General features: G+C 39.3%; 2 protein-coding genes across 3 annotated transcripts; both read left to right on the top strand.

The window, feature by feature from the left end:
- The first annotated feature begins 55,991 nt into the window (after positions 1-55,991).
- ACP3 (acid phosphatase 3) lies at positions 55,992-104,183 on the top strand. Of its 2 annotated transcripts, none has more exons than XM_028099240.2 (11): positions 55,992-56,194; positions 63,010-63,105; positions 66,347-66,433; positions 67,099-67,251; positions 72,164-72,262; positions 76,408-76,500; positions 78,534-78,666; positions 83,052-83,134; positions 85,195-85,298; positions 88,749-88,918; positions 100,016-104,183. In XM_028099240.2, exons 1-11 carry the CDS (start codon positions 56,078-56,080, stop codon positions 100,132-100,134), a joined length of 1,254 nt encoding a protein of 417 aa, XP_027955041.1. In that variant the 5' UTR covers positions 55,992-56,077; the 3' UTR covers positions 100,135-104,183. The 2 variants fall into 2 exon arrangements, with proteins under 2 accessions (XP_027955041.1, XP_027955043.1); XM_028099242.2 differs by lacking the exon at positions 100,016-104,183 and adding an exon at positions 89,569-90,541.
- A 56,609-nt stretch (positions 104,184-160,792) lies between these two features.
- DNAJC13 (DnaJ heat shock protein family (Hsp40) member C13) lies at positions 160,793-281,880 on the top strand. Its single transcript, XM_028099069.2, has 56 exons — positions 160,793-160,897; positions 180,376-180,456; positions 193,176-193,251; positions 194,045-194,194; positions 194,610-194,651; positions 197,323-197,523; positions 200,861-201,067; positions 201,159-201,254; positions 201,624-201,715; positions 205,243-205,409; positions 205,509-205,588; positions 205,671-205,840; positions 207,081-207,180; positions 209,515-209,622; positions 210,291-210,446; positions 211,131-211,187; positions 213,237-213,358; positions 215,690-215,765; positions 216,023-216,118; positions 217,157-217,300; positions 220,762-220,844; positions 222,471-222,624; positions 225,295-225,398; positions 225,486-225,645; positions 227,155-227,217; positions 229,139-229,240; positions 230,679-230,783; positions 231,597-231,799; positions 232,884-232,968; positions 235,953-236,107; positions 236,629-236,674; positions 238,529-238,683; positions 240,037-240,238; positions 242,250-242,365; positions 243,188-243,266; positions 244,649-244,784; positions 246,514-246,698; positions 247,136-247,210; positions 248,645-248,764; positions 249,745-249,924; positions 250,843-251,010; positions 253,753-253,866; positions 255,396-255,512; positions 256,851-257,028; positions 258,464-258,555; positions 260,445-260,544; positions 262,478-262,552; positions 262,768-262,880; positions 267,511-267,680; positions 267,828-267,870; positions 268,212-268,385; positions 269,911-270,090; positions 270,397-270,537; positions 272,321-272,464; positions 274,924-275,023; positions 281,002-281,880. Exons 2-56 carry the CDS (start codon positions 180,389-180,391, stop codon positions 281,106-281,108), a joined length of 6,732 nt encoding a protein of 2,243 aa, XP_027954870.1. The 5' UTR covers positions 160,793-160,897; positions 180,376-180,388; the 3' UTR covers positions 281,109-281,880.
- The last annotated feature ends 419 nt before the right edge of the window (positions 281,881-282,299 follow it).

Genomic DNA, 282,299 nt, shown 5'->3' with positions numbered 1-282,299 from the left:
GATAAACTAGTATTTTTTAAACTGCAGTCAATAGGACCACCTTCATCAGAAATACATGGGATACTTGTTAAAAATAAAAATTCTTGGGATGCCTGGGTGGCTCAGTCAGGCATAGAGCCCTGCATCAGGCTCCGTGCTCAGTGGGGAGCCTGCTTCTCCCTCTGACTCTGCCCCCCGACACCGCTTGTGCTCTCTCTGTCAAACAAATAAAATCTTTAAAAAAATAAAATAAAAAAATAAAAATTCTTGGCCTCGTCCCTAACCCACTGGAGTGAGGTGGGGAGGGCGTCTTTATTTCTAACAAGCTCCTTAGCAGACTCCCATACTCACTAAATTCTGAGATCCACCACAATAAGTACATTTATATTTATCCCACAAGTGTTTTATAAGCATCAATGTATTAGAAAGCAGTTAGGAGTTTGACAAAACTACACCCCCTCTGGGGCTCCAGTTCCTCTGCTGTGTAATTATGCTGCCATAATTATGGCAAAAAGCTCTAGCTTTATTCTAGATAGAATTCAACACTGGATCAAAGATGGTCTGGTCCCGTTGGTTTTTCCTAAGATGTTTTGCCCTTTATAATATGCTCCTTCTCTACTTCCCTACCTTAGCATGCCATTATCCCCAATTCATTCAACACCTCTTCACTCTCTCATGTCTTGCATCAATAATCATGTTACCATTTTCTTCTTACCAAACCTACATCTTCTCTAACATTGGCTTCCCCCAAAATACACAGAATCTGTGACATTAACTCCATTGCCATTCTTATCCCACCAACCAAACTCATCTTCCAATTTAGCAATAGCAATATTTGAAGTACTTAGGGACACAGCTCACCATTTTTCCTGAAGACCAGAAACCATTTTGTTTATTCCTTTTTACAATGGCATGGGCTGAACTGATCCTTGTGAATAAATCATCCTAGATCTTCATTTCTCCAATTAACACATTGCCCTTTCCCTCACTTACTTCAAATACCAACTTCCTCCCGCCTTCAAGGTAGAGATAGTTTATTAGACCTTCCTTTGTGCTGACTCCATACTTTAAGCACACTTCAATTATTACAGATACCATGCAGCAATATAATATTTGTTTACCTGTATGCTTCATGTACTAGACAATGATATCCTAGGCAGGAATCTGATTACTTACTTTGCTATCTCCAGTACTTAGTAGAGTTCTGGCACATAGTAGGCATTCAGTAATATTTACATGGAACAGAACTATTCTTAAACTTTTATGGGTAGAGACATAGCTCACTTAATGCTGTTCCATAAAATGGTGATTTGCTATGCCACTGTTCATTTCAGAAATATTAACATATAATACATGTAATACTGTTTATTAATAATATATTTAATTTAATAATAGCATAATATATATAATAAGCAGCATTAAATACAATAAATAGCATTATACATAATAATGTTATATATAAATAGTGTACAATTAATAGATATTTTCATAAGGTCAGACAGTTGGTATAGTGTAGAGCAACACTGACTAATAGAACTTTTTCTTTTTTTTTTTTTTTAAAGATTTTTTTTATTTATTTGACAGAGATTGAGCACAAGCCCTCTTGTCTGGGCTGTGGCTTGAGGGGGAGTGGGAGAGGGAGAAGCAGGCTCCCCACTGAGCAGCGAGCCCAATGCAGGACTCGATCCCAGGACCCTGGGACCATGACCTGAGCCGAAGGCAGATGTTTAACTGACTGAGCCACCCGGGTGCCCCTAATAGAACTTCTTCTAATGATGGAAATACTCTATGTCTGTGCTATTCAATAAAGTAGCCACCAGCTACAAGGAGCTGCTGATGAACTCTTGAAATGTGGCTGGTGAGTCAGACTGAGGAAATAAATATTTAATACTATTTTTCATTGATTTAAATGTAAATAGTCCCATGTGGCTGTCGCTACCTTATTGGATGGTACAGGTCTGCTATATGCTATTTTAATGCTCTCATCCAGAAGGCACAAATGCATCAAACTGCTTCCTTCACTGCAGAAAAAGCCTGGCACTCTGGTGTTTGCTGAGCAGTGGTGTTCCAAGTGGGAAGCGGGTGAGAGCGGTCAGCGGAAGAACAGACGAAGTATTGTATCACTGACATTGTTTAGAATTGCTGGTGCATGGTGATAATAAAAAGCAGACCAACTTTTAGTTTTATTACTATTTTTAAATGCTTTACAGACAATGCCCCCACTTACGGCCAGCACCCAGAGGGAACTGCCCCCGCCATTGGCCCCATTACAGTACTATCTTCTGCCATCACATTTCTTCTTGCCCTCACATCACATTCCAGTGAATATTTTTGACACGTGATGGATAACAAAAGGCTTGCAAGTGATTGTGCTGAAAATGAGTCAGAAGTGGCAAGGAAGGGGGCGCCTGGGTGGCTCCGTTGGTTAAGCATCTGCCTTCGGCTCAGGTCATGATCCCAGGGTCCTGGGATGGGGCCCCACGTCGGGCTCCCTGCTCAGTGGGGAGTCTGCTTCTCCCTCTGCCACTTCCCCTGCTTGTGCTCACACGCTCTCTCTCTCTCTCCCTCTCTCTCTCAAATAAATAAATAAAATCTTTAAAAAACAATGGCAAGAGGGGGGTAGGGGGATGGGTTAGCCTGGTGATGGTATTAAAAAGGGCACATTCTGCATGGAACACTGAGTGTTATACGCAAACAATGAATCATGGAACACTACATCAAAAACTAATGATGTACGATCCAGCAATTGCACTACTGGGTATTTACCCCAAAGATACAAATGTAGGGATCTGAAGGGGTATGTGCACCCCGATGTTTATAGCAGCAATGTCCACAATAGCCAAACTGTGGAAAGAGCCCAGATGTCCATTGACAGATGAATGGATAACAAAGATGTGGCATATATATACAATGGAATATTATGCAGCCATCAAAAGGAATGAGATCTTGCCATTTGCAACAACTTGGATGGAACTGGAGGGTGTTATGCTGAGTGAAGTAAGTCAATCACAGAAAGACATGTATCATATGACCTCACTGATATGAGGAATTCTTAAATCTCAGGAAACAAACTGAGGGTTGCTGGAGTGGGGGTGGGGTGGGAGGGATGGGGTGGCTGGGTGATAGACATTGGGGAGGGTATGTGCTATGGTGAATGCTGTGAATTGTGCAAGACTGCTGAATCACAGATCTGTACCTCTGAAACAAATAATGCAATATATGTTAAGGAAAAAAAAGAAGAAGAAGAAGATAGCAGGAGGGGAAGAATGAAGGCGGGGAAATCGGAGGGGGAGACAAACCATGAGAGACGATGGACTCTGAGAAACAAACTGAGGGTTCTAGAGGGGAGGAGGGTGGGCGGATGGGTTAGCCTGGTGATGGGTATTAAAGAGGGCACGTTCTCCATGGACCACTGGGTGTTATGCACAAACAATGAATCATGGAACACTACATCAAAAACTAATGATGTAATGTATGGTGATTAACATAACATAATAATAAAAAAAAACAATGGCAAGGAAGCTATCACAATGAGTACTAAAATATAAGTTGTACATAGGGAAAAAGTTCCTTGACACTGGTTGTGGCAATGATTTTTTGGGTATGACATCGAAAGTACTAGCAAAAGAGCACAGCGCAGGGAGAGCGTGCAGACGAACATGGCGCCCGCCACTCTCCAGCCTGGAGTGAGAGCGAGAGCAGGCCCCAGCAGGTGTTTCAAATCAGACGCCTGCCCCTCAGCCCGACGCTCCAGGACAAGCAAAAAGCAAGTGAGCCTTTCCCACGCAAAGTCCGGCGTCCCTCCATTGGCTGCCTCCATGCTGGACCCTGAGGCGTACCATCTTCCCCAGACACATAGGCACATCCTGTCAAAAGATCTCATATCAATGCCACTGACCCTTGAATTACCTTTCTACAGCTTCAGATGGGACATCCATTTAGCATTTAGAAGAGTCCAAGTCAAAGTTCACTAATAAGAAATATTTCAAAACCATCCATAAATCAATCACAAGTGAATCAACATCTAGAATCCCTGGGATTAGTGATCAATAAGAAAGCAACAGGATGAAATTGTATCCAAGTAACTTTTCCATGATGCCTTCTCTTCTTTACTGATCATCATCAGGAATATCCAAGCATGCAATTTAAGAAATGTGGAAAAGCACAACATAACTCTAATAGTCATAAAATATTAGCAATAAAAAAGTGAACATATGTAGAGTTTGAAAACTTCGATGATATAGATAAATTCATGGGAAATTATAACTCAGAAAGGAGTGGATTTCAATACTGCATCATAGTTATTAAAGAAATGTAATCAGTAATTAAGAATATTTTTTAAAAAGAAAGCCAATATTATTTTAGAGTAAACTCTCTCAGTTGTTTTAAAAACAGGAAATTTCAGAGCGCCTGGGTGGCTCAGTTAGTTAAATGTCTGCCCTCAACCCAGGTCATGATCCCAGGGTCCTGTGATTGAGCCCCACCTCAGGCTCTCTGCTCAGTAGGGACCCTGCTTCTCCCTCTCCCTCTGCCTGCCGCTCCACCTGCTTGTGCTTGCGCTCTCCCGCTCTCTGTCAAATAAATAAATAAAATCTTAAAAATAAATTTAAAAAAAGTACCAGCAACAAAGCAAAAATCAACAAGCAGGACTACATCAAGCTAAAAAGCTTCTACACAGCAGAAGAAACCATCAACAAAATGAAAAGGCAACGTGTGGAATGAGAGAAAATATTTGCAAACCATATATCATATAAGGGGCTATATCCAAGATATATTTTTAAAACTCATACAACTCAATAATAAAAAATAAGTAATCTGATTTTAAAATGAACAGAGGAAATGAATAAACATTTTCCCAAAGAAGACATACAGATGAATAATAAGTACCTGAAAAGGTGTTCAACATCATTCATCATCAGGGAAATGCAAATCGAAACCACAAGGAAGTATCACCTCATACCTGTTGGAAGAGCGACAATCAAAAAGACAAGAGATAACAAGTGTTGGTGACGATGTGGAGAAAATGAAACCACTGTACACTGTTGGTGTACATTGGTGCAGCTGCTATGGAAAACCATATGGAGATTCCTCAAAAAATGAAAAATAGAGGGCGCCTGGGTTGCTCAGTTGGTTGAGCAACTGCCTTCGGCTCAGGTCATGATCCCGGAGTCCCGGGATCGAGTCCCACATCGGGCTCCCTGCTCGGCAGGGAGTCTGCTTCTCCCTCTGACCCTCTTCCCTCTCGTGCTCTCTATCTCTCATTCTCTCTCTCTCTCAAATAAATAAATAAAATCTTTAAAAAAAAATGAAAAATAGAATTACTGTATGATCCCATTTTGGGGTAATCCTAAGGCAAGGAAATCACTATCTTATAGAGATATCTGCCTTCTTGTGTTCACTGTAGCATTATTCACAACAGCCAAAATGAGTAGATAAAGATGTGGTACACATACACAACAGAATATTATTCATCCATGAGAAAGAAAGAGGTCCTGCCAATATGAATGAACCTTGAGGTGAGGGCCAGGCTACTTGTGAATTGGCCTTGGGAATAAAGCACTTTTTAGTATATACATCCATTCATTGTCATGGAAATAAACTCATTATATGTTAAAGGGAAAAAAGAGCTTATAAAACAGCATATGTTATATAATCCTGAATATACACTGGCGTGTGTGTGTGTGTGTATGCGTATGGTAGCCACTAGCTACGTGTGTGTGTGTGTGTGTGTACATATGGTGCACATGGTACCTGTGTGTAAATATGCGTATGCTTATACACATTCAGAAACAAAGAAATAAAGAGAATGGCAGAGGATACAATTAAAAAGTAGCAGTGATTTGGGGTGCCTAGGTGGCTCAGTCGGTTGAGCGTCTGACGCTTGGTTTAGACTCGGGTCATAATCTCAGGGTCGTGAGATCAAACCCTGCTGGGCTCTGTGCTCAGTGCAGAGTCTGCTTGAGATTCTCCCCCTCTCCCTCTCCCCATTCTCTCTCTCTCTCTCAAATAAATAAATAAGATCTCTTAAAAAAATAGCAGCAATTATGTTCATATAGTAAAATCACAGTTTTATTTCTCCAAATATATAATGAATTTAAGCAAATAAGAAGCTTTCCACAAAAAGCATACAGCAAATAAGAAAAATCATTATTTTTAAATGTTAGCCTATTTTCAAGTCCTTCAGTTATTGGGTACATCTTGCAGCTTTTAAATTCTTAGATTTAGGTACTGGTTTTTTGTTTGTTTGACTTGGTTTAGTTTGATTTGTAAAATCCACTCTTACATCTGCTATGTTTAGTTTTAAGTGGTTTTCTGAGGACAGTATAGGGATTCATGCTCATTTTTCTCCTGAATAGCTTTTGGTCATTAAACACTTATTTAATGACATCAGTAAGGCATGGGTTGGATGCATTTCTTCTTTACATAACTGCTCTTGAATCTTTCATTTTTATTTAGAATGATCTGAAACCATGGTTTTCACACATTTTTGGACTCAGGGACAAAGGCAAAGTCTCCATAGACACCTGCTTCACCTGTTTCTGCTTATCTTTTAGAAACTGGACAGTTGGCATTACTTTCAACTAAACACCAATATGATGAAAGGTTTTTTTTAATTATATATCAAATTGGATTATTATTTCAGGCCCCAAGTGAAAACACAGATACTATTATAAAACTAAATGAAATACAGAGTTGCCTAAAATAGGCAGCTTCATGAGCCTCAGCTTCATCCAAGCACCAAGAAAATGCTGATCATCTGGAGGGATAGATGATGAAGTCAGATGCATCCTACACTGTAAATTGAGAACTAATGCAAATAAAAACAGATCTTTGGACTTTAAATTAGATGTAAAGTGGTTTCTCCATATAAGCAATTCTTAAGTAATTAGAAGTCAGTGCTGCCTGATCAGATGGTTAGACTTGCTAAACCAAATAACCTAGACAGACCAGAGCTCCCAATGAGGCAATTCTGGATTCCACTTGAGGTGTCAGGTCCCCAACTGGTATGTTGTTTTGCCTTGGGCAAGCAAGGTGACTTAGCTTCCTTTTTTTTTTTTTTTTAAGATTTTATTTATTTAGGGCGCCTGGGTGGCTCAGTTGGTTAAGCGACTGCCTTCGGCTCAGGTCATGACCCTGGAGTCCCAGGATAGAGCCCCACATTGGGCTCCCGGCTCAGCAGGGAGTCTGCTTCTCCCTCTAACCCTCCCCCCTCTCATGCTCTCTCTCATTCTCTCTCTCAAATAAATAACATCTTTAAAAATATTTTTTATTTATTTATTTATTTGTCAGAGAGAGAGAGAGCACACACAAGCAGGGGGAGAAGCAGGCACGGAGAGAAGCAGACTCCCCACTGAGCAGGGAGTCCGATGCGGGGCTCCATCCCGGGACCCTGGGATCATGACCTGAGCCAAAGGCAGAAGCTCAACTGACTGAGCCGCCCAGGCGCCCTGTGATTTAGCTTCCTTACGGAAAATGCTGGTATTACTACTTTACCTCCCAAATTTGTTGTAAAAATTAAGTGACTATGTGTGAAAGTAGAAATATAAGGTATTTGTATCCTCAATTTTTTTTATTTCTTCATTCAATCCAATGGGATTTAGGAAGGGAGAACAGGTAAAGAGGCATTCCTGGTCAGCCATCTTGAACAGAAAGTTTCATTATTAATATTATTGACAGGTATGAAAAAAAGTCCTATACCAAGAAGACAGCAAATAATAAAAACTACCCATTTGGTGTTCCCCTAAAATATAAATTGCCACTTGGAAGTCAGCAGGCTTTTGAATCACCTGCTGATTCACCACTGCTGCTCTGCTCAAAGTGGTCCTTCAAACTTTATTAAGGGACTGACTCCAGACATCTTCTTGGAGAAACAGGTCAGAGGAAGATGGAGTGATAAGGGGAGCAGACGAAGGGAGACGAAGATTATTTAACAACTAATGTTCAGGATAAAAGGAGAAAACAAGAAGGCTCAGCTCAAGAGCCAGCTAAGAAAGGCAATGGGGCCACAGACTAGGGAAATCCGGACAAGAACTCACTATTCCCCCACCTTCACTATTTGCCTTATCCCATGTCGAACTACCTGGAGAGTTAAAAACCTTCAGTTATTACTGAAATAAATGCAAATAAATTTAAAAATTATAAACCAAAAAACCTTCAGTAAATACCAAAATGAAGCAACAACAACAAAAGTCTTCATTCTCAGAGACAACAAAAGATCAGGGAAGCTGAGAGGATGATGTCTAGCTCATCAGGAGGAGGTCAGAGACGGGAAAAGTGTTTGCTAGCACAAAAAGAAACTAGCATGCAGTGTGGGAGAAAGAAAAGTGTGCAACTAATCGAGCTTCAAATACAGACAGTGCTACTTCTGAGTTATGAGACCTTGGGGGGATATGGAAATTCTCCAGGTCTTGGCTTCATCACTAGCAAAAAATGGAATAATAATAACACTGGTATGGGCTTAATCGTGTGTCTCCCCCTCCCCCCATTCATGTGTTGAAATCCCAACTCCAGGGGCACCTGGGTGGCTGGGTCAGTTAAGCATCTGCCTTCAGCTCAGCTCATGATCCCATGGCCCCAAGATCGAGTCCCGTGTCAGGCTCCTTGCTCAGTGGGGAGCCTACTTCTCCCTCTGCCCTGCTGCTCCCCCTGCTTGTGTTTGCTCTCTCTCTCTCTCTCTCTCTCTGACAAATAAATAAATAAAATCTTGAAAGAAAGAAAGGAAGGAGGGAGGGAAGGAAGGAAGGAAGGAAGGAAGGAAGGAAGGAAGGAAGGAAGGAAGGAAGGAAGGGAGGGAAAAAAAGGAAAGAAAGAAATCCTAACTCCAGTTCCTCAGAATGTGTTTGGAGATAGGTTCTTTTTCTTTTTTTTTATAGAAGTATAATTAATAGACAGTGTTATAGTAGTTTCAGGTATACACGGAGATACAGTCTTTAAAAAGATAATTAAGGTTAAATGAGATCATTGGAATGGGCCCTAATCCAATAAAGCTGCTGTCCCTACAGGAAGAAGAAGATATGCACGCATGGAGAATGGCTCCATTCAATAACCACGTCCTTGCATGCGAGGACACAGCAAGAGGGGGGGCCATCTGCAAGCCAAGGAGAGAGGCCTCCGACGAAATGAACTCTACAGACACCTTGATCTTGGACTTGTAGCCTCCAGAGCTCTAAGGAAATAAATGTCTGTTGGGTTTAAGCCAAATATTTGTTCTGGCAGTCCTAGCAAACTAAGATGAATACAACGTGAGAGGTGTTTGTGAGGATTAAACGAGAAAAGGAAGAGAGGCAGGGCGGACATAGACACCGAAATACTTGTCTCCCCATCTCTTTCCTGATAAAAATGGTCTCATGACCTGAGCCTGCAAGTTGGCTACATTTGGGTAGAAAAGTGTCAACTCAGTGAGAGGGCAGGATGTGACAAAAGTCCAACCCCTGGGCCACTCAACTCCAGAAAACTACTGTTACAGATTCCAAATAACCTAAGAAAGATTAAGAAACATTACTGCAGAGACCATTTCAGAAAAATTATTTTCCAATGTCAAAAGTTATTTATATTAGAATTTACATGACCCTCCAAACTAGTTGTTGATTTGCTAAGGTCTCTCCAGAAAAAGAGGAAAAGAAAAAAAAAAGGTACATGTATGCTATTTGTTTCTACAGATGAAGAAATCATAACTTTTGAACTCTTCCAGCTGGTATGGCTGAATCATCCACACCGCGGGACCCAGACCCTGAATCATCCACACCGCGGGACCCAGACCGCACGAATTTTGCAACATAACCCATTCCATTTCTGCAAACATTGTTTTGTTGTCCGGGGACTCACACCTGTATGAATTAGCATTTAGTGACTACTAGCAGCTGACCCAATCTTGTGCTAAACTCTGGGCCTGTGAATTCAACATGGAAAGACATAGAAAGTCGGTATTTCATATTATTCCCAAGCCTCTGACTCCTAAAACGGTAGAAGGCCCATCAGCTGCCCAGTATTTAGTCTTTCCCAGTAACTGAGTAGCCAGGTGTTTGACTTCTTGGTTATTCTGCAACATGCTCTTGGCCTTGCCGGTTTTCCTCCCTTAAAGGACAGTTTCCATGAATGACCCATAGATGGCACCAGTTAGCTATAATGAAGTAGTTTCTTCTAAAAAAATAAAAACTTTCTACTATGAAAATTTTCAAACATATATAGAGGCGATATTATAATAAATCCCCCTGTACCTGTCACCCAATGTCAACAATTATCAAGTGGCCAAACTTGACCTACCCCATTCACTTCCCTACCTACTAGATTTTGAAATCTCGGACATCCTATCATTTCACCTGTAAGTATTTTTATATGTATCAATAAGAGGTAAAGGTATGAAGAGCAGCTTTATCAGTTTGCAGTCTGTCTGGATTTTTATTTTTGTTTTTGTCTTTTAAGCCACTGAAGTTTAATCCACAAAAAATTTTTCAAATGAGGCCTTTCAGACTAGCTCCATTTCACAGGCTCTTCGCTCTTTGCTCTCCTCCTCCTCACATGCTGCCCTCCCTGCTTGCTTCTCCCACCTCTGTATTCTACTTATATTCATTCTCTGGCCCCTCAGGTGACCATAAAGTTACAAAGGATGGATTTTGCGTTGGCAGCTTAGACTTTTGTTAAAGTTTTATTACATCAAGTTTGCTTGTTATTTAAGGAGAAGCAGTAGGAAGCAGGTCAGTGAAACAGTTGCATTTCAAACTAAAACTATAAATTTTAGGGGCTCCTGAGGCGGCTCAGTCGGTTAAGCGTCTGTCTCAGCTCAGGTCATGACCCAGAGTGCTGGGATCCAGTCCCCCAGAGGGCCCCCTGCTCAGTGGGAGTCTGCTTCTCCCTCTCCCTCTGTGCTCTCTTTCCCTCTCGCTCTCTCTCAAATAAATAAATGAAATCTTTAAAAAAAATTATAAATTTTATATGTTGTTTAAAAACAACAAATAATAGGGGAGTCTGGGTGGCTCAGTTGGTCAAGCAGCCAACTCTTGATTTTAGCTCGGGTCATGATCTCAGGGTCGTGAGACTGAGCCCTGCCTTAGGCTCGTGTGGAGCCTGCTTAAGATTCTCTCTCTCCCTCTCCTCTGCCCCTCCCCTACCCCGTTCGTTCGAGCTCTCTCTCTCTCAAAAAATTCTTTTAATTTAATTTAAAAAATAGTAATAACTTTCCATCCTAAGAGCTTTATGATGTACTTTCTGTAACTACTTGGGTTTCAACTCAAGCCCTGACCATACCTTCAGGCTTAAAGAAGAAGAAGGACTGGAAAACAGCATGGCAATGGGAAAAAACTGGAATTGGAGACTATGTGGATCTTATCACTTATCACTGTGGAACTTGGGCAAGTCACTCAACCTCTCTGTGCCTCAGTTTCCTCTTCTGCAACAGGGGAGTACTTGTACCTGCTCACACCGTCTCACACAATCGTAGCAGAGATGGAGGGAGATACATGGGAAAGTGCATTTCCATTCACAAAGTGCCTCATACACTGCATGAAGTTAGGATGAAGTTAGGTGGTTCAGAGCAGGAGCTCAGATGTCAGATCCAGGTGGGAGTCTCAGCTATGTTTGACCTTGGGCAGGTGGCTTTACTTTCTTGATCCACTGCTTCAACATCTACAAAATAAAGATAGTTATAAACCCCCATTATAATAAAGAAGATGTGGTCCATATATACAATGGAATATTACTCAGCCATCAGAAAGGATGAATACCCAGCTTTTACATCAACATGGATGGGACTGGAGGAGATGATGCTAAGTGAAATAAGTCAAGCGGAGAAAGTCAATTATCATATGGTTTCACTTATTTGTGGCACATAAGGAAGAGCATGGAGGACATTAGGAAAAGGAAGGGAAACATGAAGGGGGGGATTCAGAGGGAGAGACGAACCATGAGAGACGACGGACTCTGAGAAACAAACTGAGGGTTCTAGAGGGGAGGTGGGTAGTGGGGGGATGGGTTAGCCTGGTGATGGGTATTAAGGAGGGCACGTACTGCGTGGAGCACTGGGTGTTATACGCAAACAATGAATCGTGGAACACTACATCAAAAACTAATGAGGTACTGTAGGGTGACTAACATAACATAATAAAATAAAATTTAAAAAAGAAAGAAAGAAAAAAGAACCCCCGTTATAGGGTGATTTTACAGATTAAAAGACAGTGCTTATAAAGCACTTAGCAAGCGTATTTGACACACAGTAAGCAATCAGTCTGTAGCAATTGTTACTACTCTTATTACTTCATTTGTAAACTGAAGGACCCTAGGATTATGTAACAGCCAAACGGACGGTAGAGAACGTTTCCAAAGAGAACCCTTCGGGGCCGCTCATTCAAGTTGTTCACAGCTCTGTTTCCTGGATCAAATTCACCCCAGAGCCTCCCTAAACCTCCGCTGGCTCCTTGGATCCTGGCACTCCCAGCATCCTTTGACTGAGCCCCCAGGCTGAAGGTCGGGGAGTTCATGTTCCTCCCTCAGCCTCCTTAGTATCCCGTACGTGATCGCAGGCAGTCCTGTCCAGGGGTTGCTGGTCTGTCACAGATGGTGATGAGTAAGGATGTGAAAAGGCAGTGATTCACTAGCTCCCCAATCGCACTCACCTAAATGTTGACCTATCCATCTCCAGGGAGGCCGGAGCTGCAGGACTGGGGGTTCTCCCAAGCACATTTCCTCTTCACTCTTAAGCGGGAGGACGTGGGAAGGAGCAGATGCTTTAGAAGAAGCCTGCTCTTGGTTCTCACAAAAACCTGTGTGATTGGCTGCAAGGAATTAACACCAGCCTGATCTCATCCTCTCATCCGTTGTTTGAAATCAACTTCCCACTAAGGAGTGATACTTTACACTGTAAATGCTCTTGAAACTGGGATCTCCACAAAGAAAAGCTTGTCACAGATGCATGACTACTGCTCACATCATCGCTGGGGCACATGGAGACCCAGAAAGGAGCTTATGCTTGACTTGTAGAGTTTCTAAGAGCAATGGAATGAAGGAAGTTTTCTTTACAAATCTCCTGTAAAGCTCCTCGTAAACAAAATGTCACCAATAAACACAACTGTCTACTCCCTTTTTTAACAGCAACCAAAACTACTAACCTCAGCCAGAGCCTTTGCCATTTCTAGAAAACCTAAATGTGACAGACCTAAGCACTGATGAAGTAGAAACAGGAAGAGAGAGAGAGGTAATTGCTCCATTATAAGGAGAAAAAAGACACAAAGGAAGCCACCAGGGTTAACAGCTCTCTCCCACCCACAGAAACAACCCCAGACCAGCATTTCCCAAACCCATCTGATCAAATGATACAGTATATGGTAAATTATTCTATAAAAATGAGAGTATTCCTTGGTAAAAATAAGTTCAAGAAATACTGAATTCAATAAAATTAATTAGGTCACATTACCGCAAGATTTCTCAGAGCCTTTAATGTCCCTGTGCCTTTGTAACACTCCAAGAAGGTGATGGGTATCTGAAGTATTTCCTAAACATGTTTTGCCATAAAACCTTTAATTCACCGATTAAGAAATTGGGGAAAACTCCCCTAGACTAATATATCATTTTTTTAAATCCCATGTGTTCAAAGTGCTACATTATCCCACAAAAGCAAAAGTAAACATCCAAATATAGAAAAAGGCAAACCTCTTATGAGTTAAAGAGTTTATGTTCCAGATCTACCACAAGCTGGTTGGGTGCCTTCCCTGCTTCTGTTCCTTTAAAACATACCCCCCCCCCACATTTGTACACACATCAGGAATTTGCCATCCTTCTCAGCTTCAACCTCCAGTGGCCAGTGAAGGAAGTAGCTTATAAGCATGTGTTAATTATGGGTTGAATTGTGTCCCTCCAAAATTATGCTGAAACCCTAATATCCAGTACCTCAGAATGTGACCTTACTTGGAAATAGGGTCTTTACAGAGGTAATCAAGTTAAAGTGAGATTATTAGGGCAGGACTTAATCCAATATGACTGATGTCCTTATAAAAAGAGGAAACTGAGGGGTGCCTGGGTGGCTCAGTCGGTTAAGCGTCTGCCTTCGGCTCAGGTCATGATCCCAGGGTCCTGGGATCGAGCCCCACATCGGGCTCCCTGCTCAGCGGGGAGCCTGCTTCTCCCTCTGCCTCTGCCTGCCTGCCTGCCTGCCTACTTGTGCTCTCTCTCTCTCTCTGTCAAATAAATAAATAAAATCTTAAAAAAAAAAAAAAAAAAAGAGGAAACTGGGACATAGAGATCTGCATAGCAAAGATAATGGGAAGAGACAAAAGGGGGAGAGGGCCATCCACAAGCCAAGAAAAGAGGCCTGAAACAGATCCCTCCCTCACAGCCCTCAGAAGGAAGCCACATTACCAACACCTTGATTTTGGACTTCTAACCTCCAGAACAGTGAGACAGTAGATTTCTGTTGTTGGGCCACCCTGTTTGTGGTACTTTGTTATGGCAGCTCTAATAAACTAATATACCACTTTTACAAGCAACTTTCACTTCATTTGTTTATTTATTCATCAAATACTTACTAAGAAGTTATTAATTTCCAAGACTGTTTTAGGTTCTAGAGACACAATGGTGAACAACTACGAACGTTTTCCCTGCCATTATAGATCTTACTGCCTATTGAGGGACTCAGATATGAAATCAAATAATCACTTTGAAATGTAAAATTACAAACTATTAAGATCACCGAAAAGAGACAATGAAGATGCTAAATCATCCACATAGACAGGAGCCTGACCTATTCTGAGGTGTCAAGAAAGCTTGCATAAGATGAGCTGTGAATTAAAGGATTGGCAAGAATCCATGAGGACAAGAAGGATGTGAGAAGCGTGTACCTACTGGAGGAAGTCACATGTGCGAAATCAATTTTTACACAAAAAATAATAATAATAGCATATGAAAAAGGTCAGCACATTTTGTAAAGAGTTGAATTCTCCAGAAAGAAATGACTCCAAACTCTGTCTAATATTTTATTAGATTGAAAGTAAAAGAGAAATGGAAAAAATCCCCCATCATAATGACAGATTTTAATACACTTCTCTCAGTCATTGATAGATTAAGAAGACAACACTAAGGACGTAAAAGATCTGAATAAAGACACTTGATCTAATGGGGACAAATAGACATACATAGACTACTACTACCAGATGCTTTGAAATACACAAGCTTTCCAAGCACACAGAGAACATTATGTACTAGGCCAGAAAACAAGTCCCAAAACATTTCCAAGAATTAGCGTCAAACATACTACAGTCTCAGATCAATGTGATTACATTAAAATTCAATACCAAAACGAAAACCACAAAAGTCCCTCTGTTTGGAAATAAATATATACACCTAAATAATTCACAAATTAAAGAAGAAATCTTACCAGAATCTACAAAATATTTAGAAACGAACAATAATGAGTATATCTCACTTTACAATTTATGAGATGCAGCTAAAATAGTAGTTAGAGGGAAATATATAGCCTTAAATACACAGACTTAGCAAGGGTGGGGAGGGACTAAATAAATGATCTAAGTCTCTCTGCTGATTGCTTTCTGACACCCCTCTATCAGTTGCCCTTCTCTTATTCTATGCCCCCAAGAATCTCACCTCCAAGGACCATATTACCCCAGGTAACTTTCAACTGGCTTCTAGTTGGGTTTACCCAATGGATGACAGTGGCAGACATCAGAGGGTAGGAAAAGAAAGAGGGTTACTTATTCTCCATTCCCTCCTTACTGAGCCATGGAGTTTGCAGAGGCAACATTGTTCTGCCTAAGGTCATAGCTCTTTGGGGGCAGCTCCTCTGCCAAGGCCACTTGTCTCATGGCGGGGAGGTGCTTCTGAAAGTACTGCACCTTCCCTCACAACCTCAGACTGAGGAGTAATAATGGCTTCCTATTGTTGTAAATTCTGGGTGCTTCACCTCTTGTTGGTTTCCTTAACCTGTCACAACTGCATAAGTACTCTCCTCATTAAACTATCTTCAGTTAGGGGCGCCTGGGTGGCTCAGTCATTGAGCGTCTGCCTTCAGCTCAGGTCATGACCCCAGGGTCCTGGGATTGAGCCCCGCATCAGGCTCCCTACTCCATGGGGAGTCTGCTTCTCCCTCTCCCTCTGCATGCCACTCCCCCTGCTGGTGCTCTCTCTCCCTCTCTCTGTGTCAAATAAATAAAATCTTTGAAAAAAAAAAAACTATCTTCAGTTAATCCTTTCTTTGAGTATGCATCTATTGCATGGATCTGTCGAGAACCCTGACTGACAGAGTATCTAACTCAAGAAGTTAAAAAAGTAACAGACTAAAGCCAAAGAAAGTAAATGGAAGAAAAAATTAAGTAAATAGAAATTAATACAATATAAAACATACAGTAGAGAGAGATGACAAAAACAAAGTAGATGAACCATTAGGATGATTGATCAAGGAAAAAAGCCCCCCAAGATAATATTAAGAATGAAAAGACATAGTATGGAGCCTGCTTAAGATCCTCTCCCTCTCCCTCTGCCCCTCCCCACCCCAGCTCCTGCATGCTTGCTTGCGCTCTCTCTCTCTCTCTCAAAAAATTATCCTGGAGCCACCTCACACTGGAATCCAGGGCCAATTATTAAATATTAAGGAATTTTGTAAGCTAATTGTTAACTGTTGATAGATTGCTATTAGCCATAAGAGGAGTATATACACTATAGAAACCAGGGAACACTACAACCAGTATAGAATTAAGTTATTAATTAAAAATCTACCAAAAATAAAAACCTCAGGCTCCAATAATTTTACCATCAAGCTCTGTCAACCATTTATGAAATGAATAATTCCAGGCTTGTACAAACTCTTTCAGGGAATAGGTAAACAGAATCATTTAATGAGTTTAGCATAACCTTGATGTCCAAACTGATAAATTGTGGATAAGAAACATAGCATGGCCAATCCCATTCATTAATACAAATTACCAAAAATGGTAAACAAACTGCTTGCAAAGCAAATCCCATAATGTGTTAAAGATAAATGACTACACTTGCTGTGGTGAGCACTGAGTAACATACAGACTTGTTGAATCACTATGTTGTATATCTGAAACTAATACCAACATTGTATGTCAAGTCTACATCAATTAAAAAAAGATAATGTAAAAAAAAAGATAAAGTAAATAAAATAGATTTTACCCAGAAATGCAAGGATTAGAGAATCCTTTAATTTTAAGGCGATTCTCCACCTTGAAAAACTTAATGAGGAAACTATGTCATCTCAACAGATAAAAAAGAACCTTTGATGAACATCAGTAATATTCATAATTTAAAAATGTTTTTCCTAACATCAAGAATAGAGGAAATTTCTTGCACCTAATAAAGAGCAGCCCCCTCCCCTCCAGAAATAAAAGCAAACATGATAACACGTTAAGATCATTTTTTATAAAATCAGAAATAACTCAAGGACGGTCAGACTCTTTTACCACTTCAATACAACGTTGTACTGGTGGTTCTAGCTAGCATCTTCAGGCATGGGAAAGAAATAGTGTGTATGAAATAAGGAGGCTTGCTACAGTACAAATAGAGTGTGGGAGAAGATGGCTGGTGCCATTCTCATGGAGGAACTTTAAAGCCAATATCATATCACGACAACTCTTGAAGGTGTAGGAGCTAAGGGTAGGCCACCCCAAAATGTGCCACCTTTGCATATTGATTATTTTAAATAAAAGTTATGTAAGAAACAGCTGGTGCAAGGACACTCAGACCCTCCTCTGTCCCCCTGAAAGCAGGAAATAAATCTCCCATATGAAAGTACTCTCCCTGCCCTAAGTAAGAAAATATCCTCATGACCAGAGAGGAACTTTAAAGCCGAGAAAGCTATAGAAAGAAATCTTATTACTTTTTTCCTAATCTACTACACCTCAGCCCAAATTCTACTTAGACTTCTTAACTAATTAAACCTTCCAAACATCTGTTTTCTTTATCCTGTTAATTCCTCACCAATGTATCTTTTCTTTGTCTAAAAAGCGTAAAATCCGCCTGCCTCAGTCATTTCTCTAGGTCTCAATTTCATGTTCAGGCACACATAATAAAGCTTTGGTTTTTTTCTCCTGTTAATCTGTCTCATATAAATTTAATTCTTTGTCCAGCCTGAAGACCTTGAAGGGTAGAGGAAGAATTTTTCCTTCCCTACCAAGGCAAGGAAAGAAGAGTTAAGGGGAAGATCCAAGAAGCTAGGAGAACAGTTTCCCTCCTTGCTGATGGAAATGGGCTGACATTTGATTCCATAATGATTGGGCTGACAGGTAAAGCCACCACTACCAGGCAATTATTAGAGGTTCCCTAGGATATCTCCCCACTCCCAGGGACCACACGCTCTGAAGCACAATGAGCAGGGAAGTCCCATTCCATCTCAGCCCACTCCCGCCTCCAGGCAACACAAGCCCAGGGTGAAGCAATGACTCCTTCCCTCCCAGGACACTGAATCCCCACTCACTTCTCACCCTGCATGGCTGCCCGGCCGGTGCTTCCAGATCCCAGCATCCTCTAGTGAAAATTTTGAATCAAAACAAACAGAAGAACCTGATCTTTCACCTGGGGCACTTTTAAAATTCTCACTGTCCAGACCACAACCTGTAACTATTTAAATGAGTCTTACGAGTGGTACTGGACACCAGTTTTTAAAAAACAAAAACAACAACAACAACAACAAAAAAAAAACCAGATTATTCCGTTGTGCACACAAGTTGAAGCCTTCCTCCTCAAAGTGTGTCTGTGGACCAATAGTTTTGGCTATTAAGGAAGTGAAATAAGTAAGGAAGTCTCATTTAAAATGGAGTTAGCGGGCGCCTGGGTGGCTCAGGCGTTAAGCGTCTGCCTTCGGCTCAGGTCATGATCCCGGGGTCCTGGGATCGAGCCCCGCATCGAGCCCCGCATCGAGCCCCGCATCGAGCCCCGCATCGAGCCCCGCATCGAGCCCCGCATCGGGCTCCCTGCTCCGCGAGAAGCCTGCTTCTCCTTCTCCCGCTCCCCATGCTTGTGTTCCCTCCCTCGCTGTGTCTCTCTCTGTCAAATAAATAAATAAAATCTTTTAAAAAATAAATAAATAAATAAAATGGAGTTAGCTATCAGAACAGAGAACAAACGGATGGTTGCCAGGGCGATACACCTGAAACTAACATAACACTGTGTGTCCACTATACTCAAATTAAAAAGAAAAAAAACTTTAATGGAGTCAGGAAGCCCTGAAGAGGGAGCTGTCGTGCAGGGAGCTGTCGTGCAGGCAACACTCACTGCAGCCTACCTAAGCAGCAAGAAGGAAGATCATTCAGGAGGGAAGGAAGATCTCTCCCTGCCCGGCAACAACGCACTAACCACTGCTTGCAGCCAATTTCCACAACCTCAAACTCTTGTGCTTCAATGAACTTTTGTTCAAAACTATCCTCCCCAATTTCCTCCTATTATCTACTAAAAGCCGACCTTCCCTTTGTCTCTTGGGACTTGCCTACTGTTTCCCGTAATTTACTTGTCACGAATGGTAATTCCTCTACTATTCCTGAATAAACTCCTTTTGCTGGGTAAAATAACTGGCTGTTTTTAAGGTAGACAGCACGACTGGGGAGCTCTTCAGAACTGCAGAAACTTGGACCACACTCAGACCTACTGATTTGCGCGCCCATTCATATCTGAAAAGGTTAAATTTAGGAAAAAAGACCAAGAGCAGGAATCCCTTTGAAGGCCGCCAGGGGACAGCGATTTTTCTGGAGAAGCAGTTTGAGCTGGGTGTTAATCACCCTGTTCCCATCCATCTTGCCCACTGCTGCCAAAGCAATCTTTCCTAAATTGAAATCCTATACTGCTCTCCTGTGGCCTGCACTGTTAAAGTCCCCGATCATGGGGCCCACTCACAACTCCTCTCTCCCATCCCCAACATTTGGTCTCTTCCTTATCTGCCAAACCCCTCCACACACACCCCATCCACAAACACACTCCTGACACACTTATGCCTCTGCTAATTCTGCTCCTTTTGCCTAGAATTCTCCCCAGTCCCAGCCCAGTTTGTCTCACCCTCTTGCTCGCCTAAAGAACCCTTCTCCCTGCTTCAAAATCAGCTCAAATGTCTCCTCTAGGAAACCTGGAAAAAAATCAGGCATTTCCTCCTCCAATTTCCCACAACGTCTCTACAACGGTTGGAATATAGCTGAGATTACTGAGGGGGAATTATTTGTTTTTCAAGTCTGTCTTGCTCATGGCTTTGCGCTCTTAAGGGCAGGGACAGTAGTGTTCTCTCGCCCACTGTCTGCCTCTGACCTCTCACATCCACTCTGTAGCTAAAGGCATCATAAATTTTGCAAGGACCATTAGCCAGGGGTCTAACTAGACCCCTTATTTTCCCTTGTAGTTCCCTCACCAGCTCATGGGATTTGCCCTTTAAGGCTTACATTCAGTTAACCATATTCAGGAAACATTTAGTAAGTGCTGCCTTGGGAATACAAAGATGAAGACAAACCCACGTTGGGGGCTGGGGACAAATGTTCCTCTACCTTTCAAAGGTTCTTCTGGCTGATGGAAGAATTAAATTGACACGAGACATATTCACAGGAAAAAGTCAAATTTAATTTTGTACATTTGGGAACTGGACATGCATGAGCAGTTCAAAGGCAGAAAGGTAAACTGAGGCTTATATGCCATCCTGAGCCAAGGAATAGCATAGGGGCCTGGGGCGTCAAAGGGGAGGATGGCGATTCAGGGAGCAGTAAAAAGAGCAGGTGTATGGTAATTAGATGTTTGCCCTGCCACACAGATGGGTCACTCAGATAAAATGTATCTCTGATATTAACTCTTATTCTTGGAAGTTAGCCAACTGAGATTCTTCTAGGTAGTTAAAGGAGGGGCAAAAGTTTCTCTGAACAAAAAGGGTTTCTGTTACCTTCAGCGCAAAATAGTCTACATGTGAAAGTGGCACATTTTGAGGAGACTTGTTCTGAGCTCCCTCACACACTTTCTTTTCAGAAAATATCTTTGCAACATGTAACTATTCTATCCTCCATTCCCACCCAGCAAGTACTTTGAAACTGGTAGCCCGATGGGAAGGTAGGGTGATGGCCCTCTTTACATTTTCAGCAGAGCTATCAAGAGTAAAGAATTAGATTAAAACATGTATAAACCATAAACGGGTTTGTATACATTCACCACTGTGTTGTATACATTCACCACAAATGCTGAGTTGGTGAATATACCTAACCAGGGCTTCTAGGGAAAACACAGGGTTAGGTTCCCAAAAGTCTGTGATCATAAGATCTTCATCACTTGGTGGATATGGAACCTTGTTTTACGTGTGTTTCTGTTTAAAGACACCTCACCTAATATATGTTGTTGACTCAGTAACATTAAACTCATGGCCAACAGCAGTAGAACTCACGCCTAGACGAAGCTTATCTAACACATGCTTTCTCTGAAAGCCCCTGACAGTCTTCTGTGTTTACGAACACTAAACAGCACTTCCACGCTACGCTGGGCGAGCCATTTTAAACAGCGGAGTCCCAACAAAAAGCACAAAAATGCAAAAAATGTGCCACTAAATAGACCTCGAAAAGGACAGTTGTTTGCAAGAGGAGAGCTAAAAGAAGGCGGATCATCACTTTGTTCAACATCAGCTGGGAATGTGTCCGTGGAGCAAGTCAACTATTTCACTACCCTGCACATGTCCACAAACTACCGCAAAAGCACTGTGAGTATTGACCTGGGGTTACAAATGGATTTTAGCGAGAAAGCACATTCACAAATGTAGACGTTACACATAGGGAGGATCAGCTGTATCTAACAAGTGGTAGGGCAGGAGCACCAACCAAAACAGAAAAGATGCAAACCACATTATTTAAGGCCCTGGAGGCTCCTGATGTGGCAGGAAAGGATACTTTGAGAGTTGCTGGGCTCTGGGTCATGGGGAACTCTAAGGAGATCCCACAGAAAGAGCTGGGTAGCCAGGGGCGCTGTGGAAACAACAGCTAATTACCAGTCTATTATAGAATTACATGTAATTATTAATCAAATTGACTCTATCGGCCCTTCCTAATGTCAATGTAGTAACAGGCTAAGAAATCCCCAATTTTTCCCATTACTCATTATTTTGTCAGTCGGCTTGACTCCCTTATTTTGGAAATTATATTACCCTTGCCTCAGACAAAAAAAATGTAATTGTATCTTAAGAAAGAAGATTATCTCCTGACAAATAATTTTAATAGCAATCTATTGGCTACTGGCAAACCGATTATCTTTTAAGAGGCACCACCCTCCAACTTTGTGGAGAGGAGCTGAGCCTGCTCTGCGAGAAACCTTGGTGCTGTCCAAGCTTGCAAAAGGCCAGTTCGTAATAGCATCACACCAGTGCAGAGGGAAGTGGAGTGGAGCAGCCTGTGGGTGTGAGTGAGATGGGAGGAGACTTAGCCTGGCCCTGGCTCAGCGCCCTTCAACTTCCAACCTGATCTTGAGCAGCGCTTCACAAATGTGATGTACATACAAACCACCCGAGAATCTTGTGAAAGTGCAAATACTGATTCAACAGGTCTGAAGTGGGACCCAACACTGTACATTTCTAACAAGCTCCCAGGGGATGCTGACGCTACTGGTCCACGGTCCACACTGGTAATATTAAGAGTCTAGACTGGAGCGGTGGTTCTCAATCACACCTGAGCATACATCAAAATCACAGAGTCTGCTAAAGCATGGAGTGCTGCCCTAATCCACCCCCAGATTTCCAGACTCAGTAGCCCTGGGTTAGGACCTATGAATTTGCCTTTTTTATTAATCTCTTTTTTTAAGATTTATTTATTTATCTGAGAGAGGGAGAGAACAGGGACAGGGGCAGAGGGAGAAGCAGACTCCCTCCTGAGCACAGAGTCCGATGTGGGACTTGATCCCAGGATCCTGGGATCATGACCAGAGCTGAAGGCAGACGCTTAACCGACTGAGCCACCCAGGTGCCCCTTGAATTTGCCTCTTTAAACAAGTTCCCAAGTGACAATAATGCAGCTGGTCTAGGGATCACACTTTGAGAATTATTGGTCTAATCTAATATTGTTTATTTATACACATAATAATGCTAGCTTTTCATCATGTTGGCCAAGAATTTAGGGTTCCTATAAAAAGAATCACTCTAGTGATGAAGTTCCTGAGGTCAGGGGCCATATCTTATATTCATTTCATACAATATCAGTATACTAAGGACAAATTAATACAGTCTGGATTTGTGACCATTAAATAATGAATTTTACTATCTGATGAGAACTTTTACCCTTCTAAGTGCTTTCTATTTCAACTGGCACAAAGCACAAAGCAAATCACCAGCTGCCATTTTTACAAATTCCAGATTCCAAGTTTTACAAATTTCTTCTGTCTTTCTCTTTTTGCAAATGAAAAGCCCTAGAGAGAAAGCAACGGGGGAGTAGAGGCTATGGCTCCTTCACTGTGTATCTCCTATGCCTAAAACAAGGCCTGTCAACATGTAAGTGCTCAATAAATATTTGAGGAAGAGGAAGGAAGGGAGGGAGGGAGGAAATGTATGTCCTCAGTTCAATCCTTAGTTCAATGTACAGTTGGTGATTAGCAGGTCTTCAGAATGACTAAACTGAAACCCTTTCTAACAGCAGAATTTTAAGTTTACTTTTAGTTGTGCCTTTATTCCAGATGAATAAAAATGCAAATGATTTCTTAATAATAATAAAAATCCAAATGATTTCTTAATAATAATAATGGTAATAAGTACTAAGAGCCACTGTGTCACAATACCATTAGTTTATACAAAGCAGTTGGCAATCAGGTCACTGGGAGGGCATAACTATGATCTATTCATCAAGTAAGAACATTTTCTTTCTTCTAACCAACCGGACTGATCGGCAGAGTGTTCTGTCCTGCACAAAGATAGCAGCCACCAGCCAGAGAAAATCACGGTCTGTTTATACAACTCAACAACTACAGCCAGGTTTTTGTCCACAGCAAGTCAACTGTCCCTTCACTGAGGTGTTCCAAGAACTGGTGAGGCCCATCTGCCTCCCTAGAGATGAGACCCATGTTTGCAGACATTTGCCAGGTGCCTGCCAGGTGGTGGCGACTCTTGAGAGTCTGGAGGAGATGAAAGAATCAGGGGCCGTCTGTACCTAGAGGAGGTCGCCATTGATCTGGAGGCAAGGGAAAGTAAATAAGTGACTGTGTTGTCATAGAGACGTGCACAAAGGCTGTGGGACAGAACACGTAGTGGCAATCCAACTCCTGGGGGAATCAGAAAAGACTTTGAGAAAGCATCAGTGACACAGGCTCTTAAAGGATGTGAAAACATGGACAAGAGCTGAAGGCAGGACAGTGCATTCTTGGTGGAGAAGAGCACGCGCAGATGTATCTGGGAGTGTACCCTTAGAGAAAAACAGGCATTGTTAGACCAGTGGGGGTTGAGGGAGTGTTTATCTGGTCTCCCAGCTTTGAGCACCTGCCACCTGGGTCCACCCAAGTCCACTAAATAGCTATTTATAACACTTGTAGGTATTGTTCAATTCAGGGCTTGAAGACAACAGTAAACAATTTGTTAAGAATGACTGAGCCCACTCTGCTGGGTGGGGAGCCTGCTTCTCCCTCTCCCTCTCCCTCTCCCCCTGCTTGTGCTCTAGGCTCTCTTGTGCGCTCTCTCTCTCTCAAATAAATAGATAAAATCTTAAGAAAAAAAAAAAGAATGAGCCTAAATGATGGAATGAGAAGCACATACAGTTTACTACATGGCTACAGGAGCAAGAGAGAGAGATCTACCGAAAAATGTCTGGTATTGATTTCCAATTTCTCATCACAAAGAAAATGGTGAACGTCCTTAGCCACTGGGGCTCTGTTACTCCAGATTTCTTTTCTTTTCTCATTGTTTGAGAGGGGCTGACCCACTTTTCGGAGTCTTGTGCCGTTTCATCCCAGCACCACTGACACTGTTTTCTCGGATGGGAACTTGTACTCTCAGTGTTTGCCTCGGCACAGATTCAAGGTGCATTGTCGTACAGAGATCTGTAATAATAATGATAATAATTCGGGGAATTCTCCTGCTTACTAGGTGTGTTCTTGGTCCATAAATGGCTTCTGTCTTTGGTGACAGGGCCACGAACCAAGAAATGCAGGCAGCCTCAAGGAATGGAAGAAGAGCAAGAGGAATGCAGTTTCCCCCTGGAACCTCCAGAAGGAGCAAAACCCCACCAGCACTTTGATGTTAGCAAATAGATGAGACCTCTTTCAGACTTCTGACCTCTAGAACTGTAATAACTGTTAATAAATTTGTGTTGTTTTAAGTTACCAAAACAAAAGCTTCTGTCATTTGTCACAGAAGACATAGGAAACTGGAGCACCTGGGTGGCTCAGTCGGTTGAGCACCTGTTTTCGGCTCAGGTCGTGATCCCAGAGTCCTGGGATCAAGTCCCACATCAGGCTCCCTGCTCAGCGGAGAGCCTGCTTCTCCCTCTCCCTCTCCCCCTCTCCCCTGCTCGTGCTCACACTGTCTCTCTCTCTGTCAAATAAATAAATAAAATCTTAAAAAAAAAATAGGAAACTAATACAGTATCCTTTAAAGATAAAATGGAAGCACAGAGAAGTTCACTAACTTGCTAGTAAGTGGCTAACTCGGGTCCAAACCCCAGATTCGTGTTAACTACATTAGAGCGAGATTCTGGATTTAAGACATAATATTTGGCAGGATTTGTCGACTATTTAATATGCAAGGATTTAGGAGGTGAAGAAATCCAGGGTAACACCAAGGTTTCTTGTTTAAGCCACTGTAAGGAAGTGACCTCATTCATTGATGGGATTTTAAGAATCAAATGAGCAATCGTGGAGAGCACTGAAACATATCTGTATTTACTCTGCATACTCAAATCCAGATTCTGCCAGTCGTGAAGCTAAACTATGGTAGTTCCTCCCAAGGATTAACATCGTCAATAGGATCTTCTCTGTGGTTCCTCATTCAAGTGCAAGTTGAATGATGCAGACTTGGGATAGGAGGATGGAAAAACAGCATGAGAGAGCTTTTGTCAAACAGGGTAAGTCCCTATCTTTCAAAAAGAGGACCTCTCTGTTGTGTGAGAATTATTATTGGATTGGCACCTCTCTTCAATGTCATGAACGTCCCTCAAAATCAATTTATAAACCAGCAGTCTATCAAACATTCCTAATTCACAATCCATTTTTCAATCCGCAATACAATATGAAGATTTGAGGAAACTCCTTTGGAAGAAGTGACTTAATGTTCAGGAGAAAATGTCCTACTGGCTAATCTGATGGACATTCCCTGCCTGAGGGAAGCAATACTGTGTAAGTGGAAACCCATAGGCTTTGGAATCACAGTGACCTGGGTTTCAAATGCCGGTTCTACTGCTCACTATCTGTGTGATCTTGGACAAATTACTTAACCTCCCTGAGCCTTCTTTCCTCATTTGAAAAATGAGGATATAAATCCTACCTATTTGGGATTATTAGGAGGATTAAATGAGACACATGTATAAAGTGCCTTGAACATAAAAGACCCTTAACATTTCCTTTAGCTTTTAAAATCAGAAAGATCTATGGTAAAAAAGAAAGAAAAATTTCTTTCTGAAATATGTCGTTACCTATTGTGGGAGGTCGCTTTTACATGGTACATTTTTATCACCTCTAAGATGTGGCTCAGCCTTGGCAACTACCTGCTAAGTACAATGGAAATCTATGTCATCACCAAAGAGCTCAGCTAATTTATTACACAGATTCAAATTCTGGGCTCGCAAGCACTGCAGAGCCTGCTGGAGTGAAAGACAGCTACTCTTAACACAGGAGAGCAGAGCTCAGATTTCTACTCTTCTTCTAGGGTCACTCATCCGCAAGTACAACCCATACCAAACAAGCTCCCATGAGGTCCAGTCTAATTCCATAGTTGTACTCAAAGAAATGAAGTTCAATAGGAAACATAAAATGGAAAAATCAAGTATTTTCCTCTCTTCTCTGGCTCATCTCCCTTCCACGACTGTTTATGAGTTATGCCTTTCTCAGACCATATTTCACTCTCTTACTTTATTCATGTCTCTGCTCAAGTGTCACCTGTTCAAAGAGACCTCCCTAATGTTTGTTTTCTAATAGTATTCTCTGTTTCTTTTCCTTCATCCTGCTTGATTTTTTTTCACAGAACTTATTACTATCTGAAATTATACCATAGATTTATGTTTATTTGAGTACAATCTGTTTCTTCTACTCTAGGAAGAAAAGGGTCTTTCTCTGTTTTGTTATGTTGCTATTCACTGCTGTATCACTAGCACTTAAAACTGGTCTGGGCACATAGCAAGTGTTCAGTAAATTTTTGTTAACTGGATGTCAAAAGATAAGTTGTCTAGGATAATCATACATATTATTTATATTATTTATTGAGTCAGACCCCTGGAATTCTATGAGTTAAGCACTATTATTATCATCCCTGTTTTATAGGTGAGGAAACAGATTTCATGAGCTCAAGGAACTTGCCCAGAGACACACAGATTGCATGTGGTGGGATCAGGAGTCAAACCTCCCCCTGTGCTCTGAATCCGTACACCACATCCCTGTCTGCAGAGCTGGAGTAATGAGATTAATGGACCCTTAAGACCACTTCCAAGTCTGGGGTGATGAGAAGACACTCAGAAGACTGTATGATGTGGCAAAAAAGTGAAACATTATAACAATGAGGAAGTAAGTTTGGAAGCTGCTCCCTGGAGCCTCAGCAGGAAATGGGTATGTAACTCAAGTAGGAAACACTGAAATGCAATTTTTGTTCCTCTGAAAGGATACACAAGAGAGTGTTGATATTTACTGACTCCAGGAAGGGTAAATAGTGGCTAAGGGACAAGAGTACCAAGAAATACATTTTCACACCTATTGAATTTTGACTTATAATGATTGACATATTTTTTAATTAGTTAAGTTTAAGAAACAAATGGAAGCAATCAAGAGGGTGTGTATTGAATGCACAATACATAATCTGGACAGTGCTGGGTATTATCTAGGCCACAAGATAAATCAGGCTTGGAATATCTCCTGTCCTGAAGAAACTAAGACTCTGGATTTTTCTTCCTCCACATTCCTTAAATGTTCTAACGGTTCTGAACCAATTCTTTTCTCGTTCCTAGGTGATCCCATCCACTCTAGTAGATTTAACTGTCATCACAGGCCTGACTGGTCTCAAACATATGTCTCTAGCTTTGTGGCCACCCCTCAGTTTTACCCATGTGTAATCTGATTCTAGTTCATTTGGACAGAGAGTAGTTCCTACAAGAATCAACATGTCTAATCAATCATCTTCCCTACTCCCAGACATGGCCCCAGGAAGCCCCAAACCTGATCTTCCTCTCAAATTTCCTATCTTTGGATTTTTCATTCTGTGCTTGTTATTTACTATTATTAAAACAGAAGAGTTAATTTTTTTAAAAAAAGAAAGAAATGCTATTTTTGGTATATCAAATCATCGAGAGAGAGAGGAGGGAAGGAAGGAAGGAAGAAAATATTAAGGTGTGGAAATTTCATGCTTTCAACTGGGGTTTTATATATGGCTGGTGGTGATAAAAATTGAAAGAGGTTTCCTAAAAACAGTTTGGCAATATTATGAAGGGCATTTTCAGAAATCACAGACTTGGGGCACCAGGCTGGCTCAGTCGGTAGAGCATGCAACTCTTGATCTCAGGGTCGTGGGTTCGGCCCATGACCCTGAGCCCCACATTGGGAGTAGAGATTAGTTAAAAAAAAAAAATCAAATTCACATTCTTTGATTCAGTAGTTGCAGTTCTTGAACCTATCCTGAGGAAATAATAAAAATGACATAATATGTATATGTAATAATGTTCATTTCAGGATAATTCAAAATAAGAAAAAGTACAAATGTTAAATTATTACATTATAAGAAATGCAGTAATTGTGGCATCTGGGTGTGGCTCAGTCAGTTAAGCGACCAACTGTTGATTTTGGCTCAAGTCATGATTTCAGGGTCCTGATATCAAGCCCCATGTTAGGCTCCCCACTCAACTGGAAGTCTGCTTGAGATTCTCTCTCTCCCTCTCCATCTGCCCTTCCCTCGCTCGCTCGCTCTCCTTTTCTCCCTCTCTCTCTCTCGAAAAAGTTAATTAATTTTTAAAAATTAAAAAAAAGAAATGCAGTCATTAACATAAATTTTAAAATATATATAATATCTTAGGAAAATACTTTAGCTAATACTCAGGAAAAAATAGTGGGAATATTATGTTTTTTGGAATTTGAGAGATTTTCATGGAATTTTGTGATTCTAGTTATATACATGTGTATGTGCATATATATATATACTATATTTTATGGATTACAAGATATATATTCTCACATTGTGAAATTAGGATCCATCTCAAACCAACTGTTTTATTAGATTCGGTAAAATACTGTGGATTTATGATACTACTTTCTCTTATCCACTTGTTGATGATACTATGGGTAACTTTTCTTTTCTTCTTTATAGTTTATTCTTTTCATAAATACGTAATGAATAGATTTGACTGTTCTAATAATATTTAGCAAGTAAATAATAGTAAATAATTGACTGCCTGTTCAACCATGCTAGGGAAGAAGTGCTAACACATAAGTAAAAAAAAAAAAAAACAACAATCAAATAGTCAAAGGAAGAGGAAAGAGGTATAAAGCAGTGCTAGTAGTAAGAACAGTTAGAAGCCATAGTTGGGCTGCCAGAAAGAGAAGGAGGAGGGGGATTTTGGGTTGCATTATGTCTCCCCAAAACGTGCTGGAGTCCTAACCCCCAGTACCTGTGAATGTGACCTTATTGGCAAATAGGATCTTTGTAGATGATCAGGTTAAGCACAGTGATGGGTATTAAAGAGGGCACGTACTACATGGAGCACTGGGTGTTATACGCAAACAATGAATCATGGAACACTACATCAAGAACTAATGATGTACTGTATGGTGACTAACGTAACATAATAAAATAAAATTTTAAAAAATGAAGTCATTAGGGTGCCCCTAATGAATAAAACTTATAAAAAGGGGAAATGTAGACATATAGACAAATGCCTCAGGAAGATTAAGGCAAAGATGGGAGTGATGCATCTACAAGCCAAGAGACACCCAGAATTACCAGGAAACAACCAGAAACTAGGGAAGAGGCATGGAAGAGATTCTCCCTCACAGCCCCAGGAGGAACCAATCTTAATTAAGTAACCTTAATCTTGGACTTACAGCCTCCAGAAATATGAGACAATAAATTTCTGTGGTTTAAGCCACGTAGTCTGTGGTACTTTTTCACAGTGGCCCTAGAAAACTAATATAAGGGGCAAGAATGAGAAGAGGGAGAGAAGAAAAGACACTAACTCTTGTCAGCCTGGTAAACTGAGCTCTGGGAAAAAAAAGGGGGGGCTGTCTGCAAAAACCTAATTTGGTATGTTAAAATAGTCAATATAACCACAAGTTCCTAAAAATAATTAATACATGTTACCTGTGTAGTGTTTCATTCCTGAGGAGATCAGTGCAGACTGTTTGGATGACATTGTGTTTCCTTCCTCTGCATTAGAAATAGACTTCAGGGGCATCTGAGTGGCTCAGTCATTAAGTGTCTGCCTTTGGCTCAGGTCATGATCCCCGAGTCCGGGATCGAGGCCCGCATTGGGCTCCTTGCTCGGCAGGGAGTCTGCTTCTCCCTCGGCCCCTCACCCCACTCATGCTCTCTCTCTCTCTCTTGCTCTCACTCTCACTCTCTCAAATAAATAAATAAAATCTTTAAAAAAAAAAAGACTTCAATGGCAAGATTCAGGGACAGGTAAGTGCTATCTCAGAGGGGAACTGAGAAAAGAAAAAGAATGCTAAACATTCTCAGAGGGCAAGACATCTGGAATCAAACCTGATTAGCAATAGCGTTATTCTCCTCCAGCTCCATGCAGTGATGTCCTGTGAGGCTGTGGGACCCCATGGGAAAAGGATCCGGGAGTATTAGCTCATGCTCCCTTGGGGGGCCTGCTGTTCAAAGTGGGCACACAGCCTAGAGCAAAGCATTTTTATGCTTCTCCAGGATTTCTGTGTTCATTTTTTGTCCAGAGTCCTTCCCTAAGTCATTGTTTTTTAAAGGAAAATTGACATACCATGCTCAGCAACATCACTTGGAGAACTTATTTGAAATTCCAATTTCTGCCCCCACCCAACCCTCCAAATTTAGAGATTCAGGACCTCCGGGAACAGAATCCAGGATTCTGCATTTTTCCCCAGCATTCCCAGGGGATCCTTTCAGAACAGTTTTAGAGCCTAGCAGTCTTCTGATCCCCGGATCATTCTGTTGCCCAAGTAACAATTTCTGTATGTTTGATTGGTTGGTTAGTTTTATAGGGAATACATTCCTACATTCTACATTTTTCTTCATTCTAAGAAAAGTTCTAGAGATATCTGGGATCCTAACAGTATAATTGAAGCAATGGTTCAGGATATAGAAATTATGAATTCATGTGGCTGGTTTATTATGATAAATGGGTTGTTTTACTGATGGACAGGCTCAAAATGGGAGGAAGTTTAGAATATATATTGTAATATGAAGGAAAGGTCCAGCCATGTAATAATTGGGGGAAGTTTGCCACTTGGGTAGAGAAAAAATTACTTAAAAATGGCCTCTATATCAAAATAGTGGTACAGTCCACGAAGAAGATCTAATTATCATAAATTGTTATACAGCAAATATCATAGCATATAAATCCATAAGGCAACAGTTTCAAAAAATGCAATGAGAAGTGAGCAGAAACACAGTTACAGTACGAGATTTTAGCTTACTTTTGAAAAGTAATAAAAATGAAAAAAGTGCGGGGCGCCTGGCTGGAACAGTCATTAAGTGTCTGCCTTCGGCTCAGGTCATGATCCCGGAGTCCTGGGATCGAGTCCCGCATCAGGCTCCCTGCTCTGTGGAAGCCTGCTTCTCCCTCTCCCACTCTCCCTGCTTGTGTTCCCTCTCTCGCTGTGTCTCTCTCTGTCAAATAAATAAATAAGATCTTTTAAGATTAAAAAAAAAAATGACCGAAGTGCTCTGTCATCAAAAAATTTTGAAACTCCCACTTCGGTCAAATGAAACAACATGAAAGAAAGACAAAAGCAGAAAACAATGAATTAAAAGGAAAAGAAAAAAGAGAGGCAGGGCCAATACATAACGCAAGAATTGAATCTTGAAACAATAACAGTGAAATAGCTCACTAGCTAATATAGTTTTTAAACAGGAAGTGTACAAATGAAGCTGTGAGAAAAAATGTACACCTACACACAAATGTAAAGGAAATTTAAAAATATGGTGAGAAAACTGGATGAAATGGATTATTTTAATATAAATTATCAAATTTATGTAAATACCAGTGTTATACTAATATAAATAATTATCAGAGACAGCAAAAGAGATGGGGGAAAAAAGGAAACCAAATATCACAAACAGAAAATTGTCAAATAACCACTCTTTAAAATCCACTAAATCCAGACAATTTCACAGGGAACTTCAATCAGCTTGTCAGACTTACAAGGAGCAAAGATTTCCAATGCTATTAAAATAGTTCCAAAGCATAACAGAAAAGAAGGATATCCAAACAGTATTTACAAAGCCAGTATAACTTTGACACCAAAACCTGAAAACACTAGAGCAAACAGCTACAGGCCAATATTTTATGAATATTATTTAAAAATCCAAAATAAAATCACAGAAATGGAACTCAGTTGTGCATTAAAAGAAAAATGCACCATGACCAAAAGGGACTGACTGCAGGAATTTAAAATTAAAATTCAACATATTAAGAGATCAAAGGAGCAAAAATAGGTAATTCTTTTCATGGATGTTAAAAAGGAATTTGTAAAATATCCACTACCTATTTAATATTTGCTTCTCAATTTTTGGAGACTTCTAGTAAAGCAGGAATAGAGGAATATTTTTAATTCTACGGATTTGGGGTGGGGGGAACTTGTGTTCATATCTATGTGCGCGTGTGTGTGTTAAATAAAAAGTCCAGTTTCTTGTCTAATGGTGAAACATTAGTATTCCCTTTAAAGTCAGAAATGGGCTAAAAATGCGCCATAGCACAACTAGGATTTAAAATTACGATTTAAGGTGTGCCTAGATGACTTGGTTAAGTGCCCAACTCTTGGTTTTGGCTCAGGTCATGATCTCAGGGTTGTGAGATTGAGCCCTGTGTCCAACTCCACACTCAGTGGGGAGTCTGCTTGAGATTCTTCCTCTGCCCCTCCCCCATGCTCATGTGCTCTCTCTTTCTCTCTCAAATAAATAAATCTTTTAAAAACTAATAATAAAATTACATTTTAAGTACTATTACAATTAGAAAAGATAAATAAGAGGTAAAAAAAAAACTAGAAAGGCATTTTTAATGATGTTGTGCTGGATAAAAGATAAACAGGTAAAACAATGGCAGTAAAGGAATATTGAGATACTATAGCCAAGACCTCACATGGGCCCTGGCACTGCCTGCTAATAAGGCTGTATTTTCTTTTTCTTTTCTTTTTTTTTTTAAGATTTTATTTATCTGACAGAGACACAGCGAGAGAGGGAACACAAGCAGGGGGAGTGGGAGAAGGAGAAGCAGGCTTCCCACCGAGCAGGGAGCCCAATGTGGGGCTCGATCCCAGGACCCTGGGATCATGACCTGAGCCGAAGGCAGACGCTTAATGACTGAGCCACCCAGGCACCCCAAGCCTGTATTTTCATTGCATGTTCATTTCCCCACTATCCAGGATATGTGATTCCCAACCCACTGCTCCTAAAGTCTCTAAAACATTTTCCACCCTCCTTGCTTCCATTTCCCCAAGTGATGTTGTTTCTTACTTTTTGCTGAGCATATAAAAGCCCACAGAAGGAGCACCTGGGTGGCTCAGTTGGTTGAGTGTTTGACTCTTGATTTCAGCTCAGGTCATGGGATCGAGCCCCGAGTCGGGCTCTATGCTCAACGTGGAGTCTGCTTGAGAGTCTCTCTCTTCCGCTCCCTCTGCCCCCACCCTGATGTTCGCTCTCTCTCATAAATAAACAAAATCTTTAAAAGCTCTCAGAATACAATCGAGCCTCCTCCTATTAAGATGTGTGAATTCGAGGGGAGGGGGGTGCGGAGCAAGATGGCAGAGGAGTAGGAGACCTGGCATTCGTCTGGTCCCAGGAATTACCCTGAATAGGGATCAAACCATTCTGAACACTTATGAACTCAACAGAAGGTCAAAGAAAAGAATAGCAACAACTCTCTGAACAGAAAAGCGACCGCTTTCTGGAAGGTAGGACGTGCAGAGAAGTGAATCCGAGGCAATATTCGGGAGGATAGACGGCAGGGGAGGGGGCCTCCGTCGGCCGCTTCTGGCAAGTGATAGAGCAGCAGAGCACAAAATCAGAACTTTTAGAAGTCGGCTCCACTGAGGGACATCACTCCAGTGGCTAAGCGGGGGGTGGAACCCTCACGGGACAGTGTGGTCTCAGGACCCTCGGGGTCACAGAAAGACCGGGGGTGCCTGAGTGCGGCAGAGCTCCAGGGTATCAGAGCGGGGAAGCCGGCTGCAAAGACAGAGCCGAGGCATGGGATCTCAGCTCGGGGTTGCCATAAACCGTGATCCGTGGCACAGTCGGGCCACTGCTCCTCCAGCAGGGACCCAACAAGCGGCAGAGCCGGGGAGACTCCTCTTCCTCCCCTGGGAGGAGCGGCGCGGGAGCGCACCGCAGGGATCTGCTGGGTTTGGAGACTCCACACGGGGTCGGGTGCCAGAGATAGAAACGCTCGGTCACAGGCCGGGTGAGCACAGAGTACGGCCGGAGACCAGGGAGACAGGAGTGATTGATTGCTTTTCTCTGGGGGCGCATTGAGGAGCAGGGCCCTGAGTTTTTGGCTCCTCCGGGAGGAGATTGGGAGGCCGCCATTTTCACTCTCGTCCTCCAGAGACGAACAGAAAGCTTGCAAGAAACAAAAACTCCTGAGAGCAAACCCAAGCAGATTACTTAGCCTGGACCGGCAAGGGCGGGGCAATTCCGCCACCGGCAAAGCCATTTGGGAACCACGGCAACAGGCCCCTCCCCCAGAAGATCAGCAAGAACGGCCAGCCAAGACCAAGTTTACCAGATCAATGAGAACAGCAGAACTCCACCACTAGGGGAATACTGCACATGGAATTCATGGTTCTTTTACCATGATTCTTTAGTCTTTCCAAAGTTATTTTTTTTAACTTTTTTTTAAATTTTTCTTTTTCCCTTTTTCACCCAACATCTTATCAATCCCTTTTTTAAAAAACATTTTTATTTTTCATTTTCAGAGTTATATTCTATCCCTTCATAGTAGTTACCCTTATTTTTGGCATATATATATGTTTTTCTCTCTTTAAAATTTTGAGATACAGTTTCTTCTAACAGATCAAAATATACCCTAAATCTGTACTGTATGGCTTTGTTCTAGTCTCCTGCCTGATCACGTTCTCTCCCTTTTTTTCTTCTTTTTTTTTCAAATCCTCCTCTTTCTTTTTTCAAACTTCTTATCTTATCAATTCCTTCTATAAAATCTTTTATAATTTTCATCTTTACAGTCATATTCCATCCCTTCATCGTATTAACCCTTACTTTTGTACATATATAAGTAAGTTAAGATTTTGGGAGGCACTTTCTTCTAACAGACCAAAATACACCCCAAATCTAGTGTGTGGCACTGACCTATGCACCAGCCTGATCATATTTGATCATATTCTGGTGTTTTTGTTTTTGTTTGTTTTTATCTTTTTCTTTATCTTTTTTCTTTATTTCCCTTTCTTTTCCCCTGACTTCAGGTCTTTCCTGATTTGTTTAGAGTATATCGTCTGGGGATGTTGTTAACCTGTTAGCATTTTGTTCTCTCATTCATCTATTCTCCTCTGGACAAAAAGACAAGAGGGAAAAAAATCACCTCAACAAAAAGAACAGGAGGCAGTACGGACTACCAGGGACCTACTCAATACGGACATTAGTACGCTGTCGGACCTCGAGTTCAGAATGATGATTTTAAAGATACTAGCTGGGCTTGAAAAAACCATGGCAGTTATTAGAGAAATGCTTTCTGGAGAAATGAAAGAACTAAAATCTAACCAAGTTGAAACCAAAAAGGCTATTAATGAGATGCAATAAAAAATGGGGGCTCTAAAGATGTCCATCAACAGATGAATGGATAAAGAAGATGTGGTATATATAAACAATGGAATATTATGCAGCCATCAAAAGGAATGAGATCTTGCCATTTGCAATGACGTGGATGGAACTGGAGGGTGTTATGCTGAGTGAAATAAGTCAATCAGAGAAAGACATGTATCATATGACCTCACTGATATGAGAAATTCTTAATCTCAGGAAACAAACTGAGGGTTGCTGGAGTGGTGGGGGGTGGGAGGGATGGGGTGGCTGGGTGATAGACATTGGGGAGGGTATGAGCTATGGTGAGCGCTGTGAATTGTGCAAGACTGTTGAATCACAGCTCTGTACTTCTGAAACAAATAATGCAACATATGTTAAGAAAAAAGAAAAGAAGATAGCAGGAGGGGAAGAATGAAGGGGAGTAAGTCGGAGGGCGAGATGAACCATGACAGACAATGGACTCTGAAAAACAAACTGAGGGTTCTAGAGGGGAGGAGGGTGGGGGGATGGGTTAGCCTGGTGATGGATATTAAAGAGAGCACATTCTGTGTGGAGCACTGGGTGTTATGCACAAATAATGAATCATGGAACACTACATCAAGAACTAATGATGGAATGTATGGTGATTATAATAACTAAAAAATTTTTTAAAAATGGGGACTCTAACTGCTGTATCACTAATTCTCAGAAGAGAGAATTAGTGATATAGAAGACCAAATGATAGAAAATAAAGAAGCTGAGAAAAAGAGAAATAAACAACTACTGAATCACGAGGGCAGAATTCGAGAGATAAGCGATACCATAAGAGGAAACAACATTAGAATAACTGGGATCCCAGAAGAAGAAGAAAGAGAGAGAGGGGCAGAAGGTATATTGGAGCAAATTATAGCAGAGAACTTCCCTAATTTGGGGAAGACAACAGGCATCAAAATCCAGGAGGCACAGAGAACCCCTCTCAAAATCAATAAAAATAGGTCAATACCCCGACATCTAATAGTAAAACTTACGAGTCTCAGAGACAAAGAGAAAATCCTGAAAGCAGCTCGGGAGAAGAGATCTGTAACCTACAATGGTAGAAACATTAGGTAGGCAACAGACCTATCCACAGAGACCTGGCAGCCAGAAAGGACTGGCATGATATCTTCAGAGCACTAAACGAGAAAAATATGCGGCCAAGAATACTATATCCAGCTCGGCTGTCATTGAAAATAGAAGGAGAGATAAAAAGCTTCCAGGACAAACAAAAACTAAAGGAATTTGCAAACACGAAACCAGCCCTACAAGAAATATTGAAAGGGGTCCTCTAAGCAAAGAGTGAGCCTAAAAGCAACATAGGCCAGAAAGGAACACAGACAATATACAGTCACAGTCACCTTACAGGCAATAGAATGGCACTAAATTCCTATCTTTCAATAGTTACCCTGAATGTAAATGAGCTAAATGCCCCAATCAAAAGACACAGGCTAGGGCACCTGGGTGGCTCAGTTGGTTGAGCAACTGCCTTCAGCTCAGGTCATGATCCTGGAGTCTCAGGATCGAGTCCCACATTGGGCTCCCTGCTCAGCAGGGAGTCTGCTTCTCCCTCTGACCCTCCTCCCTCTCATGCTCTCTCTCTATCATTCTCTCTCTCTCTCAATAAATTAATAAAAATCTTAAAAAAAAAACACAGGCTATCAGATTGGATAAAAAAACAAGACCCATCGATATGTTGTCTGCAAGAGACTAATTTTAGACCCAAAGGTACCCCCAGATTGAAAGTGAAGGGGTGGAAAACCATTTACCATGCTGATGAACACCAAAAGAAAGCTAGGGTGGCAATCCTTATATCAGACAAATTAGATTTTAAACCAAAGACTGTAATAAGAGATGAGGAAGGACACTATATCCTACTTAAAGGGTCTATACATCAAGAAGATCTAACAATTGTAAATATCTATGCCCCTAACATGGGAGCAGCCAAATAGATAAGCCAATTAATAACAAAAGCAAAGAAACACATTGACAACCTTACAATAATAGTGGGGGACATTAACACCTCCCTGACTGAAATGGACAGATCATCTAAGCAAAAGATCAACAAGGAAATAAAGACTTTAAATGAAACACTGGACCAAATGGACTTCACAGACATATTCCGAAAATTCCATCCCAAAGCAACAGAATACACATTCTTCTCTAGTGCCCATGGAACATTCTCCAGAATAGATCACATCCTAGGTCACAAATCAGGTCTCAGCTGGTACCAAAAGATTTGGATCATTCCCTGCATATTTTTGGACCACAGTGCTTTGAAACTAGAACTCAATCACAAGAGGAAAGTCAGAAAGAACTCAAATACATGGAGGCTAAAGAGCATCCTACTAAAGAATGAATGGGTCAACCAGGAAATTAAAGAAGAATTAAAAAAAATCATGGAAACCAATGAAAATGAAAACACAACTGTTCAAAATCTTTGGGATACAACAAAGGCAGTCCTAAGAGGAAAGTAGATAGCAATACAAGCCTTTCTCAAGAAACAAGAAAGGTCTCAAATACACAACCTAACCCTACACCTAAAGGAGCTGGAGAGAACACAGCAATTAAAGCCTAAACACAGCAGGAGAAGAGAAATAATAAAGATCAGAGCAGAAATCAATGAAATAGAAACCAAAAGAACAGTAGAACAGATCAACAAACCAAGGAGCTAGTTCTTTGAAAGAATTAACAAGATTGATAAGCCCCTGGCCAGACTTATCAAAAAGAAAACAGAAATGACCCAAATCAACAAAATCATGAATGAAAGAGATCACAACCAACACCAAAGAAATACAAACAATTCTAAGAACATATTATGAGCAACTCTATGCCAGCAAATTAGATAACCTGGAAGAAATGGGTGCATTCCTAGAGATGTATCAACTACCAAAACTGAACCAGGAAGAAATAGAAAACATGAACAGACCTATAACCACGAAGGAAATTGAAGCAGTCATCAAAAATCTCCCAACAAACAAGAGCCCAGGGCCAGATGGCTTCCCAGGGGAATTCTACCAAACATTTAAAGAATTAATACCTATTCTTCTGAAACTGTTCCAAAAAATAGAAATGTAAGGAAAACTTCCGAACTCGTTTTATGACGCCACCATTTCCTTGATCCCCAAACCAGACAAAGACCCCATCAAAAAGGAGAATTACAGAACAATATCCTTGATGAACATAGATGCAAAAATTCTCACCAAAATACTAGCCAATAGGATCAAACAGTACATTAAAAGGATTATTCACCACGACCAAGTGGGATTTATCCCTGGGCTGCAAGGTTGGTTCAACGTCCACAAATCAATCAATGTGATACAATACATTAATAAAAGAAAGAACAAGAACCATATGATCCTCTCAATAGATGCAGAAAAAGCATTTGACAAAGTACAGCATCCTTTCTTGATCAAAACTCTTCAGAGTATAGGGATAGAGGGTACATACCTCAATATCATAAAAGCCATCTATGAAAAACCCACAGCAAATATCATTCTCAATGGGGAAAAACTGAGAGCTTTTCCCCTAAGCTCAGGAACACGGCAGGGATGTCCACTATCACCACTGCTATTCGCCATAGTATTAGAAGTCCTAGCCACAGCAGACAACAAAAACAAATAAAAGGCATCCACATCGGCAAAGAAGAAGTCAAACTCTCACTGTTTGCAGATGATATGATACTTTATGTGGAAAACCCAAAAGGCTCCACTCCAAAACTGCTAGAACTCATACAGGAATTCAGTAAAGTGGCAGGATATAAAATCAATGCACAGAAATCAGTGGCATTCCTATACACCAACAACAAGACAGAAGAAAGAGAAATGAAGGAGTCGATCCCATTTACAACTGCACCAAAACCATAAGATACCTAGGAATAAATCAGACCAAAGAGGCAAAGAATCTGTACTCAGAAAACTATAAAATACTCATGAAAGAAATTGAAGAAGACACAACGAAATGGAAAAAGATTCCATGCTAATGGATTGGAAGAACAAATATTGTGAAGATGTCAATGCTACCTAGGGTAATCTACACATTCAATGCAATCCCCATCAAAATACCATCCACTTTTTTCAAAGAAATGGAACAAATAATTCTAAAATTTGTATGGAACCAGAAAAGACCCCGAATAGCCAGAGGAATGTTGAAAAAGAAAAGCAAAGCTGGTGGCATCACAATTCCGGACTTCCAGCTCTATTACAAAGCTGTCATCATCAAGACAGTATGGTACTGGCACAAAAACAGACACATAGATCAATGGAACAGAATAGAGAGCCCAGAAACGGACCCTCAACTCTATGGTCACCTAATCTTCGACAAAGCAGGAAAGAATATCCAATGGAAAAAAGACAGTCTCTTCAACAAATGGTGTTGGGAAAATTGGACAGCCACATGCAGAAGAATGAAACTGGGCCATTTCTTTACACCACACACAAAAATAGACTCAAAATGGTTGAAAGACCTAAATGTGAAACGGGAGTCCATCAACATCCTAAAGGAGAACACAGGCAGCAACCTCTTCAACCTCAGCTGCAGCAACTTCTTCCTAGAAACATCACCAAAGGCAAGGGAAGCAAGGATAAAAATGAACTATTGGGACCTCATCAAGATAAAAAGCTTTGCACAGCAAAAGAAAGAGTCAACAAAGCCAAAAGACAAGTGACAGAATGGAAGAAGATATTTGCAAATGACATATCAGATAAAGGGCTAGTATCCAAAATCTATAAAGAACTTCTTAAACTCAACACCCAAAGAACAAATGATCCAATCAAGAAATGAGCAGAAGACATGAACAGACATTTTTCCAAAGAAGACATCCAAATGGCCAACAGACACATGAAAAAGTGCTCAACATCTCTCGGCATCAGGGAAATCCAAATCAAAACCTCTATGAGCTATCACTTCACACCAGTCAGAATGGCTAAAATTAACAAGTCAGGAAATGACAGATGTTGGCAGGGATGTGGAGAAAGGGGAACCCTCCTACACTGTTGGTGGGAATGCAAGCTGGTGCAACCCCTCTGGAAAACAGTATGGAGGTTCTTCAAAAATTTGAACATAGAGCTACCATACGATCCAGCAATTGCACTACTGGGTATTTACCCCAAAGATACAAATGTAGGGATCTGAACGGGTACATGCACCCCAATGTTTATAGTAGCAATGTCCACAATAGCCGAACTGTGGAAAGAGCCAAGATGTCCATCGACAGATGAATGAATAAAGAAGATGTGGTATATATAAAATATATATATAATGGAATATTATGCAGCCATCAAAAAGAATGAAATCTTGCCATTTGCAATGACATGGATGGAACTGGAGGGTATTATGCTGAGGGAAATAAGTCAGAGAAAGACATGTATCATATGACCTCATTGATATGAGGAGTTCTTAATCTCAGGAAACAAACTGAGGGTTGCTGGAGTGGTGGGAGGTGGGAGGGATGGGGTGGCTGGGTGATAGACATTGGGGAGGGTATGTGCTATGGTGAACGCTGTGAAGTGTGCAAGACTGTTGAATCACAGATCTGTACCTCTGAAGCAAATAATACATTATATATTCAAAAAACAACAACAACAACAACAACAACAAGATAGCAGGAGGGGAAGAATGAAGGGGGGAAATCGGAGGGGGAGATGAACCATGAGAGACTATGGACTTTGAAAAACAAACCGAGGGTTCTAGAGGGGAGGGGGGTGGGGGGATGGGTTAGCCTGGTGATGGGTATTAAAGAGGGCACGTTCTGCATGGAGCACTGGGTGTTATATGCAAACAATGACTCATGGAACACTACATCAAAAACTAATGATGTAATGTATGGTGATTAACATAACATAAAAGAAAAAAAAAGATGTGTGAATTGTCCTTTTCCTGTGCAACCCTTCCACTGTGTTCTGGATCCCATTCCTTCCTCCTATTCAAAGACTTTCCTCTATACTCTAGTACATCATCATACAAACTCAACACTTTAAACACTCACAAACACAGAAGGGGGAAAGCCCCCATCTTCTTCCTCAACTTTTCCATCTGTCTCCCATTTTCCTCTCCTTTTCACAGCTAATATTTTCCAGAGTCATTGATTGTTGCTGCTTCTACATCCTCACTTCTCAGTGGGTTCTGACTCTACTTCCATCTCCCCCACTCCACGGGCACTGCTCCTTATCAAAGTCAACATGCCCTCATCTTGCCAAATCCAGTGGTCACTGCTTCTGTCCTCATCTTTCTTCTGCAAACACTCGGGGCTTTCAAAACCATCAACCACTACCTCTGTGAAATTCTCTCTCTGCCCAGCGTCTGTGATTACACCTCCCTATTCCCTTCCAAGTCCTCATCACACCTTTCCAGGCCCCTCCTCTGTTTGCATGCCAAATATTGCTGTGCCTCAGGGCTCTGTTCTTCTTTTCTTACATCATTGAGGTATAATTATACCATAAAATTCGTCCATTTTAAGCATACCATTCAATGATTTTTAGTAAATTTACAGAGTTGTACAACCATCACCACTATCCAGTTTTAGAACATTTCTCTTGCCACAATAAGATCCCTCTTGCCAAGTTATAGCTAATTCTGGTTCCTACATCCAGCCTAAGCAGCTACAAGTCAACCTGCTCTATATATAGATTCACTTTTCCTTTTCTCTTTCGACACATTCTCTGTAGGTGATTTCATATACGCCTGTGGCTTTATACCCCATCTCTACGTCCAGGGTAACCGGATTTATGTCAAGAGCCCCAGTGTCCCTGCCAAACTCCAGACTCACATATTCAACAAGCATTCAACATCTCTACTTGGATTTTTAATAGACATTTCAAACACTTCTAAACAGGATTGTTGCTTATAACTCCACATGATATAGTGGCTAGGAGTGTGCCTGCAGCCAGACATCCAGGGTTTGAATATTGACTTCTCACTTATTGTGTGACCTTAAGCAAGTAACTTGATCGCTCTAACTTTAATTCCCTCATCTATAAAATGGTGTTTAATAATGGTACCTATCTCATTGGACTGTTAAGGGGATTAAACAAATTAACCACCCTAAAGCATTTTAAACAGAGCCCTCAGTATAGTAAATCAGTGGTTCTCAAATTTTCCAGCACATTAGAATCTCTTGGGGCAGCTTTTAAAATTCTGGATGCCCAGACTACTACAACCCATATCAATTAAGTTAGAATTTCTGGAGGTGACAACCAGACACAGGTATTTTTTAATTCCCAAGTGATTTCAATGTGAGGTTCAATGTGAGAACCAGGGCTGTAAGAGCTCGCTAAGTTTGTATTAAATAAGATAAAACTGTTTCTCTCTCGGGGCACCTGGGTGGCTCAGTCGGTTAAGTGTCCAACTCTTGATATCGGGTCAGGTCACGATCTCAGGATTGTGAGATCGAGAGCCACATCGGGCTCCACACCTGGGATTCTCTCTCTCTCTCTCTCACTCTCTCTCTGCCCCTCCCCACAGCTCATGCTCTCTCTCTCTCCCTGTCACTCTCTCAATAAAATAAAATAAGAAAAAAAACAGAAAACGTTTCTCTCTCAAGCTTAACTTCCTGCTCTTGCCTGTCCACGAATCTGTATCTGATACTTTTCTTGCTTACCCACAGCATCCACCCACATTTATTTCTTGCTAAAGGAATGCAAATCTTGTTCAGGTACCAGACAGTCAGGTGCTTCACGGGACTAGGCCCCTTACAGGGAATAACTCATGGTTGGTGTATGTCAATCATAGCGATCCTACCCCCTACCAGTGATTGGTTTAGGTGTGGTGGTGTTGATGTAATTTTAGTCAATAAAACATGGAGTTTTCTTCACTGATTAAGTGAGCCATAATGAATGAAATACCCATCGTTTTTCTACACCTGGCTGTTTCCACCTACATGCTATAGTATCATGGCTACATTATAGTATAGCAGCTATACCTACAATGTGGTAGCCACTTTGAGACCATGAATGGAGCTAATCTAAAAGAGAAAAAAAAAGGTGAAATAGTCCCGGGCTCTTAAAGACATCCTTGAGACCCTAAATTAACCAACCCTGGAATATTCTACTTCTGTATTACTTGTTATATGAAAATTGAGATGGCTTTTCAGCAACTCATGGCCCAAAGCATCCTGATATGTGACCTTAGGAACAAGAAAACCATTCACCCAATTTCTCAAACCCAAGGTCTAGGGATGCTCCTTGATTCCCCCACCCCTCACGTCTCATATCCAAGACTGGTCAGCCCTTCCTTCCAAATATGTATTTTTCCATCCATCCATTTCTTTCCACCTCCCTTAGGTCTACTCTGATCTAAGCCATCTATCTCCTGGGCCAGTGTCATAGCCTCTGGGCTCTTCTCTTTTCTCCCCCTTTTGCTCCTCTATAATCCATTCTAGACAAGCAGCCACAGTGATTTGTAACACATATCACTCTCTTGATTAAATTCCTCATTTGCCTTCCCATTTCATTCAGAATTAATCCAAACTCTTCACCACAGCAAACAAGACCCTGTGTGATTTGGCAACCCCTCACCTCTCCAACCTTCTGCCCTCCAGTCCTTCCCCCATGTTCACTAATCTCCAACCACACTGGCCTTTTCTTCTTTCTGATACAACAACCCCATTCCTGTCTCAGGGCACATCGGTCTCCACCTGCTATTCACTTTGCCCAGTCCACTCCACTCCAGAGGCTGTTGTAGCTCACACCTTCACTTCATTCAGGCCTCATCTCAGATGTCACCTGAGGGAAACCCTCCCTGGCCACCCATCTTAAGTCACCCCCTTCCACCCACAGGATTGCTCAGTGTCATATCACCTCATTTTATTGTACTTACAGTAATTATTACTATCTGAAAGCATCCTGTCCATTCCTTGGACAGGATGGACACTCAAGCAACTAAGCCACCCAGGCACCCCCGCCCAGTGACATTTTTGTTCTAAGTCCCCATTGACCTTTACTCTTTGCTTTGTTCAGTTAGATGAGGCAAAAATTCTCTTCCTTGCCTGAGATGAACAAATCTGTCACCTGCCACCAAAAGAATCTTGAGTACCAAGGTAGGTTGCAAGCTTCAGAGAGGGCTCTGAGTGCCCTCCCAAAGGAAGCTCCACATCAGCCATTCAGACGGGGTGGAGGGCCCCAGTCAGGAGTCAGTTACCTTGACTGAGGCCCCACTCTCCCTCTCATCAACACCTAGCCAATGAGAACGGCCCTTCATTATCTGAAAAAGTAGCAGCAACAAAATTTCTGAGCACACATGGCAGTGTGACACTCAGATCCGCCTTCAAGAATAAACTTGCCAGAAATTCCAAGGAGTGCCGTTAGCTAGCAGCCTCCATTTGCACTACTTTTGGGATCCACTGTAGCATTTGAGTTGAGGCCACCTTCTTCTCAGGCAGCCCCCAGACAATGACTGAGCATGGTGGGATACTGAACTTGGGCCCAATTCAGGATTCCTCTATTGCCCAGGAGTCCCCATTTTGCAGTCTGAGTGTTTGCAGTCTGAGCCACAGTTTGATGCTCTTTCTACCTTATCCTTCCATCCATCACTCCTTGTCCCAAGTACAAGGACCTGTCCCAAGTACCTGCATCACAGTCTGAAGTCCTTCCCTGCCTACTCTTCTTCGTCTCCCCTCTAATAGGCATTATCCCCAATAAAAAGCTTGTGCTTCTAACCCTGTCTTGGCCTCTGCTTCCTGGAGGACCTAACCAACACATTAACCAAATGCAAGGCAAGGCCAACAGCCCTTATGCTATCTGAGGGCCAATATACGGAAGAAAGCATGAGACGTAGGCAGGATGGAAGGAGTGGAGGCTCCTGGAGGATCCACACCTTAATAGTTGCAGGGCAACAAGCTGCTTGTATTTGGCAGGCAGCTGAGAGCCTCTGTTGAAGGAAGGATAGAGAGAGAAGGAGCAGAAGACCATCAACAGAAGCAGGGGTGGAAATAAAGCAGAGCTCAGCACCACCATCTCCCTGGGATCTTTCCCTCCTCTTCCCTTGTTGGGGCTGTGTATGGATAGCCATGATTCAGATGTTTTTAACTCTGGATTCCTGCATTTTGCCTATAACACATTCCTTTAACTATCACACTGATTCTCATGCTGCTGGCGCTAGGCACACAGAGCTCTTGGCATTTCTTGGAAAGGAAGAGAATAATTTTCTTTCATCACAAGAGTGTGTTCTGTCTTTTGGACACCATAGACATTCCCCTTAGGAAGCTGCTTCATCAGGCCCTAACCTTTCCAGGTCCAACACCTTGTGGTCTTGCTTTCACACTGATGCTGCCCTGGCCTCAGGATCTGTCTGCTTACTTTTTGCTTCCAGTTATCCCTAGTCCACTACCCTGTCAATTTTCTGTCCTTCCTAATGAAATGAGAAGAGTAGGGATTTTGAAATTAGATCTGAGTTCACATTCTTACACTGTACCCTTTAGCTATCTGCCTTTCAAGTATGTTGTGGGGATTCAATGACATAAGAGGTGACTTGTGACTGGCAGAGTTCACAGCATACAGTAGGAACTCCATAAATGTTATTGCCCTCTCTTCCTCTCTTTTTTGTCTAAGGGGCACTTCTATTTCCAACATCTAGCGTTCACTCTCTGACCTTGACTTTATAATTACCATTCTTTACCCTTCTGTTTGAGCTCTTGCACAATTTCCCCGGCCAACCCACGCTTTCCCATAACTACACCCATAACTGGAGTTTTACAATCTCCCACCTGTCTCTCAGTCAGGATGTCCCATATTCCTCCTCCTCCAAAATGAGGAAATTGTAGTGACGCCATACTTAACAATGTAGTACTAACACAATGGTGGATCCAGTGGTGTGCTGGAGCCAGCTTATACTGGCTTGTGAGAACCAAATGTTGACTTTTCAGGAATTTTGTAAGCTGGTTGCTAAGCTCAGCCATCATTAAAAATTAAACTATATAAACTTAAAATTAAGTAAGTTATATTAAAAACAAAGTTAAAAGGCGCCTGGGTGGCTCAGTTGTTAAGTGTCTGCCTTCGGCTCAGGTCATGATCCCAGGGTCCTGGGATCAAGCCCCACATCGGGCTCCCTATTCATCAGGAAGCCTGCTTCTCCCTCTCCCACTCCCCCCGCTTGTGTTCTTTCTCTCGCTGCGTCTCTCTCTGTCAAATAAAGGAAGAAAATGTGCAAAAAAAAAAAAAAAAAACAAAGTTAAGAAATACTCAAAATTCATCACTTCTAAATTATTTTACTACACTGTATTATTATCCATTCTCTTGAGGTTACTTACACTCATGGTGAGTGTACTAACTATGGTGGAAATATTATACAATGGTGTGCTTAGTTCTTCCCAGCTGCATATTTAGTGACAACATGTTGGTAGCTTGAAATGGGCCATGGTGGGAATATTTACACCATGGAAATTGGCAAATGCTACAAATCAGATTTTTTTTTTCAGATCCAGTTGCTAAACATTTACAACATATTCAATGGATCATTTTGAATATAGTCCAGCAATAATCACCAAATATACAAAAGTAGCTAAAGACATAAGGTAAGGTTGGAAAAGATGTTTTTACCCTTAAGACACCCCAGTCCAACTACTTGCAGTTCCCCAGAATGCATCATGTTCTCTGATTCCTTCATATCTTTTCTACTGACCTAAATACTAGGTTAATAATTGTTTAAGTCAATGTTCCTCTTCTTAGCAACCATGACATTCTGTGCATGTTTCACTGGCCTCATCACGTTACTATTGTTTGTCCTCCCCCACAAGATAGTATGCTCCCTGAGGGTGGGGTTGTGTCTGCCCAAACTTGGTCTTCCCAGGGCCTGTTCATAATAGATACTCAAAAAATTTTTTAATCTCTGGCTGTCAGTAGCAACAATTCTCAAACATTTGAGGGTCTTAGGACCCCTTTATACTCTTAAAAATAGTTGAAGGTGCTTAAGAGCTTTTGTTTGTGTGGTTTGTATCTACTGATATTTACTGTATTCAAAATTAAAAATGAGGACATTTTAAAGCACAAGAATACACAAGCACGCATTCAACTTGCCATCAGAGCAATGATGTCATTACATGTTATGTAGACTTTGGAAAATTCCAATGAGTACTCATGAGAGACAGAGAATGAAAAAGAAAATAGTATTTTAGCATTGTTATAAAAATAGGTTTGACTCCACGGACGCTCAGAAAAGATCTCAGAAATCTTCTGGAAGGATCTCAGGGATCCCCTGAAGGGTCTCAGAGTCCCCAACCTACACTTTGAGTACCACTGCCTACTGCCTTATGGTAAATATTCACCTGAACAAACCGATTCAGAAAAAAATACTCTCTGGGGCACCTGGGTGGCTCAGCCGGTTAAGCGTCTGCCTTCGGCTCAGGTCATGATCCCAGGGTCCTGGGATCGAGCCCCACATCGGGCTCCCAGCTCAGTGGGAAGCCTGCTTCTCCCTTTCCCACTCCTCCTGCTTGTGTTCCCTCTCTCACTACGTCTCTCTCTGTCAAATAAATAAATAAAATCTTTCAAAAAAATAAAGTAAAAAAATAAAAATAAGAAAAAAATACTCTGTCCCAGATTGGGTACTGTGGATTTGACAAAAGGGATGATGATTTAGGATGGAGCATAGCAGCTACGTCCCAGTGGGATCTTTGAGAAGAGGTGGAATTGGAAACCATTTGATGTGAATCATTGTTTTGTGGATTAAAAGATGGAATTTTATAAAGCCATAACATGGTATTAAGCACATCAATAAAATATACTTTTTGATAGGACTTCACTAAGCTAAGGTAGTTTTTGTCATACAGACAATTTGTATTTTTCAGCAACTGTTATGTTGGGATATATTTTGTGACTCCTTACACTATTTTTCCATAATGCCAGTAGCAGCGCTAACTTTAAAATCCTTGAGCTACAAGAACCCTACTCTTCTGTTAGGCTTTTTGACAACAAAAAGAAGGGGCACATGAATGGAGACTCTTGTGGCTTTCCTTTGAATTATAAGACCCTTCTGATTGAAAAAATCATGTAGACTTATAATCTGGTCTAATCCGCTAATATCTATGCATAAATGCAGTAATTTCCTTTAAGAATTTACTGTGTCATACAAAATTGGGACTATAAAAATATTTTTGATCCTATATCTACATGATATCCAAAATTATAATTAAATTGAATTTTTCTCATGCTAAGAGTAATATTTCTGTATTCAACATTATTTCTAATGACCAGTGTCAAGTAAAGAATATGAACCCCATGTTACTCAATTTTATTTGAACAAATGTAGCCTAATAAATTTATTGAGAAGTGAAGAAGGATGAAATAGGGTAAAGTGGATATATTTAGAATGTTTTAGGAAGCCTACTCTCAATTTCACTATTATATAACAGGGGCCATCTTACTGCCTGCCACAAAGCTTCCCCATCAAGTATTACAAGGGGTCCTCATGTTTTCTTGCCTTAATACCCCTTTAAGGATGATTAATGCCACACTTCCAGAGGTATATTTATCCTGGGGTACGGATTCGTGAGTGTGTGTGTGTGTGTGTGTGTGTGTGTGTGTGTGTGTGAGAGAGAGAGAGAGAGAGAGAGAGAGACAGGACTGAGAGGGCAAAATCATCATGGAGTGTGTGCCCCATGATAAGTAATTTATTTTTTTTTCTTGTTCTTTACCCATCTTCCCACGTGCCTCCCCTCTGGGAACCTAACCGTCAGTTTGTTCTCGATAGTTAAGAGTCTGTTTCTTAGTTTGCCGCCCCACTCTCTCTTTTTTTCCTTTGCTCATTTGTTTTGTTTCTTAAATTCCACATATGAGTGAGATCATATGGTATCTGTCTTTCTCTGACTGACTTATGTCGCTTAGCATTGTACTCTCTAACTCCATCCATGTCATTGCAAATGGCAAGATTCCATTCTTTTTATGGCTGAATAATACTCCATTGTGTATATATACCACATCTTCTTTATCCATTCATCTTTTGGTGGACACTTGGGTTGCTTCCATAGTTTAGCTATTGTAAGTAGGCTGCAATACATATAGGGGTGCATATATCCCTTTGAATTAGCGTTTTTGTATTTTTTGCATAAATGCCCAGTAGTGCAATTCCTGGATCATAGGTTAGTTCTATTTTTAACTTTTTGAGGTGATAAGTAATTTAAAATATTTTTATTAAAATAAAACACAAACATTATCACATAAAATGAAGAAGTTATATTAATTTTTCACATCAAATATGGAATTCAAAAATGTCTCCTTCATCTGACTGTTTCCCCCAAAATACATCCCACTTGACAGAAATTAGCGGAGAGCCTCAAGTCAGCAGTCAAATACTGGAGAAGAGGACTTAGAAAATCACAAAACTTTGAAAGTCTCAGAATCAAGAGATAATGACTGACATGACTTTATTTATCCAAAGAAAAACCCTTCTGGGAATGGAAGAAACAGAATACCAGTTTAGAGATATTATAAGAAAGTTTGAAACGTGTTGGGAAATTTTCTTTTTTTTAGATAAAGGAATTGTTAGTTAGGATTCATTCATTCATTCAACGAATATTCACTAAACCCCTACTATGTGCTAGGTCTTGTTCTATCCAATGAGGACCCAGCAGTAAACTCCTCTACTCTCACAGAGTTTACATTCTAATGGAGGAGACAGACAATAAACGAACAAATAAATGTGTAACATAATGTCAGGTATGAAAGGGGCCATAGCAGAAATAAAGCAGGATGGTGTGACAGATGTTGTTGGGAAGCTGCCCGTTTGACTGGGGTGGTCAAGGAAGGCCTGTGTGAAGAAGTAAAGTGAGAGATAGCCACATGTGAGGGAAGAGTGTACCGGAGAGAGGGCTCTGTCAAATGCAAGGTGCGTGGAGTGGAAACTTTCCTGGCTTGCTGGGAAATCGATGTGGTTGATGTGACCAGAACGGAGTGAGCAAGGGAAGAGTTAGAAGAGACAAGTTGAAGAGGTAGCAGGCTCCTTGTATGTCATGGAGGAACTTGGGATTTTACTCTAAGTATGGTGGGAAGCCAGTGGAGGATTTTTAATGGGCCACTGACATGATGTGATTCAGGGAATTCTTAAGGACAGACTGAGGACTTTCTAAATGGGTGTTGCATTATCCTGGAATTTTCACGACACTATGGGCAATTGTGGGATCTTTTTAATACAAGATACATCAAAAGACAAGACAGAAATTGGGACAGGAGAGAGAAGTTTTTCTCTCTTCGGCAGCTTAGGAATTGGTCCTATAATAGGAATCGTCAGGTGAACTATGCTATAAACTCAATGACCTTTCAGACCCACCTTCTATAACTCTGAGCGTACCTGGTAATCAAGTGAGAAATAGCATACCATTCATATTAGACATTTTAAAATTTCTATTCTGATTTTAATAAAAATATCTGTTCATTGTGAGAAATTTGGAAAGTAGAGAAGAGCAGAAAGAAGAAAGTAAAACCACTCCCAGTCACATCACCCAGAAAAAAAATCACCATCAAAATGTGCACGTTTCTTCAACACATTACACAAAATGAGATAGGATAATATTTTTATAAGTGGTGAGTTCTTTCCCTTCCATGTTAAATACAGTAGAACCAATACGATGGTCAGTCTGGATGGCTGTATTAGAGGTGAAACAGTGGTAGGACAATATTTGCCTGGTTATCCCTGTAACCAGAGCCTTGGAATGACTCTCAAGATGGACGACAACACAACTGTCTCTCCTGGCAGAGCCTGAAGAATTAAGACTCGTTCCTGAGGGACCATTTCAGACCCCATCCCTGTTCTTCAGAGCTCCTTCTCAGGCATGAGTCACTGTCACATCTTCTCTCAGGTGAGTTAGTTCTGAATGTGAGGAAAGCAGCGTTATCACAGGGGTGAAGGAGTAGGCCAGCCCGATGCAGGTAACTACTGTCTGAGGAGTAGCTGAACGTCAGCTTGGTTCAACCTAACAGATAAAAGTCCTCTGTTCCTTTCAGTTCTTGATGTCCTTACCCTGCCCAAGCCTTCAATTCCTTGGAGACAGAACGAAAGGAAGTCAGACTATTTCATCTCAAAAGAAAAAAGAAGTTGTTCTCTCCCATGTTCCAATTCATAGAGTCATGCCTGGGAACTAGGGTGAGGAGAGCGAGGCATTCACCTTGGGCTCATAACATAAGGGGATGCCCAAAACTTCCTAATAATGATCAATAATATTTTAACACAGTATTTTTTTTTTAAGATTTTATTTATTTATTTGACAGAGAGAGAGCACAAGCAGAGGGAGTGGCAGGCAGAGGGAGAAGCAGGCTCCCCGCCGAGCAGGGAACCCAAAGCAGGGCTCGATCCCAGGACCCTGAGATCATGACCTGAGCCAAAGCAGATGCCTAACCAACCGAGCCACCCAGGTACCCATATTTTTACACAGTATTTTGAAAAACAAAAATTAATGTAAAGCAATCTATCATTTAAAAAGATGTCAAAGTTTAGGGGTGCCTGGGTGGCTCAGCTGGTTAAGCGACTGCCTTGGGCTCAGGTCATGATCCTGGAGTCCCAGAATCGAGTCCCTCATTGTGCTCCCTGCTCAGCGGGGGCCCTACTTCTCCCTCTGACCCTCCCTCCCTCTCGTGCTCTCTCTCTCATTCTCTCTCTCTCTCTCTCAAGTAAATAAATAAAATCTTTTAAAAAATAAATAAAAAATAAAAAGATGTCAAAGTTTAAAATAAAGACAGGATCAGCATTACCAGTTTTCCTTTTGCCTCAGGCTCCCATCAAGTTTGGCAGGGCATTGTCACTAATCTTACGCCCCACCCCCCATACCACCAATGACATTGACATTGGATGTTTACCTAAATATTCAAAATAAAACAGACATACCAAGGGCAAACAGACTTACAGACAGACACTAAACACCTAAAATGATCAGTTGAGGGGAAAAACACTTCTATTCTAAGCCCCTCTTAGATTAAATTTTGCCTCAGAGCAGCTAACTTTGTAACCATGTTCTGATGCAACAATTTGCCCTGATGCTAACTATTGATCAATCATTACTAGTTAGTGCCCAATAGTCCTTAAGTCACTGAGAGTCAAATAATGCAATTGTGAAGGTATAACAAGTCAGGGGGTTTAAACACAGCCTTTCTACTAGGTGAGGAACCAATATATCTACTGATAGATCTTAACTCCAACCCAGACTCTTTGCTATCAGAGGGACACTTAGTGCTTTTACAGCCCTTGATCTACCCAGAGTCATGAATTCTTTCCCTATGAATAATTGTTCATTGTCAAGGATTCTGTGTAATATCACCCAAATTTCCCTTGATGAGCTGAAGGATTAATTCCCTCCAGCTCTTGGGACTTTGTTGTCTGACATTACTCAGCTGTCACTTCCTTTCAGAATTGCCATGGCAGAAGAAAGCCACCTTACCCACAGTCACACTCCCCACTGGGAGCAGCCTACATCCAATGACTGGATGAGGCAGGGGTAAAAAAATCACCCAGTGCCCTCACCCCAGTTCGGGATAACTCCAAAAGGCTACACCAGCTTCTGCACTCCTAGCAGGGTCAGCTGAGGCCTTCTCCCTCTGCCCAACCCTGCTTATTTCTCTTCCCCCTTCTGTTGTTGATCCTGAGAACATTCCTAAATAAATTTCCTGCATGCAAATCTCCATCTGGGAGTTGGCTTTCCAATGAATCCAACCTGCTCCACTTATGGGACTTTTCTAACATTGTGCTGTCTTAGTTACGTAGAGGTGGAACACTTGCTATATAAGGAAACAAAAGTGATTCAGACATTAAGTTCTGCTAATCATCGACATGAAAATTATTGGCACCCTGTATTGGGATATCAGTAAAGACATCCCAATATTTTCTCAAGTCTCACCTTTTTTTCCTTTTATTTAAGACTTTATTTACTTATTTTTGCACACACGCTCACACAAGAGAAAGAGAGAGAGCATGCGGGGGGGGAGAGGGAGAGGGAGAAGCAGACTCCCACTGAGCAGGGAGCCCGCTGGGGGACTGGATCCCAGGACCCTGAACCCCAGGACCCTGGGATCATGACCTGAGCTGAAGGCAGACGCTTAACCGACTGAGCCACCCAGGTGCCCTGAAGTCTCACCTTTAATGCTACCATATCCATATGTTTATTCCAGATAACTCTTTTAAGTCTTTGCAAAAGCCTATGAGTTCAAGGTTCAAGAGTCCAAAGAAGATTTTTAAATGAATTTTATCTGAGTTGAGGTTTTTCAGACTCAATTTCATGGTGTTCAGATCTATATTTATGATCTTCTCCTCCCCTCATAATTTAATAATCAAAGTAGAAGTTAGCGTGGTGACTAGGGTGGAGAATAGAAGTATAAACCACTTATTCCAACTTGAATCAGTTTAAACGGAGATGTCTTCAACTTAATCAGCCTTTTTCTGGTTCTCTCTCTAAGTTTGCCGCTTCTGCTGCTGTTGTTCCTACTTGGAGGGCTAAGAGGAGCCCAGAGGAGGTGACGCAAAGCAAGTAGGATCTGGGTCAGAAGAGGGTTCTATCCAACCTAGCACAACATGGCATAGGTGGGTTAGAGAACCAGAGCCATTACCAGGAAGCACTAAGGCTATAGCCAGGCATCAATCCAGAGGCAGATAAGGAAGAAGACAAGAGAATGAGGAGCCAGGCTGATCCTTGAAAAAACATTGAACAGAATCATGTATCTGGCACAATTTAAGGCATGTGGGTCAAGTGAAAGGTCAACGGGTTCTGGAGCTTCCTTGGTCAGGTTGCCTGGTGCATATGGCAGGGATCATCAATGTGGTAATTTCAAATCTGCCCTGCATGATCTCTCAGTCTTCATCCCCTTTTCCCTGAACCCATCTCCTCAAAATGTCACCCACTGAAAATGACAGTGGGGACTAGCAGGTGAAGAATGTGATAGCAAAGAGAGGATCCCAAGACCCCTCAAATGTCTAACCCTACCACACATTCATTCATTCTTCACACACTGTTTTCCCACACCAAAAGAAGCAACCAGTTCCCCACACAACACATTCTACGGCATCCTATGATCCTATGACCACAGAACCCTCCTGCCACAGGTATGTGCAATGTACCAGAGAACAGCTTATGGGACAAACCATTGTTCTCCCTCAGCTGATGGGGTGGGAGCATCATGTCAGTTCAGCCTACAGTGGGGCTGGCGGGTTGGGGAAAAAATGGAAAGCTACGTTCCCTCAGTCCGGATTATCCTCTTTTGTGGCGTCCCTGATGAGACCAGGGCTGGAGAGGCAAGGCTGTGACTCACCCAGAATGCAGAACATAGGGCTCCTGGCACAAGATGGTGACTGACAGCATAGGTCAGTTTGTTGTTGTTGTCATTGTTTTTCAATTGTGTCAGGTTTGGAAAGGTACTCCTAATCCTAATTTTGAGATGCCACAGATGAACCCCAAATATCTTAAGGTTGTCATTAAAAAATTTCAAAATAAAATTTCTCTTACTTTTCTTCAATTTAAAAACACCTCTCAAAAAAAAAATAAACAAAAATAAAAACACCTCTCTAGACTACATGAAAGTTTTACAAAAGGAAGCCAAGTTTGGCCTGGGGAATAGACCCAAAATATGCCAGTACCCACAATCCCTTCCATATTACTGTGCCTATATTCCTGGATTCCCAAAAGATTAGGAATCACTGGCCTAAGGTTTCCAAAGTCAAGGTAGATCCCTTTCCCAAGTGACAGGCACAAAGCAAACACTCTATCACACCCTATCTAAAGAGAATGGTAAACTTAAAAAAAAAAAAAAAAAATCTCCTAACATGCTCCGTGACCTTGAGCAACAGCTTTCCCCTCCCTGGAGCTCAGTGTTCTACCTTAAATCCAGAATATTGTGCTCTCTCACACCCAGCCCCCAAATTATCTGACCAGACACGCCAAACCCCGCCCCAAACTACCTGGTGATCTTACTACTTCTGAGTCTGACTCCTCCCAGTGACTCCTTCCCTTTCAATCCTTTGTTAAATAGCTTCCCCTCTAATGGCTTTTGCTCTGGAAACAGCACCTCCAAACTGCTGCCCGAGACAGCACTCCCCAGCATGAGGCCTGCCCTGCTCCTCGTGGCCAGGGCAACAAACCTTTGCCTTAGCTGCTTGCTTCTGCTCTCCGGGGTAGGCCGAGGTGCGGTAGCTAAGGAGCTCAAGTTGGTGATGTTGGTGAGTAAGCTTTTCTATTGTTTTTCCCTTAAAACTGTTACCAGCAGGGTCTGATATCCAAGTATCAGGTTTCACTTTACCCCCTACTGCTGTCTCCCAGAGACCAAACTCAGAAAGTGAATCATCTAGTTTCGCAAGTTCCTCCTAACGAATGCTTAACGTGTCCTGACAAAAAGTATTTGCTTTGGTTATTTGTGCCTTTGCTGCTATTATTTATTTATTCACTTACTTCACAGCTGCCTTGAGTGCATTTCCTTCTGATAGCCACATGATGCTGGGGGGGGAAGCCTCAGCTAGCCACGTTAGCACCAGGAGCTAAGCAGACTTCATTCAGTGTAATGATTATTTAAAAACAGTCATCTTCTGCATGAAGTAGCCCCTTCCCCCCCCTTTTTTTAATCAGGAAATTGGAAACTATATTTGTAAACAGTCTTTGAAGCATAAAAGTGAAACTAAATTCGAGATTTCGAGGACTTCCTGATATGTAGATTTGGTTGATCATTAAAATAATGTTTTTCTCCCCCGGGGCAGTGTAACAAGTTATGGGAAAAGAGGGGTGGCTGGTGCGAGAGGTTAAGGAAAGAAAATATACTGTTGACGTTGTCTTCAAAATAGGTAGGAAGGGGGTTTGCAAAGTGAAGGGGATTTATCACTTTATCTGTGTGAGTCCTGGAATTAATCCCTCGGTTTCTCTGTCTGTGATTTTCTCGGTATCTCTACTTCTCTTGAGCCGTTTCACTCAGTCTCCCTCCGCCTCTGACCCTCTCTTTGTCTTTCACATCCGCTCTCTCAATCTCTTTCTCTTCCTCACCTTTTTTTATTTGATAGACTGAAAATATGCTGACAAATAAGTAAATTTTCTTACTGTAAGAATACTCAAAATTTATTTCTATAATTTGCAGGGAGGTCATCTTTTACCTAAAAATCAAACATGAAGTTCCTATTTCCTCAGCTTAGTGTATTCAGAACTCCTTTCTTTCCCTTCTACAGAAACAAATTTCTGACCATATGATTATGCAAATTATCTTTACTAGGTCCGAAGTCAACACAGGAGAGAGAATCAGAGAAACATATCAATTTATTTACAAATGATTTACCAGCTGTCAGACTTCGGTGCTGAAAAAAAAAGTGTGTCATATCATGTACCTTCTGTAGAGAAATCCGTGCAAGTTGGACTTTTACTTATATTCATGGGTTCCTGGCCAACATGTGCATTAAGCAAGTGTGGGGACGCCGCGGAAATGACACTGTCAACACTGTCAGTCTGTGGCAAGTTGGTTGAGAGGTAGTCCTCTCTGAGATACTACCATGAACTTGCAGTTAACCGCATGTGGTCGATTCGCTCCCTGTTTTACTCCAGCGCAGGCTCACTTCCCTCGACTACCAGACTGTTGTGGGCTTCCTTTCTCCCCCTTCACGTTCAGTTACCATGTGTTCAGGGACTACAAGTTAATTCTTCCCTAAGAAAAACCTGACGGGCGCCTGGGTGGCTCAGCCAGTTAAGCGTCTGCCTTTTGCTCAGGTCATGATCCCGGGGTCTTGGGATCTAGCCCCGCATCGGGCTCCCTGCTTATCGGGGAGACTGCTTCTCCCTCTGCCTGCCGCTCCCCCTGCTTGTGCTCTCTCTCTCTCTCTCTGACAAATAAATAAATAATATCTTTAAAAAAAGAAAAGAAAACCTTACAAAGATAGCTCTCCTGGAGCTAAAAGAAATAAATAATATTTATCACACAAGACTAATGTTAATTTTTCCTACCAAGGCTTTCTTCCGTTAATGGTAGATGAAGGGCGACTTAATACAACTTTCTTGGCTCTTACAAAACAATATCTATCTAAGGACTTACACAATGAGATACTATTTTCTTCTTTTTATTGATTATGGGGAATATATGACTATAAATGATTAAATTATATGCCCAGGCAAACCCTTAGAAAATCATTAGAACCGGAATAAAAGAAAGGTGCCTCTGCTCAAAGTGGTAACATTTGTAACAATAACCAATCATTACTCAATGCTTATTATATGCCAGGCATTGTTCTGAGAGTTCAATATGGAATATGTCACATTATCCTCCCAACAACCCTGTAAAGTAGGGTTGCTAGGAAAACACAGGATACCCAGTTAAATTTGAATTTTGGGTAAACAACAAATAATTTTATAGCATAAAGCATGTTTCGTGCAATATTTGGGCATCCTGTAGTTTGGTTTGCTACATCTGGCAACTGTTCTATAAAGTTTTATAAAAACCTTACTATCTCTATTTTATAGATAAAGAAATTGAGACGCAAAGAGGTTAAACAACTTGGCCATAGTTACACAGTAACCGTGGTGTAGTCAGGATTTGAATCCAGGCTGTATGATCGAAGAGGCTATGCCCCAAATCACTATACATATTCCATTCCTGCTGTGTGCACTTAAGCCAGCGTATGGAGCTGAGATCTCCCCGTGGAGGTTAGGTGTACAGACTTAACACATCATCAGTAGGTAGTTTCCTCGCTGTTTCTCTGTGATCCAAGAATAATAAATCTTTCCCACTTCTGAAAAGCTGTTCTTGGCAGCAAGAGGAGGAAACTGTCCTTGGTTCTTGTTCTGTCTCATGAACAGAGTTATCACACAATCTTTTAAAAACAGGTTTATCAACATGTGTCCCACGGAATACTAGTTTGACAAGTTGTTAACAGGAGTTTCTTGGTTAAAAAAATGGGTTTCAATAGTCAAATCAGTTTTGGGAACAGAACAAGGGTTACACTGTATTTCAGGTCTCTAAAGGGCAGGACTCCTCAGTCTTTAATATTCTAATATGTGTGGGCACCTGGGTGGCTCAGTAGGTTAAGTGTCTGCCTTTGGCTCAGGTCATGATCCCAGGGTCCTGGGATCGACTCCCATATCGGGCTCCCTGCTCAGTGGGGAGTCTGCTTCTCCCTCTCCCTCTGCCCCTCCACTCACGCTCTCTCTCACTCTCTTGCTCTCTCTCAAATAAATAAATAAAATCCTTAAAAAAAATAATATTTTATTATGTGCTGTGGCTTTAAAGGAATGGATCTAGTAGTAAACTGTATTTCCTAAACTTTGACCACAGAATCCACCTCCTTCTTTTTCCAGAGTGTCCCATTAGAAAACCCTTAGAGAATCATTATATCTAACTTTTTAGAGAGACACTAATAAGTATGGTGAGTATGGGAAGTCAAGGGAGACCTCTCTTGGTTGCCTTTTTCAGGAGGGACCTGAATTTAGTGACCTCCAGGATTAGAAGTAGAAGTAGGACATTACAGGCAAGGAAGAACCAAGGACAGTTTCCTCCTCTTGCTGCCCAGAACAGCTTTTCAGAAGTGGGAAAGATTTATTATTCTTGGATCACAGAGAAACAGTGAGGAAACTACTACGGACGCGTTAAGTCTGTACACCTAACCTCCACGGGTAGAACATCACCGCCCTGAAGCTAGAACAATGTACTGATGGAAGAGCAGGAGCTCTGTGTTTAGCAAGACCATAAGGTAGTAACATCGAGGTGGGCAGGGCCAGATCAGGCAGGATGATGTAACACGCCGAATCTGCTCAGCCGACTTGATGGAGAAGGATCATTCATGGGGGTACCAAACCATGGCTCTTTTTTTTTTAAAAAGTTACCTGTGATCTAAAAGGATGAAGTGAATGTGATGTGGTGGGGAAAACAGTGGGTAGCAATCATGAAAACTAGGAGATCTGGACGGCTCATTCAATCTCTTTGAACCTCAGTTTCCTTCTTTATTCAGGACAGCAATAGGGCCAGCCTGGCCTCACTGGAGTTGTGAGAATTGAAAGAGTGAGTGGGGAAAAGACTGTACAAAACGTGGAGGGTTGCACCCATGTAAGGGGTTGGTCTCCTGGATGTCTTCCTATTGCAATTACCACTAGGACTGCAAAATAGTCCTAGGGCTGACCCTATATATTTAGGTTTCTAAAGGATTTCATAGAGTATGATTGTAGGATTGAGAACAGAAGTTATAAATTCAGCAGAGCTGCAGTTAAGAAGTTTGCCTTACCACAGGCTTAAAAGAGCACCGAGGCACAGTCCAAAGGCTCCAGCTGAAACTCCAGGAGCTCAAGAATGGCACGTGTGCACTTGAGGGCACTAACTGATACGCACGCAGGCGCATGCACCCGCACACATATTGATTTCCAGCATCCGGGGGCAGGGAAGGGATGGTTTATTAATTGTATCTGGGAGATACCCCTTCTGAAGAGCTCACAGCATGTGTGAGTCACTACCTCAAAAACTCTTAAAACTTACTACAATATAGGGGAGTACAATTATTCCTGACCTGTAAGGACAGAGTAAGAAAACTTGTTCAAACCTGTGATTATGTTCCAGGGCTCTGCTGTTTAAATAACCCTCCTCTAAGGGAACCATGCTTATTTTTCTCCCCAGGCTATACTGTCATTTAGATGCATAATCTCAGTTTTATTTTTTAAATAGGATTTGGAATTGTTTCTTACATCAAGGTTTTCCTCTAGTGCAACACCACCCCCTCCCCCCACAACACACAGAGCTCCCAATCTCAGAGGAAAAGACCGGAGTTTATAAAGAAGCCCCAGATCCCAGATCACCCACTGGTGGTGGGATGCTGAGGGGTGCGTTTTAGCAGAGAAATGAGCCCCTTACATGGGTTAAGAATGCTGGCATTGAAGGCACACGGTTTGTGTTTGGATCTCTGCTATGCCACTTACACGCTGTGTGACCTTGGGGAGGTCACTTAACTAGGGCTGATTTCCTTGTTTGTGAAATGAAGATAATAATTGTAAATGCTTTGGAGAACTGATGAATGGATTAAATTATGAGAAGCATTTAGCACAGTTTTTGGGACACAGCAAGCATTCAAAAAACCTTGAGGAGTTATTGTGGTTATAGGTTGGTAGGAAGTGTTGTAAATTATTTTGCTATAATGTCTCTCATCTGACGTCCCTTTGGCTAACTCAGGAGTTCTCAACCAGAGATGATTTTGCCCCCCCCCCCGACGGCACATTTGGCAGTGTCTGGAGAACTTTTTGGTTGTCACAGTTAGGGACTGCTCCTGGCATCTAGTGCGCAAAGGCCAGGCACACTGCTAAACATTCTTCAGTGGACAGGATAGCCCCTCACAAGGAATTATCCAGCCCAAAATGTCGACAGTGCTGAGGTTGAGAAGCCCTGGAAACTAAACATTGTAGGATTTATAATCTACTGAAACCACGTAACAATTTTAGTTACTCAGATCTAGGAAAGTATTTTGCACAATTACCTGGGATCTAAAAAGTCAAAAATATGTTTGGATTATAGAAAGAGCACTAATGAGGGGCGCCTGGGTGGCTCAGTTGGTGTCTGCCTTCGGCTCAGGTCATGATGGAATCAAGCCCCCTGCATCAGGCTCCCTGCTCAGTGGGAAGCCTGCTTCTCCCTCTCAGTCTGCCCCACACACACACACTCATGCTCTCTCTAATAAATAAATAAAAATCTTTTGAAAAAAGAAAGAGCACTAATGATTAGCCTTGATAATTTCTGAAATTATGCAGCCTTTCTTCCAGCCATGAAGGGACCATTCATAACAGCAGTTTCTTACCTGACCAAAATGATTTCCTAAGATCCACTACGCCATGGCCTCTGTTTGCTGTAGCCTGTTCTACTGCGATTTTTATTTCTCACCAGTTTAGGGGACCAAAAGATAAGTTTTCTTTAGACACCAGAGACACAGCCCAAGTCCCATAAGCCTCTCTCACTTTCTTGGAATCCCATCTGAAAGATGGTCAACATTTAGGACTGTTCCTTATTCCGTGTCTACTGGAGCATCTTAGCCAGGTAGTGTCAATGACAAGTGCAGGAAATCTCAAATGATGCAAGGTGTTATGTGGCCCTCCTCTGTATTAAAAATGTTTGCTGGCATCAGTATAGATGTCATCTTGGATTTCTTGAGTGTTTTTCATGTCTTATCTTTTGCTTATAAAATAGCTTTGTATTTAGCTTGGTATTTTATTCAGAAAGCACATTGGAGTCATAAAATACCAAGGTTTTGAAAATCCAAACTACTCTCCCCAAAGAGGAAAATGTGCAATCAAAATAGCATGACATGCATACAAATTCAGAGGTATGTTCTTAAAGTATTAAGAATTAGCTTTTCTAATCTCCCTCTCCATAAGTCCTTTATCTCTAATCTAAAAACTAATCATTGGCTCAAGATGGTCACAAATTATATGTGGCATTTAAATCTACTATTTCATCATATGTAAAAATTTTAACGCCATAATTAAGGAAGATTACTTCTCATCAGTGTCTGCAATAAAGTGATCTTGCTAAGCTTTGTGTTCCTCCTTGCCCAAATATACAAACCAGTCTCCATGAGTGACTCGCCTGCTTTCTAATGACTGACCGTCTTGTTACTTACATTACCTGAAACACAAGAAAGTGTTACTGAGCTTAAAACAGCGCTTCTTAACCTGAGATTTACCTGGGGAGGTCTTTTTTTTTTAAGATTCTTTTATTTATTTGAGAGAGAGAGTGAGAGCGAGAGATCATAAGCAGGGGGGATGGTGGATGGAAAGGGAGAAGCACTCTCCCCACTGAGCAGGGAACCCAATGCAGGACTCAGTACCAGGGTCCTGAGATCATGACCTGAGCTGAAGGCAGACCCTTAACTGAATGAGCCACCCAGGCGCCCCTTACCTGGGGATGTCTTTAAAATCCTGATGCCCTGGCCACATCCCAAGGTTGAAAACCAGTGGTTTAGAAGAAAATCTATTAGGATGAGCTGAGGCAAAACACCTAAGTGAAATTTGTAATGTTACTGTCTTGATCTATTTTCAGGTATTTAGGCATGGAGACCGAAGTCCCATTGAAACCTTTCCTAACGACCCCATTAAGGAATCCTCATGGCCACAAGGATTTGGCCAGCTCACTCAGGTTGGTTGGATTTTCAGCTAAAGTTTGCTGATGAGTCTTAAGGGAAACTGTGTGGAGTTTGTAATACATTGAAACCATATAACCACTTCAGTTACTAGGAACTAAAAGTTGAAAATGTGTTTTGATTGTGAAAGGCGAGGCACAATGGTTAACTTTGATAATTTCTGATCATGACCAAGTCACTCCTAGTGACTAGTAACTGTAGGAAAATTGTATAAAATTGCCCGTTTTGATCTTTTTTTGCCCTGTTTGGCTTTATTAAAGCCTAAGAGCTGTGCATGGCAACAGATGAATACATGAGCTTAAAGATGCTGAGGAGAGCCAAGAGATACTTGGAAGCCTGCCCCTTGAGTTCCTCAGCCTCCTCCTGAGGAAGTAGAAAATAATCTTATAATCGATAAACTGAATCAGCAGGGTTGGGAAAACAGGATTCCTCTGGAAGTGCTGATATCAAATTTTATTTTTAATCAGCTGGATATACTGGGATTGAGGCCTTCTTATAAGTGGTCTTAAACATAGGAAGACCTACTTCCTAAAGGAGAAGGTGAAGGCGGGGTTGGGTGGGGGACAGAGGCATCTGTAGTCACTGCCCCCGTGCCCCACCCCCTTCTCTTGCAAGAGTGGATCGCTCTTCTGTTTGGAGCCAGAGACCACGTGTGTTGCTTCTGTCCCGACCAAAGCAATGTTTAAATACATTAAGAAAATGTCATAGAATGTTTAGAGTTGAATGTCTCTAAACATTTAACCAAACATTTAACTAAGCATTTAAACCAATGGGTCTCAGTCTTGGCTAAACATTGAAATTATTTGGAGAGCTTTAAAAAATATCGATGTCTGTCTGCCTCCCAGACAGAGGTTCTTATTTAATTCATCTAGGGTACGACCTGGACATTGGGATTTTTAGAAACTCCTCAGTTGATCAGTTGACTCTAATGTGCAGCCAAGTCTGAGAATCACTTCCCTAATTCGACCACAATGTTTCATAGAGGAGAAATCCCACAGAGGCTGTTTGAGGTCAGCGTCTTTTGGCTCCCCGGTCAGAGCTCCTCCCACCATACCTCACTCCTACCCAGCTTTCAGCTCCTTAAACGAGAGAACATATATTGTGAAATGATCACTGTTATAAATTTAGTTAACATCTGTCATTTCATAGAGATACAATAAAATGAGAAAGCAAAAAAAAAAAAATTTTTTTCCTTGGGATGAGAACTCTTGGGATTTACCCTCTTAACAACTTTCATATGTATGATAGAGCTATTTTATCCATAGTCGTTATGCTGTACATTAAATCCCTACTACTTATTTTCCTTGTAACTGGAAGTTTGTACCTTTTGACCACCTTTTCCCCAATCCTCTTCCCCCCCTTCCCCTGCCTCTGGTAACCACAAATCTGATCCCTTTTTCTAGGAGTTTGGTTTTTAAAATTTTTTTGAGATTTTATATATAAATGAGATCATACAGTATTTGTCTTTCTCTGGCTTATATTATTTATATTATTTAGCATAATGTCCTCAATGTTTATCAATGTTGTCATAAACAGCAGGATTTTATCATTTTTTATGGCTAAATAATATTCCATTATGGTGTGTGTGTGTGTGTGTGTTTGTGTGTGTGTGTGTGTGTGTGTGTGTGTGTGTGTACCAAGCTGTATGCTGTATATCTTAAACTCATACAGTGATGTATGTGAATTATATCTCAATAAGACTTGGGGAAAAAAGAAAAAATGCAGATTCTAATTCAGCAGGTCTGACATAGGCCTAAGAGTCTTTATTTCTAATACACTCCAAGGTGAAGCCAGTGATGCTGGTACATGGCCACTCTTGAAGTCACAAGGTTCTAGAGCTCAAATTCCTGCCCTTGGCCAGGTACTTGCAAGCTACATAATGACAAGGTAATGGCTTTCTAGGTCAGTGGTTCTCAAAGTGTGGTCCCTGGACAGGCAACATCACCATTACTTGGAAAGTTGTCAGAAATGTAAATTGTCTGGCCCTCCCCACTGAACCAGAAACTCTGGGCTTCATTTCTGGGAACCTTATTTTAATGAATCCTCCAGGTGATTCTGTGCATGCTGACATTTGAAAACCACTGCTCTATAGAAGATGACTCTTTAAAATTCAGCTGTAAGTTAGTATAACAAATTAGGCCCAAAGTACCTGCTTCTTTAGCTACCCATGTCATCCAGGAAACTAGCAAAACTCAAAGCACACATTACTCTTTCCCCACCTCCTTCCCTATCCTAGGGGGGTGGTGATGATCATGGTAGCCAGGAATACAAGCAAAGGAAGGAGTCGGACCAAGCAGAGGTTATAGGGACCACATCCTCTCTGACTCCTGAAGTTCTAATAAAACTCGGGATTAAAGACAGACTTGAAGGCAGTGTTTCTCAAAGCATGGCACTCTCCTGCAAGGATCTGAATCACTCGGGGCCCTTGTTAAAATGCAGATTCCAGGGCCACACTGGGATCTAACAAGCAGGAAATCTCTGGGGGAAATGCTGAGGCATCTGCATTTCAACAAGCATCCCTAGGTAATTTTGCTTCTGATGCACAGTAATGCTTGAGGATCACTGAACTAAAGCAATATTTCTCAGTGATTACTGGCCATCAGAATCTTAATAAGCTTGTTAAAAAGGGGTTCCTGAGCTCCACTCCCTGACAAAAATTCTGGCTCAGAAGGTCAAGATGGGGCCCAAGACTTTGGTTTCTAACATACTCCCAAGTGATCCTAATACTGCTGATCCCCAGACCACACTTTGGGTAACAGACTCTAGTTTTTCAGGAACCAGGCATAAATAAACTGTGCAGATAATAAATCGTTACACCAAGAGGTTGAAAGTGATCTGCAGATTCATCAAGTCCAACCCGTTATCAGGTGGTTGAATTTCTTCCACAAAACCTCCATCAAGTGATCAACCAGCTCTCTTGAATGTTTCACCAACAAAGATGAGCCAGTGATGTTCTACCACACCAGAGATGAACCATTTACTTAAACCAGATCAGTCACCAGCTATTAACTGTGCAAAGCTCTATGTTAAGTGCTAATGAAGGTGCATGAGTTTTCTCAAGGAGTCATGGCTAAAGATTACAACTCTCTTTTCTTGTTTTCATTTAAAAATATGTTGTTGTGGAACTATTAAATTACACCATGGTTTGCTCTACACATTCAATAAGGAGAGATGAGACTCATACATGAAATGCACAGAATTTACTTTCACTGATTTTTGCTTTTATTTTTCCCATAGCTGGGCATGGAACAGCATTATGAACTTGGACAGTATATAAGGAAAAGATACAGAAAATTTTTGAATGAGTCCTACAAACATGAACAGGCAAGTTGGGGAGCCAAGAGTGGGAACCTATTTCCTTGAAAGAATTTAACATAATGTTGCATTTGTAAAAGTGCTTTTCCAGTTTCCCAAAGAACTTACACAAGTCAGAGATCTTATTTACAAATATACTCCTCTTTTTTTAAAGATTTTTGTTTGTTTATTTATTCGAGAGAGAGAGAATGAGAGCATGAGTGAGGGGGACGGGCAGAGGGAGAGGGAGAAGTAGACTCCCCGCCAAGCAGGAAGCCTGATGCAGGGCTCTATCCAAGGACCCTGGGATCATGACCTGAGCTGAAGGCAGTAATTTAACCAACTGAGCCACCCAGGCACCTTAAATGTACTCCTCTCTATACAAATACTTTGTTCCTAAAAAATTTATGAATATGACTAAGTGCAAAATTTTATGGACCCCTATGGCAAATATTTTGGCTTGGCAATTAGCCACCACTTAATTGGTCTCTTTGTCAATTCAACTATTGACATACCAGGTGGCATTCTCATAATACTGTCTCTTCTATAGTAGATATTATGATCATGATGCTACCACAATGTTTGCTAATGTTTTCGTGTGAGGGTCCTGGCCTTTCTCAAATGTACTCTTTGCTCCACAGGGAAAAATGCACAGTTCCAATTAGTTGGAATCTCCTTTGATTTTCCCACTCTAGGTTTATATTCAAAGTACGGACGTTGATAGGACTTTGATGAGTGCTATGACAAACCTTGCAGGCCTATTTCCCCCAGAGGGTATCAGCGTCTGGAATCCCAGCCTACCCTGGCAGCCCATCCCAGTGCACACACTCTCTCTTTCTGAAGATCGGGTGAGTATTCTGCAAAAACCTCCTATTTGGCCTAGGAGGAGGAAGGCAGGTTGCCCAGTACTTGTGAGTTTGGAGGTCTGGAGACTGCTTGGTCTGTGAAATCTTAATCCTTTTCTAAATAAAGCTGTGAAGGACAAAGTAGGACATAAGAAGCCCCAGGCAAGAGAGAGTAGGAACAGAATTTCAGTTTGGACCTTTATCATCCACTTTGTTTTGCCACCCTTTCAACAGATGGCAACATGGGGGCACCTGGGTGGTACAGTCAATTAAGTGGCCAACTCTTGGTTTGGCTCAGGTCGTGATCTCCCAGTAATGGGATCGAGCCCCACATCGGGCTTTTTTGCTCCACGCTCAACGCCAAGTACGCTTGAGTTTCTCTCTCCTTGTCCCTCTGCCCTTCCCCACCACATGCTCACTCTCTCTCTCTCTCTCTAAAATAAATAAATAAATCTTTTTAAAAAAATGGCAATTTGCCCCTCTCCATCTTCACATGTACACACACACACACACACACACACACACACACACACACACATACACACAGAGTTCCCCTTGTTCTACTTTCAATTCCCAGGCTTTTGGTGCCCCACAATAGGGTTCTCCTCCCTCCAGAATATTCTGAGACCTCTCTACCTACAAAATACCCCTCCCCACATGAAAACCCCCATTCTGAGGTAGGGGAAAAAAGAAAGATTTGAGTGCATAGTCAGTGACCAGCACTTTGATATGTGCCACCATATTTACCTTTCATAACAACCTTCAATGGACAATATTACTGTTCACCTTTTATAGCCAGGGACATATGTGCTTAGAGAAAGAAACAAAATAGGCCCAGTGCCACAGAGCTGGTAAGCATCGCTACTGGGACTAGAACCAGGCCTATCTCATTCCAGAGCAATTTCCTTCCCTATAAACTAGTGGTTCTCAAAGTTATTATATTAGAATTACCTGAAAAAAAATTTTTTTAAATCCTGGCACCTAGGGCACTCTCTATAACAAATCGGGATCTCTGAGGGTGGGATGCAGGCATAGTACTTTTAAAATAATCCCCCTGGATGATTCTAGTGGACAGCCATGTGTGAGAACCAGTACCGTAAGCCAAGCTGCCTGAATGAGGCTATTTGAGAGAAACTCTCAAATCTATTTTGCACTGGGTAGGATGCACCAAAAGCTCTTTAATATTTTCAGAGGAATTGCTTTTGGTTTTAAGTAGGATGAAATAAATCTAACTAATCTCCCAGGTGTGGAATTTAAGACTATATGAAGGAGGGGCACCTGGGTGACGCAGTCGGTTGGGTGTCCGACTCTTGATTTCGGCTTGGCTCATGATCTCAGGGTTGTGAGATCGAGCCCCGCTTCAGGCTCTGATGCTGGGCATGGAGACTGCTTAAGTTTCTCTCTCTCTCTCTCCCTCTGCTCCTCCCCCTTCTAAAAAATAAAAATTAAAAGAAAAAAAAAGACTATTTGAAGGGAAAGTTTTGGGACAAGGAATCCGTGCTGATTCCCCTGCAGTCTCACTGTAAGCATGACCATGTCATCTCTTGGTAGCTGAGGCTGAGCATGACTTTTGCACTTGGACTGTTGCCCAGGGGCCCCTGGGGTAAGCTTCCGACCTCTTTGCCCTGCCAGTACTCCTAGACATTTGACTTAACTGTTGCATCTGATGACGTAAGAATCTTTCCCAAATACTTTGTAGAAGCAGCCTGACCCTGTCAACCTCACTCTAGGTAAGTCTCCTCCAACCACTTTTCTGATGTTTCCTGAAAAGACAGGATGATTTATTTGTACCTCTTTCCTTCACAGAATCAAGAGAGAAGTATTATGATGATCAGTATTCTTAGGAGTTTGTGAATATTTTCTTCCAAAAGAAAAAAAAAATCGCTTTTGCCACAGCCTTTTCTGCGTAGATAGACATGGACAGCAGCACCAGATTTAGCCAGTGTAGACCAAGGTAGATGTTTAACCCTTAATCCCGAAAGATAGTAATAAAATTATGTAGGAAAGAGACTATAGGAGCTATCAGAGGAGGAAAAGAGAGGGGCGCCTGCGTGGCTCAGTCAGTTAGGCGTCTGCCTTTGGGTCAGGTCATGATCTTGGGGTCCTGGGGCCAAGCCTGCTCAATGGGGAGCCTGCTTCTCCCTCTGCTTCTGCTCCTCCCCCCTGTTCGTGCATGCTTTCTGTCAAATAAATCAATAAAACCTTTAAAAAAAAAAAGGAAAAGAGAAACAACGGAGAATGAGGAAGAGAGAAGCAAGATTATCTACCCATGGCTTCCAGCTATGTCCTCACTAAGATAAAAACAGTTTTAACATCAGCTAAGAAACCTAACAAACACCCATCAGTCAACACACAGTTATTCCCAGAGCTGTGCGAAGTGCTGTAGCGAAACACGAGGCCAGGTTTCTTCCCTAATTCATCATCCACTTGATGAAAACAGATTTGCATGTGTGACGCGTGTAGACCACGATACGAAGTGGTGGGCGATGAAGCAAGGAGAAGCTGCACCTGCGAGAGGGACTCGCAGAAGGACGCCCGTGGCTCTACCACAGGCAGCCATTCCGGTCGTCACGGAGAGAGTGAGAGCTTGAACCAGACCTCGGAGGGGGGAAGGAAAGGAGAAGAAAGCAGCCCAAAAACATGGCAGTGGGTGAATATATAGAGGGCTTGCCCTTCTGTGTCCAGAGTTCTTATTTAGAAGGAATGAAAATGTCTGACTATGTTGGGCACAGACAGGAGAAACTAAATATTTCAGGACGACTTGTGAAAACCTGGTTAAGAAATGGAAGAGCTTTTGTGAATTGCAAAACGCTGGTCAAATATTTAGATGATTATCCCACTTATTTTCAGCCTCTTTCAAGATGTGGGATGGGAAAACAAAAGTCTAGGAAGGCTGAGTAATTCACTAAAACCTAGATCTTTAAATGGAGAGTCCCACGCCTATTCCTCCGCAGTGCCGTTCCTTCGGTAGGCAGGTTGGAAGGCCATACAGGGAAATTGAGCTATAAAGCCGTGGACGTAAAAAGAACCTGTGCACGTTCGTTCCTCAGTACTGTGCACACGTGATGAGCCGTGCTCCGAGGCATCTGTCTGACCACGGTTTGGAAGGAAAGGATACTGGAACCTCGGAGAATACCTGTGGAAGCCATTCAGGAATGAGGAAATGAAGGTTTGAAATTAGATGGTAAAGACACGAGAGGAAGGAAAGCAGAGTAAGGCAAATGACAGAATCAGGAAGCAACTTATTTTTATTTTTTTAAGATTTTATTTATTTGAGAGAGAGAGTATGAGTTGGGGGGGAAGGGGCAGAGGGAGAAGCAGACTCCCCACTGAGCAGGGAGCCGGATGCAGAGCTTGATCCCAGGACCCCAGGATCATGATCTGAGCCAAAGGCAGACGCTTAACCCACTGAGCCACCCAGGTGCCCCAGGAAGCAACTTATTTTGAAAAAGTTTTCTGAGCAGCTACAAATATGCCAGGCTCTGTTCTAGGCACTGACAACACAGCAATGGATAAGACAGACAAGATCCTGGCTGTCCTTGAGATGACATTTTATAGGAAACAGATGGTAATGTAAAAAATAGTAATAATCTCAAATGGTGATGAGTTCCCCAAAGGAAATAAAGCAAGTTAATGTGATCATGGCTGGGGCTGAGTTAGAAGAGCCTGGCAGGAGTCACCAGGGGCAAGGTCTCGGGCAGGGAACAGTCTGCAGAGCCCCCAAGCCTGTGAGTTCAGGGGACGACAAGGAGGGGAGGCCCCTGTGTTGCTGGAGAAGAATAAGGGGGCAGTAGCAGGAAAGCAGGGCAGAGATCTCTAGGGTTAACTGAGTTTGGATTTTATTCCAAGTAAGATGAAAGCCAGCGAAGTTTATAAACTACAAATTGGCATGATCTGATTAATGCTTTAAAAGGATTTGTATTTATAAAAATAAAACAAAAAGGATTAGGGTAGCTGTGGTATGGAGAATGAATTGTAAAGACGGAAAGAATGGATGGATGCCTACTGACCAGACAGGAGGCTCTTTCATTAGTCGAAACACAGGTTATGATGGTTTGGACTGGGAGGGAACAATGAATATGATGAAGAGGAGTCTATTTTGGATATATTTTGAAAGTAAACAAGCAAAACTGATTATGAAAGAGGGTGATAAATTTTACCATTGGCCAAAGTAAATAGATTACAAAGGCAAAATGGTTAAAAATGAAGTTGACTTCAGTTTCGTACATGTTAAACTTGAGGAAGCAAAGAAAGCTCCAAGAAGTGATGTCCACTAAGGGCTGGAAAGAGAAGACCAGCCACAAATGAAAAGTCAGAGCAACAAAATAAGCTGAGGAGTCACCAACCTAGACATGAGGTTACAGAGGATGAGGATTGTCCAATTTAAACTCACCTCTTTGTCCTCATAATGGGTTTTAATAATGATATTATTAATTAATAATAAAAACCTTATTTTGACTGGAACTTAAGTCAGTGAATGGCTAATCAATCTCTCTCCAGAGCCTCTTACTCATTTCTCTATACTCGTGTGCATGGAGTGGAGGGGCAGGATGCCTTTGCACACACATGTGTATCTCATGCTAGAAATGTAAGAGGTCCAGTAGGAATCGAAATAATAGTTATATCAACATAGAAAACCAGGAAGTGTGAATATTTACCAACAACACAGTCCTATTTAGGCAAGTTCATGAAAGGGAAAAAAAAAGGCTTTTCAGTTCTGGGTGCATATCCTACTATGTAAGACCTACAGACCATTTATCTCTTTTTCCTCAATTTTAGAATTTCCATTCAGCTCAGAACACATGTGAATCTTTTATTCAGATCACTTTGCCCCTAATGAGGCTTAAAACATGGCTGCAGCTTCTTTAGCAAAGTTCTTCTAATAAAGAATTTGTGGTTTTTCTTTTGTTCTCAGTTGCTGTACCTGCCTTTCCGGGACTGCCCTCGCTTTAAAGAACTTAAGGAGGAGACTCTCAAATCGACGGAATTCCAGGAGAGGTTGCATCCTTACAAGGTTAAAAATCATGTCATTTAGTGGTGCACGGGAGGGTGAGGGCCAAGACAAAGGATGAAGCTCCAGCTTCTTAAAAGTGTGGGAGAAATGTGTCTGCCAGTGGCCAGTTAGAGCAGTGGGTTGAAACGTTTAATGACGGTCAGTCATCACTGCCTGGTCCCCTTCCCTGCGTGGGGCCACAAGCCGGTAAAGAAGCCAGTCCCTTTCTAATCCTATACCCGCGTGCCAGAAGGACCCGGACGAAAGTGCATGGCTGGGTCAGAATACATGCAAGGCTAAAATGATCTTCCCTAATGAGGCTGAGGGTCTGGGACCATTGATTTCATATATAAAGGTTAGTCTTTCTTATTTTATGTTTCCACTTTGCAAAATACCCCTTCTTAAGACGATGCTTAAAAAGTAGATATAATGCTCTGTGTTTTTAAAAAACAAAATTTTGAATCTCTAACACATTTCCGTGGTTCAAAAATTTTAAAAAATATAAAAAGGAATACAGTGGAAAGTCTCTTAATGGCCCCACACGTAACTGGTGGCAGCATTTTCTTATATAGTCTTGCAGTTTCTTTATGCATATGCAAATAAATATGAATATATTCTGGTAGTATCCCCTTTGCTACACAAAAGTAGTATACTGTATTCACAGAGTTGGGCACTTTCGGTTTTTTTCATTTAACAATATATCTTAGAAATATTACTCAATCTGTACGTAAAGAGTTTCCTCATTTTTTATAACTGCATTGGAATTCGTGGACGTACCATACTTTCTTTAACCAGTCTATATTGATGGACAAGTGAGTCATTTCCAATCATTTACAGTCTGTATGAGTATCTTGTGCATCTAAATAATTTCACAAGAATATCTGTGGAATAATATCCCAAAAGTAGAAATTCTAGGACAATATGAAATATTATCAAATTGTTCTCCAAGGAGGTTATACTAATGTCTGACCCGATCAACCATGCACAGGATTGCCTGTTTCTCTGTAACCTTGCCAACGGTGTGTAGACAACTTTGGGGATACTTGCCAGTCTGTAAGTAAAAAACTGTACCACTAGAAGCATCCCCTCTAAAATCAGCAACAAGACAAGGAAGCCCAGAACCATCACCATTATAAAGCATTGTGCTGTAATATTTTTCTCTTGTGATGAGTGAGTTTGGAATATTTTTATCTAGTTAAATGCCTTTTGTATTTCCAGTTGTCTTCCTATCCCTTGACCATTTATCCTTTGGATTATTGGTTTTCTCTTTCCTGTACATTGTAGGAGCTTTCTCAATATATTTTGACATTTTTTTCCACAAACGTGAATGGCATGGTTTCTATCGTTTGCCTGTTGATACTGGTTATAGTGTTTTTGCCATGGCATAGTCCTAAGTGTGCTGATGTGTTCCTATATGGTTTGTATATTTGTAGTCATATTTAGAGAAGCTTTCTCGATTCCTAGGTTACAAAGGAAGTCTGTAATGTTTTCTTCTAATTCCACTATATCTTCATGTTTGCATTTACATATTGGATCCTTTTATACTAGGGTGCAAAATTTGCATCCTGCTTAAGTTTTCCCATATTACCCAATAACCCCATCACTATTTATGACTAGTCCATCTTTTTCCCATCTTTTTCCTATTAAATATATTTGATTTGCAAAATTTGCATCCTGCTTAAGTTTTCCCATATTACCCAATAACCCCATCACTATTTATTGACTAGTCCATCTTTTTCCCATCTTTTTCCTATTAAATATATTAAAATTCCCCTATTTTTATTTATTTTTATTCCCCTAAATTCTATTTATGTGGTCTGTTGCTGGAATTTTTATTCTATCCAATTATTCTTTCATTTCACTAGCCAAAACTACACTGTTGTACTTAGTAAGACTTTATACATGCTTTAATATCTAAAAGGCTTATCACCCCTCATTCTCTACTTTTCTGAGTTTTCATGGCTGTGTTTTTATCTTCTTTATGAACTTTAGAATCAGCTTGTCTCAGTTCCAAAAACTTTTCTTTTTACTTTCTACTGTTTCTAGGGGTCGTATTAAATGTATAAATTAACTTGGAGAATTCACAACTCTATGATGTTGAGTATTCCTTTCTTGGTACATTATCCTATTTGTTCAAGAATTTTTTAAGGTTTTCTTCACATAGGTCTTTACATTTATCTTGAAACTTGTGCCAAGCTTATAATATCTGCAAATAACCTTGGCTTACCTCAACTTTTCCAATATTTTTACCTCTGATTTCTTTTGCGTATTTGCACTGGCCAGTACTTAGAATAGAGTAGGACATAACTATTTTTACCTCTGATTTCTTTTGCGTATTTGCACTGGCCAGTACTTAGAATAGAGTAGGACATAACAGTACCGGCTGTGGGCATCCTCAGCTTATTTTTTATTTTAGAAGTGTTTCTCTATTAAGCATGCTGGCTTTAGGACCAAATAGAGATATTTATACCAAGTTAAGGAAGTAACCATCTTTCCTATTTTTTATTGTTTTTATCAATACTAGTGTTTAATTTTTTGAAAAATCTTTTTGACATTATTTAAATACAATCAAGGAGCACCTGGTGGATTAGGCGGTTAAGCATTTGACTCTTGATTTCAGCTCAAGTCATGATCTCAGGGTTGTAAGATTGAGCCCCAGGTAAGGCTCCGTGCTCAGCGGGAAGTCTGCTTCTCTCTCTCTCTCTCTCTCTCTCTCTCTCTCTCTCTCCCCCCCCCTCTGCCCCTCCCCCCAGTGTGTGAGTGCTCTCTTTCTCTCTCTCAAATAAATAAATCTTTAAAAATATATATATAATCAAGTTATTTTTCTCCTTGGATCAATTACTAAGATTAATTATATTCGTAGATTTACTACTAATGAGCCATCTTTACATGTCTAGACTCAAGCCCCTTTGGATATTGAGTTATTTGTTAATATTTTACTCAGAGCTTTTGCATTCATATTCAAAGTATCATTGGACTATAGTTTTCTGGCCAGTATTTTGTTAGTGTCTGTGTTGCCCTTAGTTCATAAAAATATTTTGGAGGGCGCCTGGGTGGCTCAATCAAGCGTCTGCCTTCGACTCAGGTCATGATCCCGGAGTCCTGGGATCGAATCCCGCATCGGGCTCCCTGCTCAGCAGGGAGCCTGCTTCTCCCTCTGCCTGTCTCTCTCTGTCTCTTCTGAATAAATAAATAAAATCTTTTTAAAAAGTAAATAAATAATAAAAATAAAAATATTTTGGAAATTTTCTTTTTTTTTCTTTCCCTATACTCTATAACAGTTAAAATAGCATTAGAATAATTTACTCTTGAAAATCTTGGTCGAATTTCTCCATAAAGTCATCTGGCCCTGGGGCTTTTGTTTGGTTTGGCTTGGTTTGGGGGAAGATCTTCAATAATTATATTTATTTTGTGGATATCTGTTTAGGTTAAATTGGCAAATTTATATTTTCCTAGAAAATTTATCCATTAAATAATATCTTCCACAAGGATTCCCAGAAATTGCTGCCAAATTCATCAGGCAGATAGCTGAATAGTGGGTCTCATTACCATGACAATCCAAGAATAATACAGAACCTAGAGAAATGTTTGTATCCCACCCAAATTTCAAATGTATAGCCAGATAGCAGGTCCAGTTTCTGTGGTATATTCCTGAGGTGCTCTGGCCTAAGACATGGTTTCCCTTCACATCTTGATCAGTCATTTATGTGTGAGTTCTACTTCACCTACTTCCCCCAAAATTTTGAGGTAGTACACTTGGCCTGATTCCGGGACAAACCAGGAATACATGGCAGTAAGCCAGCATCCACCCACATTTTTACTGTAATCATGAAAAATGATCAATTTAGTGTTCATGAAATTCTTTGGGTTCATATTACCACAGCCAATATTCCTGGTGCACTTCTATGTGAAGAACAGAGTTCTCAATGGGGGCAGATATGCCCCACAGAGAACCCGGGCAATGTTCGGAGACGCTTTGGGTTGTTACAACTGAGGGAATAGGGATGATGCTCATCATCTGGTGGGTAGAGAACGCAGATACAGCCAAACCCCCTACAAAGCACAGGGCACCCTCCACAAGAAAATTATCCAGCCCCATATGTCAGTAATGCTGAAATTGAGTGACTCTAATGTAGAAATATTTTCTCTGTCCGTGTGTGTTTCAGGATTTTATAGAAACCTTGCCAACATTCACAGGATACCAAACCCAGGACCTTTTTGGAATGTGGACTAAAGTCTACGACCCTTTATTTTGTGAGGTAAAAGAAAAAAATATCAAAAATTAACTTGCAATCTGATTTTTTGACTTATGGCTGTTTTGAAACAGATGAATACACTTTCTGGCAGATATATTAATTATGCTTCCTTTGACATTGAAACACAATTCAAGACTTCTTTACATTAAATTGAAAACTAACTTTTTCTCTCCATTATTTATGTTTTCACGCTTTCGAAAATTGCAGGCAAAATTGCTTTTCTTCTGTGTCTTGCCGTTCACTTATTTTTCAGTCACTCAGGAATGCGGGGCTCCTGTTATGGATTTTAATGAAAAAAAGCAATATTGTTATATAGACAGAGCCAAAAAAAAGGGGGAGGGTACCTGATTTCTGGATATAGAAATAAGCAAGACAACTTTAAGCCAGGCTATTGAAATTGGTTTATTGGTAATCTCTTCCTTGCTATACATGCATATGAAATAACCTCTGAAGCTCCATCAGTTACCATTGGGGTTTTCAAGGCTACTTGGTATTTTTCACTCACTATGCACCACCTACTGGCCCAAAGGAGTACTCTGTAATCCTGTTTTCCCGACTGGGTTCCCTGATTCCTGGGGCAAAATTCTGACCACCCACAGGACTTATATCCACCTTAAGATCATCATAAGGGCCTGGGGGCCAGCAATTATTTTCATGGTTCCGTGTCAGTAACAAACGACACAATTTGCCCCCCCTCCATAACAGTTTATTGACCTTCACATGACCTCCTGATATTTTCACTTTATCATTAACAGCTGTTTCAAGGAAGATTTATTAGCCTTATAAAAGACTCTTGAGGGGCGCCTGGGTGGCTAGTCAGTTAAGCATCCAAAGCTTGGTTTAGGCTAAAGGTCATGATCTCAGAATTATGAGATGAGCCCCATGTCGGGCTCTGCCCTGGGTGTGGAGCCTGCTTGGGATTCTCTTCCTCTTCCTCTGCCCCTACCCGCCCCCCTCCCCCCCGCCAAATAAACAGATCTTAAAAACAAAAACAAAAACAAAACAAAACTCTTCAATAGAGACAAGAGCCCATATTTTTGTTCAAGTCTTAATTTTCTTTTTTTTCTTCCTTACTACAGGTTGATCTGAGCTGTTGCATGATGTGGCCGTGGTGCATGGTTTCTTTTTCACTTCTTTCCCACTTATTTCCTCCCTAGGCACTCCACTTTGATCTCCTCTCTCAAGTACTCTCTCTCTCTCTCTCTCTCTCTCTCTCAATCCTACCTTTGAATCTGGGGGATTCTTAATCAACTTTTCATAGCAAGTAAGAAATATTGGCAGGAAGTCTACACCAGTCCGGCTGTCTAGCTTATTCATCCATTTAATACGTATTCACCAAGATCCTACTGTGTGTACAGTGCACATTCCCCAGAAGGCAGTAAACTAGAAGCTGTTGGGAGTGGAGGGTCTGGTATTGAAGGCTCCAGAAATACATTGCCTCTCCCAGCTGTCCTCTAAGGGCACTCACTCAGCTTTGACAGAAACATCATCTAACCCTGTCAGTGTCACCTTCCCCCCAGGTTCATAGATCTCTAAACCTTTCATAAAGGAAAGAGGTACATTCTTGCCCTGCCTCACCCTTTCTCTGCAAAATAGGAATCCCCCTTTGCACCCACAGTTCAGCCAAAAGCTATGGACTTGGTAGGAAGGAGCAAATCAGTCTCTGTGAATTTCCCTTCTGAAAATCAATACCACTACTAATCACAAAATAGTTTTCCTAGGGGCGCCTGGGTGGCTCAGTCGTTAAGCGTCTGCCTTCGGCTCAGGTCATGATCCCAGGGTCCTGGGATCGAGCCCCACATCGGGGCTCCCTGCTCAGCAGGGAGTCTGCTTCTCCCTCTCCCGCTCCCACTGCTTGTGCTCTCTCTCTCTCTGTCAAATAAATAAATCTTTAAAAAAATACATAAAAAATAAAAAAATAAAGTTTTCCTAGAGAGAAACAACAGGATAAGGCTAGACCCAGTAGTTCTTGTGGGACAAAGAGGACAAAAAATCATTTAAAAATACACATTTTCTTCCCTTTTTCTTTGCTATAGAGTGTTCACAATTTCACTTTACCCTCCTGGGCCACAGAGGACACCATGACTAAGCTGAAAGAATTATCAGAGTTGTGCATCCTGTCCATCTATGGAATTCACAAGCAGAAAGAGAAATCTAGACTGCAGGGAGGTAAGTCTATAAAAACGTAAAAGGACTGTACTAGATTTGTGGTGGAGTGATCAGGGCCTGAGTGCCGTCCCACCACTAATAAGCTGTGTGACCTTGGACTGGTCCCTTCATTGCTCCTACACTGGTTTCCATTCTTCAAAATGGGGATAATAATGATACCCTCCATGGGTCGTAAGGATTAAAATAAATGGGTGTATTCAAAAAGTTTGGGACAAACAGTACCTGGTACGTAACACACTGTCAATAAACATTACGTGTTTTCATAGTCATTAATGTTACCCACTCTGGACCTTAGTTTTCCCATCTGGGAAATGGACGCTTTGGGCTAAAGCTAAAGGATCCTTTTCATCCTTTCCAGATCAAACAATTAAGGATTTTGTATCTAAGCCCCACGGAAAGCAGTTGTGTCTGGCGGCCTATAGGATGAATTCTTCTAGTGGGAAGTATGACAAAAGGGGCCCATTTTCCTGAGGTAGCATTGTTAAAGTTAGTAAAACACATTTTGCAGATTAATTATGTTATGTAGATTAATACATAATTGCAATCGATAAATTTATGACACAACTTAAATTTTTCCATTGGTGTTGAATGGCATTTATTTCTCAGTGATGCCTCCTTTCAGCTGGATTTGGCCCTTCATAGCATAGGACATCCTATCATAATAAAAGTAGACCCGGGCAAGAGGCTGCCAAGCCCTTCTAATCAGGATAGGTGGGTGGAAGAGAGAAGGTAGAACCAGGCAGAACAGCAAGACATGCTGATGCCTCTAAGGGCAATTGCACTGCAGGCCAAGACACCAAGGGGGGCGTCACCTCTAGGGGTTGTTAATGTAGACATGAAAAGTGAGGATGGAGAGCAAGAGGAGGTCCATTATGTCAGGATGACATAACAGCGAAGAAATTCTCAGCCACAGGAGATGTTCCAAGTCATAGACTTTAGACAGGTGGAGAAAAACAGAGCAATCACATCAAGACTCCAACCATTACCAGACCCTCTTCACTGTGGGGTCAGGACCAGTTCAGCAGAGCCCCGGGAGGAGACAGAGGCAAAGCGTCCTGGTTGTTGGACCAGACTGGGCAGATGTTCACTGGTCATGGCCCAGGCAGCAGCCCAATCTGATGTGTAAACAAAAAAGGAGGCAGAGGGTGGACGTTGGGCCCCACTGGCTACACGTACACCAGGTCTTATTCCTGAACCACCAGGTCCCAGAGGTAGGACCCAATCCCAAGTCACATCAGAGGGTGGAGACAGCGCTCTTGATTGAGTTTCCCCCCACCCCAGTCAAAATGGGCTGAGGAATTCAGCCCTCACTACTCAACATGCCATCCATGAAGCAGCAACAGCATCACCAAGCCTCTGGAAATGCAGAATCTCAGGCCCCACCCCAGGCGAGCTGAATCAGAATCTGCATTCTTCTGAAATCCCTAGGCACCTCACGAAACATGAAAGTTCAGAAGCACTTCTCTAGATGCAAGAAATGCTGAAGAAATGGGCAGGGAGAGCCAGGCAGAAACTGAGAATAGTCTAATAATAGATGCAGGAGTCTGCATAGGAAGAAAAACTGGGGGATTTCCTCGCAGTTTGTTCATGTTTCCTCTTCTTGTTTTCCTTTGACTACTAGACATTGCATTTCAGGGAAGTCACTTTCTCTTTGAATCCGGTTTCCCCCTCTGATGAGTGCGTTAAATTAGATTCTGTCTATTAAGAGTCCTTCCCTAAGCTGTTCTTTTAGTCTCAGACTCCAAAGGCAGGTATTTGTGTGAATGCACCTGTCCTATTTTCTGGAGAAGTCCAGGCTATTGATTGGCCAGGAAATTGTTTCCTGAGTGATCCCTACCAAAACCCGAGTTCAGCCTATTGTTTGGATCTGGGTAGGCAAGGGAGATTTGGCAACTGCATGCTTGTTGGATGATGAAGTGGCTAAACACAATCCTACAGAGAAAACCTGTATTGTCTGGGTGACACAGAGTCACACAGGAACATCAGGATTTTGGCATCTTCTGATCTTTGCCAAAACTTTTGTTCCATCAGTTGGTTTTAGGGATGACACAATTTGGTACTCTGTACTCCTCCACCCACCTCCTTCTACACACACACACACCCCACAAAAATTCCTAAGGTTCATTTAGGAATTTTTGATATATGGCTGGTCATATCTGCACTAATGCAAACCTCGGTGTACACCCCAGGTTGATGTAAGCTACTGCCTGCAAGCCAAATCCAGCCTGCTGCCTATTTTTTATAAATAAAATATGACTGAAACTCAGCCACACTCATTTAGGTAGTGCTATGGCTGTTTTGGGGCTTCGCCCTGAGAGGGAACCGTTACGGCCGAACATAGGGTCCACAGAGCCTAAAACACTGACTGGTCCTTTACAGAAAAAGTATACCAGCCCCTGCTCTAGCTCAAGAGTGTGGGAAGGGAAGTTTGTGTCTTCCAGTCAGTGATATTTTGTCTAGTGTATGCAGTCAGTAAATGATGCAACAGGGAATTCAGAAACTAGCCTGTGTTACAGGGTAGTCAGATGATTAAGACATTTTTTTTTTTTAAAGATTTTATTTATTTATTTGACAGAGAGAGAGAGTGCACAAGTAGGCAGAGAGACAGGCAGAGGGAGAGGGAGAAGCAGACTCCCCGCTGAGCAGGGAGCCCGATGTGGGACTCGATCCCAGGACCCTGGGATCATGACCTGAGCCGAAGGCAGCCGCTTAACCAACTGAGCCACCCAGATTAAGACATGCTGGGTTCAGAGACGTTCAGCCCCTCTGTGCACAGGGTGTGGAATCTTGGGCACGTTGCTGAATGTCTCTGAACCTCCGTGCCCCCCCTGCAAACATAATTATTGGCACCTCAGAGCCCGGGGGTAACTGTGGTGGTGACCCCTAGGTTCTTCTGGGGCAAGGTGGACAACCACCCCCAGAACCAAGAGCTGATACCATATCCCATTATCAACACCGAAGGCTGCTGCAGAGGCACCTGTCGAAGGACAGGTTGCTGATGGGTGATGGTGTTGTCCCTAAAGGACGCTGAGAAAGCCACCTTCTCTGAAGCAGAGTGATGTAGACCTGTTGGAGATGTGGCTTCCAGGTTCTTCTATTCCTAGTCAAAAGAGTCCCAGCATCTACAGAGAGAGCAGACCGCCTCCCTTCTTAATTAACCCTTTATGGTGCCTCTTGGTAGACAGATGAGAAAACAGTCTCTTTGTACTATTTTATGAGCTTTTTGAGGGCAGGAGTCTGATTTCAGCTAGTATAGCATCTGACCCATGGTAGCTGCTCAGTGTGTTTGCTGAGTGGACCACAGAGTCGGGAATGACAGTCTGTTAACATCAATGCCCTGCTCTTTACAAAAACAAACTGGTCATTCTGAAGCCAGGAGAGTACATGTGTAGTAAAGAAACCACCGGGGCGCCTGGGTGGCGCAGTTGGTTGAGCGTCTGACTCTTGGTTTCAGCTCAGGTGGTGATCTCCAGGTCGTGGGATCGAGCCCCACACCCCGCTCCACATTCAGCATGGAGTCTGTTTCGGACTCTCCCTCTGCCCCTCCCCCTGTGCGCGCTCGCTCGCTCTCTCTCAAATAAATAAATAAACCTTAAAAAAAAAAACCCACCAGAAATATAAGGAGTCTTCAGGTGATGGTTGTGGAAATCCCTGGGGCACCATGTCCTCAAGCCAGCACCTGTCACCCCAAGATACCTCTCAGCCTTCAGCGTCTGCCAAGAGGATGGAGACTCTGAGTTGTGTGCCTGCCCTTCACCACCTCAGGAACAACCAACATGAAGGGCAAGAGCTCTCTTCTATGGAGCCCTCAGATGGAAGATGCTGGCTGCCCCCTAATAGTGATCCCCAGGGTAACCTGGAGGAATGGTCCACAGAAAATAGTCCAGGACCTATACAGACATCCAGAAAGCTGCTTTCTCCCATGGCCTCCCAATGGTTTGACTCCCAGAGAGTAGAAGCAAGAGGGATGAAGACAGAGTAGATGCCAGGCTGTCATTTCAGGGCTGCCCTGGAGAAGAGCACTAGCTAGCAACTGTCTGAAAAATGCCATTTGTAATTCCTTCCAAGTTCCTCAACCTCCTATCTCAAGCTTTGACAAAACCTTGGGATAGTAGGGTCCTCGTGTGTCAATCCAACTCTCCTTGCCCAGCCTGTATATGAGTCACTGTATGTCGCCGGGCCTCAGCTTTCCCACTGTTAAATGGGGGATAGAAGTCGGGATTCAGTAAAATAACATAAAGCACATAGTAGATGCTCAACCGAAGTAATTTCTTTCCCTCTCTTAAGTTTTCAGAATCATGGCAGGGAGAATCACGAAGTAGCAATTAACAAAAAGTTTAAGCCCATGTTTGGTTCAGCTCCTTTGTTGATCTGTCTTTTCTAAGGTATCCTGGTCAGTGAGATCCTCAATCACATGAAGAGTGCAACTCAGCCATCGAACCACAGAAAACTTGTCATGTATTCGGCAGTAAGTGTTTTCACCTCCGCTCAACATCCATTTGGTCGGACAGTGACCTCTTTAAGGCAGGAGCCTCATTTTCTTCATCATCATTTCCCTATTGCCCAGTAGATGGTAGACATTTTAGATATTGATTCTTCAGCTCTCCTAAATATGTGTATAGATGACCACCTATGTGGTTGGCATTTTTAAATTGTATTTTGTTTTGTTTTTATTTTAAATTTTAATTTTAAAATTAGATACATAATTCTGGCCCTTGAGGAACTTACAGTCTAGGACTGACAAGAAGACATAAACACCATGCAGAGCAGTATAGAAATGCAGCGTAAGCAAGTGCTTTGGTGACACAGAGAAGGGAAGCATCACTTCTGTTCCAAACTAAAAGCAGAGCATGAACGGGATGCGATGATGAATGGGATGCGGGTGGGGAGTAACGATGTGGAGGTAAAACCACAGACGAAGGCCATGTTTCAAGCCTCCAGGACTGGGAAAAGAGTGGAGCCATTAACCGAGGTGCTCTTGGGCCAGGGGAATGTAACGATTTAGACAACTGGGTTTGAAATGCCAGGGAGCTTCCAAATAGAAATCTCCAGAAGGCAAAGGGACTAGAAGAGAGAAGGGGAAAAAGAGCTGCAACATGAAGTTAGAGCCAAACTGGGTGCAGAAAGAAAAAGGGAGGTCTCGGAGAAGACTCCAACCTTGGGAGCAGAAGCCAGGGAAAGAGGCAGTGTTCAGGGAGCCAGGGAGATTGGCAGGGCACGGAGATTCAAGGGGTACATTGAGCACTGAAATGGCTGTCCGTGGAGTCTGCAATGAGCAGGGAACCGGAACACACAGTATGGGAACTCAAGTTTCCCACCCACTTCTCTAGGACAGAGGATTTCTCAGATATGGTTTGGCTGGAGAAAGCCATGTTTTCATTCTGCAGGAAGCTGGAAGGGGTGACTCCAGATACAGGGAAGTTTGTTTATCAGCAGAGGTTCTGAATGGTATAAGACAAAGAGCTTATGGATGGAACAGAGCGTGGTTCTCCCTGGAGAGGGACTTCCGGAAACCAGTCCGTTCTGCCAGTTTCTTTAGTTTCTCATCTGGTTTCCCGTTCTGACTTGTATGATTTCTGGCAAGTCATAAATCTGTAACTCTAGTTCTTTCTCCAGTAAATCAGTTCTGAGCCCTTTTTAATATGTGTATACTGCCATATAGTTTAGGCAACCAGATGTTATGCCCATTTTGTAGATATAGAAGCTGAGGACTTTCAAAGATTATGTAATTAAATAGTGGCCAAACTGGGACTGAAAACCAGCCCTATGCCTTCCAGTGACTCTGGGATAAACAATTAACAATTATTTTTCAATTATGCGCTCTATTTCCTCACATTTTAACCTCTCTATCATTTATAATCTTATATATTCTTCCCCAACTTTACTTTTTTAAGATTTTTTTTATTCATTTCTTTGAGAAAGAGAGAGAACACAATCAGGGAGAGGCAGATGGAGAGGGAGAAGCAGACTCCCCACTGAGCAGGGAACCTGACACGGGGCTTGATCCCAGGACCCTGGGATCATGACCTGAGCCAAAGGCAGACGCTTAACCGGCTGAGCCACCCAGGCAAGCCTCTTCCCCAACTTTAAAATCACACATTATTCTAATCTGCAGAAGAAATATAATCTAGCATTAATATGTTCCAAAATATTTTAAAATATAATAAAAATCAGTGAAACAAGCTAAAACAGAGATGTTCCACTGGGAAAAAGCATGGTACAAAACCCAAACACGACTCAAATTTACTTTCTTCCATTTTGGGGTTATATGACGTTAAGCAAGTTACTTAATTTATCTGGGTTTGTTCATCTTTTTAATGGGAATAATGATATGTAAAAAAAAAAAGCATACTGCCTCACACACAACAGATGCTCCACCAAAATTAGTTCTTCCCTTCTACCATGGGGGTATGGCAACTTTAAGTGAATCAGAAACCACAGTTCTCTACAAGTGCTTAATACTACCCATGGAATGTACATCGGAACCAGAGGTAAAGATCAAAAATGATTTATTTCAAATCCCCACAGCATGACACTACCGTGAGTGGCCTACAGATGGCACTAGATGTTTACAACGGAATCCTTCCTCCCTATGCTTCCTGCCACATAATGGAATTGTATCTTGAGAAGGGGTGAGTATCTAAGAGGTGTTTTTCACAATTAATACCACTGGCCCCCAGGTTTTGTTATTATTGTTATTATTACCTTAAATTTTTAAAAAATATTTAATTTTCAGTTAGGTACATAAATTTAAAATCATAAACTGAACATAATAAAAAATAAATAAAATCATATACTATGTAAAATAATTCCCTAAGTTAAAAATATCGCTATTTTTCCACTTTCAAATTTCATGAAATAATTTATCCAAACTCTTTGTATGCATCTTAATTTGTGTCTTCACCACTAGAGCCAATTTTGAGTCCCCTAAAACTGTTTTCCAGATATATTAACTAATAAGGGTAATTTTGGCTGCTGTACAAATTAACCTCAGATTCTCAGAGGCCTATCCCAATGGACATTTTCTCATTCATGTAATACCCCAATAGAGATGTCCCTCACTTGTGGCGCCTGGTGGCTCAGTTGGTTAAGCGTCCAACTCTTGATTTTGGTTTAAGTCATGATCTCAGGGTTGTGAGATAAAGCCTGGCATCAAGCTCAGCACTGGCCATGGAGCCTGCTTAAGATTCTCTTTTCCTTTTCCTCTGCCCCTCCCCCCTAAAAAAAAAAAGAGAGATGTCCCTGGCCATTAGGAGATGACTCACCCATGGTGATTTGGGGACCCAAGCTTCCATCTTTTTAAGGCCTATAGTAAGGCTTTAACTGCCATAGATACACTAGTGATTCCTCTTTTTTTTAAGATTTTATTTATTTTTTTGAGAGAGAGAGCGAGAACATGAGCCGGGGGAGGGGCAGAGGGAGAGGGAGAAGCAGGCTCCCTGCTGGGCAGGGAGCCTGATGCGGGACTCGATCCTAGGACCCTGGGATCATGACCAGAGCCGAGGGCAGATGCTTAACTGACTGAGCCACCCAGGCACCCCTAGTGATTCCTCTCTGATGGATTTGGGCAAAGTATATTGAAAGGATTCACCATTTAAATCCATTAAGAACATTCATGATTCAGGGGAAGAAGTCAAAATGTCAACATTAACAGAAGTGTGGAAGAAGTTGATTCCAAAACCGTCGTGGATGACTTAGAGGGATTTAAGACTTCAGTGCAGATGTGGTAGAAATAGTGAGAGAACTAGAACTAGAAGTGGAGCCTGAAGATGGGACTGACTTGCTGCAATCTCATGATAAAACTGATGGATGAGGAGTTGCTGCTTATGGATGAGCAAAGAAAATGGTCTCTTGAGATGGAAACTACTCCCGGTGAAGATGCTAGGAACGTTGTTGAAATGACGACAAAGGACTGATAATATCACATAAACTTAATTGTTAAAGCAGCAACAGGGTTTTAGGGAATTGACTCTAATTTTGAAAGAAGTTCTATAGGTAAAATGCTATCAAACAGCATCACATCCTACAGAGAAATCATTTGTGGAAGTAAGAGTCAGTCAATATGGCAAACTTCACTGTTGCCTTATTTTAAGAAACTGCCCCAACCACCCTAGCCTTCAGCAACCACCACCCTGCAGTCAGCAGCTATCAACACTGAGGCAAGAACCCTCCCAGCAAAAAGATTACAACTCGCTGAAAGCTCAGATGGTGGTTAGCATTTTTTTAGCAACAAAGTATTCTTAATTAAGTTATACACCTTTTTTTAGACATAACACTATTGTACACTTAATAAACTATATAGTATAAACATAACTTTTATATGCACTGGGAAACCAAATAATTCATTTGATTCACTTTATTATGATATTTGCTTTATTGTGGTGGTCTGAAACAAAACCCACAATATCTCCAAGAAATGTGTGTAGTCATTTGGTCCCACCTACATGCAAGGGAATCTGGGAAATGTCACTTTTCAGCCATAACTCTATTATATGGAACGAGAATCATGAATTTTGTTCGACTATTAGTCATCTTTGCCATATCATCTTGAGATAAAAGATGCTGTCACTGGGAAAGTCATCTCAGGGTATAAGTAGTCATTCACATAATATTAGGAAGTTTTTAAAAACATATCTCTAAATGAATATTTGTAGTTACTACTGTTTATGTGGCTTTTAAAAGTGAAGTTTATTTATTTATTTATTTTTAAGATTTTATTTATTTGAGAGAGAAGGAGACAGCGAGAGAGGGAACACAAGCAGGGGGAGCGGGAGAGGGAGCAGCAGGCTTCCCACGGAGCAGGGAGCCCGAAGCGGGGCTCGATCCCAGGACCCTGGGACCATGACCTGAGCCGAAGGCAGACGCTTAATGACTGAGCCCCCAGGTACCCCAAAAGTGAAGGTTTTTTTTAAAGATTTATTTATTCATTTTAGAGACAGAGAGACAGAGACAGAGCACGAGCAGGAGGGGCAGAGAGAGAAAGAGAGAATCTCAAGCAGACGTCGCATCTAGCGCAGAGCCTGACTTGGGGCTCGATCCCATGACCATGAGATCATGACCTGAACGGAAACCAAGAGTCGGATGCTTAAACAACTGCACCACCCAGGCACCCCTGAAAGTGATATTTTAGAAGACTTGTTTGTAGTTGTGAGGTTACTACCCCAAGAATAATCACTAAATCCTACTTCCGTTTCTCTCCCGCCTCTTTGGCAAATGAGTCCATAAGGCCCTCATACTAGTTTTATAAGGTTGGCATACACCTTGTTTTTTCAAATAAAGTATCAAATGTGAGGGAGTATAAGGACTTAGGAATAAGGAATTACACCCTCTTTCTGAGGTGTAATTTTGACAAAGTCTGGATGTATATTTAAGCACATGTGTTAAGTATTGCTCAGTTCCAGGTTTATTGCCTGGATAAGGAAAGCAGAGATACCTTCATTCAGAGGAAAACCTAAAAGAAATCCTGAGAGAGGAAAAGAGAAAATGAAGCAAATGAGGATCATGAAGGGGAGAGAATAAGAGAAGGAAAACCCAATACCCTACCTGCCCCCCACTTCTTACTCAAAGGCTCATCAGATCACCCCAATTCCCCCAACCATCGCCTCTCAGCTCCCTCTCCAATTAAGCATCCCGCTCCCCACCTCTTTTGCCCCTGGTTATCTAACAAACCAGCCCTCCCATTTCCACCCTCTGGATCTGGTCCACCTGCCCCAATCTCCCCATTCCCACACTTAAGTTAGCTAATATCTACTCACTCCTGTAAATTCTTCCCCTCTTAACTTGTATCTTCTTAACTTTTTTTTTTTTTTAGATTTTATTTATTTGAGAGAGAGAGTGCATGCATGGGGGGGGTAGAGGCAGGCTCCCCGCTGAGCAGGGAGCCCAATGCGGGGCTGGATCCCAGAACCCTGGGATCATGACCTGAGTTGAAGGCAGATGCTTAACCGACTGAGCCACCCAGATGCCCCTAACTTCTTAACTTCTTAACTACAGCTGACATATTACAGGCCAGGTGGAAAATAATTCAATGGCAGTTTAACAACACAGAACTAACAGCTCCGTCTTCTACCTTCCTCCACCAGGGAGTACTTTGTAGAGATGTACTACCGGAATGAGACCCAGCATGAACCATACCCCCTCACGTTGCCAGGCTGCACTTCCAGCTGTCCTCTGACGGAGTTTGCTGAGCTGGTTGCCCCTGTGATCCCCCAAGACTGGTCCACGGAGTGTATGACCACCAGCAATGACCAAGGTACTGGGGATGTTATGGATTAGAAAGGCAGAGTACCCTTTCTCCAGGCAGATGGTGGCTTGGAGAATATAACTCAGTCATCACCCCCGGCTTTGAGGGAAATGGGTTTGGGGTGATAATTGTCTGTTTCAAGGACCCCCAGTTTCAGTCAACTCCTACCTCTCCACCAGGCCCTGCCCCTACTTGGCCTAAACTTTGACTTGGTTTTTTCAGTGTTAATAGAAAAGGACGTGTCAAAAGAGAATCAGAGATAAAGTTTAGATCAGATTTCATGGGGCTCCCATGAGCTATATGATTGGCCACATAGAACGTTTTGGGTTTGTTTGTTTGTTTTTAAGAGCTCCCAGCTATCACTTGAGCAGGATTAAATGAGGTCGTTCTTTAAGTGTCGGAAGTGAAACAGATTTCAAACAAAATCCACAATCTAGAGTGAGAGCAAGGAAGGGAAGAAGTTAATCCTAGGCAGATGGGCAAAGGACCAGCTTATCTGTTAGTTCCAGTCTTCTCACAAGGAGAGGCAGAGAAATGGATACAGTGGAGTGATCCAGAGAAATCCTCTACACTGGGAAACTGGTACTATCTTTTTCTACTTATGTTAAAACATATTGGGTAGGAAATCTGAAAAGTAAATACCTCTTTGTGTCCTTTAGCCCTGGAAAATCCATGTTAACTTTTGAAGAAACCAAAAGCAAACTTGCCAGAAAACTTTGCTGTCTGTAATATATACGGCAGCTCTTGGAGCACAAACATCCTAGCGAATAATTTTATTTAGGTGCACAACACATCAGAGATGAGAGCCCTACATCAGTGGTCTCTCTTGAAGATGGTAAGAGATGTTGACTCTGGATTTGATTAAAGAGAGAAAGTACAATGACACGTATCAGACTGGAACAAAATTAGAAATGTAAGAATGTTCTAAATGCCTCCAAGATCAAAACTTACTGGAATGTCGAAGGTATGGCTGTGTGATAGCTCTTCTGAGGACAAAAGGGATGTGTAAGGCTTTGATCCTGAGACCTTCAGAAAACCTAAGCAAGCTCACAGGTCCTGCGGAAACTACTCACTGTACAAGAAGAAATCGTGTGCAAATGACACTCTTTAGAGTTCTGTAGATTTGCCGGGTGGCAGATGCAACGCATCTAGAGAACACCATGCCACGTTACCGTTACAGATAAAGATGAAATGATTTCTAGAGATGGTTTCTACTGGATGCCAGAGTCTAGAGCAAAGCCATTCCCTTGCCTAGTGGGTTATGGGATGACTGACATTAGACATTGATTCATATAGTTATTTGTACTATTTTTTCCCAAGTAATTATTTGCCCCAGCGCTACCATCTAATTACCCTTCCTCCCGCATGCATGTACCTTTCCTCCGGCAGTAAGCCAAATGTAAAACAATGAATAAAGTCACTAGTAGGGAGTTCAAAGACATTACTTTTATAATGAACTGTGAAAAATGTATGTGTGTTTAATTAGAATAAAATCCCAGAAGGACAGATTTGAGGGGTTCTATTTTTGTTTGGGGATTTTATTTTAATGTAACCAGAGGGAAAATATTAATGTAAAGTAAAAATGATTTTGACTGGCTTAGATGACTATTTTACATTGAAAATGTGTTTAATGTGGACTTTACTGCTTCAGAAAAAGGCTAAGCTGATGGATGGCTCTACTTCATCTATTAATGAGGAACTTGCAAGAAAACACCATTGGAAAATGTACGATGTAGCAGGGAAGCAAAAAGATACAGATTACACAGAATAACAAGGGTTATATCTTATGACTACAAGGGTTGCTAGAGGACAAGAGTTAACTGGATTCCGAGGGAGGGAGTCAGTAAGGAATGGCACGAAAGGCTACCTATAGGAGCTGCACCATCTGAAATCGGTTTGGGTGGTGGTTTCTAATGGTGTGGTACAAGGTACTAGACAGCCATTTATCAAATGTCTCAGTGGCTTGAACCTGGAAAGCGTAGGGGAGTTACTCAGCAGAAGATTCTGGGTCTAAGGAGATTCCCACAGGTTTCCCTCAAGGGGCCAGTTCTAATAAGATAAAATATCATCTCCACAAGAGCAAGGATTTTTATCTGTTGTGTTCTCTCTTATATCTGTCCTCAGAAATACCTGTGCCTGACATGGATTAGTGCTCAATAAACATTTGCTCGAGGAATGTATAAATTACTTACCCTTCCTCCCTGAACCTACTGTCTTGTCTCTGTCTTGATTAGTAGTGATCCCCGGTAACCCGGGAGTTATTTTTGATCTCATCCTCTTCTTTATTCTCCATAGCCAACCCATCACCTCCTCTTATCAAACCTATGTGTAGAGTGTTTATAAAATTCTTTTCAAGGGCACCTGGGTGGCTCGGTCGTTAAGCGTCTGCCTTAGCTCAGGCCGTGATCCCAGGGTCCTGGGATCGAGCCCCGCGTCGGGCTCCCTGCTCAGTGGAGAGCCTGCTTCTCCCTCTCCCTCTGCCTGCCTCTCTGCCTACTTGTGCTCTCTCTCTCTATCTCTCTGTCAAATAAATAAATAAAATCTTAAAAAAATAAAATAAAATTCTTTTCAAGACACCAGTATCAGGGCACCTGGGTGGCTCAGTGGGTTAAGCATCTGCCTTCAGCTCAGGTCATGAGCCCAGGGTCCTGGGATCGAGTCCCACATCGGGCTCCTTGCTCAGCGGGGAGCCTGCTTCTCCCTCTGCCCCTCACCCCACTTGTGCTTTCTCTCGTGTGCGCTCTCAAATAAATAAATAAAACCTTTAAAAAAAAAAAGATACCAGTATCAACAACTCAATATTCAAATAGAGTGAAACTAATTACAAAATATGTCAATAAAAAGAAAACTTAGGGATTGTTGTGCTGGAGCTAGCGCTTACCAACCTCAAGAGTGGAATGTGCACATCCCTTCCCAACTCTGAATTCAAAGACTTGACTTCGGCAGTGTGAAATTGGTCATGGTGTCATAGCAGGAGCATTTTCACCACAGAAATCCGCATATGCCACACATCAAAGTTTTATTTTTTGTGTTTTTGATCCAGTTTACTAGCACACCGCTGGTTTTAGCTCATAGGGAGCTTATTAAGAGTCTACCACATGAGGTGGTCTCCAACAAAGTGAATTCAATAACTGAACTCCTTTAAGGAAAAAGGATTAGATTTGTTCTGTGGTCTCAAAGAGTGATGTTGGAGCAGCAGGTCAAAATTTCAAAAAGACTGTGATCAGTGTTGGGTAAAAATTTCAGAAAGACAGACTGTGATCAGTGTTGGGAAATTCCTGGAACAGGAAGTCATATTTGCCTTGACAGAGACACCATCAAGCAGGCCAAAGTATACAAGGTTATAGGCATTGAATGATTCCTTAGTAGGGCCACAAAATTTAGCAAATAAAAGTATAGGGTGCTCAGATACATTTGAATGATAGCTTTAACTGATGGATTTTTATAATATGTTGGGGGGGAAGATGGTTACAGAATATTTCAGGTGTCCTGAGAAAGCCAATACAGAAAGCAGGACAAACCATTAAACACAGGACATATCTTGGACATGCAGAATGCCTGGCAACCCCACCACCCATGAAATCCTACCCATACCTGTAAGCAGTGTTATTCACCAGTGCTGGTAGACCCAGTCAATTTCATTCTCCTATCAACTAAATTAAGCAGAATCTTTGCTGGGAAATTCATAAGTCTAAGTTCCATACTATGTTACTTGAAAATGATAAAATTCTTTCTTTAGAAAATACTTTCTTGGGACTTTCTTGAGTGGCTCTATCATTAAGCATCTGCCTGCAGCTCAGGTCATGATTCCAGGGTGCTGGGATCAAGCCCCGCATCAGGCTCCCTGCTCAGTGGGGAGTCTGCTTCTCCCTCTCCCTCTGCCACTCCCCCAGCTTCTCTCTCTCTCTCTCTCAAATAATTAAATAAAATCTTTAAAAAAAATTAGAAAATACTTCCTTAATTCCAGAATTTTACTGACACTGTCAGACTTTCTTTGCTAGCCCTCTCCCAAACCCTCTCTCAATCTCCAACATCACGTATTTAGTGGGAAGCAGAATTACTGGTGGGAAGCTCTAGTTTCCCCTTATAACCTTTGTAAAGCTGAGACTCTGCAGTAAATATGCACATGCCCAAGGCAAGATCCAGACCTTTTTCCTCCTTGAATCTTCAGACAATGCCTAGAACCTGGTACCTTCAGTCAAAATTTACTAATTGAATAAATGTTCAGCCCCGGGGTGTCGGGGTGGTTCAGTCGGTTAAGCGTCCCACTCTTGATTTTGGCTCAGGTCATGATCTCAGGATTGTGAGATCCAACCCCAAGCCGGGCTCCCCGCTCAGCAGTGCATCTGTTTAAGATTCTGTCTCTCCCTCTCCATCTGCCCCTATCCACCCCTCTGTCTCTCTCTCTCTAAAAATAAATAAACCTTTAAAAACAAATAAATAAATGTTCAGCCCTTCATACTTAGCCTGACTTCCTCATGGCTGGACCCAGATATCAGAAGCCTGGAACCCAACTGTTCAATAAATAGGGGAGAAAGGCTATGAATGAGCCTCAAATGTGACTGTACTATAAAGACCCAGTCAGTGACTACATACACATATGTATATGCCAATATGTCTGTTATGTGGTCTGTTTTCCGCATAGTTACCTTGGCATTCTCTTGTTCCCCCATTGCTATTTAGAGCCCCTGTTCCATGATGCCCCTTCCAGCACCTCCCCTCCCTCAGAGCAAAGGCCAATCACAGCACCTGTTTCTCATTCTTGTTGCCACTATCATCAGTTTCCCAGGACGTGTGTCATCCTTCATTAATGACATTGGGAACTTGCTTTGGTATACACCAACTCACTCCTCACTCCCGCTTCTGTCCTCATCTAGGCAGTTCTGACATCACAAGAGTGGTCCATCCCATACCCTGCCCACCACAGCAATATCCAACCTAGATTAAACCAACCACACAGCCTGCATTCTGATCGGCTGAGTGAAGCAGAAGCCTGTTGTTACCACTGCAGATTAGGAATATTGAAATTTCTATTCCAACCCCAGCTGGATCTTTCAACACTGCTTGGCAAACATATTCACCCTTACTGGACTCTTTTCCTGTATTCTACAGGAAAGCCTTGTTATTTTCCCCAAACTTTTAATTCCATCTTGGCTTCTTTAATTCTTTTGAGATAGCCTGAGAAGAGCAAGATAGTCCATTGAAAAGTCTTTTAGGTTCTCCTGTCACTACCTCAAAATATCTTAGTAGCCCGAACCTGCCTTTTCTGCTGCCCCTCAGGAAAACATGTTCCTCCTTGAGTTACCTAACTCCTTTCCTCATGCGTATGATCCCACCCCTCATCTCCTGGGACCTCGATGAATCTTAGCTTCATTTTCTTCCTCTGCACTGGCTTAGGAACATGCCCAAATCTCTCATCAAAGAACAGCTTCAAGCATCTGCTCTCACTCTCTTCAATCCCAATTTTCTTGAACTAATCATTTACATTCTGTATTTCCTCATCTCTCTCTCTCTCCTGAACTTTTCAAAAAAATGACATTCTTCCCTCCATCTCTCTTTGGAAACATCCCTTTTGAAAGTCATTGGTGCCTAATTCAGCAACCTGTCTTCATTTTCCTACCAATATCACATATCCCCATTTTACGGAGAAGAAAACTGAGCCTAAGAAAATAACATGCCACAAGTGGTAGGGTCAGGATTCAAGCCTCACACTCGTAAACACCATAGTTCTACTGTATCATCTTCCTTTTCCATCCTACACTGGCTTGTTGACCATCCCCCTGGGACAAAATTCCCAAAAATTAAATTAGTGGATCAAAGAATATGAATATTTAATAAACAGTAGCTATTTTTTGAGTACCTATTATGTGCCTAATAGGAACATTAGGTTAGCAAGAGGAAGCATTAAGTCTGCTGAGGAAACAGCAGCAAGACAAGAAAATTGTTCCCCTGTGACCTAGACCCCTTGGCGAGGTTGGGGAGGGAGGCAGGCGAAGAGGACAGGGGGATAAAGAATTAAACAAGCCCTAATGGTTTTAAGTATGGTGAATACTATAATAAAGGACATACGGGAAAGGCAATTCGCTTAAGTCTAAAAGGTCAGAGAAGACATTTCAAAGGGGGTGATGTTTAAACCAAAGCCTGAAAGAGAGAAAGAATTAAGTGGGTGAGTGGAGGTGAGGAAAGATGAAAATGTTACAAACAAAAGAAAATGTGGAGAAGACCAAAGGCTAGAGACAGCATGGGGCATTTTAGGAATTAGAAGGAGTATGTCTGGTTAGAGCGCGAAGATGCTGAGGAGGTGGGCATTAAGTGTCTCAGGTCAAGTTGAGTAGCTCTGGCCATTAAAAGGTTTTAGGCAGATAGGAGCACCTGGGTGACTCAGTCGGTTAAGGTCATGATCCCAGCGTCCTGGGATCGAGCCCCGCGTCAGGCTTCCTGCTCAGCAGGGAGTCTGCATCTCCCTCTCCTGCCCCTTCCCCTGCTCCCTCTCCCTCACTCTCTCTCAAGTAAATAAAATCTTTAAAAAAAAAAGAAAGGTTTCAGGCAGAGGACCTATGACGGGACAGGCTTCTTGTTTTAGAAAGACCTCTGCCCTCATGGGGAACGTGGACTGGGGAGCAGTGGGGCTTCGGGCAGGGAGCATGGCTGGAAGGCTGTTGCAATCATCCAAGGATGAGAGTGAGGGCAGACTTATTCAAAGAGGAAAGAGGAAGTGTAGACAGGACTTGGGGAGTAACAGCAAGAGGAAGAGGCTTTTAATACTTATTGCCAAAATAGTTTTCAGAAAAGTAGTGCTGATTCACACTGCCTTCAGCAGCCTTCTCGTGTTCCCATGTGGTAAGAGGGCTTTCAGTCATTTCCAGCACTGTCTCTTTGTAGTAGATACGATGGATCACTCCCTCTTTTTCTCAGATTCTAGAACATTACTCTGTCAAACTCACAAAATCCTTCACAGTACAAGGTAGTGTGTAATTTAAAAAATTAAGGAGGGAGGGAGAGAGAGAATCTCTCCTGAGTATCTTCTGTGTCCTCAGACTCATACCTTCCTCCAGCTCCCTAAATGATCAGGTCCCTGGTGCCCTCACTCCACCCTTCCCATGGGCCACTATTACCCAGGTCTCATCTTCTACACCTACAATCCTTATTTCCGTGTCTCCATACAGAAGACCTGTTTTTTCCAGCTGCCTACTGACCCTTTCTACGAGGATAATAAGCCTACATTTGAAATGAAATTTATTGTCTCCTCCACTCCAAACTGATCCTTTTTAATGTGCTTCCAATCTCAGTTCGTAGCCTAATCATCTTCTTCACCCAAACTAGAACCCATGAGTGGCCGTGATTCCACTTCTCTTTGACCAGTACATTTAGTCCACAACGGAGCCTGTCGGTTCTACTTCAGGAGTATGCTAGAATTCCCTCATCCGCATCGTCAGGACCACACGTCCAGTGCTAAGCCCTCAGTATCTTGTCAAAGGCATATCTATAGTCAGCAGGCCTAGAGTGTCTCCACCATCCTATCTTTCTCTGCAGTTGTTTTCTTGTTGTAAACACAAATTGGGCCAAGTCACTTCCATGTGTCATACTTGATGATTTCCACGTGCCCCATGACAAACCAGACCTTCAAAGACCTAGGCCCCAACCTACCTCTCTGGTCTCAACTCACCAGGAGCTATCCTCCAGCCACGGGCAGCTGCTCATTGGCACTCTTGTGCAACTCATTCTGTCTCATGGCAAAGTCTTATTTACTTCAAAGTCCAGCTCAAATCTTAAGCATTTCCTGAGAAGGCTTTCCAACCTCTATCTCTTCTAAATAGAAAGCTTTGTATTAATCTCAGCTTTTTCTCTACTCCAATGGCAAGTCTTTTACACTTTTATTTTACTATTTATCACATGACCTCATAATTGTCTATCTGGTTCTCCCACTAGATTTTGATGATCCCAAAAGCAAGGATCATGGAACCCCAGAACCCAATACTGGGTTAGGCCAATAGGTGGCCTAGCATATGGTATGTGCCCACTGCATGTCTGGGAAAGAATGAAGGAGGAAAAAAGATTGAGAAAGCATATTCCATGGGACTACTATGACAACATAGCCAATAAAAAAAAAATTGAAAATAAATTTCCAGATAAAGAAAGTCACCCATGAACATTAATGAACATTAATTTTAAAGATTCATTAGTCTCTGCCTTCTTCCCTCGTTTCCATTTATTCCTTTCCTTCCTTCCTCAAGTCTGTTCAGTTCCCTCTACCTTTATATTAACTCACAGTGGTAATGGCACCTGTCCACCAGGATCTAATTTTATTAATATTCACCTTCTCATGATGCTAAGAGGCATCCTGACATCATGAGAAAAGCACTGAACTAAGAATTGAGAACCTGTGAATTCTAGATCATTAATTCTTTCCACAAGTATTTATTGAACACCTGCTATGTGCCAGGTACTATTCTAAGTGCCTGGGATACGTTCATGAACAAAAAAGACAAAGATTTCTGCCTTCATGAAGCTTATATTCTATTAGAGGGAGAGAGGGATGGGTAATAAATAATAAACATAATAAATAAATACTTTGGAAGGTGAGAATCCCAAGTGCCAAGCTGGGGGTGGGTGTGGGGAAGGGGCATATTGGTTGCATCTTTAAAAAGAAAGCCCTCACTGAGAAGATGAAATTTAAGGAGCGCCTGGGTGGCTCAGTTGGTTAGGCATCTGACTTTTGATTTCAGCTCGAGGTCCTGATCTCGGGGTTGTAGGATCGAGCCCCACATCAAGCTCCAGTTTGAGTGGGGAGTCTGCTTCAGATTCTTTCCTTCTGCCCTTCCCCTGCTTGCTCTCTCTCTCTTTCAAATAAATAAATCTAAAAAATAGAAAAAGATGAGATTTGAGCAAAGAAGCTGATGGAGTTAGCTAATACAGAGATTCATGAGCAGAGCATCTAGGCGGTGGTAGCAACTACAGCAAAGGCAGTAAATGGGTGTGTTTCTGGCATGTCTAAGGAACAGCAAGAAGGCCCATGTGGACAAAAGAGTAAGTGAAGGGAGAGTGGTAGGAGAGGAACTCCAAGAGGTTAATCAGGCCAGATGATATAGAGTCTCATAAACTGTTATCATTAGGACTTTGGCTTTCATTCTGAGTGAGATGAGCATTCATTGCAGACTTTGTTTTAAGTAGAGGAGTGTCATGATTTGACTTGAGGTCATTTGGCTGCTGTGTTGAAAACAGATAGTAGGGGAGAAAGGAATAGACACTAGGGAACAAGTCAGGAGGATGTTGTAATAATTCTGGCAAAAGTTGATTATGGTTCAAAACAGGGCGGTGGCAGAGAAGGGGAGAAATCCCTGGTTTCTGGGTATAGTTTTTGGTAGAACCAACAGGATTTCCTGACAGATTGATTATAGAATGTGAGAGAAAGAGAGGAGTCAAGGAATTTTCAAGACTTTGGGTCTGAGATGCTAGAAGAAGGAAGTTTCCATCAAATGAAATGGGGAAGGCTGCAGGGAGAACAGAGTTTGGGGTAGGGGAGGGCACAAGGGAATCAGGAGTTTAGTTTTTGGACTTGCTGAGATTGAAATGCCTATTAGATGTCCAAGGGAATAGGTCAAGTACAAGTTGGATATATGAGTCTTGAGTTTGGGGAAGATTTAAATTTGGAAGTCATTAGTGAACAGATGGTTTTTAAAATCATGAGACTGATAAGCCCACATATTCCAACCCAAATACAATTATTTGCTTATCCTTAGCCAAATTATCTAATCCCTCTACTTTTTTTTTTTTCATCTCTGCAATGATAAGGTTAGGTGAAATAAGTGATTTTTCAACTGTGTTCCATGGAGCACTAGGGCTTCTGTAGACAGAGCTGCCAGGATCAGAGAGATGTTTGCTCTCCTACTGTCTAAGCCAACAAGCAATCCTTTATTTTTAGGGAAGATCAGACATACATTTAGAGGTGGTACAAATTTATATTTGCGATGTGTGTGTGTGTGTGTGTGTGTGTGTGTGTATGTGTATGTAAGGTAATTTTCCAGATAAAATAATGAATAGCATCTCATAAAAAGTGACCCCCTATATCTTTCCATGACTGGTCAGCTCTCAAAGGGATATGTATAAATAAAGGCACAGATTAGCAATAGTACACATCCCAAAAATGCTTGCCACTGTTAACAGGTACTCAAGGTTTCCTCTCTAAAAGATATTTACTGAAAATCATATTCAGAAACTAGAAGATGCTATTCCGTTTCTTTTAGACCTAATTAATGATAGTATTTCCTTTGACCCTGAGACCATGAGCAGTTGATCATTTTAACTGTATAAAAATGCATGAAGTTAATGCTGGGAAAGGACCTTAGAAAAACTTTAATCAAAAAAACAAAAAAAGAAAGAAAGGCCGGGGGCGGGGGCGCCTGGGTGGCTCATCAGTTAAGCATCTGACTTTGGCCAGGTCACGGTCTCAGGGTCCTGGGATCCAGCCCTGCATCAGGCTCCCTGCTCAGTGGGAAATCTGCTTGTCCCTCTCCCTCTGCTCCTCCCTCTGCTTGTGGACTCTTTCTCTCTCTCTCACATAAATAAATAAATCTTTTATTTATTTAATCTATTTTTGTAAAGATTTCATTCATTTACCTAAGAGAGAGAGAAAGCATGAGTGGAAGGGCAGGACCCTGAGATCATGACCCAAGCCAAAGGCAGATGCCCAACCAACTGAACTACCCAAGCACCCCTAAATAAATCTTAAAAACAAAAAAGAAATCGGGGCTCCTGGGTGGCTCAGCTGTTAAGCATCGGCCTTCAGCTCAGGTCATGGTCCCAGGATCCTGGGATCGAGCCCCACATCGGGCTCCCTGCTCAGTGGGAAACCTGCTTCCCCCTCTCCCACTCCCCCTGCTTGTGCTCCCTCTCCCGCTGTATCTCTCTGTCAAATAAATAAAATCTTTAAAAAAAAAAAAAAAACAACACTATGCTGATTTCAAGCTTGCTTCAGAAATGCCACTGAAGTTCACAATCAAGGCACTGATGTGTGCTCTTCCTATTTTCCTCACCTATTAATTTTACAATCTTTATATTTTCCTAATCCATTAATTTTACATTATTGCTCTTCCAATTTTTCCACAGTTCTAAGGGTCGCCCTTGCCGTTGCCTTTTGCCTGGTGTCTGGTGTCCTAGTGGTGCTGCTGTTTATCCTCCTCCGCCACGGGCCCTGCTGGCACAGGGACCCCTATCGGAACATCTGAATAGATGGCTGGCTAAGGGCAGACACACCGGATCAACCTTCTGGGACACAGCATCTCTCAGTGATGCCTCATTCGAAGGACAGGCTTTCACCGTGTGGACATCACCCTCCCCACACCCTTCCTTTCGAGCCTGTCTAGAGCAGGGTCTGAGCTCATAGAGACTCAGGGACTGAAGGATGAGCCCCAGGTTACCTGGTTAGGTCTCCTGATGGTTACCCTCTTCATTGTAGTGCAGGCTTCTCATTCTCGGCTAGAAGGAGGCTCTTCTGCAAAGGATAGTTACACTCTCTGGCACGGATGTCTAGAAAGAAAGAAGAAATCGAACCCCAATCAGCCTTTTTCCTGCAAAGAGCAAAAGGTTACAATGTGTGACAAAGACATAGATTAAAGAAGACTGGAAAATGAGGACAATTAAACTAGAAGTAGTATCATGTAGGATGCTTCTTAGGAAGTAAGACCCAATTAGAAGGTATAAATAAATCATCTCTTTAGCTGTTAAGTAGATTGAATACAAACATGTACACACTCCTGAAAAGAAACTCCTACCCAGTGTTTGGTAGCTAACAGATTTCTGTATGTGTATGTGTGTGTGTTAACACATAGCTGTATTGAAACTGCCTTAGAGAGAGGTATTTCATGCTCAGAACCTGTAATATCAACTCCTGTAATGGTAGCTCAGGTCATTTCCCCCACAACTTCTATAATGGGAAATAACTGGAAATTCCAGGCAGCCACGTTTCTTCTTTTTTACCTCTACCATCATCAGACCTAGATACTTTTATAGTTCCGATTTCTTTATTTTATCTTAAAAGTAAGAGATTTACTTTGATGAGAACTTTTCATGGCCATGATGAAATAATAATGTATTTAATCACCACAAATAGATCTGAATTTCTCAAGTGACAAACTAGAAAGAAAAGTGAGCTGAAGGTTGATGACACCCTGCCTCAGCTCTGCACTGGCTTCAGACCAACAACTTGGAACAAGTTATTTTAAGTCTTAAACCTTGGTTTCGTAATCTAAAAATGAAGAGTCTGGACTAGATGAACATAGGAGTCACATCTAGTTCTCATGTTTGGTGAACAACTTTTCATTTCATGCTACGGACTGGTCATTGTCCAAGCAAGCACTTTCATGAATGATACCATTGCATTTCGCCTGAAATGTATTCTAAACAATCTTATCCCACACTGAGCCTTTAACCATCCAGTTGGTGGGAAATTCAGTCTCATTCGTTGGTAGGGTTCTTCACCTTCTCAGGTATTACTAAAGGTCCCAGAATGTAATTGGTGGGAAGAGTTGGATAAGGGCCCTAGTCTAGGCTGCTGTCCACCCTGGTCTCCAATAAACACACTGTCCATTCATTCCCACATGGTGTCCTGAAGGTAGGCAGAGGACATCTGTGCATGGCTTCCAAGGCCACAAACTGGGATTTCGCCATCCTGACATTGTCCCGTCCCCTTCCTGGGGTGATGCCTATAAACTAGAAACCCTCCTAGACCCCTGCCCCATCTCTTAGTCTCAGGAATCTTCCTCTCCCCTTGGATTCCACATCTTTCTCCTGTAAACTTCAAGCATTTACCTCTATCACTTTCTACATAATTCTCCCTGAGCCAAAGCTATTGCAAAAAAAAAAAAAAAAAAAAAAAGCCTGAGAAGGAGGAAGTTGTGTTCTCTTGCCTGGCAACTGCTGCTTCCTCCTGCAACACAAAAGGCATGTAGGCAAAGAAATGCAAGATCTGGCTTCATTCTCAACCTGAGAAGGGGAAAAACATCTATAGCAGCAAGAACAAAGGACAAATTACTCTCTCTGTAAAGTAGCCAGCCATTTTAGTAACGAGACCATAACATCTTATGCTAAGTCATGAGATTTGCAAATAGAAGTAGAAAATAGAACCATAAGTCATGAATTTTCTTACTTAACAAACATTGATAGAGGACCTATTTGCTAATCGCTGAACTAATTGTCCATCCCTAATGCAATTATTAAGGTGTTTGACCCCAACAATAGCCTTATACAGGGTTGATAGAATGTAAAAGTAGAAGCATTCACAACCTTTCCCTAATATCATCTTTTAATACTGGCAATGGCTAAAAGGACTCCTACTTTCTATTGTTTCTGGATTTTTTTTAAGATTTTATTTATTTATTTATTTGACAGAGAGACACACAGGGAACACAAGCAGGGGGAGTGGGAGAGGGAGAAGCAGGCTTCCCGCTGAGCAGGGAGCCCCATGCAATGCAGGGCTCCATCCCAGGACCCCGGGACCACGACCCAATCAGAAGGCAGATGCCTAACGACTGAGCCACCCAGGCACCCCTGGATTTTTTTTTTAATATCCCCCATTTCTCTTCCTTTACCATCTCTTGATTATTGTAAAGAAAGCTCTCACTCCCAACTTAATTGTGTCTTTTACCTTCCACAGAGCTGCTCTGTTGATAAACACTGTAATTGTTTTTCATAGTTCATGACAATAAAAAAATCACAAGTGAGAAATGATCTATAGTGACAAGAGAACACAAATGCACTGTAACATTCCTCAGGAAATAAGCTAATCATCCATCTTTTACAGAGAAATATGCAAATTCCCTCTACTGATAAAAGTGATCTTTTCAGATGGGTCGGAGAAGCTCAGTTGACACGAGGATAAATATTGTTTGAAAGATAACTGCTAGGATTGAGATAACTTCTGTTCTGCAATGTATTGCCCACTTTGGGCAGTTTGAATCCGTATAGAGGCCTTTGTACAGGTTAAAATAATGTTGTAATTACCACATCAGTGTAGGAAAATGCCCTAACATAAAAAATACCAATATACATGTAGAAAAGTTCTGAGGAAATTGTAGGTAGAGAATTCCTAGCTAGAATGGCATTGTGTAAAGGAAGTATTAAGAGAATATGATTATAAAAAGAATAATTTATGGTATTAAAAGAGTACAAGCCTTAGAAGCAAACATTTTATTGGAAGTCATTCAACCAACAAACTTTTTTATATTAGAAATGGCATTCCTTCTCCCTGAATTCAGTCATGTTCCCTCTTCTCCCAACTTCCTGTTCTCACTCTGTCTTGTTCTAATATTGCTAGCATTGATCCTTTCTTCATTGCCAGGGGAGCTTCTTGGCAAGTAAAAGCCAAAATGTGAGTTTTCTCCTTCAAAACTCTCTTTATAGAAACCCCCTTTGAGTAATAATGGATGTGTGCTACATATTGATGCTTTAGACCAGCACTGAATAATAGAAACACAATGCAAGCCACGAATAAGGACCACATATGGGTTTTAAAATAAACATAAAATTAATTCTAATAAAATTTAGTTAACCCAGTGCTGTGAAAAAAAAACCATTTCAACATGTAATTAATATTTTAAAAATTATTAATGAGATATTTTTCAGTTTTTTTTTTAAGTATTTGAAATCTGATGTGTATTCTACCCTTACAGCACATCTCAGTTTGAACTAGATACATATCGAGTTTCAACAGCCATATGTGGCCGGTGGCTACCATATTGGACAATTACACTTTACACCACAAGACAACAAAATTTTTGAAGCAGAAAGAAAGTTTTGGATTTTTTTTTTTAAGTTTTTTTAATTTGCAAGATTCACTTTCAGGTTATTGTGAAGAAAAGAAAGTCATCTTTCTTATAAGTCTACGTCTGACTGTTTTTGTATGTGTGCTGAATTGATCAAGGATTTTTCCGAAATGTTTTATTTGCAGACCTGTCTTAACAGCAGCACCCCAGACTGGTTCCAAAACCATCCTATACTAAATGAACTAGTTCATCTTCTAATAAAATTTCTAAAGAAGGAATCTGACAACACACTTAGAATATAAGTACTGTTAGATTGGGGTAGGAGTGCCTTTTAAATTTTTTATCAAAATTTTTGTTACAAGTGATTGTATTTAAAACAAAAATAAATTCATTAATACAGAAGGGTATAAAATACAAGGTAAAAGTTCTTTCTACCCACTTCCGTTCATCAGAGGCAATCCTGTCAAAAATATCTGGTTTTAGTTCTTCTAGTGACTAGCATGAATTTTATGAGCTATACTTATACCTAGATTTTCTAAAATTTCACATTTTTCCCTGCTCTTATAATGCATGATGTCCTCTTTCTTATACTATTTTTTTTCATTTTCTTGAAGTGATTTTTTAATTTTTTTTAAAGATTTTATTTATTTATTTGACAGAGAGAGAGATAGCAAGAGCAGGAACACAAGCAGGGGGAGTGGGAGAGGGAGAGGCAGGCTTCCTGCTGAGCAGGGAGCCCGATGTGGGACTCGATCCCAGGACCCTGGGACCATGACCTGAGCTGAAGGCAGACACTTAATGACTGAGCCACCCAGGCGCCCCTCTTGAAGTAATTTTTTAAAGGATACTTGAGCACTAAGCTTTCTGATTATGCCATGTCCAAATATGTGTGTATTTTGCCCTTCCGCTTACCTATCAGTCAGCAAGGTATACATTCTCAGGTTGAAATCATTTTGCCCCAGAATGTGAAAGTAGTATTCTGTTGTCTTCTAACATACAGGACGGCTGATGAAAAGTCTGATTGGTATCATTCTCATCCAAAGTAAGTAATCTGGTGGTGTTTCTTTCTTTTCTTTTTTTTTTTCTAAATCTTTTTAAGATATTCTTTTTATCCATGGAATTCTGAAATTTCACTAGAACTAGATACACGCTAGGCATGTATATCTCTTTCCTGTCTAATTAAATCTGGCTTACACTTGTCTTTGACTCAGGAAAATTGTATTCTTGAACTTGAATTCCTGGATTTATCCTCCATGCTCAACTTCTCTCACCTATTTTCCAGCTTTTTAATATTTCTCTATATCCTAGGAAATTTTATTTTCCAGAACACTAATTTAGTCTTCAGCAACTCCATTCTTCTTTTTTTATTTCTAAGAATACGTTCCTATTTGATTGCTCCTTTTTCATAATGGCCACTTCTTATTTTATGAATGTAATCTATTCTTGAATCTTTAAGAATCCTACTTGGGGGGCGCCTGGGTGGCTCAGTTGGTTGGGCATCTGCCTTCGGCTCAGGTCATGATCTCAGGATCCTGGGATCAATCCCTGTGTTGGGCTCCCTGCTTAGCAGGGAGTCTGCTTCTCCCTCTGCCTCTGCCCCTCCACGCCCCCGCCCCCACTTGTGCACGCTTTCTCTCAAATAAATAAAATCTTAAAAAAAAAAAAATCCTACTTGGAATTTTTTTCAAGTTCTCCTCTGCTCCCTAAATTACCTCTGTTTCTCAGTGCTCAGTTGTTTTAATTTATTAATCTTGGACTTTCTCTTTCATGCTCTGGGTTTTTCTCAAATATTCAGGAATCATAATCCACAAATGAAGAATTCTATGGATTAGTAGGGATGGCTGGTCTTGATTTCCCTTTTAGTCATGTATATCTGTTTTCCCAACAAATATCTTCTTGAATAACTGCATTAAGAACCTCGTTTGCTTGGAATATTACTTACAATGTGATGAGTGAAGCTCCAACCTTATCTGTGGCTCCCTAAGAATGAATCACGTTCATCTCTTGTGGGTCTGACTACAATTTCCGCATTTTGACTTCTTCATCAGTTCAATCCTATCTGCTTATCTTTGAAGAATTTCACAAAATATCTAATCTGCCACTGCCACTTTCTGTAGCACTGTTATGATTTCATTCTTATTTTTAACATCTTTTACATTACTGCAGGAAAACATTGGGAGGAAGGGAAGTTAGGTGCAATAGGTCTTTTATTTTTCCCCTTAACAGGAAACCCTGAGTTTGTTTTTCTAGCAAAGAGGTCTATAATTGTGTCCACCAAAGTTAAGAAAGTTAGCCATGCCATTCAGTGAAGGAAAATGAAAAAAAGACATAACACTATGTACACAATTTAATCTCACCAACATTTGCTAAGTGCCCACTCTTAGAATGAAGTAGGGTACCTAGTTTCTCTCATATTTTTCTTTTTTTTTTTTAAGATTTTATTTATTTGTCAGAGAGAGCACAAACAGGGGAAGTGGCAGGCAGAGGGAGAAGCAGACTCCCCATTGAGCAGGGAACCTGATGCGGGGCTTCCATCCCAGGACCCAGGGATCATGACCTGAGCCGAAGGCAGGTGCTTAACTGACTGAGCCACCCAGGCATCCCTCTCTCATATTTTTCAAAGAGAATCTTAGCTCAAGGAAAGGTTAAGTACCATTGTGCCATTATTTGACATAAGGAATACAGTACTAAATTATTTGTAGACCTTCATAAAGCTCATAGATCCATAGTTTCTTTAACTGGGTTTTCTGTTTTTACTAGCTTATATTATTTTTCCTTCACAGTGCCTCAAGGACTTGGCCCTTCCTTTGTAGTGCTGTCACCAAATTTTACCTTTCAGTACATGTCTGGTTTTAAACCACATGGCCTCCTCATCCTTCTAGTTAATTTTGCACAAAACGTACATATTCCCCCTGAAGGTCGCTGTAGAAGTCTGGACTGTCTTACCAAGAAGGGGCCTGGTGGGCTGCCAGGGTATCCCCCAATATGAGAAACCTGAGAGCCTTGATGACTGGTGAACGAACACAGGACCCCATAGGCAACGGCTCCAAATGGGGACTGATGTCACCAGCTTAAAGCTGCTGCCTCAGAAAGAGTTTTGGGAGGTGGGTTCCCTCCACCCCGGGGGTTCTGCAGGTGGTTCGGAACTGATTGAAACTCTGCAGGCCTGGAGGCAGCTGACAAGATGTGTTCCAGTGGAGCCAGGGACCTAGAACAGAGCAACTATAGGGAGAGACAGGACCACCAGAGTACGTGCATCTGCCTAACCGACACAAATGCGCATTTTCTCCCTGAAGGCCGAGCTGGAGAAATCTGGACTGCCTTGCCAGAGTTGGGATGTGCAGGATATCCTCCAGTAAGAGACACTTGCTGGATGGAGAAGCCGATACCCCATCAAACAGCTAGTCCAGACTGGGGCTGTTGTCAGTTTAAAGCTGCAGACTCAGGAAGCTTTGGGGCAGTGGGCCTCCCTCCTCCCTGTAGGCATCTTCCGAATTCCAATCTGAACCTACGCAAGTGCACATATTCGCCCTGAAGTTACAGCTGGAGGAATCTGGACTGCCCTTCCAGAATGGGGTCTGGTGGGCAGCCGGGGTATCCTTCACTAAGACGTACCCGGGAGCCTCGATTATTGGTATAGACCCTATCCAGCAGCCAGTCCAAATGGGGACTGCCTGTGGGCAGTCTAAATTGCCTCCTCAGAAGGAATTTTGCACGGTGTGCTCCCTCCACCCTAGATGCCATGCAGGTGATTCTGGAGTGGCTGGGGTCCACAGGCCTGGAGGGCTCAGGGTTCCCAAGGCAGGCTGACGCGGTATGTACAGTAACAAGGGCCAGAACTGGAAGAGAGCAAGTGTCTGGAGAGGCCAAGTCTCACAGGAGCGGGCTATTGGGGGTACAAGACATCTGCCTAATTCCAAGCCTTAACCAACACGTATTCATATGCAGGCATACCTCAGAGATATTGGGGTTAGTTCCAGTCACTGTAATAAAGCAAATACTGCATTAAATGAGTCCATTGAAATTTTTGGTTTCCCAGTGTATATACAAGTTATATTGGGGCACCTGGGTGACTCAGTTTGTTGAGCATCCGACTCTTGATTTCAGCTCAGGTCATGATCTCAGGGTTGTGAGATAGAGCGCCACATTGGGCTCAGAGGGCTGAGTGTGGAGCCTACTTAAGATTCTCTCTCTCTCCCCTTGCCCCTCCCTGCTCACGCTCTCTCTTTCTCTCTCTAAAAAAAAGGGGGGGGGTATATTTATACTGTACTGTAGTCTATTAAATGTGCAGCAGCATTATGTCTAAAAAAAAGTACATACCTTAAAGAACACTTGATTGCTGAAAAATGCTAACCATCATCTGAGCTTTCAGCAAGTCATAACCACTGATCACAGATCACCATAACAAATATAATAATGAAAAAGTTCAAAATATTGCAAGAATTACCAAAATGTGACACAGAGACACAAAGTAAGCAACTGGTGTTGGAAAGATGGCACCAATAGATTTGTTCAATGCAGGGTTGCCACAGACTTTCAATTTTTAAAAAAATACAGTATCTATGAAGCACAATAAAATGAAGTACGCCTGTATTCTTAAGATTCCTTTCGGACCCTTGTTCAAGAACATACATTGGTTTGATTCAAACTACATTCTCTATGAATACTTGTTGATCTACCGAGCTGATACTATTTTTGGTGCTAACTGTATCACATTTTGATCAGTTTCAAGCTGGAGGGGTTTCATGAAACCCCACCTCAAATTCATTGATTACAGAGACATTGCCAAACTATAACTAAACCAGTAGTTCTCAAACTTCAGTGTGCATAAGAATCTACAAGGATGCGGGGCGCCTGGGTGGCTCAGTTGGTTAAGTGGCTGCCTTTGGCTCAAGTCATGATCTCAGGGTCCTGGAATCCAGCCCCGCATCGGGCTCCCTGCTCAGTGGGGAGTCTGCTCCTCCATCTCCCTCTGCCCCTCTGCCCTACTCGTGCTTTCCCTCTCTCTCTCTCTCTCTATCTCTCTCTCATGAGCGTGCACTTTCTCTCTCTCTCAAATGAATAAATAAAAAATATTTTTTAAAAAAGAATCTACAAGTATGCTTGTTAAAAATTCAGATTCCCAGTCCTCAATCCCGGAAATTCTGATTTAGTACACCTAGAAATTTGCCTTTTTAGCAGGTATCACATCTGATTCTGCTACAGGCTGTTCTCGACCTTGTTTTGAGAAACCCTGCTCTAAACTATGCAGTAAAGCCCTCAGGCTGAGCAGAGCACTTATCTGCTACTTCAGGTTTATCTACTCCACCAAGAGTCTGTGAAGTAAGGCACCTGGGTGGCTCAGTTAAGCGTCTGCCTTCAGCTCAGGTCATGATCTCAGGGGTCCTGGGATCAAGTCCAAAAAAAAAAAAAAAAAAAGGCTGTGAAGTAACTCAGAGGTCTAAACTGCCTTAATTAAGTAGACATCGAAAATGTATTTCCAAAAAAAGAATCATAGAAGAAGTTGGAAACAAGCTCACATTCTGAAATGTAGTTTTAGTAAGCCTCACCTGAAGAATAGAGGAAATTAAAGAATTAAGGCCTATTAAAATTGTGGTTTTAAGAACAAAGAGTGATGGCTCTTCAAAAAGGTCAGCCATTCACAATTTGCGGTTCCCAAAATAAGAAATTGTGTTATTAAATGAATAGAAATATGTTTACAGTGATCATATTCCCAGTCCCAAGCATAGGAAAAATAAACTTACAATGCAATAAAATATTTGAAACAGTAACTTCCCTGAAAAAACCTGGGGCAAATAGTAACCTTACCAAAGCTAAGTAAGTAACATACCAAAGAAAATTTAAAGCCAAACTTTATTTTTTAATATGTTATTTTATTTATTTATTTGAGAGAGCAAGCACAAGCGGGAGGGAGGGGAAGGGGAGAGGGGTAGAAGCAGACTCCCCACTAAGCAGGGAGACGGACAGGAGGCTGGATCCCAGGACCCTGAGCTCATGACCTGAGCCAAAGGCAAATGCTTAACTGACTGAGCCACCTAGGGCCCCTAAAGTCAAACTTTAATATGTAACTCTTTGTTGTTGTATCTTCTAAAAGAACTTGGTGGTACTTGTTAGTACCACCATTTCCTGTCTATCTTCCATCCCCCTTACACACGTTGTACAAAGTAAATCATACTTGAATAAGATAGATGGAAGAAAATAAAACACATGTCCCTATTAGTCTGGCCCAATATCTAATCAATGCCAGGCTTTCCTCCGAGAAGGGCATGGGGTGCAGCTAGAACAGTGTAGGTTTCACTTATAACCCCTTTCTGCTGTTTTCCCATGATCCAACTGTGTAATTTCTGGTCAGTGATTCCAGGTTTTAAATAATTTGTAAGTGTTCAGTTTCTACACAACTTTATCATCCGCTAAGAATTTAAAAATCACATTCTCTGTTCAGCTGTTAATGCTGGGATCCATATTTAGTTTTATAAGCTTTTCCCTGTTTTTAGTTTTGTTTTGGGTTTTTGGCTCATGAATTTTATTTCTGTTTGTCGATAAGAAATGTAAGAGTGGAATGTTAATAAATTTCAGTTTAGTTCTGTAATGTCAAGAATTTAAAAATTAAAAAATGGATTGGTTAAAAAAAAATACACTAAAAAATAAGTGTATTTTTTCCTTTTTTTTGGCAATGTCTATTCACATATATGTCTGATCTACCTATAATCAAATTATTTAAAAATTTTATAGAAGAGGAGCCAAGTCTTTTAAACCAAATTTTTGTCAAGTACTTATGTGTTAAATGTTACTATTCTTGGGGCGCGTGGGTGGCTCAGTTGGTTGGGTGGCCAACCCTTGATTTTGGCTGGGGTCATGATCTCAGGGTCCTGAGATCAAGCCTGGCGTCAGGTTCCGAGATGGGTGTGGAACCTGCTTAAGATTCTCTCTCTCCCTCTCTGCTCCTACCCCCTATAAAAAAATAATAATAATAAAATTTAAAAATGAAAAAAAAGGTACTATTTTTCGTGAAGTGACTCAAGGAGAATATTATTCAATACCATTATCAAACATGGGGAACAAAAGAGAATAAGGTAGTGGAGCCAAATTGCATGGGTTCAAATCCATGCTCTGCCACTTGCTAGCCATATGATCCTGGGCAAGTTATTTAACATTCCCATGCCTCAGTTTCCTCATCTGTAAATGGGAATAATTATAGTACCTACCTCAGAGAATTGTTATAGGAATAAACAGGTTAATATTTGTAAAGTGCCAGGAACAGTGCCTGGCACATAGTAAACACCATATAAGGGTTTGTTAAATGTTGAATGAAAAGACAGAAATTTATCGTTCCCAGCTAAAAATTTATGATTTTGAGTTTTATAAAGTTAAAAGAAATAACCATGAGATGTCATTTTTCATTAGTTCTCACTATAATCTTGAAAGCAGTGTTGTTTTTATTCTCCCGATCTTCTTATACCACATCTTGAAATGACAACCATTATTAAAATGATGAAAAGTTTCATTTGGTGGAAGAATAAGAAAACTCGAGATCTTATTAAAAATATTACTTTGGTTGGGGATTTATTTCTGAGAGAATATAATATTCTTAATGTTCTCTGGAAAAATCAAAGCAACTAGATTTTATTTTTTTTTAAGATTTTATTTATTTGAGACAGAGAGAATGAGAGAGAGAGAGAGAGAGAGAGAGAGAGCACATGAGAGGGGGGAGGGTCAGAGGGAGAAGCAGACTCTCTGCCGAGCAGAGAGCCCGATGTGGGACTCGATCCCGGGACTCCACGATCATGACCTGAGCCGAAGGCAGTCGCTTAACCAACTGAGCCACCCAGGCGCCCAGGTGCCTGGGTGACTCAGTCGGTTAAGCATCTGACTCTTTTTTTTTTTTTTTTAAGATTTTATTTATTTACTTGAGACAGAATGAGAGAGAGAGAGAGAGCACATGAGAGGGGGGAGGGTCAGAGGGAGAGTAACTAGATTTTAGCACAAGGTGAACTGTAATAGAATGCGTAGAAAATAAAAGTCATTAAAACACAAAGATTCCACAGTGAGGCCAGCTTAAGTTATTACCAATTCAGTGGGAGGGTAGATACTGCAAACAAACCAAAAACAAGCAAATGAGTGGTTTTCTAAAGATCTGTTATCTTGTTAATGATAGAATAATTTCAAGTAGACTAATACTGAATATAGGTGGTAGATAGCTTTCTTTCTTTAATCTCTTGCTATAGGTTAACTTCTTTCTTATAATTATAGATGTGAATTACCTCCTCTGTGCCCAGGCTTCAATGACCTCAATGAAGGAGACATGACAATGTCTCCAAAATTGAACAGACTGCTGGTGAATGGGGGCCCTTCAGTAACTTGGTGATTTGAGGCAGGATCTAGTCATCCCCGCGATCAGACGGTGAAGCAGCTTTTCCAGGCGGCATTTCTGTTCTCTCTCCAGTGAGTCTGCAGAAAATCATGAATGGTCCTTTCTCACAGCATGCAAATCCTGGGTAGAGTATGCTACCAAGTTCCTCAAACAGTCACTTTGCTCATCTTCTTTTTCCTTTCTACACAGATCATCTTCCTGGCCTCTCGAGGGTGACATTCAGTTCAGATCATTCATCATGTACAAAATTACCTCCCTTGGTTTTCCAAAAGACTGACGGGGACAAATGGGCGCCTGGGTGGCTCAGTTGGTTAAGCGACTGCCTTCGGCTCAGGTCATGATCCTGGAGTCCCGGGATCGAGTCCCGCATCGGGCTCCCTGCTCAGCAGGGAGTCTGCTTCTCCCTCTGACCCTCTTCCCTCTCATGCTCTCTATCTCTCATTCTCTCTCTTTCAAATAAATAAATAAAAGCTTTAAAAAAAATGGAGATGAGAAAGCATTTATAATGCTTTTAATGCAATGAAGTTTCCAAACATAAGACATTAAGAACCTGTTATTTTCATAATTTAAACATTTTACCTTTATATATATGCAATTCCTATGAAGTTATTCTTTGTTAAAATGTGGAAAAGTACCCATATGAATGGGAATTTGTGAACTGGGAACACCCTAGTTTCACTAAAATAATTGATGAAACATTCCTGAAACATTCCTGTGGTCAACAAAGAAATTTTGTACATTCATTTAAGAAACACTTATATGGCACTTACTATGGGCTAGTCCTGTGAGGTAGGTACGAATAGTAATGTCATGCCCGTTTTACAGATGGGGAGACTGAGGCAAAGTGATCTGCCTACAGTCACAGAGCTGGAATGTGGCAAGGATGGGATCTGAGCCCAAGATGTCCTCTTCTAGACAGCACGTTTTTAAACTGCTAAACCATACTACCTTCCTTTAAGGAAAAGTACTCAGGTAAGATTCTCAGAAAATCATCACATTCTTATTTTATTTTTGTCGTGTTTCTTCTATCCAAAATGTCTCACTTGTGCGATGTTAATGCCTAAAGAAAATGACCGCTAAGATGGTATGTGAGTCCCATTCAAGTAGAACGTCGTTTTATTTTGGTAATTTCAAACTGTCTTCATTAATGTCTTAATGAAATTGAGTTGGGTGTTTTTTAATTTTTTTTAACTTCATTTAGGATAATAACATTCCTATCTGGCCATTTCAAAATCCCTGAAAGATTTACGAAGTAGCTGACAAAATATGTTATTCTCCTGATTAAATCTGACCTGCCACAATCACATAGACATGACCTTAAAGTGCAATAGGATATGAAGATAAGATCAGATACTCTCACAATTTTATGAATGACATTTTGGGTCTAAGATATTCAAGTTAACGATCTAATATGTTGATGAAATAATCAGATACATGTTAATAACTCAGCTCTCCCTTAGCTCCACTTAACAAAAAATTAGTGCTGAGAACTCCAAGTTGTTAGATCTCCCCCTCATTTTCAGGCTGCAAAACCCCTGCCAAATCATATCATCACAACTGAACAGCTGATTAGTATTGCAAGTCCATTATAAGCCCCTCAAAGAGTGCTAAACCTTGACACCAAATAAATAAATAAATAAATAAATAAATAAATAAATAAATAAATAAGGACAAGTTTCCAGAAACCAGAGCACATGAACCAGGGCACATGACAATAAAGTTAGTCAACCTGATGAGAATCTACTTTTACCAAATTAACACAATAACTTTGTAGACCAGTGTTTTGTAGACCATAATTAATGATCCTTTTCAGGGAAACATGCTGAAATGAAAATATTACTGCTGCCCCATTAAAGATACATTGTCCTGGGCACCTGGGTTGCTCAGATGGTTAAGCATCTGCCTTCAGCTCAGGTCATGATCCCAGGGTCCTGGGATCGAGTCCCGCATCGGGCTCCCTGCTCCTTGGGAGCCTGCTTCTCCCTCTGCCTCTCTCTCTCTCTCTCTCTCTCTCTCTGTGTCTCTCATGAATAAATAAATAAAATCTTAAAAAGAAATAAAGATACATTGTCCTTTTGGAAGGCAGATATAGATTCTAAATAGTGCTGCCTATTTTAGAGTAGTCAAACATAAAATAAATTAATGCAAAGGATTGCTAGCCCTGGATGCTGGTCGAGTGACTATGAATAAGTGACTCCATTTTTTTTTTCTTTTAGAAAGAGAGGGTGGGGAGGGGCAGAGGGAGAGGGAGAAAGGTCTTAAGGGAGCTCCACACATCCAGCTCGGACTCTGACTCAGACCTCAATCTCACAACTCTGAGATCATGACTTGAGCCGAAATCAGGAGTCAGAAGCTTAACCCACTGAGCCATCCAGGTGCCCTTAAATGACTCCATTTCTGTATTGCTGTCTCCTTTGTATTTGCAACCTTCTACTTGCCAATTTGAAGCCTTTTAGCTGTATCTTCACCATTTGGGCCATAGGTATAGCATTCACGGCCTAATGTATCTTTTAATTGACCCGTTTTAAAATATTATACTATACTATGTGTGAACCCAGAAATGTTTGCCATAAATATTCTAATATACAAGCCAAATATAAACTACTATAACCATAAAGAGTTGATTTGCGCACTATCTAAAATCATATGTGGCACATATGTATTTTAGGAACCACTTAAATAATTCAGGAGTCACTGAAAATATTTCAAGAGAGATCCATTTGGGAGCATCTGGGTGGCTCAGTCGGTTAAGTCACCAACTCTTGATTTCAGCTCAGGTCATGATCTCAGGGTCCTGGGCTAATCTGAGATCTTGGGAAGCTGGCTGGGTACCTTAAGAATCATAGGCCAGGGGAGCCTGGGTGGCTCAGTGGGTTAAGCATCCGACTCTTGGTTTCCGGGGAGGTCATAATCTCATGGGTCCTGTGGTGGGCTCCTCTCTCAGAGGGGAGACTGCTTGAAAATTCTCTCCCTCCGCCCCTCCCTCCACTCATGCACTCACATGCTCTATCCCTCTCTCTCTCTTTCTGAAGTAAATAAATAAATATTTTTTAAAAGATTTTATTTATTTATTGAGAGCGAGAGAGAGCATGAGCATGGGCTGAGGGGAGGGACAGAGGCAGAGGGAGAAGCAGACTCCCCCGCTGAGCAGGGAGCCCGACATGGGGCTTGATCCCAGGACCCTAAGATCATGACCTGAGCTGAAGGTAGATGCTCAAATGACTGAACCACCCAGGCACCCCCAATAAATAAATCTTTAAAAAAAAAAGAATCATAGGGCATTTATTGGACAATATACTTTGATTCTATGATGTTACTCCCCATAGTTCTTTAATGACAACAAAATGCCATGCAAACCTCATTATGTCAAGAATTCCAGAGTTCCCCTCCTCTGCCTGTTAATTTGCTAATTAATGTGAAGGATACAAAAGACATATGGAACATGGTCATGGTCCTCTGTTCTGTTACTCTCTAATGACCTTCCCCAAATTTCAGTGGCTTGAAACAGGCATTTTATTTTGCCCACAATTTTATAGGTCAGGGATTCTGGAACAGTTCAGGGGAGAAACTCACCTCTGATCCACATGGCATCACGTAGGATGGCTAAGACTGAAGGATCCACTTCCAATATGGCTTCTTCACCCAAGTGTCTAGTACTTCAGTGTTCCTTGGTGACCTTTTCTCTCCATATGGCATTTCATCCTCCAGGTCCTCTTCATAGAGCTTAGTTAGGTTTTTTACAGCATGGTGGTCTAGGTTAATTGCACTTCTTACATGGTGTCTTGCTTCTGTGAGGCATAAAGTAGAAGCTGACAGATCATTTAAGGCCCATGCTCAGACTGGTATAGCATCACTTCTAACATATTCGGTTGGTCAAAGCTGTCACAGGCAGATTCAAGGAAATGGAGAAAGAGTCTACTTCTTGATGGGGGAATGCCAAAGTCATATACTGAAAGAGTCTGTAGGGGTGGGGACCCTGCTGCCACCTTCTCAGGAACAGGCAGTCTGCCACACTTTGAAGAGCTTTTACTCTAAGGCAGGGACGCATAAATAAGAGGCCCTGCATAAAATTCAGGAGGTCTTTGAACTTAGAAGGGAAAAATTATATTTTTAGTTTCCCTAGTCTCTAACTAAACTTTAGCATTTTTTGTCCATTTTGAATACAAGCACAAATTACAGTACTTAGAGCAACACCTGTGATTTTGTTACCAATAGAAATCACATATATTTTTACAGCACATTTGGTTGTTACAAATATCTCAAAATATCATTTATACTCATCACTATTTTTTTAATAATTTTTATTGTTATGTTAATCACCATACATTACATCATTAGTTTTTGATGTAGTGTTCCATGATTCATTGTGTGTGCATAACACCCAGTGCTCCACGCAGAACGTGCCCTCTTTAATAACCATCACCAGGCTAACCCATCCCCCCACCCCCCTCCCCTCTAGAACCCTCAGTTTGTTTTTCAGAGTCCATCATCTCTAATGGTTCGTCTCCCCCTCCGACTTACTCCCCTTCATTCTTCCCCTCCTGCTATCTTCTTCTTCTTTTTTTCTTAACATATATTGCATTATTTGTTTCAGAAGTACAGATCCGTGATTCATCACTCTTGTACAATTCACAGCGTTCACCATAGCACATACTGTCCCCAACGTCTATCACCCAGCCACCCCATCCCTCCCACCCCCCACCACTCCAGCAACCCTCAGTTTGTTTCCTGAGATTTAAGAATTCCTCATATCACTGAGGTCATATGATACATGTCTTTCTCTGACTGACTTATTTCACTCAGCATAACCCCCTCCAGTTCCATCCACGTCATTGCAAATGGCAAGATCTCATTCCTTTTGATGGCTGCATAATATTCCATTGTGTATATATACCACTTCTTCTTTATCCATTCATCTGTCGATGGACATCTGGGCTCTTTCCACAGTTTGGCTATTGTGGACATTGCTGCTATAAACATCGGGGTGCACGTACCCCTTCGGATCCCTACATTTGTATCTTTGGGGTAAATACCCAGTAGTGCAATTGCTGGATCGTATGGTAGCTCTATTTTCAACTGTTTGAGGAACCTCCATACTATTTTCCAGAGGGGTTGCACCAGCTTGCATTCCCAACAGTGTAGGAGGGTTCCCCTTTCTCCACATCCCCACCAACATCTGTCATTTCCTGACTTGTTAATTTTAGCCATTCTGATGGGTGTGAGGTGGTATCTCATAGAGGTTTTGATTTGGATTTCCCTGATGCCGAGCGATGTTGAGCACTTTTTCATGTGTCTGTTGGCCATTTGGATGTCTTCTTTGGAAAAATGTCTGTTCATGTCTTCTGCCCATTTCTTGATTGGATTATTTGTTCTTTGGGTGTTGAGTTTCATAAGTTCTTTATAGATTTTAGATACTAGCCCTTCATCTGATATGTCATTTGCAAATATTTTCTCCCATTCTGTCGGTTGTCTTTTGGTTTTATAGCCTGCTACTTGACTGAATTCCTGTATGAGTTCTAGCAGTTTTGGGGTGGAGTCTTTTGGGTTTTCCACATACAGTATCATATCATCTGCAAAGAGTGAGAGTTTGACTTCCTCTTTGCCGATTTGGATGACTTTGATTTCTTTTTGTTGTCTGATTGCTGTGGCTAGGACTTCTAATACTATGTGGAATAGCAGTGGTGATAGTGGACATCCCTGCCGCGTTCCTGACCTTAGGGGAAAAGCTCTCAGCTTTTCCCCAATGAGAATGATATTCGCTGTAGGTTTTTCATAGATGGCTTTTATGATATTGAGGTATGTACCCTCTATCCCTATACTCTGAAGAGTTTTGATCAAAAAAGGATGCTGTTCTTTGTCAAATGCTTTTTCTGCATCTATTGAGAGGATCATATGATTCTTGTTCTTTCTTTTGTTAATGTATTGTATCACGTTGATTGATTTGCGGATGTTGAACCAGCCTTGCAACCCGGGGATAAATCCCACTTGGTCGTGGTGAATAATCCTTTTAATGTACTGTTGGACCCTATTGGCTAGTATTTTGGTGAGAATTTTTGCATCCATGTTCATCAAGGATATTGGTCTGTAATTCTCCTTTTTGATGGGGTCTCTGTCTGGTTTTGAGATCAAGGTAATGGTGGCCTCATAAAATGAGTTTGGAAGTTTTCCTTCCATTTCTATTTTTTGGAACAGTCTCAGGAGAATAGGTATTAATTCTTCTTTAAATGTCTGATAGAATTCCCCTGAGAAGCCATCTGGCCCTGGGCTTTTGTTGGGAGATTTTTGATGACTGCTTCAATTTCCTTAGTGGTTATAGGTCTGTTCAGGTTTTCTATTTCTTCCTGGTTCAATTTTGGTAGTTCATACATCTCTAGGAATGCACCCATTTCTTCCAGGTTATCTAACTTGCTGGCATAGAGTTGCTCATAATATGTTCTTAGAATTGTTTGTATTTCTTTGGTGTTGGTTGTGATCTCTCCTCTTTCATTCATGATTTTGTTGATTTGGGTCATTTCTCTTTTCTTTTTGATAAGTCTGGCCAGGGGTTTATCAATCTTGTTAATTCTTTCAAAGAACCAGCTCCTAGTTTCGTTGATCCGTTCTACTGTTCTTTTGGTTTCTATTTGATTGACTTCTGCTCTGATCTTTATTATTTCTCTTCTCCTGCTGGGTTTAGGCTTGATTTGCTGTTCTTTCTCCAGCTCCTTTAGGTGTAGGGTTAGGTTGTGTATTTGAGACCTTTCTTGTTTCTTGAGAAAGGCTTGTATTGCTATATACTTTCTTCTCAGGACTGCCTTTGCTGTATCCGAAAGATTTTGAAGAGTTGTGTTTTCATTTTCATTGGTTTCCATGAATTTTTTTAATTCTTCTTTAATTTCCTGGTTAACCCATTCATTCTTTAGTAGGATGCTCTTTAGCCTCCATGTATTTGAGTTCTTTCCGACTTTCCTCTTGTGATTGAGTTCTAGTTTCAAAGCATTGTGGTCTGAAAATATGCAGGGAATAATCCCAATCTTTTAGTACCAGATAAGACCTGATTTGTGACCTAGGATGTGATCAATTCTGGAGAATGTTCCATGGGCACTAGAGAAGAATGTGTATTCTGTTGCTTTGGGATGGAATGTTCTGAATATGTCTATAAAGTCCATTTGGTCCAGTGTTTCATTTAAAGTCTTTATTTCCTTGTTGATCTTTTGCTTAGATGATCTGTCCATTTCAGTCAGGGGGGTGTTAAAGTCCCCCACTATTATTGTAAGGTTGTCAATGTGTTTCTTTGCTTTTGTTATTAATTGCCTTATATAATGGGCTGCTCCCACATTAGGGGCATAGATATTTACAACTGTTAGATCTTCTTGTTGGATAGACCTTTTAAGTAGGATATAGTGTCCTTCTTCATCTCTTATTACAGTCTTTGTTTTAAAATCTAATTTGTCTGATATAAGGATTGCCACCCCAGCTTTCTTTTGGTGTCCATTAGCATGGTAAATGGTTTTCCACCCCCTCACTTTCAATCTGGGGGTGTCTTTGGGTCTAAAATGAGTCTCTTGCAGACAGCATATTGATGGGTCTTGTTTTTTAATCCAATCTGATAGCCTGTGTCTTTTGATTGGGGCATTTAGCCCATTTACACAGGGTAACTATTGAAAGGTATGAATTTAGTGCCATTGTATTGCCTGTAAGGTGACTGTGACTGTATATTGTCTGTGTTCCTTTCTGATCTATGCTGCTTGTAGGCTCTCTTTTTGCTTAGAGGACCCCTTTCAATATTTTTTGTAGGGCTGGTTTCGTGTTTGCAAATTCCTTTAGTTTTTGTTTGTCCTGGAAGCTTTTTATCTCTCCTTCTATTTTCAATGATAGCCTAGCTGGATATAGTATTCTTGGCTGCATATTTTTCTCTTTTAGTGCTCTGAAGATATCATGCCAGTCCTTTCTGGCCTGCCAGGTCTCTGTGCATAGGTCTGTTGCCAATCTAATGTTTCTACCATTGTAGGTTACATATCTCTTCTCCCGAGCTGCTTTCAGGATTTTCTTTTTGTCTCTGAGACTCGTAAGTTTTACAATTAGATGTCGGGGTGTTTACCTATTTTTATTGATTTTGAGAGGGGTTCTCTGTGCCTCCTGGATTTTGATGCCTGTTTCCTTCCCCACATTAGGGAAGTTCTCTGCTATAATTTGCTCCAATATATCTTCTGCCCCTCTCTCTTTCTTCTTCTTCTGGGATTCCAATTATTCTAATGTTGTTTCGTCTTATCGTATTGCTTATCTCTCGAATTCTGCCCTCGTGATCCTGTAGTTGTTTATCTCTCTTTTTCTCAGCCTCTTTATTTTCCATCATTTCGTCTTCTATATCGCTGATTCTTTCTTCTGCCTCATTTATCCTAGCCGTTAGTGCCCCCATTTTTGATTGCACCTCATCAATAGCCTTTTTGATTTCGACTTGGTTAGATTTTAGTTTTTATTTCTCCAGAAAGGGTTTCTCTAATAACTTCCACACTTTTTTCAAGCCCAGCTAGTATCTTTAAAGTCATGATTCTGAACTCTAGGTCCGACATCGTACTAATGTCAGTATTGAGTAGGTCCCTGTCAGACGGTACTACCTCTTGTTCTTTTTGCTGAGGTGATTTTTTTCATCTTGTCATTTTGTCCAGAGGAGAACAGATGAATGAGAGAACAGAATGCTAACAGGTTAACAATGTCTCCAGCAAATATACTCTATACAAATCAGAAAAGACCTGAAACCAGGGGACAAGAAAGGGAAAGAAAGAAGAGAGAAAAAAAAAAAGAGGAAAAAGGAAAAGATAAAAACAAACAAAAACAGAACAAAACAAAAAAAAACAGAATATGATCAAATATGATCAGGCTAGTGCATAGATCAGTGCCACACACTAGCTTTGGGGCATATTTTGGTCTGTTAGAAGAAAGTGCCTGCTAAAATTTTAAAGGAAGAAAGACTTATATATGTACAAAATAAGGGTTAATACAATGAAGGGATGGCAGATGACTGTAAAGATGAAAATTATAAAAGATTTTATAAAAGGAATTTCTTTAAAAAGAAAGAAGAAGATTTAAAAAGAAAAAGAAAAAAAGAAAAAAAAGGGAGAGAATGTGATCAGGCAGGAGAATAGAACAAAGCCATACACTAGTGATTTAGGGTATATTTTGATCTGTTAGAAGAAATTGTATTTCAAAATTTTAAAGAGAGAACAACTTATATATATATGCCAAAAATAAGGGTAACTACTATGAAGGGATAAAAATATGACTCTAAAAATGAAAAATAAAAATTTTTTTTTAAAAAATGGATTGATAAGATGTTGTTTGAAAAAGGGAAAAAGAAAAATTCAAAAAAAACAGTTAAAAAATTAACTTTGAAAAACTAATGAATTATGGTAAAAAAGCCATGAATTCTATGTGCAGTATTCCCCTAGCGCTGGAGTTCTCCCGTTCTCCTTGATCGGTAAACTTGGTCTTGGCTTGCTGGCTGTTCATGCTCATCTTCTGGGGGAGGGGCCTGTTGCCGTGGTTCTCAAATTTCTTTGCCGGAGGCGGAATTGCCCTGCCCTTGTGAGTCCAGGCTAAGCAAGCTGCTCGGGTTTGCTCTCAGGAGCTTTTGTTCCCTGCAAGCTCTCAGTACAGCTTTGGAGGACCAGGGTGAAAATGGTAGCCTCCCAATCTCCACCCAGAGGAGCTGAGAACTCGGGGCCCCGCTCCTCAGTGCGCCCCCAGAGAAAAGCACTCACTGCCGTCTCCCTGGTCTCCGGCCGCACTCCGTGCTCACCCGGCCTGTGACCGAGTGTTTCTATGTCTGGCACCCGACCCCGTGTGGAGTCTCCAAACCCAGCAGATCCCTACGGTGCGGTCCCGCGCCGCTCCTCCCGGGGGAGGAAGGGGAGTCTCCCCAGCTCTGCCGCTTGTTGGGTCCCTGCTGGAGGAGCAGTGGCCCGACTGGGCCGCGGATCACAGTTTATGGCCACCCTGTGCTGAGAGCCCGCGCCTCGGCTCCGTCTCTGCAGCTGGCTTCCCCGCTCCAATACCTGGGAGCTCTGCCGCACTCAGGCACCCCCGGTCTTTCTGTGATCCCGAGGGTCCTGAGACCACACTGTCCCACGAGGGTTCCACCCCCCACTTAGCCACTGGAGCAATGTCCCTCCGCGGAGCTGACTTCTAAAAGTTCCGATTTTGTGCTCCGCGGCTCTATCACTTGCCAGAAGCGGCCGACTGAGGCCCCCTCCCCCGCCGTCTATCCTCCCGAATATCGCCTCGGATTCACTTCTCCTCACGTCCTACCTTCCAGAAAGTGGTCGCTTTTCTGTTCAGAGAGTTGTTGCTACTCTCTTCTTCGATCTCCTGTTGAGTTTGTAGGTGTTCAGAATGGTTTGATCCCTATTCAGCTGAATTCCTGAGACCAGATGAAATCCAGGTCTCCTACTCCTCCGCCATCTTGCTCCGCCCCCCCATAAGAGACCTATACTCATCACTATTTTGAAATAATAGTGGCTATAAAATCCTCCACTAGATCTTACTTAAAGTGTTAATAAAGAAGCAATATAGGGCCGCCTGGGTGTCTGAGTCAGTTAAGCGTCCAACTCTTGATTTCGGCTCAGGTCATGATCTCAGGTTGTGAGATCGAGCCCTGTGTTGGGCTCAGTGCTGGGTGTGAAGCCTGCTTAAGATTCTAAGATCCTTTTTTTTTTTTTAAGATTTTATTTATTTTTTTGACAGAGAGAGACACAGTGAGAGAGGGAACACAAGCCGGGGGAGTGAGAGAGGGAGAAGCAGGCTTCCTGCTGAGCAGGGAGCCCGATGTGGGGCTCGATCCCAGGACCCCAGGATCATGACCCAGGCCGAAGGCTAATGCTTAACAACTGAGCCTCCCAGGCGCCCTAAGATTCTAAGATTCTCCTTCTCCCTCTGCCCCTTCCCTCCTCTCTTCCTCTCTCAAAAAAAAAAGTAGCAATATATTACTCTATTACAATATTAAATATGCACAAATGATATAGCATTTTGGTAGCTATATTTCAATTTAAAAGGTCTCTTTTAAAATCTTATGTATTTTATTTTAAACATTTAAAAACATTACTCTGGAAAGCGTTCTACAGACTGCACCAGAAAGCCAGACAGAGGGTTTCATGGCCCAAAAGAAAGTTTAAGAATTCCTACCTTGGATGAAGATCAAAGCATTAAACATATAAATGCAAAATAATTAGAGAAGCCCTACATAATGGTATAATTTAATGTTGAATGCTGTAGCACAGGCTTTAAGTACTACAAGATTTCTTCCTCCTGGTGCTACAATTTGATTCAAGATACCATGTTTTTTGATGATTTTTGACAGTTGTATACACTCATGTAATCATGATCACAGGAAGAATTAAAACAACCTAAACGGTGGCAGATCTTCAAGAAATTTCTTAACTGGGATACTTGGGTGGCTCAGTTGGTTAAGTGTCTGCCTTGAGCTAAGGTAATGATCCCAGGGTCCTGGGATATAGTCCTACATCGGGCTCCCTGCTCAGCGGGGAGTCTGCTTCTCCCTCTCAGTCGGCCCCTCCTTTCTGCTTGTGCTCTCTCTCTCTCTCCCAAATAAACAAATAAAATCTTAAAAAAAAGAAATTTCTTAACTCTTAGCATCTAGAGAGTATCCTAAGATTCCAGAGAGGGGAAAGATATGGCCTACAAGGGAACAAGAATATGATTTCATCTTAGAATCCCTTAGAACCCTCTGAGAAAAATAATTATGAACTTAAGATTCTATACCTAGTAAACATGCCAATCAAGTGAGAAGGAAAAATAAAGTCATTTTCAGACATGTAAAAATTCAGAAGGTTTATTTCTTATGCACCCTTTTAAGAAAATTACTTGAAGATGTCCTCAGCCATAACCAGAATAAAATCCAAAAGAGGTAAAAATTTGAGATCTAAGAACACTGGCTTCAACCCAAGACAAGGGAAAAAGGAAGTCAGGATGACAGGCTGGGATCCAGCCCAGAGTACTCTCTGGTCCAGATTGGAATAAGAAGGCAGAAGTTTCTGGGAAATATATCTTTAATAATTATATTGCATCTCTTACCATGGATGGAGTATGTTTAGGAAGATAGATGATCTTAGTGATTTGATGAAGACATATGACAAAAAAAGTAAAATAAAATAAAGACACTTTGGAATCATAGAATAATGAACAATATTAACACAATCACAATAATGGAAATACTATGTATTGGTATTATCAATTTTAGCTTCAACCAACAGAAAAAGCATGCAAGGATTAATTATGATTACAGAAGAGATGACGAAAGTTCTCAAATTTGGAGGAGGTTACAGATAGAAAAGTAGAAAAAGAGGCAGAGGGAAGAATAGGAGTCCTAACTTACTCATACTATTAATAATAGCTAACACTGAGTAGTTACCATATGCTCATCCTAAGAGATAACATGAATTAATTCATTTAATTTCCCACAGTGAGGACACTGAGGCACAAGGAAGTACCTAACTTTCTAACATTTGTTGCTTCTTACTTCATGGAAAGTCAAAAAGTACAAGAGACACTGTGATGGATCAAGAAAAAAGGAGATTTATATATATTATTTCTAGAAACCATAATGTATGTACCAAAGGCATAATGGCAATGGCACAAAAATGGGTATATAGATGACAATGGTGATTTTTTTAAGTCCATAGAAATTAAATCAGTTTTGTACAGGTTCATGAATAGACAGTCCAATGAGAGGGAAAAGAATATAAATTCCCAAAATATGCACAAATGATGTAAATTAATATACAACACAGGTGATATTTCAGTGAAGAAAAGAGAGGGCTAAGCAACTGGCTATCTATTTAGAAAGAATATAAGAAATAAATTTCAGATGAACTACACATTTACATTTTTAACTGAAATCATATATAGTATACCAAGAAAACATGTAAGATTATACAGATATAATATATGCATATAATTTGGGGAATAGGAAAAGTTTTTTTAAAGGCTTTCACTTAGAAGTGATAATCTATGAGATCAATAAATAAAACTACATATGTATTAAAAATTAGAGCATGGGGGTGGCCCTGGGTGGCTCAGTCGGTTAGGTGTCTGCCTTCGGCTCAGGTCATGATCCCAGGGTCCTGGGGTAGAGCCCCATGTCAGGCTCCCTCCTCAGCATGGTGCCTGCTTCTCCCTCTGCCCCTCCCCCGCCTCATGCTCTCTCAAATAAATGAGTAAAAATCTTTAAAAATAAATAAATAATAAAAATAAAAATTAGAGCATGGGACAAAATAGCATAAGCAAAGTTAACAAACAACAAATAACAAACCTGGGAAGAAAATGGCAACATGAATGATAGTGGGCTTTTTTCTTTCCTTTGCAGGTAAGGAGCTCTTAGAAATTAGTAAGAGGAAGGTCAACAATTCAATCAAAAAACTGACAAAGGACAATACACAAAAAAGAAAATGCAAATCACTTCCAAAGGGAAAACTTACTGAATGATACGCAGTTTGAAATGCAACAAACTATACAGGGATTTAAGAAATTTTGTTTACATTAGATTCCGCAGTTGAACCAACATTAACAACCCTCCTGAGGGCACTTTTAGTGATTTGGCAGGACAAAGAACAAATCAATGGGATGATGAACTAATGGGGCATAAGGAAGTAAAAGTGAAGAATGTAAAGAAGGAAAAGGGAGGGAACTGGACGAGACTGGAGGTCACCGGGTCAAGGGAAGAAACAATCAGCCCAAGAAACATTTCAAGCTATAAAAAAGAGGGGCTGGATTAAGAAAGTCAAGTGGTTAATTGTGAATTTCAAGCTGGACAAGGAAAGAGAAGTGGGAAGAACGTGGAGCCAACACCAAAGGGAAGATGGAGAGACCGAGGGGACCTGAGGTTTTTACAAGGCTTAAATGGAGTGTGGGCATGAAAGAGCTAGGATAGAAGATTTGGTCGGTAACTGGGATTTTAGACTTTGATTTCTAAGATGGATCAAACTCCCACATACAAAATGTGACCCATTTAGTGGGTAACTGAACTGGAGAGGAAGTAGTCATTGGAGTTGAATTTGGGCAAGATTAGTATTTTGGATGGACGATCTATAGCACCTAATATCTATAACACCACTGAGACCTGAGACCCAACAGTGGACATCGTCAGAATGGCCAACAAATGACATAGAGGAAAGAGCTGTTAGCAGGCTTACTGAAGGAATGCTCATAGGAGAGGAGCAGGAGTGAGGACCCTGGGCTTTGCAAGGTCATGATGTCTAGGATGTCAGAGCTGGAAATGAACTGAAGAATTGCAAGTTTCCAGCAATTAACAGGTCTACTTATAATATCTATTTCATAAAGCTGTTGTGACAATCCAATGAGATGACATATGTAAATAGCCTGGTGCAGTGGTGGTCAGCATTATAATTAGCATAATTAGCCTTATTATGTATTCCTGGGAGCAGAGAGGAAATACATATAATTAATCACATCTCACATTTTCATTTGGGAGATGGAATACTGGAAAGCAGACTAAGGGACCTGCTAGGTCATGCCACCATTCTGTGATAGAAATTCTAGATTCTGGAACTGGTTCCTTATTCCCAACACCGAATTAGTTCATTCTGGGGAAGAAGAAAAAAAAAGCTGCATTCTTCAAAGACTTTCTAAATGCATATGGGCAAACAGAAATCTGCTTTCAGTCTCACATGGGCAACAGAAAACATCATAAAACGGGGAGCCTGGGTGGCTCAGATGGTTAAGAGGGGAGTCTGCTTCTCCCTCTCCCTCTGCTTGTGGTCTGTCTCTCCCTCTCTCAAATGAATAAATAAAATCTTTAAAAAAAAAAAGAAAATACAACAAATCCAATGAGTAAAATAAAAAGAGTCCTTGAATAATTTTAGGGGAATATAGTACACTACTACAAGAAAGGAAAATATAGCTCAAAATTGTTTTATTGGCCAGTTTATCACCTTGATGTAAAATACAGTAATGGAAACTTAAGAGCATGCCTTTTGAATTTTAATGAATTTCAATGAAATGTGGTTACAATTTGAAGTTATATAGATAAACAGATTGTTGGAATAAAGGTCTATATACTCATATATGTCCATTAATAAAACTACTTATTATTAATCTGTTAGTTAAGTTTTTGACAAATTGCAATTATGTTTTGTGTGATAGACCTAGTTCATGGTCCCAGTTGTATATGATACAGATAAATGCCAGTTGATAGCTCAACAACAATCATTTATCTTTTAAAGCATAAAACTATTCAACCATGTCTCCATAGAAGACATTTTTCTTTCTTTCTGTTGTTTTTTTTTTAGGATTTTTAATTTATTTTTTGACAGAGAAAGAGACAAGGAGAGAGGGAACACAAGCAGGGGGAGTGGGTGGGGGAGAAGCAGGCTTCCCGTTGAGGCGGGAGCCGGATTCCAGAGTCCTGGGATCATGACCTGAGCAGAAGACAGAAGCTTTTTTTTTTTTTTTAAGATTTTATTTATTTATTTGAGAGAAAGAATGAGAGAGAGAGCACATGAGAGGGGGGAGGGTCAGAGGGAGAGGCAGACTCCCTGCCAAGCAGGGATCCCGATGCGGGACCCGATCCCGGGACTCCAGGATCATGACCTGAGCCGAAGGCAGTCGCTTAACCAACTGAGCCACCCAGGCACCCCAGAAGACAGAAGCTTAATGACTGAGCCACCCAGGTGCCCCAGAAGGCGTTTTTGGTGGAACAAGATCGAGAACTGAGCAAAAGTTGATGCTTCTGATTGAGGGGGTAGAATTTGGCTCCAACCTCCTCCTTTTCCTCAAGGGCTTTTTAAAGATTTTATTTATTTATTTGAGAGAGAGAGCACAAGCGGAGGTGGGGGGTGGTGAGTAGAGGAAGAGAGAGAAGCAGACTCCCCGCTAAGCAGGGAGCCTAACTTGGGGAGTTCCACCCCAGGACCCCAGGATCATGACCTGAGCCAAAGGCAGACGCTTCATCAACTGAGCCACCCAGGCACCCCCTTCAAGCACTTTTTAAAGGAAAGGGACATTAAGAAAATTTTATGTTATTTTTTTCTTTTTAAATCTTATTTTCAGTAAAATTGCCTTTTTCTTGTGGTGTACAGTAGTATGAATTTTAATACATGTATAGATCCATGCATACAAAACAGTTTCTTCACCCCCCAAAATCCCTTGAGTTATCTCTCTCTTTTTTTAAGATTTTATTTATTTATTTATTTGACAGAGAGACACAGTGAGAGAGGGAACACACGCAGGGGGAGTGGGAGAGGGAGAAGCAGGCTTCCCGCGGAGCAGGGAGCCCGATGTCCCAAGACCCTGGGATCATGACCTGAGCTGAAGGCAGAAGCCTAATGACTGAGCCACTCAGGCGCCCCACCTTGAATTATCTCTTAACGTCACTCCTCCCCCTACCCATAATCCCTGTGAATTTCCAATCTGGTTTTCATCTTTGTAGTTTTGCCTTTTGGAGACAGTCATATAAACGAGATCACACAGTATGTAACCTTTTGAGACTAACTTCTTGCACTCAGCATGCTTTTAAGATTCATCCAAGTTGTTATGTGTATCAGGAGTTTGTTACTTTTTACTGCTGACTTACAGATTTACCACACTTAGTTATCTATTCACCCATTGAAGGAACTTTGTGTTGTTTCTAAATGTAGGCAATTACAAATAGAACTATGATAAACATTTGTGTACAGATTTTTGTGTGGATATGTTTTCATTTCTTAAAGCAGTTACCAGGAGTGGAATTTTTGGGTCATGACAGTAAGTTTATGTTTATAAGAAACTATCAGTTTTCCAGAGTGGCTATACCATTTTGCAGTAGTACCTGGTGTTGTCAGTAATTCTTATTTTAGCCACTCAGAAATGTAATGATATCTCATTGATTACTGGAGTTTCCCTACTAGCTAATGATGTTAAACATTTTTTTTTCATGTGCCTTTTGCCATCCATTTTATCTCTATGGCGAAGTATCCACTCATGTCTTTGGTGGATTTTTAATTGAGTGTTTGTTTACTTATTGTCGATTCCTGAGAGTCCTGTATCTGATGTAGATAAAAGTCCTTTATCAATACGTGATTTGCAAATATTTCCTTTCCTCCCAGTCTGCAGCTTATATTTTCATTCTAACAGTGTCTTCTGCAGAGCAAAAAGTTTTTTTTTTTATTGTGACGAAGCTCAATTTATCAACTTTATTTTTTATTTAAGGAGAATACTTTTGGTGCCATAAGTAAGAATTCTTCACTAAATCCAAAGTCTTCTATGTTTTTTTCTAAAAGTCGTACAGCTTTTTTTTTCGTATTTAGGTCTCTGGTATATTTTGAAATAATTTTTGTGTATTGCATACAGTTCTGGTTGAAGTGCTTCTCTCTTTCTCTTTTTTTAACCCATGGATGTCCAATTGTTCCAACACTACTTGTTGAAAGACTATTTTTATTTATTTGTTTGTTTTAAGTAATATCTATGCCCAATGTGGGGCTCGAGCTCATGACTCCGAGATCAAGAGTCACGTGTTCTACCAACTAAGCAAGCCAGGCGCTCCCAAGACTGTTTTTAATACTCTAAGTGGCTTTTGCATATTGTTAAAATTATAAATTATATGTGTGAGTCTATTTCTGGACTCTATTCTGTTCCACTGATCTATGTGTCTATCCCTTCAACAGCGCCACGCTGTCTTGATTATTGCAGCTTCCTAGTGAGTTTTGAAACCAGGTAGTGTGGTTTGTTCAAACAATTTTCAGAAAAAGGTAAAATCATGACTCAAACAGATATAAATGAACACATGGTAAGTATTTTACTTTACTTGCTATTAAGGGAACCGAGCAGATGTTATAAATCATTCAAAGGAAAGGTCAAAAGAGCACACATTTATATGGAGTAAAGGAATACTGAAATGAATTACACATGGAGAAGAAAGGTGTGAGGGAGCACATTTGAACCTCTACCAAATGAAACAAAATGCCTGTCTTACACAGTTATAAAACAGCTCCCGTAGAATCAGAATCTAATTAAGTAGAAAAGTACGTTTATAGACAATGCAGTTTTCCACTGAAGTACAAAAATGTTCTTTCTACAGATTGCTCCAAATTTATTCTTCCTTTATTTTTTTTTAAAGATTTTACTTATTTATTTTAGAGAGAGAATGAGATAGAGAGCATGAGAGGGGAGAGGGTCAGAGGGAGAAGCAGACTCCCCGCCAAGCAGGGAGCCCAATACGGGACCCGATCCCGGGACTCCAGGATCATGACCTGAGCTGAGGGCAGTCGCTTAACCAACTGAGCCACCCAGGCGCCCCTTTAAAAACGTGTTTACCTCTTCTAGTTCCTTGGTTTTTTCATATAAATGTTAGAATCAGCTTGTCTATATCTACCAAAACTCCTGCTTCTCTTTGGATTGGTATTGTATTAAGTCTACAGTTCAATTCGGGGAGGAAATGATATCTTTGCTTTGCTGAGTCTTCTCATTCAAGAATATGGTACATTTTTTCATTAATATGTCTTCTTTGATTTCTTTTATCAGCATTTTGTAGTTTTCAGCATACAGATTCTATACGTTTTGTTAGATCTAGACCAAAGTATTTAATTGTTTGAGATATTGTAAATTGTATTTTTAAATATTTGCTTTCTAGTTTTACATTGCTAGAGTATAATTGATTTTTGATCTTTGACTGTGTGTTGCAACCCTGCTAAACTCATTAATTCCAGGAGCTCTTCAGTAGATAGCTTGAGATTTTCTACTTGCAGAATCATGTTATCTGAGACTCGAAACTGTTTTGGTTTTTTTTCTTTCAATCTATATGTCTTTTTTCTTCTTCTTCTTCTTCTTGCCTCATTGCTCTGGGTTAAAATTTTCAGTACAATGCTGAATTAAGAGTGGTGAGAGCGGACATCCTTAACTTATTCCTGAGTTTGGGAGAAAGCATTTAACCATTAAGTATGATATTAGCTGTAGGTTTTCTTTCTTTCTTTCTTCCTTTTTTTTTTTGTAGATAATCTTTAGCAGGTTGAAGAAATTCCCTTCTAATCCTAGTTTGCTGCAAGTTTTTGTTCAGAATGATCTTCAGATTTTATCAAATGCTTTTCAGTATCAATTCATTGTTGATAAGGTGGGGTACATTGATTGATGTCTGAATGTTGAACCTTCCATCCTGGGATAAACTCCACTTAGTATGATCTATTATTCTTTTTATATATCCCTCAATTCAATTTGGTAATATTTTATTGAACATTTTTACATCCATCTTCATGAGAAATATAGGTTTGTAGTTATTTTTCTTATCTTTTCTTTGTCTACTTTTGGTATCAGAGTAATGCTAGCCTCATAAAATAACCTGGGATATGTTCGCTCTTTTTCTATTTCATGAAGGTTATTGTGTAGAATTGGTGCCATTTCTCCTTTAGATGTTCCTAGAATTTATCTGTGAAACCATCGGGGCTGGGCAATTTCTTTTTGGAAGGCTTTTAACTACAAATTTAATTTCTTTAATAGTTATAGGACAACTCAAGTTATAGATTTTTCTTGGTTGAGCTGAAATTAGTCCATTTACCTAAGGTATTGAATTTGTGTGCATAGAGTTGTTCATAATATTCTCTCTCTTTTTTAAAGATTTCATTTATTTATTTGACAGAGAGAGACACAGCAAGAGAGGGAACACAAGCAGGGGGAGTTGGTGGGGGAGAAGCAGGCCTCCCGTGGAGCAGGGAGCCCGATGCAGGACTTCATCCCAGGACCCTGGGATCATGACCTGAGCCGAAGGCAGATGCTTAATGACTGAGCCACCCAGGCGCCCCCATAATATTCTCTTATTAACCTTTTAATGTTTACAGAGTCTGTACTGATCTCTCCATTTTTAGTCTGATATTGGTAACTTGCATCTTCTCTCTGTTCCTGCTAGAAGTTATTTAATTTTATTGCACTCAGAAACCAGCCTTTAGTTTAATTGATTTTCTCTATTTTCTGTTTTAAATTTTATTAATTTATCATTTCGTCTCATTTTCCTTTGTTATCTTTGCTTTGGGTTTAGTTGCTTTTCTTGTTTCTAGTTTTTTAAGGTAAATATAAGTAATTGATTTGATTATTTTTTCCTTTTCTAATATAAACATTTTAATGCTATAAATTTTCCTCTAAGCACTCCTTTAGCTGCATCCCACAAATTTTGATGTTACATTCATTTTCATTTCATTCAAAATATTTTATAATTTACCCTGAGGCTTCCTTTTTCAGCCATGTATTATTTGGAAGTGTATTGATTAGCTTCAAGTGCTTAGAGATTTTTCTGTTATATTTCTCTTATTGATTTATAGTCTGATGTCATTATGGTTTGAGGATACACTTTGTATACTTTGAATTTTTAAAAATTTGTTAAGGTTTGTTTAAAGATTTGGAATATGGTCTATCTTGGTAAATGTTCCATGTGCACTGAAGAAAATGTTTTCTTCTGTGGTTGGGTGGAATGTTTTTCAAATATCAGTTGGTTGCCAGCTTTGTTCAGTCACTCTATATCCTTGATATTCTATTTAGGTCTATTACTGAGAAAGGAGTGTTGATGTCTACAACTCTAATTATGGGCTTGTCCTTCTCCTTCCAATCCTGTCAGTTTTTGTTTCATGTATTTTGAAACTCTGTTGTTACACACACATCTAGGATTGTTATGACTTCTCGGTTATCTAACCCTTCTTATCACCAGTAATTTTCTTTTCTCTGAAGTCAGGTCTGACAACAATACAGCCACCTCAGCTCTCCTGACTAGGTCTGCCTGGAAAATTTTCTTCCATCCTTTTACTTTAATCTATGTGTATCATTCCATTTGAACTAAGTTTCTTATAGATGGCACTGAGTGGGGTCATGTTCCTTAATCCATTCTGAGAATTTTTTTTAATTGGAACGTTCAGATGATTTACATTAATGTTATTATTGATATATTTAGATTTTGGTTGATTGTACTCCAAATTCTGGTGTTTTTTCCCAATGTGCTATTTGCTTTCCAGAGTCTTCAAGTATTGTCCCATGCATTCTGTCCAGGTTTTGTAGTTATACTCAGTGAAAGACAAGATATAAACTGTGCTTACGCCATCTTATTTATAACTGGAATTCTGGGAATAATTATTTTTAGAGCTCCCCTTAATCTGGGGATTTGAGTCCAAGTTTCTGACTGTCGTGTTAAATTTCCTATCCGATCACAGGATCTCAAATTTGCCATGAACCCAACATACTTACATAAGTATTTTCCTTCAGCAGTTAAAAAACAAAACAAAATTCTCAGGATTTCCTAGGGAAGGCTGCTAGAAATGTACCCCTGCTGACTCAGAAGCTCCCCTTAGGTCAGAGATGCTTGGGGTGAGGACCCACAGTGTTGTAGACCTTTCTAAGACCAAACCAAACAGAATCTCTAGGCTGGCAGATGGTTGATGTCTCAAAATCATGCCATGTAGAGAAGGGTCATTTTTGAAGGTTTTACTGCTTTTTCCTGACATACTGCTTAAGTACGTTACCTATGTCTTTTAACTAGAGAGGACTAAAGACTTCAAAGACTCCACCCACATTCTTTCAAAATCCCTAATCTAAGACAAGTGTCAGTGTCTGTTAGCGCCACCTATAGTATCTTAGATCCTATAGGACTGAGGTTGGGATGTTTCTGTCACTAAAATATTCTTTCTCAGGGCCTCTGAGATGTCTATTTACTGTGAGGAGGTACTTTTAGTGGTACCAGAATACAGAAAGTTCCTATCATTCCAACATTTGTATATATCCTTCATATATACCCTTTGAATGGTCTAATCTTTGTGATTCAAGAAGCTGGGCCAACTCCTTTCCCAAATAGTTGATGCTGCAGAAGACTCAACCGCTAGTTTGTAGGTATAGTCTGCCACCTATTGTCCAAAAAAATGGTATTTGCATGCTTGTTTTCATAGCTTAAAAACATGATTCAAAGTGCAAATTATGTTTCAGTGTTTCTTATGAATGAATGAGACAGCAAATCTGGATTTTTGTAATCCACAATCTAATGATCTGTCTCCTCCATTCTAAACACTATATCTAGCTAAAATTCACCATGTCTATTCCCTTAATATTGGGCCAGAACTTGGGCTTTAATTGGTCTGCAGAAAAAATATTAAGGGAGTGGGTTATAGCAATCAAATTCTGGGGTATTTTATTACCTATGCACAGTTTGATGTTTGATTAAGGTCTCCAGCTGCTTTGGGGGAAAAAAAAACAACTTTTCCTCATCTAGATTTAAATTTTGTGGTCAGAAATGTAGAAGAGGTAGAAAAAACGCAGACCAGACCTTGGCAATTTCATTTCTCTTTTCCTGGAAACGTCTGCCCGCACGTCTTCCCTAGTCTCTCTCCTTGTCAACATTCAGATCACAACTCAAATGCTTCCTAGAGAGCCTTTCCAGACCACCTGGGTAAAGTAGCCACTCTGCCACCCCACCCCCACCCCCATTACTCTGTAGCCCATTACCCTGTTTTTATTTCTTCCCAAGGCTTGTCACCAACTGAAACATTTGATTCATTTATTTTTGAATGTGTTTGTTGTCTTTCTTCCTTCCTCACCTGCACACCCACTAGAGGTAAGGGCCATTTTCTTGTTGAATGCTACAGCCCAAATACTCAGAACAGGATCCAACCCACAGTATTTGATGAAAAAAAACTAATAGATACAATTATTTTGTGATACCAGCCATCTGCTAGCCTAGAGATTCTGTCTGGTTTGGTCCTGGAAAAGTCTACATTTTGAATACTCGCCTCAAGCATGTCCTAACTCTGGAAAACTTAAGTCTACAGCAGTGAGCTGGGAAGGGTTTTATGAGTAGCTCATCCTGAGAGTCCTTCGGAGTTTTTTGGGTTTTCTTAATTGCTGAAGGAAGATACCTATATAAGTATGTTGGATTATGGCAAATTTGAGATTCTGTGATCTGATAGGAACGTTAAAGTGACCATCAGAAACTTGAAATCTGGCCCTCAGCTTTAAGGGGAACTCTAAAAATAATTATCCCCAAGTTCCAATAGTACGTAGATGGATTAAGTGTGCTTCATACATTGTCTCCCACTGAATATAGCCATAGAACCTGGACAGAATGCATGCAATAACTATGTGAAGACTCTGGAAAGTAAATAGCAACAGGCAGATTGCAGGGTGGGGCTTGGGGGGGGCGGGGGACAACACCAGAATTTTGTGTACCATCAATCTAAATCCAAACATATTGTCAAAAACAAGATGACAGGCCCCAAATGGAGTCACTTATACTAAGCCCCATGTCACCAAACTTAGACTTAATTATAGTTTCAGCTCTCCCAGAAATGGAATTTTGAACCAGTCAATCAGGAGTTGCCAGATCAGTACTAGTTAGGTAATCTGCCTGGTAGACCCATCCCCTAAAAGTACCTTTGCAATAACCAACTTACTTTTTTGCCTAGTATAACTTTTATTTTATACAGCTCTTTAGAGCTTCTTTCTATCTGCTAGACTGGATGCTGCCCCTAATTCAAATCATTTTTGCTCAAATAAACTCTTAAAATTTTGAACATGTGTCAGTTTATCTTTTAACAATATCAATAATGACATAAATGTAAACGATCAAAACATACTAATTTAAATGAAGGAACTGTCAGGATGGATTAAACGACATGACCCAACTCTATGCCATCTGTAAGAAGCTCAGTTCAAATGGATACACATGGATCAAAAGTAAAATGATGGAAAAGTTATACATAATCCCAGTAGGGAAACAAATATATATCCCATTTCAAGCAAGTATCACATCATTCATTTGTGCATTCATTCAGCAAATATCTATTGAAAATATACTGGGTTTAAGACATTATGCAGCACAGTTTTTGGTATTACCAGGTAATCTTAAGAGCCATGGTTAAGGGACACCTGGGTGGCTCAGTCGGTTAAGTGTCCAACTCTTGATTTTGGCTCAGGTCATGATCTCAGAGTTGTGAAATCGAGCCCCAGGGCAGGCTCCATGCTCAGTGGGTAGTCGGTTGGGTTTCTCTCTTCCTCTACCTCTGCCCTCTCCCCCCAGGCTCGCACATTCTCTCTCTCACATAAATAAATCTTAAAAAAAAAAAAAATAGAGCCAGGGTCGCCTGGGTGGCTCAGTTGGTTAAGGGTCTGCCTTCAGCTCAGGTCATGATTGCCAGAGTCCTGGGATGGAGCCTGTGTGGGGCTCCCTGCTCAGTGGGGAGTCTACTTCTCCCTCTCCCTCTGCCCCTCTACCCTGCTTGTGCTCTCTCTCTCGTGCTCTCTGTCTCTCTCTCTCAAATAAATAAATAAAATATTTTAAAAAAAGAAAAAGAGCCATAGTTAGGAGGGAATTACATTAGTTAGGCAACTGGGTCAATGTGGGTTAGGTAAAAGTAGCAAACAAACGAAAAACCTGCAACTCAATACTTGAGATAGCTTTTGATCCATGAAGGTAAGGTTTCTACCGTTCACAGAGATTTCCAGGCAAAGTGGTTAAGTGGAAATAAAATGGAGAAAGCAAAATCAATTGGTAGAATTATATCCTTTATTGGGCTGTACACCCTCCTTTACAATAAAAGCGTGTTTATCAAAACTAATGTAGAATATACACTAATCAGTCCACCATTGTCACCTAGATAATAGTATTACAGTTAGGAAGAAAGTCAAGACAAGGTTAGGAATCCTCACTGATGGATTTTCCATTCTGTTTTTTGTAAAACAGATCCTCTTCTTTAATGCAGGGGTTTTGTTTTGCTCTGTGTTATCATTTTACCATTCATCCTTTTCCAGGGATCATCATGTGGTCTGCTGACGAATAATGCACTCTTAAATGTGTCTCTTAAGTTTATGAGTTAGTACGCAGAACATAAATTCATGCTTTAAACTTCATAAATGTCAATATTTGATGAATGAATGCATAAATGAATACGATACTTGTTTGATGTGAGATATTTGTTTGCTCCTTTATTGGAATTTGTAGATTCCAGCAACATTAAGTAGGATACTGCTATAATTTTAGAAAAATAATAGTAGGAAACACTTGGGCACCTGGGTGGCTCAGTTGGTTAAGCGACTGCCTTCGGCTCAGGTCATGATCCTGGAGTCCCGGAATCGAGTCCCACATCGGGCTCCCTACTTGGCGGAGAGTCTGCTTCTCCCTCTGACCCTCCCCCCTCTCATGCTCTCTCTCTCTATCTCATTCTCTCTCTCAAATAAATAAATAAAATCTTTAAAAAAAATAGTAGGAAACACTTTCCAAGTACTTACCACGTGCCATACGCTGCTCTAAGTGCCTCACAAATATTAACTGGTTTATAGTCTCAACAAACATGAAAAAATATTATTACTAGCCCCATTTTTCAAATGGGGAAACTGAGACATAGTGTCATGTTCAAGATTCTCAGCGATGATTCAGACCAAAGGAAGGAATGACCTGGTGAAACAGGGATGAGAAGTCTTTCGACCAAAGAGGTCACACTATCCCGGCTCCAGCCCAAAGTTGAGGAATATGTTGCTTTTTGGCTTTTTGCGTTCCATCCTTTCTTCTTCTGGCTGCAAGCTTGTGACACACTGTATGCCTCTATAATGAAGGATTGTACTATTATTGCCCAATTAAAATTCATTACCTTCAATTGCCCAACTAAAATTCATTCATTGACTACGTCAGTGTGCGCATCCAGCTGCAGAGGGAGCACGTGGGCGCAGGGGCCGCTGGCTTCCTCGAGTGGTGGGTCATCGAGCTGCAGGACTGCCAGGCCAAGTGCAACCTGTTGCCCATGGTCATCTTCAGTGACAAGGTCAGCCGGCCCAGCCTGGGCTTCCTGGCTGGCCGCTAGGTGTCCACCGTGGCTGGTCATCGGCAAGTTCGTGCGCGGCTTCTTCAGTGAGATCTTGCACCCCATCATGTTCGAGGAGCTGTCTTGCGTGGACCTCAACCTCAAGCTCTGCCAGGACATCTTCCTGGTGCGGGAGACGCAGGAGCTGGAGCTCGAGGAGGAGCTTTACGCCAAGCTCAGCTTCCTGTACCACTCGCCCAAAACTATGATCAAGTGGACCGGTGAGAAGGAGTAGGAGCAGGGCTCCTGCACCCATACATGAAGGAGCCGCTCAGCACATTGCTGGGGGCAGACACCCCGGCCCCGGCCGCCATGCCCTGACGCTGCTACCAGAAGGAAGCTGGGGCCCCCTCCTCGGCCCGGCGCAGGGCCCAGCACAGCCGGCACACTGGGCCAGGGCCTCCGGCCTTCCCTTCCCAATGCATACTGTAGGGTTTTCTAATTAAAAATGTTTTTATTTACACAATCAAAAAAAAAGGTTTAATAACTTGCCTAAATTCATCTTTCTTAAAGAGGTAGTAAATGATAGAAATGGGATTCCCACCTATGTAGTCTGGGTCCAAAGTTCATGCTCTAAATTATTACCATGCTGGGCGCCTGGGTGGCTCAGTTGGTTAAGCGTCTGCCTTCAGCTCAGGTCATGATCCCAGGGTACTGGGATCAAGTCCCGCATCGGGCTCCCTGCCCCTTGGGAGCCTGCTTCTCCCTCTGCCTCTCTCTCTCTCTCTCTGTCTCTCATGAATAAATAAATAAATAAAAAGTTAAAAAAAAAGATTTAAATTATTAGCATGCTGTGGTCCAGGAATTTTCAAAATTGCGTGTACATCAGAACCACCTGGAGGCTTGTTGTGACAGATTGTTGGGCCCCACCCACAGGGACTCTAATGCAGTAGATATAGGGTAAGATCCTACAATTTCCCTCTCATTAAGTTCCCAGTTCATTTAAGAAGGAAACAAATTGCACCTGTGGACATTCCCACTCTGGCTGAAGAGGTTCCTGATCCTGACCGGACATTACTCCAACTTCTGATGCAAATTGTGAGAGCCTAGTGAATTTGGGTAAACTAAAGTATATAATTTAGTATTCCCTCTCCCTACTAGTTGATCCTATAAAGGATTTTCTTCTTTGTGGGGATAACAAAGTCAATCCTAGATTCTAGCACTTAGCCCCAGATGAAATGATGTTGTTGGTTGATGACCATTGCAACTTTCTGTTGATTTCTCCCTCATTACCTGCCCCCTCCAATCTTACCTGAGCTATACAATCGCTAGGAAAGGATAATATTCTGAAAAATTATTCTTACAGTTTTATTTTGCTCAACATCAAAAATTTTGAAAATGTAGAAAAAGCGCAATGAAGTTAAAAAACATTTCTTACTGTACCACTACCAAATGTTAACCAATTTTAATGTGTTTGCTTCTAGTCACTTTTCCATTCCTATCTTTTTTTACAATAAAAAACTGGTATACCCTTATTAGAGGATCTCAGCAAATAGTGTTTGAAAAGACACATTGGAAATCAGGTCAAGCTGACTGGGGGCAGCCCCAGGCTGGCCTCAGATCTTTATAAATTACCTCCTTCAGGATACATCTGAGCAAAGAGGCTTGTTCCTAGAAGACACTGATCTAACTCCCATCAACAAAAGCCCAAGTTGCCTTAAAAACACTTTATAAATATCCTCCTTGTTAAGAGGACAAGAATTATGCTGATTTTATCTAATTATGCTTTCAGCCACAAAGAACTTCTTCTGTTCTCAGGGCTCCTATTATAAGCCACTAAACTCTGATCAAAAAGTGAAACAAGGAACATTCAACAGAGACATGCATGTTCCTATTAAGGCAAGTCTAATACCTGGGTTATTTTATTACTTTAAGCATGTAGTCTTATATTACATAATTTAGCTATCTATAGTGACTAAACTAATGGTCAAATTTCCATTTCATTTCATAGCAACAAGTAAAAAGCAGGAATTCTTCTCACCCACTAGTCAAGAAACATGTTCTTCAAAGCTTTTCCACTGTTCTTAGATAGTTACAAAAATTACTTTCAACCTGTCTCGACTTGGACAAACTCTCTAATCTCAGTTTCTTTATCTGTAAAATGTGAATGATAACATTATCTATTTCACAGAATTTGTTGAAGATTAAATGAGTTGAAGCCTGCAACGCACCTATTAAATACCTGGCATGTGGTAAACACAGAAAATAGCAAATAATATCTATTATTAACAAGGATTGCATAAAGTAAGTCTTGATCTGTTTTCAGACAATTTCTGAGAAGCAGTGTTAAAGTTCATAGTCTTGTGATGAGTTCAGTAATGTGTAAAAACATATTAATTGCTACGTTAGTGGAGAAATGTAGTAGGATAGTAAATGGAAGTGCTGTTGTGAGAAGTAAATTAAATGTACATGAAGAAGTATGCTTTGTTAAGGAAATGAAGGCAAGCAGAATCATAGATCACTTTCCCTTTTTAGAGTATTGTCTCTAAGCCTGGGTTCTACACCTTAAAAAGGCCCAGAATAACAAAGAAGGAATGAAGAGATAATATATAATAATTTATGGGTGATGTATATAAATCATATCTATTACACGTGAATAATATGTAAAAATTATACGCAAATAATAGCATTGATTTAAGACATAATTTTTGTCACTTTACCATACAACTGAGTGATTCCACACCGAGGCATTTACCCAAGAAAAAGGAAAACATGTCCAACTAAAGATTTGTACAAGAATGTTCACAGCAGCATTATTCGTATTCACCAAAAGCTGGAAACAATCCAAATGTCCATCAGCTGGTAAAAGAACAAATTGTGGTGTATCCCTACAATGGAATACTTCCAGGAAATAAAAAGGAATTAATTGCTGACACATGCAACGGCATGGGTAAACTTTTTAGGCATGCTAAAGAAGCCAGGCACAAAAGACTATATGTTGTATGATTCTATTTATATGAAATTCTAGAAAAGGCAAATCCACGGAGACAGAAGGCAAATCAGAGTTAGCCTGAGGCTAAAAGTGGGAGCAGGGAATTACTGCAAATGGAAATGAAAAAACTTTTTGGAGTGATTGAAATGTTCCAAAATTGGACTGTGGTGATGGTTGCATAACTGTATGAGTTTACTCAAATACATTGAACTGTGCAATTAAAATGGGTAAGTTTTATTATATGTAAATTATACATTAACAAAGCTGTTAAGAAGCTAGCAGGGAAAAAACACTTTGTGGGTTGGAAAATAAAAACTAATAAAGACCAACAGTATTGGGATTCTTTAGATTGGATCTGACAAGACTGAGACTCAATTAAGTAGTTACTGTCTAATACTGGTCCCCAAAGCATAAAGTACCCAATTTATTACAACGACACATTTAAATGCAGGAGAAAATAAATCCCATATATATGAATTTGTGATAATATCAAATCAAAGTTACCTTTGTTTCAGCTTTTACCTTTGTTTCAGCTCATACCTTTATTTTTTTTAAAGATTTTATTTTATTTATTTGACAGAGAGAGACAGAGAGAGGGAACACAAGCAGGGGAGTGGGAGAGGGTTCCCACTGAGCAGGGAGCCCGACGACGTGGAACTCAATTCCGGGACCCTGGGATCATGACCTGAGCCAAAAACAGACACTTAACAACTGAGCCGCCGAGGCGCCCCTCAGCTTATACCTTTAAACAATGGTAAGAATCCTGAAAAGTAGCAGATAATTCAAATATGCTTAAATGGAAATTAATTTTCTTTTGACAAAGTAAAAGCACTCACTACACCTGAATAGATTGGAAAAATCCAATCAAATGAGACAGTGCAAAGAGTTAACTTACTAAAAGCGTACCTTGTATGGTGCTGTAAACAGTATGAGAACTGCGTTTGTCCATCGCCTGACCATTGACCCAACCTATTTGCTTGCAGGAGGACCAATTTAGACCAAGTTCTTTAAAATTTCATGTGTGTAACTTTTTTTCAAATATAAGAAATAAGAAAGCATATGACAGCATTGTCTGGAATGGCAAGATCCTGGAAAAAAAACTAAATATCCATCAATAAGGGAATAGAATTCTGGTGCAACTTATTGTAGAACAATGTGAAGCTCTCAAAATTATTAAGTTAGATTTCTATGCATTGAGCTAGAAGACTGTGATATGCTGGGGAAAAAGCAAGATTTAGAGGCATGTATTTAGTATCATCCCACTTTTGTAAAAAATAAAACTATATTTGTCCAGATGTATGTAGGTGTTGGTAAAAGTACAGAGAAAAGCTTGGAAGGATAAACACCAACAGGATGTTAATAACCTCAAGTGGAGAAAGGTGGGTGATATATCTCTGTATTGATTTTGTTTTGATACATCTCTGTATTGTTAGACTGGTTACAATGAACAAAATATTAGTTTGCAATTTCAAAAAGTCAAATAAAAGAATTGCTTTTATTTTATTTCATTGCTTTATTCTCAAGATAGCGTCAACCCAGAGAAATGGAGGGGTGGTTGTACTGTTTGAGAAAATGGAAGTGAACATAGGAAAATTGCACTCTGAGGACTCGATTGGTTTTAGTCCCTCCTCCTTCCTCTCCCCACACTCAGCCAAATTCTTCATGTTGATATAGTGGATTTGGAATGAAATAAAACCGCAGAGCTGATTTCTTTCCTAAATGTGGAAGCAAATGATAGCTACACCTGATCTCCTCAATGAACTTGGCTATTGCCGTGTGTAGATCAGCTGGCATGGGTAGACCAGCTGGCATTTGTAGATGATTTACTGCCGAATTTCAATGTCAATTATTGATTTTTCCTGCTACTACATTCCGTTTTATGTTGGTTTGATAAATTGTTTTTGGTAAACCAATTAGGCATATAAATCTATGCTGGAAGAAATTGATAGGTAATACTTCAAAAATAAGCAAAATGGAAGCATGGCAATCTAATTTTATTCCATAACATAGGGGCTCCACAGTCTCAGTAGAATCTCAGTAATTAGAAATCGGCTTAAACAACATGTGTTTCAACCTATTTTTATTCTTTACCAGCCCTGTCTGTTGAGTTCAGAAACAGTTGCATCCAAAATGAAAGAAATAAGGAAGTAAAAAAATCAAGTAGTCAATTGGAGTTAAAAATTGAAATTTTTTTAAAAAGTATTTTCTTTATAAAGTGAAATGGTTAAAAGTATTAGAACTGAATACTAGCTCTACCTGTATAGGTGATTTGGGACAATTCTTATCTGTAAAATAAGAACTAATAATTCCATTTCTCTCCTAAGGTTCTGAAAAATTAAATAAGATAATGCATGTATAGTGTTATTAGCACAGTGTCTGAAAAGAGTAAGTATTAAATAAACATCAGCTGCTGTTATTATTATTTGGGATTATTCTATGGTTAGGTATAAAACTGAGTCTTAGCAATGCCTATCATGAACTTAATGCTCATGGTTGAACTTACTGATACTTCTCAACCTATATCATGCTCTTTTTTTTTTTAAAGATTTTGTTTATTTATTTGACAGAGACAGAGAAAGAAAGAGCCAGAACACAAGCAGTGGGAGTGGGAGAGGGAGAGCAGGCCTCCCGCCGAGCGGGGAGCCCGTTGTGGGGCTCGATCCCAGGATCCTGGGACCATGACCTGAGCCGAAGGCAGATGCTTAATGACTGAGTCGTTCAGGCGCCCTATCATGCTCTTTTTAAAATGCAGTTGAATATAATCCTTTTTCCTATGGGAGTTTATATTTGTGTTTTCTTTTTTTTACATACATATATATTTTAATATTTTATTTATTTGAGAGAGACAGAGATAGTGACAGAGAGAATGAGCAGGAAGGAGGGGGAGAAACAGACTCCCTGCTGAGCAGGGAGCCCCAATGCAGAGCTCCATCCCGGGACCCTGAGATCATGACCTGAGCCAAAGGCAGACGTTTAACCATCTGAATCACCCAAGCGCCCCTATATCTGCGTTTTCAACATTGATTATTTATATTGAATTCCACAAGATTGCTTTTCTGCTGTTGGAAATTCCTTTGTCTTTAAAATGTTTAGAAGAACTTTCTTGCTTTTGGAGATAGCTAAAAGAAAAAAAAAACACAGTTCACCATCTTCATTTCTGGAGATAAAAACAATAAAATATAGGATATGAGAGATGATCAAGGGATATAGCAAGCGAGTTCAACTTCAAGAAGATTTAGGATAAAACATGACCGGAGGCTGTAGTCATTAAAGGGATAGGACACTTAGATCACAGGATTGAAACTTAAAAGAATATCAGAACTGGGAATGGTTGTTTTCAGGAAATCTTTGTAGACATTACCCATGTGTTCATGTACTTTATTTTTGCGACATACATGGCATATGTAATATATAATAACACATTACATGTGTTAAAATATGTGTACATATTATAAAAATAAAATAACTGTAGAAATATTCTAAGCCACAGGAAGGCTACAATTTATTGCAGAGTGAGAAAGAACTGTACCAAACTGAATAATAAAAAAGTCAAGAGATATTCTTGCACATTTTTTTCTTGCACATTTTTTTGAAATAACCTATGTCCAGTGATGTTCATTCCAGGCTTGTTTGTAAAAGCAAAAGATTGGAAACAACCTAAATGTCCATCGATAGGAGAGAAGTTGAATTATGGTTCATCTGTACAATGGAATAATTTCCAGCCTTCACAAATGAGACAAGCCAAACCAATTTTGAAGATATACTGTTAATCAAAACTGTAAGATATTGAACTGTGGGTGTGGTTTGTTACCACTGTGTCAAAATTAACTATATATACATACATGTATATATACATATACACACATGTCTATCCATTATACATGTATACATCTGTTTATCTATGCGTGTAAGATATTCAGAATCATAGAATGGTTGAATCATGGAACACTACATCACAAACTAATGATGTAATGTATGGTGATTAACATAACAATAAAAATTTTAAAGAAAAAAATAAAATAAAATACTTGCCCCACCTCAAAAAAAAAAAAAAGGAATCATGGAATGGTCCTGATGCTCTCTAGTTCTCATCCTTTTTTTTTTTAAGATTTTTTTTTTAAAGATTTTATTTATTTATTTATTTGAGAGAGAGAGAATGAGAGATAGAGAGGACGAGAGGGAAGAGGGTCACAGGGAGAAGCAGACTCCCTGCTGAGCAGGGAGCCCGATGTGGGACTCGATCCCGGGACTCCAGGATCATGACCTGAGCTGAAGGCAGTCGCTCAACCAACTGAGCCACCCAGGCGCCCTTTTTTTTAAGATTTTATCTATTCATTTTTGCGCGCGCGCGCGCGAGAGAGAGAGAGAGAGAGAGAGAGAAAGAGAGAGAGAGTGCGTGCAGGAGTGGAGGGGAGGGGCAAAGGGAGAAGCAGAGCCCAATGTGGGGCTCGATCCCAGGACCCCAGGATCATGACCTGAGCCAAAGGCAGACGCTTAACTGACTGAGCCACCCAGATGCCCACTAGTTCTCATTCTTGTAACATCCTAGAATAGCTGGGATTAAAAAAAAAAAATACAGAAAAATCGAAATGCTATCAGATTTTTAAGTGACATCTTTTTAAGGAGCTGAGTTTAGCCTTCCTGGTACCTCAATGAAACAAATTATCATTGCAACTGTAGTCCTAATAGTAGGAGCCCCAGTACTGACTGTGTTATTGCTGTGTTCCAGGTACTTTTCCATGCACTATAGATGTGCATAGAAATCTTCACTGTAACTCTATAAGGTGTGTGTTCTTTTTACTCATTTTAAGATGAGGAAACAGAGGCAGAGAGACTGGAGTAACTTGCTTAACTCTCTCCCTCTCGAAAGTGAAGTGTGGACTGTGCTTGTGGTCTTCATTCATCAAGGAGGAGAGATAGCCAGTATCATTCTTTTTTTTTTTAAAGATTTTATTTATTTATGAGAGAGAATGAGATAGAGAGAGCATGAGAGAGGGAAGGGTCAGAGGGAGAAGCAGACTCACTGCTGAGCAGGGAGCCCGATGCGGGACTCGATCCCGGAACTCCAGGATCATGACCTGAGCAGAAGGCAGTCGCTTAACCAACTGAGCCACCCAGGCGCCCAGCCAGTATCATTCTTATCATCAAAGTTCTCGTCTGATTTCAGCAAGACCCCTGCCAAGATGAATTCCTGGGTCACTCTGAACATAGCACTTGAAATGCCTGCCTCACCCTACCTCACACAGCTTTAATGAGCACTGAGAGGTGAACCTGTGTGAGATGGGTTAACATTTTTCTTTAAGAAAAATGACATATATTCTTTTATTGCTAAAACTCTTAAGATAGAACAAGGTTTTTATAATCTCAATACAGGTAACATTCCCATTTACCTAGCTGGTCTTTTCTACAAGAAAAGTCCCTTTGTTCTCTGGATCTCATGTATTTTAGGAAAGCTATTGCTCTTTTTAAATAAGTCTAAGGGGCGCCTGGGTGGCTCAGTCAGTTAAGCAACTGCCTTCGGCTCAGGTCATGATCCCGGGGTCCTGGGATCGAGTCCTGCATCGGGCTCCCTGCTCAGCGGGGAGCCTGCTTCTCCCTCTGCCTCTGCCTCTCTCTTTCTCTATCATGAATAAATAAATAAAAATCTTTAAAAAAATAAAAAAATAAATAATAAATAATTCTAAAAAAACTTCCAATTGAGGAAAATTGCAACAGAAATCTCCACGTGAGGGCACTGGGGACAATAGACAATAAGGAACAACTAATGAAAGAGAAGGAGATGACAAAGGAAACCCTTGACAGCTCCTACTGGCAAGAGTTAAGAAAAAAAATCTATCCAAGCTGAACTGTTTCCCAGGCTTCCACTTCTAATAAGAACAGAGCTGGCTCAGAACAGGCAGAATTCTGAAAATTATGAAATATGCTAATGCTGATACTGTGTCTTTTATGGGAGATTATCAAACCATTTTCCCCAAAGAGAACAAGTTGATGACCTCTATATTCTCCAGAGCAAACCTGTTGTCCAGGATATTGGAGGTTTTACAAGAGCTGGTACAAAAGCAGAGGGAGACTTTGCCCTTTGTTTTGGGGCTCAAACTCCCTCTCCTCTAGAAAACCGGGCTCATGAAATGCACAGCATTGACACTTTAGCCAAACATAGCAAGAAAATGATAGACCCTATAGTGAGAGGGCGTTGCGCCTCGGTGGTGGAAAGCCTTTTCTCAGCAACGTCAGCTCTGAACTGGAAGCCAAAACACTGCTTACGACAGCAGGAAGTTTACAGAGCAGTAAACATCTTTCCTCTCTAAGGAGTCTGGCTTATAAAGAGAATAATTGCATTGAGCAGATAACGTGGACTACAGCGGGAAGTGAAGAGAGTCTGGAGCAGAACAGGGTCAGAAGTGAAGAGCGGGAGAAAAAAACAATCATTGATTTTACTTATTTATTGTTATGGATTTTGTTTTTAAGTCTTTAATACCCGAGAAAGGACCATAGTCTTGGTCTGGCTACCCTAGACTTCCCAACGCCAGAAAAGGGTGGAAAGGGGAGAAAACACCTCCCTTTCTTGCATTAGAAAGAGAAATGTCAGCAAAAGGTATTGGTTTGTTTTCTTTGTTCTTTTTATCAGCAAAGCCAATGTGCTCTGTTGTTTGCTGGCCTAACAGAAATGAAATCAAGGCTTTCACTGAACAGCCTTCTATTCTTCTGCCAAATGCTGAATCAACAGCCCAGCTTCTGCAACAGCTTGCTCTAATGATCCTAGACAGTTTCTGTTCATGCCATGCACTGGGTCACAAAGAGGAAAGAGGGATAACAGAAAGCAGAATGGGACAGAGACAAAATGAGCACTTTGAAGGCTCTTTGGACTGATATCAAACCAGTTCCTCCGAGAGGCGTAACAGGAATTATTTATTAGCTTCCTACTACATATGTTTTGTAGTTATTTCACGTAGCGTGGTAAAAATTAATGTTTTGTGAAATCTCCATCCTTCTCCTTCAACGGAGTACATTGAACTGTTTTCAACAAATCCTCTTGCGATCTTCAGAACTTCTCTGGGAACTTTGTTTTATGGAATCTGAAAACTGTGGTGACACTGCCTGACGGGCAGAATCAAGGTTCCGTGCAAAATGAGATAAGCAGCCTCCAGTGCAGGGGCTTGTTAGGGTCTGGGGTGCTGCAGGATTCCCTCTGGCCCTTGCCCTGTCAGAACTCCAGATCCGGTCTCGCAGTCCCAATTGCTGGAGGGTTGAGTGAGCCCCCAGGGCTATAATTTCACAGGGATGACTTGTAGTAACAGTCTTGGCGTTCTGAGCCAGAGGAAGTTGGGTTTTCTTTTCAGATGCTGAAGACACCACCCCCTCCCGTGTGGTTTGTGGCACCGGATTTGCCATCACCCAGGACCCCTGCCACGGGAAAGATGTTCAAGACCCCAGGCATGAAGGGACAGCAGCAAGGAACGATTTGTTGCCTCTTTCAACGAAAGAGTAGGAAGCTAATAATCTGAAATTGTATAATCAAGTGCCAACTAAGTCGATGCAGATTCTTACAAACAGGGTTAATCAGGGTGCTTTTGTAGTAAATGTTGCCTAAGTAACAGACTATGTGGGAGGCCTCTTCAACTCCATTGATGGCTGAAGGCCTTTTGGTGATTTTTTATCTTAAAGTGCCTTTGAGTGAAGTTGGGGGAGTGATTAAAAAGTGAAGTAAAAAGAAAAAAAAAATACGGCTGGAGAAAGAGAAAAAAAGAGAGGTCAATTAAACATGTTTGAAGAGAAAAATCAGCTTTCCTTGCTCATCCTTTGGGGGGGGTGTCACCACCATTAAGGGCTGTGGTAATACTATTCATCTGCTCGCTTCTTTTTTTTTTTAATAATTCTGCATTTTCCCCCCAAGAAATTCAACATTTATTGAGCAAGGGCAGAGTCCATGCAAGAAATCTTTTATGATTTTTGTCTATGAACTAAGACTCTAACAATTGTACTGAAAGTAACACCTTCTAAAAAGTTCTAAGACTGGCTTCTCGAAAACAAAAAATCATTTTTGAGGTCATGGTGCTTCAAAACACCAAAAGTGCGTTGGCAATGAAAAGAGGGTTAGTAGTTCCATTGAATTACGTTCTTTATAAACATAACAGGTATTTAAATGCAAGGAATAAAAATGTACTATTCATTTCTGAATTCATCTCACTTCTTAAAATATTGGGAGATGGTTCCCAATGTTGAACTAGTCCTCTTCGTTTTCCCAAGACAGCTTTTGCCAAATGGAAGAACAGGTGAATGAGTTAAGGAGTAAAATTAAGGGAAACAAAGAAAAGAACCAACAGTTTACAGGACCTCATTTCTTGATATACCTAATACCAGATAGATGTGGAACTCTGGGTGCAAGTTAACTGATAATATAATAAATTAACTCAAATCCGAAGATACAGCCATTTTACTTTTTTTTCTTAAAGAAAAACATGAAAATGTCCTCCTTAATCCATCAGCTTTGACCCTATGCTGCTTAATTTCAGTTGATTTTGGATTATTTTGCAGTTTCACTTCCCCCTTGTCATTTATTTGATGTCACTAGAAATAGACTATTTGCTTTCCATCTCTTTACTCCTCTTTTTTTTTTAAGATTTTATTTATTTATTTGACGGAGAGAGAGAGAGCAAGCACAAACAGGGGGAGCGGCAGGAGGAGAGGAAGACTGAGAAGCAGACTCCCCACTGAGCAGGGAGCCCGATGTGGGGCGTGATCCCAGGACCCTGGGATCATGACCTGAACAAAAAAGGCAGACTCTTAACTGACTGAGCCACCAACTGATCCACCCAGGTGCCCCCATTTCTGTTACTCCTAATTTAAGCTATAAATGGGCTGGAACTGAGAGATCGGTTGCAGGTGAGGGTAAGTTATATTTTCTGTTATTTAAAATTACAGACACAATGTTTTTTGAGGAGCTAATTTACCTATAGGTCAAATTTTAATAAAAAGATAACACAGTATTATAAAATTGATGTTAAGAATAAGACATCAAAGTATTTCTCCTGTGTTATTTTGAGGAAACACACCATAAACAAAGTGTAGAAGAGTTTTCCTTCATTTAAAAATGTCTAATATAGGGCGCCTGGGTGGCTCAGTTGTTAAGCGTCTGCCTTCGGTCAGGTCATGATCCCAGGGTCCTGGGATCGAGTCCCACATTGGGCTCCCTGCTCGGCGGGAAGCCTGCTTCTCCCTCTCCCACTCCCCCTGCTTGTGTTCCCTCTCTCGCTGTCAAATAAATAAATAAAATCTTTAAAAAATAAATAAATAAAAAATAAAATATAAAAATGTCTAATACACATTTTCAATAGAATTATAAACAGAAGTGACACCTTAACAATCAAGGAAAGAGGAAATCATGGCTAGTAGAGCTCATGAGTTAAATGAAGCTAATTGGTTTAGAGCACAGATTTTGAAATCATCTGGAAAGGCCCTGCAGCTTTTGGTGATAAGATATTGGGAAAGTTGGGGCACCTGGATGGCTCATTCATTAAGCATCTGCCTTCAGCTCAGGTCATGATCCCGGGGTCCTGGGATCGAGCCCTACATCGGGCTCCCTGCTCTGCGGGAAGCCTGCTTCTCCCTCTGCCTGCCGCTCGCCGCCCCCCCCCCCCCCGCCCACTGTACTCTTTCTCTCTGTCAAATAAATAAAATCTTAAAAAAAAAAGATATTGGGAAAGCTAACTACCTTCTCTAATGTCTTGGGTTCCTCATCTATAAAATGGGGATAATAATAGCATTTTCCTTTACAGGATTGTAATGAAAATTAAATCAGATGATGTATTAAAGCTCATAGCACAGTACACAGAGTAACTATTCAATAAACAATAGACATGAGATAGGTTGATATATGATATATTTCCTTGAAAACTGGTCCAAACTTAACTAAAATTGTGGATTAACTGGAGTATCTTTTCCTTAGCCTTTTGAGATAGTATAGAAATCCTTAAAAACAAATTAAGCACTTTTTTTAAAAGATTTATTTATTTATTTGACAGAAAGAGACACAGCAAGAGAGGGAACACAAGCACGGGGAGTGGGAGAGGGAGAAGCAGCCTTCCCGCTGAGCAAGGAGCCCAATGCGGGGCTCGATCCCAGGACCCTGGGACCATGACCCTGGGACCATGACCTGAGCTGAAGGCAGATGCTTAATGACTGAGCCACCCAGGCGCCCCAACAAATTAAGCACTTTTTGGAAGGGGAAGGTGCTAAATAATGATTTAGCACATTTTGCTTGTTTCAGACTTAAGGCACCGTAGAGCCACCATCTATTTGAATTTCTCACTGTATTATTCATTGGGGACATTTTTGCAGAACCTGGGCTTATTCATGTTTTAGAACCAATTTGGTTGTTGACAGAGATTTGGATTTAGACATGAAAACTATTTTGTTTTCATATTTGTAAATAATCTTAAATTGTTCAACATATATCAGTGTAGAGACATCTTTTGGCAAACGTAGTTTTCTAATAGTTACATAGCTTTTCAAGTAATCAATGTTTACACACAGTGGGGGGTGGGGGATGGGTTAGCCTGGTGATGGCTATTAAGGAGGGCACGTTCTGCGTGGAGCACTGGGTGTTATGCACAAACAATGAATCATGGAACACTACATCAAAAATTAATGATGTAATGTATGGTGATTAACATAACAATAAAAATTTAAAAAAATACACACAGACACGTAGGTTAATGAAATCTACATTGGAGAAAATATGTCTTCTAAGACTATATAAAAACAGAATAAGAAGGACATCAAGCTTAGTGATTTGGTGAACTTTTACTTATTTATTTTTATTATTTTTAAAGATTTTATTTGTCAGAGAGAGAGAGAGAGAGAGAGAGAGAGAGAAAACAAGCAGGGGGAGTGGCAGGCAGAGGGAGAAGCAGGCTCCCCACCAAGCAAGGAGCCCAATTCAGGACTGGATCCCAGAACCCCGGGATCATGACTGGAGCTGAAGGTAAACGCTCAACTGACTGAGCCACCCAGGCGTCCCACGATTTGGTGAACTTTTAAAGAGTTCCTTAATCTAAGCTATTCATATGATTTTTTAAAGATTCTGTTATCAGATCATAAATGATACAACTGGCCTATAGAAAAGACTGTATGTGGGCGCCTGGGTGGCTCAGCCGGGTAAGCGGCTGCCTTCGGCTCAGGTCATGATCCCAGGGTCCTGGAATCGAGTCCCGCATCGGGCTCCCTGCTCAGCAGGGAGCCTGCTTCTCCCTCTGCCTCTCTGCCTACTTGTTCTCTCTCTCTCTCTCTGTCAAATAAATAAAATCTTAAAAAAAAAAAGGAAAAGACTGTATGTTGGAAATTCCTTGGTTTAGAAATGTTAATGACCCTCATGAAAAACTTAACCCCTAAACTTCTACCTCGCTGTTAGTACATATATTTTCTCTCTGGTCGAAATTCTCATTTTGTAATTCTCCTAAAACCATCTGTGACTCCATTAGGCATCTTTTCCTCCACCTGCTGATGGTAATAATAATCATGACACAGTTCGTATTCTGGTCCTGGCAGAAAACCTTTAAGTTCCTGGGGCGCCTGGGTGGTTCAGTCGTTAAAGCATCTTCCTTCAGCTCAGGTCATGATCCCAGGGTCCTGGGATCAAGCCCTGCATCGGGCTCCCTGCTCAGCGGGAAGCCTGCTTCTCCCTCTCCCACTCCCCCTGCTTATGTTCCCTCTCTCGCTGTGTCTCTCTCTGTCAAATAAATAAAATCTTAAAATAAAAAAAGAAAGAAAACCTTTAAGTTCCTAAGGATTACTGAGGAAGGACCAGAAGAAGATCTAAACTGTCTGTTGCTCAAAGTGTACCATTTTATCTATAAATAAAAACAGTCATCAAATTACTCTTGGAAAATCCTGGGCTTTGGCACCAGGTGGATATGGATTTAAATTCTAACTCCTGCACTTACTTAAGGGGGTGCTTTGGGCAAGTCCCATAAGCCCTCTGAACCTTGGTGAGTTTCTCATCCATACAAAACAGGTAACAACATGTTGTAACAGATCAGGGCATAGGGTAAACTCTCAGTGCACAGTAACGGCTCCTCCCTTAAAACTCTTCTTTGATCTCTCATGCCTGTCTCCAACTTCAATTTTCAACATAGTAATATAAAGCATCCTATTCTGTGAATATGTATTCACAGGTTTTTAAAATAAATAAATAAATAAATAAGCAAACAAATAAATAAATAAAAACCTCCCCAACTCAGAGCTGGGTTTAGATCATTAGAAGTCCTCAATTCTACACCCATGAAATAAGTGAAGGGAATTCAACATAATTTTGATTTTTCCCATGATTATTATTTTGGTGCTTTTTATAAAACATTTACTAGCAAATCCTTTTAAGTTTCTTTTATCTTGGGAGTCCTTGCTTTGCTGGTGTCCTAAGCACTTTCTTAAACTGCCGACTGTGTAATCCAGCACTGCCCCCAAATGTTGCATTATTTGCTTCTAGAATTACAGAGAAAGAGAACAAAAGGTATATAAGGAAGAGAGAAAGTTAACACTTGCGGAACATGAATGGTGCTTAGTAAATGCTCCATAAAAGTTAGTTTTCTTTTGCCCTTTTTTGGTTTTTAAAATTTAGACAGTATTGGGCGCCTGGGTGGCTCAGTTGGTTAAGCGACTGCCTTCAGCTCAGGTCGTGATCCTGGAGTCCCGGGATCGAGTCCCACGTCGGGCTCCCTGCTCAGCAGGGAGTCTGCTTCTCCCTCTGACCCTCTTCCCTCTCGTGCTCTCTATCTCTCATTCTCTCTCTCTCAAATAAATAAATAAAATCTTAAAAATAAAATAAAATAAAATAAAATTTAGACGGTATTGGGGCGCCTAGGTGGCTCAGTCCTTTGAGGGTCAGCCTTTGGCTCAGGTCATGATACCAGGGTCCTGGGATGTAGCCCCATGTGGATTCAGCAGGGAGCCTGCTTCTCTCTCTCCCTCTGCCCCTCCCCCTGCTTGTGTGCTCTCTCTCTCTCTCAAATAAATATTAAAAAATAAAACTAAAATTTAGGTAGTATTAATTTACTCCCTATTATGAAAGATAAAGGACTTGGCACATTTAAACTATCTCCCTCTCCTCCCTTACTCCATTTTTAAGTTTATGATTTTTATTCTTCTATTATGTACATTTATAATATTAAATAATGTTGGTCCAACATTATTAGTGTGTCTTGACTCTTAATCCTCAAAACAACTGGAGTTGATATGTATATTGCCTTCCTTTCATTGATAAGGAAATTGAGGTTCAAAGTTAAGTAGCTAATAAGTAGTAGAATTGGGATTTCAAAATTTACAAGATGAAGAAAAGACACGGGAAAAATGTATCTCCCCAAGTAAGTAAATGCAGTGTCCAAAGATAATTATAAACGGGAAAACAGTGGGGCCTTACTTGTGACTAACCCATTGTTTCTAGTACAGTAGGCTGCTTTCTACTCTCAAAGGTTTGTCTTACAGGCAGATCTGTAATAGATCGACTTCAGCTGTACCATTTTTTTAAAATTGGGTGGCAGCAATGACTAGTATATGTGAGTTACTTTTTTTATTAAAGATTTTATTTATTTATTTGAGAGAGTGAGACTGAGAGAGAGAGAGAGAGCACATGAGAGGGGGAAGGGTCAGAGGGAGAAGCAGACTCCCTGCTGAGCAGGGAGCCTGATGTGGGACTCGATCCCGGGACTCCAGGATCATGACCTGAGCCGAAGGCAGTCGCTTAACCAACTGAGCCACCCAGGTGCCCTATGTGAGTTACTTTTATATTAGTAAGGTTTTTTTTAATTGTCTTTATTAGTAGGTACCTTTTATTTTGCTTTACATTCGTTTACTATTTTGAGAACCAGTAGCTGAGCTTGAAATACTACTTCCTATATTAGTTTTATTTTCCCTTATGCTGAGTGGCTGCCACCTCATTTACTGCTGCTCAGAAGGAAAAAAAAAGTCATATTTTTCTTTGCAAAATTAGGTTTCACATAGAAATGGCAGTCATATCATCTTCATATGCACAAAGTCAGCAAGAATTTAATTGCGTAATTACGTTTTATGTTCTTAGATGAACATAATATGAACAAGTCATTACCCAATATCAACAGATAGACATTTTTTCCTTGTAGTTGAGATGAATTTTGATGAAATCAATGGGAAGTAGAAGCTTTTATTGCACCTAATTAACTTTAGAGGATGTTTTCTCACCTTGATTTCTGTGTGAATGGGCCATTGGCATTCTAAGAACTTCATGATCAAATTTTGGCTCATTACTCAAATGTTCTATTGCACAAACACTGCATGCATCTAGCTCTTTTTGTGTCGTACATTGATGTACGACTTTAGCAAGGCGACTCTGTGTTCGCTTGTAAGAAATAAAATAATGACGCATTTTTGGCATGAAATGTTTTATGATTTTTCATGATGAGTGTTCAGATACAGTTGTTGAGAAATTGAACCTCCCCTGTTTTGTGAATAACAGTTTAAATGCCTGTTTATCTTGTCTTGGTTAGAGGGAGGAACCTCAAACACAAGGATTATATAAACCAGCTGGAGATCCTGAGATTAACTATAGTGAGAAAATCAGCAGGTACCAAGCGCTTGGTAAACAGGTGCTCCACAAAGTAATTTTAACTCTACCGTCTCTCAAAATACCAATATCCCTAGTTTACGGATGAGGGAACTGAGGCTTAAAGAGGATCAAGAACTTGCCTATGATCTTTTACTACCTTATATTTCCTTGAAGGGCTGATGACTAAAAATATCTGACTATAATAATTTCATAGCAGATTGGAAATATTGTTCACTTCAAAACCCTTTATGGAAAAACATATAGAAGCATCTAGATTTTTCTCAAATATGGTAATACTGGAAGTGTTTGCATTGACTAGTAAGAACATTTGAATTAGAAAATCCTCAGCAATGTGTATTATTACCAAAAAAAAGAGAAAAAAAAGTCTTTGGGATTAAATTTAATAAAAAACACAGGCCTTTTCCTTAATCAATTAATATTTCAATAATGGTTTCAAAGTGTTAAACGACAGACCGGGTATTTCATTTTCCCTCTTGATCCAACCCTGAAAATATGGTTAGAACTGAATAATTTTCTGTAATTAAATGAAAGCATGTTTTTCTTAATTTAAGTTCAAAATCCTTTATATAACTTAATTATCCTTTAATTTATATTTTTTAAAAATTTTATTTATTTATTTGACAGAGAGAGAGATGGCGAGAGAGGGAACACAAGCAGGGGGAGTGGGAGAGGGAGAAGCAGGCTTCCCACTGAACAGGGCCCCGCTCTCCCCTGCCCATCACAACCCGAGCCAAAGGCAGCCGCTTTAACGACTGAGCCACCCAGGCACCCCTAATTATCCATTTAAAAAGACATTTTCATTCATATTAATTGATGTAGTTTTTGAATGTTGGTGATGTCCGGAGCTGACGACCAAGAAAGAATTCTTGAGACGTCTTTGGTGCAAAATGGTGGTTTTATTTAAAGCACGGGAACAGGACCCGTGGGCAGAAAGAGGTGCTGCCCCGGGATTGTGAGGAGCAACTGATTATATACTTTGGGGTTGGGGAAGTAAAGATAAAGGAAGTTTCAAAAGGATTTTCATATGCTAAAGAAAACTCCTGGGATACCAGAGGCCTTGCAAAACCAAGGTTATTTTTCCCTCTAACAAGACATTAAAAGACATTAAGACGGTTGGGAGCTTCCTGGAAGAACATTATACTCTGCCTGCCTCAAGTATTTGTCAATGGGCTGCAGGTTTTAAGGACATTTAATTTCATCTACATTTCCTTCTGCCTTTGTTTCCCACATCATTAATAATAAAATTAGAGTTCATGGGGTAGGATTAAGTGAGCAGGGGAAACCAGGCTAAGATTTATTATTTTTTTAATTGTGGGAACTATGTATGTACACAAGCATATGTATATGCACCAAGGAATCCTTGTGTCATCATCATTTGTCACATGTTGGCAAAAATTTCAAGTCTATATAATTATTTTTTTTTAAAGATTTTATTTATTTATTTGACAGAGACATAGCGAGAGAGGAAACACAAGCAGGGGGAGTGAGAGAGGGAGAAGCAGGCTTCCCGCCGAGCAGGGAGCCTGATGCGGGGCTTGATCCCAGGACCCTGGGATCATGACCTGAGCCAAAGGCAGATGCCTAAGGACTGAGCCACCCAGGCGCCCCTCAAGTCTATATAGTTATTAGAATAGTATAGAGGAACACAAAAAACTGTATGTGGTGAAATAAACCTTGAGAAAAACCGACAAACAAAAAAACAACCACATAAAAAATTAAAATTAAGTCCAGTAGGAGATGACTCTGTGGGAGCTTCAAGCTTGCCAACTCAACTGGAAAGTATTTTCTGACTGTGTTTGCACACAGCACTGTCCAAGAGAAATATAATAGGAGCCACCTATAACATTTTATATTTTCTAGTAGCTACATTTTTTTAAAAACAAGTGAAATTAAATTTAATAATGTATTATTTTTAAGATTTATTTATTTGAGAGAGAGAGGGAGAGAGAGCACAAGCACACCAAGTGAGCACAGGGAGGGGCAGAGAGAGAGGGAGAGAGAAACTCCAGCAGATTCCTTGCTGAGCTCAGAGCCCAACCCTAGGCTCCTTCTAACAACCCTGAGATCATGACCTGAGACAAAACCAAGAGTGGGATGCTTAACCAACTGTGCCACCCAGGCGCCTCTTTAATACTTTATTTTATTTAACCAAATATATATCCAAAATATTATTTCATCATGTTATTAATACATAAATTATTAATGCAATATTTTACTATTCTTCCTATTAAATGTGGTGTGTATTTTAGCTTTATTTCAAGTATTCAGGAGTTACATGGGGTAAGTGGCTACTGTACTGGAAACAGTTCCAATTTTGCTGAATTACATAGAGTTCATAGGGATTTATTTTGGATCTGGACATTGATTTCATTAGGAAGAGCAATTTAACAGCAATAGGGAGTGTGATAAACAGGTGCTTGACCATCTTGTGGGTTCCCTAAAATCTAAGACTTCTCCTGACTTGTAAACTAACTTATGCTACTGATGAAAGCTAATGATATCTAGGGTTCTAGAGGGGAGGGCGTGGGGGGATGGGTTAGCCTGGTGATGGGTATTAAAGAGGGCACATATTGAATGGAGCATTGGGTGTTATACGCAAACAATGAATCATGGAACACTACACCAAAAACTAATGATGTAATGTATGGTGATTAACATAACATAATAAAAAAATAAAAAGCTGAGAAATACTGTCAGTATATGTCACACAATTTAGAAGGGTATCTTCTGTGTTCTCCTTTCCTAACTAAATTTGATTTGTGCACACTATGAAAGTGTCAGGAAAGCTAATGCAAATTTAAATTTTGAGTAAAAAGACAAATCCAGAGAGAGAAGTCTGAGGGGCCTGCCTTGTATTTGTCACTCTTTTTAAAAAAGAGTGAGTATGTGTGTTGGGGGTGGGGGTGGGTACTGATTTAAGTAAGAATAGAGAAAGAAGGGACAAGTCCTCTTATCCTTCCTGACTCTTGCATTTAGTTCTAGTGTCTTAAGAATGACACTGACAAATTTGTACAAATCAAATTAAGAGCAACCAAGGCAATTGTGAAAAGGCTAGAAACCACATCCTGTGAGCAACAGCTGAAAGCATGAGGGATATGGCTTCGGAAGATGGGAAGCTGTGGCTGGGGTAGTCAGTGATAAGCAGAGGAGAGAGAGAGAGAGAGAGGTGATTAGCTGTGTTGGCAAATACTTAAAGGGATGTCACAAAGAGGAAAAACAAAAGAACTAAAATGCTCATGAAAGAGAGGTCAAGTTGGCTGAATCCAAAGATGGTTTCTAAAAATGAAGATAGGGGCGCCTGCGTGGCTCAGTCGTTAGGCGTCTGCCTTCGGCTCGGGTCGTGGTCCCAGGGTCCTGGGATGAGCCCCGCGTCGGGCTCCCTGCTCAGCGGGAAGCCTGCTTCTCCCTCTCCCACTCCCCCTGCTTGTGTTCCCTCTCTCACTGTCTCTCTCTGTCAAAGAAATAAATAAAATCTTAAAAAAATAATAAAAATGAAGATAAATGTCTTGGGAGGCAGGCAATTTTCCCCTACAGGGGATGGGGGCATTTCATAATGCTGAAGTCTCCTCCCAACTCTGAGAACCGATCTTATCTGTCCCAAATATAGAACAGAAAGGCAGTGTGGAGGTTTACTACTTCACTGGCCGCCGTGTTCCAAGTCCTGTGACTAAATCTCTGCTTAACCTTTAGGAGTTAGGTCACCTCCGGCAAGTGTCTTGGACTCTCTGGGTTTGCTTCCTCAAAAATAATACACTCCATACAGACTTCTGGAAATATTGGAAGGCTTTGCAACCTATAAAATCCCGCATAAACACAAGTTTTTGTTTCCATAGGATAAGGCAAGAAGGCCCCCTTAACTCAGCCCTCCGGTTTCTTTTTTCTTCTCCTCCCCTTCTACTCTGTTTAAGGTTCTGTCCACACCCAGCTAATTCCTGGCACCACCCCTAAGATTCGCCTTATCTTACTGCTGCAGTACAGGAAAGACTACTACTCTAAGGCTAAATGCAGTCTTTTTCTGTCCCAAGGTAGGGCAAAGGGTCAATAGAGTCAAGAAGCAAAGTGTAAAAACCACTGTCTACATTTTTCATCCTGCAACTACCATCTCTAAAAACAAGTCAACCGATGAAAGGGACTCTGAGAAATTAGTTTCAGCATGGCTCTGCAGAATATTAAACCCCTTATCAGACACCTTTAACCCTCATAAAATAATGTGTCCATGCAATTCACCCCCATCCGTTTTTTTGAACTTTGCAGCAGAATCATTCATTTTTGAACTGTGGTCTTTAGAATTCAGGTCTGGGAGAGGAGACTGTAAGAACTTCCTAAACTTGCTCACAGGTAACACACAATGTCCCCTCTTTTCTCTAACCTGACGCCCCACCTCCAGCTCCTTTGTTGAACACACAAATTAAGAGCAACTGAACACGGGAGATGGTCCTGAGGGTACATACTATGGAGTCAGACTGTTAGGGTTCAAACACCAAGTCCATTACTGTGGGGAAGTGCCTTAATTTATCCGCAAAACGAGGATAATTCCTACTTCAGAGTTGAGGTTTAACTAATGCAAATAAAACACTTGGCACGTGATCAGCAGACAATAAATGGAGGTGTCAGTATTATCTTCCTGACAAGCCGTAGCCACCTCCCAAGCTTTAATCTTGGCGACCTCCCAGACCAACTAAAATTTATTTATGTATTTATTTATTTAATTTTTTTAGACCAACTAAAATTTAAACCCTCAACTGTCATTCTGGAAGTCTTAATAGCGGTGAACCTGCTGGCTCGCAATCCAGCCAAACCGGGTAGCAGGCTGAGCCTTCGGATTGCCTCGCGGATATTCCACAGCATTTGAAGTCTGGGGCGAAGCTGGGGAAAGGCTTTAAAAGAAGACTTCAGGGGATTAATAGTGTAAAGGGCTGGGACGCACCACAGTCGCCCGCAGGACTCAGGGCCACACGCCGAGGGGCGTGACCTTAGGAGAGAACAAGCCGGAGGGCGTGGCTCCACCCGCGAGCGCGCGCGCGCTCCAGGGCGGGTCCTCCTTGGCACTGCGTGGACTCCGGCTCCTACAGCTGGCCCCGTCACTCGGCGCATGTGTAAATTCTGCGGGACGGGCGGGCCGGTAGAACGCGGAATTTCTGCGAAAGGGGGCGAATGGGACGGAGAGAGCCGAGAAATGCATGCGGGGGTGAGGCGGGACAGAAAGCGGAAGAATTGAAATCAGCTGACCGGGTCTCGTGACAGCCTGGGCGGTGGCGACGCAGGCGTATTGGAGCGCGGTTGCTGAAAGCCTGAGCGAAGATGGCGGCCTCCAGAGTGAGCCTCTGAGAGGCAGAGGGAGGAGGCGGAGGGGGCGGGGAAGCCGGGCCGCCGCGGCACCAGGAACCCGCGGCAGCGGAGCTACAGGGCCCCGAAGGGGGAAAGGGGAAGTGGTTGGGGGGGAGGCCGGAGGGCGCCTCATCTCACTCCGGACGCAGAGCCGGCGGCGGGAGGAGCTCGGGCTGGAGCCTCTCCAGCCTCCCGCGAAGGTAAACCACTCCGGGCACCGGCCTCTGGGGCTCTGCCTTATCCCCTCCCCACGCCCCGGGGACTTGGGGCGCCAAGGACAGGAGAAAAAAGGGGTGGTGTCTTGGCCGTCGCAGCCTCCAGCTGCTAAGGGAAAGCAGATTACCCTCCCCCAAGGCTGCTGGTCTGGTTTCTCCCGTCGGATCCCCCCCGGCTCCAGGTGACATTATCCCTGGGCGCTGCCTTGTTCAGCCCCACCCCTCTTTTTTGGATCGTTTTCCCGTTTTCTACCTACCATGGTCCCCAGATCCCGTCTGTACATCTTTACCCCACACACCCCTTACTCCCCTCTGGGCTCCGCCCTCAGGATTCCCTTCCAGCTTCCTACTCTGAACACAGTTTGTGTTGGTTGCCGGCAACTCCTGTTTCCTGGGGTCCGCGACCTTCCTTCCCCCCACGTCCGGTTTAGACTTTGACTTTCTTTGCTTTGTTTCGTTTCGTTTGGAGGTGGGGAGCACCCGCGTCGTTTCTTCTCCAGGCTCTCCCTTTTCCAAAATCAAGTTTACCCCCAGGTTTTTCCTTTCCTGCAGCGGAGCTTATTTTCAGTGGCCTTTCCTTCACTGCTGTGATTTTGCCTCTGAATGTGGCCTTTGGAATGGGTGAAGTAGGACTCAGACGCTCAGTGAAGTGGCGGTTAAACGCAGATTTGACTTATTAGACTTAAGAATGAGTGCCTTCCGTTAAACTCTCTTATTGTAGGGTGTTCAGTTACCTACTCTTGTCTTGAGATTGTTTTATCAGTTGATGTTTTCAGATTGTTTATCAGTTTTTTTTTGAGGGGGGGTTAAAAAATCTCCCCCTAATGAGGCTATGGTCTCCCAAAGTAATGAGTTCCCTTCTCTGCTTTTCCCTTTTACCCTACTGTGATTTCTTCTAATCAGGAGGGCCTAGGCCTGATGCTTTTACCTCCTCTGTGAAGGACTTTATCCTGTTGGGTTATTTTGAGCCTCTTGGAGTGTAATGTCTTCGCGAAAAAAATTTCAGAATATTTCTTCAGGCTCTGCCCCAGTGACTGTCTTTCTTGCTGTATTCTCTTTTTTACTTTATGGATCTGATAGATTTCTAGGTTTGAAAGTACCGTCTGTTGAGTTTGAGGAAATTACAGTGGTCGGGTTTTGTAGTATATTACCAGTATTCTGAGAGTCTATGGAAATATGAAATAGGATTTGCCCTAAAAAGTTAAAAAAAAAAAGGGAAATTTCAAAAACTCGTCAGAAACTCGCTGTCCGAAAAAGACTTGATTCACATTTCTTTGGTTTCTGGAAAGTGCTATATTGTTTGACTGAATTTGGCATATAACCTAAAACTTTGTTAACATATTAAATGTAACATGAAACAGTGTTTAAGCACCTATAGCTCAAACTTGGCTTTTGCTGTTAATATCACAATGGGGCATAAGTCCTGTTTAGAAAATGTTACACTGTATTCCCAGTTTGAGAACAGGAAGTAGAACATACTAAGGGAGGAAAAGAATAGTCAGGGGGTTATTAAGAGAGGAATGTCAGGAACCTTAAGTCTATAGTCCAGTTCATGGAAAATACCACCATTTGTATTCCACTGGGAGGCAATGGATGTTCCTCTTTTTCTAAAGTGACAGTAGTAAATAGGCTAAACCAAATGAACGTTATCAGTGCAAAAGTTATGGAACCATGGAAAACAGGAGTTATTTGTAAGAATTTAGCTTTATCCACAAATAAATAGACGGTAGTTGCTGAGGTGGACTATAACAATGCTGGCTTTATTAAATTTGTAAAAAAGGTTGATAGTGGAAACTGGTTCTCAATAGATACTAAATTACAGTTGAAATAAAAAGGATCTGTTTTAACTCATTTGGCTCTGTTCCTTAACTAGGTCTGTTTACACAGCTGATTTTCATTGCACTTACCTTTCCCCTGCTTCTCTGAGGTACTTAAAACTAGTAAAATAGAAGCAAGGCTGTGCAGGTAAACTATAGCAAAGATTTGGTTGCTAATAGTTTCAGGCCAAATGTTGACTGTAATATTTAGCAGTGGTTAAAGGGGAGTTGTTTTGAAAGAAATCCTTTAAGTCAGTGTTTCTCAACTTCATTAAACCCAAGAAAGACTCCCTTTTTATTCCTAACAATTTGTAACACCCGCTCGATTATCTGGAGATAGTTTTTAAATAATATAATCACCTTCTGGCTTTGGTCCTGGGACAAAAAGAAGCTTTGCTCTCACTGTTGCACCAAAAAAAAATGGGACTCACTTTAAATTCTTGACTTTTTTTTTTTTGAGAACTGTTAAAGAACTGAGGTCACCGAGCAAACCATTGGCCAATCTTTTAAGGTGAGAGGGTACATGAATTCAGTGTCACCTTCATTGGACACAACTGGACACTGGTAAGAAGAGTTCAGCTAGAATAGCTGACAAGTTGATGAAGGCTGAGTGCACCTTCTTCCAAGCTCTTTCTCTACAAACTCGCTAGGCACTGTTAGAAAAGATTGGAAAGAACCCTGGGGAGTGTCTGTTGTGGTGCTGACCTAGGAGAGGGGAAAAGCAGCAGAGCTTTTAGGAGGGGCACAAAACTGATTCTTTCTCTGTCTCTTTTATGGAACAATAACCTTAATCTGTGAAGGGAAGGGCATCTCTGCTGGCCCCTTGGTTAGCATTCACTGAGCTGGGGCAATGCAAGAAAAGGGGAACGAATCTCCTCTGGGAGGGGCACTGAGCTTAAAACTGCAGCCAGGAGGAGCAAGAAGATCACACCCCTGAGATCCAGGGGTATAGTGTATGCCTAAGACTGAACCTTAATCAGAACTACAAAGATTCTATCTCGATCCCCCTGCCACTCTTAAGAAGTTTTGAGTAACAAGTGAATGCAGAATATTACCAGGAACAATATCATGCAAAGAGGCACAGCACAAAGAATCCGATAGACATTGCTGTAGTAAACCATCCCCCACCATAGGCACCAGCTATTCTGGAGATTTTTGAAGCCTGTGATACACTGAGAATAACCATAGCAACGGCAAATTATAAATCCAGCCCAACTCCTAAACAGATTAACACAAACCCTGCACTAAAGACCTAGCAAAGAAAAGATGTGTCCATTTCTAGTCACAAAAATTATTTGCCTCAATCTCTACTCTTCTATATGTGTCCAGCTTTCAAACAAAATTTATAAGGCATACAAAAAGGCCAAAGGAAAATTCTGTAGAGAAAGCAATCAGAAGTACACTTAGATTAACATAAATGTTGTTATCTGCTAGGGAATTTAAAATGACTATAATATGTTAAAGGTTGAGGAGAAGAGTGGATAACATGCAAGATCAGATGGGTAATTTTAGCTGATAGAAACTATAAGAAAGAATCAAAAATGCTAGAGGTATGACACAGTAAAGAAATGAAGAATGCTTTTGGGCTTATCAGAATTGACATAGCCAAGGAAAGAATCAGTGAAATTATAATTGGTAGAAGAAATTTACCCAGCTGAGACACAAAAAAGTTAAAACACCCTAGAGCTTGGGGATAGTACTAAACATTTTAATATATAAATGATTAGAATCCCAGACGAAGAACAGAGTAGAAGAAATATTAAAATGTTGAGGAAATAATAGAAAAATTTCCAAAATTAATGTCAGACATCAAACCACAGATCCAGAAGCTTAGAGAGCACCAAGCAAGATAAATACCGCCCCCCCCCCCCCGCAAACTCAAAACACACCTTGACATCATATTTAAACTGAGGAGGTAAGTAAACAAAGGACAGAGAAAATCCTGAAGGTAGCCAAAGAAAAGAGAAGCCTATACAGAGGAAAAAGAGTTAAAGCAGAGAAACCATGCAAACAAGACAGTCGAGTGACAGCTTTAAAGTACCAAAAGAAAAAAACAGCAAAAATATTTTTCAGAAATGAAGACAAAATACAGACACTGTTAAAAGCCGGGAGGCTCAAAAATATAATCTCTCCATTTACATGATAGGTACATTCCTAGAAAATTATGTGCGTATTAAACTCTGCAAAATGTACTTTGTGATTTATATTTAATACAGAATTAAAATTGGGATCAGTTATAAATAGGTTTTTACCTATCTTAATGCCCAATTGGATATTTGAAAGTCAGTTGAGGGTAGTTCTCAACCTGTGGGACTGTCTTGTACATTGAGGGTTATCTAGCCCCATCCACTAAATCATAATACAGTAGTCACCCCTTATTCACTTTTCATAGTTTCTTTTACTTGAGGTCAGTAGCAGTCCAGAATCAGATGATCCTCAAAAAAAAAAAAAGTTCAGTAGTCGCCTAATGCTGTATCACAGTGCCTGTGCTATTTACCTCATATAATCTCATCACATAGGCATTTTATCTCAAATCAAAAGAAGGCTGAGTGTAGTGCAGTAAATTTTGAGAGAGATCACATTCACATAACATTGCAGTATATTTTTATAATTGTTCTTATTGTTAATATGTCAGTGTACCTAATTTATAAATTAAACATAGGTATGTACATACAGGGAAAGAATCTATATGGGATTTGGTACTATGTGGTTTTAGACATCCACTGGGGGTCTTAGAACACATTTCCTGTGGATAGAGGGGACTACTTTAGTGTTTCTCTCTTTTTTTATTGCCTTAAGATTTTCTTTATTAGAGAGCATGAGCGGAGGGGAGAGGCAGAGAGAGAGGGAGAGTCCTCACTGAGCAGTGACCCTAATATGGGGCTCGATTCCAGGACCCAGGGTCCAGGACCTGAGCTGAAGGCAGACCCATAACGGACTGAGCCACTGGGAGCCCCTACTTCAGTGTTTTAATCATAGTGTCTTTAAAATTGTAGTCAGTGGTTTTCAAACACATTTTTCTGCTTCAGCAGTTTTCACATGCTCAGCACATGCCAATCAGTAACATCTCTTGAAGTATGGAGTGATTTCTAATTGTGGGAACTCCTTTGAGAATCACTGATTTGGGAATATTTTTGTAGTAACTTAAACCAACATGGTAGTGATCATCTTTTTTTTTTTAAGATTTTATTTATTTGACAGAGAGGCAGTGAGAGAGGGAACACAAGCAGGGGGAGTGGGAGAGGGAGAGGCAGGCCTCCTGCTGAGCAGGGAGCCTGATGCGGGGCTCGATCCCAGGACCCTGAGATCATGACCTGAGCCGAAGGCAGATGCTTAACAACTGAGCCACCCAGGCACCCACGGTTGTGATCATCTTACCAACTTAAACTTAAGTGTTGTTCAGTAAAATACTAATTTTATCAATAAAGAGAAACAATTTGCTAGTAGTTCTTTTAACAGGCTCTTTATTCAATAGCCTGCATATTTGAGTTTTACTTGCACTTTTATGGACTGCTTATGGAGAATAGTGATCTCTAAAACAAAGTTGGGCGCCTGGGTGGCTCAGTCAGTTAAGCGGCTGCCTTTGGCTCAGGTCATGCCTCAGGGTCCTGGGATTGAGTCCTGCATCAGGCTCCTTGCTTAGCAGGGAGTGTTGCTTCTCCCTCTGCCTCTCCCTCCCCCCCGCTCATGTGTGCGTGCATGTGCGTGTGCACTCTCTCTCAAATCTTAAAAAAACAACGAAGTCTACATTCAATGGGATTTTATTGTTGCAGCATTCTAAGTTGCCCTTAGAAGTAGACCAGACTGCCTAAGTGGTGGTCACATTTTTAGTGCATGGCCATTGGTGATACCTCTGTGAAGTTGATGAGTAAAAATTTGATCTGTGATGAACAGATCAAAAACAAAACCCCAAAGCAATCTAAAATAATTACTTAAATGTTTTAATTTTGTCAAGTATAGTTGCCAGAACATGAAGGATTGATAAGGTTATGAATATAGATTTCCCTTAATATTTCATAAATCCTGTGCTAATTATAGTAAAATTTAAATTCTTATACATGGATTTCAGACATGTATTCCTTAGTCATCTAGTGCTATGAGGTTTCTCTCCCCCTCAAACTTCTAGTTAAGATACAGAATGTATTTTGGATGTTTGCCAAATCTTAAGAGTAGATAAAGCCATTCCCTCCCCCCAACCGTAGATGTGCTGGGTTTAATTTTAAAAGTGGAGTTTTCCCTTTTTTTTAGTTAACTGGTAGATTTGAGGTGTTCTGTAAAATCTGAAGAACTATGGCAGAGTTAGGAATAACAGGGATATTTCAGAAAGAGCCCAAGGAGGAACCTACATGTTGCTATTTTGTGTTGGGTGAAAGGGAAATTGTAGTAGCCTAAGCTCCTTGTCTTTTAATAGTGTGTTTGCCTATTAGGATGCTTACTATAAAACTTCCTCTAAGAAGAATTTATAATATGCTTAGGAAATTTAGTCCTCCATTTTGCATTCACTACAGTGATAGAAAAAGCAGCAACAAGTTAAAACATGGCAATTGACAGTCTCTTACACATTAGGGTCTATTTAATATAATAGAGGAAGATTATTAAGTACCTGTTTGTGAGCTAAAGAAGAGCTTATTGGACTAGTACGTTTTCTTGCAGAGCTAAGTTAGCTTCAAAGATAAAATAGAAATTAGGTCTAAAAATTTTCAGGAATGTGTACAAACTGTAAATGATCATTAGCATCGATTTCACAGGATTGCTTAAATGAACACATTTGTTTGGGTTTTTTAGGTGAATATTCAGGGCTGTTTTTAAGTTTTGGAAAGGAAAATCATAATCATGCATCTTAGAAAAAAACTTTTTGTTACAACAGCTAGAGGTCCATTTTGTGAGAAGTAAGAATTATTCCCTCGGATGACATCAGCATACATGTGATTAAAATGTAAAGATGTATTTTTTTTCAATATTTATATTGCATAGGAATGGCCAACAAAATTAACTACTGTGGTATTTATGCTTGCCCCTCCCCCAATTAAGATACTATTAAAAGTGTTTCTTCAGATTTAGGGGTTGCTTTTGAGTTTCCCTTGCCCTTTTATTTCATGAATATGTATCTGATTTCTAATTGGAAAGGAATGGATTTTTAAAGAATGGGGAGATGGATCTTAGATTATTTTGCCTTACCCTGTGGTGATGGAAGTATTTAAAAGTTCATTTTGATGTGGCAGACAAGGCAAAGGTTTCAATATTATAACTTCTGGGCAGTTATTTGGAGATATGATTGTAAACTGAAATTTGACAGTACCACTGTCTTTCTTCTCCAACCACATTTATCTCTGGAGTTAGTGGGTTCTTCAGCGCTTTTAGAAAGCTAAGGTAGGATGTATTAAAACCTTACTTTGTGATCTATTTTATAAGCTGTATATTTATTTATTTATTTTGAAGTTTTTTTTTTTTTAAAGATTTTATTTATTTGAGAGAGAGAGCACGAGAGGGAAGAGGGTCACAGAGGGAGAAGCAGACTCCCTGCTGAGCAGGGAGCCCGATGCTGGACTCGATCCTGGGACTCCAGGATCATGACCTGAGCCGAAGGCAGTCGCTTAACCAACTGAGCCACCCAGGCACCCACTGTATATATTTTTTTTTTTTAAAGATTTTATTTGAGCGAGTGGGAGCATGAGCAAGGGGAGGGGTAGAGGGAGAAGCAGACTCCCCACTAAGCTGAAGGCAGACCCCTAATGACTGAGCCACCCAGGTGCCCCTTTATAAGCTGTTTGAAGACCACTGTACACGGGCACCTGGGTGGCTCAGATGGTTGGGCGTCTGCCTTTGGCTCGGGTCATGATCTCTAGGTCCTGGGATAGAGCCCCATGTCAGGCTCCCAGCTCAGCGGGGAGTCTGCTTCTCCCTCTGCCTCTCCCCCTGCTTGTGCTCTCTCTGTTTCTCTCTCTCTTAAATGAATAAATAAAATCTTAAAAAAGACCCCTGTACAGTAGGTATTATACACATTACACATACTGATTTGTTACTTATTTAGAAGGAAATGCTTTTGCCTCTACTTGTATTATATATTAAAACATGAAGCTGAAAATTAAAAATTAAAAAAGAAGGGGTGCCTGGGTGGCTCAGTCGTTAGGCGTCTGCCTTCGGCACAGGTCATGGTGCCAGGGTCCTGGGATTGAGCCCTGTGTCGGGCTCCCTGCTCGGCGGGAGGCCTGCTTCTCCCTCTCCCACTCCCCCGCTTGTGTTCCCTCTCTCACTGTCTCTCTCTCTCTGTCAAATAAATAAAATCTTTTTTTTTGAAGATTTTATTTATTTATTCATGAGAGAGAGAGAGGGAGAAGCAGGCTCCCAAGGAGCAGGGAGCCCGATGCGGGACTCGATCCCAAGACCCTGAGATCATGACCTGAGCCGAAGGCAGACGCTTAACCATCTGAGCCACCCAGGCACCCAAATAAAAAAAATCTTAAAAAAAAAAATTAAAAGAGGCTAAAGTTCCTATCAGTTTCCTCCATACACAGCACATCCTATCTAAGACAGTCTAGTTGTAACTTTTTAATCTGGATAAAAATTAATGTTCCGTTAACTTTATATTTTGTGCTGGCTTCAGCAGCATATCTAAAATTGGAACATTAACTATTTATATTTTTACCTTTTATTTGAAACAAGTAGCCAAGTGATGTAATTCACTCAGATTTTGAATCCAGTTACAAATAAATGTAGGCCTTTATTTTTTTTAAAGATTTTATTTCTTTATTTGACAGAGAGAGACACAGCGAGAGAGGAAACACAAGCAGGGGGAGCTGGAGAGGGAGAAGCAGGCCTCCCATGGAGCAGGGAGCCCGACGTGGGGCTCGATCCCAGGACCCTGGGACCATGACCTGCACCGAAAGCAGACGCCTAACGACTGAGCCACCCAGGCGCCCCTTCTTTTCTAATTTTTAATTTTCAGCTTCATGTTTTAATATATAACACAAGTAGAGGCAAAAGCATTTCCTTCTAAATAAGGAACAAATCAGTATGTGTAATGTGTATAATACCTACTGTACAGAGGTCTTTTTTTTTAAGATTTTATTTATTCATTTAAGAGAGAAACAGAGCATAAGCAGGGGGAGAGGCAGAGGGAGAAGCAGACTCCCCGCTGAGCTGGGAGCCTGACATGGGAACACAAGCAAGGGGAGTGGGAGAGGGAGAAGCAGGTTACCCGCTGAGCAGGGAGCCCGATGCGAGGCTCGATCCCAGGACCCTGGGATCACGACCTGAGCTGAAGGCAGACGCTTAAGGACTGAGCCACCCAGATGCCCCAAATGTAGGCCTTTAAAAAGCTAGTATTAAGGGATTCTCTCTTTGGTTATTACTCAAGGTTAGCCTTTGCCTTAGAAGTGGTCTCCTTCCCCCTGCATTTTTAATAGGATATAGCTGTATGAGGAAATACTAAGTTAATAAATTAGTTCCTATCCTGTGACTGTATATCGTATTTTCAGGTGTAGTGTCACAGTGTAGCAGAAAAACAGCATTTCTATAGGTGAGCTTGGTCAGAAAATAAAGGTAAATGCAATTCTCTCCCCAAATTTTTCATCTACAGTCAAGTTGAGAGAACTTTATATTACATACATACTCATATACTCATCTCCAAGATTTTCACATTAACATTTACTACTTGCTTTATCATATATCCATCTTTCTATCTATCTTATTTTTTTAAAATATTTTATTTATATATTTGATAGAACACAAGCAGGGGGAGCAGTAGAGGGAGAGGGAGAAGCAGGCTTCCCGCTGAGCAGGGAGCCCGACATGGGGCCCGATCCCAGGACCCTGAGATCATGACCTGAGCCCAACGCAGATGCCTAACCATCTGAGCCACCCAGGCGCCCCTATCCATCTTATTTTTTAATGCATTTCAGGACAAACTCATGTTTTTAATTCATTATTTGAGAGCAGAATTCTTTATGTTACAGACTCAAAGTGTAAAAATTAGTATCTCATCTGCTCTCTCCAAGTTGTGTAAAAATTAGTCTCAGTGGGTCATGCAAAATGTGCTTTAAAGGCAAATAGTGTTTATTAAAGCCATTTCCTTCCTTTATTCACTAGTGTATCACATATGGTCCCTAACTTAATGATACCTTGACTTAAAATCTTTCAACTGTATGATGGTGTGAAAGTGGTATGCATTCAGTAGAAACCATACTTTGTTGAGTTTTGATACCTTCCCAGGCTAGCGCTATGCGGCATCCTCCTCTTGTGACCACGGGCAGTGGCAGCGAGCCACAGCTCCCAGTCAGCCGTGCAGTCACAAGGGGGAACAACTGATAGACTTAGAACCATTCTGTTTTTCACTTTCAGTACAGTATTCAGTAAATCACATGTGCTACTCAATATTTTGTTATAAAATAGGCATTGTATTAGATGATTTTGCCCAACTATAGGCTAATGTGTTCTGAGCACATTTAAGGTAGGCTAGGCTAAGCTATGAAGACTGGTAAGTTAAGCGTATTAAATGCATTTTCAGCTTACAGTGGGCTTATCAGGAGGTAATGCCATGGTCAGTCAAGGAAGATCTGTATTTTTCTGAATATACACATTCATCTCTGGCTAAACGAGGGCTCTGTTTTTACTTAAACACAAGACTTGCACATACACCTAGTTTTGCTCTGTGTGCAGATACTTTTGCTTACAGCTTGGCTGTAATCTGTCTGGGTGTCTGTGGTGTTGAGGCCATTCAACCTGTTTTTTGTTCTTAGTGTCGATTTGGTGTAGGCTTCTGCTTAGTGGACTCTCAAATCCTGTGGTTTTGTGTCAAAATTGTATCTTTTGAAAGATCGGTCTCATTTTATTCATAAGTGGTCTTAAATGGATTGCCAGTTTTACTGCCAGTAATAAATTAGAGAATGTGAGAACATTAAATGTTCAAAAGCATGAAGCAAGGGAATTCATTGAATAGGGTGAATTTAGCCAAAATGCCTGTGTTGCCCTGAATTTGACTTTTTAACCCCTAGAACAATTCTCTCAAAGAACAAACTGAAGTTGCAAAAAATCTCTGTTGGTGGTATAATAAGGTATGGAACGAAAACAGGTGAAGTCAACTTAAAAAATTGGAGATGCTTTCTGTGTGATTTAGTTACAAAGACTATGTAAATTTGTGTTTTGCTCATCAAAAAAAGGGTAGGTCTTTGAGAATTTGAAGTGGGACACTATTGTAGGAATGAAGGAGATGAATTTTTTTTCTTTAGATTTTATTTATTTACTTGAGAGAGAGAGCAAGCGGAGTGTTCATGAGAGGGCACACGCACAGGGGTGGGGGGGAGGTGAGTGATGAGAAGCAGATTCCCAGCTGAGCAGGGAGACCGACACAGTGCTCCATCCCAGGACCCTGGGATCATGACCTGAGCCAAAGGCAGACACTTAACCGACTGAGCCACCCAGGTGCCCCGAAGGAGATGAAATTTAAGCAATAATTGGTTTGAACAGATAAATTCTTGCTAACTTGAGTACGTCTCAACAACTGGCAGGGTGGCAAGTGCTGATGATGCAGCTGCTACCAAGATCTCATCCAACAAGTTTTACATTTTTTTAGTTGGACAGTTCATTGCTATTTAGAGAAATGTGCCTATAAATGACTGTTATTGCTGTTACCTGCTTGATGCTTGAGCTGCTTGATACTAGACGTTTTGCATGATTTTTATCACTATTAATGGGAATTATGGTTGCCTAAGAGTTTTTGTCTATGAGCAACAATTTTATTTTTTTTTTAAGATTTTATTTATTCATTTGAGACACAGAGATACAGAGAGAGAGAGCATGAGCAGGGAGAGAGGCAGAGGGAGAGGGAGAAGCAGGCTCCCCGCAGAGCGAGGAGCCGGATGTGGGGCTCGATCCCAGGACCCTGGGATCATGACCTGAACCGAAGGCAGACGCTTAACCATCTGAGCCACTCAGGTGCCCCTATGAGCAACAATTTTAGAAACACTTTTGGAGCTTATTAAAGAAATATGTAAATATTAATGGAGAAATACATAAATATTAAATGGACCATAGATTATTTTTAGGGAGTGAAGAAATGAAGAGTCAGACTTGACTGAGCCACCCAGGTGCCCTTATTTATATCTTTTTAAAAACCTTTTTAGGTGGGGTGCCTGGGTGGCTCAGTCATTAAGCATCTGCCTTCTGCTCAGGTCATGATCCCAGGGTCCTGGGATCGAGCCCTGCATGGGGTTCTCTGCTCGGCCGGAAGCCTGCTTCTCCCTCTCCCACTTGCCCTGTTTGTGTTCCTGTTCTCGCTGTGACAAATGAATAAATAAAATGTTAAAAAAAATAACCTTTTTAGGTAAAATAAATTGTAAGGACTAAGATAACAATGGATAATAAAATAATGACACCTTCATATAGTCAACCCAGCTTAAGAAATATATATTGCTATAGTTATTTTTGAATGAGCAGGTGAAAACTGCGAATACCAATTAAAGCAATAAAACACTATACTTTTGAAGGTAGAAATCCTAGCGATATTCTTTGGTGATATACATTGAATAAATAGTACAAGGATTGAAATTAAAAGATAAAAGATTTAGGATTTAGTAATTAAAAAAATTTTTTTTTAGATTTTATTTATTTATTTGAGAGAGAAAGAGAGACAGAGATAGTGAGAGACAGCACAAGTGGGGAGGAGAGAGAGAAGCAGGCTCCCTGCAGAGCAAGGAGCCCGATGCGGGGCTCGATCCCAGGACCCCGGGATCATGACCTGAGCCGAAAGCAGTCGCTTAACCGACTGAGCCACCCAGGCGCCCCAAGTAATTTAAAAATTTTAACTTTCCCACCTGAGACACCTTAAGAGAGATACAGGGCCTTGTAAGCCTGAAAGAGAGGTAATCAATCATAGAGAGATATGAAACAACTATTTCATATCTAGGGTAGTATGTTTAAAGTACAATAATAACTATTATGATTGCAGTTAATATTTTTGAGTGCTTATCCTGAGCCAAGCATCACATTCCACCCTTTATTTATCTCATTTAGTCCTCACCAAAGCCTTTTGCTATAAATACTGTTCTCTTTCATAGATGAACCGTGATTCTAAGTTTAGGAAGCTTTTCTTCAAGGTCATGCAGTCAGTAAATGGCAGTTATTACTAATCTGCCTTCAACCATACATAACATTTTAAAAATTTGCCACCCTTACTTACCTTGATGATAGATTGAAATTAAAACTAGTTTAGTGTAGCTTTTTGTGGTAGTCGTTAGTTGCATTTAGTGTGGTCTGGTATCTGTGCTACAGGGAGCTGTTTCAAGGTTGTGTTACAAGATTAAGTCATCACTTGAACGCTGTGCTTGGAGGACCCCCAGACTTGCCTTCACTCATTTTCCAGTGGTTCTCTTGAAGTTATTCCAAGTCTCACTTTGAATGATACGTAGTCCGTACAGAATATTCTTATCCTATTTCTTCTGCATTTTTCTGATATTTGTGTATTGCCATTATCCACTAGTGAGTTATTTGTGTGTCCAGGAGTATCCTCATGGTCTGAAAGAGTTACTGCAGTTTCCAGACCAGTTGCCTTTTTATTAGATTAAATGAATGCATCACAAAGTGGTTGAGGTTTTATTGATAATATAAAATAGATTTACCTGAAAATTTGGAGAGGTTAATATTACACTGTTGAGAAAGTAGGTCCCAGCCTCAGATCTCATTAATCTGGTTATTTTGTAAGTTCAGGTGTTCGTTAAAATAGTATTTTTCTGTTATCGAGCTCCTTAAAGACTATCCTGGAATCCTATATTCGTAGCACATTTCTGTCATGTTTGTTTTGAACACTTCATTTAAAAAATTTTTTTAGCCTTTTTTTTAAAAAGATGATTGATAGAGAGAAGGAGAGGGAGAAGCAGGCTCTCTGCTGAGCAAGGAGCGTGGTTTCGGGGCTCGATCACAGAACGCTGGGATCATGACCTGAGCTGAATGCAGACATTCAACCCACTGAGCCACCCAGGCACCCCGTTTAAAAAATTTTTAAAGCTTATCTATAGACAGAAATATTCAGCGTTGGAGCCTTTTATTTCTTTTGCCTTGTGTTGAGTATGGCAGTTTGTTTCATTGTTTGAAATTGTGTGAAGGTTAATAATTAGAATAGTTCTAAATTGATCCAGGAATGTGCTGTCAAATGATACATCTGTAGTTACATGGTCAAAATGAATTTATTTTGAGTTCCTGAATTCGAGGGAAGGTTTTACTGCTTAGGTTAAGTGGAGTGTGGAGTTAAATAGATTGAGTCCACAGTACTCAATCTGATAAGTAGTCTGGCCCAACTACTTATCAGCTGTGTGACCAGGGAGAAGTGATATAAATTCTCTAAGTTTTCTTGTCAATAAAATGGGAATCATCATATCTGTACCATGGTGGTGTTATGGAGACAAAATGAGGTAGATAGATAAATGCATGGTCAAGGCCTGATCTAATCATTAACACGTGATGAATACTCAATGGACCTTGTTTTCAGGACATGTCTTAAATCTTTTTGTTAGAGTCATCATGCCTCCCCAATTTCAGGGTAATCTTTACTGAGGGCTCTAAATAAAAAAGGGTTATCCTGATTTACATTAGGAGGCTATGCGGACACTAGTAATCCATAGCACTGAATTAGCCCTGTATTTGGCTATGTAGGTGAGTATCTCCTCCCTCTCTTACCTCTCAAATATGCCTCAGCCATATAACATGGCTGAAAGCAAGCTTTTGAGATAAAGGAGTACTTTTCTTCCAAAAAAAGCACTTCCATTTTACTAGCCTTTTTTGGTGGTGGTTATTCAGGATTGGATGCACAATAGCAGTATCACTTGTTGCTTCCTAAAATATTAGAGATAATTGTCAGGTGTCCTGATTTTGGCCACGGGAACGTCTACTGATGTCTAAAGAGTTGAAGTACTGCTTTAATCTTGTATTTTTCTGTCAACATGGTTATCTGCATCAGTATTTCTTCTCTCAGGCCAGGTAATCAGTAGTTTCCTTTAAAATTTTCTTAAATTTTATTTTATTGTGGTAAGAACACAACATGAGATCTGTCCTCTTAACAGATTTTTAAGTGTGCAGTACAGTATTGTTAACTATAGGCACCATGCTGTATGGCACATCTCTGGAACTTAATTATCTTGCACAGCCGAAACTTTACACCCATTGATTAGCACCTCCCCCTTTCCACTGCACCCCAGTTCCTGGCAACCACCATTCTTCTCTCTGTTTCTATGAGTTTGACTATTTTAGATAACTCATATAATACTGCATGGAGTCATGCAGTATTTGTCCTTCTGTGACTGACTTATTTAACTTAGCATCATGTCTCCCAAAGTTCACCCATGTTGCATATTGCAAGATTTCCTTTTTCAAGGCTGAATAATACTCCATTGTATGTGTATGCCACATTTTTTTTTATTCATTCATCCGTTGATGGACTTGAAGTTGTTTCCACATCTTGGCTTTTATAGAAAATGCTGCAATCAACATGGGAGTGTTGGCTCTTCAAGATCCTAATTTCAGTTCTTTTGGATAAATACCCGGAAGTTTGATTGCTGGATCATATGGTAGTTCTATTTTTAATTTTTAGGAACTTCCATACTGTTTTCCATACTGCTTATACCATTTTACATTCCCACTAACAATATTCAGTTTCTCTACATCCTTGCCAAAACATGTTGTCTTTTGGGGTTTTCGCTTGTTTGTTTTGATAATAACCATTGTAACAGGTGTGAGGTACTATCTCATGCCCTTTTTTTTTTAAGATTTTACTTATTTATTTATTTTTAGGCAATCTCCTCAACTCGGGGCTTAAACTCACAATCTCGAGATCAAGATTTGCATGCTCCATCGACTGAGCCAGCCAGGCACCCCCTCTTGTTCTTTTGAGTTGCATTTCTCTGATAGTGACATTGAACATCTTTTCTTATACCTGTTGGCCATTTATATATCTTCTAGTAGTTTAATTTTATATTAATGTGTGTGTTAGATCTTCTCTCCCTTTCTCCTTTTATCTGTTCTAACCTAAGAACTCTCTGGAGTCTGGTGCTTTCATCACCACCAAGTGCCTAGGTCTTCGGAAAGTTGTAGAAAAGCCTTCTTGATGTAAACTTTTTTAAATTCCCCTCCTAAAAGATCTGTTTGGGTTACGTATTCCCCTAAATCAGCGATACCTATGAAGTCATCTTTAGGATCCCCCCCAGGTCATGCTCTAAGTTCTTTGGGGCTGTCATTTTAAAGTCTTTATTATTTTTCCCTCACTTCCATTTTAAATTTAAAGTCCCTTATGATACCAGTCACTCTTCTCTCAAGTACATTTTTTGTCAGTTTTCTAAGATAGGCCTTGGTACAGAGTCTGTCATTCAGATATTTTAAGTTACGGACTAGCAATCCAAACTCCACTCTTTGGTATCGGCCATCACCTTTTCAGTCCTCCTTTCTCATTCCCTTATTCCAATCTTCAGTCGTAGTATATAAGGGAAAGATAACATCTGTAGGCCTGTATTTTTCACTATTTTGGCATATTTTCAGAGATCCTACCTAAGTTTCTTTTCAGCGACGTCATTTACTGCAAATGATTTAGAAGGTAGGAAAAATGTTTGCTGGTTTTAATAAGTCTTAGTTGGCTGCCTGTTTCATCTCAGATACACAATCCAGGAAAAAAACAAAACGCACCAACTGTCAGGACTATATTTAGCTGTCTCCATACATACTAGTAGGAAGATGTCAGTTGACTGTAATTTCCTCTCTTAAAATTTCCCTAACCTTGCAGTTACTTGTGGTTCTCTTATTCCTCAGAGCATGAGTTGATGCTTTTCCAGATGATTTGACAAAACCTTATTTATGAGTACTTGTTAGAACATGAAGTTTAAAGTGGACATCAGAATTTCCCATGGGGTTGCTGCATTTCATTCATTCACTCAAATACTGAGCACCTGTTTTGTGTCAGGAACGCTTGTAGGCTTTGGGGATACACACGCACACACGCGCACACACACACACACATGTTAATGAGCTTAATCGGCAAAAATGCTTCTCTCTGGATATGGTAGCAGGATTAGATGGATAATAAATTGCACACTAGACAGTGAAAGGTGCCATAGAGGAAAAATGAGCAGGAGTCAGAGGGAATTGAAGGTGTAGAATGAGGAGAGTGATTACAATTTATAACAGGATAGTTAGGGTAGGCCTCATTATAAAAGTGACATTTGAATACAGATTTGAAGGACATGTGAGCCATGTAGGTATCTAGGGGAAGAGTGTTCTACATAGAGTATAGAGGCCTTTACCACTTTGCTAATACAAAAACAAGTAGTAAGAATGAAGAAAGCAATTTCAAAATAGCAGTGTCTTTTAAAATGTTTTTGCTGTGCAGGTATATATACTCAAGAGAAATAAAAACATGTTCATACAAATGTATATAGCAGCATGATTCATAATAGCAAGAAAGTAGGAACAACACAAATGTCCATTAACTGATAAATAAACAGAATGTAGTATATCTATACAATAGAAGGAAACTAATTCATGCCAGAGTGTGGACGAACTTTGATAATGTCATGCTAAAAGACATGACAGAAGGCAGTCACGGAGACCACGTTTTGTATGACTCATTTATATGAGATGTCTAAAATAGGCAAATCCATAGTGACAGAAAATCCATAGATAAGTGGTTGCCAGGTGCTGGGAGTGAGTGGGAATGAGGAGTGTCTGCTAACAGGATTTCTTTTTGGGGGGATAAAAATGTTCTAAAAACAACATTGGTTGTAGAACTCTGAATATACTAAAAACCCCTGGATTGTACACTTAGAAAGGGTGAATTCTTTGGTGTGTGAATTGTATCTTAAAAAGCTGTTACAAAAGTGTTTTTTTGAATGAAATTAGTTTTATTCAAGTTATTAAAAGAATACTTGCTGAATAAAAAAAAAATTAAACCAGTGTGAACCATAATATGTTTGGAACCATAATTTTAGCTATTTAGTGTGCATTAACACTTGGTATGTATCCAGTATTTTTAAAAGTACATTTCTTACTAAGGGCAGGGAGAGATGGTCAAGTCACAAAAGAAGAAATAAATGACCATATTCATTTTAACTTTTATGCAGTATGAAGCAAATTATGTAGTATTTTCAAAATTTATCAGTCTTTTCCTTAGTAAATAGTTCCAATAATTTATCCTGTACAGTTAGCAAAATTTAAATTTTTTTTCATGAAGTTAAGTGGGTTCTGGATTTCATACACTTCTGTGTTACAGTCAGTAGACTAATTTTAAAATATGATAACATGGTCCCTCTGCATGAAGCTGGTAGGAGGCTATTACCATGTGATCCATCACACAAGTTTAGAGTCCTGAACTGTTTGGTCTATGTACTCTTCAGCCAGAGGCGTTCACTCACCAAAATTTCAGGTTTCTAAACACTGTCAATTTCTGTACTTAGCTTGATGCTTGCGATTACACTATAAGTAGCATTGTTCTAGTATATTCATACAATGGAATACCATATAGCCTTAAAAAAATCACTTTTTAAAATTTAATTCCATAGAAGGTTCTGTAGAAGAAGGTTAAAATTGTGTGAAAACGGGCTTAAGCAGTACAATTGACAATCTCAATTTTATTTTTATTTTATTTATTTATTTATTTATTTTTTAACCAGCCCTGAAAGAAATTATTTATTTATTTGACAGAGAGAGACACAGCGAGAGAGGGAACACAAGCAGGGGGAGCAGAAGAGGGAGAGGCAGGCTTCCTGCTGAACAGGGAGTCTGATGCGGGGCTCAATCCCAGGACCCTGGGATCATGATCTGAGCCGAAGGCAGATGCCTAATGACTGAGCCACCCAGGCGCCCCTCTCACTTTTGTTTTAAAAAAGCTTGTTCTAGGGGCACCTGGGTGGCTGAGTTGGTTAAGCATCTGCCTTCAGCTCAGGTCATGATCCCAGAGTCCTGGGATCGAGCCCCATGTTGGGCTCCCTGCTCAGCGGGGAGTCTGCTTCTCCCTCTGCGTCTCCCCCTGCTTGTGTTCTCTCTCAAATAAATAAATAAAGTAAAATAAAACAAAAAAAAAGCCTATTCTAAATAGAAGAAGGGAGGCTAGAATGATTATCTTTAGATGCTAGGATTTGCATTATGAGCATTTTAGATTTTTTTTTACTGTGGACATGCATTACTTTTGTAATGAAAATATTGTTATTTTTAAGTTAAATTGTATTTACAGTGGGTCTCCTTAAAGTGACAGTGACAACAGAACAGCTGGCTCTTAGTAACTCAACAAAAACCTTTTGGAATTGATTTGATACTTCGCAGACATTTTTAGGTGCCCATATTGTGCAAGGGCATTGTTTGGTAATGTGAGATTTAAAGATTCATTTACATGAACATTTTTTCTTAGATTCTTTACTCTTGGGATGTTGAGGGCAATTCTTGTCCTCAAGAAACCCAGTGTAGTGGAGGGGAGCAGACAATCACAATACGGTGTGCTAAAGTATGTGAGAGAGACGTGAACCGACTAGTGCCTGTTCCTTAAAACCTATGGTCTTGTAGAAGAATCTGTGCCTTAAAATCAGTACTATATGGCAAGCTCTGAAAGTATGGTATGGGAGATTCAGGAAAAACTTGAAGGATAACTGTACTAAATTCAGCCATATTTTTATCTTTTAGGTTTCAGCACAAAATGAACATAATTAGGGAAAACAAGGATTTGGCATGTTTCTACACAACAAAACATTCATGGAGGGGAAAGTAAGTATTTCTGTTGGTTTTATTTTTCTGTGCTTCTGTGAAGTATCATTTTAAACATAATTTTCAATATCTTGAGTAGTACCACACAGCTCACTTTTGCCATTTAGCCCTTCTCTTCTGAAAAGCATATGTGCATATTTTAAATGCAAATCCTACACTCAGAATAAATTATTGTTCTTTTTTCTTTTGACATTTCCAGTTTTCTGTCTGTGTTAGGTAAGAGTTGGTAATAATTAAAAGTAACAAAAGGAAAACAGACCATCTGTCTACCTTCTTGGATGTTGTCAGTTAGTGATTGGATTATATAGTAGTGGCAGAGTATTAATTTCATAGCTTTATTGCCCGGAGACTAACCTGTGTGTGATGGCTGCATTTTTGTGTCGATTTGCCTGTCAGAGAAATATGCTAATAGTGTTTTTATAATCTTTCTTTAGTCCTATAATGAATTTTAAAAAATTGGGTTTGATCTTATTTTTTCCTTGGGAGAGGAAGTGACATTTTTTAGTAGGCTGCCTGGTCAGACCAAGATGTTGATGCTTCTGTTTCCTTTTTGTAAAACGGGTGATAATTCCTACCCCTCAGATTGCTGTGAGGACTAAATGAAGTGATATGGAGCATGTGAAGGTTTTAAAATCATGCCTTAAATACATTGAGTATTCAGTGGATGGTACCTTTGATCATTACCAAAAAAAAGTTTCTTGTGTAATAAGTAAAATGAGCGTCCCACACTTTGACAAATAGGTGACCACATTATTCCAAATCAGGCCTCAGATAAACCATGCCACGTACACGAAGCCAGTAACTTTGGATCTTTTTCTGAACTTTTCATCTTTTAGGTAATAGGGTAGTAACTTCTTAGAATGGTGCAACATCTGAATTCTGTAGTGTTTCTGGTTTGCATTAGCAAACTGACTATAATTTTGAAAGAGTGTACGAGCTCCTAAATTAGGGAGCATAACTGTTATACTTGTAGAATATTTGTCTTGAAATTTTTTCTTCATTTAATTTCATTGAGCAAAGTTAGAAAATTGACATACCCAGGGTGGTGTGAGTCTCTTTAGTTCTTTGAATCAGCCTTAAAAAAAATTGTATATTGAAATTATTTTTATTTTTTCCTTAAGTGGTAGGTTGCTCTGATCATCATACTCTAACTTCTATTTTTAATACAAGTATAGCATACTGAAACAATAATTCTAAAGAATAAGCTTACTGAACACTTTTTGTTTTGTGAGCTTGTCAGTAATTGTGATATCTGGAAAAGTTTTTTTTTGACGTTCTAGGAAAGTTGTGACCAAGACTTAAGACAATCCTCTTTCTTTACCTTCTGTAGTAATTTGGAGCAGAACTGTTTATGTGCTCTCAGCGCAATTCCTTGCCTCCATTATTGACACCTTGAAACTTTTTTGTTTTTATAACATCTTTATTAAGATAAAATTTTCATAACATAAAATTCACCTTTTTAAAGTGTACCATTAGTGGTTTTTAATATATTCAATAGAGTAGTGGACACTAACCATTTTTGGAGCCCTTTCATCACCTTCCTCAAAGTTTTCTCTAATATTAGCAATTCCCTTTTTTCCTATCTTCTCAGCATCTGGCAGCCACTAATCTACTTTCTGTCACAAGATTAGCTTTTTTTTTTTTTAAGATTTGTTTATTTTGAGAGAGCTAGCGTGCACGCACACGAACAAAGAGGGAGGGGCAATCTTAAGCAAAGAGAATCTTAAGCAAACTCTGCTGAGTGCAGAGTCCAACATGGGGCTCCATCCCAATGAACCTGAGATCATGACCTGAGCCAAAACAAAGAGTCAGATGCATGATTGTCTTCTTTCACTTAGCATAACGTTTTCAAGGTTCATCCTATTGTAGCTTGTGCATTTCATTTCTTTTTATTGCCAAGTAATATTCTATTATATGAATTTACCACATTTTGTTTATCCACTCATCAGCTGATGGACCATTGGTATTGTTTCTACTTTTTTACTATTATGGATAATGCTGCTGTAAATGTCTATGTGTAACCTTATGGGTGAATGTGTATTTCCAGTTCTCTTGGGTACATACCTAGGAGTGGAATTGATGTTGTATGGACTTATATAGAGTTACATGGTAACTCTACATTTAACATTTTGAGGAATAGCCAAGCTTTTCCAAGTGGCTAAAGCATTTTGCAATCCTATCAGGGTATAAGGAATCCACTTTCTCCACATCCTTACCAACACTTGTCATTGTCTCTTCTTTTTTATTTTAGCTACCCTAATGGATATAAAGTGGTATCTCTGTCATTTTATTTTTATTATTTTTTTATTTTTTTTTAAGATTTTATTTTTTATTTATTTGAGAGAGAGAGAGAATGAGAGATAGCACAAGAGGGAAGAGGGTCAGAGGGAGAAGCAGACTCCTGCTGAGCAGGGAGCCCGATGTGGGACTCGATCCCGGGACTCCAGGATCATGACCTGAGCCGAAGGTAGTCGCTTAACCAACTGAGCCACCCAGGTGCCCTATTTTTATTATTTTTTTAAAGATTTATTTATCTCTTTTGAGAGAGAGTGTGCACATATGTGCGTGAGTGGGGGGAGGGACAGAAGGAGAGCATCTTCAAGCAGACTCTCTGCTGAGTGCAGAGCCTGAGGCGGGGCTTAGCCCACAACCCCATGAGATCATGACCTGAGCAGAAACTAAGAGTCGGATGCTTAACTGACTGAGCCACCCAGGCACCCCTTGTTGTGGTTTTAATTTGCATTTCCCTGATGACTAAGATGTTGAATATCTTTTTGTGTGTTTGTTGGCCATTTGTATATTTTTCACAAAATGTCTATTCAAATAATTTATCCATTTTTTATTTGGGTTATTTGTCCTTTTGTTGTTGTAAGAGTTCATTATATATTCTGAATATAAGTTGCTTATCAGATACATGATTTGCAGATAGTTTCTGCTATTTTGTGGGTTGTCTTTTCACTTTCTTGATGGTTATCTCCTGAAGCACAAGGTTTTTGATTTTGATGAAATCCAGTTTATGTTTTTCTTTTGTGATTTGTGCTTTTGGTGTCATATCTAAGAAGCTGTTACCTAATCCAAGGTCTCAAAGATTTACTCCTATATTCTAAGAATTTTATAGCTTCGATTTTGGGTTAATTTTTATATATAGTGTGAAATAGGGATGCAGCTTCATTCTTTTTGCATGCGGATATCCAGTTGTCCCAGCATCATTTGTTGAAAAGATGATTCTTTCCCCATTGAATTGTTTTGGCACTCTTGTCAAAAATAATAGGCCATAAATGTAAAGGTTTATTTCTGAACTGCCAATTTTGTCCCATTGATCTATATACCTGACCTTATGCCAGAGCTATACTGTCTTGATTACTGTAGCTTTGTACTGTTTTAAAACTAGGAAGTTTGAGGTTCCAACTTTGTTCGTTTTCAAGATTGGGCTATTCTGGGTCTCTTGCATTTCCATATGAATTTTAGAGTCAGGTAGTCAGTTTTACAAAAAAGGCTACTGGGATTTTGGTAGGGATTTTATTAAATGTGTGGATCAAATGGAGTATTGCCACCATAACAATATTGAGACTTGATCCATGAAAGTGGGATGTCTTTCCATTTATTTACATCTTTTAAATTTCCTTTCAACAGTATTTTGTTGTTTTTAGTGTACGCACCTTGAAGCTTTTACCTTCTTGAAAGATCTTGCATTTCCAGAGTGTGATATTATTTCATTAATCATGTAAATTATTATGTGGCACTCAAATTTTTATTATACCTACCAATTTTATGTGGCCAATTCTAATCTAACTTTAAAGCATTCCTCATCAGTCTTAATGTAAAAAACAAATGGCTAACATTAAAAATTCTGTATTGTTTCAGAGTTGTTAATTGAATCCTTTCTCTAGAAATAAGTCTATTTACAACAAATTCTACATGTGATTTTGGGGATTTAGGGCCTCAGTTGTAAGTGACTTCATGCCTATATACATACTGCTAACCCAGACCCAACATTCAGAAAAATGTTATTGATAGTGGCAGCAAAGATGAGTAAATATTTTTCTTTCTATGTATTTCTGAGTTAAAAATATTTGTCTAAATTAAACGTCTATATATTTAGATATGTTCTAAATTAAAAATAACCTCTTTTACATATTTCCGTTGAGGATATTCATGTGACCTATTTCATATTACCTTTGTAATAGTTTTCATGTGTCTCATTTTGCAGCCACTACTCCATGCTCTTAATAATTCAGGTCTATTCACGGTTAGTGTAGTCTCCTTAGCTGGCAAAGTAGCCTTTTCTCCTATGCTTGTCATTTTTCCCCTTGCAAAGTACATAACTATATGTTTGCTCTGGAGGGAACAGGAAAGGGGAATAGATTTCAGGAGTAAAAAGCACTTTTCTTTCATGAAAGAGCAAAGTTTCCTTTTTGGCCGAAGCAAGCCATTTCTAATAGGAAGGAGAATGCATATATTTCAGTTAAAGCAGAAGTGCAGATTCACTTTGGGAAACTTTAGGGTGATTTTCAAAATACAGGTTTTTAGTTTTTTCTGGGTGGAAATTACAAATCTACCTGTGGATCACTTTGGTATTTGCATACATTAATTGTAGCAAATACTCTGAATTTAAGAGTAGCACTTTAGTATCTGCACTAGATTTTAATACGTCGGGATGGATATATGGTAATCAGTCTGTGGAATTAAATGGCAGATGCTATGACATTCATATACAGTCTGTGTAGTGACTAGATACAGGAAATTGAGAGGAAAGTCGACTGAAAATGAAGCTGGCAAATTTCTGATACCTTTATGTGTAGAAATAGAATCCTGCAAAAGAAGAGGTACTCCTCTCTTTAGCCATCTGGAATTTACAGATGTCACCAACTCTGATAATCCTAGAAATCCTGAGGGTTTTTTCCCTTGCTTTATTGATCTAGCTCTTGACCCTGCCAGCCTCTAAACCTCAGATGAGTGCATCTTGGACTGTTTTTGTGTTCTCTTTATATAATTCTTTGTGCTTATTATCAGGCAATCTGGGATTTGAGCATTTTTCATCCAAAAATGCAAATAATAATGCATCTGCTTTTTAGGAATTTTGTATTTACACACAGTGTTGTATTAAAAGCAAGCTCCAGGAGCAAAGATAGTCTTTTCATCTGGACGTGTACATGCAAAAAAAAAAAAAAAAAAAAATCTAGGCACAGACGTTACACTTTTCACAAAAGTTAACTCAAAATTGGTCACTGACCTAAATGTGAAACACAGAAGTCTTAAAAGATAACATGGGAGGGCGCTTGGGTGGCTCAGTTGGTTAAGCGACTGCTTTCGGCTCAGGTCATGATCCTGGAGTTCCAGGATCGAGTCCTACATCGGGCTCCCCACTCAGGAGGGAGTCTGCTCCCTCTGACCCTCCTCCCTCTTGTGCTGTCTCTCATTCTCTCTCTCTCAAATAAATAAATAAAATCTTAAAAAAAGGAAAAAGATAACATGGGAGAAAACCTAGATGACTCTTGGGTTTGGTGATGACTTTTTATATACAACACCAAAGATGTGACCCATGAAAAAATGAATTGATCGGCTGGACTTCATTAAAATTAAAAATTTCTCTGCAAAAGACACTGTCAAGAGACTGTAAAAACAAGCTGGGAGAAAATATTTGTAAAAGACATTGGATGAAGTATACAAAGAACCCTTAAAACTCAACAATAAGAAAACCAACAACCCAATTAAAAAATGAGCCAAAGACTTTAACAGAGATCTCACCAAAGTAGAAATACAGATGACAAAAATGAAAAGATGCATCACATCATCAGTCATCAGGGAAATGCAAATGTAGAGATACTCCTCACATTTATTGGATTGACCAAAATCCAGAACACTGACAGTGCCAAATGCTGGTAAGGATGTGGAGCAAAGGGAACTCTTATCTGTTGCTGGTGGGAATGCAAAATGGTATAGCCACTTTGGAAGACCGTTTGGTGGTTTCTTACAAAACTCAACGTCCTCTTACCATATGACCCAGCAATCACACTCCATAGTATTTACCCAAAAGAGTTGAAAATTACATCCACACAAAAACCTGCACACAGATGTTTATAGCACCTTTATTTATAATCACCAAAACTTGGAAACAACCAGGGTGTCCGTCAGTAAGTGAATGGACGGATAAACTGTAGTACATGCAGTTGATGAGTATTATTCAGTGCTAAAATGAAATCAACCATCAAGCTAGGAAAGACATGAAAGAAACTTAAATGCATATTACTGAGTGACAGAAGCCAGTCAGAAAAGGTTGCATATTGTATAATTCCAACTATATGACATTGCAGAATAGGCAGAACTTTGGAGACAGTAAAAAGATGAGTGGCTGCCAAAGTTGAAGGAGGAGGGAGGAATAAAAGGTGGAGCACAAAGGATTTTTAGGGCAGTGAAACTTTGTATGATACTGTAATGGTGGATACATGCCTTTATACGTTTGTCCAGACCCATAGAATGTACAACACCAGAAGTGAACCCTAATGTAAACTGGACTTGGGTTGAAAATGATGTGTCAGTATAGGTTCAGCAATTAAACAAATGTATGTACCACTGTGGTGGGTGGAGTATTTGATAATGAGGGAGGCTGTGCATGGGTGGGGACAGGGAGTATTTGGGAAATCTCTGTACCTTTGGCTTAATCTTGCTGTGAACCTAAAACTGCTCTAAAAATTAAAAATATTTTTAAAAACAGCTGTATCTGAGCTGGAAAAAATATGGACCTTGCATCATGAAATTTAAGCCCTTACATTTCATGGGATTTGCTTTATTTCCCCTGAAAGAAACGGGACATTTTCTTACTGAGTTATTGGGATAGATAATTGCAGAGAGAGTATGTGCTATACATTCCTTCTTCCTCTTTTCTGATGAGTACAACTTCTGATGTGAGTGAGTCATCTCAGGTGAAACTCATCTTTCAAGTGGAGTTTGACCAGAATCAAGAGTATCCTGGTATTATAGGAATAGGAATGATCACTTTGCCTGTTACTGTGTTCTATGTGTTAGGTATGGATTTAGCAGTTATGGTTACTGGAAGCATAATGGTACTAATTATAATTAATTCAATTACTCTACTGGAGTTTTGAACCCCTCCTCCCCGTTACTCAGCAGAATAATAGCAATAAGAATAGCTAACATTTATTGATTATAAATAGCAAGTGACACTTTACATGGATTATTTCTTTTATCCTCACATTATGAAATAGATATATATACTATCCACATCTTTAAGTTGGAGAAACTGGAGCTTAGAGAGGTTAAGCAAATTATCAGAGGATACATAGAAGGTGAATAGTCTTAGACAATATTCGAACCCAGGCAGTGACTCCAAAGCTGGTGGGCTAAACTAGTAAGCTGTAGTGCCTCTTTCAGCATTGCTTATCATTGATCTCCTAACTCTTTGAGAAATCTTGTACTGCAGTCATCCTTAGTTTCATTATTTGATGGACTAAAGTTCTAATTCAGGTAACTGGATTGTGAAGCTTTTAATAGTAAACAGAAAAACCCTAGGTTCTGTGAGAATCCGAACAGCTTCTTAGAAATTGGTAGCCAAAACTTATTTTAAATAATCGAAGAAACTAGGGTGTTCAGCTTAGGAAAGAGGATTCAAAGTCAAAGTCTGGTTGGCACAAAAATTATTATATCCTATGAGAAGCTCAAAGACAGAATTTGAACCAGCAGGTGAAATTTGTGGGTAAGAATATAATTCTAAGGAACAATGGTTAGTATCTGCAGTACTGGGGAAAAAAATAGAATTACTCTTAAGGAAAGTTAGTTCCCTTGCACCAGTAATGAACAATTAAAACTAGCCACCTTTGCTAGTGTACTATAGGGTACTATAGTACCCTGTAGTGCTGTAGGTTCAAGCTATATGTTATGGGGACTAGGCTAGGTAACATAAAAGCTTGTCTTCCAACTCTGATGAGATCTGTTTGGCTTATTTGAGGCCCACTGCAGAGACTATCTACTGAAAGGATTGAGGTTCTTAACTTTAAGTCTACAGCCATGCCACCCTAAATGTGCCTGTGATCTCATCTGATCTCGGAAGCTAAGCAGGGTCGGGCCTGGTTAGTACTTGGATGGGAGGTTCTTAACTTTAAAAGTAATACACAAAGGTTTTATGACCTCAAGAAATTTTAGAACCATTATTTTATAGTAAACATAAGCTTTTTCTGTACTTTACAAAAAGAAGGTAATGTTGAATTTTCTCTGTTTTGAGAGAGTTGCGAGAGAGGGAGGTGGGGGGAGAGGGAGAGAGAGAATCTTAAGCAGACTCAGCACCCAGTTGTGGAGTCTGATTTGGGCTAGATTTCACAACCCTGACATCATGACCTGAGCTGATATCAAGAGTCTGGCCACCCAAGCGCCCCTCCCAACATTTTATTTATTATTAAGTTATTTCAGACATCTGAAATGAACTTCAGAGTAGTTAAGAGTTATGATACTTGTCAGTCATCGTTTGAAAGTTAATTCCAGACTTGAGTACTCTTTAACTAGCATGTATTAATTAGACATGTACAATAGTGTCAATAGATGCTCCAAAAATACCACCATCACAATATTCTTCTGCATAAAATTTCATTACCATTTAACTCTCAAAATAGAGAACATTCAACATTACTTTCTTTTCAAGCCCTGCATTGGTTCCATGCTGGGTGTGGAGACTACTTAAAAAAAAAAAAAAAGTATGGCATAACATTTTTATCTGCAGGAATTAGAATAATACCGGAGTGTTCATTTTAATGTAAATTAATGTAAGTTTAGTCTGTTAAAAAATCTGAACATCACCCGTCATATTCAAAACAAGATTACATCCCCAGCTTTTGTTTCAGATGATCTTTCTTATCTCTGTCAGCAATATCATTAGCACCTTTTTACTTGTCCTTATCTTTACCAATTGTTATGGGAGCAAAAGGCCATTAGAAAAGATGCCCCAAATACGTTTTTTTATTTAAATAGCTTTAGTTTCCTGATTCTAAATAACATTAGAGTTAATGGTAATGTAAATTATATTATTTATTAAGTTGTCATATTAGAATAAATCTGTGAGTTATGAAAACTTGAGGGAAGAAAATCCTTTATTCCCTATAGGCATTTAATGATTTGTGTGACTTTAGTTCCTGAGTAAAATGGAAACAAGTGCAGTAAGTAAAGTCAGTAATGATTATTAATTTCTCAGTTGGGGGAAAAGGTGTTTGCCTTTACATTTCTTCATATTATATAGATGGCATCATCTGTTGTAAGTTTCTCATACGTTTTGTTTACTTTAGTCTTTGTTCCTTTTGTTACTTGGTTTTAATATAGCTATATTTTATAGGAACTTTTAGTGTGATAATTTTAAGGAATTAGCCAGCAAATTCATCTCAAACCCATAAGAACAGCAAATTATAATTTATAAATGGCATTTTCTCTTTGCAGATAGCAAATAAAATGGGAATACTTCATAAAAATAAGACCTTAGTCATTTCCTGATGTTATACTGGTTAAGAGTAAAAAACTAGTGTGAAATTAGTTGCTATCTGACATATATTCTGTTTTAAAAACAGGAGTAAATGAGCAGATCATAGATTTGAATGCATGTCGCTGTATGATTGGATAGATTGGCCTATTTAGCTATTTGACAAACACTGAGCATGTGCTGTATGCAGTGCAGGGTCCTGTGTGAGGAGTTAGAATTTCAAGATAATGAAGACATGTACCCCCTTGAACTTAGGGAATCTTTGTTCTTTATGACTTAGGACACCAGTGACTTAGATACAAAAAAAATCTTAAGTTTGCAAGTGTTGTGACTAACATACCATACATGTGGGATCATTTAGATTCTAATCTCTAAATCTGATATCTAAGGCGGCTTTACAGGTAATCTTTGAAGGTTTAGGGCTGCTTGTAAAGGTGTACATTTTTAATGACCTAGAAGTATTTGTTCTATACTTACAGAAAGTGCAGCGGCCATTCTAGAGAACAGAGGTAAGGGGAGCTCTCATGGAAGGGGGAGAGAGGAGAACAGAAGAGAATTCTCTTAAGAATTTCCTTATAGCTTTTTTTCTTAGGGAGGCTGTAGAGCCCAGTATTTTGTCTGAGAGATAGGTCTGAGTTTACTAGTTTTGACGACAGTATTTTGGGCCTAATGGGCACTTAACTCCAGGATCCTTTTGCTGAAGGATCTAGAATGTGCTCTCTCCAGTTATGGTAGTCACTAACCAGCTGTGACTTTAAATTTAAAGTAATTAAATATAAATAAAATTTAAAATTCACTTGCATCAGCCACATTTCAAGTGCTCAGTAGCTACATGTGGCTCATGGCTACCTCATTAGACAGTGCAGATATAGAACGTTTTCATCTTTTTGAAAAGTTCTTTTGCACAGCACTGATCTAGACAACAAAGTTACATGAGAAAGATGTTAGAAGGGCTTTAGTTGTGTGGAGGAAATTGGTTTAGAATTGAAAAGAAGATCTTCTTAGCTGAGATCCTTTAAGACTTTGAATGTGACATTAGTTGACATTGGAAACATTTCAGGCATTTAATTCTTCTACTTTTGCTCCCAAAGTAAAATAAACAAATTCTGTAGTTTCGTTTCAGGATTATAAAAATTGGCATGTTTGACTTTCCAGATGATTCTGAAAGTTAGAATTTGTGACTTTTGATTTCATTGTGCAGTCTTCAACAAGATCTTATTTGTCCCTGTTAATTGATAAAGCCTCTGAAGTTCTGAGACTTTTTAGCTGTTTAGGTTAATCCTCATGTACTTCACCAATCTCTCAACCCTCACCTGGCTTTAGAAAGCAGCAAATGAATGTTTTTATGTTAGAAGAGGTAGTTTCATTCTTTTGATCATTTCCAACTCCATTTTAGACATGTGAAAAAAATATTTGTAATATGGCAGTACTTTTTTAATGACTACATGGTAAAGATTAATAAAATGTCATTTTCTTTTTTCCAAGTGGAGATAACTTCATCATTTTTATTATGTAATATACTAATTAGAAAAAATGGAAATAGAAAAATTAAATTGTGAAAGATCTCTCTTGATCTCATGGAAATCCTTCTAGTATGTTACCTTCAAGTCTGATAATGGCTATTTGTTTAAGGCATGTATGTCTTTTTAGTATTAGTAGTTTGGTTTTTTTTTAAATTTTTTTATTGTTAATCACCATAGATTACATCATTAGTTTTGGATGTAGTGTTCCATGATTCATTGTTTGTGCATAACACCCAGTGCTCCACGCAGAACGTGCCCTCTTTAATACCCATGACCAGGCTAACCCATCCCCCCACCCTAGTTTTAGTAGTATAAAGCAGAAAAACATGATTTCCGTAGTTATCAAAAAGGCATTTGATTGTATTTAACATTCAGTTTTGGTAATTTAAAAATCTCTTAACTAAAATACAAATAGATACTTCATTAAATATGACCAATTATATTAATAGATTTTTCTAATATTGAACTCTGTTTTCCTAAAATGAACCTTCTTTGGTCATGGTGCACTACTATTTTCATAAGCTACTTTTTTTTTTTAAGATTTTATTTAGTAGAGAGAGTACAGTCAAGGGGAGTGGCAGGGAGAGGGAGAAGCAGACTCCCCGCAGAGTAAGGAACCTGATGTGGGGCTCGATTCTAGAACCCTGGGATCATGACCTGAGCTGAAGACAGAGCTTAACCAGGCGCCCCGAGCTACTTGATTCTTATTGCTAATATTTATTTAAAAAAAATAGATTGTGTATCTTTTTTTCTTTTTGTGTTGTCTTACCAGATTTTGCTTATCACTAAAAGAATTGATAAACTGTCCTTAGTCTGTTTCTTGGAACAACTTCAGAAGCTTGGGACTTACCTGTTCTTTAAGGTTCATCTTCTTGTTTGAGCCATGGTGCTTCTGTAGGTTGTAATTCTTTGCAGCATTCTTAAATTCTTCTATATAGGGATTGATTTATTTGTAACTTCAAATTTATTTGTGTAGAGTTACATCATTATTTCTTCTGTATCTATGATTATAAATTCTTATATATCCTTAATTTTGTTTTTGTGTTTTCTTAGACTAGCTGATGTTTTATGTATTTTATTTTTAAAGAACTAATTCTTTATTTTTAAGTTTTTCTGGTTCAGTTTCTATTTTTATCATTATGAATTCCTCTCCTAAAGGATTATTGATATCCAGGTGATTTTTCTCCTTAGATATGAAGTGAAGTGAGAAGGAAACTTGTCTGTTGTGTTGTAGGCTTCCTGCTTCTATAAAATTGCAACACTTAAATTTCATAGGTACTTACTTAAGTAGAAATTATTAAGATTCCAGAATATTGCTGTGACTGACCAGTTGCAGGCCATAGCTTTTCCTTTCTTTGCATCATGGTTTTGTTGAAAGCATATTTTTAAAGAATTAGTGTGTAGTGGTGTTGTTTTAATAAAATGTTCCCATTTAGAATCTTGGCATCCTCAGACAATATTTTAACTTCATGTATACTAACAACTCAAGCTTGCATAGGTCCTACTTCTCTACTTAAGGATCACTAGTTCACAGTAAAGTGAGTGGTGGTGGGTAGGTTTTAATAACACTTTAGAATATAAAACTAAACTATATTTAGTTAGCATTAATCAACTGATACATTTCTATTTGTTGAAATATTCCTTTTGTGTTAATATCATATATTATAAAATGTTTCTTTTATTTAAGACTAAATTTAAGTACTTGTCTTTCTTTGTAGGTATAAGCGTGTCTTTTCAGTTGGAACCCATGCGATTACTACATATAATCCCAATACCTTAGAAGTAACAAATCAGGTAATCATGTTAGAAGCTGTTAGGCATTTTTTGAACTCCATTTGAATTTTAAAAGCCAGGTAATGACCCATGATTTCCTTGGCCTGAAATCAGTATTTTAGGTAGAAAAGTCAACTTTGAAAGAGATTGATACGCCTATAGAATACTTCATGCCGAGCACCAAAAATAAGTAAATAAAAGAGGGTGGTGACAAATGTTTTTTTCTGGGCTCTAAGTATAATAACTTTTTGATATGTTGCTTTTGATTGTAGCCATCTCTTTTATGTAAATTGGTGCATTAATTCTTTATAATTTTAAAGACTATAGGAATTGCAATAAAGGCATACATAAGTCACAGTGCAGTGTTTGGAAAAATCCTTGTCATAGAAGTAGGATTACTGTTTATAAAGGCAAAACCAACTTGAATATGGATAAGTAAACAAAATTAAATATTTTCTTGCTTATTTTTAATTCTAAATTAGGCATGTTTTACAGATTCCTTTTTGTCTGTTTTAACAGATCTGTAGGTAATCATAAAATTTTATTCCTCACTTCTTTTCACTTTTATGTATTTTAATTGCTTTGGATTAATGTCATTAATCGTGAAAGTTGGAATACAGGTGGGGTTTTTATTGTCTCTGATAACTGAAAACCTTTAAAAGAATTTGTTACAGAATTACTATAAGATATAACATCTTCTAGGCCTCTGTATTATTTTGTAAGATTTTTCTCATTTAATCCATGATTGTGAAATTAAAGTAGTAAAAATAGTATTTAATACAGCATCAGTTGGAAGAATTTTTCTTTTTGTTAGTGGCCTTATGGAGACATTTGCAGCATCAGTCCCGTTGGAAAAGGACAAGGAACAGAATTCAACCTCACATTTCGTAAAGGCAGTGGGAAAAAGTCAGAAACTTTAAAATTTTCTACAGAGCACAGAACAGAACTGCTTACAGAAGCATTGGTAAGAACAGTTCCATGTTAATAAGCTAAATTTTTCTTTCTTTTTTTTTAAATGAAACAGTTACATTAAAGTACAGATGTTAATGTTCTGAGCTTTTTTCCCCACACTGCTTATTTTTTCTTACTGACTGTTAACTTGATTCTGTGAAACTTTCACTTTCTCTAACTGAAAAATCTATTTAATAGTGTTTAGACTTTTTAAGCGCATATACAGAGCAGAGCAGTTGTATGTTTAATCTATCTTGTTTTTCAGTGAAGTTCCACATTTTTATTGAACAATCTTAAACTATAACATCAGTAATATTTAATATCAAGGTTATCAAGTTGAGATTTTACATGTTTTGGATAGAAAGGACTGAACTGTGAGTCTTCCTTACCAGTCTGTTGTGATAAACTGTGATTGTTTTCTCTTTCAGAGATTTAGAACTGATTTCTCAGAAGGAAAAATCACAGGAAGGGCAAGTATTTGACCTTATTAATACCTGTTTTTATTCTAATGTTGCCCATTATTATAGAAATCATTCTGTGATCTGTGTTGTTTTTTTGTGGCAAAGCTAAAGGGAAAAAAGGAATTATCATTTAAGGTTTTCTGGCACTATGTGAGAGATGAATGTAGTTTAATAGCAAACTCCAACATGAGGAATTAGATTTATGACTGTTAATGTTGATGGTTGGAGTAAAAGTTTTCAGGCAGAGCTATGGAATATTAAAACTGATGCTATAACCATTCAGGTGCTCGTTATTCAGTATTCTAAACAGCAACAGTAAGCATCACACTGTGGGTAATACCTGTTGGAACATGCACTAGTTGTTTGTTGTAGGATTTTCCTATTTCAGAAGTATTAAGGTTTTAAGAAGTTTGGGGTATATCAAAACTGTCTTGTATTTTCTTGCACTGGATCTGGCTGCTAATAAGGCTTTGCATGGTGCACTGGCAGCTTTGGGGAAGTCACGGGTGCTTATTAGAATCTTCATAACTTTCTCAGGCGTTCTCTAGTCATGTTACAATAGCATTTAAACTAAATCAGACTTCTGACGAGGGGAGATGGGAGTTTATGATTTTTTCGCTCCCTTGAAATACCAAATTTCTTTCCATGAGAAGGTATTGCTTTTATAACAGGGACAGGAGCAGAATAATGCCTAAACTGGTAGCACTCTTCAGAACTCTGGCTTCTGGTAAAAGGCAAGAACTGAATTCTGAGAAGCTGGCAGCATCATTTCTCTGTTTTTTTAAGCCCGCATCCTTTCTACGGATGTTCTGCTAGTTTTAGCATCCCAGAAACCTCACAGATCTCAGGTCAAGCAACTGAATGGCTGCTCAGGAGCCATTTAAAATAGATTAATGGCAGTTGGCAAGCTGCTTGTTTCTTGTTCCTCATGAGCCACAGTCAGATTTCTATAAATTGTAATTTGGTATGCTTATTTTAATTACTTTATGTTAGCAGTTGAGTTTTCTGTATTCCTCATCTGTTTGGAAAACAACTGCTTCCAAAAACAATACTTTTAGATTTTGTTTATGAGCTTCCCTTTATATCAGTTAACTTCAGGCACTTAATACTTTTCAAAACTGAGGTGGAAACAGTGTCTCTAAAACATTGCCTGAAAGTCAGTCTATCTAGTTTTAATCAGTAATAAATGGCACCTCTTCCTCCCCCAAATGCTCTGCTGGTGAATACTCTTGCATAAATTGAATTTGACCCTCAGGTCTTCAGTTGTCCCTAGATGTACTCTAAATCAGATCTCGAAGCCTCTCTCTTTTCGCTTCTACAATCCTGAGGGATAATGATGTGTTTCTGTCAGCACATCTCATTATGACAGTTGATTATCAGCTGGGGGAATAGAGACTATCCTGCAGAGTGGGTCAGGGCAGGCAAGCAAGCATAGTTTGGAAAAGCACCACCATTTTTGTGACTTCCCTTCTTCTGGAGAGAAGTGGCACCTTTAGTTCAGAATCAATATTCTAAATATATTCTTGGGTGAATGTAGGCCCTTTGTCTTTCTCCAGAATTCCTTTTGTGGAACTATAATGTGCATTATTATGCCATCGATCAGTAATGCTGAGGGGACTTGACGTCATATAATCCTGAGCCAAACTGAGGCTCGTTGCTAGGTTTAGTGTTGGGGTGTCGTGGAGGCGTTTATTATTTAATGCCTTCTCACTTTTCTGAATACCTACGAGAGAATTTCTCTCATTTCAGTATTAGAAATAGTTGTACTCCTGAGCAACCAATTTACTTTTACCTGAAGAGTCCTGTAACTGACCATGTGTTCCTTTTCATATTGTTGGGTAGAAAACTTTGTGGACTTTTGGGTGGGTGAGGGGATATTCATTTCACATCTGACACTTGGTTACTTTTCTCTTGCCTCATTTTGTCTTTATTTTAAATTATTTTCTCTTGTATCATAACATTTTGGTTAGCAGCCTCACCTAAACCTTTTTTTTTCCTTTTTAAGAATAAAACTGGGTAGTAAATGATGTTGACCATTCTAATCATTTCTGATACTAGGTACCTTAATTTACAAAGGAATGTTATTATCTAAGTGGAATTTTATTTGCTAATGCAATCAAATTTATAACTCTCCATTGTTGTGATTAGAAAAGCCTAAGGTCCAACTGAGGCTTCAGCATTTTTGTGTGTGTAGAAAGAAAATCTATATTAGCATATTGAACCAGCTCAGATTTAAACTGAACACTGTAACTTCCCCAAAATGTGACTTACCTCTTTTCCATATGTAAGTTGAATTAAAAGAATCCATCAATAAAAGTTGAAATCTTTATTCCCAATAAAACTTTCAGAGTAACATTTCTTTTAGGACTTACTTTTCTTTCTTTTTTTTTTAAAGGTTTGCATAAGACTGACTCAAAATTGTTTCACAAAATATTGTAACCCAAACCTTTGTTAATTTAAAAAACATATAGTATCTTCAGTTTGAGTGAACATTCTTATTTAAATACAAACCTCCAAATAGCTAAAATTAATGTTTTTAACAATTTGGATAGTAGCTCTAAATATTTATAACATTGTTTAGATTTCTGGTTGTTTTAGCAGTGACTGATATATTAACTGTAACTTTATTTCATGGTAAGCTTAAATATGAACCTAAAAGTAGTATTATTTCTCTCTCTAGAGATATAACTGCTATAAACATCACTGGAGTGATACAAGAAAACCTGTCATTTTAGAAGTAACTCCTGGAGGCTTTGACCAAATTAATCCTGCAACCAACAAAGTCCTCTGTTCCTATGACTATAGAAATATTGAAGGCTTTGTAGATCTCTCTGATTATCAAGGAGGGTTTTGTATACTTTACGGAGGATTTAGTAGATTGGTAAGTAGCATTTTTAAAAAAGTTATTTAAAAAGAGGCATGACCATTTGAAGGAAAGCAGGGTTTTTACACTTAATTTTCAAATTTCACATGAGTCTTCTGGAAGGAAGTCTGGTATTAAGAGTGTAGGCTTTGTTATCAAAGAGACCTGAGCTTGAATCCCAACTTAGAGCTTTTTAAAGTGGGGAGAGTGAGGCGCCTAGGTGGCTTAGTTGTTAAGCGTCTGCCTTTGGCTCAGGTCATGATCCGGGAGACTGGGGGCCTCCCTGCTCAGTGGGGAGTCTGCTTCTCGCTCTGACCCTCACACCTTTTGTGCATGCACGCACTCTCTCTCACTCTCTCAAATAAATTTAAAACAAAAAGTGGGGAGAGTAATATGTCCGTCATAGGTTTTTTTTTTTTTTTTTGAGGATCCTGTGAAATAACTTATGTAAATATTTAGCATATTATGTGGCTTAGTATTCAGTAAATGGTAGTTACAGTTGTTATTTTCATTAGTATTAATGTCTTAACTGAAAGATTCTAAGCTTTCTTTGAAAAAATAATTTACGATCTTTTATTTTTATAGTCTTCCCTCCTTTCCCCAGCTGTTTGTAATTTGAAATCTGAGTATTCATTGAAACTTCATTACGTGTTCTTGTCTTGAAATTCTGAATTATATGTTAATTGTGTGGTACAGTAGAAGCCACTTAAGATGCTCAGACCCTATTTGTTAATTGGTAGTTGAAGCTGAGCTATATAGATGATGACCATCTTTTTTTATAAGAAACATTTGCCTTCCTTAATTAAACCTCGCATCTCAAAGATGAGCAGTAGAGTTTCCACAGGAAAGGCTCAGTTTAACTTACTCTCAAGATTCTTTCCTCTTGAGAATTTTAATTTCTGTAGCTATCTTAGTGGCCTGGGAACAACTACTCCCAAGATTTAGTGTTGTGTAGATAAATTATCCTTCTCTAGGTAGCAGAGCCAGGGCGAGCCTGGAACTTTTAGATACATAAGAGGCTAGAGGGTAGCAGAAGGGAAATAAAAGGAATGATAATGGGATAGGGGTGCTAAAGTATTTGATTTACAAAGTATGTTAGCTCTTCAGAGTTACAGGCTTTTTTCCATCTTTCACTCTTTGCCCAGGTGATGGGTACCAACCTAGTCTCCCTCATCTAGAAACAAACATCTAGACATTTTATTACCTCTGAGTCTGGACCCAAAAGATGAGGCCCAAAGAGAAAATTACTTCCTTCTCCCACCCTAGATCAGCCTGAAGCCTGTTGTTGAAGTGCTGTCCAAAGGCTTATCTCTTCCATGGACAGTGCAATTTGTAATGATTAACTCCTTGGTGGTGTGCCTGGGTGGCTCAGTCGGTTAAACATCTGACTCTTGATTTCAGTTCAGGTCATGATTTCAGGGTCGTGAGATGGAGCCCTGAGTCTGTGCTGGGTGTGGAGTCTGCTTAAGATTTTCTCTCTCTCCCTCTGCCCCTCCTCCCCGCTCCCATGCACTGTTTCTCTAAAAAAAAAAAAATCCTTGGTGGAAAATGTACCTAATTACAGGAATACGCTATAGCCTTACAAACCTTAATTGGACAACTATACCACAGTAATTCGGCCAAGCCTTACAGTGCATAAGGTAAACATTAAGGATGAAAATTGTTTGATACTCCTCAATTGGCAAGTTTTTTATTGCTTAATGGCATCAAACAATTTTAGTTTATTTTTTATTTTTTTATTTTTTAAACTTTTTTTATTAAGATTTTTTTATTTATTTGAGAGAGAGCACAAGCAGAGGAAGAGAAAGGGAGAAGTAGGCTCCCTGCTGAGCAAGGAGCCCGATGTGGGATTCGATCCCAGGACCTTGGAATCATGACCCTGGCTGAAGGCAGCCGCTTAAACCGACTGAGCCACCCAGGTGTCCCAAAACAATTTTAGTTTTAATCATCTACTTTCTAAGCATATGCTGTCTTTTCAAAGGCATTAGTTAATATGATACTGTTAATATGTTAATATGTTATATATGTTATATAATGTTATATGTTAATATGACAGATTCATTCAGCAAACCTTTATCTGGTACCTTCTGCATACGTAGTGACTATCCTAAGCAGCTGGGAATAAAATCGGGTTTTAGGATTTTATGTATTTATTTACATAATCTCTACACCCAATGTGGGGCTTGAACTTACAACCCTGAGGTAAAGAGTCGCCCCCTCCACCAACTGAGCCAGCCAGGTGCCCCTAAAATCAGGTTTTATTTTTATTGATTTATTTTTTTAAAGGTTTTATTTATTTGACAGAGAGAGACACAGCAAGAGAGGGAACACAAGCAAGAGGAGTAGCAGAGGGAGAAGCAGGCCTTCCGTGGAGCAGGGAAGGGAGCCTGATGTGGGGCTTGATCCCAGGACCCTGGGATCGTGACCTGAGCCGAAGGCAGACACTTAACGACTGAGCCACCTAGGCGCCGCTAAAATCAGGTTTTAAAACATGATCTCAACCAGTGTTTCTCAGTAGGGGAGCTATTAGAATATAGACAGGACAATTCTTTATTGCGTGGCACTCTCCTGCCTTGTTCTTTGCAGCACATTTAGCATTTCTGGCCCAGGTGTCAAATGCAAGTCGCAATACCTTATCTTTACCTTTGTAAATAACACTCCTGGAGGTTGATTTGTAATGTCCATTGGCCAATGGCTTGTAAACATTTAAGCATTCTTCAAGGTAATCTTGCAAGAAAATCCACTATTATTAAAAACAATAAATCAGAGCTACTTTTGTTGAAGCTGGGAATCCTGCCCACATAGTACCCACTACCCCCACTGGACTTGGCTGGGGTCCCTGGGACCCCTTCTGGAAGCTCCAGCATGCTGTTTTCTACATGGTGACGGGAATCAGACTCTGAGAAGTTATGAGATAATTTCCATTCAATGAGTTATTTGCAAGGCTCTATATCCCAGACTTTGTGATTTTACTTAGTGTAATAGTGGTTGAAACAACACACTGCAGGGCGCCTGGGTGGCTCAGTGGGTTAAGCATCTGCCTTGGGCTCAGGTCATGATCCCGGGGTCCTGGGATTGAGGCCTGTATCAGGCTCCCTGCTTGGTGGAGAGCCTGCTTCTCCCTCTCACTCTGCCTGCCACTCCTGCTTGTGCTCTTTCTCTCTCTCTCTCATAGATAGATAGATAAAATCTTAAAAAAAAAAAACCACAACACACTGCTTATTTACCTTTGATATGATCAACTACCATTGTTTTTCTTTAGAATTGCTACTTCAGTCTTTTTCCTATGAGTTGATTCGAAATGGTCACATTTTGGTTGTTTCAACCCTGACTTTAAATTTCAAAATTTGTGCAGCATTTATTTGCATCAGAGCAAAGAGAAGAAATAATCAAAAGTGCAATAGATCATGCTGGCAACTACATAGGTATTTCATTGCGCATCAGAAAAGAACCTTTAGAATTTGAGCAATATTTGAATCTTCGCTTTGGAAAATACAGCACTGATGAATCCATCACATCTTTAGCAGAGTTTATAGTCCAAAAAATATCACCTAGACATTCGGTAAGATCCTGTGTTAAAAATAAAAATTTGTTCATCTGATTTTGACATTTTTCTTCAATGACTTTTTAATGTGTCTCAATTTTGTTTGAAGGAACCCGTAAAACGAGTTCTAGCACTTACAGAAACGTGTTTAGTAGAACGTGATCCCGCAACCTATAATATTGCGACTTTGAAGCCTTTAGGAGAAGTAAGTGTGACATTATTAGACTAAATGAAACTTCTTCCTATTGATAAATTAGAATAATTTTCTATTTTAACATTTTTAATGCTTAAAGAATGGAAAATAAGAATCTACGTAATTCTTCACATTATTGTATTTGTTATACTTAGAACAATGAATATTACAAAATTTATTTTCAAAGTGTACAATGAATGGAACTTTTTATTCAACAGTTATATGAAAATTTGAATGAAACTTTTAAGCAGCTCTTAAATTCTGATATCGTAAACAGTTTTTAAATATTGACTTTTGTAAGCTAAAATGATATGTAGTACTTCTAAGGAAATGCCATAAAACTAAACATCTTTTATTGAACTTGGTTTTTGTTTTCATTAGGTATTTGCATTGGTTTGTGACTCAGAAAATCCTCAACTTTTTACCATTGAATTTATAAAAGGGCAAATACGGAAATATTCTTCAACAGAAAGGTATTTTGAGATCCTAGTATATGCAAGGCAAAGTCCTCCATCAGTGAGGAAAAGCAAAGATTTATAATCTAGAACTTTGAAATCATATAACTTAGGAAAAGACATTATTTTTTTGCATATTGAAAATGACCAGTTTTCGTATTTCTAAAGAGAATAAAAATGGTGATTTGATTTTAAATGGAATGATGAAAATAAAATGTATTTCTGTAACATGTTTTTAAGGTATTTTGAAATAGCATCTTTCACTTTCGTTGTTAAATTATTTGGATAACAGCAGCAAGTTACTTTAAATATACTTGAAGTTAGATTAAGTTAGCATCAGTAGGCTAGTTAATAATTTTCCAGTGGAATGTGCCTGATTTTTTTTATATTACTGTGAGTTGGCTGTTGCTCTGAAAACCTGTGAGATGCTATAGCTCATAAACTCCTTCTGTAAGGTAAACTACTTATAGTGCTGTTCTACTGTGAACAACTAGATCTCCCTTCACATACTAAGCCATTGTCATGGGTTTGGCAGTTTTTACATTCCAGGAGGTTCTTTTATGCTGTTGTAAATGGATTGAGACTGAATCTGTTTTTAAAAGATAGTTGAAACAGTTCTGGTACATTTTGCCACTGTCTACAATACAGCCTTATTGAAGTATTGTCACTTCCTGGAGTATGACCAGTAACTGTTTCTTACCTTGGAAAGCTTTTGATCTAAGTTCAACAAAAATGGCATTTTAAGCAAAAGGTCTTATTTTTTTCCTGTCTTGAATTCAAGGAAGAGAACTTCTGAAAAAAAAAATAGTGCACATGTTCTAATCAGAAGAGGGTGTCTCAACATTTACAGTTTGTCATGTGCTTTATGTACATTACATTGTTGAATCCTGATCCCTATGAAGAAGATGCCATTTTTCCCAATAAAGTCTATCGGCAGAAAGTAAAGCAGTTTCTTTGTGACTTTGGATTAGGAAAAGATTTCTTAGATATAATACCAAAAACAGAATTCATAAAAGTCTGATTAATTAGACTCTGTCAAATTGAAAACTTTGACCCCATTAAGAAAAAAGACAAGCCACAGACAGGAAGAAAATATTTGGAAAACATATAGCTAATAAAAGACTTGTTTCTAGAATATATAAAGAACCCTTTTAACTCAATACTAAAAAACAAATGATAAATGGGCAAAAATATTCAAATAGACACCTACCTCATCAGAGAAGATATTTGAATGGTAAATAAACACATGAAAAGATGATGATGCATTAGGGAAAAGTAAAACCATCACATGTGCACTAAAATGGTTAACATCAAAAAGACTGGCAATGCCAATTGTTGGCAAGCGTGTGGATTCTCATACATTGCTGGTGAGGATGTAAAATCATAAAGTGTTTTAAAAAATAGTTTAGCAATTTCTTAAACATGTAGTTATCATATGACCCTATGTCAGTTCTACTCCTAGGTATCTACCCCCACGGAAATAAAAACATATGCCCACATAAAAACTTGTATGTGAATGTTTATAATAACGTGACTCATAATAGCCAGAACTAGAAACAATTGATACATACATCACCTGGTGAACGAATAGGCAAAAGTGTTGATTATCCATACAGTGAAGTACTCCTCAGCAATAAAAAGGAGTGAACCTTAAAAATACACGATATATAAAATAAGCGAGCCACATAAAGCTATACATTATACGATTCTGTTTATATGAATTTTTTAATAGGCTATTTTTTGGAGCCATTTTGGGTTCGTAGCAATATTGAGCAGAAGGTACAGAGATTTCTCCTCTACCTGTACACTCTGCTGCCCTGCCTCCTAACTGCCTCTCCCATGACCAGCATCCTCTACCAGAGTGATACATTTGTTACAATCGATGGGCCTATAAGTTTGAACAAATGTATAATGGCATTTGGCTACCATTATAGTATCATACAGACTATTTTCACTGCCCTAAAAATCTCGAGAGATCCTCTCCAGCAGTAATAATACCGCTCCACTGATTTCATCTCACCTTCCTCCCTAAACCTTGACAGTCACGCATCTTTTTACTGTCTCCGAAGTTGCTTTAGTATCATAGTTGGAATTGTACAGTATGTAGCCTTTTCAGATTGGCTTCTTTCATTTCCTGGCCGGATAGCTCATTTCTTTTTAACACTTAGTCATATTCCATTGTCTAGACATAACCATGGTTTATTTATCCGTTTGACCTCTTGGTTGCTTCCAAGTTTGGGCAGTTATGAATGAAGCTGAAGTAAACATCTGTGTGCAGATTTTGTGTGGATGTAAGTTTTCATCCTTTGTGTAAATACTAAGTCGTGCGATCACTGGATCATATGGTAAGAGGACGTTGAGTTTTGTCAGAAACTGCCAACTGTCTTCCAAAAGTGGCTGTGCCATTTTGTATCCCAAGCAGCAGTGAGTGAGGGTTCCTGTTGCTCCATATCCTCCCCAGCATTTGGTATAATTAGTGTTCAATTTTGGTCATTCTAAGGTGTGCGGTGGCTTCTTGTTGTTGTTTCAGTTTGCGTTTCCCTGATGACATGTGTTGAGTATCTTTTCATATGTGTATTTGCTGTCTGTGTATCTTCTTTGGTGAGGTGTCTGTCTGTCAGGGACTTCAGATCACTTTTTAATTGAGTTGTTTTTCTTATTGTTGACCTTTAAGAGTTATGTGTATATTTTGGATAACGGTCCATTATCAGATACGACTTTTGTAAATATTTTCTCGCCGACTGTGGCTTACCTTTTCATTCTCTTGATGAAGTTATTTGAAAAAGCAAAACTGTAGAGATAGAAAGTAAGTGGTTGCCTGGGACTGGGGAGTTTTTTGCAGATGGGCACAAGGGAATTTTTGGGGGTGATGGAAGTATACCAAAACTGGATAATTGCACAACTGTATAAATTTACTGAAAATTTTTTTTTTCTTTTTAAAATTAACATATAATGTATTATTTGTTTCAGGGGCACAGGTCTGTGATTCATCAGTCTTACACAATTCACAGCACTCACCATAGCACATACCTTCCCCAGTGTCTATCACCCAGCCACCCCATCCCTCCAACCCCCCCCCCACCACTCCGACAACCCTTAGTTTGTTTCCTGAGATTAAGAGTTTCTTACGGTTTGTCTCCCTCTCTGGTTTCATCTTGTTTCATTTTTCCCCTCCCTTCCCCTATGATCCTCTGTCTTGTTTCTCAAATTCCTCATATCAGTAAGATCATATGGTACTTATCTTTCTTTGATTGACTTATTTTGCTTAGCATAATACCCTCTAGTTCCATCCACGTCATATACATTTACTAAGAATTCTTAAACTGTAATTTTAATTGGGTGAATTTTTGATTTGTAAGTTACACCTCAGTACAACTGTTTAAAAAAATCTTAAAAAACCAAAAATGTTACATTTATAGTGCTTGAGTAACTTGTACAAGGTATGTGACAGCAAAGTACAGAGCTAGTATTAGAACTCCAGGCTTTCTCTTAAAGCCCTGTTCCCTTAATTTTCAATACTAAAACCTATTTTTTACCTTGCTTAGAGATTCCTTATTAGCAAGTTTGCTGGATGGAGTAAGAGCCTCTGGTAACAGAGATGTTTGTGTAAAAATGACACCAACTCATAAAGGTCAGCGATGGGGGTTACTCAGCATGCCTGTTGATGAGGAAGTAGAGAGCCTTCATCTCAGATTTTTAGCCACACCTCCAAGTAAGTAGTGATTTAAGTATAATTGCATTTCCATCCATCTTAATAATTTAAAAATTAGGAATGCAAACCTCTAAATCTTTTGAACTTTTCATCTTACAGATGGCAACTTTGCAGATGCTGTATTCAGGTTCAACGCTAATATTTCATATAGTGGAGTTTTGCATGCAGTAACGCAGGATGTAAGATAAATTGTATTACAATTTGTTCATTGTCATTAACTTCTGGAATGGAAACTTTTTGAAACATTCTTCTTTTACCTAGGGTCTCTTCTCAGAAAACAAAGAAAAACTGATCAATAATGCCATAACAGCATTATTGTCCCAAGAGGGAGATGTTGTTGCTTCAAATGCAGAACTTGAGAGTCAGTTCCAGGCTGTGAGGAGGCTTGTGGCTTCCAAAGCTGGTTTTCTGGCCTTCACTCAGCTTCCAAAGTAAGCGGTCTTTGAACTTCTTTTAGAGAATACAAACAACTCAAAATAGATATCAGCAGTTTATCTCTTTATATCTGTCTAAAACCTTTCATTTGATGATATGGTAGTTTTTATTCATAAATAAATGAAGGTGAGTGGAACTGAAGGGTGTGAATATTGGTCCTATACATACCTGCAGTATACTGACTCTTGTTTGCTTGTTTGTTTGTTTTTTAAAGATTTTATTTATTTATTTGAGAGAGAGAGAGAATGAGAGATAGAAAGCATGAGAGGGAAGAGGGTCAGAGGGAGAAGCAGACTCCCTGCTGAGCAGGAAGCCCGATGCGGGACTCGATCCCGGGACTCCAGGATCATGACCTGAGCCGAAGGCAGTCGCTTAACCAACTGAGCCACCCAGGCGCCCGTCTTGTTTGTTTGTTTTTAAGATTTTACTTATTTATTTGAGAGAGCGTGGGAGCAACCAAGCATGAGGGAAGGGGAGGGGCAGAGGGAGAGGGAGAAGCAGACTCCCTGCTAAGCAGGGAGCCTGACATGGGATTCTATCCCAGGATTCTGGGATCATGACCTGAGCTGAAGGCAGACTCTTAACTGACTGGGCCACCCAGGCGCCCCATACTGACTCTTTTTTTAATGACTTTGAGTAGGAAATTAAATCCCTTTAGGTGTTTTCTTTTTTGTTTTTTTTTTTTTTAAATGAAAAAACGGGCGCCTGGGTGGCTCAGTCAGTTAAGGGTCTGACTTTGGCTCAGGTCATGATGGGATTGAGCTCCCGCATAGGGCTCCCTGCTCAGTAGAGAGCCTGTTTCTCTCTCCCTGCTTGTGCTCTCTCTCTCTCTCTCTCTGTCAAATAAATAAATAAAATCTTTAAAAAAAAAAAGATTTATTTGAGAGGGGCAGAGGGAAAGAGAGTCTTAAGTCTCCATGCTCAGTGCAGAACCCAATGTAGGGCCCCATCTCACAACCCTGAGATCATGATCTGAGCCGAAACCAAGACTTGGAAGCTTAACTGGTTGCACCACCCAGGTCCCCCAAGATCCCTTTTAGTGTTAGGTAATTTTTTAAAAAATCTTTCCCCTCAAAGAAAAAAACTGTTACGGGAACCGATTAAATCTAGAGGTGTAATTTAAAATATGCACTTGCTGAATGCAGTAGAAACTCAAGAGGACTTATTATGTTACATTTTAATAATAAAATAATGCTCTGGTACTGCTGTGATACGCCTGTTGTCGTTGCCCCGCAGGTTCCGGGAGCGTCTGGGAGTGAAGGTAGTGAAGGCACTGAAGAGGAGCAGCAATGGGGTGGTCCATGCAGCTGTTGACATGCTCTGTGCCCTCATGTGTGTAAGTAGTGGTTTTTTAAAAGGAGACTGGTTTTTCTTACGTTGATTGATGTTTTAAATTTTCACAAACCTGGATTTTCATTGTACCAGTTAAATTCAGTGTTTCTCTATTTCCTAAATTGTTCTCTTGGCAATTTATTGATTCAAATAAATGTTTGTTTAGCACATCCTATAAACCAGGTACTGGGCTATCTACTAGAAATACAAAGTTCATTCCTTCCTTGAAATTGCTGACAGTCTAGTGAGGTAGGCATATGTGTATGATCTAAAGTAGTAGTGGCCATGGGATCCCTGAAAAGCAGCACTTAGTTTTATGGGTTTGTGGCGAGGGGAAGATAAAAGATTCGAGGCCAGTCTTTTAGATGTTACAAATGATCTGAATCTTAAAGCACAGACAGGTATTTTCCCCACTGTGAGAAGGCTTTCCTGGGAAAGGGGGATAGCATATGCAAAGGTATGTTGGGGAAGAAGCAAATAATTGAAATGGCTGGGTCATAAAGCATGTATGGAGGTGTGCGGGATTAGGAGTTACAGCTAGAAATATATGCAGAGACAGTCATCAGAAGCCTTTTGTATCAGAAAAGCTGGATTTGTATCCTTTAGTAAGGAACAACTGAAAGGTTTTTCATCAGGGGAGCAGTAATATAGCTTTGAACTTCCAAAAGCTCATAAATGTTATGTGGAGACTATACTAGAGGTAAAATTAGAGGCAGGTAGACCAAATATGTAAGAAACAAGATGCTGAGGTAAAAGAAGGCACATTTGAAGGCTGAGGGTAAAGCTCTAACTTGGTGACAGCTTGTATAGGAGGAGAAGCAATGAATTTTTCAGTATAACTTTGAACTTCCAGATTCACTTCAATGTTGTATATAGCATATGGGACTAAAGTGTTTTAGGCGAACTTAGAGGTTTAGAATACACCTAAGTAATCACTTGTATAAAACCTTGCATTTATACTCAAAAGTGAATTTTACTATCTTTACTACTAATAATTCCATTTAAAAGAATTCTGGGATAGGGGTGCCTGAGTGGCACAGTTGGTTGAGTGTCTGACTCTTGGTTTCTGCTCAGGTTGTGATCTCAGGGTCGTGAGATTGAGCCCCATGTCTGGCTCCACACTGAGCATGGAGTCTGATTGAAACTCCCTCTCCCTCTGCCCCTCCCCAGTACATGCTCCCCAACAGTATTTGAGAGAGAGAGAGAGAGAGAGAGAGAGCGCGCGAGCACAGTGGCGGGAGGGGCAGAGGGACAGGAAGAAGTAGATTCCCTGGTGAGGAAAGAGCCGGATGTGGGGCCCAATCCCAGGACCCTGAGATCATGACCTGAGCTGAAGGGAGCTACTTAACCTGCTAAACCACCCAGGTGCCCTAATAAATTAAATCTTTAAAAAGAAAAAAAAAAAAGAATTAGTGGGATAACTAGAACATAAAATAAAATGCCAACCTGTGAAACAAACACATTGAGCTCTCATTACATATTAGGTTTTGGCTATATATTTTACATTTATTATCTCATTTATGCTTCCTAACAGTCCTATGAGCTAAGTACTATTAATCTCACTTGGATGGCTGAGGAAAGTGAAACTCAAGAGTTAAAGCAACTTACCCTTGCCTGAGGTTGGCTATGGTCAGTAGCAAAATTAGGGTTGGATCTCTTTACTCCTAACCCTCACGCTGGAATCTTTTTCCCATTCTCGTTTATTCCATCAGTCAGAAGAGACAAAGAAGTATTTGCTGTGGGGCGCCTGGGTGGCTCAGTCGGTTAACTGATTGCCTTCGGCTCAGGTCATGATCCTGGAGTCCCGGGATCGAGTTCCGCGTTGAGCTCCCTGCTCAGCGAGGGGCCTGCTTCTCCCTCTAACCCTCCCCCCTCTCATGTACTCTCTCTCTCTCTCTCATTCTCACTCTCTCAAAATAAATAAATAAATCTTAAAAAAAAATATTTGCTGTGCATTTTAGTACCTGCTTTTAAATGCTGTTTAAAAAAATAAATAAATGCTAAGTTTTATCGTTTCAAATTTAAATTATAAAATTGGGGGAGAGGAAATGGGTGTCATTTGCTTTTTAAGGAGGAGACCTGTGACTTTTGACAGAGTACCTTGTACAGTACTCTCTACAGATACTTGCTGGGCACAGTATCTATGAAGCCTCATCAGACCCTGGGGGAAATCATCACTTTGCCTGCTTGTCTTATCACGAGTTTCCTTTCTGCCTTTAACTTTAAAGGCTGTGTTTTTTAATTCTTTCAGTATTTAATGAATACTCTTTATAAATGACTTTCGTGTGATGCCAGCATGTGGGCCTGCTCATGAATTATCACTGTTTTTAATCAATAGCCCATGCATGATGACTATGACTTAAGACAAGAACAGCTGAACAAAGCTTCTCTTCTCTCTTCAAAGAAGTTTCTGGAAAACTTACTGGAAAAATTTAATTCTCATGTGGTGAGTTATAGTTAAATTTATCTTAATGAGAGATACCATACATTATTGAAAGGTATTCTAGAAGTGCAGTTTGGCGGGGTTTTTGTTTTTTTTTAATTGCAGCTCCTAACTTTGGTCAGGATTGATCATACACAGGTCAGCTTGGTCACTCACTAATAGTAAAATGTTCTGTTTTAGGACTATATCCACTCATCTGGGAAGAATTAAGTTGCAAAGACTTTAGATTTTCTTCTTTTTCTTTAATGTCATTATGAAATAAGTTGCTCTTAAAAAAAAAAGCCAAATCTTTGCTCCTCAGTCACTGGTAACAGTTTGGGAGATGGGTAGTCTATAGATCTGAAAGGAACAAATTGTCAAGGGTTGTTTAAATGTTGCCAAAGATTGCTTTTTATACAAATACTACACATATTAACCTTAGTTATATGTGTTTGGTTATTATCTTGAAATTTGACCAAATTTTAATTATTTTCCTTTTGAGATATGGTAAGCAATGGATTTACTACATTAGTAAAACAAGTTTTAAGGATTACTCCTTAGAGTAATCAAACTTTAAGCTTCATGTAAAGGAATTAAACGTTTACTTTTAACATACAGGGTAACAGAAGCACATTATTGTTGTGTTTTACTTGAATTTCTCAGTCCTAAGGCAATATGTTACTTTGTTTCAGGATCATGGGACTGGTGCCCTAGTTATTAGTTCACTCTTGGACTTCCTTACTTTTGCCCTCTGTGCTCCATATAGCGAGACAACAGAAGGACAGCAGTTTGATATGCTCTTAGAGATGGTAGCCTCCAATGGAAGAACCCTCTTTAAGCTCTTTCAGGTGAGAGCTTGTATCTTTCTTATCAGATAACCACTTTTTGGGTCAGTTTGGTTTTAAAATAAGGGATGTGTGCTTCTGTAGTAATGTTGATAAATACAGCCTAGTACATTGTCATATTAAGGATATTTAATTCCACAGATTTCTTGGTATTTCATGAGGGGCTCTGTTGATGGCTTTTGACCACTGTTTTGACCCTGTTGCCCATCTTTTCTCAGAAGTAGTGAAAAACTCATTTTTTTCTGTAATAGGCCCATAGTACCCTTTTCTTTATAAATTCCCAAGTAATAGGGCTGTTCATAAAGTTGAAAACATCATTTCATATAATACTATAGTATTTATTATGTACATGTGATCTGTTTCTATATGATACTTCTGTTTTTGTTATTTTATATCAGTTTTGTAAATGTCAATTTGTATTTTTATATCATTACTGTTTGATATTTATCATTCAGCTAACTATAATTATTCAAGTAAGTGTCAGCTGTTTCCTGCTACTGTTTTAATTACCCTTAAAGCTATATTGTAAGAATACCCAAAAATTTTAGCCTAACTGTGATCTGACTTTGAGGTGTATCCTTTACTAATTTTATGGCTTATAAAATTGTATATCCTCCTTAAAAGCAATAGCTAGTATGTTGCAATAAAATTCTTTTATTCTGCGATACTTTTTTCCCTGTTTTAAAGCATCCTTCCATGGCAATTATAAAGGGAGCTGGATTGGTTATGAAGGCAATAATAGAGGTGAGAACAATTTTGAAATTTTAAGCCTACTTGAATGTTGATTGGCTATTTTAATTGATGCTGACAAAATTACTTTACAGCCTTTTATGGGAAACATGCTTTTTTTCTGGGTAAGAAAAGTAATTTTGAGTCATTATTCAGAAATAATGTAGTTTTAAACTACAGAAACAATCCTCAATATTAAACTAAGAGTTTAAAGTTATGAGGTAAGTGGGTTTAGGGCAAGTAGATCTTTCGGTTCCTACATTATTTGTATTTTGTTTGTTTTAAAAGAATTAAAAGTTAGCATTCTTCCTCTCTTGCTCTTTTTGGGGGTGGGGGATGATGGTATTGATGGTATTGAAATCATAAGGTACTGAGGTTACATAGAAATCTGTTAATGAAGTTAGTTCATAGCAAAGTGATATTAAGTAAGAATGGTAACAAAAATTAGTTCTTCATGCTAAAGCGCATTTGTAATTAAGCTCTAGAGATCAGGACATGATATCGTTGGTGAGACATGGGATATTGTTTCTCTAAGATAGTTGCTTTAGCTCTCTGATTTTTAGAAAATAAAATCATGGCTATAAATATCAACTTGCATACTGGATGTTCACAGTGACATCAGTCCAAATGGCTTTGAATTCTTTTTGTTGTTTGTAGTGATTTGGATAAAATTTCAGCATGCCCCTTTTATCAAAAAACACAGTGATATAAATATAATATGTAAATATGTATTGTAAATATAACATGTGGCTAAATGAAATGCACAGAATTAGTATACTCTTAAGTAGATGTTTAAAAATTATATACAGGCATTATACCTCAAAGTTCTTTTTGCATTTTTAGTGTGTATTTACAGCTAAAGGCTAATTTTCTTCCTGTAGCTAATGGGTTTTAGCTTCTAAAGTAATGTATCTCTCACAGAGCTGGAAGCCAAGGACAGTTAGGACCATGAGACCAAACAAAAGTGTATTTTCCTGACCTTGATTCACCAGTATATTGCCATTCATGGCAAAGTCCAAAATGTGGACTTTGGGCTTCAGTATAAACCACACATGTCAGACTCATAGCTAGTGACTAGAGCTGATGTCTGTGTAAGGAACCACCTTCTTTATTTACACTGAAATCCTGGCAAGTATCTTAAATTATTTTTTCTGATTGTTAAAGCAGTATATGGTCTTTGAAGAAACATTGGTATTTACAGAAAAAATTCAAGGAACAAATAAAATGAATCATTTATATTTTTATCATCCAGAGATAACTACAATTAGCATTTTGGTAAATTTTCTCTCAGACTATGTAGAGTTCCAAATTATATGTGTACATATACAAACTATATATGTGTACCTACTGCGTATATATTTGTATTGATACTACTGTCAGAATGATAAATGTACATATTCACACTATGTGAATATTTGTATACATACTACATATCAGTTGTACTATATACTTGTACCTTTTTTTTTCACTAACATGAGCATTTTTGCTTTCCAACAGGCTGTCTTAAATATCCCCTTGCTTACATAATTTATAATTCTATGCTTACCTTTGATTAGTAGTCCTGTCTGTCTTAACTCTGTTGCCAAAGTGAGTCCATATAAGCACATAAAATCGGGATAAAAAGAACTACCCCAATTTATCACATCATTCTTCTAAAAAAGTAAAGAACTGTGTTCACCATGAAAATGAATATATTGTTAATAATAAAAGCAAGGTGAGTTTGCAGAGGTCTTCCGTAGGAATTGCTGATGTCCCTGAGTCGCCTTTCCCTTTCATTGGCTGATATATACTCAGAATGAATCTAATTTTAATATTAAATTAAAGCATAATTCATAAGATAAATGTATCTGTAAACATTTAAAACCTCATTTCACAGGCAAATAATATTTTTAAAATTACTTGTATCACCTGTGTTATATTTGGGTAGTTAAGTTGCACTTCAAATTTTTATTACATAATATACTACATAATTATTTTACCTAAAGATGTAAAATTAGTTCTATAAAATTAGGGTAGTTTGTTCTGGAGTGCTGTTTTAGGGATCATTTTACCCTTTTTCCAAAGGAAGGTGACAAAGAAATTGCAACAAAAATGCAAGAGCTTGCCCTAAGTGAAGGTGCCTTACCTCGACACTTGCATACTGCGATGTTTACAATAAGCTCAGATCAAAGGATGCTTACAAATAGGTAGGTTAAATTTAATTTGCTATAAATTAACTTGCTGCTTATAAAATGGATTCAGATATTACATAAAACAGATTAAGTGTTTGGATTATGCAAATGCTTCATTTTCTTTTGTTTCATCTAGTTCTCCTTTTCCTTTCCCTATAGAAAGAATGTGTCCAAATGATCATTGCCGCTGCCCCTGGATAGCTGGGGGGTTTGGGGGGCGGACAACAAATCTGTTTGCTTTTTTCCCCTCACTTTCCTATTAGGGCTCTACACCCATAGCCATGGGACTGGAACAGGGAAAGGGTTTCTAGAAGCTTATGGAACTAGCACCGTATGCCCAGGGTTTTTCTCCTGTGTTTCCTTCTGGCTGTCATGTTAATTTTTAAATCTCTTTTGTCAATTAGGTGCTCTACTTTAAGAATAAAGAAAACCATATCTAACTGGTTTAGGTATCCTAAATCTCTTACAGTTAAACAATTTCCCCTTTGGTAAATTGTCTTTTTTTTTTATAATAACCAAATATAAGGAAGCACATAAATCTATTCATTTATTCCAGGCCTTGTGAATTCCATTCCTTTTAATTCTTTGTGATTCCTGTTGTGTGACCCTTCAGATATCCTTAGCATACTATGACTCAGGACTCATTAGTTTAAAAAAAAAAAAAAGAAAAGAATATCATAAATATTTTTAATCATGTTCTTTTGACTTCTTAAATGATAGCAGTAATTTCTGACTTAGGTTTACTATGTTATGATATCATGAATTTCCTTTTTTTGTCACCTACATCCAGTTACTGGATGTTGTAGTATGCTGCCTTGGCAGTAACTTTCTACCATTTGTACTCTTATAAGAGACTGTCTGCATCCCTCAACTTACAAATGTTAGCCACAAAAGTAGTCTTTTTTGTTGCTTAAGGGGACAAAAAGATCTAAAAGAAAGATTATTTCCATGGTATACTGCCTTATAAGTGATACTAGATACCATTTTTCACTAAAATAGGGACTATTTGATATCTTATTCCGTTAAATCCCCATGTTAGATGTTTGCTTGTTGTGTTCCTTTTTATTAGTTACATTCCTTACTGTGATCAGTTACAGTATTGAAAAGCTGTCAATGTATAATATAAATTACCACTTTTCATTTGCATTGCTTTATCTTTTACAAATTGCCATTATAAAAAGTTATCCCAGGGCGCCTGGGTGGCTCAGATGGTTAAGCATCTGCCTTCGGCTCAGGTCATGATCCCGAGGTCCTGGGATTGAGTCCCGCATCGGGCTCCCTGCTCCTTGGGAGCCTGCTTCTCCCTCTGCTTCTCTCTCTCTCTCTCTCTCTCCCCTCCGCCGTCTCTCATGAATAAATAAATAAAATCTTTAAAAAAAAAAAAGTTATCCCGTTTATCCCTATTTAAAGCCTTTTTAGGAATCCCTGATAAATGATACCTACCTGATGCATGTGAAGGAAATTATGAATGTAATTAATTACTTCAGTAGTAGTTAATTTCCAACTAGACATAGAAGTGAACCGTTTCAGTAGTGTTCATTTTTTTCGTGATAGAACATAGTACAATTTGGGTTTTTAAACTTTTTTCTTCTGGGAATGTAACCTGTATAAATACCTGTGTCTGTAGTTTTGGTTGTTTCTCTCACAGGTTTCATACCCATTCTTGTAGCAAATGGCAATTTGAATCCCTACTGAAGCACGGAAGGATCAACAGTGAATAAAATATATTCTCTGCTCATGAAGAGCATATCATGAGGTTTAAGATTAATAAATGACTAAGTCATAGATTCAACATGGATCTTAGATTCTTCACTCTGAACCAAAATATGCTTTTACCTCTAAAGTGGCATGAGTAGAATAATTTGCTTTAAGTCTTTATCCAGGCTCCAAAACTGAAAATACTTTCTATCTCTAACCTTGCCAAATAGGTTATATTAGAACATAGTTATTGACTTTTGATCATGTTCAGAATTCCAAAGAATGCCAGAATGCTATATGATCGCTATATCAGGACTTGTTACGCAAACTAATCATATCATCAAGTCTAATTGTTTTGTTTTCCCCTCTTTAAATGAGGTAAAAACCTACCTCTTTGTGTTCAAGTCCATTGAAAATTAGTTTATCAAGGAAACATTTTGATTTGGAGAAAATTCTAAAACGTTAGCAATATTTTGAATTACTATCTCATACACCTCTCCACATTAAAGTACTAACTTTAAATATTTAACATCAGAACGATTTCTTTGCTGTAGCCATATTTCTTATATGATATTTTGTTCTTAAAAATTCCTTTCTGTTCTAGCTGAGATAAAGCAGCAAACCTTTCTCAACGTCTGCTTTTTTCAGACAGCTAAGTAGACATTTAGTGGGACTCTGGACAGCTGATAATGCAACTGCGACAAACCTGTTGAAACGTATTTTGGTAAGTCAGCTGAATGGGAAGATTTATGTCTTCTTGCCCAATAAAATTTCATTGAGTAAGTGTATACTGTTAAAGGATTTTTTTTAGTTTATTTGCTTGTTTTTTATTTAAAAGATGCTTATCATAGGAGTTGTCACATAATAAATGCTAACCTCAGTAGCTTAAATCATAGTATTATTTGGGTTTTGAAAGCTAAATTTTCTTTTGTGCGGTTGTTTTGAAAATGGATTTTATGTTTTGTGTTTGTTTGCTTTTAGCCGCCAGGCTTGCTGGCATACTTGGACAGTTCAGATCCAGTTCCTGAGAAGGATGCTGATCGGATGCATGTTAGAGATAATGTGAAAATAGCAATGGTAAATAATGATTGTCCTAAGTGTCTGTTCAGGTTAAAAAGAATACTCTTTGTAAAACACACTAAAAATTTTAGAAATAAACCAAGAATTCACTGTATTGAATAGTAGTACTAAAAGTATAGTACTACTGTATGTGTGTATATACACACACACATAGTATTATTAATAACAGCTTTATTGAGGTAAAATTTACATCCCATATAATTCACCTGTTTTAAGTGTACAGGTCAGTAATTTTTGGTATATTTATAGAGTTGTAAAACCATCACCTCAATCTAACATTATGAATAGTAGTAACCTTGTATATTTTTTTTCCCTTAACTCAGCTTATCGGCCCATTCAGGAATGGATTTTTTTTTTTTTTAGTTTCAAATGTATAGTGTGATAATTTGTGTATAATGTGTGATTGATAAATGGTGAAAGGGGCCAGTAGTGAAAAAATTAACTCAGGACTTTTTTTTTTTTTTTAAATAAAAGCTATGTTCATTATTAAGGTTGGGCTATCTCTGATACTTAAACATCTTTCAAGATACACCAATGTAATAATGTCTTGTATATGTTCTTTTCCTTTCCTCACTCCATTTTTCTTTGTACACCCCATCTCCCATTCACATCTTGCCACCCTCACGTAGGAATCATCTTGAAACTTAAGCAAAAAAGTTAGATTTCTTGGACAAAAGTATAATTTATTGTAGAAATTTTCTTTTTTTTAAAGATTTATTTATTTTATTTTGAGAGAGTGAGAGAGAGTACATGAGAGGGGGGAGGGTTAGAGGGAGAAGCAGGCTCCTCGCCGAGCAGGGAGCCCGATGCGGGACTCGATCCCGGGACTCCAGGATCATGACCTGAGCCGAAGGCAGTCACTTAACCAACTGAGCCACCCAGGTGCCCTGTAGAAATTTTCACTTTGTTTCTTCACTGAGCCCCTAACACCCAGTATGTATTTTATGTAAAATAAATAGTGTGACTCAGCTTTACTTAGATTTTAAAAATGAATGTGCAAACAGGACTATAATGGATTTTAATGTTATTTTACAGGATCAGTATGGAAAATTTAATAAAGTTCCAGAGTGGCAAAGACTAGCTGGAAAAGCTGCTAAGGAAGTTGAAAAATTTGCCAAAGAAAAAGTAGATCTTGTGTTGATGCACTGGAGGGATAGAATGGGCATTGCACAAAAAGAGGTAAAAATCTGCTTCCAGACTGCTAGTATTTTGTATTTTGTATCTATGTTTTGTAGGTTTGCTTTCATTGTTGCTATTCACAGAGATGGTAGTCACATATTTCTGACTGAACATAGGAAGAAATGTCACCTAATTCTGATTCATATTTTTATATAAATTTTCTTAATTCATAGTTTTATGAATCAGTGATTAGGATTTTAGTTAGGTATTTTATAAAATTCCACTCTTAAGTTTTCTTCCATACTAATTTATTCATATGTATCTGCTTCTTTCCTTCCTTCTCCAAATTTTATTTTATAGCTATAGAAATAAAGGTGCTCTTCTTGTTTAGCATTTTTATTCAAAGCTAGACAGACAGGTGTTTTGGTAATAAGATTCACATTTTTAAGTTAAATTTACTGTGTGTACTTAAATTTTTGAATATTAGCTCCTCAAATCAAGGTCAGATCAAAAACAGTTTTAGTCTCATTCTTCAACATGTAGTATGATCAATAGAACCTAATTCAGTAATGCATATTCTTCTCTCTAGGATGGAATGTGCAGTGGTTAAATCAACTATAAAAGTTGACTTGATCTCACCATTTTTATTGACCACACTTGCATTCTTTCCCTTAAACCATCTCTTTACTTATGGTAGCTATTTCTTTATACAAAGAAAATAATATAAATATCTTACTGAACAGTTTTCTTATGAATTTCCAGAACATCTAAGCATAGTAATCAGCTGCCACAGAACAATTATAGTCTTGTGTGTCTATCTGAAATTGAGACCACAATTCACTTCTGTAGAACTTGAACCTAAGGAGTTCATGACAATCTGTATGAATGACATATGCAGTATAAAGAATCATTAGACGTGCTTTCTAAATGATGAGGATAGTGAAGAGAATATTGCACGTTGAACCGTTTAACCTACATCTGAGCCTGGTTTATCACTTATTAACCCATAAGTTATGGGTTTCCAAAGCATTACTTTCCTTTTCCATAAAATCAGAATAACAATACCTCCCTTCTCTATCCTATGGGGTTGCTTTGATGTAAAAGCAAGGTAATAATAGGGGTATCTGGGTGGCATAGTCAGTTAAGCGTCTGACTCTTGATTTCAGCTCAGGTCACGATCTCAGTGTTGTGAGATCGAGCCCTGCATCAGACTCTGCTGAGCATTGAGCCTGTTTAAGATTCTCTCTTTCTCTCTCTCTCTCTCTCCCTCTCCCCTCCCCCCAACTTGTCCTCTCTCTCTCTCTCTCTCTCACAAAAAGGCAAGGTAATAATAGAAGTACTGTATACATGTCTGGTCATGATAATATGATAATATTCCTATAACATTTGAGTAATTGAAAATCTATAGATGTGATATGAGTGGTTTTCACTTATTAAAAATTACGAGCTCTTGACTCCAGGTAGTTAAACCCATTTCTAAAATAATAGTTGTTCAAGCTGTTGGATATAATTATCTAACTGAAATAAGTTTTTGGCATCTGATTTCGTACGTAACATTTATGCAGCATAAGTTTGAATGCAAAGCTATTTTAGCTGTAACTGTGGATAACATAAGTTATTTAAAGACAAGAATTCAGAGGCAAAATAATATATTTTTAAATATCAGTAATGTTTTATTCTGTTGGTTTCATTTATGTGGGTGTTATCTAAAACTTTGAGCAAATAATGATGCCAAATAGATATGCTGGTCAAGAAACTGTTTAGGTAGCAAACGGATTATTTTTTGCTGTAGTACTATTTTTAATGTTAATTTCTTTAGGAAACGTGAATAATCTTTGTGACTATTTTATTTGTAGAAATATTAACACCCAAATACAGAATGATCATGTGCTTTAGCTAGTCTGAAAACTAACCATTGTCAAGATTAACTGGCTAGCCTTAAAAGGAACTGCATTTCTTATATAATCAGAATGTTTTTAAGTCAATTTCATTTGTAGCTAATGTTCTGTGTTCGATTAATAATAACCACTGGCTAATGGTTAAAATTGCTTTTTTCTGATTTTTGTTATTTTAGTTGAGGAATTTGTTTAGCTAATTAGGGGTTTTAGCCTAAGTCTCTGAGTCCCTGAACTCTACTTATAGAGAACTGATTGTGCTTTTTGTGTATAACATTTATATTTTCACTACTCTAGACTCCCAGCTTTTTGTCCTGAGGGCTGGGGAAACTGAAGAAAGTGCTTTTTAATTAGAAGTTTTAGAGAAAGTTTTATCATTAAAACTAAATCTTTGAATTGTTTATGTGCTTTATTCAAGTCATATTAGTTTTCATGAGAGTGCACAGAATTAAAATTTGTAGGAGACATTTCCTTATATAACCAATAGGTTTCATATTTGAAACAGTATTTCCTTCTTAAAATTTATTACTCACTTAGCCTTTAGTCCTTCTGTTCTTTCTTTATTCTGCTTTATTTTGTATAATTTGTCACTTTAATGAAGTTACAGACTTTTCTGTTTTAATCTCTACTACTTTATACTTTTTGGTTCTGTCACCTTGAGGGTAAGAATTTTAATGTCTGCTATATCTACAGGCTTTACTTGGAGCAGAGATTCCTAACTGCCAGCCCATGTGTAGGACTTCAAGAAATCTTTGAAATCTTCCCTTCCAGTTAGTTACAAGCCTTACGTATATGTCTTTCTCTGGAATGGGGGCCATAGCTTTCTTTGAATTCTCAAATGGGTTTATGACTGCCTAAAATTTGAGTCATAGACTTAGAGAAGCAGGAGGACCTCCTTCTGTCTTAAAATGAAGATGATTTATGTAGCTGACATCCTCCTCGTGGAATTTGTATGATAGATACAGCTTAACACATATAGGCTCACTCTCTTTTTTATTTAAAACTTTTTCATTTTTTCCTTTCTAAACTTAAATTCAGGACAGAAACAATATGGTGAGTTTAAGTCCCTGCTCCATGTGTGAAATGCATTCAACTGCCTGGCATGTGGAGTTGTCTTTGAGATTCTTTGTCTAATAAATTCAAGTCTCACCTCACATGTGTCTGAATGTAGATTCTTATTTCTTGTTCATTAGCTGTTTCAATTTATACTTGCTCGTTATAGCTTTGATAGCAGTTTAACAACCTGTAATCTTTTGCATTTATTGTTTTCCCATGACTCGTGTATTAACTGCATGTAAGTGTTTAAAACAAGTCACTGTTTTTGATTGTTATAAATTTTATCAGTCATCACTGTAAACTGTAACAAAATTTTGTGTTGAAATAATAACTTTAGGCTACATGGAAAATATTTCAACAACACTGTAGAAATATCTGCTAGCACTATATCACATTGTGATATAATATTTTATATTCATATTTTATGGGTTTTGCTTCATTAATTTGTTTCTGCCAAAATTTGATGTAGAAAATGTTTCTCATCACTTACAAAGTGTTGATTTTTCTCACTGAACCTATTTGGTAGCCCCAGATTGAGCACTATGAAGTTTTGTTTTTGTTTTTTTCCAGAATATAAATCAAAAGCCAGTGGTTCTTCGAAAGAGAAGACAAAGAATAAAAATAGAAGCAAATTGGGATCTCTTCTATTATAGGTAAACTTAAAGCCTCTTTTCCAACAGATTAAATTTGGTATTGCTATTGGAAGATCATGATAGGTTTTTCTTGCCTGAAACTAGTGCTTTATGCTACGGGTATTTTTATGCTCTCAAGGTCAAGAATTGTCACTGTTAAGATTAGTATGATTAATGATGCTTCCATAATATTAATGTCTTTTATAGTGTTGGTAGTCTGAGGAGCTAAAGTTACCTTTAAATTTTTATTAAGGCTTTGAGATGATTACTTAAAAGAGGTAGATGATGGGGGCGCCTGGGTGGCTCAGATGGTTAAGTGTCTGCCTTCGGCTCAGGTCGTGATCCCAGGGTCCTGGGATGGAGTCCCCCATCGGGCTCCCTGCTTGGCAGGAAGCCTGCTTCTCCCTCTTCTTCTACTGCTCCCCCTGCTTGTGCTCTCTCAGAGTGAGAGAGCACAAGCAGGGGGAGGGACAGAGGGGGAGTGGCAGAGGGAGAGGGAGAAGCAGGATCCCCACTGAGCAGGGAGCCCGACTTGGGGCTCCATCCCAGGACCCCGGGATCACGACCCGAGCCGAAGGCAGACACTTAACCATCTGAGCCACCCAGGCGACCCTAAAATCTTAAAAGAAAAAAAAAAAAGGTAGATGATGAAAACATAAGGAGACTTGTGGGAAATGGGTATCTAGCTTAGCTGGCCTATTATACTTTTCCAGCCTTTCTGATCTGCTTACCCCTTCTCTACCTACTGGCCCTGCCCACTGTTCCTCCAACCCAAACACACACACAGACATATACATACAGAAAGACTTTGAAACATTTTGGGGGATAACTCACAGTACTTACTCTGGAAGCTGACATATTGATTATACCTTGGCTAATAAAGGAAAATATGTGCTTTGGAATTTTCTCACGGTACTTTGAAAGTATACAGTATCTAGAATGGCCTTAAGAATATTGGTTTTCTTTCTTAGGAATTCTTCGATTATGTTGTCTCCCGTAGAACTCTCTTGGAGCTCTGACATCAGACTTTTTAGGAGTGTTACAGAATGAAAATGAAAGGATATGCCCATCCACCTCCAGTTCAGACCTGTGTCCAAATTTATTACAGTAGTTAAATTATTCTAGGAATAAAAAGATGTTTTACAAATATCAATCAGAACTTGGCAGTTTAGCTATATTCTTTCATAGGTAGTTTGTAACATTCTAATCTAGAATGTTGCTCATCCTACCCGGGTGCAAAGTTCAGAAATTCTTATCCCCAACCTGAAATCTGATATCTGATTGTAATTGTTTTCTGACTGAAATTTATACTAGCAATAAATATTGAAATTGAATATCAGTTCCTTGTTTTAAAATCCACACAGATTTGTTTTTGTGGTTTGGGTTAATTTTTTTCTTCCTTAGCATTGTATTATGAAAACTTTCAAACATACAGAAAAGGTGAAAGAATTTTACAGTGTACACTATTACCTGTCACCAAGATTCTACCATTTACATTGTACTATACAGAGATTTTATTTTCTTCATTTACACTTGCTGGAGTTTGTTAATTCCGCTGTTTTCTTACTCTATAAAATGTAGTAAGGGGTATTTATAGATTTTTTTTTATGTTTATTGCTTCCTACTATTTTCTGATCATATGTATAGGTTTGGTCAGGATCATGCCAAGTCAAACCTAATTTGGAATTTCAAAACGCGAGAAGAACTGAGAGATAGTCTTGAATCTGAAATGAGAGCATTTAATATTGATAGAGAGCTCGGTAGTGCTAATGTGATCTCCTGGAACCACCATGAATTTGAGGTAAAGTTTAATTTTTGTAATATTAATTTTTTCTTTTTGGGAGTATATATTATTTTTGGAGTGTTTTTCAAAGATTTATGGTTATATAACATTTTTACCTTTCCCTCTTAATTTTGTGGAGGAAATATTAGAAAACTTTTATATTTAACACAAAAAATAAAAATTCATTACATTAAGTAACTTAGTTTGTACCTGAAAATATAGGAGTTTTAATGAATTTGATCTTCTGCTTTCTAGATCTGTTCTTTGCTTATTTTTTTCCTCCTCAGCTTTTTTTCTCCATTGAAATATAGCCTGTTTTCCTTTTTTCCTTGTACTTGTACTTTGTTTAATTAACTTTTGTGGTAGTTTGATTCTGAATGTGGCCTTATTTTACTTTTCTATTAAAATATTGATGTGAAGAACAACAAAATATCAAGAAACATGTTGGTTAAAAAAAAAAAAAACACGGTGGTAGATAATCGTGTGTGTGTGTTTGTGTGTGTGTATAATGTAAGCTCTCATAGCAGTTGTGAATTTGAACATACTCATGACCCTGTAGGCTTTGAAATTTAATCCAGCTGCATTTGCAAAATACAATGATTTGATTGTTCTCATTCTCTCCTCCTCGAAAAACTTTCTTTACTTTGGTTTTGGGAATCTGTATTCTCCTGGATTTTCTCCTCCTTCATTGTACACTCCTCCTTTGTTCACTTTTATTTTCCCAACTGCTAAACTGGGACAAAAGACCGCTTCTTGGACATCGTATTTATATTTATTGTCTTAATGGCTTTAACTTTTTTATTTGCTGGTGGCTTCCAGATTTTTATCTCAGATTTTCTTTCCGAGACCTCATACATACTGTTATCTTATAATTGGATATCCAATAAGCAACTAGAATGTAGCTCTAAAACTGTGCTCTTGCTCTTCCTCCAAACCTACTTCTCTTGTACTCTTCCTGATCTTAGATAATGGCTCCTTCTGAAAATATCTTTTCTCTTATACTCCAGATCCAATTTGTCAGCAAATCCTATTCAGTACACTTTCAAAATTTATCCATAACCCAACCCTCCTCTCTTCATGGGATTGTAGCAGTATCTCTGCTTCCACCCTTGCCTCCCTGTAATCTGTTATCAACACAGCAGCATTATGATCTTACTAAAATAAAGTAGATCCTGTCACTTCTGTGCTCAGAGCCCTCTGGTACTTCTGTCACTTCTGATCTCACTTTGAAAAAGCCTGGGTCCTTCAAATGACTTACTAGACAAGATTTGTGTACCCAATCCCAAGCATTCTTTCTTTGATCTCATGTTTTACTACTCACCCTTTCACTCTTGCTCCAGCAACTCTGAGTTCCCTGGAAATACCAAATTCATGTTCTTGACTCAAGATCTTTCTCTACTTGCTATTCCTTCTTACTAGAATATTCTTTTTCCCTGGATAGCCTCATAACTTGTTTTTTCCTTCAGGTCTTTAACTGACTGTCATCATCTGAATAGGCCTTCCCTGGCCACTCTGTTTAAAAATGCAGCCCTCGGGGGCGTCTGGGTGGCTCAGTTGGTTAAGTGTCCAACTCTTGATTTCAGCTCAGGTCATGATCTCAGGGTTGTGAGATCGAGTCCCGTGTCAGGCTCCATGCTCAGCAGGGAGCTTGCTTGAGATTCTCTCTCTCCCTCTCCCTCTGCCCCTCCTCCTACCCCTTTACTCTCTCTCTCTAAAAATGAATGAATAAATCTTTGAAAATGCAGCCTTCTTTGTATATACATACAACCCCCTACTCTCTCTCTCCTTCTCCCCTGCTTTATTTCACTCCATAGCACTTACTGTCACCCAATTATCATGTATATTTTACTTTTTTATCTACTGTAAGGACAGTAATTTTTGTTTGTTTACTGCTATAGCCTTGACGACTAGAATAGTGCCTGGTACACACAGTATATGCTTAGTAAATAGAAGTTGAATGCTCAGAATTTATGGAAAGAAAGTGAAATGGATATACATATATATTTGATTTCATATAGTTTATATTTTTAGAAATTATTTTAGGCTTTCGAATTTTAATAATCTGCTCAGTAGAATTCCTTTTTACAATTGCTTGCAAATCTTTACTTTGTGCAGCCTGAGTACAAAGGTCATGGTGCTGCCATAGCTCCTGATCATCATGGGCTGCTCCTTCATGTATCGCCTCCTTTGTAATCTCGGGTAATGTGACATGCAGAAAATGAATAAATAAAAAGACACCATAAAGTGTAGTTGATGTGTTGGGAGATGAAGAAAAACCTGAGGTAACTTGTGTGAATTGCACAAACTATGTATGGTGCAGGATCATTTACTCCGTAGTTGGTTGTGACAAACTTGAGAAGGTAGGGAAACATTATCTCTTAACAGTGTTTTGAGTCTTCCTTCCCTTCAACCTCATTAGTACCATACAGTCCTGCGAAAGTTTTTATCAACAAATTTTACATTCATAAATTTGGTATATAATTCCAGCTCTTTAATATTTAACTAAAATAGTAAGTTATATTAATAATGAGTTACCAGATATTTTAGGAAATGATGAATTTTTTTCTACTAAAGGTGGTCTTACAAGAAAAGAAAAAAGCTCTGAACAGAATTTAAGAAGTGATTATGTGGAAACTGCCAAAACCTTCTTGTAAACTAAAATACTATAATGTGCATTTATTAATAAAGGTTAAATATGAGTGCCTGGCAGAGGAAATCAAAATAGGAGACTATTACCTGAGATTACTATTGGAGGAAGATGAGAATGAAGAAAGTGGATCAATTAAGAGATCGTAAGCTACTCTTCATATCTTGTTATATTTGTTTTCACTATTAGTTTCATGGCTAATTCCATTGTGAACTTTTTTTTAAAAATCTAGGTATGAATTTTTCAACGAGCTCTATCATCGTTTCCTGCTCACCCCAAAAGTAAACATGAAGTGTTTATGTTTACAAGCCCTTGCTATTGTTTATGGCAGATGTCATGAAGAAATAGGACCTTTTACAGATACAAGATATATCATTGGAATGTTAGAGAGGGTAAGAATATCATTTAAGGAAACTGCTGTTTGATAGTGCATTTGAGGTACTTATTAAATTTTCAAAACTGAATATAAATTCTGTTTGATTACATTGTTACCATAACTTTCTGCATGAGTTTTGTGTAGTTTACATTATATTTAATTAAATATGTTAGGTGAATAGGAAAATGGCTAATGGGTTAGTATTTGTCCATGTCAGTTTATTTTTTTCAGTTGCTGCTTTTGAACAACTTTACCGACTTATTTGCCAGTCTTTAATTAAGTATGGATGAGCTGGACAGGTGTGTAAAAGAAATAGTGACTATTAGATTTGTGTGTACATTTGGTTTTCCACGTTGGAAAAATCTTAAATTATGCTAGCATACTAAATTTTTTTTTTTAAGATTTTATTTATTTGAGAGAGAGAGAAATAGAGAAAGAGCATGATGAGCAGCGGGGGAGGGGCAGAGGGAGAGGGAGAAGCAGACTCCCCGCTGAGCAAGGAGCTGATGTGGGACTCGATCCCGGGACCCTGGGATCATGACCTGAGCCGAAGGCAGACGCTTAACCGACTAAGCCACCCAGGCACCTGCTAGCATACTGAATTTCAGAGTGTGAAAAACTACACACTTAAAAAGTTTTTAGAACTACAATGATAGCCAAAAAAGGGAACGTTGAGTTAGCACGTTTTAGAAAGTTTGTCCTTTAATTTAACCCTTGAGCTTGGCTGGGGGAAAGAACATAGTGACCCATTCATCTATCCTGCAGCTCAAATTCGAGTGTAACCTACTTGTTGCAGTATATACACTTTGTTCTTTTGTGCTTATATTCCTCTTACATTTAACAATTTGAATTTCAGTGAACTGCCTTAGAACCATTTCACCAATTTTTAAATGACCATCAGTGCTTGTTATAATTACCTTTACTGTCAACCATACTTTGTAGATTAGAAAACTGATTCTGGATAGGGTCATAAAACATACCTAGGAAATAACATAACCAGATGAAAATCTTATTGTCTGCTGTTATATTATTAATAATACACAATAGTGTATTATTCTAATTCACTGTTATTCCAGTAAACCTGAGTACTTGCAGCATAGCCTTTGTATTTTTTAGGCAGATACATTTTTCCTTCTTGTTTCTGTCATCATGGTGTGATTTATATGAAACATCATTAATCATTCTTTAGAATATTTACTTAATTGAGAAGTGTCATTTGGGATAATTCTTTCATTTGTTTTAATTTTTATATATATATAAAAGTATATATTTGTATATATATAAATTATATGTTAAAGTAATTTGTTTTTGACTTTTAAAATATATGCCTTTCTAGGGAAATTAGACAAGTTACATAAAATTTCACAGAATGCAAGACATTGAGGAATTAAACAATAATTAATAGTCTTCTCTCATGTTCTTGATGTTTAAAAGATGACTTTCTTATTGGCTGTTGCTGATTTTGTCCATTGATAATAATTTGTGTTTCTGTTCACTTCTGACTAAATTCTTGTTTATTCAATAGTGCACAGATAAACTTGAACGAGATCGGTTGATCCTCTTCCTTAACAAGTTGATCCTTAATAAGGTACAGTATTTCGCTTAAGTATGCAGTTATTTGCAGATAGATGACATGAATATGTAACAAAAAGATAAATTATTACAGTTTGAGCTAATTATCCAGACATGATTCTTTTCTTCTCCCTCCTTTTAATTCAGAAATCTCCGTGTGCTATCAACTTCTGGAATAAAAATTTTTTGCCAAATACTCTTTGTACATTCTGTCCTATTGTTACAGATACTGAATAAATTAATGATAATAAAATTCTGAATGAAGAATAATGAGGGATGAAATCAGTAGCTGATTTTTCTTTAGGGACTCCTTAGGATTGGACTGGAAATAAAATAAATGTTTGACATAAAATGGAAGGTTTCTAATTTATTCAGTGTACATTTTGATGATAAAGTAATTTGAAGACAGAGAGTCACTTTAGCTTTTCACTCTTTTTTAAGACATTTTAATAGGATTGGGGCTCTTGGGTGGCTCAATTAGTTAAGTGTCTGACTTTTTTTTTCCCCAAAGATTTTATTTATTTGATAGAGATAGCGAGAGAGGGAACACAGCATGGGGGAGCTGGAGAGGGAGAAGCAGGCTCCCCACTGAGCAGGGAGCTCGATGCGGGACTCTATCCCAGGACGCTGGGATCATGGCCTGAGTTGAAGGCAGATGTTTAACAACTGAGCCACCCAGGTGCCCCTAAGCATCTGACTCTTAGTTTCAGGTCAAGTCTTGATCTTAGGGTGGTGAGAATGAGCACTGCATCAGGCTCTCCACTCAGCATGGAGTCTACTTGGGATTCTCTCTCCCTCTCCTCTGCCCTTCTCACTTGTCCTCTCTCTCTCTCAAATAAAAAAAAAAATTTTTTTTAAGGAAAAATTCATTTCTCTCTCTCTTTTTTTTTTTTTTAGATTTATTTGAGAGAGTTCAAGTGGTGGGGGGAGGGCAAAGGGAGTGGGACAAGTAGATTCCCTGCTGAGCGCAGACCCTGACAGGGGGCTGGATCCCAGGATCTTGAGATCATGACCTGGGCTGAAGGCACTTAATGGACTGAGCCACCCAGGCACCCCTAAAGTAAATAAATCTTAAAAAAAAAAAGACATTTTAATAGGTTCATACTGGTTTCTAACGAATTCATAGTTGTAGCATTTATTCACAATTATATGATGTTGCAGTGAAATCTTAGCAGGTCTTTTATTTCTTAAATTTATCATATTCTAACTTGCTTAGTTTTATTCTCTTTTAGAAAATAGTGCACATGTTTTAAAATGAAGTGTAATTAATAAATCTTATGAAAATTTAAATTATAATCTCTTCCTAACTTCTAAGAAATTGCCAGTTGTTAAAGTTTACAAGAACTGGAACATTAAAAGTTTTTCTTTTTTTTTTTTTTTAAAGATTTTATTTATTTATTTGACAGAGACACAGCGAGAGAGGGAACACAGCAGGAGGAGTGGGAGAGGGAGAAGCAGGCTTCCGCTGAGCAGGGAGCCCGGTGAGGGGCTCCATCCCAGGACCCTGGGATCATGACCTGAGCCGAAGGCAGATGCTTAACAACTGAGCCACCCAGGCGCCCCAAGATTTTTCAATATACCAGATTTTGTTTCTGTTTATAGAAGAATCTGGTTATTAACCCAAAAAACCTAGGAAAATGTGAACCAAAGAATTTATCGTGTGTGTTACTCCTGCCAGGCTTTGTTTATTTTTGTTTTTGTTTTGCGCAGAATATATTTAAGTAAAAATTCTTTATGCAATCTCTTTGCTTTGCCCTTTTCACATTTATCTAACTTCATGTTCCTTGAACACAAAATCCTGAAAACACTAAGTAATATCGGTTATATGTCAGTTTTTCCAAAGAGATTCTAGATGTTTTCTTCTTTGAGTCTTTTAGGTAATAGTACCTATTGGAAAGAAAAATTTTCAATTAGGTAAAAGTGTTTTTGCCTTCCAGAGAAATGTTAAGGATCTCATGGATTCAAATGGAATTAGAATCCTTGTGGACTTGCTTACCCTTGCACATCTCCACGTGAGCCGAGCTACAGTACCACTGCAAGTATGTATGCTTATCTAGATTTCACAAGTTTAACAGCCTTTGAGTACAATTTCGGATCAAAAGAATCGTAAAAATTGACATGAAAACCTGTCAATATATGTGGTCCTGAATATGGCCAATGAAAGTTAAAAGAACCATAAGAACAATCTCAAATGGACAATGTTGATCCAATTTTATTTTTCAAGTGTCTCTTTTGTCTTTTAAAGTAACTGTATCTCTCTAATGTGGCTTATTTTGAGGCAATGTGATCTTTAAGATTTAAACTGAATTTTTCAGTTATGTAATTAGAACTTAGAGCATTGACAGCCACTGAGAATATACTTTGCCTTTAGGAATCTGGAGGCCTTATTGAAACCAGCCAGTAAGAGGATAGAGCTGCAGGTCTCTACTGAAAGGCCTCTTCTGATACCTAACTTGTAGAAGAGATCTATACCTAGCTCACTGGTGATTTTTTTGGTGTTATGTTCTGTTTTTGTTTAATCTCCTGGTTCCAGGAGATGTTCCATGTTAGTTTTTGGCTTAATTGTGTACAAAATTGCTATTTGAATATTTAGAATATGGAATTTTCTATTGTCAGGTATGAATAATAGTAATTGTAACACTTGTGTAGCATGACAGTATATCAGGTGCTGTTCTGGTATATGTGATATATTAACTCTTTAAATTCCCCAGTGGCTGTCCCATTTTACAGATGAGAAAACTGTGGGACAGAGAAGCCAAGTGTTTTCCCCAAGGCCACCCATTAAGGAACAGAGCGAGTTAGAACCCAGATGTCTAAGCTCTTAACCACTTTGCTATGTCTGTCTGTATGAATCTAACCATAAGCTGGTAGTTATTAGGGTAGTTTAAAAACCTTGTTTTAATAAAATATACTAACTGAATAAAAATTTTATCTTTGGTTCTCATAAACATTGATATATAAAATTATAAGAATTATCTGTAGTGAGGGTAGTAGATTGAAAGTGTTTAAATGCATTAAAAACCTTCTTTTTAGTATTTTAACTCTTTGATCTCAGATACTTATTGAAACTTTTAGTTGGAGTCTTTTCCCTCAAAAGAACTTTAGTATTTTCAGCATTGTGGTTTAAGGTTAATGTGTTTCTTTATATAGCTATTTATAATATTCTTTGCTACTAAAATTTTACTGGTGTGAGAATTTATTTAATGACCATAGGGAATGTAGATGTCTTTGAATTTAGCTTAGATTGCCAAGTTAATTTAGGAAACCATTTATTTCAAATGCGTGTTAGTAAGGAAATAGCTTTTTTGGACTACTTGGTCAGACAGCTGATCTTTACTCTTAAAATAAGGTCACCTGAAATTTAGGTGATTTTCCAAAGGAGTGTAAACCCAGAAAATTAGTACCGTGTTACTTTTTATGGTATCTGCCCCCTTAGATTTCTGCCTTGAAAAATAACTACCTCTTTTTAAAACTCAGAGCAATGTAATCGAAGCCTCTCCAGATATGAAAAGAGAGAGTGAAAAGGAATGGTACTTTGGCAATGCAGACAAAGAAAGGAGTGGCCCATATGGATTTCATGAGGTTAGTGTCTTAGAACTTTTTGTGATGGTCTTTGTCCTTCTTATGCCCTCCTGCTTAGCACACATAGAGAGAGAGGTTGAGTACTTTCAAACTGTGATTTGAAGTACTGTCATCAGCTCCAAGAGCTCTGCCATTCAGTTTCCCCATGAAGGATTAGATGGCTTGCCGTTAGAAAGAACCACACACACAGAAACAGACACACAGTCATGTCTTCAAACCTTGTTGTTTATAAGCTGTTGTTACAGAGGTAGCACTTAGATTTTTAGTGAATTTTAAATAATAATAGCAATTGCTACCTTAATAATTAATTGTAAGGTATTATAATATTATAGATATTAAGGCTTTTCAAACTATAACGCTTCTATATGGAATGAATAGGTAAATTTTTTAATATGCAGTCTGAAATTCATTGAAAATTGCCTGTGCACTCCAAAGGCAATTTCCATCTTAACATCTGCTGATACTTGATCTTGCCCTCTCAGGCTCAATTCAAATTTAGCCAAAGATAGTTTTATAGAAGACCAAGCCTTCTGCTTGTATATATTTTGGTCATTTTACACTCTGCCTGTTGTTTTCATTCTTTCCAATGTTCTTTATGCTCTGTAGGTTGGCCAACTAAATGGTTGTTTTCTTATATTAGTAACCTATTTCAGGTTCTTGAAGACTTGTCAACAGAAGTTTGTTATTGTTTTTTGATAGTGAACTTGGATGTTTATTACCATAGTTCATGTATTTACCACAAAATAGAAAACCTTAGCAAACCTCATTTTGCTTTGTTTGTGTTTGTAATAACGGTGCCTTCCATTGATTTAGATGCAAGAATTGTGGACTAAAGGAATGTTAAATGCAAAAACCAGATGCTGGGCTCAAGGCATGGATGGATGGCGACCACTTCAGGCAATACCTCAGCTTAAGTGGTGTCTGTTAGCCAGTGGACAGGCTGTTCTAAATGAAACTGACCTTGCTACCCTTATATTGAACATGTTGATCACAATGTGTGGATATTTCCCAAGCAGGTAAAATGTAATTGAACATTTCCATGGTTAACAGGGACTCTAAAATAATCTTGTTCTCTCCATTTGCATGGGAGCTTCCTCAGTAACAACATGGGATTACCCTGATGATTTAGAGCAAAGATGTTCCATTTGTGACCTTGAGGGAATGCTGCTTTGAGTTTTGGAGCTTTTGAAACATAAAGAATTTGCAAAATATATTGAAAAAGTAGCTAAAAAGTGACGTTCTCTAGGAGACTTCAAATAATGTTCCCAAATTGAGGCTTACTAGCTGCACTCTAGCAACAGTAACAATTGTCACATTGCTGCGAATCAGATATGAACATTTGAAATAAACATACTGCAGCCTGTAGACAGTGGTGAGTGCCACTGGCTCCTTATCTGTCAGGTTAGCCACTCCTGGTATAGAACTTGAGTCTAAGCCCACATCTTGCCCCGCATCTTGTCCCACTTGACAAGTGAAGGTGAGACTGTGTTCTAGAGTGATAATTATAACTGTTGCATGGAACTTTTTGATATTTATAGAATATTTGCATATTATATATCATTTTGTTTATTACTCTACTAGAGACATTTTGTGATGGAAGTTACTGAGAAACTATCAGTTTTATAACACTTGAGGCTTTCATAGTTCCAATTCTCTTTAAAGTTCAGATCAGACTTAAAAGTATACAATTAGCATTTAGAAGGAATTGTAGCATTAAAATTAAAGCTATATGTGGAAAATCCTGAGAATAGTTAAGGTTTAAAATTATGTGACAAAGTTAGATATGCCCTTGGGGGGAAATATCCTCTGACAGTGTGTTGGACAACACCAAGTTTAATCAATTAAATAATAAATAAGAGTCTTTGGCTCTTCTAGGGTACTGTTTTTCAAGGAAATCTTATGGAAGGAAATGAAGTCATATTAAGCAGCCAAATAGATTTAAACCAAAATACCTAATCATGTTCCCAGCTGTATGAGAGCTTAGTCTTCATTAACAAAAAAGTAAGGTAACATGCTTCATGCCTAGTAGAATGTCATATCCTCTGCACATACAAATTTTAATAAATATATTAAATGTTGACCTTAGAAAATACTTTCTAGGGATCAAGATAATGCCATCATTCGGCCTTTACCGAGAGTGAAAAGACTCCTATCAGATAGCGCTTGCCTTCCCCATATTATTCAGGTGAGTTATCTTTATGTTACCAAATTAGGAACAGTATTTTAAGAATCATTCTCCCTTATTCAGTTTTGGCATGAGCCCTACTCATTGTTTATTGTAGTGTATTCCATTTCCAAAAAGCCTGAACCCTGATTTACATTTATTTCACTTACTCCTAATTGAGTCGATATTCTGAATAAACTCTGGAAGATTGTATATACAAGAACCTAAACATAGGAAGCCTCCAGACTCCAGAATTACTCTCAAAAGGTTTTATTTATTATGCATTTCTTAAATCACACCGTTGAAGTTAGAACTCCTGAGAAGCATACCAGTGGGCCACAGAAGTGGACATGTGGTCGGCTATGTTCTAAGAAATATCACAGCAGTCTTGCCAGCTTGCTCAGAGTTTGACTCTTTTCAGTTCAGTGTTTTCATGGATAGCAACTGACCCAGCACACTGAGTTGGAATTAATGTAGGTTATACTAAAGTATTTTTTCTTCGTTTTTTCCCCCTCATTATTCTGCTTTTTTGGAATTAGGCTAACCAGATTAGTATTAAATCCAAATAAGTCAGGTCCCAGAGATTTCAGGTCAGTGTTTCCCTCCTGTCTATTAAATATCCTGTTGTTAAGTCTCTTCATTTGTTTTAAAAGATTTTATTTGAGAGAGAGAGAGCACAAGCAGGGGGAGAGGGAGAGGGAGAAGCAGACTCCCTGCTGAGCAGGGAGCCCGATGCGCCACTTGATCCCAGGACTCCGAGATCATGACCTGAGCCGAAGGTAGACGATTAACTGACTGAGCCACTCAGGTGCCCCCAAATCCCGTTTTTTATCTTAACCATGCATGACGTGACTTTAAAGTGTATGGCAGTAACTTGTGCTATTTGTACACATCAGTTGTACATTGATGTGAAAAGGGAGAGGAGAATTACTTAGTTTGTATATTATTACATTCATAGATGTGCAAGTGCCTGTGTAAGTCACTGATAATGAAAAAGTCCTCTGAAATACGACAGTGACAGTAACCTATCAACTCCCCCCCACAACTTCTGTTATTTAAGCATATCAACATTTCAAAATTTGTATGCTTTTCTGTTGTGGACCTTTCTGTTTCACTGCTTAAATGAAAGAGTGCTGCAATTATTGTTTCTTGTAACCTAACACCCACTCCAGCCCAGAGGATTATGTGGCTGCATATGTGAGGTGGCACGAGGAGAGAGGGATTTTTTTCTATTCTGGACATGTAGGTAAAGGCCTAGTAAATCTGCCTCTCCCAAGTATTTTTCCAAGACTTAGGAAACTGGAAAGAAAGGGGTAAATGCAAACACTGTTGAATTTCTGGCCAGGAAAGCATGACTAAAAAACTTTTAAGAGATGTGGTTGGCATAACACGACACTTTGGAAGAGTCCGTTTTTAAAAATTTTTTTTTATTTTTTTAAAGATTTTATTTATTTGTCAGACAGAGAGCACAAGCGGGGAGCCGCAGGCAGAGGGAGAAGCAGGCTTCCCACTGAGCAGGGGGGACACGATCCCAGGACCCCGGGATCATGACCTGAGCCAAAGGCAGATGCTTAACCAACTGAGCCACCCAGGCGTCCAGCCTATCTGTTCTTAATAATATATACCACCTATATCTTTTATACTAAGTTCAAAAAGTATTTTTTTTAGAAGCTCTTTTTGTTTTTCCTTAATTTCCCACATTCTGGGATATTGTAATCTTGCTAAACATAGGCAGCTATAGTAGTTTTCAGGAACATACTGTTTACATCGGTCGGTACAGATTTCTGTACTTCATTTGACTTTAAGAGCAATCGCTGGCTTGACCTTTTGATAACATCTTCAGAATTTTTGGACTGTGTCTAAGATATAGTGACTGGAATGTCTTAGGTTTTCTGGTATAGTCGTAATTTCAAATATTCTGAATTTTTGCCTGCTAATTCACATATTTTTGTTAAAGTGATACCAAGTCTTGAACTATAACTGCTGTTAAACTAGGGAAAATCCTGTGCTACTGTATCTCAATTTGTCTTTCCTTTTTTTTTTTTTTTAAATTTTCCCTTTATAAAATATGTCATAGTACTAAACAGTCTAAACAACTCGAACAGATAAGACACCAAAACACAGAGAAATCCAAATTATTTAAAGACATATAGCAACTCAGTCTTGTAACTGAGTCTACAACTTTGACCTCCTAATGTGAGCTAGTATTTACTCGTTAGTGCAGTTTTTTTACTGGTAGCATTTGACCCAACATTGGGGATTCTTGGGAAGTGTTTATAGAAAATTGAAATGCCACTTATATTAAGATAAAACTTACTAATATTTTTACCAAGTGTTTATTCACAGCAACTCTGTATGATTTTTTAAAGCCTGGATTCATTATAGTAGTCCCAGGTACTCCCTCCAGTACCCCTAGCTCGAATTTCCAGAGACCCCCATCTCTTGGTACTATCTGGCAGTAGTAGAAGTACTGCTGGTATTCAGTTACCGTTTGCCCTCTACTTGCACTTGTACATCTATTTTTTAGTGCTGTTAGTGTCCACTGATAGTTGTTCTCTGCTCTGCTCCTTGAGTTCTCAAGTAGTCTTCAGGGAATGCTTCATGTTCTGAAACTAACCCAGAGCATAGCTATTTTTCTTTTTTCTTTTGTCATTAACAAAGAAGTCCACTCAGGAAGATTCCTGCATAAGAAACAGTTTTACCTATAACCATGACAACATAGCTTCAGGCATCTTTGGGCCTTTTCTGAATAAGTTTTGATCAGTTCTCAGTGTTATACTATCTGCATTAAGTTCATTTTGAACTAATTTTCAAATCTTTCAGATGAACTAATTTTCAAATCTGTTGAGTCTGGTAGACAAACAAGCTTACTAAATCCCACAAATTTTTCTTTTATAACTTATAAGAAACTATAACTTCACATGAAATACATAAACTTAAGGTAAATGATGTTATTACAAGTTTTTTTTTTATAATCCAGTAACAAAAACATTTTATTTTTTTAGCTACTGCTGACCTTTGACCCTATCCTTGTTGAGAAGGTTGCGATTTTGTTATACCATATCATGCAAGATAACCCACAGTTACCTCGTCTTTATCTTAGTGGAGTATTTTTCTTTATCATGATGTATACAGGTTCCAATGTGCTTCCTGTTGCTCGGTAAGAACTTTAGTGGTAATCTTAAAGCTATTATTTGAAATGTACAGGGATAAATTTTTTTTAATTGATTATTTTTTGAGTATATCATTGCTTTTGTTAAGTTTTTCATTATAAAAGCTGTTTAATTATATGTCTGAAAATTTGGAAATTAGAATGGGTAAAAAATAACTCAGAATCACACCACTTTACCACATCTAATCGAAGAATTTGTCACCATCTTTTATAATACAATTCTAATATATGTATTTAAATATACTCATATTGCACATACAGTTTTACATTTTGCTTTTTCTTCAAACTGGGTATTTTTCATAATATTACATAATCTTAACATGACCATAATTTAAAAATCTTCCTAATTCATTTAATTTCTTAATTAGAAATAAAACAGTTTGGGAATATGTATTTACAAGTTGCCTTTTGTGGCTTTTATTTATCTATAAAAAAATCTGATCTTTAGAAATCTAAGGTTACTAAATTTAAATCAGTTCCTATGTCTGACAAGTCATTTTTTTCCCTAGATTTTTGAAGTACACGCATACCAAACAGGCTTTCAAGTCAGAGGAGGTAAGCCAGATTAATCCTCTGAATATATAACTTAACACTGGATAAGCTGTCTTGGCACTTAAATGTCCTGAGCTGTGTATGTTTACTAGATTGTAAGCTCTTGAGGGCAGGTACTGTTTCACTCATTTTTCACATTCTTGTGGTACCTTGTACATAGAAAGTCTTAAGCTAATATTTTTTAATGAAAATAAATGTTGCCCATTAGATTTAAAATTGAAATTTCAGATATGAATTATAACTTGACACTGCTGTGAATATAACTTGTTCCTTTTTGTAAAATTTAGATTAATAATTTTCATAAATACTTGAGTATATACCTGAATCTCATATAATCAGCTAAAATTCAGTTAAGACTTCAGCCTTCTTTTTGTTCAGATTACAAGGTGGCAGAAATGCCAAGTTTCTTTTTTGAAGCTTCTTAATTTTTCAGGTGCTCTAAAGTGTCCAAAAAAGATAAGACTCATCCAGATAGCTTTGACAACCTGAAACCTTATACCTACATTTTATAGAGGTACTTATTGTCAAAACATAACTGAAAGATGTTTCAAATTTTGTTAGGATTTTCATGGAACATTGATTTTCAGATTTTATTGAGAGCAGAAGAATAAACCAAAACCAGACCACTGTTGAGGAGACTAATCAAGGAATGTTTATGCCACCTTGACAGTGGACACTAGATCAAACTGCATGTTTTCTTAGAGAAGCCAGTGAAGCCCTGGAAAATAATCTAATGATGTTAAAGTGATGCCTATGGCAGCGTAATTTCTACAGTTTTATACAAATAGAAAATGAGAATATAAAAAAAGTTAAAAAAAAAATTCTAATGCTACCACCGTAGCATAGCATTAGACATTTTCTAGCATTCTTTTTTCCCTTTTTTTGTACAGTTATGCGTATGTAATCTTTTTTTCAAGTTTTTATAACATGAGAAATGATATGTCATTTCACCTAACAATATTTTGGTTAATTAGGGCAAAACTGTGTTTGTAACAGAACTCTGGATGCAGGAATTACCAAATAATAGTATTCTATAAGAACAGAGCAAACATTTCTTCATCCCAAAATTTAACGGATAGTGAATTTATGATTTTTATTAGCCAAAAGCCTGGAAGTATTCATCGTCTAATTTGTCTTGGCACTAGGTGGTAAAACCATGTCTGGGTTTTTTCTTCTGTCTCTTTGTCAGATCCTAGAGAAATAAAACATTCTCAATTTGCCTAGAAAGAAAAATGAAAAGTATTTATAGTCCTTAGGATTTTATTTCTCTCAGGTAAAGAAATGAGTTTTAAAATTTAGTATGATAAAGTATGGTCATTATCCTGATTCCATTTGGCCAGCCAGAGAATATGAAGTCCTTAAAATAGTTAATTATAATTACTTTGAATAGATATTCTCCATCTAAATAGCCACAATTCATGAGGACAGGCTTTTTAAGATGTTGATTTTTCTGGACTGACTTTGAAAACAGACGCAAGTACAGGTGAAAATTGCAACCAACAATGTAACACAGAATAATTGATGTAAATCGTTGTGGGGTCTCTCCTTGTGTTGTCCTTTCCTATTATACATGGTTCAAAGCCAGTTGTCCTAAATAATGTTGGCAGCACCTGACACCTGAGGAACCTCAGTCTGCTGGAGCCCCAGCGAGTGTTAATTCTATCTTGGGAGCTCATGTCAAAGCCAGTTAATACCAGACATTTTCCACTTCACATTTTGCCATGTTTCCGTGTAAATTTCCAAAGCATAAGAGCAATTTGTTCCAGTTGTTTTCTTAAAATGCTCTCTAATCCTAATCCATTTATTAGAAAATTGAAAGATAACTTTAGTGTTTCTATGTCTTGTTTTGTTTTAAAGACAAAAGGACAAGATATTTTTCAGAGAAGTATACTTGGGCACATCCTTCCAGAAGCAATGGTTTGTTACTTAGAAAATTATGAGCCTGAAAAGTTTTCTGAGATTTTTCTAGGAGAATTTGATACTCCAGAAGCAATCTGGAGCAGTGAAATGAGGTAAATAGTCCATTGATCATTTGCATTTTATACTCAGAATCTGTGCATCTTGCCATCTGGTTTGATTTCTGTTAAAAGAACTGCTTTCACATAGTTACATGATCTAAGCTACAGTCATTGGTGCCAAATTAGGTGACGAGTTTGACAGGGCTGTAAGCTTTTTTCTATTCTGACATGATTTGACAAAGTTACTGTTACCTTAATAGAGCTTAATGTAAGGGTAGAGCCTCTTAACCACTGATGATTCTTAAATCACTCTATAGAGCTGGTAGAATTTTAGGCAGTATATACAAGGAATATATAGGGATAAAATCAAGACACACTTCCTTGGTATTTGGAAATAGAACTGTACTCCACTAATTAAAAACTGCCCACATAGAATGGATCACACCAGAGATAGCCCAAATCATTTTAGAATGAGACCCCCCTAGTTAGCACATTTTGACCTTAATGTGGAAGTTAGCATTCCTAAAGAATGTCTTTAAAGAGGAAAAGCCTGTGAAAACAAGAAAAACTAGAGCCACAGAAGCAGATGTCAGCATCCATACAGGCTCTGGAAAAGAGTACACACTTCATAGATCTAATGTCAAGACCACCATTTCTGTGGTGAACCCTTCAGTCCTCTTAGCTGGATGGCAGTTGATCTTCCTAGCCAGTTATTCACTCCCTTAGCTGACTTCACACTCACAGTGCCATTTGCTGGTTATCATTTGGCTTGTCTCCTTAGGTTGACCCGTAGACTTGGCATGTGCTAGCCACCAACTTGAATATATTCTGTATGACAGTCATGTTTTTCACTGGAACAACAAATGTACAGGAATATGAAAAGGTTTACAACACAATTTTTCTATCTAATATTTTTCTCTGATTGGTTAATATGAGTCCCTATCTAAAAGATATAACTGTCTGTATACTAATCAAATCAAGTTTTTGCTGAACTGAGGGCCAGACCCCAGATTGTTAACTAAAATAAATTACCATGTAGTGGGCTTCTTTGGGGTACTAGGAAACCTAGTCCCCTGGTTATGCCCTCATGCATTGCATGAGGTATGTAGATACTGTACCATTTGACCTTCTAATGACTGATTTTTGAAAGGACTGGGAATATCAGCCTTTTGATCTATAGTTGTCTTTATAGATAAGTACTACAAATAAGTTTATGTCTATTGATTTTTACAGAGTTAACTTTAGAATGCCCTCAGTAACATAAACACTCAATTTTAGGCCAATAATTGAATTACTGTAAAGAAGATCCATGTAATTATCTTGTGTGATTACCTGTCTTAAAACCTTTTTTTTTTTTTTTAACTGAAATAATCCCTTCATAATTCTTGGAGATTTTTGTAATTGTAGGCGCCTCATGATAGAGAAGATTGCTGCCCATCTTGCTGATTTCACACCACGTCTTCAGAGTAACACAAGAGCACTTTATCAATATTGTCCCATCCCAGTAATCAACTATCCACAACTAGAAAATGAACTATTTTGTAATATTTATTACCTCAAACAACTTTGTGATACACTCCGGTTTCCTGATTGGCCCATTAAAGATCCGGTAAGTCAGTAGATTATTTTGTGCCTTCTCAAAACTGTAGAAATAGCCTCTAATCACTTCTGGATATTTCTTCCTCCTCTGATAAGGATAATAGCTTCCTTAAGTGTTCCCTCTTGCTTAAACACTATGTAACCCTGAGTATAGTTCAGTATATTTGGGTAAATCTAAAACTGAAAGGTAACTTTTTTTTTTAAGATTTTATTTATTTATTTGACAGAGAGAGAGAACAAGCAGGGGGAGCAGCAAAGGGAGAGGCAGACTCCCTGCTAAGCAAGGAGCCCGATGCAGGGCTCAATCCCAGGACCCTGGGATCATGACCTGAGCCAAAGGCAGTCGCTTAACCAACTGAGCCACCCAGGCGCCCTAAAAGATAACTTTTTGAGGAATTATTAAGAACTTTACAATCTTGATTTTTTTGACAAATATAAACATAATTTCATATATAATAATTATATACTATAATAGTTCGGTGGAAACTTGTCTTTATAGCATATTGAGTAAGCTCACAGATACTGGAGTTAGGCAGTCTGGGATTGAGTGTCAGCTGGGCCATTAATAGGTCTGTTTAACATTGCCTGATTTCTCTAGGCCTCAGTTATGGTAATAGTACTACTACTGCTAATAGCAACTATCTCATGTGGTTGGGAAAATTGAGAACTCATATTAAAAAGTAGCGTAATTCCTGGCACACATAGGCACTAAGTGAGACCTGCTCATTTATATAGCAGTGCCCTTAGGAACTCTCCAACTTGAGCCCCTGAATGTCTTCTGGAAGCCTGGAAAGGCCTGGGTGCCCATGTTGGCTTGTTACTGTAGGAGAGGTTATACCATCATTCTTACCATCAAAAAGATTTCCAAACAGTTGCGTTTGTACCAGTAAACACTGCCTCTTTATTGTGACCAAATGAAGACAGGTATCTCTGCTACTTGGCCTGGATTCAGCATGAAGTAATAGAAGAGTATGGGCTTTTTAGTCAGACCTAGGTTTGAATCTAGTTGCATCACTTATTAAGTGGGAAACATGGAGCTATCTCTCAGAATCTGAATGGTTTCATGTATTATTGAAATTTTACAAAAGAATTAAAGGTCTGCTACAGTGCTACAGTCTGTAAAGCACCTAGCTCCTTGGCATAAAGGCATGCAGTAAATATTAGCTTTCTTCTTCTGACCTGCTACTCAGACTCCCTTGTTTTTACTATCTCTTTGATTTGTTTGAATGCCACCTTACTGGTAATTACATTAGATCACCTTGAGAAGCATGCCACCATATACTGCTTTCTTTCTTACTGGAGTATATCATCTACTAATTTAAAATGTTTCAGTACTTCATGAACACTTAACAATTAAAAATAAGACAAAAATGGACAGAGAATAAAAATTTCACATAAGAGGGTTGTCTCTTGGTTAAGTGTCCGTCTCTTGATTTCGGCTCAGCTCATGATCTCAGGGTTGTTGGATCAAGCCTTGCATCAGGCTCCGTGCTAGGTGTGTAGCCTGCTTAAGATTCTCTCCCTCTCTCCTTCTCCCTCTGCCCCTCCACCCCCTCTAAAAAAAAATCACATAAGAAAAAGAGGGATGTAGCCCTATAGCAGATACCTTGCCATCTATTTAGCAGTGCTAAGAAGGTGATTCTGATTATTTGTATTTCAGAGAACTGTAATAATTGAATAGCCTAGAAATGTCAGTTTAAATATAACACAAGAATTCTGTAACTTAAAAATTACATTCTGAAATAGTTTTGCATTAAGAGCTATAAATTTTATTTATTTTTGTTATGTTAATCACCATACATTACATCATTAGTTTTTGATGTAGTGTTCCATGATTCATTGTTTGCATATAACACCCAGTGCTCCATGCAGAACGTGCCCTCTTTAATACCCATCACCAGGCTAACCTATTCCCCCCACCCTGCTCCCCTCTGGAACCCTCAGTTTGTTTTTCAGCGTCCATCGTCTCTCATGGTTCGTCTCCCCCTAAGAGCTATAAATTTTAATCCTCTGTCTTTAAGGTTAAACTTCTAAAAGATACACTTGATGCCTGGAAGAAGGAAGTAGAAAAGAAGCCACCTACAATGTCAATAGATGATGCTTATGAAGTGCTTAATCTCCCTCAAGGACAGGGGCCGTGAGTTATTTTCAGTATTACAGTAGTAAATTTCTGCCTGGTCTTAGAATATTAATATCAAAGGCGAAATTCTTAAACCAACAATTTATAAATGTTTTGCCTATTCTTTGATATATACACCTTTGGGAATAGCCATATGGAACTATATCCATGTGATTATCACTTATTGCAAATTTATTAGCAGAATTAACATTTTTCTCTCCTAGCTAGTACAGTCTTTGCTCTCTATTAATTGAAGTAATGGATGTGAAACACCTGGCACTATTTCTGAGACATGGTGGTTACTCACGTATTCATCTTCCCCCTTCCTCTTACAGTTTGTGTTATACATGAGGAAGAGATCTCGTAGCATTATCTTTAGGACACTAAGTGACAGATGTATAAGAATGTAGATTTACCTCATTAATTTATTAGAGATGTTTTTATAGTAGATAATATTAGAGAAAAATGGTTTAAAGGATGTTTTCTTAAGTATAGACGAAATTTGTATGTTTTTGGCAAGGCTGTGATAGTTAAATTACTTAAAATTACAGAGTTTGAACTATCATTTTGAAAAATTAGCTTGAAAAAAATATCTTAGTTCTTCAAATATGGTTTTGTAATTTGAAGTGATAACTTCCCGTAGGGAACATTGAAGTTTTATCTTTCAGATGTAAAGATAACATATAAAGAATTTCTTGACTCTTGCTGGGTTTAATTTGATGCCTGATTTATGATCATATATAATAAAAGTAAAGTTCTTACAGTATTGTTTTAAATAACGATGTAAAATTTTTTCTTGCACCTTACTCCGTTAAAAAAAATAATTTTTCTATTCAACAGGCATGATGAGAGCAAGATTAGAAAAGCTTACTTCAGACTAGCACAAAAGTACCACCCTGATAAGAATCCAGAAGGGAGGGTATGTACTGTCTTTGGAATTAGGACTTTTGGATTGACTTCCTTTTGCTCTATTACTGTTGTAGGTGGAGAAAAGATATATTCACTTCCTCTGCTAGTATCTGCCTCATAATATAATGCCCATTGTATGTTAAATTAACTTTTAGCCCACATGCCCATGGTTTCTGCACGAATGGTCCTCCCTCAGTTTACCAAAAGGACTGCCCTTGTGACTAGTAACTTCTGGATATTTTCTCCTGTCTGAGAATTAACTCTAATGGACAGTTACATGAATAATTGAACATTAGGAATGTGGATGAACGTAATTCATTTGTAGGTGATGTTATTGCCATCCAAATTGCTTTGGGTACTATTTTTTTTTTTCTAACTACATCCAACTTCATATTGTTCTAACTGAAAAAGTAGAAATTTGGATCAGACTTAAAGTTATCAGGTGTGAGCATTTCTTGATCCTGCCTCTTCCAGCTTCCTACTAAAATATCAAGAAAGATTCATAAAAGATGAAATCACACAGTAACTTCTATAACTAAGACTGGTGGTTTATTGCTAGAAACTTGGAGTAATTTCCACTGATTTCAAGGCTAATGTTTTTTTTTATTAGCGACAGTATTCCTATTTAGGAAAGACTTGGTATTGAAAAGATACTGCTTTTATATGTTCAAGACATTTTTAATCAAAGGCTCCGGATTTTTTGAGAAATGTATAGCAATTCAGATTCATCTGGGAGAGAAAACAAAATAGGAAGAAATGTTTGAAATCAGTATTAAAGTGCTAGACTTAACCTACCAGATGTTAAAATACTCTCTAAAGCTACAGTAGTAAAACAGTATGACCCTGACACAAGAATCAGCATGTAGATCAAGGAACATAATACGGTGTTGTAACAGTTTAAGAGCATGGATTTAGGAGTCAGACCTGCATGTAAGTCTTAGCCCATCATGCAAGTTACTTACCGTTATCTAAAAAGCGAGACTATAACTGTACACGCCTCATATGGCTGTTTGGAGGATTTAATGAGACAATGTTTGTAAAGCATATTTAGTACAATGCCTACTGTAGTACTCAGTAAAGAGTAGCTCTTCTACTATTTTTATAATAGCTCAGAAACTGTCTTTAGTGTGTATGAGTTCAATGTGGGTATAAACCCAGTGAAGAATTTTTTAGTAATGGTATTATGATCAATAAAAAGTTATTTGTGGGGAAGAGAAAAAGTTTCACCTTCCAAGTATACCAGCTAGATTACAATCGGAATGAATTCCTTAATGTGAAACAAAACAAAATAATAACTAAAGAAGTTACTGGTAAAAATGCAAGCCAGCCGTGTTCTGTTGAAGTTGTGGTTTGAGATGTGCCAAACTAAAAATTATCTTTGGTCATACACAGGATATGTTTGAAAAAGTAAATAAAGCATATGAATTTTTATGTACCAAATCAGCAAAAATAGTGGATGGACCAGATCCAGAGAATATAATTTTAATTCTGAAAACGCAGAGCATCCTCTTCAACCGTCATAAAGAAGGTAAGGCATATGTTATTCTCAAATTTTAGTTTACCTTCCAGCTAATTCTACCAGGTTACTTGTTTCTATAGCATATTTTAATAGATTTAGAGTTATTGTTGCTAAAGACTCTTAGAATTGCATTTTAGATATAGTAATAGAGTAGTTTTCTGTCAGAAGGCCCAAAATGTTGATTTTTATTATACTTTCTACTTCTTACCTACGGTTTTCAATATTTTGGATTTCCAGCAAATTTTCGTTATTCCTTCCTGAAGGACATTTGTGTTCTGTGGAGGTTAGTTTTTTTGTGTTTAGCTATTTAGCAACAAACATTAAATGAGATCTATAATGGATCTGGAATTTAAGGATCATTTCATGTTGTTCTTAAATCACATGTAAAAGGCTGTGCCTGTTACAACTTTAAAAACTTCTAAAGGATGGTCTGTCTTTAAAAAGCAATAGAAACTTTTCACATGATCATATGCTTCTCTCATAATTCTCATTTCCTGTGACAGCTCTCAAAACTTTCTGATCCTGGGGCGCCTGGGTGGCTCAGTCGTTAAGCGTCTGCCTTTGGCTCAGGTCATGATCCCAGTGTCCTGGGATCGAGCCCCGCATTGGGCTCCCTGCTCAGCGGGGAGTCTGCTTCTCCCTCTCCCTCTGCCGCTGCCCTTGCTCATGCTCTCTCTTTCTCTCTCCAATAAATAAATAAAATCTTAAAAAAACAAAACAAACCCCCCAAACTTCTCTGATCCTGTGGGACAGTTTGAAAAACACTGTTGTAGAAGAAATAGGTCTGATTTCAGAGTACAGGGTTATTGGGAATTTCCAGCATGTTTGCAGGGCCGTTTCCAGTAACAACAGCACCTACAAAGCCAGAAGTATGTTGTAAACTTTAAAGGCTTTGTTGGGGACAGGAAGTTAGGTTCAAGACAGCAGGTATCCTTTGGCTTGGGAACTGAACTTGGCTTGAAGCACTGTGTGAGAGACCCATTTGCTCTGTAGGATGATGTTGGGAGAGAAGGAAGAGAGGACAGTGGGAATCTGAGATAAGCAGGACTTATCTGGGTAATTGAAGACAAGAGGACAGCATAGGGATCTAGCAATTTGAGAGTAGTGATTAATTGACTCATTTTTGCATGAGTTGAACAGAACACATTTGTAAAGCATTTAGCTATATGGCATTTACCACTAATCAGAATGAGTTTAAAGAAGTCTTTTTCAAACTGCTATGTTTTAACGGCTAATAACTATATGAGAGTGGCAGTTGTGGCTCACCATTGGTTTGTTATCAAGGTCGTAATGTTTTTTCAGGCCATGTCTCCCACTTATCCCAAAGGGGATTTATACCCAGTAAGTTCTGGAGTGGGGTCCTGATCTATCTGTGCTGCCTGTGATCAAGTGAAAAGTTACAAAGATCCCATGGACAACATAGAAAATAGATATTTTGTGAAGGATCAAAACCACTACACACTTCAGTTAATCTGTCAGAAAATATTTTATTTTTGGTGGAAACATTTTGGAGAAATCAGCCAAACAAGTGTGCTAGAAAAAGAAGGATCCAAGGGATTTATACCAGGTTTAATTTCTTTTTATGAACCAGAATTAGGAGACATTTAAGATGTTAAATATTTTGTCGTTTTCCTTAAAGGAACATAATTGAACATGGTGTCAGAATTAACTTAAAACCATGACAATCAGTTTTTGTTTTGTTTTCCATTTTCCTAACACTAACCTTTGATTATTTCAGATTTACAGCCTTATAAATATGCAGGCTACCCCATGCTAATTAGGACTATAACAATGGAAACTTCAGATGACCTCCTTTTCTCAAAAGAATCACCATTGTTGCCTGCTGCTACAGAGCTGGCTTTCCATACTGTCAACTGCTCAGCCCTCAATGCTGAAGAGCTCAGAAGGGAGAATGGAATTGAGGTAATATGGAATGACCTCTGTGCTTCTCTTCAAGCTGTTTCAGGCACATTGTATGACTTCTGGCAATAGAGAATTCACCAAGTACAAGTACAGTTGATATAATTTCTTAAACTTTATTCCAGCAAATAACATATTATAGTCTCCATATTCTAGTGTCAAAATTAAAGGTGGAATGGAGCTTTATTTCATAATGTGAATTGGAGAGTATTGGATTCAGAATTGGTAAACTTGCTGCTTACAAAATAGCTTATTGGGAATGTTTAAAAAGAAACTTCTAGGGAATCCTTTATTTGTTTAACAAATGTTAATTGAGCAAAACACATTTATTTACCAAGTATCTATTATTAAAAGGTTTTTAATATGTTATTCCTACCAGAAAAGACTTTTTAGACTTCAAGTCCAAATGGAGAATTAATGGCTGACTTCTTTCTCTGCAGGTGTTACAGGAGGCATTTAGTCGCTGTGTGGCTGTTTTGAATCGTTCTAGTAAACCAGTTGATATGTCAGTACAGGTGAGGCTAACATGTATGGTTCTAAGAAAGTTACACTCGACTAGTAGTAGTTCAGACTTGAACATCTATGAGGATCACTTGGAGAGCTTATGAAAATGTGGGTGGCTGACCTCCACTTCCCCTGCTGCCCAGTTTCTGATTCAGTGGTTCTGGGGTGGAGGACTGAGAATATGCTTTTCTAACAAATTCCCAAGTGATACTGATGCTATTGGTCTCTGTATCATGCTTTAAGAAGTTCTGCACTAAATCACTTGTGATCTAGTGGCTTTTTTTTTTTTTTCTTGGAGTATAGTATAGTGAACCTTTCTATTCCCACCACCCAGTTTCAAACATTTGTCATTTTGCCAGTCTTGTTTCATTTCTCTCTGCCCCCCTTCCCTGATTTCCTTCTTTACCTCTGTCCCCCATCCCTAGTATTTTTTTTTCCAGTTGTATCGAGACATTTGGCATGCATCATTGTATAAATTTAGGGCATATAGCTTGATGCTTTGATTTACATATATTGTGAAATGATTACCACAGGTTCAGCTAACATTCATCGGCTTATATAGATACAGTAATCCATCCCTATAGTGTTTTTTTTTCCCCAGATTTTGTTTTTTATTTGACAGAGCATAAGCAGGGTGAGTGGCAGGCAGAGGTAGAGGGAGAGGGAGAAGAAGGCTTCCCACTGAGTAGGGATCCCGTTGTGGGGCTTGATCCCAAGACCCTGGGATCATGACCTCAGTCGAAGGCAGATAGACGCTTAACCGACTGAGCCACCCAGGAGCTCCCTCCCCCCACTGTAGTGTTTTAATTGACTGACTTTCTTTCTATTAAGGTTAAATTGAATTCTTTGATAGAAAAATCCATCAGAAATAAAAAATCCATCAGAAATTCATTGAGATTATTGTAGAATGCCTCTTTTTATGTGATAATTTTTTTATGCCAGCAGATTTTAGAATTTAAAACAATCGAGTTCAGTCTTTTTAGTTTCATCCTCTATTTTGAAGTGCAGTACATACATAGAATTGTAATTCTGTAATGTTAATAGATTGGACAAAGATACCTTAATTCAGAGTTGGCAAACAATTTTTATAAAGGGCCAGAGAGTAAATATTTGAGACTTTCAGGTTATATGCAGTCTCTGTTGCATATTTTTGTGGTTTTCTTTACAACCCTTTAAAGATGTAAAAATCATTCATAGCTCCCTGGTCATACAAAAACAGGTCACAGTCAATTTGGCCCATGCACTGTGTGGCCATTGGTTGCCAACCCTGCATCTATGGGAAGTCTTAACCAGAAATACTGGCGATTCAATAGAAATGTTTTTAATTTTGGAGCATGATATATACCATTAAGCATTATTCATGAATCTCTGCTGATTTGATTTCTGCTGTCTTAAATAAGGAATGCACATGTAACTCTTTTTTTGCTCTCTTGGGTTGTATGCAGGTGTGTGGACACATAAGCAAATGCTATAGTGTGGCCGCTCAGTTTGAAGAATGCCGAGAGAAGATCACAGAAATGCCTGGCATCATCAAGGATCTCTGTCGGGTGCTATATTTTGGCAAGGTATACTTCATTTTTAATGCTTTCTGGATGCAGTAAGCAATGGGTGTTCTTGTCAAATAAGTAGCCAGTCCCCAATTTATAAATAAACTGTTTTCCCAAAATCATTTTTATGTGCATTATTTGGATCTCTAAAATCATTTTTCACAGAACCCTTGATGTAAATGGAGGCTTTTGTTCTTACGGTGGCCCATAAGGAATAAAACTAAAGTGATACACGTAAAGCGAAGCGGGTCTCATCTGAACATTTGAAGAGAGGGAGAGAAGAAATAAATGAGAGACTAGAGTAAATAAATTTAATGCAAGTAAAGGACCATGTGAAACCTGAAACAAGTCAAGCTCTGCCTGGTGGGAAGGGCTTTGGGGAGCTGAGAACTTAGTACTTCCTCCCAGTCCGGTACTGCTGAGGGCAGCTGGCTGGGGGTTGATGGAAGAAGTGACTGGGAAGGAGAGAGATGCCTTAGATAACTGGACAGGGTGAGGTGCGTTGGAAGAGAACAGGATTGGGGTGCTGATCCTGGACTGAGGTATCTAGAAATAAGGAATCTGATGAAAATCTGTCAACTATATTTACATGATGTCCTTAGAAGAATTTAATAAGAATACAAACTCTGATATAAGGAAGCAAATCCACACACCTGCACTAAAGATATTTCTGAGACACATAAGATCCTAGCATGTGAGTTGCTATTAATGCCTTATCACTATTTTTAAAAATTAAAGATACGAGAAATGAAGAAAACTGTATTCCCAAGTTTTTTAACACTAGCTTCAAAGATAATTCTGTGTGTCTTGTCACAGGGTCACTTTTAATTTTAGGCTTTAAAGGATATTGGATTCAGATTTAAATTGGAATTGAAAATAAAAGAGGAAGTAAACATCTTGCATAGTAAGATAGGTAGCTTGACATACATTCACGACCAGTTTCTCTTGGGAGTTTTTTTAAACCCTGTAATTAATTTCATTATTTTTAATTCTCTCAGAGTATCCCACGGGTTGCTGCTCTTGGAGTAGAATGTGTCAGTTCTTTTGCTGTGGATTTCTGGCTACAGACACACCTATTTCAGGCTGGGATTTTGTGGTATCTGCTTGGTTATCTGTTTAACTATGACTACACGCTAGAAGAGAGTGGCATTCAGAAAAGCGAGGAAACAAATCAGCAGGTAACTTTCACACTGCTTTAATCTTGAATTTGAACCCAAACCAATGCCGAATTAATGCACAGGAAAGTTCCAGCTATCCATAGCTCAGACACGAACTGTTTTTCTAGCTAACTAAGTTTATTGCTCTTTAAGCCCCAGAACTTTTTTTTAAAGATTTTATTAGCGAGAGCACAAGCAGGCGGAGTAGCAGGCAGAGGGAGAGGGACAAGCAGGCTCCCCACTGAGCAAGGAGCCCGATGCGGGGCTTGATCCCAGGACCCTGGGATCATGACCTGAGCCAAAGGCAGTTGCTTAACTAACTGAGCCACCCAGGCGCCTGAAAGCCCCAGAACTTTTTATCTTAGCCATTTGTGCTAGAAGGATTGAAGGGGAGGGAATTTGCAGTAACATATACTGGATTACAATCTTTTCTTGATTACTTAGAGTCACCTTTATGATTGCAAAATTAGGTTGTGTAACACAGGGAAATAGAACAGTAATATTGGGCTGTTGGGGCTAGCCTCCCCTCGACACTTGAGTACTTAACTGATTTTCTTGAATATTTTTTCTGTCTCTCCTTTTTTAGTCACTACCATTCATTATTCCTATTGTTAGTATGTTCCTCTAGCAGGCAAGTCTGCCTTCCTATCCCCTACTCCCCACCCTACCACCAAGTGTGCTTCTTCCAGTTATCTTCAAGGTACTCTTTTGGATATAAATGAGTATATAGATTCTGATATTCTTTTGTGTAAATGAAAGAGTAAGCTCTAATGCATAAGCTCTAACATCAGTGTTGGGGACTTGCTTTCTGCTCCTTAAGTATGTCCCATATAGTTTTGTTTTGTTTTTTTTCCCATATGGTTTTGATTGCATAAAGGTACCATGTTACCTATGTAATATGACAGATCTACTTCAATGTCTTAATTTTTTTTGTAACAGGAAGTAGCCAACAGCCTTGCTAAACTGAGTGTCCGTGCTCTAAGTCGCCTTGGAGGATATCTGCCTGAAGAACAGGCAACCCCAGAAAATCCAACCATAAGAAAAAGTTTAGCTGGCATGCTGACACCCTATGTTGCTAGAAAACTTGCTGTGGTTAGTGCTACGGAGGTATGTGCATCAGAGGTAGCCTGGGATTTGATGACTGTTGCAAGATCATTTAAATAGTAGAACAACATAACAATGTTGATTGCTCTAGGAAACCTAAAAATTGAAAATGTTCGTGTTTGTTCTCTCATCCAAGAAATTCAGTTTATTATGGATTGATGCTGATAATAACAGCTCTATAAGCCCACTCTTTCTGCAGGGGGAAATTAACTTTATTATTCTTGGCTCTGGAGCCCACCATAATTCTTACCAACCTTGAGTCACAAGGAGACAGGAAAAGAGAATGAACTTGGAAATGGTGTTTCACAATGGGCAGAGAACTGTGAGTTAGGAGACCCCGAGTCTATTTTTGGCTTTTTTTTTTTTTAAGATTTTTATTTATTTACTAGAGAGAGAGCATGAGTGGGTGGGAGGGGCAGAGGAAGAGGGAGAAGCAGACTCGCCACTGAGCATGGAGTGTGACATGGAGCTCGATCCCAGGACCCTGGGATCATGACCTGAGCCAAAGGCAAACACTTAACTGAGCCACCGAGGCGCCCCTATTTTTGGCTTTTTTTTTTTTTTAAGATTTTATTTATTTATTAGAGAATGAGAGCTAGAGAGCACGAGAGGGAAGAGGGTCAGAGGGAGAAGCAGACCCCCTGCTGAGCAGGGAGCCTGACGTGCAGGACTCGATCCGGGGACTCCAGGATCATGACCTGAGCTGAAGGCAGTTGCTTAACCAACTGAGCCACCCAGGAGCCCCTTGGCTTTTTCTTATAAGCAATCTCTAAGTTAGACTCCAAGTTGAAATCCTAAAAGCTAATACACACACACACATACACACACACACACACACACGCATGCATTCATGACAGAAATCAAGTATGACTTTGACAGCTCTCCCAACCTCTTTGGCCTCTTCTGTGAGGATCATTGAGAAGCAATCTAAGAATGTAGCATTAAAGAATTAAACCATAAAAATCCATTCATTAGAATACCATGAAGCCTTAAATTGTAAAGGCATAAAGACATTAAAAGATGTTTAAAGTATTTTAAGTGAAAAGGCTAAAAATCCCATTTTTGGTGTTAAAAAAATGGATGGATGGATCTATACTAATATGTTAACTGTAGTTATCCCTGAATGGCAGAATTGTAGGCTATTTTTATGTTTTCTGTAATGATTATCCAGTACTTTTGTAAGGGAAGAAGTCCTCAATGTTCCAAATGTAAAGTATTCTTAGAATTTATTAAACGTTTTTTTTTTTTTTAACTCAATCTTCTTTTTTTGGTGTAGGCCATTGCTTTTCAGTGCCCCTTGAGTAAGGGCGAAGAGCTTTAAATGCTTGATCCTTGTACTTTTTCTGAATTTTGTGTTCACCAGCATGATGTATTTTGTTGGTGAGACATTCTTTCCATTCTTTGCAGGTTGTTGATAAACTACAGGGAGGGAAAAAAAGCATTTCAGAATCTTGGTCTGAACTCCCATCTGGATTTTTCAAAATGCTTATTTTGTTTTTTTTAAATACTTTATTTGAGAGACAGAATGAGATAGAGCATGAGAGGGGGGAGCGTCAGAGGGAGAAGCAGACTCCCTGCTCAGCAGGGAACCCGATGCGGGACTTGATCCTGGGACTCCAGGATCATGACCTGAGCTGAAGGCAGTCGCTTAACCAACTGAGCCACCCAAGCACCCTAAAAATGCTTATTTTAAACCACCAGTTCTCAAAGTTTTAAAATTCTCCTAAGAATGTATTCTTTTTTTAAAGATTTTATTGATTTATTTGTCAGAGAACGAGGGAACAAGCAGGGGGGAGCGGCAGGCAGAGGGAAAAACAGACTCCCTGCTGAGCAAGGAGCCCAATGCGGGACTTGATCCCAGGACCCTAAGATCATGACTTGAGCTAAAGGCAGACACTTAACCTACTGAGCCATCCAGACATCCCTCCTAAGAATGTATTCTTTTATCATTTTACTTAACATTTTAAAACAGTAGTTTTATTTTAACATTTTAAAAATGTAGTTAACATTTTAAAAACAGGTTAATTGGTTTTATCTAAGATGAAAGTAATAACCCACTGATTTCCTGCTAGCATAGAGCTTTATAAGTGTAAAATGTACAAAACTTTGTATTAAAACATTTGAAGGAGAGTCAAATGTCTATTTATACACTTCTAATTGAGAACTAAATAGACAAAGGGAAATTCCGCACCATGGATGGCTAAGCAGTCAGAAGCTATGCCTTCATAACTGCTTAATGCAGCCTTGAATCTGGGTTTGGCCAGGAAAATCTGAAGTTACTCTCTGCCCATAAATTTTGCTTCCCTTCATAGCAGTATGCTTCAGAGACACTTAGATTTTGTTTTCAGATGTGTTTGTATAAAGTTAGTATGGTATTGTTCTTTCTAAGCTTGTGTTTACTAAGTGTTTATTTATTAAATGTTTTCAGCACAAACTATCTCATAATTTTCACTGTAGCAGAGCAAATGTTAAGGAGGTGAAGTCACACCGACTCCGATTTGAATCCCACTTTTCCCAGCTGAAGGGCTGTGCTGTGTGACCTGGGACAAATCATTAGATTGCTCTTAGCTTTGATTTTTCTCAGCTGCAAAATGGATAATATCAACAAACTTGATGGAGTTATTGAGGCCCATTGTACTTAAGGCACTTATTCCGGTGCTTGGCATGTCATCAACAGTTTCAATAAATGATAACTTGCACTATTTTTTTCTAAATGTTACAAAACAGTAACATTCTGTGTCCTAGATTCTGAAGATGCTCAACAGCAACACTGAGAGCCCTTATTTGATATGGAACAATTCTACAAGAGCAGAACTACTTGAGTTTCTTGAATCCCAACAAGAAAACATGATTAAAAAAGTATGTTATTGTTTCATAAATTTCTGGGGTGACTTAGTCTCAAAAAAATATTCTCTGGGAACTCAGTAGTGACAAGACAGTTTCTCCATTTGGTGTTAATCAGGCCTACAGGTTTTTCCACCTAATGTGTGGCCCACGTAAGGAACGGCATTCTTGTACTTAATGATACATTCGTGATTGTGGTCCTGTTTATGTGTAGTTGTTCCCCGTTTTAATGAATTTTTCTCTACAGAAGCACTCTTGTAATTGTTCTCTTCAGCCTCTTTTCCCAGTACATTGACGTTGCTTTCTGGTATCAGAATCGAACAGTTTCTCCTGTCTTGCCACCTCCTAGTGGAGAATCTATGAAGCTATGGAAAAAAAAAAAATGAGACAATACTGTGGCCAATAAGGATAAGGCTTGCATAATCCATACAGTAGATGGTTGAGACTTGATGGTTTAGCAGACAATTACGTTTATGGGCTTAGAACTTACTAAACAATAAACACCACTGTTATGTCCTGAATTATTCAAGATTTTTTTTTTTTTAACTCATTTTGTGATAGTCACTCAGAACTCTATATAGATTGAAGTTTTGAGAATTGCATAGCTGGGGAGAACAGGTCTCACATTTTTATACATCTGTTCTTTTACCAGAAGAAACATAATAGCATCTTTTTTTTTTAATTTTTTTTAAAGATTTTATTTATTTATTTGAGAGAGAGAGAGAGAGAGCATGAGAGGGGGGAGGGTCAGAGGGAGAAGCAGACTCCCTGCTCAGCAGGGAGCCCAATGCGGGACTCGATCCCGGGACTCCGGGATCATGACCTGAGCCGAAGGCAGTCGCTTAACCAACTGAGCCACCCAGGCACCCAGCATCTTTAACACTTTACAATTTATTGTATACTTTTCTGTATCATTTCAGTCCAACTTAAATTCTGTGTAATTTCAACCTAAATCTTCATTGGTACTGTTTTTTTTCCCATTCCTCTTCTTTTTCCTTTTCCTCAAATGGAAACTCTTCCTGGTTTGGCAACCTCTGTAATATTACCATGTCGTGTTTTTTTTTTTTTTTCCCTTCAGAGACTCCATTTTCTAGCGCTTCCATTCAGTGTATTACTTTTTAAAGGTCAGTCCAGATGTGTTCATTTGTTAGCTCCATCACCCCAGAGCTGACTAGGCCAAATATCTGCTGAGTGGAGTGAGAAGAACCAAGTGTCATACTTGCTTTATAAACATTAGCTCTAAGACACTTCATTGGATGACCTCTGTGATCTTTTGAAATCTTAAAATGAGTTATAATATTAACCTTTGGACTAAAAAGTAACCCCATGCCTATTGCAGAGTTCATATTATTAGTTGTAAACATTAGTACAGCACTGAGTGCTATGATGTGTGTCCCCCCACATTTTTCCTCTAGATAAGAAATGGAACTTCCAGGGTATTATTCCAGGCTATCCAGGTTATTAAATTGAATATGGTTAGATTTATAAACCAGACACTGATGATTCTGATTTACATCTAACAGTCTATTTTCTTTTTTAAAAAGGGTGATTGTGACAAAACTTATGGATCAGAATTTGTCTATAGCGATCATGCCAAAGAACTTATTGTAGGGGAAATTTTTGTTAGGGTGTATAACGAAGTCCCTACTTTCCAACTAGAGGTAAGCTCTCTACTTTTAGTTTTGTCTGATACCTTCAGTCACTTGTTATTGAAAGCTACTAGTTTATTCACACTGAATAAGTTGAAATAATACATATTCTTTGCCAAATGCCTTATACTAACCTGGGTATGTGATGGGGTTTACCATTGGTAATTTATAAGCCTCTTTATTTTGCATGTTGAAGAATTTAGTTTTGTGGATTCATGAAAATAAGTTATTCCTGCCCAACTATTTTTTCATATTTTATGCATAATGCTACCTGTGTCATGTGCATATGCCTTCAACTTACTAGTCTCTCCTGGAAGTGCAAGGTCATTTACACATTCATTCCATCATGTACAATATCAGACCACCAGACAGAAGTACTTCTCTGGCCAATTATTAGAGGAAAATAAGAAAATACCAGTGGAAAACAAAGAGATTTTTTAGAAAATGATTGAGGTCAAACCATGTCGTTTCTTGTGATGATCCCTAATCACTTTCAGAAGCAAAAGAGGAGCTTTTTTGTCTTCTGGAGCTTGGTGATCATGTAGGAATTTTTTTGTTGTAGTTTTTTTTTTTTGGAGGGAGTGGCAAGGAGGATTTGGTGGTTGCTTGGTTTGTAAAGAGGGAAGAAGTGAGGCTTTGTTTTTGTTTTTATTTTTTAAGGATTTTATTTATTTGAGAGAAAGCACGAGGAGGGTGTAGGGGCAGGCAGAGGGAGAAGCAGGCTCCCCACTGAGCAGGGAGCCCAATGCGGGGCTCCATCCCAGGACCCTGGGATCATGACCTGAGCCGAAGGCAGACGCTTAACCAAATGAGCCAACCAGGTGCCCCAGTGAGGCTTTGTTTTAAAGTTTGCACTTGGGAAAAAAGGAATCTACTAAGCCATAATGTATATTATGTATCACAGAATAATATGTATAAATAGCTGTTAAGCAGGATGAGTTCATTGATTTGTGAAGTCTCTTTGAAAACTGTCCTTCGAATTTATATTCTAAATATATATTTTTTAAAATAGAAAAATATAACCAAATTGTAGAAGTTACATATGGTACTATCAATTACTTTGATTTGTAAAAGGGAGAGATATACTAATTCAGAATTGATATGCTAAGGTCCTAGTGGTATATCAGATCTCTAATGTTTTGGGACAAAAAAAGTTGAGAAATGCTTTCTAATGCATCTGAGTTTTACTCCCCACTCTGTCCCCAAATCCATAGATGTTCATGTATATGTATAATTTAATCGTTCCATACCTTGAAGTTTTTTGGGGGGAAGGGGATGGTTGTTGCTCTGGAGTCTTATAGTTACTTCTGAGGGCACACATGTTTGTAAATATTTCTCCACTTGACTTAGGTTCCAAAAGCATTTGCTGCAAGTCTTTTGGATTATATAGGCTCCCAGGCCCAGTACCTCCACACATTCATGGCTATCACACATGCTGCAAAAGTGGAGTCGGAGCAACATGGAGACCGCTTGCCAAGAGTGGAAATGGCTTTGGAGGCTCTGAGAAATGTCATAAAATATAATCCAGGTGTGTGACTCTACCCTTGATCAGTAAGATCCTTACAATAATTCCAATTCTCAATTTTATCAGAGAAACTCAAAGAAGATAGTATACTTGGTTATAATGTTTTACTTGGTATAATGTAATAAGAATTGAGCTCTTAATTTTTTACCTATAAAAACAGGGTGGAAGGAGGAGAGAGATCAAGGCATCATGTTTAGAATTCATATCTCTAAGAGAAAATGAGTCTCAATGAGTTGAAAAGACAGAATAACTTGATAGTATAAAATTTCACATTGATGACATAAGTTGACATATAAGTGCTTAAGTTAGATTGATTTATTAGGCGATCTGATTTGTCTCTTCTAGTATCTAACACAGTGCTGTGTACATATGGGCACTTATATTTTTGAGAAACTACCTGCAGCTTTTGGTGTATAAAAATTGAAATAAAAAAGTGTGAGTTTTCATTCTTCAACAGCCTTAAGAGGACATTTCCAAAAATGTTACCACTCTTGCCTGACAGCAGGGAGATGCATGAGTGAAAATTTGAAAGCTTCTTCTAATTCTAACTTTGATAACAAATATGGAGCATAAAAAACCTGAAACAATACAAATTCGGTTAAGTAACTTGAAGACCCCAAATCCTTTTTATTGACATTTATCATTAACTTTCAGGTACTCTTTTGCTCTTTTCTGTATATATTCAGTACTGTAGTGGTTTGAAAATGAATTTAAAAGCAATCTATTTATAGAATATTTTCAGACTCCTTTAAGTTGAGGAGTCTTAGTGAATTATCTTCAGAAGCCTCAAAAAATTACAATTATACTGTGTGTGTTACTACCATGTCATAAAAGGAAAAATACACTGAACAGAGTCTTAATGTTTAATATTTTTATTCTATTAACAGAATGGTAGGAAATATATGGGATTGGGCTTTGAGATGGGTAGGAATGAAAATACTATTAAGTTTTATGTATTTTCATAAGGAGTCCTTTGTGTATCCATACAGTTGTTTGTAATGTAGTCCTCAAGTGGCAGAGTTCTAATTCAGTCTAAATTAAAAGCAAATGATGTCACACTCTCCCAAAATGTAATTAGGCTGAGGGGGGTAGCTCTAAGGTCTAGAGTAAAGAGTAAAATTAACACCTTATACCCTTGTTTTTTAAGTTGCATTTGGATTATGTATTTGGTATATTTCTTGTTTTTAGCCTGAGGGCTAGGGGTATGGATGGAAATGAAAACAAAACAAACCAAAGAAATTCTCTCTTACTTTTTGCCTCTTAAGATTTACTGCTGCTCAGGAGGTACTCCATTCATTTCATGTCACCAATGTTGAGAAAGGGTTTATCATAGACTTATAATTGACAATAAACAACAGAGTAGATCAGTTTTCTGAAGGTCTGTACTTTAGAACATCTCTTAAAAATAAAAGATAAACCTTTTATTCTTATTCCCTAGGCTCTGAAAGTGAATGCATTGGGCACTTTAAGTTAATATTTTCTCTTCTCCGAGTCCATGGAGCAGGTCAAGTGCAGCAATTGGCTTTAGAGGTAAAGGAATTTTATATTAAAGCATGCTGTCTTTACTACTATATGTGGTTTAGGCCTTGATTAACTACCATCTGGGGTTGAATGAAAGTATGCATATATTTTCTTTTTTTTCCCTTCATTTTGTCTATTAAGGCAAGTAAATATGTTCTTAAAATTTAAATTAGTATACTCATTTTGAAGAGCAAACATTACACAGTGTTGTTCAAGGTGGTTCCCTGTGTGGTCATTGTCTGTCATGCATCAGAACTTGGGATGCATTGTATAGTGTCATGCAGTGTGGGTTAAGGGGGTGCTTTACTGGGGAAGCTTGGCAGCCAGAGATGACAAGAAGAGGGGTAGGATTTCCCTGATCTCTCAGTGTCCCCAGAGACCAGGGCATACTGCTGGCCACACACTGTAGGTTTGTGTTCAGAGGACAACCTACCCCCTTCCCTTCATTGAGTGTTACAGACAGACAACTGGGCTGTTATGCTGTTTACAGGAGCTAAGAAAGCCAGCGGCCCAGAACCTTTGGGCTTTAGAGGTCCAAGAGAAGTTGGAAGTCCCTTTTTTAGGAGAATGAAACCACTGGTCCCATGGGAAGCTGGGTACAGCCTTTTCCTCTGGGAGAAGCAGGAGGTCCCTGGCTACAGGGGTCTCCTTGTCTAGGCAACCCAGAGTAAGCTCCCAGGATCATTTTTCAGATGATCCTGCTAATTTTTTTTTTTTTGAAGATTTTATTTATTTGTTAGAGAAAGCATGGGGGAGAGAGAGAGCACACAAGCAGGGGAGCGGGAGAGAGAAGCACGCTTCCCATTGAGCAGGGAGTCTGATGCGGGGCTCGATCCCAGGACCCTGGGATCATGACCTGAGCTGAAGGCAGTTGCTTAACCAACTGAGCCACCCAGGCACCCCTGATCCTGCTAACTGTAACATATACAATTTATTGTAAAGAACACCAGATTAAACCCTGCATTAACAGGTTTATGAGCAGTTTATGAATTAGTTGAGTAGTATGATCTTAGGTTGCATTTTGGTTTAAAAGATTGCATGGAGCACTGGGTGTTATACACAAAAAATGAATCATGGAACACTACATCAAAAACTAATGATGTAATGTATGATGATTAACATAACAATAAAAAATTTTAAAAAAGATTTTTAGTAAAATAATACAAGTTAGATTGGTCAAAAAGCTTAACAAGCATGTTCTTTTAATTGAAGAGCGTTTCTCTACTTAATTCCTCCACATACCTTGTAACTTTTTAAATGAACGTTATTAAATCTAACATATTGGTTTGAGATGCTGACCACGTGGTTCAAGTTAAGTGACATTGATCTTTAGATGTATACTATAAAAGTTAGACTTGAGAGGTCATCCTCTTTGAAAGAAACACATGCCTGTTTCTTTATAATAGATAAACTAAATCTGTTGTGCTGGGCACTGAAGACATTTACTCTCTCCCTCTAAAAGCAAAAATAAAGTCCCAGTAGTAAGGGTCATGATCTTCCTAACCACTCCCCACCCCAGTTCTGTGATTGGAATACATAGTTACAGAGCATGAACCAGTATAGGACTGAAGGATTCCTCATAACCTCGAGACTGTGACTTGTTTCTAAAATATTTTTTAGATTATTACATTTAATTCTTATCTCTAAATTAACAGGAAGCTAATATATATAATATATACATGAACATTAACATTTTTAATTATTTTTATTATTTCACAAAAGATCAAAGTAATAAAGCCAATCTTTTAAAATTAAACTCTTAAAAATTATTTTGTCCTCCAAACATTTTTTTTTCACTTTTGTGAAGGCTCAAATTTATTTAGGTCTGACTAACTGGACTTTATTTAGGTCCAAAATTATTTCCCAAACTCTTAAAATCCTGTTGATTTAATTTTCAGGTTGTGAATATAGTGACATCTAACCAGGATTGTGTCAACAATATTGCTGAATCAATGGTTTTGTCCAATTTATTGGCTCTTCTACATTCATTACCATCAAGTATGTATATTTCATGAATGGAATTTTGGAAACCACAGCACGGCCAACCTATAGAGGGAGCAGTTACATAGTGAATAGAAGACCTCTAACAAAACATATCCATATTTACTTTGGAATCTTTTAAGTGGTATTCTTTATATTAAAGTTGTCTTCCTAATTATGTTTTACATGAGTCAATAACACTATTTTGTATTTCCCGTTTCAAAAGTTGAAAGTTAGAGGTAAGAGCGGTCCAAAAGCAAAGGAAAATAACCTAGGTTTTTCAGTTTTCTGAGTATGGTATGCACATGAGTAATTGAGAATTGGCCCATAGTTTATAAAGAAACATCATTGGTCTTGGATGACAGGAAAAAATGCTTAAGATAAAAATTACCTTGTTTTCAACTTAGAATTCAATCCTGCATTATTTGTCCTTTACTGATTTGATGCAGATAGAGATTACTACCACCAAGGTGAGATCAGTTTTTAAAAATATACCTATCTTATTTCTTGAATACAGCCTGCACTGATATAGGCTCCTTTTAAACTGTGCAATTGTCTAGCGTAGTAAGTAGTGTGTATTTGGGCTAGAATCAACCTTGAGATTGCTTTTCAAAGGCAATGGCAGTACAGCTCCCAACTTCACCACTGACTATCAGAATGCATTATTCACTTGGCTTTGGAAGCCGTGTTGCTCTTGGCTCACACCTATCTACCTCCTTGAGAACAAGAACCTGTCTCTTTCATTTTATGCCTTAGTGCCTTGCACGCAAGTAGTGCAAGTTCAGTGACTTGCATGGAGTTGAATTTCCATTGAATAATTTTGTTTTCTTAATAAATGACATTTGAAATAGTTCTCTAAAATGACAGCTTTTGAAAGTCATTTGCAGATCATTTGTGTCATACTTACAGCCTTAGTTGGTTTTTCTTTTTTATTGGTTTTCAGTAGCTTTGTGAGGCTTCAAACAATGCAAAATTACACTGACTAATGAAGTAAAGAATGTTACAAAAATCATAGTTTGAAAATTATAGTCCAATCACTATTTTAATCTTAAGGGTTAAATAGCTGACATCTAGCTATCTCAGCCTACTCCACCGTCATTTATATTTTAGACTAAATTATCTCTCTTCCACTGTTTGCTAAGGGATATTAAACACATAAAATATTTAACCTTCCTGTTCCCCCTCCAAAGACTTGTTGTTTTCCTTTGAAACTATGTTTAAACAGTGGTGCATTTTCAGTAAAGTATTGTTGCTTCTCTTGGGAACCTCCTTTTGAATGTGTGTTTTCCTGTATGTGAGTGGAGCCCAGCCCAGGGACCTGCCTTTGTTGTTGCTTCAGCATCAGCCTAATTCTTGGCGGCCTCCACCCTCTTTGCCAGTTCTTACCCCTTTGGTCAGCTGTCTGTCATTGCTCTTTGACTCTGGAAGAGTAAAGTCCAATAGCTGAGTATACTTTGATGGCAAGGGATGAGAGGTGTGTAGGCTGTGTCCAGAAGGATACTGTCATGTCTTAGATTGGAGCAGTGTCTTACAACTGCTGCTTCCAACTCACTTCTCTAAGGCCGTAGCACCAGATAAAAATCTTTGATGCCTGACCAGTGCCTTCAGGGTGGTTCCAGGAGGTGAGAAGATTTTGCCCATGTAGTGAACAATAAGGTATGAAGACAGTATGGCACGGTGGTTACGAGTGTGCAGTTTGGAGTCAGAAGGACCTGTATGTAAAACCCAGCTATACCACTCACTAGCTGTGATACCATGGACTGGTTAAACTGGGCCTCATCTTCCTCATTCCTAATAAGGCTATGGTAATACCTGTCTCTGGTTTTGTGAAGAGATAAGTATGATACCCTCTGTAGATCACCTAGGTCAGTGCCAGGCACAGAGCTGATGCCCAGTAAATGTCAGCTAATGTGATGATGATGCATTCCTTGAAATATCTTTCACCCTGCAGGTCGCCAGCTTGTTTTAGAAACTCTTTATGCTTTGACATCAAGCACAAAAATAATCAAAGAAGCAATGGCAAAAGGTAATGTATAGAGTGCTTTCTCATCCAGTCATGCTCAAAATAAGTGAAGCTTATTTTGAACTGTTTTGTATAGTCTGCTAAACTAGAAAAATGCTTTGGAAGGCTTATAATTAAAAAAAAACTGCATTAAGTTGAAATAAAGTTGAAAATGAATTCAGCTGATCAGAAAAGTCATTCTTTATAGTTTAAGTGCTAATTCTTTTTTTCCTTCATAGGAGCTTTGATTTACTTACTAGATATGTTCTGCAATTCAACACATCCACAGGTTCGAGCCCAAACAGCGGAACTTTTTGCTAAAATGATCGCAGACAAACTAATAGGTCCAAAGGTGAGCACAAAGTAGGTCCTTAGAAAGAAATTATTTAAGCTCTTGTTACTTTGATACTGATTTCATGAAGTTTACCAAAGTCTGATGGTGAGGATAAGGACATGATTTGATGTGAAAGTTGGAAGATTGACATACTTGAAATTGTTGCTTTATATTACTACTTTGAGAAAAATTATAGTTGGAGAAGCCTGTATTGGAATTGAGAAGTCTTAAGACGGTGTTTGGGTTATGGTGTTAAACTGTTTACCTTCCTTGAAGAAAGAACAAAAGTATGTGTTAAGTTTTGACAGAAGATAATTAGGTTAGACTTTGACACTGTGAGGATTGGCCTGTGGAAGCAGCTAGTGAAGGGGAGATGGTGATCTATGTTCTTACCCCACACCTTTGTTAGTAAGGCTACACCACTTTGGGAAGTAAGTCCACACAGGCACGTGAGTGTAACAGCCTCTCCATTCTGCAAGGAGATCTTTCGTCCAGAATCTGGAGATGAGCAGATGCTCTTTGGAAACACAGTCCCGTTTTTAGACCAGGAACGTATTAAAACAGTACTTCTAAGTAGAATTCCATCCAGACACAGGTGTAGTCAGTCTCCTATTATTAACTCAGTTTCAGCAGAAGTAGTGCTCACTGAAGCATTCATTGTCTGTGCTAGCCCTTGAAGCAGCACCTCAGAGAAATGTGTCAGGACTCAGAGGCTTCCTGAGCCCCCACTTCCAAGTCGATTTTACATCAGTAAAACAATCTGGAGGGGTGCCTGGGTGGCTCAGTCATTAAGCGTCTGCCTTCGGCTCAGGTCATGATCTCAGGGTCCTGGGATCGAGCCCCCGCATCGGGCTCCCTACTCGGCGGGAAGCCTGCTTCTCCCTCTCCCCCAGCTTGTGTTCCCTCTCTCGCTGTCTCTCTCTCTGTCAAATAAATAAATAAAATCTTTAATTAAAAAAACAAAAAAACCAATCTGGATTTAGGTTTTTTCCTTGTCTCATCTCTAGATCTGGATGTTGAGAATGTGTCATAGGCCCTGAAACAATTTTACTTTGGGAATACAGTTAACAGTCTGTCATCACAAGGGTTGATGAGGGAGAGTACATTTGGATGTCTATAGAAAGGGTCCATAAAAGCATGAATACTGATATTTAATATTGTTTTTTTTTTTAAAGATTTTATTTATTTGACAGAGACAGCGAGAGCAGGAACACAAGCAGGGGGAGTGGGAGAGGGAGAAGCAGGCTTCCTGCCGAGCAGGGAGCCCAATGTGGGACTTGATCCCAGGACCCTGGGATCATGACCTGAGCCGAGGGCAGACGCTTAACGACTGAGCCACCCAGATGCCCCAATACTGAGTTTTCTTAAAGCTAGAGTTGGGTACTCATAGTTGTAATATTCAATATTACATGATTTAGATAATGTTTTAGCTGTTTAAACATGTACTGGAGTTGACTTTGAGCTCTTTAGTAATTTTTTGTCCTTCAGAATACATGAGGGACAAATTTTATCAAGGTGAATATATTTACAGTTAAATTTTTTGTATAGGAACAATACAAGTACCAGCTCCTTTATTGAATGCTTTGCAGGAAGATATTTTAGAACTGGGATCAGTAAACTTTGTTCCCCTTTTTTGATAACAGCTTTGTTGAGATATAATTGACATAGCATACAGTGTACACATGTAAAGTGAACAATTCAGTGGTTTTTGTATATCCAAAGGTTGGGTAACCACTGTCAGTTTTCATCAATCCAGGGAAAAAAACTGTTCCCTTTAGAGGTCACTCCCCATTCCCCCTCTTCCAGCACCTGGCAACCACTAACTTACTTTCTAGATTTGTCTTTTCTGAGCATTTCATATGAGTGAAATCATACAATATGTGTTCTTCTGTGACTGGGTTCTGTCACTTAGCATGTTTTCAAGGTTATTCCATACTGTTGCAAGTTTCAATGCTTCATTCCTTTTTATTGCCAAATAATATTCCCTTGTATAGATACACTGCATTTGCTTTTCCATTTATCAGTTGATGGGCATGGGACTTGTTTCTACTTGCTGTGAACATTTGTGTACAAGTTTTCATGTGGATATGTATTTTATTTCTCTGAGAGTAGAATTTCTGGATCGGAGGGTACTAGTTAACGTTTTGAGGAATTGTCATACTGTTTTCCAAAATGGCTGCACGATTTTACATTCCCACCAGCAGTTTCTGAGGGTTCTAATTTCTCCACAGCCTCTCTGACACTTGTTATTAGATACCTATTTTGACTATAGCCATCCTAGTGGGTGTGAAATGGTATCTCATGGTTTTGATTTGCATTTCCTTGGTGACTAATGATGTTGAGTATCTATTCATGTGCTTATTGGCCATTTGTACGTTTTCTAAAAGAAAAATGTCTATTTGCATCTTTTTCTCATTCTTTAATTGGGTTATCTTTTTACTATTGAGTTGTAATTGTTTGGATACCAGTCCCTTATCCAATACATGATTTGTAAATATTTTCTCTCATTCCATGAATGTCATTCTATTTTTTTATGGTGTCTTTTGAAGCACAAATTTTTTTAAAGATTTATTTATTTGCGAGAGGGAGCGTGAGGGGGAGGGGCAGAGGGAGAGAGAGAGAGAGAGAGAGAGAGAGAGAGAGAAACCCCAAGCAGGCTCTTCACCCAACACGGAGCCCGACACAGGGCTCGATCTCATGACTCCGAGATCACAACCTGAGCCAAAACCAAGAGTCAGACGCTTAACTGACTGTGCCACCCAGGTGCCCCATTGTACAAAATTTTTTAATTTTGATGAAGCTCAGTCTGGTTTTTTTTTTGTTGTTGTTGTTGCTGTTGTAGCTTGTGCTTTTGATCTCATATCTAAAAACCATTGCCTAATCCGAGGTTACAAAGAGCTATGCCTATTTGTCCTCCTACTAGAGTTTTATAGTTTTAGCTCTTGGATTTACATCCTAGATCCATTTGAGTTAATTTTCATACATGATGTGACATGGGGGTGGGACCAGTAAACTTTTTCTATAAAAGAAAAAAATATAGTAAATATTGCATCCTTTTTGGGTCATCTGATTTTTTTCACAAATACTCAGCTCTGCCATCATAACAGGAAAGCAGCCGTAGACAGTAACTGTGTAAATGGTCATGGCAGTGTTTCCATAAAACTTTGTATACAAAAACAGGTGGCAGGCCAAGTTTGGCTCCTAGTGTACCAACTCCTGTTCTCGAATAACTGAGTAGCCTGGACATAACTCTAAAGAATTTACATTATATAAATTGTTTTACTTGAATGTTTAATAATATTAGTGATCACTTCCTGTTTGAATTTTCTCATGACCAAGAAAAGTTAAATACTTCCTATTTTGTGAATACTGTCTATTATGTGACTGACATAACTTTCTTTAGTTCATTGGCTGCTTAGGAAGTTCAAAACTAAATTCGTAGTATATCACCATCAATTATGTAGAGTTTTTGATGTTTCCTTTGTGTACTGACTTTATATTAGTCTTCGTTCAAATAAGTTTTGACTATCTGCTATATGCCAAGGGCTGAAAATACAAGCAATGAGCAAGAAAGGCTAGGTCAGGGAAGCTTTCCAGAAGATAAGTCTGAGGGGAAACTGGGTGGCTCAGTCAGTGAAGCATCTGCCTTTGGCTCAAGTCATGATCTTGGGGTCCTAGGGTCAAGCCCCGCATCGGGCTCCCCGCTCAGTGGGGAGTTTGCTTCTCCCTCTCCCTCCTTCCTTCCCCCTTGCTTGTGTTCACTCTCTCTCTTTCAAATAAATAAAATCTTCAAAAAAAAAAAAAGTTTGAGCACAGGCTCAAGTGATATGAAGGAGAGAAAATCATGTGAAGACCGCAGGAGAAAACTTCCCAACCTTCATTTTCCCTTTGTCGTTATGCGTCCAACTAATTTTCTGTGTGTGTGTGTGTGTGTATGTGTGTATGTGTGTGTGTGTGTGTGTGTTAGATGCATTATTTTTATTGCCTCCCCCCTTTTGTTTTAAGTAATCTCTACACCCAGTATGGGGCTTAAACTGGACTGCGAGAGCAAGAGTTGCATGTTCTATTGACATGCAACTCTTGCATGTCATGAATGAACATGAATGAACATGAATCAGCCAGGCACCCCTGTGTTACTTTTAAAGCTGCATTTTAAGTCCTTTTTGGAAAAAGGCACAGTATAATATAAAACATAGTATAGCAAAATAAATGCACTTGAAAGGCACAAAGGCAGCTTGAGAAAAATTTGTTTGCAAGGGCAAGGGGCCTGGGGGAGAGTTGGAGGGACAGGCCAACCAAGGGTATTCTGGGAAGAAGAAATAGTGTGTGCAAGGCATGATCTAGCAAGGTGTGCTGTGGACAGTATATGCATTAGCAATATTGAATTTCTTCAAGGTTCTTAAATTTGAAGAAGGAGAAGAAATGAAACTGGATAGGTACGTAAGAGCGGGTCATGTAAGTCTTGTTAAAGTTACCTTTGCATAAACCAAGGTTGATCTCTTCTCCCCCTCCAGGCGGTTTGGATAATAGTTAAGGCCCAAATCAGCCATACCACAAATACATCAATATTCCATCCTAGAGAAATACAAAGCACACCAAACACTGAGCTGTCCAATAGGTCTTTTTTCTTTCTCAAACCCGCATATAGGTCCGCATTACATTAATGAAATTTCTGCCAAGTGTTTTTATGGATGCCATGAGAGACAACCCTGAAGCTGCTGTACATATTTTTGAAGGAACTCATGAAAATCCCGAGTTGATTTGGAATGATAGCTCCAGAGATAAAGTGTCTACAACAGTTAGAGAAATGATGCTAGAGTAAGTAAAGCCTTCGGGTAAATCATCAAAAAGGACAGATGTTTCCCACATTGTCCATCACCTCTCTAATATTTATTCTAAAGGTTAATGAAAGTGTATTTTGTGACTGATATTTGATATTTTCCCCTCCTTTTTTTTTCCCCCAAGGCACTTTAAAAATCAGCGAGACAACCCTGATGTAAATTGGAAGGTAAAACATACTTTTATTCAGAGGAAGGAATTTTACATTTTACTGTATTTTTTGTTGATTTGTTTTTTAATTCCTACTAAGTCAGTTTAATGACAATTAGATATTTTGTCATTAAGACATTTAAATATTCCCCTGGAAAACAAGGTTTTAAATTTAAAAATAGGGATATTCACTTTTTAAGTAACCAATAAAAGCACCTTTTTTGAATTTTATTAAGGGAAATAAAATTTATGGTGATTATAATTTGATTATATTAATAACCATTAATGGGATTTGCATTTTTTGTGTCATGTTGGACTAATGGTTAAGTGACTTGACTATGTTTCTTTCTTTCTTTAAAGTTGCCTGACGATTTTGCTGTGGTGTTTGGAGAAGCAGAGGGTGAACTTGCTGTTGGAGGAGTTTTCTTGAGAATCTTTATTGCACAACCAGCATGGGTTCTAAGGAAGCCCAGAGAATTTCTTATTGCACTATTAGAAAAATTGACTGAGTTCCTGGAGAAGAACAATCCACATGTAAGCTTCAGCCAGCAGCAAAACATTTCAGATAGTTTGCTAAATATACTGATGGTGTTTCTGTTTATTGACCTTTCAATATAGCAACCACATTTAAATTCAAATATACGTATACATCTTTTTTGGGGCATTTCGAAAGTGAAACTCGTTAGTAAAAGAGTTATTTCTGAACCAAACTTGGAGATGTCTATTGACAGAATGTTATTTCTAACAACTACCGAAGCTCTAAAAGAAGGTTTTTGCCCCCCATTTCCAATGACTGCAAAATTTTAAGGAGAAACCTAAATGTTCAGTGTTCCCCTGGAAGTGTGTCCTGCTAGGGTGTGTTCTTCACTCAGCTTTCCATATATGACTGGAATGACCCTCATGAAAGAAGTTGACAGGAGAGTAGTAACTATATGAGTGAACCTAGTACCTTTGTTCAAAGCCAAAAGCTACTAGGGAAGCAGGAGTGAGAAAGTAGCCTTGGTCTTCATTTGCTGAGTCAGAAATCTTGGTAGTATATAAGGTTTTGTTATTTAAACCTTGAGATTAAAAATAATTGAGGGATGTGACTGTTGTTATATTAAACAGGCTGGCTATGGGAGAAAGTGATAAAGAGCCCAGGCTGTGTTATTAGATGGTCCTGGACCCCAGTACCAGCTCCACTACTGACTGACTCTGTGACCTTGAGCAGTACTTCGTGGCTCTGCCTCATTTATAGATGGATCACAGCTCCTGTCCCTCAGGCTGAGGTTTTAATGAGTTTTGATCTATAGAGGGTCCTTAGCATAATGTCTGGCACATGTCAGGTACCTAGAAATTACTAGTTACTCTCATTAGCTTAGCACAACTTCAGAAAAAATATTAGTTTACCAGATATTTGCATATGTCACTTTCCCCCTGTCACGTTTTCTCTTTACTAGGATTTTTACTACATACATAGTTTCCTTAAAAAAAAAATGAAATGCTCAGAAAGCAGAAACTTAGGGGAAAGAATGACCACAATATTTTCCTCATATCATTGTTCTTTGTGCTCGTTCCAATTTCCATGTTCGTTTAAGATGCTGTGGTTGTGTATGTCTGCTTGTAATGGTATAAGTTACAGGTCTTTGCCATCCACAACAGAAAGTGCCTTATCCTAAATATCAGTAGGATATTTAATAGAACTGGGAAACACATTTCATGATTTATGTATTCTCCTGAACTAGTGATGTTCCCTGATACTCATATTTCTACAACATTGACTGAAACTTTCTAGTAATATCTTTTGGGAGATGATCTCTTAAACCTGCAACAGAAATGAGGTATGACATGGCCCAATGAAAGGCTGCTTAGATTAGGATATGACATTCTTAAAGTCCTTGGGATTCATGCCTTTTTTCAAGGTGGGAAGTTTGTTGTTTTCTTAGGATTTGTGAATCAGTTTTCAAAAATCAGCACTTAGAATTTATAGATCTCTAGGATAGAATATCAAATAATTTCCAGGGATGTTTAGGACTCACTTTGTCAGTATTTTATAGTTTGTTTGTTTTACACCCTCCAGGGAGAAACTCTGGAAACTTTGACAATGGCCACAGTATGTCTCTTCAATGCACAGCCTCAGCTGGCTGACCAGGTCCCACCATTGGGCCACCTCCCCAAAGTGATCCAAGCAATGAATCATAGGAACAATGCCATTCCTAAGAGTGCCATCCGTGTTATCCATGCCCTGTCTGAAAATGAGGTATTGATGAATGCATTTAGTAGCTTATAATTCTGGAATTTATTTATGCTCTCCTCTTCCTGATTAATGCACATTGCAGTATAAATCCCCTTCCTACCATGTGCCTTTCTGCATATGAACCAACAGTATTGTAACAACTCAGACTAGTTCAAATGATATAATTAATAGGAGACTGAATTTGAATTCAGTATTAAACTTGAGCTGAATGGAGGTTTTTCATACTTTTTTTAATTGTATTGTGCTGTATGAAATACTGTTGTTCTACAAGTAACATTCTTTTTTTTGGGGGGGGGTGGGGACACTTAGCTGTGTGTTCGAGCCATGGCATCTTTAGATACCATTGGCCCACTGATGAACGGAATGAAGAAGCGACCAGATACTGTTGGTCTAGCCTGTGAAGCAATTAATCGAATGTTTCAGAAGGAGCAGAGTGAATTAGTGGCACAAGTAAGTGACTTTCTAGATTCAGTACTGTTTTAGGAAAACAAACATGCCAAGTGAATAGATTTAGCACTGATTTGGTTTCTCTGACTTAGGTTTAATAGGGAAATAACTTGGGGGTTTTCGCATGCACGATTTTATATTTTATACACACACACACACACAGGCACATACATATATATGTGTGTATATATATATGCATATATATACACACATATACGTACATTCATACACACACTGGTAAAGGTGGACCATCTGTCAAAAATCTTACCAACTTCAGGGCGTCTGGGTGGCTCAGTCGGTTAAGCGTCCAGCTCATTATTTTGGTTCGGGTCATGATCTCAGTGTGGTGAGATTGAGCCCCCTGTCGGGCTCTGTGCTGCGTGTGGAACCTGCTTGAGATTCTCTCTCCCTCTCTTCCTCTGCCTCACCCAGTCCTCTCGTTCCTGTGCTCTCTTTCTAAAAACAACAACAACAACAAAAAACAATTTCAAAGTACTTTTGTGATGTTTAAATTTTAGATTTTGGTTTTCTGCTAAGCATTTATTCTTAGCTTGCTTTGTAAAATTTACTTCCTGCTCTTTGGAAAGACTCAATCTGTTTATTGATGCCTTCATTTCTTAAGTCATGTTTAAGAAATATGCCAAGATACTGTCTTTTTCAAAGAGACTACCCTCCCACCTAATGTAAATAGGACTTGGTGGATACCAATGTAGAGTAGACAGACCCTAAAGGAACAAAAACCATTGCAAAAGTGATCTTTCTAAAATACAACTCTTAAATATAACCAGGTCACTGTTCATCTTAAAAACTCTTCATTGGTTTCCCATTACCTCCAGAGGACAGGGTGACAGTTGACATCCTTAGCCTCAATACAAGGCCATGCATCTTTATGTCTGGCCCTCCAATTCTCCTGGCCCCTTTTCCTCTCCCATTCTCTATCCCCACCCACCACTTGCCCCTCATTTAGGCAAGTTAGAAGTACTGGATGCCTCTCAAAGAGGTAACCGGATACTCTGAAGTTCAAACTTAAAATTGGCTTGGAGGGGGTTGTTGTATTGGAAAGAACTTGAGCTAGTACTACCACGTGATGGCCCTGTGACCTCAGGCATGATACATAAACTTAACAACATTCAGATTTGTCATCTGTGAAATAGTTCTGATTCCTCACAGGGTTGTTAGAATGGTGTCTATAAAGGGAGGTGCACTCGCTAAATGTTAGTTACTTCCACCTCTTCCCTTTGAGCTTCAGGGTGGGTAGTGAAAATTGTGTGATACCTGAGTATTATCTAACTTTTATTAGGCTGCTGGGAAATGTGTGGTGAATGCAAAGTTTGATGTTTTAAGAAGACATGAAAAAAAATATTAAGATACTTCAAATTTTGTGCCCATTTGTGTGGTTGCGATTAGAAGAAGCAGCCCAGTATAGTGGCTAAAGGTCATGTTCAACACTTTGTGAGCCTACATACAGAGTCCATCACTGTCTGTGACTATCAGGTTTTACCCTCTAGGTGATGGTTTTCCCATCAGTAATAATCAGAGTGCCTGCGTCATTACATGTTGTGGGGATTAAGTAAAATAATCAGTCTGTAGCATTTAGAACAGTTGAATGGCATGGAATAAAATCCCATTAAGAGTGTCATTATCATTAGATCTATAAAAGAAATCTTTATCTGCATTAAAATGAAAGAAAGGAGTTTGTCTTCTTCCAGGTATGGTTCTGGGGTGAAATTGTTTCTTCAGTGAATTTTTTTTATCCTATTTATATATGCTTAATATTCTCTTCTAGGCCCTGAAAGTAGATTTGGTCCCATACCTCTTAAAATTACTCGAAGGCATTGGCCTTGAAAATCTCGACAGCCCAGCAGCCACTAAGGCTCAGATTGTTAAAGCTCTCAAGGCCATGACTCGAAGCCTGCAGCATGGAGAACAGGTGGGTCTGCACAGTGGTGACTGCAATTTGCTGGGTACAGTAGGGTAGTTGCCGAGCCAAGGGTCTTGACCATGGATGATCTTTGTACCTCTCCTCATAGACTCAAATAGTCACTCGGGGTGGGGGTGGGGGGTGAATACTGATAGCATGTTGTACATTTCAAGAAGAAAAATGCTGGAATTCTTCAGCATAGAAGAATATTGAGCATTTAGTGCTGGTTAAGGTTAATGTTTAGTTCTAGGATTTATTGCTGGGTAGTGATAACCACATTCATTAACAATCCCATAATGCCATTTCCGAATGCCATTTTAGTTTTAGCCTCTTTCTTTGTTAACACTGTGTCAGTCGCGTGCATATGCTCACTTCCAGCTGGCCCAGTAATTTAATTTTCCTCTTTGGCTTCATTCTTATTGTTTCTTCTGAGGAGTTCCTCATTCAGTGTTATCATCCAACATTGTCTGCTAATGCTCCCTTGCTCTGTTTTGTTTTGTTTTTTAAATTCAGGTGAAATTTACACAACATGAGATTAAACATTTTAAAGTGAACAATTAATTTGTGTTTCGCATATTAACAGTGTTGTGCCCCCACCACCTTATCTAGTTCTAAAACATTTTATCACCCCAAAAGGAACCTCTATACCCATTAAGCAGTTCCTCCCCATTTCTCCCTCCCCCCAGCCTCTGGCGAGCACCACTTTGTTTTCTGTGAATTCACCTATTCTGGATATTTCGTATAAATGGAACCATATAGTATATGACCTTTTGTGTCTGGTGTCTGTCATTTAGCATGTTTTCAAGGTTCATCATGTTAATAGCATGTATCAGTGCTTCATTCCTTTTTATGGCTGAAATATTCCTATATGTATGTGCCACAATTGGTTTATCCATTCATCTGGTGATAGACATTTGGTGTTTTTTCTTTTTTTTTTTTTTTTTTAAGATTTTATTTATTTATTTGTCAGAGGGCGAGAGCACAGGCAGGGGGGAACAGCAGGCAGAGGGAGAGGGAGAAGCAGGCTCTCTGCTGAGCAAGGAACCCGATGCAGAACTCGATCCCAGGACCCTGTGATCATGACCTGAGCTGAAGGCAGGTGCTTAACTGACTGAGCCACCCAGGCGCCCCAAGACATTTGGACTGTTACTCCCTACTAATGTTCTTTCATAGGTTTAAATTGTCTTTTGGTGATTCCACTGTGTTTGTGTAGAGTCTCACTAAAGAAACATTTGTTATGCCATTGTCTGTTCTATCAGTATCACCATTTGAACATTTTAAAATAATATTAAAGAAGAGAGGCCACATATCTTGCTGCAGTCATCAGCTATATGTTTAGAAGTATTTGGGGGTTTTTTCTGTGGGTGTTCTAAACTTGCCAAGCAGAGGCACTCCTGGGTACCATGTCCAGGCAGTCATCTTACCCTTGACCTGCCTGAGGATTTCTGTTGTTGAAATTAGCCAAGTAACCCTGACACCCATCTTCCAGTCTTAAGGGGAGGAAACAGGTGTGATGATTTTCAAAATAGCAGCTCCTCCACCACCTTCACAAGTAATTACTTCCAGTGGTGCCTCCAAGCTTGAGACAGGGAGTCTCTTGGACTCGCATGGCCCTGTGTGTATCTCTACTCTGTTGCCTGCCACCAGATTATCTGGCGCTGTGTGTCTCCCCCACTAGGACTGGACGGTGAGCACTTCAGAGACGGAGGCTGTCTTTCTCCCCTTTGTGTCCATTGTGCCTCCACATAAGGAGGTACCCAATAAATATTTGATCTGAATGTTAATATGCAAGAGACAGCCTCTGAGTTGGGATTTCCTAAACTTTTGTTGTTTAATATGTATCACACAGAAATGTTTGTCATCTTAGTCCATTACACTCTATACACATATTTTATACTCTCTATATACATACATACATCACAGATCAGTATTTACCCATTTTACATGTGATACTCTGGTGCTTTCTGTATTAAACTATTAACCTCAAGCATGCTGATCACAATCCTCTTAATCGATTTCATAAACTTCTAACAGGTCACAGCCCATAATTTGGGGAAAGACTGCTTTAAGTTTTAGTTTGAGTTTGTAGCATCTTTTCCCCAGACCCCTCCCTTGGGAATACTTCATGAGCTCATGACACACTCTCAGCCAGTTTTTAGTATCACAAGAAAATCTTCCTGCCCAAATTACAAACAAGCCAGTAAATTATAGGTTCAAATACCAGCATCCAACTCTAGAGGGAAGATTGACTTCTTAGGGACTTCTTTGGGTCTGGTTTAAGGAGCTGTGCCTCTCCCAGTACCTAGTATAGAGTGATGAATGCTAGGTCTCGCTTCATCTTTGGATCTTTCCTCAGCTGACCTTCTTCCTTTTGTCTTGGAAGTTTGCTTTTTCTCTTTAGTTCTATCTTCCAGTACCCAGTTCTTATTAATTCATTTGTGCTCAAAGACTTTGCTTTACTTTCCTAGGTGAATGAAATCTTGTCTCGTTCTTCAGTCTGGAGTGCCTTCAAAGATCAGAAACATGATTTGTTTATTTCTGAGTCACAAACGGCAGGATACCTCACAGGTAAACCACACCTAATTGGTTACTCGAAGACATAGGGCCAGAGCCACTTGAACCTTCCTTTTGTCCTGACTAGACTGAATGTAGCACTTAAGAGTTTCTTCCTAGGCTTCTAGCCACTTGTCTTGGGGATGCTGCAGGCATGCAGTGGACCTCTGGGGTTAGCCCTGGACAGATGTCAACTGCTGTTGTGTTGAATGTGTGCTGACTGAAATGTGGACCTTGGTCAGTTTTAACCCAATTAATTCGTGGTGTCATAGGTTACATTTGGAGCATGATATTAAAATGTTTATCTTGAACGTGTAAAAAGTATAGAGAAATATCTACTCAGAAATGTCAGTATCAGAAACATGGTAGCATCATTCCATTTCTGCCAGAGTAACAGTTTGAAACTCCAAATATGTACATTCGTCTGTGAAATATTTTCCTTCTGAGTTTCCAGTGGTGATTCTGTAGTTTTACAAAATATTTACAGTTTGTCCTCTCAAGGGAAGAAATATGTGGGTACCATAAAGGAAAAGACATTTTATTATGTGAGGATCAAAAGATCATAACATTTGAAGTTCAGGACATTTGTCCATTTGACACACTAATTGCATAACAGTTTTGGAATATTTGTTTTCATACTGGCTTCTGTTTAAAAAGAAAATCGTACCATTTTATTCCTATATCTGAAGATTAAATATAATCTCTGGTATAAAAGTTTTCAGTTTGAAATTAACCTTAAGAATAATAGGTGGTTTTTGCCATCTGCTCGTGTAGTGTGTGTGTGTGTGTGTGTGTGTGTGTATAGAAGTCAGCTCTGCATCCTCCTCTAACCAGAGAGGATGTGGGTGCAAACTGAGAGGAAAAAAAATAGTACCCGCTGGTTTGCATGCTAGTGTAATTGTTTTAGTAATCCTGATCACTAGTATAGAAGTTTATAAATCACGAAGACTAAATCTTGAGTATTCAAAAATGGCAACTTTAGAAAACATTTTGCTTGGTTTTAATTTTAGTCTCAATTGTGACACTGCTGCTTTTTTCTTCACTATGACCACTTTCATTTGAATCCACTAAAATGTATAAGCAGAGCCCTAACATTTATAAACACACGGTGCTTTGATTGCCAGCCCTGGGTGTACATGAATGTAGAGCAGTGTCATAGGTCTCACTTCTAACTTTTCCATTCCCTGTCCTGTGATTTCTATGGAGAGAAATACCGAGAAAATGGTCTTTGCTTATCTCTTATCTCTCTTTCAAATTTGAAGTAAAGTTGTAGCTTCTAAGTAAGAGTATGTTCTCTAACAGGCACACTAAACACTTTATCTCTTTAGACTCTTCCCAGAAGTTTACATAATACCACCTTTTTGTGGCATTGCATTCATTATTTTGTGTCTAAGGATGTTGTGACTGGAAAATCTGCCTAATTTTTTTCCAGCTAAAAACAACTACTCATTTAAAGTTTGGCCCTGAAGAATAATAAGATGTAGATTATAAGCTTCCCTACAGGGAGACCTCTTTTTTTTTTTTTTTTTAAGATTTTATTTATTTATTTGACAGAGAGATAAAGAGCACAAGTAGGCAGAGCAGCAAGCAGAGGGAGAGGGAGAAGCAGGCTCCCCACTGAGCAGGGAGCCCGATATTGTACTCAATCCCAGGACCCTGGGACCATGACCTGAGCCAAAGGCAATTAACCGACTAAGCCATCCAGGCGCCCCTGGGTCGACCTCTTCTAATTTGTTGTGATCTCCGTTGTGCTTAGTGTTCATCGAGTTGACTTAATAGAGTAAAAGACTTGAGATGGTCCTTGACTTACTAACAGGATGTGGGCCAAAAGGTCAGTGGTTAGAATACAGAAGAGATAGGGATTTATCTTCAGGGACCTAGGTTTCCTTTAGAAATCTTTTGATCCTCATCCCATCCAAATTTGCTAAAACTAGAGAAAAAAAGTACAGGGATTAAAAAGGTTCCTGTCTGTGCCTTTCCTTCTACTTGGATCCCTGGGGTGGCTTCTGAGTAAGGTGTGAGAAGAGCTGTGAGGAGCTGTAGGGAGGTAAGAGGGTTGGGGGGGAAGAAAAACTGGGGTCACAAATTTTTTCACACCCTCCTTTGGGCCGACTCAAGGGGCAGCAGGTTCTGTATAAAGCCGGTCAAGGGGGCAGTGGTATAAATCCCAACTCAGAGATGGACTGGTGTTACCGTGGCCATTCCGAAGGCCCTCCTGAAGCCTGCCGTCCACAGGGGACAGTCTGGAATAACCTCTGAACTGTGTTGGCCCCCAAATTGTCCCAATTCTCAGCACATCATCAATCTGGGATACTCTTTTGGTGAGATGTTTGAAAAATATTTTCCCGTCAGTTCTAGTCTTTTTTGAAAGGACTGTTTAAAGAGTCAGAGCACTACCCCTCGAATTGTTGTCTACTCATTGTTTAGATTGCCAAATGTTTTCTTCTTGTGTTTGAGCTTTTCCATGGGTGCTTTGTATTGTGTGTCATGTGTTTGCTAAAGGGACAAGTTCTTTTAAAAACGGTAAAATCGCGTGTATAACTCCATGGAATGTATACAGTGGTGTGTTGAGTTGGAACTTGAATTGATTAGGATTTACCCTACCCTACCCTCGGCCTTGAGAGGATTCTCAATGTGGCCAGCCCCTCTCTAATCAGTGTGCAAATGAAGTAAGGCGCTATGAGAACATACTTTACTAGTAGCCCTTTTTCTAAAATACCTGTGGGTGAGTTTGGCAAGTAAGTGGATTTTGTGTAGGAGATGGGAAAAGATAAACGAAAGTTAATGACTATTTCAAAGTAGGATAAGAAGAAAAAAAATCATTTATGAATGATTTTTCTTCACCTTGGCTGCTGAGCAGATACCATTCAGTCACATGCTCAGGATTGGGGTTATAAATAAAGTGTCCTAGGCAGGATTACTCATTGTTGATGAATTGAGATGAGACCGCCTGGTTCCATAGGCTCTCTAGCCTGGCATACTTGTTTTGTTTTATGATTAACACTTAATCTAAAAGTGTCTCAGTGAGATTTTACCCGTCATGCAGAAAAGCTGTGGTTGCTTGTGGGCCCTGTTACTTAGCTATTTATTAGGTTCTAGAAGAGCTGGGTCCTGACAAACTCAAGGCCCTATAAAAATAATTTTAGCAGTGAAAATCCTCAATTTACCTCACTCATAAAATCAGAATAGGGAAGGAAGGAACAACAGGGAAAGGAGGAGAAGCAGACCAAGGTAAACATGCTTGTAGAAGTTGGAGATGAAGATGAAGAACTTTGTATACGTACACAAGACATGTACACACATATATTTATATTTAATTGGAATTGGAGATCAGCTTTATACATACACACACACACCTGTGTATGTTTTATTATATTTAATTAGAGGCATGTGGAATAGTTCACTTGGCTTCCTAAGGTCATTAAAGGGAGAGAGGGTGCAGTTCTTGGGTCTCTCCTCAAACCAGTCTGTCAGTTCTTTACAGAGTCGGGTTTGTTGTTTTTTTTTTTACCTTGTGTTTTTCTTTTTACACCTGTCCCAAGACTACACGGTGTGAGCAATGTTAGGAAAGATTCCCTAAGGTCGTCAGTTTATCATAGGTCACTGACTGCTAAGGCAGAGCTTCCTCCTTGTTATTTCCCTGCTGAGAATCCCATGTTCATTTTTACCAAAGCCCATGCTCTTTCCACTACTCCGTAATTCCAGTCAGTTCCATTTTGTGGGATTCTTCGTTAATTGTCCATCTTTTCCCGTTCTTAAGTCTAGCAGCCTAGCACAGTGTTGCTGCCTGCCGCATTTCTGGCAGCTCTTTCTATGTCCTCCCACCTTTCTCTGGAGAACACAACTGCCCTGTCCCATCCTAATGACGAGACTGTACCTTCTGGCCCCTGGAAACCAGACATGGTCTAAAGGAGAGGCCAGAGGTGTGAGGGAAAGAGCATTTCAGACTTAATATACAGAAATGTCCAGGAATTGGTTTGCCCTTCCTAAAGCAGCAAATGGTGGGGCTAGAATTTGGTCTCTTGTGGATGATCCTTCTAGGCCCATCATTTCACAATTTAATTTTAGCCCAGAGGTTCCCAAACTTTCTCAATTCACGGTGCCCTTAATATCTTTGTGATTTTTTTTTTTCCATCTACCCTTAGGCCAAAAGAAATAACCTAACAGTTAAGTTTAAGTATTAGGTCCAAACAACTTGAAAGTGGTTGTGTGATATCCAACAAATGTTGCCGTGTTTCTCTCCAATTTAAAATACCTAGCAGCACCCCTGTGAATTTGTCCCAGGGTGCCTCTGCACACAGTTTGAGAACAGTAGCCTTAGTCTATTTTCTAGGTAGCATTCATGATTTGGTCTCATAATCTACTCATTTGACGTGAACCAAGTTGAGTCCACAGTTGGGAGTGCTTGGGAACTTTACCGATGCAGGGTGTTTGGGGCTCTGTTCTTCAGGCTTCTGTCTTTGGTGAGACCTACTTAATAGTTCTGTGGTAATCTTGCTGCTGCCTAAGGTTCAAAGAGTGATAGGTCGGTGCGAAGTGACTGTAACAGCGGGTGCTGTAGCTCTGCACTGCCCTGTTAGAGGGGGTGGGTTGCCCCAGTGGTGGTCTCCTGAGCAGTCTGGGGACGGCCTGGCACCCTGATGGGCAGGAGGTGACAGGTGTGGGCCTTACGGTGCCTTAAAAAGGGAAAATCCCTTTTCCACATTTTATTAGTTCAGGGGTCCGAGTGCCTCGGCCCTCTGGTTGGCATGTGACAGCTGACACAGGCTCAGTTGTCTCTGGCTGTGTAATTACATGCTAGATGCATTGTTTGCTCAGGGTTGCGAGCCATTCCACATCCTCGGTACAAGTGCTTGTAAGGTGAACAAGATGAATCTGAATTGTGCCCCTGTTGTCCTGCATTAGTCCCTCTTGTGCCTTAGCCTTCATCAAACTGCTCTGCTGTTTGCACTTCCTTTTAACTTCCCTTGCTGCTTATATTTCTTTTTTCCCCTCAGGTATCTCTCCTTCCCTTCTAACTGGCAGCAGCCCCCTTCACCTCAGGAGCGGGCTTTAGATCCGCTCTGCCAGGCAGCTTGCTAACTTCTGTGTAGCTCTCTGAAGCAGGTAGAGAACCATTTTGCTAAATGCATGCCGCTTCCACTGCCTTTCTAGTTCTAACCCTCTGAAGTTCCTTAGCTGTTTGCCTTATTTCCTACGGTTTCAGCTAAAAGTATTGCTCAGTCGGTGGTATTACGCTACAATGTCTCTCGCAAGTACTCTGTACGGTTTGTGCAGTGCTTCTGGGATGTAATTGTGCAATGTTTAAGATAAACTGGAGGGCTAAAGCCATTATAGAGAATGCTCATAGGACTCATCTTGATAAATGCTGGCATACGTAGCATTTCCATGCACTGGAGATGGTTAGAATCAAGGAAGACCTAGAAAATGAAAATACTGGTATCTTTTCCCCTAGCATTATTGTTTTGACCTATGACAGACATCCAGAGCCTTCCTTTTTTAGAGATGTTGGTGTAGCAGCCCTTGTTCATTTGGTGTTAACTTGGTATGATAGCATTTCTTTGCACCAAATGAAAGTTGGTTACCTTGAATGTCGATAAAGTGTTTTTCTCGGGCATTTCATCAAGTATAACTTTTGGATGGGCTGACTGAGTATAGAGTTTCTTTCCTCTATTTGTTCCCCCCGCCCTTTTATTTCTTTCCTATTTGACATAGCTATCCTTTAGTGCCCAGGATTTTTTGAACCATTAAAGTCCCAGAATTGAGAAGGGACAGTTTCCCATGTTTCCACACCAGTGTGACTGTCCAGCCTCAATCTTGAAATGATTTTTAACTTTGTCATCTAGTAAAGCCATACCTTGCAAATGGCCCCGTGTAGCTGTGAGTTAAGATGTGATAAGGTACTTGACTAGCTTCTGACGTTTTTAGAAAGGTCCATGTTTTCCTGTGGCTCTGCTCTCTAGAAGGTGTGTGTTTTCCTTTTTCTCTTGCAGGACCTGGAGTTGCTGGCTACCTTACTGCAGGGACATCCTCGTCAGTCATGTCTAACCTGCCGCCTCCTGTAGACCACGAGGCAGGCGACCTTGGCTATCAGACTTGACACATTTGTGAGAGACAATAAATGCTGAAAGGCCAGTACCCAGTCCACATTCCTCCAGCTGATACGTTGAAGCAAACTCTTACTGCCTTTCTCCTGGTTTCATGACAGTGTTATTATTCCTTTTTCTATACAAATATTTTTATTTAGGAAAAAAAGTCAGTGATTCTAATTGTATCACATTGTAAGAAAGCACTCTGTGGATCAACCTAAGTGGGTACACAAGAATTTTTTTTTCTTGATGTATGTAAGCACATTCTGTTTCTTTATATCTGTTTACAAGACTGTGAATCAAAAAGACAAAACTTTCTTCCTAGTTTTTATAATGTTTTTTTGAATTAGTGTGACTCTGGGGTGGAACTGCAATCTACAGAAATTGGACTAAAAGTCACTTACTCCCGGAAAAGGGTCTTCTCCTCTCCTGCACCGAGTCCGCGTGGCCCTCCTACTCCACCGTCAAACACTGTCAGCTTTTGTCCTTGCGCCTGTTCCCTGGTGTCCTCTCCTCAATCATTAACCTTCTGAGAGCTCACAGTCCATGTCGGTGTGTATAACTGGCTTTACCAAATTGAATGAAAAAGGAGCTTGTGCAAAAAAATTTAAAAATTTAAAAACGGATGTCAAGATGTTATGTAAGAGATGAGTGTAATTGTGAAATGTTCTATACATTATCAGATATATAAAGCTTTCTATATTGAATGTACATTATACAGATCATTCATATGTGTACATAAAATTTTAAAAATAAAGGGAATTGACTGCTTTGTTAATGAGATATATTTGTTCTAATTTAATTTTTCCCATGGAAGACCTCAAAGCTGTTCCTAAGACAGATTTGGGAGTAGGAATAAACACAGATTTCCCTTACGTTCACTGCTCCTTGTATAGACAACCACACTGACACATCTGATCATTCCTAACGTCCTTTGTTAATATTTCAGCCACATCTTAATTTCCAGAAACATAGCATTTCATTTATTTTCTCTTAAGTAATTCAGGAGTGGGCCAGCTAATATATTAATACTCTAATGTGTGAGACACATTAATTCCAGTATTTTTAAGAGGAGGGAAATTTAGAGTGAGAACAGATTTTAAATAACACAGATCTCAACATGTAGGTCTCCTAGTATGATCACAAACTGCAAGAAAATATAAACCTGTAAAGAATACAAACATTTCTTAAAGAATGAGGAG

Source organism: Eumetopias jubatus, unplaced genomic scaffold (assembly GCF_037043125.1).
Source record: "Eumetopias jubatus isolate StellerSeaLion01/CBP00866 unplaced genomic scaffold, mEumJub1_p1.0 scaffold_1, whole genome shotgun sequence".
NCBI classification, from domain to species: domain Eukaryota; kingdom Metazoa; phylum Chordata; class Mammalia; order Carnivora; family Otariidae; genus Eumetopias; species Eumetopias jubatus.
Note: the sequence above shows the minus strand (reverse complement) of the source record. Positions and strands in the feature narration are given on the sequence as shown.

What these genes read in the sequence shown, in the direction of transcription:
- ACP3 (XM_028099240.2), top strand. Translation starts at nt 56,078, where the DNA reads ATGAGGCCTGCCCTGCTCCTCGTGGCCAGGGCAACAAACCTTTGCCTT. An exon ending in ACGACCCTTTATTTTGTGAG is followed by an intron (nt 76,501 to 78,533) that starts GTAAAAGAAAAA and finishes TCTTTGCTATAG; the next exon opens with AGTGTTCACAATTTCACTTT. An exon ending in GAATTGTATCTTGAGAAGGG is followed by an intron (nt 85,299 to 88,748) that starts GTGAGTATCTAA and finishes TTCCTCCACCAG; the next exon opens with GGAGTACTTTGTAGAGATGT.
- DNAJC13 (XM_028099069.2), top strand. Translation starts at nt 180,389, where the DNA reads ATGAACATAATTAGGGAAAACAAGGATTTGGCATGTTTCTACACAACA. An exon ending in GCCCATATGGATTTCATGAG is followed by an intron (nt 230,784 to 231,596) that starts GTTAGTGTCTTA and finishes CCATTGATTTAG; the next exon opens with ATGCAAGAATTGTGGACTAA. An exon ending in AAGAAAACATGATTAAAAAA is followed by an intron (nt 253,867 to 255,395) that starts GTATGTTATTGT and finishes TTTTTTAAAAAG; the next exon opens with GGTGATTGTGACAAAACTTA.